Source organism: Nuphar pumila, chromosome 4 (genome assembly GCF_984573655.1).
Source record: "Nuphar pumila chromosome 4, dmNupPumi1.hap1.1, whole genome shotgun sequence".
Taxonomy (NCBI): domain Eukaryota; kingdom Viridiplantae; phylum Streptophyta; class Magnoliopsida; order Nymphaeales; family Nymphaeaceae; genus Nuphar; species Nuphar pumila.
Genome location: NC_143252.1, coordinates 125,391,291 through 125,678,395, shown reverse-complemented (window position 1 = coordinate 125,678,395; position 287,105 = coordinate 125,391,291). Strand labels below are relative to the sequence as shown.

Below are 287,105 nucleotides of genomic sequence, written 5' to 3'. Positions count from 1 at the left end.
TTGCTGCTGCACAACTTTCTTATCTTTACTCCTGTTGAAAAGCATTGCGCTTAGGAGTTGGATTGGGCTTAAACCTTCATGGTGTTTGACTGCTCAAATGTGAGATCAAAAGCTTGTATCTAGCCGGACAACCATTAAAATGAAATGTGGTGTCGCCTTTTTTAAGGTGAAACGTGACCCATTATCCATGTGTCCACGCTGTCCGAACAGCCGGGCTATCAAATGTTGAAGATAAAGAACACAGTTTTCGTGAACAAGTCACTAAAGCGTTGGATGAAGTACCATTTCTAAAAAACAGATAGAATCATAAATGCTATTTATGGTTAGGCACCCATTTGAACTGCTTGCAGGACGCTTATGGGGTGTTTGATTGCTCGGAGAGGACTGGGTAGAACAGTCCTGTCTGAACGCTAGCTGGACGCAAAGGTGTCATAGACAAATCGAGTTTTATGGCTTTGGGGTGGACTCAGCCGGATTTTGAGTCTTTTGTTGACACATCATTTCCGTTAAACGGCAGGTTGGTCATGACCAATCCGTGAGCCATCAACAAGCCCGTTGGTCTGCTAAAATATAGGGAGGTGTGATAAGACCAGTTGCCGGATATTTAGGTTTTTCTAAACAGTTCATCGTTTGGTGTCAGAGAGGATTCGTGGAGTCCTCGATGTCCAAAGTTGTTTGGAGACAAATTTTAAAAAAGATAAACCAGCTGACTTGGTCGGGGTGTCTCCCCCTGCGACATCTTTCGGCAACCCCCTCGCCCCCATCTTCCTCGATTCGTCGAATCCCCTGCGTCGGTGTCTCCCCCTCCAACATCTTTCGGCAACACCCCGTTCGGCACTCGCCGATGACCCTCGCAGGAGAACCCACGACATCGTCTCCCATAGGTGCATTTGGTCAGGGATTGACTCGATATGCAGAGTGGCGTCTCAAGAAGTAGGCCTCTCTCGTTCTAGATTTTGCTTGAGCCCTCTGTTTCAGCATATCGTTCTTTTTTTTTTCTCATTTATACTGGGGCCTGGCAGATCAGAAAGAGGCCTCTTCCCTCGCGATTGGGGCTTTTCCTGCACGGTGGGTTTCTGGCCTCTTCCCTCAGGATTAGAGGGTTAGAAAGAGGCCTCTTCATTCCCTCAAGATTGGGGATTTTCCAGCACGGTGGTTTTCGGCCTCTTCCCTCACGATTGGGGCATTTTCCTGCATGGTGGTTTCTTTCTATGTTGTTTTGTTTTGTTTTGTTTTTTTCAGGAAACACCGACCACAGTTCGTCGGAGAACCCTACACGATATTCGGTTTCCAGGCACTGTTGAGGCCTCCAGGTATGCTTTCCTCACACAAATAGGATTTATCTGATTTGATCATTGTGCTGCATTTTTTTTTTTTATGATTCATCATCAAGGGTTTTTTTTTGTGTGTGTAAATCCTTTTTCTCTTTGTGTTCGGTCTCAAGCCCTAATATAGGAGGAGGGTTGCGGTAGGCCAGTGACAGCCAACATAAAAACTTAGTCACACCCTTTGAATATGAACCAATATGAGAATTTCGTTGGGGCATTCCCTACTGAGTGTCGCGCTGTACTCTATAGGTCAGGAGGCAGTGATAAATGACCAAGGGTTGCTAGGTCATCGCCCAGGAGCGTCGGGTCACATCGGTGCCCAAGTGTGGTGTCAAATAGGCAAGGGTTCCCTCACTTTGTTGGACGGGTGAAGGTAAAGACGATAGTTAAAGACCATAAAATTAGGTAAGCCACTTGGAACGTAGGGTCTTTAACTAGTAAGTTGGTAGAGTTAGTAGATGTTATGTGTAGGAGAAATATTGATATTTTATGTTTACAATAGACCAAATGGGTAGGTGAGAAGGCAAAAGTGATAGACCCTTGGGGATATAAGATTTGGTATACATGAATAAATAGGAATAGGAATGAAGTAGAGTTTGTTATTAGTCGTGAGTTTATAGATAATGTAGTTGAGGTCCGTAGGAAGGGTGATAGGATTTTACTTATTAAATTAGTATTATATACGGATATCATTAATATTATTAGTATCTATGCACCTCAAGTAGGTTTAGATGATTCAATTAAGCGTCAATTTTGGGAAGATTTAGACAGAGTAGTGCAAGGGATATCTCATAGAGATAAGATTTTCAGCGGCGGTGACCTTAATAGACATGTAGGCATTAGTAGTGATGGATTTGAGAGTATCCGTGGAGGCTATGGTATAGGAGAAAGAAACGAAAGTGGATAAATGATTTTAGATTTTGGTTTATCCTATGATATGATCTTAGCCAACACATGGTTTAGGAAGAGGGAGTCTCAACTAGTAACATTTACAAGTGGGGTTAATACGAGACAGATAGATTTTTTCCTACTTAAAAAAAGAGATAGGGGTTGTTGCATCGATTGTAAGGTTATGCCAGGAGAAAGTATAGCTACACAACATAGAGTCTTAATTTTAGATCTTAGAATTAGAAAATGCCGCAAAATGGATAGACATAAGATAAACCCTAGAATTAAGTGGTGGGCACTGAAATAAGCTAAACAAGGAATGTTTGTAGAGCAGGTAGTTAAGGAAGTTGATTGGTGTCTCGAGGAGGATTCAGAATCAATGTAGAATAAGATAGCGGGTTGCATGAGAAAGGTAGTTAAGGAGGTATTGGGTGAGTGTAAAGGCGGTGCACTGCTAGGTAAGGATACATCATGGTGGAACGAGGATGTAAAATTAGCTATTAAGGTTAAAAGAGAGTGTTATATAAATCTAAGTAAAAGTCATGATAATGAGAATTTGGGAAAGTATGTGATAGCAAAGAAGAAAGCTAAGAAAGTAGTTCAAAACGCGAGGGATAAGGTATATAAGGAGGTTTATGACAAGTTGGATACCAAAGAGTGAAAGAAAGATATTTATAGGCTTCAAAGATGAGAGATAGGAAATTGAGGGATCTGGGTATGGTTAGATGTATCAAAGATGAAACTCAAAGAGTTTTAGTCAAATATGAGGAGATTAAGGAGAGATTGAAATATTATTTTGATAAGCTTTTAATGGAAGTCATGCTCAGGATCTGGGAGACTTCTCCATTCCTTCTCATAAGATGAATCGTGACTTAATGTGCAATATTTAAAAGAAAGAAATTGCAGAGGCTTTAAAGAAAATGAAATCAAGTAAGTCAGTTGGATCAGATGGTATACCTATCGAGGCTTGGAAATGCTTGGGTGGGAATGGTTTAGAATGGTTGACAAATCTTTTTAACAAGATTTGGCAGACAAATAAGATGCCTAAGGAGTGGAGGAAGAGTACTTTGGTGCCTCTATATAAGAATAAGGGTGACATGCAAGATTGCACAAACTATCGTGGTATAAAACTCAGGAGTCATACTATGAAACTTTGGGAGAGGGTGATTGAGCATAGGTTGAGGAAGGTTGTCATGATATCGAAAAATCAATATGGTTTTATGCTTGGAAGATCAACTATGGAAGTTATACATCTTCTTAGACAAATTATTGAGAGATATAGAGAGATGAACAAAGATTTGCATATGGTTTTTATTGATTTAGAGAAGGCATACGATAGAGTACCTAGGGATGTTCTCTGATGGACAATAATGAAGAAAGGTGTTTCTCTCAAGTACATTAGTATAATTAAAGATATGTGCGAAGGAGTGGTAACCAATGTCCGCACTTGTAGAGGAGTGACAAACAATTTTCCTATAACAGTTGGGTTACATCAAGGATCTACATTAAGCCCTTTCCTATTTGCTATAGTGATGGATGAGCTTACGAAATCAATTCAAGAAAATATGTCGTGGTGTATGTTGTTTGCTGATGATATTGTTTTGATTGATGAGTCTAGAGCTGGGGTTAGTGCTAAGTTAGAATTATGGAGACAGGCATTGGAAGCAAGAGGTTTTACGTTGAGTAAGAGTAAGACAGAATATATGGAATGTCGGTTTAGTAAGCAACACAGTAGTGATGAGAGTGTAGTGAAGCTTGGCGAGCAAGAAATATTGGTGGGTAATTGTTTCAAATATTTGGGATCTATCATTCGAAATGATAGAGAAATTGATGGAGATGTAAACCATAGGATAAAGGTTGGGTGGATGAAATGAAAAAGTGCAACTGGAGTGTTGTGCAATCGTAGAATGCCATTGCGGTTGAAGGGAAAGTTTTATAGGATGACAATTACGCCCACTTTATTATGTGGTACGGAATGTTGGGCCGCCAAGAGACATCATATTCAAAGAATGAGTGTAGTTGAGATGTGTATGTTTCGATGGATGTGTGGAAATACAATAAAAGATAAAATTTGAAAGGAGGAGATACGTAAGAAGGTAGGCGTTGTATCCATTGAAAATAAGATGAGAGAAAATCGTTTACGGTGGTTTGAACATATTCGGCGAAGGCCTAATGATGTTCCAGTTAGAAGGATGGACAAATGGAAAAATATATTAGTCAAAAGAGGTCGGGGTAGGGTTAAGAAGACTTGGATGAAGATGATAAGAAAGGATATGAATGCTTTGAACCTCACCGAGGACATGGCATTGGATAAAAATGGTTGGAGAAGGATTCATGTGGAGGACCCAGAATGATTTTTTTTGTTCATATCGCCGACCTCAATTGTTTTGGGATAAAGGCGTAGTTGTTGTTGTTGTTTAAACTAGCTGACTTAAACAATTATGAGTTGTTGACTTAAACAACTGGTAACACCAAGACGCTGAATCGGGTGAGCATGCATAACTGATCAACTGGCCAATTATTTGGCTGTTAATCGTAAAATTTAAACATTTCAAATGTTTAACTAATTCAACATGCTTAAACTAAATAAAGATGACTAAACATATTTTTCACCTGATGAAGCATCATAACATGTTGAAGGAAGAAGGAAAAAACACACACGATAAAATAAACTTACTTTTTCTACACGCCAACGTCAAGAATTGAACCAAGCTCAAGGTTTTGTGTCCACCTTTGGAGCAAACCTTCGACTTACAGCTTGGCCCAATTTCACTAAGCTACCAAAATATTTTTTTTCATACTCACCCCAAGGGTGAGACCTTGATTTAGAGGGACCCCTTCTCTCGTTAAGACATGAGTTTGAATTGGCTTTATCTCCAGCCACATTTTCCTAAATCAAGCAAAAATCACACTAATTAATTTTAATTAATAAATCATGACTCTTTTAAAAAGTGGTTGCAGAGATTTTAGGAGTACCGAAATGATATCCAACAATTTTGGTTTTCACATGCATGTCTCAAAAAACTTGATTGATGAAAATTTGTTTGGCAAATCACAATGAAAGACGTAATAGAGGTTTGGCTTGCAAGGTGCTCTTATGTTGGGCAGTGTAATAGGTATTGAAAAAATCTTGTTTAACCAATCCATGGACTTGCAAATAAAAAATTGGCATGTTAATTGTCAAAGACCAAAGTTCGCTTAGTCAATTCCATCTTAAAAGTCATCAATGAGTGTAGTTGTTATCTATCGTCTTTCAATTGAGCTACTTGCCCTTCGCATACAAAAAATGTCTAACAGACATAGAGAGACAACATGAGTCTCCTGCAAGCATGTGTGTTGCATGTTTCAAGAATTTGTATGGGTCTTTATGTGATTTCTTCACACTTACATACATCGTGAGTAAGTCCTAAGGTTGGAGTTTTCTCATGTCAAAATGACATAATTCATGTTTAATTTTCAGATGAGCTCATCCTTCAAATAGGTGTTACTGTCACAATATAATCTTGTACAAGCCACAAATGTATGCAATAATATGAAAGTGTTTACGAACAAAACATAATTTACTCATTCAAATATCAATGAATTTTATTAAAAACTTATTCAAGGCCATAAAGAAATCCAACACCAGAGGACCCTCAATTATACTTTCCTACACCTTCTCAAGTCATGCTTCTCTATGACATGATTGACCTACTCCATCTAGTACCAGTAAGCAAAATGAACAACCTTGCACAAGGTGTTCAAAATCAGCTAGGCTCATCTTTGTGGTTAGTCGAGCCGAGCTTGAGCTAAAAAAGTGGAGCTTCAACTGGCTTGTTCAGAAGTAAAAACACTAATTAAAAGTTGAAGGTTACTATTAGAAGATTCAAGATTGCATGGATCATTCTGGATGAATTTGATGGATCATGTTGAATCTCGATAAATCCTGCTGGATCGTTTCTCATCCTCATCCACATCAATCATTGCCTTGTTTTCTATTCTCTATCTTAAGCATGAACGTCCTTTTTGGTAGCTACCGATAATTGTTTAACAACTATCCAATTCCTATCAAGATTTCTTTGTATGGTTTTTGGCATATGTATTTAACTTTTGTACCTATGTTATGTGCATCAATAAGAAAGTATCCTCCTGCCTTGCCCCGTGGACATAGGCCTAATGGCTGAACCACATTATGTTTGCTTGACATTGCCTATTTTTCAAGCTTGCATGCATTCTAACATGGTATCAGAACCCTTTTGAGCCTGATGTTATTATGCTTCTTTGTTCATCATGGAGTCGGCTGCCAAAGTTCTTGTTGCAAAACAAAATTCAACTCTTAAAATCACTACGGTTTCCTTGAATGGATCCAATTACATTTGATGGCCAAAGGACGCCACTCTTTTTTTTGAGTGAAAAATCTAGACTAGGCTATATCAATGGCAAAAATCAACCCCAAAGCAAGGAAGATCCGAAGTATGAGGACTGAGAGTCGGGAAATCATTTGGTAATGTCTTGGTTACTGAATTCCATGGATTCGCACATTGCCGAAAGCTTTCTCTTCTTAGAAATTGCTAGAGAGTTTTGGGAAGCCCTACAAGAAGTTATGTCGAGAACTATTTGGCCCGAGTGCATCAACTCCAGCATGAGATTGTGTCTCTCAAATGAGACGATAAACCTTTTCATGAGTACCTCGGCATATTCAGAGGCATGTGGGATGAATTAACCCAATATCACCCAACCACTCATGATCCTGACATTGTCAGGCAATGTGTGGAGGAGGATAAAGTATTTGGTTTGCTTGCTGGTCTTCATGACAATTATGACGCCATCCAAAGTTAGTTTCTTATGACCACACCATTATCCTCCGTCAACATTGTTTGCTCCATCATCCAGCGAGTGCAAGCAAGACAAAAAGTCATACGGCCCAGCGTTAAGACGACTGATAATGAACAAGAAACAATGGCATTTTAGGCTAACTCGATTCCCAGAAATAACTTGATACAAACCGGTACAACCTACGACAAAAAGGAAAAGGATAACAATGCTGAAAGAGCCAAAATCCGATCCAGGTTCAGGTGCAACTATTGCAAGAAACGTGGGCATACCCATGATAGGTGTTGGGAACTCATGGGAAGACCCAGACATGATAAATCGCAAAACACAAAGAGTGAGATGGCTTAAACTGTTATAGTGGAAGAACTTGAAAAAAAAATCAACAAATGAGCAAAGCTCATTTAGCCTCTACGCAGCTACAAACCGCTGATAAAAATGCTCCCGTAGGTAATAAACTCACTCTCCTTATTGGAAAAAACCCACCAGGGATGGATTATTGACACGGGTGCCACTAATCACATGATGGGCGGACTTGAACATGCTGTTGATGTTCGATTATCTCTCAATAAACCCGTGTTCATAGTTGATGGCGCGTTGGTTCCTGTTCAATGAATTGGTACTTCATATTTTCTGCACCATGATAAATCATCTGACGATTTATATGTCCCAAGTTTTCCTTCGAGCTTAATGTCCGCCACTAAGGTAACTATGCACTTGAATTGCATTGCTATTTTTTCTTCTAAAAGTGTTGTTTTTCAGGACATTCTGGTGAAGAAGGAAACTGGTAGAGGATATGAATGTGATGGGCTATATATTCTTGATCCACCTGACAAATGAATGGTTGCTTGCCAAACTCGGGAGAGCATGTTTGATTTATGACATTTTAGATTTGGGAACTCATCTAATCGTGTGCTACATAGTTTATTTCCTAATTAACCTTTTGATAATGCATGCTTGTGATGCTTGTGAGTTTGCTAAATCTACTAGGTTGCCTTTTCAATCATCTAAAACTAGAAGTGATATGTTTTTTTATTTGGTTCATACTGATGTTTAGGGTCATGCACCCGTTGATTCTTACATGGATTACAAATACTATATTGTGTTCATTGATGATAATTTTTTTCATACTAACCCCAAGGGTGAGACCCTTATTTAGAGGGACCCCTTCTCTGGTTAAGACAAGAGTTTCAATTGGCTTTATCTCCAACCACATTTTCCTAAATCAAGCAAAACTCACACTAATTAATTTTAATTAATAAATTAGGACTATTTTAAAAAAGTGGTTGTATAGATTTTAAGAGTACATAAATAATATCCAACATTTTTGGTTTTCACAAGCATGTCCCAAAAAACTTGATTTATGAAAAATCGTTTGGCAAATCATGTTTTTTATTCAATAAACTTTATTATTATCATATTTTAATATAACTCACAATGAAAGATAGAGGTTTGGCTTGCAAGGTGCACTCATGTTGGGCACCACAATAGGTATTGAAAAAATCTTATTTATCCAGTGCATGGGCATGCAAATAAAAAAATGGCATGTTAATGAAAGTGTAGTAGGATCGAGGCAACGAGCACTAGAGGGGGGGTGAATAGTGTTTTAAAAAAACTGTCTGCGGAATATTGACGGATTTTGCAATTTGAAAAGCAAACACACAAAGAACACAAAATTTATCCTGGTTCGGTCTTTTCCGACCTACATCCAGTCCCCAAGCAAAACTAACTTGAGATTTCTACTATCAACCTTGTGTAACTACAAGATCATACAGACCAAATTCGGTCCCACTTTCAGTAACACACCTACTGAAAGCAAATAACTCCTTTAAACCAAGGAGTCCTTCCTTTTATAGAAAATAAGTAACAACTTACAATACAACCTATGAGCCCTTCTTTTGAATGCAAATGAGATGCAATTGGCTTTTGAGATTGTTGAAATACTCTACTCACGAATTCACTATTTCTCAAAGGAATTTGAGTGAAAAATATCACGTGAGTGAGAAAATGAGTATGAGTGAAAAGCAAAAAGTAATTGATTCAAATTGATTGAATTGAAGTGCTTTTGAGTGTAAAATGCACTCATATTTATAGTTGAAAGTTTCCATACGTTGAGGGTATGAAAGGGTGTTAAAACACTCCATTTTGAACGATCAAAATGTTTGAAAAATGAAAAGACACGCCTTTCTGAAGTTTCATGAAAAACGATAAAATTAGTCGACTGAAACAGTAGTTAGTCGACTAATAGTTAGTTATTAGTAGACTGACAGTTATCGTGAGTCGACTGATCTGTTTATCGAGCCGTTTGAAAATCTGAACTTTTAAAACTTAGTCGACTAGATATAAAATTAGTCGACTGATAATATCATCAGTAGACTAAAAAACCTTTCAGTCGACTGCTGCTAAAATCTTCTAAAAAACATACATTCTGTCCGATCGACTGATAAAAGCATTAGTTGACTGCTGCTAATTTTTCCAGAAAACAGACATTCTGTCCAGTCGACTGATAAAACCTTCGTTCGACTAATTTGACAAAAATGACTTTTTGAAAAATATGACGCGAAAGGATTAGTCGACTGGTGAGTCTATTGGTCGACTAATAAACACGAAAATTTAAGAAAAGAGTTTTCTAAAAAGATTTTCATGAATGGTTCTTTTAGAAAAGTTTTTCTAAAGACTTTTTAGGTAAAATGCAACATAAATATGCACTCTAAGTAAGGCTCTTACAAGAATCTAAGACTTTTAATGAATTTAACATTTGCACAATAGTCTTCAAAGATTCTTCATCGAATTCTTCAATTTCTTCATTGCCTTAGCTGAAATGCAGTTGATTTCACTTGCTCATCATCAAAACCTTGTACTTGAAGTATCATGTAAGGCTTCATTGTCGTAACAATTAATTGTAGAAGACCAAAGTTTGCTTAGTCAATTCCATCTTAAAAGTCATTAATGAGTGTAGTTGTTATCAATCGTCTTTCAATTGAACTACATGCCCTTCGCATACAAAAAATGTCTAACCGACATAGAGATACACAATATGGGTCTTTTGCAGGCATGTGTGTTGTATGCTTTAAGATTTTATATGGGTCTTCAACTGATTTCTCCATGCTTACAGCATGAGTAAGTCATGAGGTTGGGATTTTCTCATGTCAAAATGACATAATTCATGTTTAATTTTCAGATGAGGTCATCCTGGAAATAGCCGTTAGTATCACAATATAATATTGTACAAGCCACAAATGTATGCAATAATATGAAAGTGTTTATGAACAAAACATAATTTTACTCATTCAAATATCAATGGATTTTATTAAAAAATTATTCAAGGCCATAAAGAAATCCAACACCAGAGGACCCTCAATTATACTTTCATGCACCTTCTCAAGCCATGCTCCTCTATGGCATGATTGGCCTTACCCATCTAGTACCACTAAGCAAATCAAACAACCTGACACAAGGTGTTCAAAATCAACTAGGCTCGTCTTTGTGGTTAGTCAAGTTGAGCTCGAGCTAAAAAAGTGGCGCTTCAGCTGGCTTGTTCATAAGTAAAAACATTAATTAAAAGCTGAAAGTAACGACTTTCCGGACTTGAACACTAAACTTATTCCTTGCAAGTCAAATGCATAGGTTATTTACTTTACACTATTGTGTGATATATATTCAATATATATGAAATAGCTCTTTTACTACCAATTAGCTTTTATGAGCTGAGCGAAACCAAACACTTGTTCTTCATGTTAGGCATATTCATAGGTTCGAACGAGCATAACACAAGCTCAACTATGATTAGCTCGTCTTGTTTTCCAGCCCCCAAAAGAGACCTGAGCATTGCCACCAACATCACGAGTCTCGGTGAGTCTATAATATGCGTCCCATGGCTCATGAGGTCTGTTATCTTATTGACCAAGCCATAAAAGAGATGCCTATGTAGGCGACACTATTGGCACCTTCCCCTAATGCTGATGCTGCAACCTGCTCGTTAAGGCAATGTGGGGGGTGGTCTTCCCACCTCCTAGCATTGCTAAACCTCTCTTTATTGGCTTTACCATCCTTGTTATTTCTTCTTTTTTCGCATAGAGATGCAAATGGGTTATATTCCTGATGGCGATTGATTACGACCAGTTTGCATCCTTACTTTAAGGATAGGGATTCTCTATTTGGTGGGGGTTTCGAGCAAGCATGAACCACCATTGGCCAAACCCACCTTGATCTCCATGTCCTCAAACTGCATCAAGCAAGATTATAAGGTTGTCAATGGATTGGAATCGTAAAAATCCACGTTAAAAAAAAAGGAAAAAATGTGTTAGACCCGGATCCAAAACTCGATTAGGGTTGAGGCACCTCTTCGTGCCTTTATAAGGCAACACAGAGGGAGGGGCAAGAGTCTCATTCAAAACCCTCCCCTCTGCATCGTAGCCCGTCTCTTTCTCTCTCTCTCCTCCAATCTCCCTCTCATTGTTGTCGACGACCACCGCCATCGACGACGACAGTGCTACCGACCCTCCCTCTCTGTTACCCTCTTCTCCCTCTCAGTTTCCTTACCTCTAGAGCTCCCTCTATCACCGAAACCCCTATCTTGCTAGCAACGTCACCCCTCAGGTAACCCCCCCCCCCCCCCCCCCCCCCTTTCTCCCTCTTCCTTGTACTCTCTTTATCTCGTTGTCTTTCTTTTCGGCTTCTTTTGTTTTTTCGGTCGACAGGCAAAAGCGATACCCTTGATTGTCTTCTTTTTCTTGGTCGGCAGGCAGGGGCTTCGCCCCTTCTTGTCTCCCTATTCTGGCCGAGAGGGGCAATGCCCCTACCTATCCTCTTTTTCCAACCGGCAGGCAGGGCTTTGCCCCTGCCTGTCTCCTTGTTTCGGTCGGCAAGTAGGGGCACCCTTGTCTGTCTCCTCTTTGGTTTTCGTCGCCTCTGCCTCTCCATGTTTTTCTGTTAAGCAAGGGTGAATCCCCCTACCATTTTTAGTTTCGCCCCTGCCGCTTTAGCTATCCAACAAGCAGGGGCAAGAGCCCCTGCCTCTTCCTGACTTCTCGACAGGCTGCGTCCTGTTTTTCGACAGGCAAGGGTGAAGCCCCTGCCATCCGTATGGTCAAACCGACAAGGCAAGGCCCCTGCCTGCTCTGGTTTTCGGAAGGCGGGGGTTGGGCTCCTGCCTCCTCGGATTTTTGACAAGGGCCTCGCCCCGTACCCCTCTTCGTTTCCGTGACCAGCAATGGCTTGTTCCCTATCCCTTCTTACCTCTTCAATTTTTTTTTTTGTACATACTAATGTATTGTATTTTTGCAGCTTGCATAATGGTGCATGTCTGTGCCTCATGGCCTAAGCCCATCCTCACTTACGTTCGCAGGCGTACGCCGAACTGCAACCCTCCAAGGTAAGGGCAAGTTGCGTGAAAGGAATATGAACAAACAAAATGCTAAAACAAATGAAAGATAATTAAAAAAAAAGGTAAAAGCGAAGGATATATATATACATAACATATATTTTTAACTTAAGGATGCGGTTTCGTGATCCTTGTCCTATTTACTTTTATGTATTTACTTTTTTTTGCCATCGTGCTTTATGTGCTTAGGCTTACTTTATGTATTTATTTTTTTTATTTACTTTATTGTTATCGCCACACTTTATGTGCCCAGGCTTATTTTTCTTTGCATTTACTTTCCGTTGCTGCCACACTTTATGTGTCCATGCTTACTTTCTGCATTTACTTTTCTGCACTTACTTCATGTCATTACGTTTATGCTTTTAATTTATGTCGTCAATGCGCTTGATGCGCACATGCTTATTTTCTGCATTTACTTCTGTCTTTACTTTTCTGTTGTCGTCGTGCTTTATTTGCTATCACATTTTTTGTTATTTGATGCTTTTGTTCTGAGCTGCCACTAGTGCGAGGCCTTGCTTCATGTGTTCGTCCAATGCAAGCCTCGCAGAGCATGTGGGTGCACATACCAATTTTTGCTCTTTTCGAAGAGATGTGAAATTGCATACCAACACTCCAGTCTCGAGAAGGGGTGTCCCTGTTTGGATTACAAACTTCTCGAGTGAGCAACCATGCATAGGAAAGCTAGCATTTTCCTCTACGTTGCTAGATGCAACTAGCTTCAAACCTAGTCAGGTTACTTGAGAAGAATGTTTGGATCTGCAACGATCCTAAGCCTTGCACGATACTTTTATGGTGTAAACTAAGCATGAACTTACTTATATTATGCAAAGCTCTGTGTTGAGTTATATTTTGAGAAACCCGTGCCTGCCATCGTAGTCGTATCTTTAGACAGGGGTGATATGTTGTACTATAATGAGTAGCATGAGAGGTCAATGATAGCTTTTGTTTCTTATTGTCTTAATTTTATGCACCTATTAGTTTTTCATGAGACTGATTCATTCTATTGGCATAAGTGACAAGCAGAATGCGAGATGGCCTCAGACTTCACTCTCCTGCTCGCAGTTTTGAGCCCTGGTCACCTATTTGAGTTTTGAGTTTGTAAAAAGGAGAACCCTAACTTTTGTACAATGGATAGTTTTTATAATGAATATTTTGGCTCACTGATTTGCTTGTTAAAATGTTTTTGATAATGATGGCTTAATGATAAATTTTTACGGTAATGTGCCTAAAATTGTAAACTTGTTTTGCTTTAAAAAAAATGTTTTTGTTGATAAAAAAAAAGAAATATTTTCTAAGTATTTTAAAAAATTTACATGTTCAAAATCTTGAGGCGTTTCAGGGGTTGGGCTGAATAACCAACCAAATCAGTATATGACTAATAGAATTTGGTAAAGAAGGTACTATTCAATTAATAGTTGGATTTGGATTTGATACTCAGCTTTGCATCTAAACCCAAATCTGATCAATAGTCTGAACTAAGGGTGGCAAAACCTGACACGACCCGCCAACCCGTTTAATAAACGGGTCGACCCGCCTAACCCGTTTATTAAACGGGTCGGGTTCGGGTTGGGGGTATGCCAACCCGCCAACCCGGCTGACCCGTTTAATAAACGGGTTAGTCGGGCGGGTCAACCCGACCCGCCAACCCGTCGACCCGCCAACCCGACCCGCGAACCTGAGAACCCGTTTACCCGACCCAACCCATTTATTAAATGGGTTGGCGGGTCGTGTCGGGTTACCCGTTTATTAAACGGGCCGGGTTCGTGTTTGCCACAGCCGACCCGTTTAATAAACGGGTTCGGGTTCTGGTTGAGGTATGCTGACCCGCCAACCCGTCGGGTGGACCCGCCAACCCGACACGATTGCCACCCCTAGTCTGAACCAATTACATGTAACCATATTTGATCGGTTAATCAGATCTCGATTTGGCATTACCTTTTTCCACCTGACTCTGACTCTAAACCCGAACACGATTAGGCAAGCTCCAATTTGGCCGATTCAACAATACCAAAAAAAAGAAAACAAATACTTGTAACCGAAACAAGTTCCTCCCGTTTACATCTGTAAACAAGAAGGAAATCATCATTATACAAGTAAAAGAGTTGCTCAATTAAGAAGATAGATAACGAACCATGAGGGTTAAATGATAATTGCAGCATCACTTTTAATGACAATTTTGATGGAACTAAACTCCCAATTTTTCAATTAACCACAGGACGGACCTGAATTCGGTGGACCCGGGTCGACATTGCCAATTTACCCAACTTGCTTGTGGGAGGTCATAAAACGTCCGACGAGCAGTATTTATTACGTGGCAAGAAATAAGCAGAAGACCTTTTTTTCTCAATCTGACTATATCATACAAATATTTTCCCATCTAATTTTCTTCTCTCCCTCTTGAGGTTTCCCCGGATCAAACCTCTCTCTCTCTCTCTGATCTTGCTTCCCTTCTCCCTCATGATCCGAGAAAGAGACGTATCTGTGTTGGCGTTGAGGATCTCTGGTACGCCTCCCCCCCCTCTCTCTCTTACTTTTATTGTTTTTGCAAAAAAAATGGATGTTCTTCGTTCTACTTTCTTGATTTCCGCTTTGATCCTTCGTTGCTTGAGATCAAGCGTCTCCGCAGCAAACTACGTTTCTTCTCCTGGCGGTTCCTTATACTACTTTGCAGGGCCTGTTTGGATGTTTCCATTTATTGAGATAAAATGGGATTACACTCAACTATTGTTGAGATTCCTTTTTTTTTTTGTCTTGGATTTTTGTTATTTCAGTATTTTGCCTCTTTTGTGGTTTTATGAATAAGCATGCATTCCATGGTTTTCTAATCGGTTCTTCTACAGAAAGCACACTTTTTTTTTTCCATCTGCGGACAGTTGGATTCATGAGTTATGCTCTATGTGTAAATGGTCCATTATGATGTTTTTCAAGTTCTCGAAATTCACTTTTTCTTGTTGAACATGTATTGTTGAACAAGGGATTGTGCTTACGCGGGTTGCGATCCTCTGTTATATGTATTTGCGTACAATTAAACTGGTTAGACGAAAAGATTTCTAGTACTCCACAATTGAACTGGTTAAGTGATAAAAGTAAAACTGAAAATTTTGAAATCTGAAGAAACTGCGAAAAAAGCAAGAATTTCATTCTTCCCAACTGTAGTACATCTCTGAGCTGTCCACCATCCTCATTTGTAGCAGTCTTTTGCTCTCCTTTTGCCACCGATTCCCTGCTGTTGCCTCTTAGTTATCTAGGTTATTCTCGAAGAAAACTTTCTTCATATTTTTTCTGTTGCTTCTCAGGTTGTCTGGATGATTCTACGGTGAAGCTTCTTCAGAATTTTCACTTTATTATTTACTAATTTCAAATATCTTGTTTGTGTTTTTGGTTAGTCATCATCACTATTTTTCTGCTTGAAATCGACAGCTTGTTATTCTTTAGAGTTGTTCAAATCCACATGTGGTTACTCGATTTTATGTGTGGATGATCTAGTGTATAACAATTGTTAAATATTGTCATAATGAACAGGAAGTTGTTTTTTGATGATAATGCAGGTGTTAAGTCCGAGTAAGGGCTTCGATTAACAGATTGTCTTCAAGCAATGGTACTACATTTTCTCCATTTCAGAACTATCTTTTTTGTTATTAATTTCAGAACATTTTATGTAGATGTGTAGGTTCTATTGGATGACAGTCGGTGAATTTTTCTTTTGTGAGGCGTTCACTTTCTTCCTTAATGTTTTCTTATCTCATATGTAATTTATACAGGATTTGTGCATCATTCAAAAGGTTTTTTTGTTCCACCCCCACATAAATGATTTGGGAAATTTATTTTTTCCTTGTTTAGTGGTGCTATTTTGGGTTTACATTTACGATATTGGTTGGTTAGCTTTATTGGTTAAAGTAAATTAATGAGAAGTTTGAGAAAGCAGTTTAAAAGCTTGTCGAGTCAACTTGGTGATTCAGTTGACCTAGCTCGACTCAGTCATTCACCTGGTAAAATGCAAATTATATATATATATATATATATATATATATATATATATATATATATATATATATATATATATATATATATATATATATATATATATGTCCCTACTGAAAAGTGTAATATTTTAGTTTTTTGTTTCAGTTTTTTTGCACATCTGACCCTCCAGATGTGATCTACATATTAAATTTAGCTGAAACCAGTGTAACCGATATTTTGAAAATATTGCAATAATATCAGTGATTTGAGGTCAACAATATTATCGGCAATATAATGATATATTTTTAAAATATTGCCAAAACTCAAAATATCACAATAATTTTGGGAAAAACTCATTTTTTATACTTTAAGCTTACATTTTCTATTTTTTGTTTCTTTTATATTTTAAAACCTTTTAAAACTTGTTTCTTTATATTTTGAAAGAAAAATAATGCAAGACTTATTATTTTCTTATCTTTTTTATTATTATTTATAGTTTTTTCAATGTTTTAAACTCTTGAGATTTTTTCGAGAAAAACCAATTTGAAAATCTCTCCAAGAAAAACCTTCGGCAAGAAATTACCTTGAATGATACAAGTGACTCTGGTAGAAACTAGAGTTACCAAAAGCTTTATGGATAGTTGGGAAGCGTGCTTCCCAAAAACTCTCTTCGGAAGCTCAACTTCCGAAATTTGATGGAAATCTTGATTCTCCCAGGCTTCTCCTATGCTTCCCATATGTTTCTTTTCTGCTTCCCTACATACTTTCCATGCGCTTCTTTCATACTTCTTTTCATGTTTTCCATGTGCTTCTTTCATGCTTCCCACTCACTTCCCGTGTACTTTCTCTAAATTGGTAACCGTCATTTTTAGATTTTGAGAAGTTTAATTCTTACACTACAAAATTATGAAATTTAAGAAGTCATTTTTATGTTAGCTTTTATTTCTTTCCGTTCAATTAGTATCTCGTTTCCCATTTGATGGTATATCACTTCCTTTTTTTTATTTCTTATTTCTCTTTCAAATTGATTCATCGCTTCATGCTTCTTTTAAATTTTAAAATGCCTCGCTTCTCGCTTCCACTTCTCATTTTGTTTCCCACTTCCGCTTCCTAGTTTGGCAACCTTGGTAGAAACCATGGTTACAATATAGCGGCTATATGTAGTCATATATCACCATTTGCTTCAGAACCTATAAATTTCTCAAAAAACAGCCAAAAGAAAATGCATCAGGATATATCACGATAATTTTTTAATTAAAATCTCGATAATTTTCCTTTCTTTTGTTCTTTTTCCAGATTTTGTCTTCCAAAATGATGTAGGATTATGAAGAAACCAATTTTTAAGGTATTTATGTGCAAATCTTTGCAGGTTGCACTCTATTTACCTTCTTTTTTAAATTTTTTTTCTCATACCATACCTTTCTATTTAAGCCTAAATTCCTTTAATTCATTGTATAATCTAAGTTTTTATTTGTGTGTTACAATATGTTAGTTGTTTTCATTTTGATTTGTGGTTTCACTTAAACTTTTGCTTCTGTAAAAATTACCTTCTCAAAAGAAGACTTTGCATCTTTTGTCTTTATCAAAGTTCAAATGGGTTTACATATACTTTTGACCATGGTAGAAACTGACCTTTGGATCATGTTTTCCTATGTGTATGCCAGATTTTATGAGGGTTGAAAAATCAATGGCCTACAACAAACCAAATTTTCAAACCTCAAAAAAACACATTTTTACGTTGAAAAACTATGATCAAGGGTTGATTGCTACTGAACACAACCATGAGGTCAGATTTGGTCAAAACAATCTCCTCTATGAGTTCCAACTTGGGAGTTCCTTACCCACAAGGGTAGCAAATGCTATATATATAATAAAAAACTTTATAAACTAGACAATGTAGGATATTAAGATCTAACCTTTGCTTTAGTCTCCTGTTATAAACAACAAAGGCAAGATCATTTAGCCATGAGTGCTCCCACCTATTTCTTTTCTTGGTGTGGATGTGCTGAAAAGAACTTCAATTTTTTCTTGTACCTTGGTAGATCACTTATAAAACACCTCCTAAGGGTCGGTTTTGGGTAGATATCTCAACAAAATAAATTTTAGAGCTTGGTTTTGGGCAAATCCTCAAATTGCTAAGGTGATTTGATCAGAAAAGCATATAGGTTTTTTTTTTTTGCTTTATCTGTGAAAATGGGGTCAAAATGACCCCTCCTATGTTTAAAACTCTCCATTTTCCCCTTTCAAAAGTGGTTGGATACCACTTCTGAGTTCTGACCATATGGTACGGGTTGACATGACTTGATAATCTTAATTTAGCCAATTTTTGTTGTAAATCATGCAGCTTATGAGTTGATAAAATGATACGTCATAGCGTATTGTATGACACAATGTGATCTTTATAACATTGCTGTGGACTTCAGAAGTTCTGGTAGAACAACTCAGTACAACATGGGTTGGCTGATGCAGATGGAGTCAAGTAAGGCTGCCCTGAGTATGCTAAAGACTTCTGAGTCTAGCAAGATAACGACAAGCTTATAGAAGCTTGTGGAGTTGTCTAATTTTGCCTAAATAATGCTGACGTTTTGACTGGGATATTTTCCAGTAAGGACCTGATGAGGTTGATTTGGTCTGAGTCCTGAACAGCCCTAGGTGACTCTTTCAAGTTGATGCAATTATTCAATACTCATCTTGGTCATGAGGACTTTATTAAACTCATGGTATCTACGGCTAACTTTTTAAGGACTTGGCTGATCAACTATGCCTTTGACAGTTTTGTTAGTCTCAACTCTTAGATGAGCATCATTGAGTTTTGGCCAATCTGTAGTTGTTGATCTAAGTCTGCATGCTGTGGTTTCACTTTCATTCTATGCAATGTGCTTTAACACATGGTTGTCCTTAACTCCTTCCAGTTTGAATGATATGATTTGCTGCTTTCTGAAAAACGAATAGTTTTAGATATTGATTGACATCTTATTCATAGTTGGCAAACCCGGCGAGTCGACTAGGAAATCGTCCGAGTCGACCTGGATGGGACCCCAACTGGGTCACGATTCAGGACTGCCGATCCAACCCATTAAATAAAAATTTTAATCATGTATTTTATTATTTTAATGCATAATTCTTATAGAAAGTCACTTGTTATGAAGAATCTAATATTGTTCAATGAAAAAAGTTAATAATCATGTATAATTATATGTTTTTGCAACTTATCTATTGACTTATTAGCTTGAAGTTTAGTTATTTCCATGTCTTATTCATGTGCTTACACTATAAAATAGAGTCCTGACTCGTCCGAGTCACCGAGTCAACCCGCTGACTCGGTGACCCAGTAGGGGTACGATCCGAGCCCGTGTCACGAGTTTGCCAACTATGATCTTATTTTCATCTACAATGTAACAATCAACTCATTCCCAAGAAGTGGTTTGAATTTCTCTTTAAGCCTAATCTAGTTATTCCTTAAAAAAATTTCCCTTGTTCTGTCATTGGTTCTTTTTCAGTTTTATTGATGGGATTTCATTTTGTATGCAACATCATTTTTCATTTCTTTTCTTGTTTCAAATGCACTCTTAAATAATTAAACAAAGATTTTTTTTATCATTTTCCCTTTTTGTTATGGACCTTCAATCCTAAAATCATTTGTTTTTCTTTGTTCTAACTTCTAAGCCATCTCTTCTCTTGAAAAAGTTCATACCCAAATGCCTATGAGGAGGACCTTTAGAGATCTTTTCTGTGTGTTTTATATGTTCTCTGATGTTTGCCTTCATTTTCTTCTTTTCTATGTTGTCTCTGGTTCAACTCGCTTCAACTGGTTTCTTTCTAAATATCAATATGTGCAATGATTTGCATAAGTTGGAGTTGTTTTAATCTATTTCTACTTAACCAACTTAAATTGACGGGATGATAACCTCACAAATCTCATCATATCAAGGAGTCATCTTTGAACATGACCACCTCATAAGAGGAGCATTGGGGGAGGCATGCCGGTGGGGAACATGATGTTTGCTTTATCAGCAAATGATGCAAAAGACCATGCACGAGTATGTGTGAATGCATGCATGCATGTGAGCACATATGTACACGTGCCTGCATGTGTGTGCGTGTCACATACAGATGCAGGAAATGATACTTCTGATTGGGTGCGGATGGAAGTAGAACCTGATTGACAGATAAACTCATGTTTTGTTGCAGTTGGATAAATTATACAAAAATGAGGCATGCTAGAAAAGAAATATTCAACACCTAAAATCAGACATAAATGATCCTGTTGCACCATCTAAATCTTCAATTGATGGCTGCATGACATTGTCCCTAATGAATAACTGAGCTCATCTTTACTGCAATGCTTAGTATATGCATGTCCCTATATACATGCATAATAAACTTGGTTGTCAAAGGCTAGGATCTGCCCCACCGCCTGAGCTTTTGGGTTTGGGCGGTGGGGCCCTCTTTTACCGCCTAGGCGACACCTAGGCTGTTATCACCTACGGTTAAAACCAAAAAAGTGTCTTTTTTAAAGCTTATTTGACCACTTGGTCAACCGTGCCAAAGGAGGAAACTATAAAAGGGTTTCGCGGCTTTCGCCCTTTTTTCCTTCCCCTTTTCTCTCTCTCTCGCCCTTCTCCTTTTCGTTGTTGTAGCAAGAAGAAGAAGGAGAACGAGGTACGCTCCCTCCCTCTCTCTCTCTCTCTTTGTTTCTCGGTTTCTCACTCACTCACTCACTCACTCCCTCTCTCTCGGTTTGCTCTCTCCAGTCTCCATCCTTTCTCGGTTTTCTTCTTCTTCTCTTCCCAGCCTTTTTTTCCTTCTCTTCTCTTTTTTTCTTCTTTCCATTTTTTTCTTTCTCTTTTCTTTTTTCCATTTTTTTCTTCTTCCAATATTTTCCTTCTCTTTTCTTTTTCCTTTTTTCTTCTTCTTTCTGTTTCCTTCCTTTTTCCTTTTTTTCTTCTTCTTCCTCTCTCTCGGTTTGCTCTCTTTTTTTTTTATTTCTGTTACTCTCTCTATCTTTTTTTTTTCCTTTTTTCTTCTTCTTCTCTCTCGGTTTGCTCCCTCCTGTTTTTTTTCTTCTTATTCTTTTTTTTTTCTCTCTCTCTCGTCTTCCTTTTTCCTGGTTCTTTTCTTCTTCTTCCTCTCTCTCAGTTTGCTCGCTCTTATTTTTTTCTTCTTATTCCTGTTTTTGCTATTGTTTATGTTTTTCAGTATATAAATATATATATATATATATATATATATATATATATATATCTGTGTGTGTGCAATTCATATATAATCTGTTTTTCTGTTTCTGAGTTATATTTTAGTTGATTGTTTCTGAATTATATTTCTGGTTGACTGTTTCTGAGTTATATAACTTATATTTCTGATTGACTGTTTTTGAGTTATATATACCTGTGTGTAATTCATATATAATCTCTTTTCTTATCTTATCACAGTGCACACTTCTCACACACACACACACACACACACACACACACATATATATATATATATATCTGTTTTTGAGTTATTTCTGGTTAACTATTTCTGAGTTATGTTTGTTAGTTTTCGAATCTTTATAGTTTAGAGATGAAGATTATCATATGGACGTTGGTTAAATGTGATGTTTTTAGTCATCATGAATTATCAGAACTTCGGTTATGACGTATGACATTTTAATATAACTTGGATTTGAATTTAATATTGTTAAGGTTTTAATTGTGTTTAAAACTTTAAATCAAGGTTGCCAGACTAGGAAGTAGAAGCGAGAAGCGATGCATTTTAAAATGTATAGGAAGCGGCAAGCGAAGAATAATAAATAAATAAATAAATAAATAAATAAATATATATATATATAAGAATTGAATGAGAATCAAAAGAAAACACAAATAAAATTAAATAAAAGTTATTAATATTAAATTTCATGATTTTTTAGTGTAAGAATTAAATTTTTAACAAAATCTAAAAATGATGACTACCAATTTAAAGAAAGCACATGAAAGTGAGAGAAGAAAGAGAAAACACATAAAAAACATGAAAAGTTGAGTAAGAGAATGTTAGTTTTGGATCATGGATCCGAACCGCACCACATTCCAAGAATCCATCTTGGGATGCATGGGCGCTGGCATGTTTGTAATTTGTTTTTACTTTTTGTGTAATGTCATACTATGTACAACACTTATAAATAATAAGTAAAAGAGGGAAACTGATGCAGAGCAGACCCAGAACATCCCAGGCACCCAGATCCAACAACACACATAGTTCGTCTCGGGTCTGGGTCCGGACCCGAGACCTGGATCCAGCCAAAACCCTTTAAATAGGCTGCCTAGGGTTTTGTGAAGGGGAGACATAATTAAAAAGATTGCAGCAGCATTTTCCTTTTCAGCAGTTCCTTTTCCTTTGTCGTTTTCCTTGATTCTTCCTGTTTTGCATTTATATTTTTGCCATTAAGTCTTTGCTTGTTCTGTTTTCTTCTTTTTTTTATTTCTTTTCTGTCAGACGTAGACACGGTGCAACAATGCCTGTCTTGTTTTCCTTTTACTGTTCCCTTTGATTCCCTTGTTGCTTAGGGATCATTATTTATTAGTCAGTTCCTGTTAGTCTGAGTTATGCATTGTCTCGCTGATTCCCATTGAAAATAAGGAATAAAGTATCGTTCATTGCTTGGGTGCCCCTTTTCATTGTTTATTTGCACTGGTTCGTGGCATGACTTGGGTCGTGTTTTCAGTTCAGCCCACAACACACGGTCATCGCTCCTGTGTTTGCTGATTTCCCTTGCAATAAAGAAAATAAAGCTACACACCATCGTTTGGGTGGTTTTCATTTGACTGCGTCTGTGCATTGTTCAACGTGGGAACCGTGATCTTCAAATCAACACCCAAGTGGGGTCGTGCCCTCATCTGCCGAGGCCAACGTGCTAGTCGACTCTGCATCACAGTGTCGTGTTTTTCTTCCTCCCTAAAGTTGTGATCTATTTTCGCTGCATCAACGTAGGGTCCCCATTAACATAAAGTTGTGATTTGTTTCCGCTGCATCAGAAACCCTATTGCCGCCGACCCCTCTCTTCTCTCTTTACCTCATCTCTAACCCTTGCAGGTGGATATTTTTGACATGGTATCAGAGCACAGGCGCGGAAATCAATCATCTAGCTAAAGGACGTAGGTTTATTTCTGTCCCTTCTTCCTAAATCAGTTTTTGCTTATTTCCTCCTTTTTCTTAATCCTCTTTCACGTCATTCCAATTTTTCTTTTTGGTTCTTCTCATTCTCAATATTTCTGGTACGCACGTCTTAACATCCCGAGTTTTTGTTTTTCTCCTCAAAATATTTCTGATTCTTTCCCTTTTTCTGGCCGAGTTTTTGTTTTCTCCCCAAAATATTTCTGATTCTTTCCCTTTTTCTGGTTCGCACGTTACTATTCTCTGTGTAACGTGTGTGCTGGTATCATTTTCAGCACACAACAACATTGCTGTTTTCCTCTTTCTTTGCATAACGTGTGTGCTGATATTATTTTCAGCACACAACATTGTTGTCTTCTCTTCAATACACTGTTAGAACAGTTTTGGCTTCTCATTCTTCATATAATCCATGGATTCCAAGTTGAACCCTAGTTTTCTTACTCACCTCATGACCCACAAGTTATCTCATGATAACTACTTTGGAAACGTCAGATTGTGCCCTTTATTCGCAGTCATGGTCTTTATGGGCATCTAGATGGGCGATCACCCGCCCCATCTACACATATCATGCAAGAAATAACAGGTGAAGATGAGAAGGTGAGTCAACTTCGAACCACCAATCCTGCTTATGACATATGGGTACAACGGGATCAGACATTAGTTGCTTACATAACTTCCACACTTTCTGATCGTGTTTTACAAACTATTTCTGATGATCAATCTGCTGCCGAGTTGTGGAATGGACTAGCTCATTCCTTTTCTCAGGTTTCTGAATCTCGGGCTTTGTAACTCAAGTGGCAATTTCAATCCATGCGAAAAGGAAACAAATCTATTACAGAGTTCATGGGGGATGTCAGGGTTATTACAGATCAGTTAGCTGCCATTGGAAGTCCTGACCTGAATATTGCATGTTTTGCACAACACTCCAGGTTGTCTCAGTTCTTCCATGTTTTGATGATCTTCAATCTAAGCTTTTGCAATATGAGGTCACTTTAAATCAGGAACACGCGTCAGATGATACTCATCCTGTGATGATGGCACATGCGCCTATTCAAACAGGAGCCTTATTTACTCCTCCTCGTCCACATGGACCAACTATAAACAAAGGAGGATTTCTACCTACACTAGCTGGAGGAGGCCTTGGCTCAGGCAGTGTACCACGAGGGGGACGTGTTCCTACTTGTTTTCTATGCAACAAGCGGGGACATGTTAAAGCAAATTGCTGGTACAATCCTCAGAACCAGAACAAAACAGGGAGGCCAGGGCAGAGGGCAACTCAAACGTTTGCACGCACTCCTCAGGGACAAGTTCTTCCACAGGACGTACAAAATATCCTTATGACTACTTTCAATCAGATAAACTTGCGTCAAAATGATGATGGTATATGGTATATTGATTCAGGGGCAGCAGCACATGTTACTTCTGATGTAGGTAAATTTTCTCACTTGACTCCTTACACTGGAAATGACACTATAGTCATAGGAGATGGATCTCACCACCCCATCCCTCACACTGGAAATGTCTCCCTTTCTTTGCCTGAATCTCAATTGCCCTTGTCAAATGTCTTACTCACACTTGCTATTCAAAAGAATATTCTATCTGTCTAAATTAGTTGATGAAACAAATTCTTCCGTTGAATTTACTCTTTCTTCTGTTTATCTTAACGATCTTCACACCAAGAAGATGCTCGCTAAAGGTGAATGGCGCGGGAACATGTACGTCTTTGAAGAATCTCATGTGCCTTTGAAGACGTCGTCTTCCGTAGCCGTGGCTTCTTCAGCTCCTTCCTTTTCAAAAATTTTCAGTCGATCCACAGATCATAGTTCTTCATCTAGAGTCTTGAAACTTAATAAGCCAGACTTATGGCATCTTCGTTTGGGTCATTGTAGTCAAGTTTTTCTTGACAAGTTGTCTGCTAAAGGTCTAATACCCGCAGTCAGTTTAGAGTCAAAATGTTCAAGTTGTCATTTATGCAAAAGTCATGTACTTCCTTTTCATAATATCAATAAAAGAGCAACAAAGCCTTTTGAGATTATATGCTCAGATGTTTGGGGTCCTGCGCCCACTGCCTCTCTTTCTGGATCTCGATACTATGTACTCTTTCTTGATTCTTACACTCGATTTAGTTGGATTTACTTCATGAAAAACAAACATGAAGTTTTCAAGTTGTTCAAACAGTTTCATGCACTAGTCCAAAACCAATTCAATACCAATGTTGTATATTTCTAGTGTCATGGGGGTGGGGAGAATACATATCCCATGATTTTAGTGAATATTTGAAGGAGCATGGCATTACACGTAACATTTCTTGCCCTCATACCCCTCAACAAAATGGAGTAGCTGAGACAAAACACAGACATATTGTTGAGACAACCTTGAGCATGACCCACACTGTGGGTATTCCCTTCTCTCTTTGGACCGAGGCTTTCCATACAACTGTTTACGTTATCAACAGGTTGCCCATGACCATCCTTGAAGATAATTCTCCATATTTTGTTCTTTATAATTGTCATCCATCATATGAAGAACTACATCCTTTTGGTTGTGTATGCTATGTTCACATTGATCATTCATTAAGAAATAAGTTTCAAGACAGAGCTGTACAGTGCAAGTTTCTTGGGTATGCAGATGACTATAAGGGATACAGGTGTTATGATCCTCATAAAGGCAAAATTCGGGTGTCTAGAAATGTTGTTTTTGATGATGAAAATTTTGACACTCTGGGTTCGACTTCCACAGATACAACAACAACAACAACAACAACAACAACAACAACTACGCCTTCATCCCAAAACAATTGGGGTCAGCGATATGAACCAAAAAAGAAATTCATTTTGGGTCTTCCATATGAATCCTTTTCCTCCAATCATTTCTATCCAACGCCATGTCCTCGGTGAGGTTCAAAGCATTCATATCCTTTCCTATCATCTCCATCCAAGTCTTCCTAGGCCTACCCCGACCTCTTTTAACTAATATATTTTCCCATTTCTCCAACCTTCTAACTGGAGCATCATTAGGCCTTCGCCGAATATGTCCAAACCACCGTAAACGATTCTCCCGCATCTTATTTTCAATGGGTGCAACACCTACCTTCTTACGTATCTCTTCGTTCCGAATCTTATCTTTTATTGTATTTCCACACATCCATCTAAGCATCCGCATCTCAGCTACACTCATTTTTTGAATACGATGTCTCTTGGCAGCCCAACATTCCGTGCCATATAGTAAAGCGGGTCTAATAGTCGTCCTATAAAACTTTCCCTTCAACCGCAATGGCATTCTACGATCGCACAACACTCCAGTAGCACTTTTCCATTTCATCCACCCAACCTTTATCCTATGATTTATATCTCCATCAATTTCTCCATACTTTTGAATGATGGATCCCAAATATTTGAAATAATCATTCACCGGTATATCTTGCTCACCAAGCTTCACTACACTCCCATCACTACTTCGTTGCTTACTAAACCGACATTCCATATATTCAGTCTTACTCTTACTCAACTTAAAACCTCTAGCTTCCAATGTCTGTCTCCATAATTCTAACTTAGCATTAACCCCAGCTCTAGACTCATCAATCAAAACAATATCATCAGCAAACAACATACACCACGATACATTTTCTTGAATTGATCTCGTAAGCTCATCCATCACTATCACAAATAGGAAAGGGCTTAAAGCAGATCCTTGATGTAACCCAACCGTTATCGGAAAATTGGTTGTCACCCCTCCACAAGTGCGGACATTGGTTACTACTCCTTCATACATATCTTTAATTATACTAATGTACTTGAGAGAAACACCTTACTTCATCATTGTCCACCAGAGAACGTCTGTAGGTACTCTATCGTATGCCTTCTCTAAATCAATAAAAACCATATGCAAATCTTTGTTCCTCTCTCTATATCTTTCAAAAAGTTGTCTAAGAAGATGTATAGCTTCCATAGTTGATCTTCCAGGCATAAAACCAAATTGATTCTCCGATATCATGACAACCTTCCTCAACCTAGACTCAATCACCCTCTCCCAAAGTTTCATAGTATGACTCATGAGTTTTATACCACGATAGTTTGTGCAATCTTGTATATCACCCTTATTCTTATATAAAGGCACCAAAGTACTCTTCCTCCACTCATTAGGCATCTTATTTGTTCGCCAAATTAAGTTAAAAAGATTTGTCAACCATTCTAAACCTTTCTCTCCCAAGCATTTCCAAGCCTCGATAGGTATACCATCTGGGCCAACTGCCCTTCTTGATTTCATTCGACTTCCACAGATACACAGGACAATTATGATCCTTGGCTCAGTGACTCACTTTTATATGACTCGTTGCCTTATGAGGATTCATCTTTATTGACAGACAATAAACCCTATACTTTCGATGTGGAACCGCATATGGAAGACATTCCTCCTACAAAAACATCCTCACGTTTTTCTGGTCTTGTTTATTCTCGTAGAGCTCATCCAGTCAATGATGAGACTCCTCTACGACGTTCCATTCGGATTAGACATCCTATAGATTGCTGGGTAAGTTATAACAATTTCTCTTTGGATTTTCAAACATTTCTAACCAGAGTGTCCAAAGAAACAAAACCTTCCTCCTTTCATGATGCTGTACATTCCCGTGCCTGGGTAGAGACGATGAATGAGGAAATGGAAGCATTGCATGAATGCAATACATGGGAAATTGTACCAAGGCCAGATAATAAGAATGTTGTAGGGTCCAAATGGGTGTACAAGATCAAGCACAAACCGGATGACAGTGTTGAGCGCTATAAAGCTCGTCTGGTCGCACGAGGCTTCACACAGCAGTATGGGCAGGACTATGATGAAACGTTCAGCCCAGTAGTAAAATTGGGCACCGTCAGGATTATCATTGCATTGGCATTACAACATGGATGATCACTCAGTCAACTTGATGTTAAAAATGTCTTTTTGCATGGTGAACTAAAGGAAGAAGTTTACATGGAGCAGCCACCTGGTTATAGTATGCATGATTCATCCAATTGGGTATGTAAACTTCAACGCTCTCTTTATGGCTTGAAACAAGCCTCTCGATCTTGGTTTGAGAGTTTTTCCACGGAGATCCAGCATCATGGGTTCATTAAAAGTGTTCTAGATCAGTGTTTCAAAACTCGCCGAGTCAACTCGTTGACTCGGCTCGGCTCGGCCCTCCAGCGAGTCAACCCGGCAAGGCAAACTCGGTTTGCCAAAACTCGAGCTTGACTCAGCTTGACTCGGCCTGACTCGACTTGACTCGGCCTGACTCGGGCGAGTTCTGGGATGTTTGAAATTTGTTTTTTGAGTTTCAAATGGTAATGATATATATACATATATGCAGTCTACTGTTTACTGTCTGTACAATCTAGTTGAAAAATCATAGGTGCAAGTTGTATCTAAGCAATCTGACCTCATATATGTGTTCAACATGGTTTATTTGCTAGGAATCACACCTTTATTATATTTTTTATGTAAAAATATGTTTTTTTGAGTCATGAAATTTTTGGCATATTGTAGGCCATTGATTTGTGAAGCCCTTGAGAAACTTGCTTACATGTTGACAAACTATTTGAAAAAAAAAATTGTGTTCTAATAGATTGTATGTACAATTGACTGTCTAAAAACATACATTGAAAAACTTACTCTATTGGCAAAACCAGGAGATTTTTGTATGCATTTGCTTTTGTCAAATAAAAATGGTCTATTTTGCAGTTTCAGACCTTGTTTACCTCAAAATTGGGATTGATATGAAAAATCAGATAAACTGTTGAAATGGAGAACCAGGTCTTGAGTAAGGCTAAAAGAGTCTAGTGCTTTCTGCAAGCTGATGAAATGGTTTGGGAGTCGGGACTTAAACTAGCAAAATTAATGAATTTTTGCTTGTCGTGACCAACTGTTCTACATCTAATAAACTTTTAATCTTTAAACTCCCAGATTTCTGTGGCACATGACAAATTGACTGTCAAAGTGCTTGTATAGATATCAAATTCAATTATTCAAGCAAACCTCTATAGCTCTTTGCAGTTGTTTTTATATTCTTACAGACATTTGGAGACTATGTTTACTCAAAAACATGGTTTCAGACAAATTATATATTGTTTTTCTTTTAAAATCAAAAGTTAACAAAACCCGGTCCGAGTCACCGAGTTGACCCGCCGAGTCACGAGTCAATAAAGAACGAGTCTAGTTCCAAGTCACGGGTTTTAAAACCTTGTTCTAGATCATTCATTGTTCATATTCAAAAGTGATTCAACTATTGTTTGGGTGCTTATATATGTTGATGACATCATTTTTACCGGGAGTGATGAGGTTCACATATCTTGGGTTAAGTCTATGCTGATGGCTAAATTCAAGATGAAAGACTTGGGTCCCTTGCGATATTTTTTGGGTGTGCAAGTTGATAGTTGACATGAGACTATTACATTGAGCCAACATAAGTACACCATTGATATTTTACTTGCTACAGGGATGGAGAATTGTAAACCAATTATCACACCTTGCCTTCTAAATCATAAACTAAGTGCTAAAGAAGGCACTACTTATCATGATCCTACTTTGTATCGTCGAGTTGTAGGGATGTTACAATACTTAACATTCACTAGGCCTGACATAACATACTCTGTCAATCAGGCTTCACAGTTTATGCATGCTCCTACAGACGTACATATGGAAGGAGTAAAAAGGATCCTTCGGTATTTAAAGGGTACGATTGGAGATGGCTTGATGTACACAAGGACACAACTTATATGTCAGGGCATCGACTATTCACCTACACAGACGCGGACTGGGCGGGTGATCCTGACGAGCGCAGATCAGTTTCGGGGTATTGCATTCTTATCGGCAATAATATTGTAACATGGAGTAGCAAGAAGCAAAAGGCAGTGGCGCGTTCTAGTACTGAAGCAGAATATCGTGCAATGGCAACAGAAACAACCGATGTTACATGGGTGAAACATCTACTGCAAGAATTACAAGAACCGATCTCGTCCTCTATGCTTCTTTGCGATAATCAGAGTGCTATTAATATTGCCTTCAATCCCATCCTTCAATGTCGCACGAAGCATATCGAGATCGATCAACATTTTGTTAGGCAAAAGGTGGAAGAAAAAAAAATTGAACCTGCATATGTTCGGTCAGATATGCAAGTTGTTGACATCTTTACCAAGGGATTATCCACTCATCAGTTTTGGGCACTCAAAGGCAAGTTGAGCATGATCAAAGACCATACTCAACTTGAGGGAGGCCGTTAGTTTTGGATCATGGATCCGAACTGCACCACATTCCAAGGATCCATCTTGGGATGCGTGGGCGGTGGCATGTTTGTAATTTGTTTTTACTTCTTGTGTAATGTCATACTATGTACAACACTTATAAATAATAAGTAAAAGAGAGAAACCCTATTGCCGCCGACCCCTCTCTTCTCTCTTTACCTCATCTCTAACCCTTGCAAGTGGATATTTTTGACAGAGAACATATAAGAAAAATAGATGAAACATGTGGAAAGCATAGGAGAAGCGTGGGGGAATCAAGGTTCTCATCGAGTTTTGGAAGCGAAGTATCGCACTTCCGAAGCGAGTTTTCGAGAAGCCGGCTTTTCACCTATCTAAGAAGCTTCCTGTAACTCTGGTTTAAATTAAATATAAAGAATGCTGAATGCATTCACAATCTCCAACAACGGAGAAATATAAAAAGAGATCAATACATAAGTCCACTATGGGACGATACATACACAAGCTTTATAAAAAGCACAACTAAAATAAAAAGACTCTTTTATTGAAAGAGTGAGCATGAAAAATGCTTAAGAAATACAGGGGGTCACCCCTATTTATACAAAGAGAGAGGGCTGAAAAAGGAGCCAAAAGGGGGGATCCCAAAGAGTCGTTGGGAGCCCCAACGACTCTATTGTGGGCCCCTCTTTTGGCGTGAATACAAAATAAAAAGATAAAAAAATAAAAAGGAAATAAAAAAGGTTTTAAAGAAAAATACATTGTTTATTAAAACAATGTGAAAAGACTATAATACCCCTATCGAGTATTATAGTCTTATACATATAATTTAACACCCTCCCTCAAACTTTATGGGGTGATGACGGAAAGTTTGCCAAGGAGAAACATAAAGCGAGGCGCATGAAGTGTTTTAGTGAAAAAGTCTGTTAGGTGATATTTTGATGTGACATATGGCAATGCAACTGTTCCACGTAGATACTCATCTCGAACATAGTGGCAGTCCATTTCAATATGTTCGGTCCGTTCATGGAAGGTGTGATTTGCAAGCAATATAAATGACACTTTTATTATCGCAACACAGTTTTGAGGCGCCGGTAATGTCTACCCCTATGTCTTTGAGAAGACTTCGAAGCCACACAAGTTCCATTGTAGTAGTTGCCATAGCCCGGTACTCAGCTTCAGTAGAGGATATGGAGACTTTCTGTTGCTTCTTGTATCTCCAAGCAATTAAACAATCTCCTAAAAAGACACAAAAGGCAGTAGTTGAGATTCTATTATTAAGATTACCTCCCCAATCTACATCAGTATAAACAAGTAAATTTAATGAAGAAGATGATAAAAATAATCCTTTAGTTATAATATTTTTTATGTATCGGATGATCCTGAACACAACACTCATATGCACAGTTGTAGGGGCATGCTGAATTTGGCTAGCAAAGTGAACATCATGAGTGATGTTAGGTCCGGTGATAGTAAGATATGTAAGAGATCCAATGAGTTGTCTGTACGATGTGAGATCTTCTAGAAAACCCCCATCTTTTAACCTTAATTTTGCATTGATTACTTCTGGAGTCTCCATTTTTTTATCATCTGAAATACCAGACTCAACACATATATCTGTAGCAAATTTCATTTGTGACAATATATATCTTCGGGGAGAATATGCAACCTCAATGCCAAAAAAATATCGAAGAAAACCTAAATCAGATATGTTAAAACTAAATTTTAGCATATTTTTAACATTAACAATACTATGTTGATCATTTTCTGTGATAATCATGTCATCAACATAAAGCAACGAGATAACAATGTTCGTACCTACACTTTTCACAAAGAGAGCAGTGTCAGTATAACAGGAATGAAAACCCAATTTGTTCATGATATCACTAAACCGATCATACCAAGCCTTGGAGGCTTGCTTAAGACCATATAAGGCTTTTAAAAGTTTAAGAGTTTGACCTTGTCCAATGTTAACTCCAGGTGACCGATCCATATAGACTTGTTCAATTAGATTTTTATTTAAAAAGACATTCTTCACGTCAAGTTGATATATAGGCCATTTCTTGGTTGACGCAACAACTATTAAGGTTCTAACACTTGTCATTCTGGCTACATGAGCAAATGTTTCCTCGTAGTCAATTCCATATTCTTGCGCATATCCTTTAGCCACTGATATGACTTTATATCTTTCTAAGGATCCATCGCTTTTGGTTTTAACCTTAAAGACTCATCGACATCCAATAGGTTTTTTATGAGGAGGTAGGGTTACAATCTTCCAAGTATTGGCCTTTTTTAAGGCATCTAACTCAATTTGCATGGCTTCAACCCAATGTGGTATAGTTTTGGCTTGATTATAGTGTTAACAAACATGCTCGATAGCTAGGAGTAAGAGACTCATATAACACAAACCTATTAGGTGAGATTATTCTCTAGAAGATCTTCTAATAGGATTTTCTTTTGAAGATTCGGCGAGATAAGAAAATTTCTCCAAGGCACTAATAAGCCTTTCTTGATCTCTTCTGGTATAAACATTAATGTTTTCGTTACTGGTATCACCATTAGATGGTGATATATCAATATTGGATACATCACATGTATCTATATCTTCAAGATGATTCATGGAATCATCACACACATCATTAATAAGGTAACGTAGAAACATGTAATCAACTTCATTTTGGTTATCTAATTTTTCAAATCCATTCTCATCTTCCAAAAAGGTTACATATTTTGAAACATATAGTTTGTTATTTTTAAAATCAAAACATCTATAACCTTTTTGATTTTTCCCGTAACCTAGAAAAACACATTCAATCGCTTTTAGAGATAACTTGTCTCTCTTATACAAGAGAACAAAGCATTTACAACCAAAGATGCGAAGACAATTGAAGTCAGGAGGGAGTTTAAAAAGTTTTTCATATGGAGATACATTCTTTAGTTTAGAAGAAGGCATTCTATTGATCAAATATATTGACGTTACGACAACTTCGGTCCAAAAGCTTTTTGGAATATTTTTAGATACAAGTAAAGTTCTAGCGGTTTTGATAATATGCCTATGTTTTCTTTCTGCTAGTCCATTTTGTTGTGGAGTCCTAGGACACGACTTTTGATGACAAATTCCATTTTGTTTTAAATAATTTTGAAATTCATTAGAGAAGTATTCTCCATCAGAATCGGATCTAAGAATGGATATATTACTTCGAAATTGATTTTGTACTTTTATATGAAATTCTTTAAAGAAGGAAAACACTTCCGATTTATGATTAAAAAAGTAAATCCAAACATATCTCGTGAAGTCATCAATGAAAGTGACATAATAAGAGTAACCACCTTTAGACATAAACGGAGATGGACCCCAAACATCCTAGTGCACCAATTCAAAAGGTCTTGAAGAGAAGAAAGTTCTAGTTGGAAATGGAATAGACTTCATTTTTCCAAAAAATGCAATCTTTGCAATAAATGTCTTTTTCCTTCCAAATGAAAAAGATACATTTTCGAATAACTTGGATGTGCAAGTCTTTTATGCCAAGTTTCAATATTTTTATCTTGAACATAAGTACAAAAAGAGTTTGTAGGAAGGTTTAGATGATCCACATAGTAAAGGTCGCCTTTCCTATGGCCTTGCCCAATTCGTTTCCCGGATTGGAGATCCTGCACATAGCATCCATTAGATGAGAAAGATATTTCACATCCATGGTTGGCAATTTGAGAAACTGAAAAAAGATTTAGATTTAATTTTGGAACAACTCTAACTTTTGGAACAAAAAGATTTTGAGAATTTTTAGAATCAGGAGTTCCAATACTTGTGATTTTTAAAAAAGTTTCATCGGCCGTGGAAACACATGAACCTCTTGAATTGGTGCATATTAAAAAGAAGTCGTCATTGGGTCTCAGACCCAACTTATGTATATACAGGACCCGACCCGATCCATGTATTGGATCAGGTCAAGATCCAATTACTATGTAATGTAAATTAAGATGTCATTAGAGGGTATTTTCGTACCCTAGAATTATATATTGTATATATGCTTAATAGAATGGAAGACACAACTCTCTGTGATGTCTTTTCTCCCTGCACCCTTTTCTCGATATTTCGTTCTTTCCTTTTCTGCACAGACACAGGAGAACGTGAAGATTTCTTATGAATGTGAAGGCCTCTCCTTTTAAGATGGTATCAGAGCAGCTAAAGTTCTGGGTGTGAAAACTCGTCTTCTACTCTTCTCCAGCCCCTCGTCTCAGCGAGTGCAGATTCGTCTCCAGCCCCTCTTCTCATTTTTGTCAACGAGCCTCTTTTCATTTTCGTCAACGAGTGCTGTTTTGACTCTGGTCGTGCATCATCCCTTCTCTTCCTCATTGTCAGGGAGCCTCTTCTCTTCTTTTCAACAAGTTTCAATTTCCCTCTGTTCATTCACCTTCTACTTCTATTTTGCTCCTACTTCTATTTTGCTCACCAAAATTTTATTGCTCCCTCTTTTCCACCATTCGTTTCCTAAAATATTCCACAGGTTCCTTCTTGTTTAATCTTGAGTTATTCCTTTATTATTGGGTTGCTTCAATTTGAATATTGTTTAGCCTGATTACCCTACTTCCTGAAATTAGCATTATACTGCTTAAGTTTGTAATACATCTATTTTTGAAGTATTTACAACTTTGCTACACGTTTTCATCAAGTATATCACTGATTCAATTATTGAAATTCAGTTTTTGATCAGTTAGCCCTTTTCTCTCTGATCATACTCGATATAAATTATATCTGTTCCAAAAAAAAAGGAGGGGGGGGGGGCAGAATATTCGGGTGACTGTTTTTTTTGTCTAGTCTAGACGCTTCTCTTTTCTTTTCTTCCTTCAATTTTTTAAATGGACTCACTTCATCCGCAGTCAGGCCTCTCCAACTTTCTCGGCCAATTAGTCTCTGAAAAACTGAATAATTCTAACTTTTTGACCTGAAAAAGGCAAATTGTTCCTTTTATAAGGAGCCAGGATCTCTCTGGTCATCTGGATGGATCGGTCTCATCCCCTCCAAAGTTCACTTCGCAGGAAAAGACAGATGATAAAGGGGCACAATCTATTGTTCTTCTCAAAAATCCAGAATATGTTGCTTGGATGAAAAAGGATCAATCGTTAGTGACATACATCACTTTCACACTCTCACAGGAGGTCCTTGTAGCCATTCCCGATGACTGTTCAGCAGAAGAGTTGTGGGACAAGCTAGTTCAGACATATTCACAGATCTCTGAGGCGAGAATCATGTTTCTCAAGCGAGAATTTTAAATGTTGAAGAAAGATTCAATGTCTATTATGGAATACCTGAACAAAATGAAAGGCATCACAGATCAGCTGACCATTGTGGGATGCCTAGTCAGTGATAAAGATAAGGTGCAACAAACCTTGAGTGGACTGGGGCCAGACTATCATGTCCTGACGACGACGTTATTGTGTCTCCCAGAGCTTCTACAGTTTGAAGACCTTCGTGCAAAGCTGTTACAGTATGAAATGACTCTGAAAGGATCTTTTGAGAACACTCATGGGTATTCAGGAACCCAAGATGTGTTGGCCACAGGGATGACTTATGGTAAAGGTAGAGGAAATTTCTTTCGAGGAAAGGAAGGACAAGGGAGAAATAACTTTGGGGGTCGTGGTATACTTCCTATGCCCAATATACAAGGACAAAGGCCCATTCCCACCTGCTTTTTATGTAGTAAGAAAGGGCATGTTAAAGCAAATTGTTGGTTCAACCCTCAAAACAAGGGAAAAGCTCCACAAGCAGAGGCTAAGAGGGATGAAGAAGTAAAAGAGTTGTTGTTGGCAGCCTTGGTAGGGTTGAATATGAAGCAAACTGATAAGGGCACTTGGTACGTAGACTTCGGAGCAGCGACTCATGTCACGGATGATGGGGGTAAACTCTTGAATCTCACTCCTTATGTTGGTAAGAATAGCATAGTCACGGGAGATGGTTCACATCACTCCATCTCACATAATACCATTATACCCATGTCCAAGTCCTCTCTTAATCTTTCAAATGTTATTTATGCTCCTAATATTCAGAAGAACATTGTTTCTGTCTCAAAAATTGTTGATGATGTTAATGCCTCAGTTGAATTTACTCCCTCTTTTGTTTATATTAAGGATCTTCACACGAGGAAGACATTCGCTGAGGGAAAAAGATGGGCAACATGTACGTCTTTCAAGAAGATCCTTCCTCCGTTTATTATACCTGTTCATCCTTGAAGCCTCACCAACACCAATTTTTTGCTCCTGAGTTCGTGTCTGCCATTTCTGAATGTAACAAGCCAAGACTTTGGCATAGTCGTCTGGGTCATTGTGGTCGTCATTTTATTGAAAAGCTTGTCTCGAATAATCACATTCCTAAGTCCAGTATGAGTTCAGAAGACATTGATATAAAGTGTTCTAGTTGTCATTTATGTAAGAGTCATATTTTGCCATTCAATTCCATTAATAAGAGAGCTTCGAGGCCCTTTGAGGTCATATGCTCTGATGTCTGGGGTCCTGCCCCAATTATTTCTCTTTCTAATAGTAAATATTACCTTATTTTTATTGATAGTTACTCACGCTATACTTGGATATTTTTTATGAATCATAAATCAGAAGTTTGTGGATTGTTTCAAAAATTTTATTCCTTTGTTCAAAACCACTTCTCAATCAACATCCTCAATTTCCAATGTAATGGGGGGAGGTGAATTCTCCTTTAGTGACCATTAATTTTCTTCAACATAATGGGATAAAGAGAAGAGTGTCTTGCCCACATACACCTCAACAAAATGAGATTGCTGAGAGGAGGCATCAACATATTGTTGAGAGTGCAATGGGCATGATGCACGGGAGCATTCTTCCTGTAGCTCTATGGACTGAAGCTTTTTACTCCACGGTTCATGTGATAAATCGACTGCCCATGACCATTTTAGAAAATAAGTCACCTTATTTTTCTCTATTTGGCATTCAACCCGATTATCATGAATTACGTGTCTTTGAGTCTATTTGCTATGTTCACATTGACAACTCATTGAGACATAAGTTTCAAGACAAAGCCTTAAAGTGCAGGTTTGTGGAATATGCTGAAGACTACAAAGGATATATGTGCTATGATCCATTGAGCAAACACGTCAAAATATCAAGAAATGTAGTTTTTGATGAAATAAATTTTGATAATCAGCCAACTAATTCAAGTCTTCATGTTGTTAATTCAAGTCCTAGTGTCGAGGTATACTGTCCATGGTTAAATTCAGAACTCTTCTCCAATGCTAAGGAAGACTGCCCAATAGACTGTAGTCAGAAGGAGATATATGAAGAATCAACAAACGCAGCTCAAACAGAGGAGACTGCCACACAAAACCTGGAGCCAATAAGGTATAAGGGTGTTGTATACACCCGGCGTGAGAAAGAGCCCTCATCCATTCCTTGTACATATACAGTTTCTTCTGATCCTGCTCCACAGACACTGGATATCAGAAGATCCTCACAGACTCGACATCCACTTGACTGGTGGATAAACTATAAAAATTTCTCATTGGGTTTTCAGCTATTCTTGACGTCCATAAATAAAGTGGATGAGCCTCTCATGTTCTATCAAGTTGCAAGTTCTAGAAGCTGGGTCGAAGCAATCAATGAAGAAATGGAAGCCTTACATGAATGTGGGACATGAGAGATTGTGCCTAGACCAGTAGATAGAACTGTCGTTGGGTCAAAATGGGTATACAAGATAAAGTATAAACCAGATGGGAGCATTGAAAGATATAAAACTAGACTTGTAGCCAAGGGATTTACATAAGAATAAGGACAAGACTTTGATAAAACCTTCAACCCTGTTGTTAAGATGGGAACGATTCATATTATGTTGAGTCTAGCCATTGAACATGGATGGACATTGAGCCAATTAGATGTAAAAAATGCATTTTTACATGGGGATTTAAAAGAGGAAGTCTACATGGAACAACCCACTGGGTATACAGAACGAGACGCCAAGCAATATGTATGCAAGCTAAAAAGGGCACTCTATGGATTGAAACAAGCTTCTCGTTCTTGGTTCGAGAGTTTTTCGCTGGATGTACAAAGGCACGACTTCTCTCGATCTTTTCTGGATCATTCGTTATTCATTCATAATGAACGAGATGTCACTACTCTTCTATTGATATATGTAGATGATATCATTATCACAGGGAACTGAAAGGTCACATTGAGGAAGTAAAGAAGTTGTTAAATCAGAGATTCAAAATGAAAGATTTAGGGGAGCTGCGATATTTCCTTGGAGTGGAAGTTGATAAAAGATGTGATGCACTCACACTTACTCAACACAAATACACGTTGGACATTCTAGTAGGGCAGGTATGAAAGATTGTACGTCGTTAGCAACTCCAAGTGTCATCCATCAGAAACTGAGTTCTAAAGAAGGGGATATATATGGAGATCCCACTAAGTATCGTAGCATAGTTGGGATGCTGCAATACCTGACCTTCACTAGACCTGATATAGTATATTCGGTTAATCAAGTGTCTCAGTTTATGCATGAACCTCATATATCGCATATGGAGGCAGTCAAACGAATACTTCGTTATCTGAAGGGTACAATTGGTGATAGACTGGTATACAAGAAAAGTGAATTAGATCCAGGCGGTGGTCATGAAATCATTATTTATGCTGATGCTGATTGGGCGGGTGATCCAGATGAATGACGATCAGTATCTGGTTATTGCAGCTTCATTGGTTCGAACATGGTGTCTTGGAGCAGTAGAAAACAAAAGGTGGTTGCTAAGTCGAGCACTGAGGCCGAATACAGATTGATGGCTGCTGCCACTGCTGAGGCTACATGGATAAGACATCTTCTAACAAAAATGGGAGAATCGATTGCTCGGTCACTGCTACTGTGTGACAATCAAAGTGCCATCAATATGTCTTTCAATCCCATCCATCATAGTCGAGCAAAGTATATTGAGATAGACCAACATTTTGTTAGAAAGAATGTTGAAGAAAAAGAGATTGAGCCCATGTTTGTGCGAACTGAAAAACAAGTTGCCGACATTTTCACCAAAGGGTTGACAAAGGACAAATTTTGGTTTCTGAAAGGCAAGGTGTTCATGGTCCAAGACCATGCACAACTTGAGGGAGGCTGAAAAGAAGTCGTCATTGAGTCTCGGACCCAACTTATGTATATGCAGGACCCGACCCGATCCATGTACCGGATCGGGTCAAGATCCAATTACTATGCAATGTAAATTAAGATGTCATTAGAGGGTATTTTCGTACCCTAGAATTGTATATTGTATATATGCTTAATAGAATGGAAGACACAACTCTCTCTGACGTCTTTTCTCCTTGCACCCTTTTCTCGATATTTCGTTCTTTCCTTTTCTGCAGACACAGGAGAACGTGAAGATTTCTTATGAATGTGAAGGCCTCTCGTTTTAAGACATATATCGGTTAATGCATTCTCATGTGGGGTCATATGAAATGAGGCTCCAGAGTCTAAGATCCAAGAATACGTACCGGGAGGTGAAGTAGATGCAATGACCGCACCCGATGTTGAGGATGTGACTTTGAGAATTTGTTGAAGAGCCATAGAAATTTGACCTGGCGTTTCTTTGACGTCTCCGCTCTTGTCTTCATCTTCTTTGGTAGTGGATTCTTCAAGAGAAGCCACCTTAGGCTCGAATGTCCCATTTAGTTTCGGGCAAACATGTTTAATGTGTCCCGACTCATAGCAATGATGACATACAATCATTTTTCTTCCTCCACCATAGTTGTCTTGCTTTCCAAAGTGAGGTGGTTTGTAGGTTTTGACATTGTTGCCAGGTTTGAATACGATAAGCACTTCATCAATGCTTTTACTCATGCCAAGCCTAGTTTCTTCTTGAGTAATTTCGACTATGACATCTTCAATAGGAGGAAAAATAGATCTATGGAGGAGTGAATACCTAACTTGCTCAATTTCGGGACGTAGACCGAATAAAAATTGGAACAATTGATCTTGTTTCATTTGTTTTTGCTTTAGTTCAATATCCTTCGTAGAAACCCATTTTGGCTCTAAAAGCGCCAACTCATCCCACAAAGGGTTTAGAGCATTATAGTAATCTTGAATGCTCATATCCCCTTGCTTAGTAGTTCTAACCTTTTCTTGCAAGAAATAGGCTCTTGCAAGATCTTTTTGGGTATACATACCCTTCATAAAAAACCAAGCCTCATTGGCTCAGCGAAATTTGACAATATTTGCACATACCTTGAGTTCTACATTGTTCATGAACCATGCTAAGATTTTTGCATGGTTGCTCTCCCAATCTTCTACTTTTCTTTGATGATCTTCAATAGCTTTGAGGCGAGCATCTCCCTCAAGAGCTTTTTCTTGACCTCCTTTAATCTTGGTGAGCTCAAGTTGAGGTTCTAGAACGGACCCCATTACATAACCCCAAAGTTTTTTTTCTTTGAGGTTATTCTCCATTGCGGATGCCCACATCATGTAATTTTTGCCATTTAGCTTGAATGATAGGTTGATCATGGCCTCCATTGCTCCAATAAGGAAGCATAAGAATAAAGAACCTTACAAGAGTCGAGTGACTTTGATACCATGTAATGAAGTATGTAGAAATATAAAGAATGCTAAATGCATTTGCAATCTCCAACAACGGAGAAATATCAAAAGAGAGCAATACACAAGTCCACTATGGGACGATACATACACAAGCTTTATAAAAAACACAACTAAAATAAAAAGACTCTTTTATTGAAAGAGTGAGCATAAAAAATGCTTAAGAAATAAAGGGGTCTCACCCCTAACAAAGAGAGAGGGCTGAAAAAGGACCCAAATGGGGGGCTCCCAAAGAGTCGTTGGGAGCCCCCAACAGTCACATTTGTGAGCGTTGGAGGCCCCAACGACTCTATTGTGGCCCGCCCCTTTTGGAGTGAATACAAAATAAAATGATAAAAAAAGGAAAAATAAAAATAAAAATAAAAATAAAAAAGGAAATAAAAAAGGTTTAAAGAAAAATACATTGTTATTAAAATAATGTGAAAAGACTATAATACCCCTATAAGGTAATATCGTCTTATACATATGATTTAACAGTTTCACACATCAGGCCTTGCTTTATGTCATTTACTTTGCCACTGCGCTATAATGTGCAAGGGCTTATGCTTTAATATATATATATATATTCTATGTACATATATAATATTATAAAGTACGCAATTTTGTGTACTCTTACCTACTTTAGATTACGCTAAAATGTATTTAAAGACGCAAATTTGCGCTTTCTCGTTGAAACTCGATTTTTAAAAGATTTCACATGCAAGATTTCAAGCTCACATTGTCCGATGTATCGAAAAGCAAAACAAGTGTTTTGCGTTTGCATATTCACAATTGAGTTTTCTCTTAGAACCAACATATCAAAAAAGCTTCGACTACGTAGCCCTCGGTGGTACGTACGTCAGGTCCTTTTTTGTATCCGAAATGACTCAGATATTTTTCAGCCTAAAACATGGGATATTGAAATTTCCAAATAATGTCTGGGTTTCTTTATGAGAAACCGATATCTTTTTCATCGTAGTGGTATTATTGGACATGTACGACGTGTTAATTCTACGATAATTGGACTGGAGATTTATGGTAATCTCGTAGTGCGACAATGCATCATGATTAAAAGAAAATGACATAAATGGAGATGATCGCCTTTACAGACAAGATGCTCGATTTGGTTTAAAAGACTAGAACATGTAGAATGAGTCGTTAGTTAAAATCAAGGTTGCCAAACTAGGAAGCGAAAGCGGGAAATGATACGAGAAGCGGAAGCAAGAAGCGAGACATTTTAAAATTTATACGAAGCAGGAAGCAAAGTTTCAATTTAAAAGCGAAATATGAATAAAAAATGAAGCAATATTGAATCAAACAAGAAACAAATAAAAACTAAAATAAAATTGACCATTCTTATATTTCATGATTTTTTTTGTAAAAGAGTTAAATTTTTGTTAAAATCTAACAATGCTGGTTAACAATTTAAAGGAAGTACATGGAAAGTGAGTGAAAGCGTGAGAAAATACATGAACAAGATGAAAAGAAACGTGAGAAAAGTATATAGTATGCATAGACCATGTGTATGAGAAACATAGAAGAAGCGTGGGGGAATCGAGCTTCTCATGAAGTTTCGGAAGCAAGGAGTATCGTGCTTCCGAAGCGAGTTTTCGAGAAGCGAGCTTTCCACCTACCTAAGAAGCTTCCAGTAACTCTGGCTAAAATAAAACCTAACATTCCTATTCATCTATTTGGTTCTGTTAAGAGAGAGGATGAGATGATACAAAAACTCCGATGGACAAATTGTTAACAACTACTCTCCTTGAGTAGCAATGACTCGGTGTCTCCGGTCATCGGAGTTAGGAGATTGGGTCACCAAATATTATCCTAAGTGGTAGATCCCAATAGCTTATGCAGAAATTTGGATGCATTCCCCTTTTAACAAGTGGCCTTTGGGAAATTCTCTCTCGGTCATTTAGCCGTCCCCTTTGAAGCAGACTCAACTAGTTGTCTAGGGTATCAAAATACATAGAATAACAAACCCCCAGACAGTCTCAGTTGTTTTTACGTTTATCCTGTGCATATTCTCAGGTTAGTTAATTATCGAAACAAGATTATCATGCTCATTTTACTTAGTCTTGTTGCAAATGATTGCATTGTGTTATATATGGTTAAATGCATTGTGTTTTGTCCATTATTTGATTAATGTATCATGAATACATGCTTGAATGGATTGAAATAGCTTGATACAAATTACCATGTGTTCTAGTCTTGACCTATCAGGCTTTCATGAGTTTGACCATATTTTATGGGCATATAGGTGATTACAAGTTTAGCTGCGGAGCGGATGCAGGATGCTGCGATGGCGTTGACGAGCCAATCATTTTTATTATTGTTTTGGCTTTTGTAACACTCTTTTCATTTGGAATTGAAATACCTTAAATGAGTCATGTTATCCGCATTTGAATTCAGTATAATCAATTTTTGTGAAATGTAACCCGCCTGAGGTCTCAAATCCTGTTTGAAAATGTTTTCATTGATGATTTTAATAAAGAAAGAAAAGTATTTAAATTTTCACATATTTTTTCAAGGGTTGAAATTCTTGGGGCCTTACATTTAGATGGGGATGGGGTCGAGTGAGAGGGAGGAAGGAGAAAAGAAATGGGGTTCTTTTTTTAAGGATAAGCAAAGGGCATGAACGAGGGATTCCACGAGAGGTGATTTTCCCTTCTTACTTTTAAGCACACTTTCCCCCTTTTTAACTTACCATTTTACTTTATCTTTTTCTTTTCTCTTTGCCTACTTACCATTTTATCTATTAACCTCTACTCTTTGCTTCACCTTTTTATCTAACTTACCTCTTCTCTTTCCCAAGCACTACTAATCCCATAACACATATTCCCTCTTACCATCTTGTCTTTTAATTTTTCCTTTCTAGTAACTTATCTTTTAGTTTAGGAATTACTTTAACTATTTACTAACATAAGTACGTATATAAATATCAAGTAGGTGGATGACATCCCACCCTACTTGGGTTATTATCCCATCATGGGTAATTGGATTCACTTAATGAGGATCCAAGGTCAATTTAGATTTTTGGATCCGTATTGGGTCTATTTGGATCAATACAAATATCCAAATTTTCTGAGACCCGAAATTAGAGATCCAAATTAGATTTTCAAAGATCCAACATCAGAGATCCAAATAAGATATCAAGGATCCGATATCAGAGATCCAAATAAGATATTTGGGATCCAATATCAAAGATCCAAATAAGATATCAAAGATCCAATATCAAAGATCCAAATAAGATATCAGGGATCCAATATCAAAGATCCAAATAAGATATAAGGATCTAATATCACATTCAAAGTTAAGAATACACACATATAACATTCAGGCCATATAAAAAATCAAAATTCATGTTTATTCATGTAACAAAATTCACAGGCGTTACATACCGACAAGTCTGCCTATTCCCGCCTAGTCTTTTTAGGGGCTCACCGCCTAAGCTCCCGACTGTCGCCTTTGACAACTAAGATAATAAACTCCCACATGGACTCTCTCTCTCTCTCTCTCTCTCCCTCCCTGTGAAGTGTTCTAATTGCTGAGATTTTTGTGTATGGTAAGGTTGACACCAGTGACCTGACATCAAATGTGATGTTATCTTATGTTTTGCTGTGTCAAGGATGTGCATGTTAGCTCCTCTGTTGATTTGCAATAGTTGGAATTACATTGGCTCCCATATATCTCTTCTATGCTACTATCATCTAAAATTGTTAATGCATTTAATCTATTGGTGATTAGTATGTTATGGTTCTCTATTTTCCTCATACTTGCTGCTGCTATCTTGGACAGTTGGACTATGTTGCTGATTTATTACAGTTAATGTCAAAGATCAAGTTTATGTGCTGTTCCAATATACATCTGCCTTGTCTTTTTTGAAGTTGTTTCTCATACCGTGCCATTGCCCCTCTTAGAATTACATTATAGGAGCATTCAAGCCACCATGTAACATCTCAATCAAATTTGCTGATGGAAGAACACGTAAGCAGGTAACACTTTGTTGTGTCTCTGGATGTTGTAGAACCTGTCTTTCACAACCTTTTAAATTTGGAATTTAGGAGTGTCATTTGTAGGGTGAGATTATTACTAGAAAGATTAAAAGAGAAAGTCTCTTGTGATGCTCTTTGCTAACAAATCTGTTGCAAAAAGATATGGTATTTTTTATTTCCAGGTGTAAGTAAAAGAACCTTCAATTGCAAAATTTAGAAAATACGACTGATTCTGCAGATAATGACCAATATATCTTATATCATTTAAAGTAGTCATCTTTCCTTTTGTGAACATTTATTTGTCTCCTTCCTAGGAGATTATTGTGATGTCCAACTCATGTGATCAATGTTGCCTATGTCATATTGGTGCCCTAATGTGTCGGTGCACCCCCTCTTTATATATATATATATGTGTGTGTGTATGTGTGTGTGTGTGTGTGTGTGTGTGTGTGTGTGTGTGTGCATATATATTTTTGTTGTACGTAACTGGATTTGGTCAGAGTAGACCGAGTCCAGTTTTGGATGAGAAAAGCTCTGGATGCGCTTGCTGCACCTAACATGCATGGACCCGTGTTCTGCTGTGTCAGATGCTGCACCTGTGTTGCACTGTGTCATTATGGGTGCTATTGGGGTGCAGCTTGTTACATAGATATTGGCCTCCTGAAAGAAAAGAAAGAAAAGAAAGAAAAGAAAGAAAAGAAAGGGAAGATCTGATTCTTGTGCATGTCTTGTTTCTATAGGCTTCCATGAAAAAGGAAAATGGTCAAACAGCAATGGTACCACTTTTCCAAAGTCAAGAAAATATTGTTGGTGAGGTAACTGCATGTTCTTGGGAAATCTTCGTACTCATTCCTTCTGATTCTTGTAAGGGTTTTGCCACTGTTTAGGGTGCAGTTTCGTTGTTTTCTGCAATGAGTGATGAAATATTTGCAGGTTTCTATTGAACCAGTTCAGGGGAAGAAGGTTGAACACAATGGTGTCAAAATTGAGCTTCTTGGCCAAATAGGTTGGCTATGTTTGACTGTCTTCGATCAAGTGCTATCTGTTGATTACATGTGCCAACAGCTTCCAACTGTTCAAATGTATCTCAATTTGAAAATGTCTTCATGCTTTTTTTTGGTAATATTATGGTTGATATGCTCCAAGACTTATAGGATCACAGCATAGATATGCTTGAGAAATTGCAAATGCATCCATAGGGGAAGGCTTTTTGACACCCAAATCATGACAGTTTCTTTCTTTTACAATAGACGTGATAGTAAGTCAAATTTTCATTAATTTATTGTCTTGTCCTATTCTATTAATGCCAGTGCATGTTTGTACTTCACAGAATACAGACAGATTGCATAAGTTACTAATTCAACATTAATTGCCACAATCTTGACATGTGATGTGCAAATATTTACGTTTAGAAATTACTATTTTCTTTTGTGGCATCTCTCTCACAAAAGGTCATGTTGTAAACCATGGTGGTATGCAGACCATGTACATTTCATAAGCTATTACCTTAGTTACGAACATTGTCACCAATATCTTTCTCAGCAATTCCTTGGCAAGGTTTTCCTAGTTTTTTTTTTCAAAAAGTTGTTTTTCTGGGAAAATCTCAGGAAAATATCAGAAAATTTTAAAATATAAAAATATAATGAATAATAAAAAAGATAAGAAATGATAGGTTTTATTAGATTTTTCTTTCAAAAAATATAAAGAAACAATTAGTGAAGTTTTAAAATATAAAAGAAACAAAAAAAAAGATACTTAAAAGATATGAAAAATGAAGTTTTTTGAGGAAGGCTCTGGCAATATTCTGAAAATCTCAGGAAAATACCGGCTGACCTTGAAATACTGATAATATCATGATATTTTCAAAACATCGGTGATATTGGTGACTGGTTACGAATATGGTGGATATTATGTATATGCATTTTGCCACATGTTCAATTAAATAAAAAAAATTATAATTTTTTTGGGTTCCCCAAGCAAAAAATGTCCAGAATATAACAATACCATCCAAATACCACTATAAATTGCAGAGAAATCAGTGAAACAAATGATTATATTTACCATGTGTATCTTAGTTACACTATGTGCTTTTACTATGATGTGGTGTTGTTAAAAACGATCTGAATAGACCGTTTCAGATTGAATTGTCCTTTTGTTGAAACAATGCAGAGGTTGATTCATCCCAGGGTTACCGGAAGCGCCTATAGGAGTGGGAAAGCACACTTCCCCGAAACACGCTTCGAAAGCGTGAAACACAACACTTCCAAAACGAGTGGGGAAGCACAAGTTTTAAATGGGAAGCTCACTTCCCATCCAGTTTTAGCCCTTAAAAATGTAAATTTTACCAAAAAAATAAAAGAGATACCCTTTTTTTCCTTCTTTTTTTTTGTTTTTCCTTTTTTCTGTTTTCCCTTCCTGTTTTTACTTATTTTTTTCATTTTTTTCTTCTTTCTGTTTTTTCTTTTTTCTTTTTTCATTTTTTCTTCTTATTCCTGTTTCTCTCTCTTGGTCTTCCTGTTTTTGCTATAGTTTATGTTTTTCAGTTATATGTATAATTGATAATCTTGTGTTTTAGTTATATTATATATTCTGTATTTCGTTGGGGAGTTCCCTACTGAGCAACACGGTGTACTCTATAGGCCAGGAGGCAGTGATGAATGGCCAAGGGTTGCTAGGTCATCGCCCAGGAGCGTCGGGTCACACCGGTGCCTGAGTGTGGTGTCAAATAGGCAAGGGTTCCCTCACTTTGTTGGACGGGTGAAGGTAAAGACGATAGTTCAAGACCATAAAACAATGTTTTAAAACTCGCCGAGTCAACTCGTTGACTCGGCTGACTCAGCTCGGTTTGCCCCTCCAGCGAGTCAACACGGCAAGGCAAACTCGGTTTGCCAAAACTCGGGCCTGACTCGGCTTGACTCGGCCTGACTCGGCTTGACTCGGCCTGACTCGGGCGAGTTTTGGGATGTTTGAAATTTGTTTTTTGAGTTTCAAATTACAGTTTCGAAATATATAAGTACATATATTTTAACAAGGGTTACCCCCAGATTTTGTATAAAAAAGAAAATAAAAATCATTTAAAGATAAAAAAGCATTTAAATCCATAGAATAAAATCGCCATGTTGTTCGAACTACTGTTCACCCAGTGTTATCAACTTATTCTAGCAAAATATTTTAAAGAAATGATTCTCACTATACATGGCGGGTCAACTGTGCCTATGGGAAGTCACATTTAGGTTTCATCATCCATTTGTTATGTGAACAAGCATTGTACATATTCAAATATTAGTAGTCTTTTTATAGTTGTGCCATTAATATATTTCCTGCATAGTTTTATACATGAGAAAATTGCTTATTTATGTTGATATTGGACATTCTGTAAACTTTCAATATGCACATATATCCCTATTTTACATTTATGGATTTGTTAGAGAGGGAATTAAAACTTTTAAAACAAGCTAGCATATATGATTGGCCATTTTAGGCTACTTAGGTAGTAGCAGACTGAACTCATGGTGACCAAATCCTCTAATTCAAGTCATGAATTAGTCAAAGTGCTTGTATAGATATTAAATTCAATTATTCAAGCAAACCTATATAGCTCTTTGCAGTTGTTTTTATATTCTTACAGACATTTGGAGACTATGTTTACTCAAAAACATGGTTTCAGACAAATTATATATTGTTTTTCTTTTAAAATCAAAAGTTAACAAAACCCGGTCCGAGTCACCGAGTTGACCCGCCGAGTCACGAGTCAATAAAGAACGAGTCGAGTTCCGAGTCACAGGTTTTAAAACCTTGCCATAAAATTAGGTTAGCCACTTGGAACATAGGGTCTTTAACTGGTAAGTTGGTAGAGTTAGTAGATGTTATGTGTAGGAGAATGATTGATATTTTATGTTTACAAGAGACCAAATGGGTAGGTGAGAAGGCAAAAGTGATAGACCCTTGGGGATATAAGATTTTGTATACAGGAATAAATAGGAATAGGAATGGAGTAGGGATTGTTATTAGTCGTGGGTTTATAGATAATGTAGTTGAGGTTCGTAGGAAGGGTGATAGAATTTTACTTATTAAATTAGTATTAGGTACGGATATCATTAATATTATTAGTGTTTATGCACCTCAAGTAGGTTTAGATGATTCCATTAAGCGTCAATTTTGGGAAGATTTAGACGGAGTAGTACAAGGGATATCTCATGGAGATAAGATTTTCATTGGCGGTGACCTTAATGGACATGTAGGCATTAGTAGGGATGGATTTGAGAGTATCCATGGAGGTTATGGTATAGGAGAAATAAACGAAAGTGGAGAAAGGATTTTAGATTTTGGTTTGTCCTATAATATGATCTTAGTCAACACTTGGTTTAGGAAGAGGGAGTCTCACCTAATAACATTTAAAAGTGGGGTTAATACGAGTCAGATAGATTTTTTCCTACTTAAAAAGAGAGATAGGGGTTGTTGCATCGATTGTAAGGTTATACCAGGAGAAAGTGTAGCTACACAACATAGAGTCTTAAGATAGACCCTAGAATTAAGTGGTGGGCACTGAAAGGAGCTAAACAAGGAATGTTTGTAGAGCAGGTAGTTAAGGAAGTTGATTGGTGTCTCGAGGAGGATTCAGAATCAATGTAGAATAAGATAGCGGGTTGCATGAGAAAGGTAGTTAAGGAGGTATTGGGTGAGTGTAAAGGCGGTGCACTGCTAGGTAAAGATACATCATGGTGGAACGAGGATGTAAAATTAGCTATTAAGGTTAAAAGAGAGTGTTATAGAAATCTAAGTAAAAGTCATGATAATGAGAATTTGAAAAAGTATATGATAGCAAAGAAGGAAGCTAAGAAAGTAGTTCGAAATGCGAGGGATAAGGTATATAAGGAGGTTTATGACAAGTTGGATACCAAAGAGGGAGAGAACGATATTTATAGGCTTGCAAAGATGAGAGATAGAAAATCGAGGGATCTAGGTATGGTTAGATGCATCAAAGATGAAACTCAAAGGGTTTTAGTCAAAGATGAGGAGATTAAGGAGAGATGAAAATATTATTTTGATAAGTTTTTTAATGGAAGTCATGCTCAGGATCTGGGCGACTTCTCCATTCCTTCTCATGAGATGAATCAGGACTTCATGCGCAAGATTCAAAAGAAAGAAATTACAGAGGCTTTAAAGAAAATGAAATCAAGAAAGTCAGTTGGACCAGATGGTATACCTATCGAGGCTTGGAAATGCTTTGGTGAGAATGATTTAGAATGGTTGACAAATCTTTTTAACAAGATTTGACGGACAAATAAGATGCCTAAGGAGTGGAGGAAGAGTACTTTGGTGCCTCTATATAAGAATAAGGGTGATATACAAGAATGCACAAACTAGAGAGAGGAACAAAGATTTGCATATGGTTTTTATTGATTTGGAGAAGGCATACGATAGAGTACCTACAGACGTTCTCTGGTGGACAATGATGAAGAAAGGTGTTTCTCTCAAGTACATTAGTATAATTAAAGATATGTACGAAGGAGTGGTAACCAATGTCCGCACTTGTGGAGGGGTGACAAACAATTTTCCTATAACAGTTGGGTTACATCAAGGATCTACATTAAGCCCTTTCCTATTTGCTATAGTGATGGATGAGCTTATGAAATCAATTCAAGAAAATGTGCCGTGGTGTATGTTGTTTGCTGATGATATTGTTTTGATTGATGAGTCTAGAGCTGGGGTTAATGCTAAGTTAGAATTATGGAGACAGACATTGGAAGCAAGAGGTTTTACGTTGAGTAAGAGTAAGACAAAATATATGGAATGTCGGTTTAGTAAGCAACGCAACAGGGATGAGAGTGTAGTGAAGCTTGGCGAGCAAGAAATATCGGTGGATGACTGTTTCAAATATTTGGGATCTATCATTCGAAATGATGGAGATGTAAACCATAGGATAAAGGTTGGATGGATGAAATGGAAAAGTGCAACTGGAGTGCTGTGCGATCGTAGAATGCCATTGCGGTTAAAGGAAAAGTTTTATAAGACGACAATTAGGCCCGCTTTATTATATGGTATGGAATGCTAGGTTGCCAAGAGACATCATATTCAAAAAATGAGTGTAGCTGAGATGCGTATGCTTCGATGGATGTGTGGAAATACAATAAAAGATAAGATTCAAAACGAGGAGATACGTAAGAAGGTAGGCATTGCATCCATTGAAAATAAGATGAGAGAAAATCGTTGACGGTGGTTTGGACATATTCGGCGAAGGCCTAATGATGCTCCAGTTAGAAGGATGGACAAATGGAAAAATATATTAGTCAAAAGAGGTCGAGGTAGGCCTAAGAAGACTTGGATGGAGATGATAGGAAAGGATATGAAGGCTTTGAACCTCACCGAGGACATGACATTGGATAGAAATGATTGGAGGAGAAGGATTCATGTGGAGGACCCAGAATGATTTTCTTTTTGGGTTCATATCGCCGACCCCAATTGTTTTGGGATGAAGGCGTAGTTGTTGTTGTATATATTCTGTATTTCAGTTATTATCATATGTATATTATATATATTCTATGTTCGTGTGTTTCATATATATATATATATATGTGTGTGTGTGTGTTTCATATATAATCTGTTTGATTGTTTTTGAGTTATATTTCTGGTTGACTATTTTTGAGTTATGTTTCTGGTTGACTATTTCTGAGTTATATAATTTATATTTCTGGTCGATTGTTTCTGAGTTATATAACTTACATTTTGTTGACTGTGTTTGAGTTATTCAACATAAATCTTATATTTTGGTAAATTAGAAAAAAATATAATTACATTTTCGCTTTCTATTCGCTTCCCACTTGAATCCTAGGTCGCTTTCTTCTTCGTTCCCGGTTCGCTTCCCTTCTCGCTTCCAAGACGATTCCCGGGTCGCTTCTAAGTCGTCCCGCCCTTCACGCTTCCTAAAATTTTACAAGTGCATTGCTTCTCGCTTCCGCTTCCTCGCCTGGCAACTCTGATTCATCTTTCTTCAAACATAGGTCAATTTGTGATCAAATCAGCAGAGATTCAACCCTAATCAACCTGATTTTAGCCTGAATTCATTTATTTAAATGTTTTTAAAGAATATATAAAAATAAAATTGACTAAAAAATCAATATTTGAAATAATCTGATTCAAAAGATCCAACATAAATCGATTGGGCTGATTTCAACATATTTTTTTCTAACTGATTCACTTACAATTAGTATCTTTATCTCTACTTTGTACTTTCAGAAATACAATCCAGACGAGAAAATGGTTGATGAGGAACAGTATGCATGTTATAATGGAAAGAATGGAGCCCAGTACAACAATTTGGGGAATGTGAGACCATGAGGGAGGGAATCTGTTGCTAGCAAGGGATATAAAAAGAAGAATTGGGAAGCTTAGAGGGCTAGTGGTTAATGAACCATAGGAGGAACTATCATAGAACTATGATCAGTGGTTAGTGTTGGAAATAAATGAATAAATGAATAAATGAATAAATGAAAACGGTCTTGATAGGTGGTTGACAATTTTGTTGTCAAATAAAGGATGTTTTATCATATGTTAAGAGAAATTTCTAGTAATTTAGTTACAAATGGGCTTCTATCATTTTATGGACATATAAATGCAGCTGATTACTGAAAATACTAAGATAACCTGTAAGAATAAATAGGCGTAGATATTAAGAAATAAAGTTTCTGAGTGCTAATGGGCCAAAAAGATAGCACATGAAGATACATTAATGCCACCCAAATGAGGCAAAGAAAAGTAAAAAAGAAATTAAACAGCTGTTAGAGAGGGCCTTATTTGAAAAAAAAAGGTCATGTATGGTCTGGGGCGTGATAGCAATTGAGTGATATTGATTGTCCAAAGCATCTAGTGGCCTTGATTGCTTTAGGACTTCATCTCATTCTCCCTGCTTGTTGCTGTATAATATGATTTGAAAGTATTGTATGCTTTAAGTGTAGCATGATTCAGTGAGTAGACTGAGCTTTCAGATGTGCCACTTCATTGACATAGATATATTGAATGGGTACATATGAAACCTTTGTCACTAAGAGTAATTATAAGAAGAGATCCTTCCTCTCTTTGTGTATCCCATGGATGAGAACACATATATGCAGCTGTGTGTGCATGCTTGCGCCTGTCTGTTGTGTGTAGGGATCTTGTGCAATTCTGTAACATATATTTCCCCCTCTTTGTTTTCTGTGTTGCTTTTTTTTTTCCAACAATTCTCTTTCAAAAAATATTTGAGTCACCCTTTCGTGGCCAACAGAATTGCCTTTAAAAAAAGGGTTGTCCGAACTTCTTTCACTAACAGAAAATTTTTGTCGAATCATTTTCACTATCAGAAAAATAGATTGCCTATACTTCTTTTTCCTCTGGGTGTCTTTGTGACTTCTTTCTTAAAATAAAACTAAAGTTTCTCCTGTTGTATTTGGGGGCAAATATGATGCATTGTGTGTATCAACTGCAATGGTTTGCCCTTTTTATTTTGCATACAATTTTCCACTTTTCTCATGCTCAGGCATCATTATGTATTTACCGTTATATTCCAGCATGCTGATTGAGATGAGATGGGTTGCCTTGCCCCATTGTTTTACACTTTTACTCTCTTGTCGTTTTGGGGGCTGGATGTATTGCCCTTCCCTAGTGACATCTTATTGTTTGGAGGCATGTACTTCTAGAATCCACCTCTTTTCTTTTGATAGGCTGCAGTATGACTTGATAAGAAAAACCTCTTAAAAAAGAGGCTTCCATGAGCTAAGTAGTTTATGTTGCTGACCGGACTATGGTGCCATCAACTGGTGGAGATTGATGCTATTATGGCATATATAATTGGAGTATTTGATTGGTAACAAATAAGAGAAGTTACAAGCAGGGTGTAGCTGTTTTAGTGGGCTTAAATAGTTGGTGGCATACCTTCATAGTTTTGATGTGCACAACAACTCTGTTTAGTTGTATTCCCAGAACTTCAGGTACCTTGTGGAACCAGATTCTAACTCCTTTGGTTTAAATTATTAAATTTTCTTACCTGGATATTCTGTCTAGATAGAAACATGACGATCTTTGACAATTTATTCATGAAGGTGTGCCTAGGGACTGCTTTCAAATTAATACCTGAACTGTGTACCACTTTTAGAAAATATTGTTCTTGGAGATTATACTTGAGAGAATATTTTGACAGGGTTTCAAACTTCTGAGAGATTAGTTCTTCATTTTATTTTCTGTCCCAGAAGTTTCATGTGTTATGGTGGTTTTGCATATAAGTTCATAAATGCTGTTGTTGGAGAAGAAACTTTGACTTGGATATGGCAATTATGGTATGTGTGGACATCTTGCAAATTCACACCTAGAGCAAATAGGGCTTATACTATCATGCACAAGCATGCCAAAAGTCTTCTTTTAACTTTTGATTCTTCTAGGGCAGTAACTAATGTGCTTTTGTTGGTTAGTCTGGAAAGTGCATGTACATGTCATTGGAAAACTGATCTTGTATATGACATTTATGGTGTATTTGGTGATCATGAATATTCACATGCTATGTGATTTTGCATTTTTTGTGGTCTTCAATTTTTCTGTTGATTTTGCTCCTCAAAATTTGCACCATTTCCAAGTTATAGACTTCAATAGTTTCTATAGAAATAATACACATGCAATATGCAACAATTTTGTTTTTGTGCTTATGAATTTATGTACCATCTTGTGTATATTTTGTAGTTTTACTCTTAAAATTAGGTTTTTGGTCCTCTTTTTAACCACATTTGTTTACACAATATCATAGTTATAATGTTCTTACGCTTTATGTGTGAGTGTATTTCATGTGATTATTGTTTCGTTTCTCTTACAGAGCTCTACTTTGACCGTGGAAACTTTTATGACTTTACCTCATTAGGTGAGTACTATATTTATGAGAAAAATTGATTAGTTAGTGATTTTTTGGATGAGTACCTTATTCCAGATCCTAACTTATGCTTTCTTTATAATTTTTTTTTTGAACCTTACAAGTTTTATCTTGATCCTTTGTGATGTATCTTTAGTAAACTGCTTCCTTGAAAATGTCTATGTCAATGACATCTTAGAAAACTAGGATGTGGCAGTCTTGTCATGGTCAGGTAGTAGATGCATATGTACTTCACATGCTTCTATGTTAAATATTTGCTTTTGGTGACTTCCAATTTTCTTTATTTGGCTTTTCTTGTGAAGCTGAGAATTTCCAGCGACTTAATTAAGCAAAAGTGGACATAGTAATGCATAAATCGCTTGGGAAATATGCTTGGATATGTGTAGGAAGCATAAACCTGACAATTCTATAGAAGCTGTTGCTGTTTTATCCTGGTGTTATGTTGGATTATATGGACTTTCAGTGAACAAAGGGACAAAGCCCCTTATGGAATCACAAGAATGAGCAACACATCTCAGATAAACTTATTGGACTAACTTATTGACATAACAGTAATCCATAATAGTGTAATTTGCCTAATGCGTAAATCCTGGTTGATTTTTATGCATGAGAATTGGTATGCGAATGTTGTGTAATGCATGCCTCTTTGTGTATGATAAATCTTAATGATGGTGAATCTTGTTGGCTAACATTGTAGAATAACAAAAAGTGTAAATCTTATAAAAAAATATGAAAATGGGGAAACAAAAATTAACTAGAAAATAAACAAGTTTAGATGAAACGAGGCTAAATAAAACCGATGAAATGGAATCTCCACATGGACTTCATAGTTAGCCTCGTAATAATACATTTAATATAACTAAACCGAAAAAATATAAATTGCAATCAAAAGTTTATCAATCCAGCAGGAAATGTGGAAATTCTAGGAAGAGAGGAAGACCTCCCAAAAAAATTTCTCACTAATAATATTTCCCAGGAATGTTGCATGGATTTAACTTCATCTTTTTACCTTGAATGTTTTTGGATGGAAATTGTTTGTGGTTTATTGGCTGTATATGTTTGGTGGTAACCTGTGCCCATCGTAATTCACTATTGATCCATATGCAGTGGAGCTAATGCGAGTTATATGCTCACAATGGCCTCCAGCCCTAACTACAGTCTTTCATTGATCATATTCTGTTATTATTAGAATTTTAATCGTTTACGGTGGTTTGGACATATTCGGCGAAGGCCTAATGGTGCTCCAGTTAGAAGGATGGAGAAATGGGAAAATATATTAGTTAAAAGAGGTCGGGGTAGGCCTAGGAAGACTTAGATGGAGATGATAGGAAAAAATATGAATGCTTTGAACCTCACCGAGGACATGGCATTGGATAGAAATGATTGGAGGAGAAGGATTCATGTGGAAGACCCAGAATGATTTTCTTTGTTGGTTCATATCGCCGACCCCAATTGTTTTGGGATGAAGGCGTAGTTGTTGTTGTTGTTTCAGATGTACCTTGTATAAATATGCATTTAATCTTTTTCTTTTTTCATTGTTATTCTCATATCATCTTTAACAAGATTTTATACTCTGAACTTGTGTTGGATCTGTGCTGTTGTTTCTAGTTGAGTCCTATCTTGGGACTTGGCCACAATGATCCAAACTCCAAAGTTGACTGGTTCACAGGAAATCAGGGTGGTTGTGTAAGCCAAGTCTTCAATTTTTGTCCTTTCAACATTCTCAAAGATGGCTTCACATTCTCACAAATGCAGTGATTCTTTAGCTTGATATTCATTTGCTTAATTAAAGTGTATTTCTTTTAAATGTGCAGTGCGAGAACTGGATGTGCCTGGTGAAATTTATGAGAAGAAAACTTATCCATTTGAGTTCTCGACAGTGGAAATGCCATATGAGTCCTATAATGGTGTAAACGTGAGACTTAGGTGTGTTTTGACTCTCACCTTATGACAAGCTGATGCATCAAAGTTACATATGCTATTGGTACATGGTGTGGTCCTGCAAATTAAGTATTCTATTGCATGTGATCACACTCATATCAGAGATTAACCATCACACATTTATAGAATTCTTTTTGATGTTTCACTATATCTCCAATGCAGTTCTTGATACCAGTGTATCAAATTATTCACTTTGATAAGCATATATTTCAAACTTGCAGGTATATTCTGAAAGTGACTATCAGTCGTAACTATGTCAGTAATATTGTGGAGTACCAGGATTTTTGGGTAATCCATCTTTCTCTTGTTCTATTTAATTTTATTGGGAATATAAAAGTAATCTGCATAACTGAATTCGCAACTTAAGATTTCTTTATCATGTGAAGATTTCATAGCTTCATATGAGAATAGACATGGAAGAAATTTAGTTGTTGTCCCTGTGCATTTCATGCCTGTAATTTGCCAGCAATATCGTAAGCTTTCCTTTTGACAGTTGTCCATTTGTTTGCTGATGCAAATACATGAACTTCCATCAAGAGTACAAGGATTATGCTGTTGGAGATTTTTATATCAAAGTACCAAGTGAGAACTGAGCGAATAGCATTCAGTTCTTAGATCAATTGGTTGATATCCATATGATGTTTGACCATTTGTGTGATATGTCATATTAGTCGGTGTCATGATATTCGTCACTGTGGCAGCAAGTGTGCATGGTCTAACTCTTTCTCTTATAAATGATATAAAAGTTTTTTCCTGCAAAAAATAGTCCCTGGCTCATGCATTTTAGCAAGTCCCTGCTTTTCCGTTAATTCTTTCAAAATCTTCCTGGGTTTAACACTTAACAGCTGTCGTGCCCCATTGAAGGTAACAGTCAAAATCATAATCCTGCCCTTACTGGAGGACCATTTTGAAAAAAAAATCAACATGACCAATGATTTTGCAAAAGCTGGTTAAAATGGCCTCTGGAGATGTCTGCAGTTTGGTGCTTCCAGTGATTCACTGAAAATGGCCACCAGAGAGCACCACAGATGGCTGCTGGAGATTTCTGGGAGAGAGAGGGGGTTACACACCTAGGGTTTGAGAGAAAAAATGTTAAAATGAAGATTGATGATGGAGAACTTCTTGTAGACCCTACTCCTTACAGACAGCTTGTCGGGGCACTTTCCTATCTATCCATTACCAGACCAGATATAGCACATGCTGTTCATACAGCAAGTCAATTTCAACATGCTCCTACTTCTGTTCATATGGGAGCAGTCATGCGTATTATCAGATACATCAAGTCCTCTCTTTCACGAGGACTTTTCTTATCTTCCTCCTCTTCTCTTGATTTAATTGCATATACTGATGCTGATTGGGGAGGTGATCCCAATAACAGACACTCAATCACTGGCTTTTGTGTCTTTTTAGGGGAATCATTAATCTCGTGGAGGTGTAAAAAGCAGCAGAAGGTATGTCTCTCATCTACCGAAGCTGAATACAGAGCCATGGCAACCACGACCATGGAAGTAGTTTGGCTCCGACGACTGCTTGGTGACATGGGAGTTGAAGCAACAAAGGCTTCACAAATGTGTTGTGACAACAAAAGTGCGATCTACATTGCCAGTAACAGAACATTCCACGAACGCACCAAACACATCGAAATGGATTGTCACTACGTCAGAGAGGAATATCTACACGGGATAATTGATCTGCCATATGTCACTTCAGAATATCAGTTAGCAGACTTCTTTACAAAGCTTCTCGCTGCTCCCCGATTTCATTTTCTCTTAGACAAACTTTCGCTCATTGTACCGTAAGTTTGAGGGGGAGTGTTAAAATGTAAAACTGTACATATATGTATATATAATAATATTATATTATTATATATATATATATAAATACATTTTTCATTTCTTTCTTTTCTGTAATTTTTTTCCTTTATTTTTATTTTTTGTCTTTATGTCATCTAGTTCAGTTTGAACTAGAATGACTGTTGCTAGTCAAGTCCTGTCCAGACTTGACTAGCAATAGAGTTGTTGGACTGACACATTCCAACAGCTCTTAATAGAGCTGTTGGACTGCGCCCAACAGCTCTATTGAGTCCTCTTTCAGCTGTGTATATAAAGGGGTGCAGCCCCTCTTGTATTTTACTCCAATGCTTCTTAAGCAATTGGTTTTTCATATCAATAAAGAATACATTTTTATTTTTATTTTGTTTCCAGTTATACCCTTTCTAAGGGTTATGCTTTAGTGTCATTCTTGACACTTGCTCTTGTTAATCTAAGCTCGTGTTTCGAAGATCCCCATTTCATTTCAGTGGCCAAGTGGCTACCAACTAGAGGGGGTGCCAAGTAGGAGGGATTCTCCTTTTGGATATGGATTCAGTTAACGTGAATTAAGGAGAGTGACCCAGTTTCTCTTTGGCGAGGGTCCTCTGAGGAGCAGTTCCTGGATCGGATCCAATTCAACGACTTGGGTCGTATCTGTTAAAAATATAAAAATATAATTACATATAATATAATAATATATTTATTATTTTATTTTATTTTATTTTCTTTTTGTATTTTTCTTTTTGTCTAGTTTGATTTGAACTAGACTTTAAACTAGTCAAGATCCAACTAGATTTTGACTAGTTGGTGTAGCCGTTGGAGCTAGTCCAACGACTATAAATAGAGTCGTTGGACTAGCTCCAACGACTCTCTATGAGAGCTCTTCTCTCCCACTCTCTTCTTGTATATAAGTAGGGGTGATCTCATCTCCTTTGTATTAATGCTTTTTAGGCATTTAATGTGAATTAAATAAAGTTTATTATTTTATCTTTTGTGTTCTTCCATTTATGCCCTTTTGTGGGTTATGATTGTAGTGTCTTCAATAGACACCTATTGCAAGCATTTGTGCCTTCGTGGAAGATCCTCATGTCCTTACATGGTATCAGAGCCTAGAAGCTTCTAGATCTTGGAAGAGTTGCCACCTCGTTTTTCATGCCTCTATAAAAAATTGATTCATCTCCTTGTTCGCGATTCAAGTGCTTTTTGGGTCATCATAGTTGAAGAAAGAAGGCTTTTTTGAGGATCGTTGGCTAAACAAAAATTGTGATTGTGCTCTTGTCCTCTTTCTTATATTTTTTCTTCTTTCTCTTATCACCTCACTCTCTTCTTTACCCTTGTGAAAATAGATGACAATGATAAAGTCACCATCATGCCCGTAAAATTAAATGATACCAATTATGTGATGTAAGCTTCAATCATGAAGCATCACATTTGGGCAAAATAGTTGCGGGGAATATTAGATGGTTCCGATTCGGAACCAAAACTAATTCTCACAAAAATAAAAAATGAGAAAGAGGTTCTTCTCATGGAAGGAGAGAAAAGTAAGGCTTTAGCTACCTATGAGAAAAAGTAAAAAAATGGAGGATGAGGCACGCCAAAATCATGTTTTGGCTAATTAATAGCGTAGACCTCAAGAAATGCTCTAGTCTTGCCAAATTTGAGCATGCCAATAAGACTTGGGAGTACGTTATAAATATGTATTCCCTTAAAGATATTGTATACGTGTGCAATTTACAAGATAAAGTTTGGACTTTAACTCAAAAAGACAAAAGTATTAGAGAATATTATAATGAGTTGTTCAAACTTTGGGAAGAGTTGGCTCTTCTTGAGCCAAAGTGGCATTGTCCCGCGATATGAAACATTTTTACTAATTTAAAAATGGTTTAAGGCTGAAATTTGAAACAACCAAATCGGCTCTTTTATATAGAGAAAAAGTTATCTCTATTGTTGACACTACTGAGGAACTTACTATGGAGGAAAATAGGCTAAAAAAGAATACTCCAATAGGCCTTATAGACCGCCTCATTTTGGTAGACAAAATAATTATTAAGATAAAAAGAAAGTCATTTGTCACCATTGTCATGAACTAAGGTACTATAGGCCTAAATGTCCTAAATTGAAGGAAAGAGAAGAAAAGAAAGTTACATCCGTTGGTTCATCACAAGAATCAAAAGATCAAACCACTCAAGATGCACTTGTGTCCATGACACAATTAATGAAAATTCTTCAACCACTTCTCAAAGGAGCATCTTCCTTCACTGAAGCCTCAATTGAAACAATTGTCTTATCCTTCTCTGATCCTGGTAACTTTCCTTGACTCCTTGACTCTGGTGTTGTGGATATTTGTGCTAAGTCGATGATTTCAGATGATAAGAAAGTAGAAACTCCTGAAGTTATAAATGCCAAATCAAGACTTGAAGATGGTGTTTTGCTTGATGATCCTACTCCTTATCGTCAATTAATTAGATCTCTTACTTATTTGTCCATTACCCGACCGGATATTGCTCATGCCGTCATGCAGTAAGCTAGTTTCAACATACTCATACGACGGTTCATATGAAAGTTTGTACGAGAATTGTGTGATACATCAAAAACACTATCTCAAAAGGGCTTTTCTTATCCTCTTCTTCATCTTTTGATTTAACTGTTTATACTGATGCATATTGGGGAAGTAAATCCAATGATCGAATTTCAACTACAGGTTTTTGTATTTTCTTAGGGGATTCGCTTATTTCTTGGAGGTGCAAGAAGCACTAAAAAGTTTCCTTGTCATCAACAAAAGCTGAATATCGTGCCATAACAACTACAACCATGGAGATTATATGGCTTAAAAGTTTGTGATATTGGGATCATCATCTCAACTCCTTTAAAGATATGCTGTAATAACAAAAGCACGATTTACATTACAAGCAATCATACCTTCCATGAGCGCAACAAGCATATTGAAATGGACTGTCACTATGTTCGAGATGAATACCTCAATGCAACTATTATATTACCTTATGTTACATCAAAATATTAGTTGGTTGACTTCTTCACCAAAGCACTTCCAACTCTTTGTTTTTTGTTTCTTCTTAACAAACTTTTGGTTTTCTCCCCGCAAAGTTTGAGGAGGGGTGTTAATATATATATATATATTATTTTGTGTATTTATACCAAAATACCCAATAGGGGTATTTTGGTCCTTTCACTATGTATTTTTTTTAAATCTTTTAGTTTTTTAGGTTTTTCCATTTTCTTATTTTTTTGTTTTTTATTTTCTATTTTTTGTTTTTGTTTTTTATTCATGTAAGGGACCATTGGTGGCCCCACTCAAATAGACGTTGGGGTCCCCAACGTCTATTGTGGGAGCCCCAATGGCCTCCTCTTTAGTGTGTTCTCTTTTTGTATATAAAAGGGTCTCCCCCCTTTAGATTTGTATGAGTTCTCTCACATTCTCTCCTTAATAATATTTATTTTTGCCTTTTGTCTTTCACCCCATAGTGGGCTTGTGTATTTTGCACATTAAGTGCTTGTGTTATTTGGTTCATTATTGAGCCTTTTGTATTTTCACATATCTCATTATATATATAAAACCACCCATCACATTACCCAGATTTTTGAGTTTGTCTTGTCGTACCTTCAAACCCACACCCGTACTCGTGTGACATGGAAGCGAAGTATTATTATGGAAGAACACACATTATTCAACTCTTGTGCTTATTGTAATTAGTGAAACTAATTAATAAAAGACATTATGAAACTCTTTTTTAAGGCTTACTACTTAGAAATGACATTACTTTTTTTTTTTTTTACTTTTTAATGTTTAATTTCAAGCTCTTTTGTTATATGTGATGGATACATTGTTATAACATCATAATTATAGCTTTTATCTTTGACGATTGTTACATATTTATTCATTCTTAATTTATTTCATAATTAACTTTACTTAATATTGTAATTTGACTACTTAAATGAGTTTTATTTTTCTTTGTGGTCATATTTTTAATTCTTTATAGTTGTTTTAAATGTTATTTTATTTTTGTATTATGTGATTGTTATAGTTTGTTTAGTCAAAATTGTTTTCTTTTTGTTTGTTATCAAATGTGGCTCTTTAATAGTAAATTGTTTGTTTTGTTTGTTGTTAGTTTCTTACAATATCATTTTACATGTTATAGTAGTACATGTGTATAATTATTCATAATGCTTAAATTCAATTTTTTTTCTATTTTATTCTATGTTTTTTTCTAAATTTTTCTGAATTTTCATGCAACTTTTAAATTTTTTGTGATTTTTAAAATAGGAGTTTTTTCGTATCTTACGATACAATACAATCCACCTGTATCGTAAGCCCTTTTCAGTATGATTCCAATACGATAATTACCACATTGCTCTACAGTTGCATACAAGGTTGTAAGTATCGTATCGTTACTCGTATTGATCGGGCAAAAATTAACCTGTATCGTATCATATTTTTTTTTCAAAAATTCCAAAAAAATCAAGAAATCAGGAAAAATAGCAAAAATTCTAGAAAAATCATAACAGATGAAGCAATGATGAATTGCACAAAATACAACCATAAAATTACATATGAAGCATTTATGTCTCTCTGAGCTACATAAGAACATGCTACAAGATTCATACTTTCATATTATAAAAACAAAAATAAAATATTATATAAAACCTCAATGATCATAATCATCATCTTCTTCTTCTCCTCCTCTTGCTAAAATTAATAATAAACCATGCAATTGATAACTGACAATGTAAATAAAAGGAAACTTCATAATTTAAATTTTCAACACAATTAAAGTCTTAACTAACAATATTAAATTGACATCCAAGTCATACTAAAATATCATAAGTCATAACTAAACTACTAAGAGTCTATGATAACTAAAAACATTACATTTAACCAACGTCTTACATGTCAATCTTCATCTCTAAAGTTCTAAACTATAAAGAACCTAAAACTAAATTATCTTCTTGAGCCACATTTTCCAAACATTAGGACAATAATTCTTCAGTATTGCATCCAAATGTAGCGCGATGATGTCTTTATCTTCGGTCATTTTTTTGGCAAGTGGGCCATCATCATCATCTTTAGAATCTAGAACAATGGTTGGAAGTCCTTCACATTTTTGCAAAATTCTTCTTTGAATTTCTTCTAGTTTATCAATAACTTCAACATGAAAAGTGGCAAGAATAGATGGATAATTACATGAATGTACATTTTGACGAAGACTTGCAATATGTTGCTTAAATCTATGCAGTTCACCTCTAACAATACCACCACAAAACAAACATCTCAATGATGACCCTGGTTGTGGTATATTATCATCCATGTTTTTGCAGTATCGCCATGTAGGATTATCTCTATAAGATGAACGTGAAGACTGTCAGAAATATCCACCTGCAAGGGTTAGAGATGAGGTAAAGAGAGAAGAGAGAGAAGAGAGAGAAGAGAGGGGTTGGCGGCAAATAGGGTTTCCCTCTTTTACTTATTATTTATAAGTGTTGTACATAGTATGACATTACACAAGAAGTAAAAAAAATTACAAACATGCCACCGCCCACGCATCCCAAGATGGATCCTTGGAATGTGGTGCGGTTCGGATCCATGATCCAAAACTAACAGCCTCCCTTAAGTTGAGTATGGTCTTTGATCATGCTCAACTTGCCTTTGAGTGCCCAAAACTGATGAGTGGATAATCCCTTGGTAAAGATGTCAGCAACTTGCATATCTCACCGAACATATGCAGGTTCAATTTCTTTTTCTTCCACCTTTTGCCTAACAAAATGTTGATCGATCTCGATATGCTTCGTGCGACAATGAAGGATGAGATTGAAGGCAATATTAATAGCACTCTGATTATCGCAAAGAAGCATAGAGGACGAGATCGATTCTTGTAATTCTTGCAGTAGATGTCTCACCCATGTAACATTGGCTGTTCCTGCTGCCATTGCACGATATTCTGCTTCAGTACTAGATCGCGCCACTGCCTTTTGCTTCTTGCTACTCCATGTTACAATATTATTGCCGATAAGAATGCAATACCCCGAAACTGATTTGCGCTCGTCAGGATCACCCGCCCAGTCCGCGTCTGTGTAGGTGAATAGTCGATGCCCTGACATATAAGTTGTGTCCTTGGTGTACATCAAGCCATCTCCAATCGTACCCTTTAAATACCGAAGGATCCTTTTTACTGCTTCCATATGTACGTTTGTAGGAGCATGCAAAAACTGTGAAGCCTGATTGACAGAGTATGCTATGTCAGGCCTAGTGAATGTTAAGTATTGTAACATCCCTACAACTCGACGATACAAAGTAGGATCATGATAAGTAGTGCCTTCTTTAGCACTTAGCTTATGATTTAGAAGGCAAGGTGTGCTAATTGGTTTACAATTCTTCATCCCTGTAGCAAGTAAAATATCAATGGTGTACTTATGTTGGCTCAATGTAATAGTCTCATGTCGACTATCAACTTCCACACCAAAAAAATATCGCAAGGGACCCAAGTCTTTCATCTTGAATTTAGCCATCAGCATAGACTTAACCCAAGATATGTGAACCTCATCACTCCCGGTAATAATGATGTCATCAACATATATAAGCACCCAAACAATAGCTGAATCACTTTTGAATATGAACAATGAATGATCTAGAACACTTTTAGTGAACCCATGATGCTGGATCTCCGTGGAAAAACTCTCAAACCAAGATCGAGAGGCTTGTTTCAAGCCATAAAGAGAGCGTCGAAGTTTATATACCCAATTGGATGAATCATGCATACTATAACCAGGTGGCTGCTCCATGTAAACTTCTTCCTTTAGTTCACCATGCAAAAAGACATTTTTAATATCAAGTTGACTGAGTGACCATCCATGTTGTAATGCCAATGCAATGATAATCCTGACGGTGCCCAATTTTACTACTGGGCTGAACGTTTCATCGTAGTCCTGCCCATACTGCTGTGTGAAGCCTCGTGCGACCAGACGAGCTTTATAGCGCTCAACACTGCCATCCGGTTTGTGCTTGATCTTGTACACCCATTTGGACCCTACAACATTCTTATTATCTGGCCTTGGTACAATTTCTCATGTATTGCATTCATGCAATGCTTCCATTTCCTCATTCATAGCCTCTACCCAGGCACGGGAATGTACAACATCATGAAAAGAGGAAGGTTCTGTTTCTTTGGATACTCTGGTTAGAAATGTTTGAAAATCCAAAGAGAAATTGTTATAACTTACCCAGCGATCTATAGGATGTCTAATCCGAGTGGAACGTCGTAGAGGAGTCTCATCATTGACTGGATGAGCTCTACGAGAATAAACAAGACCAGAAAAACGTGAGGATGTTTTTGTAGGAGGAATGTCTTCCATATGCGGTTCCACATCGAAAGTATAGGGTTCATTGTCTGTCAATAAAAATGAATCCTCATAAAGCAACGAGTCATATAAAAGTGAGTCACTGAGCCAAGGATCATAACTGTCCTGTGTATCTGTGGAAGACGAACCCAGAGTGTCAAAATTTTCATCATCAAAAACAACATTTCTAGATACCCGAATTTTGCCTGTATGAGGATCATAACACCTGTATCCCTTATAGTCATATGCATACCCAAGAAACTTGCAATGTACAACTCTGTCTTGAAACTTATTTCTCAATAAATGATTAATGTGAATATAACATACACAACCAAAAGAATGTAGTTCTTCATATGATGGATGACAATTATAAAGAACAAAATATGGAGAATTATCTTCAAGGATGGTCATGGGCAACCTGTTGATAACATAAACAGCTGTATGGAAAGCCTCGGTCCAAAGATAGAAGGGAATACCCACAGTGTGCATCATGCTCAAGGCTGTCTCAACAATATGCCTGTGTTTTCTCTCAGCTACTCCATTTTGTTGAGGGGTATGAGGGCAAGAAATGTTACGTGTAATGCCATGCTCCTTCAAATATTCACTAAAATCATGGGATATGTATTCTCCCCCCATCACACTGGAAATATACAACATTGGTATTGAATTGGTTTTGGACTAGTGCATGAAACTGTTTGAACAACTTGAAAACTTCATGTTTGTTTTTCATGAAGTAAATCCAACTAAATCGAGTGTAAGAATCAAGAAAGAGTACATAGTATCGAGATCCAGAAAGAGAGGCAGTGGGCGCAGGACCCCAAACATCTGAGCATATAATCTCAAAAGGCTTTGTTGCTCTTTTATTGATATTATGAAAAGGAAGTACATGACTTTTGCATAAATGACAACTTGAACATTTTGACTCTAAACTGACTGCGGGTATTAGACTTTTAGCAGACAACTTGTCAAGAAAAACTTGACTACAATGACCCAAACGAAGATGCCATAAGTCTGACTTATTAAGTTTCAAGACTCTAGATGAAGAACTATGATCTGTGGATCGACTCAAAAATGTTGGAAAGGAAGGAGCTGAAGAAGCCACGGCTACGGAAGACGACGTCTTCAAAGGCACATGAGATTCTTCAAAGACGTACATGTTCCCGCGCCGTTCACCTTTAGCGAGCATCTTCTTGGTGTGAAGATCCTTAAGATAAACCGAAGAAGGAGTAAATTGAACGGAAGAATTTGTTTCATCAACTAATTTAGACACAGATAGAATATTCTTTTGAATAGCAAGTGTGAGTAAGACATTTGACAAGGGCAATTGAGATTCAGGCAAAGAAAGGGAGACATTTCTAGTGTGAGGGATGGAGTGGTGAGATCCATCTCCTATGACTATAGTGCCATTTCCAGTGTAAGGAGTCAAGTGAGAAAATTTACCTGCATCAGAAGTAACATGTGCTGCTGCCCCTGAATCAATATACCATATACCATCATCATTTTGACGCAAGTTCATCTGATTGAAAGTAGTCATAAGGATATTTTGTACGTCCTGTGGAAGAACCTGTCCCTGAGGAGTGCGTGTAAACGTTTGAGTTGCCCTCTGCCCTGGCCTCCCTGTTTTGTTCCGGTTCTGAGGATTGTACCAGCAATTTGCTTTAACATGTCCCCGCTTGTTGCATAGAAAACAAGTAGGAACACGTCCCCCTCGTGGTACACTGCCTGAGCCAAGGCCTCCTCCAGCTGGTGTAGGTAGTAATCCTCCTTTGTTTATAGTTGGTCCATTTGGACGAGGAGGAGTAAATAAGGCTCCTGTTTGAATAGGCGTATGTGCCATCATCACAGGATGAGTATCATCTGACGCGTCTTCCTGATTTAAAGTGACCTCATATTGTAAAAGCTTAGATTGAAGATCATCAAAACATGGAAGAACTGAGACAACCTGGAGTGCTGTGCAAAACATGCGATATTCAGGTCCAAGGCTACCTAATACCTGTTGTACCATGTCCTTATCTGATACAGGACTTCCAATGGCAGCTAACTGATCTGTAATAACCCTGACATCCCCCATGAACTCTGTAATAGATTTGTTTCCTTTTCGCATGAATTGAAATTGCCACTTGAGTTGCAAGGCCCGAGATTCAGAAACCTGAGAAAAAGAATGAGCTAGTCCATTCCACAACTCGGCAACAGATTGATCATCAAAAATAGTTTGTAAAACACGATCAGAAAGTGTGGAAGTTATGTAAGCAACTAATGTCTGATCCCGTTGTACCCATATGTCATAAGCAGGATTGGTGGTTTGAAGTTGACTCACCTTCCCATCTTCACCTGTTATTTCTTGCATGATATGTGTAGATGGGGCGGGTGATCGCCCATCTAGATGCCCATAAAGACCATGACTGCGAATAAAGGGCACAATCTGACGTTTCCAAAGTAAGTTGTTATCATGAGATAACTTGTGGGTCATGAGGTGAGTAAGAAAACTACGGTTCAACTTGGAATCCATGGATTATATGAAGAATGAGAAGCCAAAACTGTTCTAACAGTGTATTGAAGAGGAGACAACAATGTTGTGTGCTGAAAATAATATCAGCACACACGTTATGCAGCGAAAGAGGAAAACAACAATGCTGCTGTGGGCTGAAAATGATACCAGCACACACGTTACACAGAAAAAAAAAGAAGCAGCAATTCTGCTGTGTGCTGAAAATGATATCAGCACACACGTTACACAGAAAAAAAAAGAAGCAGCAATTCTGCTGTGTGCTGAAAATGATATCAGCACACACGTTACACAGAGAATAGTAACGTGCGAACCAGAAAAAGGGAAAGAATCAGAAATATTTTGGGGAGAAAACAAAAACTCAGCCAGAAAAAGGGAAAGAATCAGAAATATTTTGGGGAAAAAAACAAAAACTCGGGATGTTAAGACGTGCGTACCAGAAATATGGGTACCAGAAGAACCAAAAAGAAAAACTGGAATGACGTGAAAGAGGATTAAGAAAAAGGAGGAAATAAGCAAAAACTGATTTAGGAAGAAGGGACAGAAATAAACCTACGTCCTTTAGCAGCAGGTGTTGGTCTTTAGAGGCCTTCTAGATGATTGATTTCCGCGCCTGTGCTCTGATACCATGTCAAAAATATCCACCTGCAAGGGTTAGAGATGAGTTAAAGAGAGAAGAGAGAGAAGAGTGGGGTCGGCGGCAAATAGGGTTTCCCTCTTTTACTTATTATTTATAAGTGTTGTACATAGTATGACATTACACAAGAAGTAAAAACAAATTACAAACATGCCACCGCCCACGCATCCCAAGATGGATCCTTGGAATGTGGTGCGGTTCGGATCCATGATCCAAAACTAACAAAGATGACATCGAAAGGTCTAAAATAAAACATAACCAATTAACCATCAAATAAAAATATTTGACAACAAGCTTACACACACTTAACAAACTTAAGTCCTAGCAGCATAAATGTTGACAACCGCAACATTCGTTACCAAATACACTCTTACTTGAAAAAATCACAAAAGCCTCCCTTGCGCACGGATCAACCTCCAAATCGCTCTCACGGCTTATAAGGTGCTTGGGTTCCCCTCTAATGGCCTCTACACAAATGAGGGAGTCGACCCTCATGAGGTATTTAAAACTCAAAAAGTAAAAAAGTAACTTTCGGTTTTTATAAAGCACAGCGAAGGTGTATCATATGATACACCCTGTATTGTACGATATGGATCGATACATGGGTGTATCGTACGATACACCCAATACATATACGATACACACTCGTATCGCAATATGACTGTGTATTGTATTGGTTTGTCCCAAAGTTACGATACGGTACGTTACAACACTGGTTGCATATACTATTTTCTTTAATGTTTTCATGTTTTTGACTTTTTATATCTCAACAAATCTGTGAACGATGTGCTTTAGTTGAAGAAACATAATATACATTCATTCCACAATCAATTCCCTTTTTGCTTTTCATTTAATTCCTCAATTTGTTTCCCATCTGATTCCCTTTGGCTTTTGGTTTGTACAGTTGTCTACCTTTGGTCATCATTCTTTGCCTAACATTCGCTATCCCCCGGTCCTTGTATGTAGAGGCCTTTGTAGACCACCACAAAATCAAGAGGGTCTTGATAGACACTGGTGCAGGCATTACTAGCACCATGATAAGGCCTTCCTCCACTATGGACCCAGTATCACCATATAGTGTTAATGTCGGTCACTCCACCGTGAACACGTTTCCAACCGCAAGATACCTCCATCCAGCCTTCCTGGCCCGTTCCAACATCTAAAATCAATCCACTGCAATATCATAAGGCTATTGGTCGTTTCACTCCTTCCATCATAAGATGGGGCAGTTTCTAATGGAGCATCCATTCAGGCGTTGCGAAGTTTGGTAGTGCTAAAATGGGCACTTCACATATGGATTGCTTGAGGCAATGGAATATCTCATTGGCTTGAGCTGACTAAACAAATCTATCCTTCCTTGGTAAGGAGAACCTTGTTAGTCTTTCTGGCGGGACTTGGGAACCGTGACAGCCACTGGGAACTAGTCAAGTCAAAACATTGAACTAACATAAGAATAACAATAAGTTTAGAAGAAAATATTATTATCGAAAAATATATACAGTACAGAAGAGCAGATTCATAGATAACTTTAGTAAATAAAAAATACTTCCTATGTCACAGGCGATCCTCGCCGTTATGCAAGAGACCTGTTAATATCACAGAAGGCTCCTTTCCATCCAATCAAGAAGTATACATGCCCTCCTCGAACTCATTGAGGGGGCCTGTATTCAGGTGGGTCCACCAAAAATACTGCATATTAGAATGGGACTGCTGCTCGGAAATGAGCAGAAAGACTGGGTTAGCATTTCTTCATTGTTGTGTTTAGTGCCCGTATGGGACGTCACGCATTTTCAAGGTCATCCCACCCAAACATAACAATATCTATTTCCACTCAGTAGAGTGCCTCCGGTCCATTGCTCGATACATGTTGCACCTTAGGTCAGTCCGCTTGGGATAGGCATGATAGCGGAACCAAATGTTGAGGTTTGGTTGAAAAGGCAGGTGCAATACCTAAGGGACCCAACAAATTCAGAATTGTAATCAGGGGATCCTCTTTTTCTTTAATTGATTCTTTGGTCACATTTTGATATTTCGAAACATTGATGCTAGAGCAATTGGATGATGAAAAAACTACAAGAGATTGGCCTGGGCTGCCCTGAACTCTTGCTTCGTGAGCCCCTCCATCATTGAAAGAGCCGCTCCGCTCCCCACTTTGGTGAATTACATGAGCTAGCAAACATGCAAGCCATGATTGTTGAATGCCACTCAGATTTGCCGACTAAAATTGTTGTAAATATATGCTTCCCTTTGTATCTGAAATTTCAATTGCTTTCTGTATTTTCAGGTCCGTAACTATACTCCACTTCCACCAATCAATAACAGTATCAAGGTCTGTATTGATGGTATTTATGGTTTAATCTATTAGAAACTTTGAGAGAAGATACTGTTTTTTATTATCCTGGTTAGTCAATTCCCTTTTATGGGACACTTGTAATGCCTTGTGAAAATTAGATTGTTTTCATGATCCTGTAACCACAAATCACAATCAGGAACTTTGTCAAGTCTTACAAACATTAGAAAGTGCAAGTTGTGATTGTAATTCTCACTTGAGAATGCTCCTCCCTTGAAACTTGACAAAGTCGGTCACAAGACTAACCCTGTGACCAACTTTCTCAAGCTTCAACTTTCTGAAGTGTGATGGCTCATCTAACCTGTGACCAAAGCAAACGTGCCCTTATTCTTGCTGAGAGTGATTTGTAGGCACAAAGTGTCCTTGTTTCTAAAATGAAATAATGTATCATTGAGGATTTTGGAAAGATTCACAAATCTAAATAAAATCTTGTTGCTTCACAAGAGCATAGTGAATCATCTGCCTAAACAGCAACTGTCTTGCCATGCTGATCCTGTAATTGATCATTTATCTGATCAGTTCTATTTTTTTACTTATCCAGATGGAGGTTGGAATCGAGGATTGTCTTCACATTGAGTTTGAATATAGTAAAAGCAAGTAAGTTCCGTTATTTTCTTTCTAAATACAAACTGAAATTTTATATATGGGCAGAGTTGAGCACAGGATTTTTTGCTGCATACAGGTATCACCTTAAGGATGTTATCATTGGCAAAATATATTTTCTTCTTGTGAGAATCAAGATTAAGAACATGGAACTTGAGATCAGACGCCGAGAATCAACTGGTTCTGGCCCTAATACATATGTTGAAACAGAAACCCTTGCAAAATTTGAGTTGATGGATGGTGCTCCTGTCAGAGGTATGCTGACAATGGTATCTCTGTTGACAGTACCCTTTTAGTTACCATAGTTTATTCCTTGTAATGTGTTTTCCATTTTTCAGCTGCATAATCATTTGAAGCAAACTCGTCTAGGTGTCAGAGGTTCATGGTGGATGCCATCTAAAATCTGCATGATACCTCTATGTGACTGGGCTGTATATTCATGTTTTCTTATTTATTCCTTTGCATGGGAAACTAGCCATAGATGTTGGAGCTTGCAAACCGATGTGAGCATCAAATATGGCAATTGATAGTCTTTGTTTCTAAGAGCTTCATTACTTGGTCTTATTTGGGGTTAGAATCTGCTTTATCATATATCAGAAGCATGGTGCATCAGATAAAAACATGGTCCATGATGAATTATACATTTCTAAGCTGTATCTAAGTACTTGTTTCCAGTTCTTTAGCATATTGCTGCGTAGTAATGCTACTAGTTGTGGTCGTAGATACAATAGGATGCCTTCAGTGCAGTTTAGATGCGACTCACTTAAGCGGGCTTTCATATTGGCTTTGGAAATGCTGAACAAATAATGATATTTTGACCACTTAGATGAATTTTGATGTCCTTTTGACCAGGCTTGACTGAAAGCATTTGTTGATTTTGTTCATTAGGGTGATGGAGCAATAGTTTCATAGTGGTTTGACCACTATTGCAAAAATATCAAATGGAGTATTACCCATCCGGGATCTGCTGGGGCTAACACCCTGCTGGAGAACCGGGGTATTCAAATGCACCCTGACAATTTTGGTGCCTGAGGGGCAGGGATTTGAATCACTGCCCTATAGTTGACCCAGTAACAACATAATTAGCTCATATAAAAGATGGGACTTGAGACTTGAGACAAACGGATAAACCTTCTCATAGAGAACAGCATCGGACACCTGAAAATTCTACATATGCTTGGGGGCCATTTTGTTGCCCAACACTTGACAAGTTTATCCAGGTAAATTTGTCATAGAACATTATTTTACTTGTTTTGACTTAAAAGCATAAAATATATTCTGGAAAATGTGCAAAAGAGACATGCTTTACAGAGAAAAGGGCTGGAGCTCAGGAGGCCCGTCATGGTTTCCAGAAAAAGTCCAAATTGGCAACGTTGTCCAAGAGGAACATTCCTCATGTTTGTGGGGAGTTGGAGGAAGTTGTTGGCTCCATGGTTTATGGAGAAATTTTAACCGCCTAACAAATTTTTTCTCCCTGTAATGAATGCATCCTTAAGGAAAATGGGGCAAACTTATAATCATAAGCATGTGATTTATATAAATTCATGTTAGGATTCAATGATTGGTCTTGCACTTTTAGAATTGTTTACCAAGAATAAACTGATGAAATATTCAGCAGTGTCTTGGATAAACACCATTGCTAATCTTATCATGCACTTTTTTGGACTTTTGTGGTTCAGGAATTTTCTCCTTACATTGTTTCTGATTATGCTATTCTCAAGTTAAATGATATATACTTGACAGGGGAATCCATTCCAATTAGGCTGTTTTTGAGCCCATACGAGCTGACACCCACATACCGGAACATAAATAACAAGTTTAGTGTGAAATATTACCTGAACCTTGTTCTTGTGGATGAAGAAGATAGAAGGTACTTTAAGCAGCAGGAAATTACAGTTTACCGGCTTCTGGAGACTTCTTGATCACATAACCGTTTGGTTCATCTATGCGATTTCATATGGCTATTGGATGGGAGTTGTGTAATTTGTTTTGATTGGCTGTTCCTCATAGCAACATGTTTGTTCTACTCTTGAACTTCAGTTTTGCAGAAGCAATTGGAGATTGTGACCTTGTTATTGCCAGTTTGCATTTTCCAGTTGTTGAAACTTTTGTTTTGATCCTCTGTATCATGTGAAGAGATAATAAACGTGTACATGAATTCCGTCTCTGCGTTTTGTATATATTTTTTTATTTTCTTCCTTTCCATCTGCCTTATGAGTGCAGGCATGTTGGTTTTGTTAGAAATATGGCCATTTCCAACGTTCCTTTTGTAAATCCAACTATGTGGATGTGATTGTCATGGTAAATTTGCTAGGAATCAACAGTTGGATCGTGTATTTTTTTATGAAAAATGTGTTTTTTTAATGCTTGAATATTTATGATGATTATGAGCCATTGATTTTTAAGCCTTGAAAAAATCTCGTTTATGCATCAAAATCGGATGATTCAAGAGCGGGTTCTTATAAAACCAGTATGGATAGATTCAAGAGAAAGAACAAAAAAATCTATGAAAATGGCCATTCACACATTAGTTCTCATATTCTAGTGACTATATATATATATATATACAAAATGGGCACAATGCTAAATAAAACATGTTATTGAATTTTTGGTGTTTTTTCAATACACATGTGATCTATATGCTTGTTTTTATAACATTATCTTTTTGGAGCATTTGATTAGGATGCATGAATATGTTTTTATAAGGTTTCAAAAATACTCTATAATTTACCAACTCTGCCAAATGGACAATATCACAGGTTCTCAATTTTTTTGGATGCCTTTAAGCCTTGCAAAATGTGATTTTTTGATTTTTGTGCATCATGATGTTAAAATAATACACTCACAAAACTTGTTAAACAAAATTGTATCAAAGGTTGCAATATTCTGAAAAAGATTGCGAAATTTCAAAAAATTTGTGAAACTCATGATAAGTTTCGCGTTATCACCTGCAAAAATAATAAAATTTGTGAAAGTTTGATAATTGCAAAATTGTGGACCAGTATTGTAAGGTACGTAAAATCTCTTTAAGTGCAAAAGTTTGTACCTTACGAAATTTTGCATAAAGTCTTATGAAGTTTTGAAATATTTATGGAAGTCTGATATTGTGAAATTGCAATGAGTATCGCACATGGTATTGCTAAAATACCTTTAAGTATTGTTGAAGTTCATAATTTGCAAAATTTTGAAAGTGTATCGCATGATATATCGCAGAATTATAAAATTTTTGCGAAAGTTTGATATTACAAATTTTCTTATTTATATCATACTGGTATTGCAAAATTCCTTTTTCTTGCAAAATTTGTCTCATATACCGTCTTTTATCTTTAAGTGTTGTGCAACTTCGTAATTTATGAAAATTTGAAAGAGTATCTCGCGATGTATTGTGAAATTGCAAAAAAGTTATGAAAGTTTGATATTGCAAATTTTTTCATTTGCATTGCATCAATATTGCCAACTTTTTTTTGCTAAATTCTATCTCACATACCGTCTTCACCTTTAAGTGTTGCAGAAGTTTGTAATTTGTGAAATTTTGAAAGAGTATTGAATGACGTATTGCGAAATTCTGAAAAGTTTGTGAAAGTTCGATATTGTAAATTTTTTTATTCGCATTACAGTGGTATTGTTTTTTTTTTTTTGCAAAATTCCTTCTCATATAAATGATGCTTCGTTTCTCAACTCTTTTTTATATAAGGATGCCCTATTTTGCAACCTTAGGGTTCTTGTGGTCCCTAACTGGTGGCCCTCAATCCTTCTGGTGATCTTCTCGTGACATTCAGATGAATATTTTGGTGGGTGGCAACTTTGAGAAAATCCCTCATTGATGAGGTTCATCAACAACGTTCACCAATAGCGGAAAACCCTGAATTTTGACCCCCCTTTGGCGATTTTTCTAGTGAATCTCCTCCGAATATTCTGCTAAAACCATCGATAGTGATTTCATTGGTGTCCCTTAACCGAGTTTTTTTCTATAAGGTTACAAATGACTAAGTTTTTGAGTGAATAGTTTTCCACTGTTGTTTTTTTGGTAAAAACAATTTTTGTGTGAAATTGGTTGTATGTGTTAGTTATGTCCCTTGGCTGACTTGTTTTTACATGTATATTATCTAGTTTAATAAGTTTTTTTCGGTTTTTTGGACAATTGCATGAGTTTTAGTTGATGGCGGTGTGTAGAACATTGCATGTGAGTTTCTTCGATTTTGTTTATACTTGGAAACACTGCTTGTATGTTGTTTTTGTTTCTGCACTTTAAATATAGAAAATTCTTTCTCTGACGCTTATTTGAATTATGATCGTACTCCTCTTGTTGTCGTAGAAATTAAGTTTTTTATTACGAGATGGTACCAAAGAAGAGAAAAAAGACAATTTATACCCATCATCACAAAGGAGAAAAATAACACTAAGCATGAGCCTAAGGGGCCTTTAGGATTTGACGATTACATGGTGTTTCATGAGACACTTTTTGACACATACAATAGGCTTGCCACTCTGATAGAGAGGGATACTGCTCTAACACCAAAAATATAGTCTCAATGATCTGCAATATAAAAATTTGCGTTCATCCAAGCAGTTGTATACACTTCTAACAAATCAATTGCTAAAATTTTTAGACCGACACATAAGTCTTGTTGATTCTGCAAGAAAACTTGATGATATTGTAGCCAAATATTTGTCTCTCATCCTGAAAGAATCGAAGGATGGGGACACATTGGTAAAAGAGTTTAAGCTATTGGCTCGTGGTGAGGTTGTTTCCAACCTCAATACCCGACTTGAACAAGATAGAGATGTGGCCACTTGTAGTGGTAGTGGCGAGATGGAGATGAAGACATTTTTTCTGGTTGTGCATGAATTGAAGGAGAGTAGGAGCCCATATGTGGAGGAGAGTGAGGCTGGGGTTGGGGCAATTGTGGAGGGTCCTCAAGTAGTAGATATGATTATAAGCTTAGTAGAGGAGAGTGAAGGCCCGAAGGTAGATGAGAGTCATGTTGGGCTACATAGTGCATAAGAGGTTCCTCCTCTCCCTCCTTTGACGAGAGTGCATGCTTCGAGTAGGAGGTCGCAATAGCAAACAATGTCTAGTATTGAAGGACAAATACTTTTCTACATTTATTTTATATATTCATTGTCAATTTTATATTCAATATCCGTTAAAATTGTTATGTATAACTACCACTTGATGTTTATGTGTGTGTAAGCATAGATGAACAATGATTTCATATTCTTTAATTTTTTTGTTGATTAGATAATCTATATGTTTTTAATCCACTAAATCATGTTTATTCTTCACTTCATATAATTATCACTAGTTTGTGTATATGCATCATGCATGCTATTCATAGCCATTTGTTTATTTGTGTGTGTGTACTTGCATTTCAATCAGTAAAAATGTTATAACTACTGAATATGTATATGTGAGTACAACAACCACATTAGCCTCCACCACCCCGCGTGCACCGATTCTTCTGGGTATAAAGTACACTCTACTGAATATGTATATGTGAGTACAACAACCACATTAGCCTCCACCACCCCGCGTGCACTGATGGAGTCCAATAAGGATTTCTTGGATCATATGCATTTCCAAAAATTCTTAGAGATTATGCCATGAAACATCGACAATAGCCTTGTAGATTCTATTGTGCAGTTTTGGAGTCTGTCATCAAACACATTCAACTTCAAAGACATTGAGATGTCGATTACGTTGGAGAACGTGACACAAATCACCAAATTGAAGTCTCATGAGAAGCTAGTGACTAGACGTTGGTGGAGAAAATTCAAGGATTTGGGTCGTGTTCTTATAGATGCAGACGATGATGCATGTTACAGTGTTGAGGTCAAGTTATCATAGCTGAGGAACCACTATGACCCCATATTGACAAAGAGTTCTGGTGAGAAGTTGTAGACTTTTAGATGAAAGGGCATAAAGAATCCACATAACAACATCAATGCATTCTTGCTCTACTTTTTTGGTGGATGCTTATTCATCAACTCGGGTGAAAAGAATACTTGGAATTGTTGTAACCATTGACTTTCGTCGATGAATATGCATGGGGAGTTGTCATTCTTGCACACATGTATGCATGTTTGTCTAATTCAAGACGGACAGAAAAAATATTGCAGAACGTTGGTTTTGTTAGAAGTATTCATTCTTTCATGTTTTCTATTTGATATCTATTTGCATTCATTATCTATAAATTGTTGATGTGGTACTAATTCTCGTGTTGATTCTTACTAGTTTGGATATGAGAGCACATATCCATTGGAAGGCACTTGAGACAACTTTTTTTCTGATTTTTCACATGCTGCAATATGACGACATACACATGTCAAAGAGGATAAAAATGATTGAAGATGTTGAGTTCTAATATCAATAGGGCATCTTGCATAACACAATTACAGAACATCATTGAAATACATGTAAGTTTTTTTCAAATAATTTGTTGGAGGTGTTCATTATTTTGTTGGAGGTATTCATGATATTTGTTATATTTTAGGTAACGTGGTTTCCCTACGTAGACATGGTAGATGAGGATCGTGAGGATGTGGTTGTACATGTGAGAGACCTCACAAGGAGTGACATAGTAGATGAGGATGCCTAACTACAGTTATATGATCCTAAAAAAAGGTCACTCAGTAAACATGCAACAAATATCATAGATAAACAATCCACACCTAAAAAAACTTGTAATATACTTCACTGACCAACAAAGTTTCTTCAAAAAACAGTAAAACTACACTATATTTTGGCTTCATCGAAACATCCTCTTAAGTCTCAACCATCATAATTGTGTTGGGTGATTGGTTGTTGACTCCTTTGCTTGCACCGCATTTAGACATCGTGAGGTGCCTATGATTTAAATAATAGACAATAGAAAATGAAGCATTTAATTGAAAAAACATTATGCAAACTAAAAAGAAGCATGTCATAGATTACATTCAAAATGCATTGAATACTCACACATTTTTTCCTAATCGTATTTTCACCTATTGTGGCCAAGCTTGTGACATACATTGTACTTGCATGGCACCAACTCCTTATGTTCTGCTATCTGTCTCTTCACTTTAGGTAGCCTACTTTTTTAATTGGAGCTAGTGGTAAGACGGGAATAAGGCTCAAAGAAGAAATGTATTGGACATTATCGACCATGGAATGAAATGGATAAGTACCATATCCAGCTTAATACGATTCAACTATATAGAACTTGTCGCAATAATCATCTGAAAGATTGCCTTCATACAAAATGCATGTGATGGTATAATCGCAAGGAATTATGCTAACCTACTACTCTTCACAAGAGAATTTGATACCCTTAAGGTCAACACTGTAGTCGTGTTGCCAATCATGAGCTTTGTAATGATGGTGGAGGCAATGCAATACTTGTACGCATAATTTTTGTGCTTCTATATGATGCTCTTGAATCTTTATAATTACATCAGGCACCATAATGCCAATCAATTTTTCTATGTTAGTCATTTTCTTATAAAGTTTCATCAACATTAGACGAAGCTTCTCAATAAGTGAGATTAATGGTTTGTCACGTATGAAAATAATCCATGAATTAAAACACTCTGCTATATTAGAGGTTAAGCACCCGTACCTTCTAGTGAGAAAATGAATGTTAGCCCAATGTATCAGTTTTACCTTATTAGCAATATATCCATATACTTTTTTACTTTGCTCATGAATCTTTGAAATAGAAAAATGACATTGTCGTCTCATGCGTGCTTTGTGACGCTTCACCAGTATGCACTAATTGGTATACCAAATTTCTTTAAAAAGTTATCAGTCAGGTACTTCATGCAATATCCATAATGATAGTTATACCATGTGCGAGGAACAACATGCAGAAGCCCTTTGTGCATATATGAGTTAACTATCTGTTGTTTAAGTTTGAGTTTATCATCATCGTAGATATCTATTTGATTCTTCATATGTCTCCAAAACCATTTCTATGACCTCTTCCACTCTTTATCCACCACTCCAAATGCTACAAGAAACATATCACCAGAAACATCAATAGAATGGACAAACAACAAAATACCCATATATTTTCTTTTTATAAAGGTGTCCATCTACTATAAAAAGTAGAGGACATCCTTTGACAAACCCATCGATTCATGTCCGAAAGGATAAGAACAAATACTTAATTCTACTGTCTGTATCAATCTCAATGAACATTATTGATTCAAGGTTATTCATCATCAAATGATGACAATAAGCGGGAAGCATCCTGAAGGACTCCTCGAATAAACCATATAGCGTTAGCCTAGTCAATTCACTACAAGAAAAACCCTTATTAGTGACGGATCTTTGCGATGGATTTTTTCCGTCGCAAATTAGCGACGGACTTAGCGAAAGAACATTATCCGTCGCCAATCTTTGATTTTTTTTTGAAATTAGCGACGGTATAAATTCCGTCTCAAATCCATCGCTAATTATCGACAGATCGCCGACAAAAATTTTTCACTGCAAAACTGTAGGAAATTAGTGATGGAATTAGCGAGGGAATTTTTCCGTCGCTAATTCGCGACGGATTAGCGACGAAAAAATTCCCTCGCTAATTTTCGATTTAAACCGTCCCACCTAAGGCGCAAAATTTTCCCTCTCTCCTTCGTTCAAAATTTAAACTGATGTTCGATTTAAACCGAGCCTCGTGCTCCCGCTGGTCGATGAAGCCGAGCCTCATGCTCGCCGCAGTAAGGCTCATCGGACTATCCTGCTTGACAATGTCGACCGTCGCGACTGCCGTCGCCCAACTCCGACACAGCAGAGGAATCTCGATGAAGGGCGTGCGGATCGCAAGGCGGCTGTTGTACCTGGACATGCAGGCGACATCGCCGGTGGACCCGCGGGTGCTGGACGCGATGCTGCCCTTCTTCACTGGCCGCTTCGACAACCCCCATTCCCGCACTCACCTCTACGGCTGGGCGTCGGACGAGGCGGTCGAGCGCGCCAGGGAGCAGGTCGCTTTCACGCCACCTACCTCCCCGTCGGCTCTGACGACCTCCTCGACCTCGATCGCCTTCGCGACGCCATCCGCCCCGACACTGGCCTCGTCTCCGTCATGGCCGTCAACAACGAGATCGGTCCATTCTGACCTCTGCGAGACCCAATCAGAGATCTTGGGGTCGATGGAGTACGACTTGCTGGGATCCGATGGTGGGTCGTCCTCCTCCTCCGTCGTCGCCGACGAATCGCTCCAAGTCCGGCCTATTGCTGTCGGAATACCTCCTGGCAGCGAGCAAAAAAATTTTTTAATTTTTTTTTAAAATTTAGTGACGGATTAGTGACAGATATTATTCGTCGCTATTTTAAAATAGCGAAGGACTCACAACAGATATTATCCATCGCTAATTTAAAATAGTGACAGACTCACGACAGATCATTTTCGTCGCTAATCCATCGCAAATTAGCGACATATAAGTTTTGTCGCTACTTAGCGTCGAAAAATTCGCGATGAAATGTATCCGTCTCTAATCCATCGCTAAACTGTTTAGCGACGAATTAGCGAGGGATTAGCGACGGATTTAGGTCGTCGCTAATCCACAGGTTTCTTGTAGTGATTCGCATCAACACCATGCCTATTTGTAAGAAACCTCCACACCTACATCGTGACTGAGGTCATTCACGATTTTTCTTGAAGCCATCTTCAGTTTATCATGCGAGCATCCATGAATAAATTGTGAAATCTAGTTAGAAGGTACTTTTCTCGCAACAAGGTTGCCCATTGATTAACCACATGTATGCTCACTTTAAAGAAAGTTGTTTTGCGCATATTTGTGCAGTGAATCTTCTAGGGAAAATCTACCATATTCATGGGTTCTTTTTCGTATATATGCTAATGACTCTGTTACTACAGCTCTTCAATAATTTTGTTTCAAAGTTATTCCTAACCACATGATCTCTAAAAAACTCGTGACAATATTCAAGATCAATAAACCTTTTGCAGTAAGCAATTTTGTGAATATTTGACTTTACTGATAGCCATTGGAACTATTTGCATTTGTTAAGTTTTTCTTTGAGCAACTTCAGTATCAATTATTTTCAATTGTTCTTCATTGAATGAAAATTCATTTATTGAGAACCAAGGGTTTAATACTCAAAAACATTGCTATCATTTGATTTTGCACTGTGCCTATCATCGATGTTAGTAGGGATGCACACGAGCTGAGCCTAGGCTGTTCGAACTCAGTTTGGTTCAAAATATTTCTGTCCAAGCTTGGCTCGAGCTAGGAGCCAAGCTTGAATGGTTTTGTCCGGACTCGGCTCAGTTCTGAGCTCAAGCTGAGCCAAGCTTCAAGGCATTCCAAAATATATCATGTTTCAAAAATATTTTTGAAGGTGGGTTTCGAACCCTAACCTCTCCAAGTTTTCCAAGTGACCCACCACTAAGCCAAAGCATACAATTTGGTCATTACCACTGATATATGCATACTAAAAGAACTCTATATTAACAACATCAAAAGTGAAAAATAAGATTCAAACTTTGAACCTTTTGATAAAAACCCAACAACCTAACCATTATAGTAACCGTAACTTGTTGATTATTTTTGTAAACATATTATATATATATATATACTTGTATTCGAGCCTACCGAGATTTATCGAGCTTGGTAGGCTGATCAAGCTTGGCTCGTTTGCTCGTCTAAGCCTTAGAACTATGTTCAAGCTCAGTTCATTTAAAACATGGATGAGCTTTAGGCCGAGCTTAACCAAGATGAGCTTAAGCTGGTTTGTCGAAGTGGTTCCATATTGTTCCCTAGCAGTTAGTGCAAAATGACTGATCAACTGCACAAAGTAAATAAAAACTCGTTGTATCTATGACTCTCTTTGCTTCCAAAATTGCAACATTTCTATATTCTCAACTTTCAAGATTAATAAAAAAATAACACCTTTAGTTCAAGCATAAATTAGAAAGACTATCAACCTTTACCTAGATTTGTCATTTGCATTGGAAAGCTGGGTGTCATACAACATCCTGCAATGAAGATCATCGACACTAGTTTGTCAAAGTGGTTCCATATTGTTCGAAGTGATCCTCTCATCATTAACTGTTGGGAATGGTGGGATGTTTGTCAGAGAAGTGAGCTCAACAGTTGGTGGCTGAGATGCACATTATCCATAAGTTTTTCATTATCCAATTCTTGTATATCACTTTCAACTATATCTTGTACATCACTTTAGACTACCACTTGATGTTTAACTGTGCATCCTCCAACTTTTTGTTTAACTTCACAAATATTGTCAATTTGTGTAGCTTTACTAGTAACTAAGTAAATGTTGTCCCTATATAACATTGATTGTACATCATTGTCGTCCAAGAGATGTATCCATATATCTTCACTATCTAATTTTGGAGTACACTTATACTAGAGGACCATTAACTCTTCTATATATTTAGTTTTACAAAATATTAATGCTACACATTCATTATAGTTGTTTTTAGAGACCATTATAGATCTACAAAGGAGTTGCTCAGTATTACAGTAATTTTCAAATACTATTTCAATAGCCATCATAACTACCTGCACCAACCACATAATGCATCACTCAGTTAACAACTCTGAAAACCAGCAACCTACAATAAATGACAATTCCCCCACAATCTCTATTCAATGTTTATACACAGTCAACCCCAACCACATCTAACTAATTGAATGCTTCTATGCAGTCAACCATAGTCCCAATCAAATAGAGATAAATATTGACAAAATTATTAAATATTGACAAAAACAGACAAAAATAAGTAACTATATGTGAAAATCCCTAAAGATAGTAAACCCTAAACGATAAATCCAATGACAAATATTACATGTTTATATAGGGTAACATCCACAACAACGAGACATATATAATAAGTTCACAACAACAACCAAACAAAAAGAAGAGAAAACTATATTATAAAGAAAAAGGAAAAACAACAAAACGATAGATACATTGTATGAAATTCAACTTAATAGTTAACCAGAGCAGTGGAAGAGAAGGATACTGCAACCTTGCATGAAGTGGAGCAAACAACTGTCACGAGAATTGCCAAAATGATTGGGGTTATAGAGGGAAGAGAATTGGGGTTAGGGCTCTTTGTAGATACAAATGAGAAAAAAAATGAAAACACATTATATAGGAAGAAATTTCACATGAAAAAGAAAATTTGTAATACCGGTCCGATGCAAATAGAAATTTTGTAATTCCGCAGTACGTCATGCAATACTCTTTTGAAATTTTGCAAATTACAAACTTCCGCAACACTTAAAGGTATTTTTGCAACACAATGTGTGATACTCATTGTAATTTTGCAATATCAAACTTTTGTAAATATTTTAAAATTTCACAATACTTCATGTGATACTCGTTCAGAATTTCTCAAGGTACATACTTTCACAACACTTAAACAGATTTTTGCAACATGCCTTGCGATAATACTTGTCTATAGTTTTGTAATTATCAAAATTTCATAAATTTTATGATTTTCGCAGATAATCGCATGAAACTCGCCATGAGTTTCGCAAATTTTTTAGAATTTTATAATCTTTTTTGGAATATCGCAACCTTCAATGCAATTTTGTTGACGAGTTCTGTGGGTGTATTATTTTAGTGTCATGATGCAGGAAAATAAAAAATTTGCATTTGCGGGGGGTAAAAACATTTAAAAAAATGAGAACCTGCTATATTGCCCATTCAACGAATTTGGTAAATTGTGGAGTATTTTTTAAAACACATCATTTTTGCCGTATAGTACGATCAATTTTCGTTTCAAAAAATCAACATCATACAATTTTCATAATTTTTTGAGGCTCTAAATACCAATTTTCCATCCAAAATGCATGATCTGAGTAACAATTTCTAGTAAATCGATCATGATGAAGGCATCTATATGGTCTGAATTTAAAAAAAAAAAATTGTAGGTTTTCATTTTCCTATATATATATATAGGATAAATATTGACTACTAGTGAAGGTAAGAAAATAATGAGTAGAAGTCACTCTTTTCTTAAAAAAAATCAAATTTTTATAGATCAAATGTTACGGGATCTATACAGTTTGTTTAGTAGGAAACTTGTTTTGAATAATTTGATTATGACAAGTAATCAGGTTTTTAAAGGGGTCCAAAAATTAATAGACGACAATGTGCCAAAATTTTATAACTCAAAAGATCATATTTTTACATAAAAAAAAGTATGTTCAAGGCTTGATCCTTAGCAAACAAACCATTCTGAACACATCTGTATGGTTAGATTGAGTCAATACAACTTGCACCTCCCATTTTAGCTCATTAGTTCCTTACCTTCATTAGTAGCAAATATTTTCCCATATATAAAGAACCAGAAATATCTACATTCATCGCAATACCACTTAAAGGTCTGTTCTAAGAAATCAAAATGAAAGAGACACCATATACAAAGATATACTTCAGAAAAAGAAAAGAAAAAACTGTAACAATGCCTAATAAAATTATTACATACTAAGGATCAAAAGGAAAGATCAGTGTTCTAAAGATACAATTTGTACCCCCCCTCAAACTCTTTGATTCAACATGATCTGTTTATGGCCGAGTGAAGTGAGTCCTCAAACTCTTTAGAACTCAAACCTCACTGCGAAAGGTCTCACTAAAAATCAAAATGCTAATTATAATCTAGGAGCTCCAGCATGTTCAACGAAACACAAACTAGAACAAAATGGTAATCAAATGTCGTAGTTCCCTAATCCATTGCTTCCTAGCATGGTGTCACTAGCATATTTCATCCTAGGTTAACATGTGCAAAAAATCATATTTTGTTGTGTTAATTTGCTATGTATAAACAAAGAGTAGCCCACTGAAGGCATCAAGTTCATATGTTCATTCAAAAAATTTTCTAGTAAGAGAAGTATCTCTGAGGCACTGGTATATTAGACAAATGTCTGATCCATGCATGATGAAACTCGATATGGTCAACATATAGCTTATTCATGTTTGGACATAAAATATAAGAATATTAGGAACACACAACTTCCTTTCATTCTATCTCATGAGAAATGTTACTAAAGTTAAATAGTCATCCATGACCAACTGGTCCCACTTCTTCATGAAAGACATGACAGGCTCTAACAAGATTCCTTGGCATAGACCTTTGATGGTGTTAAGCTCAATCCAAGCCAACTAGGTTTCTAACCTTATTTGTTTTTTTGTTTTAATTAATCCTTTAAGGAAGGTAGGTGGGGACGCCCCCCCCCCCCCCACACACACACCTTGGGATTCGCTTCACAAATGGAGTCCATACCACATGGATTCCCTACCACCTAGGAGGGTCCCATCTAAGGGGCGTCCTACCTAGAGTCCAACTTTCTAAGAAAAATCCAAAAAGACTCCTAATTACAATATTAGCATTCTTCTTAATTAGGAAACTAAGTAAATATCTTTGACTTTAAATTTAGAGTAGAATCCTAGATAGTTAAATAGAAAACCTTACCAAGTACGATGTTAGCCAAGTAGGGTGGCCCACATAGGGAGGGGCATCTCACTCTCTTGGGATCCTACTTGATATCTTAAATAAATTTTACTAATTTAAATTTAATTTAGATCCAATTTTATTTAAGTTAAACTCATATCCAATTCTAAATTCAAATACCAAATCTAAATTCACATTTAATTAAATTCAAATTCAAATTCAATTCTAAATCCAAATTAAATACACTTGAAATTCAAAATCACTTTGAATTAACATTCACATTAAATTCTAATTCAAATAAAGTTCAAATTAAAATTAAATCCTCAATTGAGACATAGTTGGTCGGCCAACAACAAAACAAATGGCTCATTTAGATAGATTTGCAACTTGTGCAAGTAGTATTCCTAGGCGAGAGTTTTGATCACTGCCCATGCACATTCTTTTGCATCCATGGAATTTCGATATGCCAACCAACCTTGGCATATGGAAATAGCATAGGATATTGCAAGGATCATAACATTCATAATTTGAATAAACTCGACAAGGACCTTATCACGGTCATAATATGATGTGTATCATTTGTAGGTCTGACGGGTTGTCACCTTCAACCCATATTGTTGCAACTTCATATACTGATGGTTGGTTTTTCATGTGTTGATCTTGTGTTGGATTCTTGATAATCTATATGTTGGCACAACGATCTCTCTAAAAGTATGAAAGGTTTACACAAGCGGGTTGTGTATATCTAAAATATGTTGTAACTAACGAATGGTTGTCAAACGTAACATTTTATAAAAAGTCTCTTTATTTGTCATTAGCTTTATCCGGAAGTGTGTATCAATTATACAAGTTAACCCTAAACCTATCACGATGAATCACAAAAAACTCAAGGCCATCTGTTTTAAGTTTATGTATATGTCAACAAAGTATTCTTGCAATAGTTGATCGGCCTACAATAAAACAGACTGCTCATTTGGATAGATCTGCAACTTGTGCAAGTAGTAATCCTAGGCGATATTGCCTATGCACATTCTTTCGCATCCATGGAATTTCTATATGCCATAGATCTGCAACTTGTGCAAGTAGTAATCCTAGGCGATAGTTTCGGTCATTGTTTATGCACATTCTTTCGCATCCATGGAATTTCTATATGCCAACCAACCTCGGCATAAGAAAATAGCAGAGGATATTGCAAGGATCATAACATCCATAATTTGAATAAACTTGACAAGGACCTTATTGCGGTTGTAATATGATGTGTATCATTTGCTGGCCCGACGGGTTGCCACCTTCAACCTATATTGCTGCAACTGATGATTGTTTTTTCATGTGTTGATCTCGTGTTGGATTCTTGATAATCTATATGTTGGTACAATGATCTCTCTAAAAGTATGAAAGGTTTTCACAAGCGGGTTGTGTATATCTAAAATATGTTGTAACTAATGAATGGTTGTCAAACATAACATCTTATAAAAAGTATCTTTATTTTTCACTTCACGGTCATGATCATAGATGTAAACTCGTAGAAACTTTGGCAACTCATCTACATGGACCAAATGGTCAATTTTATGTTACAACTGCCCTTATATCTGAAAGCAAAAAGGGGTATTTCTTCCATATGTTGTCTTTTGATCCTTAACTCATAGACGTGAAGACAAATTCCATATTATAATTGCATATGTATATACGAAAATGTTTCTCATCCGAAAACTTAGACACATATAAATCATATAGAATAACTGGGGGTGAAGGAGACTGTAATGAAATAGAGCCATTAGAAAAACACGTCATGACACTTTCTTGCTAAAAGCGCTTCACAAAACAATGAGGGCATAACATTGGAGATGGAAGAATGATCTCAGCATGATTCTTACAACAAGGGAAATTCAAGTCGAAAGTTGTTGCGTTGCCACAATTATATATCTACGATGTCAACAATGCCTGCAACAATCAATAATTTAAAACAAATTGAACCAAAAGATCAGGTAACCTATAAAGTTGCATCATTTAGGTTTCGCTATACCACATGCAGACACATCATTTGGGTTGTCCAAATATGTGTTCTTTGAAGCCTAGTAAAAATTCGCCAGAGAGCCTCCAAAGCTACAAAATATAGAGTAATCTTACCATAATAAAATTATAATCCTTTAACTATCTTTTGAAAACTAGGTCTCTTTCCTCGAATTCATTGAAGAGGTATTCCCCATGCCATAATGCAGGAGTAACATCAAAGGGGACATGCATTACAAATAACATCTTGCACGCCTCTATCTTTCTATTGTTAATACTATCCATAGTCGAATGAATGTTGCCTAAGAAAACCATGCATAAAACATCCAATCACAGAACTCATTAAAACCCAATGAAACTTCACAAATAAAATGTTCAATTAAATAATGAATGAACATAAGACTTTCTTCTGAAAACACTACAGAGAAAAAACATAACTAAATTCCCAAAAAGAAACAAAACAAAACATTCAAACTAATTACACATACACCACAAACAGACCCACAAACAAAAGCACAAACATATACATAGAAACATAAGCATACAATAATTCAGAATGAAAGAAATACCAAAGTGGCACGACATTCCTATGGTTCTTTTAATTTCTAAAATTTGTCTCCCCCTCCTTTTCTATTGCTTTTTCATTTAGCTTTGTATATGGAAACCACATACAACATAAAAAAAAAAATCATACTCTTCTTTTCTCTTCCACCACGGTCTAGACTTCTAGGGAGGAACCATGTTTGTTCATAGGTCGGGTTGCTATGTCATGTTTGCCCTTGAAATTTTTGGGGTCTGATCTAGATTTGGGTCGTCCCTAGCTTGCAGGACCTTTTGTGTTGGGTTGCATAGTTGCTTGAGACATGTACTCAATAGTTGGTGTGTGGATGGGGTTAGAACATATGGTGTTAGGAGTCTTATATATTAGTGCTTGATTGGTTTGTGGTGTTTGGAATTAGAAAATGTGGCATCGACATTATTAGGGTTACTCAATGCCATTCTTAGGGTTAGTCAATACTTGGTTTATGGTTGGAGTGGTGCATGTCTGGCCTATTGTAAAACCCATAATTTTTTTTTTGATAATTAAAATGAATAAATGATGAATTATTAGTCTATTAATAAATTCTTGATTTTGATTAATTATGAACCTTTGTCTCAAGTTATGATGATTATTTCAAGAATAATTAAAAAAGCTAAAACATGTAGACTAAAAAAGAAAGTAAATATTTTTTTACTATGAATTATGAATTAGGAATGCATATGAAAATAATGCAATGATCTAAATGTCTTAGCGGCATATATATATATATATATATATATATATATATATATATATATATATATATATATATATATATATATATATGCGATGACTTGTATGTCTTGAATGCATATGAATTATGCTTTCAGAAGTAAGTGATCATGATCATCGTGCAACGTAACGCCATTCCCTCAAGTAGAGTTCTCTTTGAGCAACTGTTTTCTCTCATGGTTTGAGCTCCTGTCTTTGAAGGGTACAACTTAGGGGGCCACTCGGGCATAATAAAATACATAACATAATAAACACCTGAGCTAGTCAACCAGTTTGTTGGTCTATGTCATACCCAGGTAAACCAAAAAAACAAGGGAAACATAAGATACCTGTTCACATTACTTTATTGTATGTTGCTTTACTTTACTTTACATTACTGTAATCTATTCTTGTTCCTTAAATTTCATTGATATATATCTGGTTCTTATTTGGATTTAATGTTAGCATACTTGAGATTGTTATTTCATACTTGCTTATGAATGATGAATGCATGAATAACTTGTGAAAATCTTATATTTTTCTTATTAATAGTTGATGCAAATTTTGAGATATTTATATCATGCAAGCTTTATGCGTTGTATTTTACATTAGCTGCATGAATTTTATTGTGGCTTTTCAAAGTCTCATTATTTCAAAATAAAATATTTTTCAAGAGATATGTGATGGCTAGAGTGGGTGCAGGAGGCTAGAGGGGGTTGCGCATACTGATATTTTCAATGATCCCAAGGGCTTCTTTTTTTCATTTAAATATTTATACTTTTTGATTATTTAAATGACTTTAATTAGATAATTAATTTATTGATTCAATTCTAAATTGTATTTATTTTATGCATAGTCGATTTCTATTCGGGTATATAAAGGTAGTAGTTATCGTAATATAATGTGTCCGTAGATTTAACCAAGAAACTAATTTATGAAATTGATTTAAAAAATTAATATTTTTTTGCAGTGTTTACTCACCTAATAACAACATAAAGATTTTGTCTTTTGGATGCCTTAACCTTAAACCTTGTTCTACGAAGCTATTAAACGTTGATGCATACGCAGACTGACTCTCTAGAGTTTGATTCGATTAAGGCGATGTCAATGATGAAAAACTTGAATTAATAGTTTTTATTATATAATGATTTAATCAAATTCTTTAATGAATGATTTCGTATTGAATTTGATGTTAGAAAGCTAAGACACACTCGCACTTGCATTCAGGCGGGCCGTTTAGTACTTTGTACGGTCGAAAAGAGTTTGTTGATGAGATTGTTGTATTATTATATTTAAAAGAAAATGAAAAAAAATCAGCCTTATATAAAAAAAATCCTGATATTTTTTGTTTAAAATATGTTGAGTGGTTACACTTATGATTCCTATTTCATGCATCATCATCCATGAAACACAGGTACATACATTATAGATGCATACCATGTCATGGTAGCAACCATCCACATCGCTCCTGTCATCCATCCACAACAACCAACACCTTTTGCATCTCTCGTCCATTGATGGCATGCATCCCCTTCCACACATCATCATTCACATTTCTATCAAGCTATGTGACAGACAAGATTGATGGGACCTACAACCACATACAAAGATGATGGGTCCCACACTAATAATTGGACGACATGCATCCATTATCATCCACATTCCAACAAGTGTCACATAGCCACATACGCAAGGCCGATGGATCTCACACCAGTAACTGTCTATCAAATAGAACCACAACACGTCACCAAGCTACGTTTCACACAAGACCGATGGATCCCACAACCACATAAACAAGGCCGATGAGTCCCATAAAGTGTTTGTTAAAATAGAACCAGTAGCTACCTATCAAAATAGAACCACGACACATATCACCAAGCTATGTGTTACACAAGACTGATGGGTCACACATCCACGTACACAAGGCGGATAGTAACTGTTTGTCAAAATAAAACCACGACACATCACCTTAAACATTATAAATTGACTATTGCCCCAAAATGAAAATCTTACAATATGTTTCCATGGGTTGCGAAAATCTTTGAATTTTCATGAGATTGTTAACTCCCATCTTTTCTTGAGCATATTATCACTCCTTTATTTTTAGTTATAAATATATGCCAATAATTTCTCCAGAGAAAACAAAAAATTCAATTCATCAAGCGATTTTTTGCTTGCCAAAATTTTTCTAAAGAAAACTGATTCTTGACTAAGTAGAAGAAGCTCTATTCAGACCTGGAGCATTCAGGAGCTGAACTGCATCAGGTTCTAATATCGACCAGAGGCAAGGAATTAAACATGGTAAACTCTATCAACAAAAGAAAAACACCAAGACACGATAACATAAACGTGAATCTCAAGTATTTGCTGATACAAAATAAGTTTGGGAAAGCAAGTTCCTACAGCGACCAAGCACGCTACCAGATCCACATTCCCTCCGCAAATCCAGCTCTCATTCAAACCACCCTTTGTTTAGCGAACCTTGCGCTATGCGCATCGTTACCACACCCGTCAGCTATCAAAATTGCATTCTATTGCACAACTTGCCCATACTTGCTCGACCTGCAAAGTTTAAACGCTGCAACTTAGCGGACGAAACTACCGCAAACACCAGAGTAAAACAACCGCAAGCCTCAAAAGATGCATCACATATTGTAAATCTTTTAACGATTCATCGTGATTACAGTTAAGCTTTGTTTACTAAGAAATCGATAGATTTGATTTTTCTAAAAGCAGGACTAATCCACCCTAAAGACCACCTTTCTACGCATCAAAATCTTCAAACCTGTGAAATGTCGTGCGGTTAAAATTCAACACCACCAAGAGATGTGTATCTTGCATTGATTTTCTGTAACGCATCCAAACCATAGTTAACAGGAAGCAAAATGAATACCGGAAGTGATGCGTAAAGTGAAAGCAGAGAAGCAAATGTTAAAAATTAGTATGCAGCGTAAATGGGGATTCAATTTGAAAGCGATTGTGGGGGCATGTGATAAGCACAAAGGAAACGTGGAGGAAACAAGAAACGAGTAGAAAGCAAAAAAACAATATGACAAACACAAAAGGCGAAGGAAAAGTGGGGAAAACGAAAAGGATGCGAGGGCTTAGCTTCCGCCCCAAATAAGAAGCAATTTCCCACTCTTACCCTTTTGGGGGAAAGCATGGTGTTTCCCACTTCAACAGCAGGATTCCAGAGAAACATGTTTCTCCCCTTGAGGAGGGGCTCGCAGTAACTATGATCAGAATTCAATGCAATCATCAGGAAAGATTGCAACTTGACAGCCTTTTCACAAACCTCACACCATGAATGCAACAATACTGACTAACATTGTTAGTACTGAAACACCATCTGTTTGAAGATCCAAACGCTCTACCTGGCACATGCTAACCGTTCATTGATAAAACTAAAAATTGATTGAATTGAGCTTGCACATAGTTTATGTGGTGAACAAAGGTTGTTCACTGCGTTACGTGACCAGCAACAATAAGCACGCTTATTGTTTCACTGGCGCAAGAACACGATGGAGCAGCTTTCAGCACATATTTTGACAAATATGTTGCATTACAGACCTTTTTTTCAGCAGAATGTCCGGTTGGCTGTAAAAAGCTGCCACTTTATACCATAACGTGACTAGCAATGGTAATAATACGAGATTACAGATGAAGATTATATTTGAAGGATTTTCGCCTCAAGTCTTTATATACTTTATATGTAAATCCAGAGTTTTATAAAACAAAGCATAGAGCTTGGTTGAAGCCTATATGTAGCTCTAGTTTAGTGGGCTCAAACCGTGCGCATCCATGTTAGGCTCGCATGAAGAATATTGTAACACGAAAGAAATTTGACATGTTCATCTTATTTTCACTTCAAGTCCGAATCCTAAAAAAATCAAGCCGAGATCAAACAATTTCAACCTGGCCCACAGGTGGCAGACAAGTCGTAAATTTGAGCATATCAAAGTATGTGTCATCGTTGATTTAATGTAAGCTTGGTAGTTGACGACTCAAATCATTGTCTAATCATCCCCTCTGATCCTTATGCAACTTCTACATCTTTATAATATCAAATAGTCTTAGAACTGGGACACTATAGGCAACTTAGATTAGGGCCCATGTTAGAATGGTAAGGACAAGCTTTTGGTCGAACTCTGACAACTAAGATTCCTAAAAAGACATGAGAGCAATTTGAACTAAATTACATTAACAATGTACATGACAGTAAAACATAACAAAGATGACATTTTTAAAGAGTATAAATGTAAGCAAAAATGAAATTAGAGGCAACTAATCTTGTTCCAAACACATTTTACAAGAAAAAAATGGTGCCATCATATATTTGATCAAAGATTTAAAAAAAAAAACATCACAGGAAACGTGTAGAATCACAAGAAACATTACTTGTATACAGGAAGGAGACCAATTTGCACTTATTTTTAACAAACTACCTTGTCATGATTTTGTTTAACTAAAATGTCGAAATTATTTGCAATTAATTTATAATTTAATCCAGTCAAACAAGTGGAGATTGTTGTTGATAATCAGTGTTATGATTTTACATCTAAATCCTATGGAACTAAGGAAATTTGCCGTAGGAATTAATAAGCTCCAATCGGATACAACAAAAACACCTCCAGATGATGTGCCATTTTGACCACTCATCTTCAAGAACCCATAGCAACAAACCACCAGAAGCAAGGATCCTGTTTAGTGCATAATGCATTAACTTAATTCCGACCAGTAAGAACGTTTATTATCAACATTTTATCTTTACTGTTTCACTTGTGTTACAAGACCCACGTTTAAGTCTTTGTATTTATTACATATTGCATTGAAAAAATAATGCAATTCTCTTTAGTGCAGGATAGCATTATATTATTAACACTTCTTTTGAATATCGTACTTAGATTCAATATTCATGCTCATCTCACCAAAATATTGTTTGATAAAAATGATAGTGACAATGCTGCTGCTGGATTTAACTGTACCTCATGTTATGTTAAACATGCCTAAGATCGTACTTAAGAGCCTCTTTTAACTTTCAAAACTAGCCTTTTCATCACCTTAAAGATCACCAAGACAACTTGAAGAATTTTCCTCTTTTATTAATGTTTTTGGTAAGCAAGTTGAGGGCGATTCAAAGGTTTGATAAGTTGAAAACCTGAAACATAACGACCAAATGGTATGCTAAAGGACAACAATAATACGGCAAACAGTTGATTTCAATTTTGCACCACCTTGTTTACAATTATTGAATTTTTATACCACAAACACTTACAAATTTGCACCACTTTGTTTTATTAGTGATACGTAGCGTAAGCAGCTATTTACATAATTGATGAACTCATTAACCCGCTTGTTCAAGCAAACATCATAGACAACCATAAGAAGCAACAAAGTTAATTGCTGCTTCCTTCTCTAAAACAGTTTAAAAAAGATTGATCCTTAACTTTCTTAGACTTGTACACTCAAGAATAGGCCGATGATTGCTCCTAAAGAAACAACAATTAAATGCACGACTATATTTTAGAATTTGCCTTTTGATTGAATTAATAAAATAGATTGTTTATTGAGGAAAACATATGCTCAATAAGCAAATTTAATACCATATAAAAAAAATATGGACCATTGATATCAATTCTGCGAACAAAGAACACTAACTTCAAACTAGAAGGCAAGCACCACGGTATGGCAGTTTAACATAGAAAAGTCGAGTACATATTAAACATTTTCCTTCCCTACAAGCAAAGTGACGTGAGGCAGGCCTATCCCAATTTGACGATTTTCAGCATATTGTCACAAAGTTTGAGTTGACCTCACTTCTCAAAGCCAGAAAGTCGACCATTATTCTCAACATTGTTTTTATGTTTAACAGCTACATTGCTATGCAGGAAACTAAACAAGCTAGCAACCTCAAACCTATGTTGGAGCTCAAGTTCGTCTATTGTACCAAGCCTATAACTGAACTCGAGCTTCATTTAATACATGAATGAGATCAAGAGGGGCTTTACAAGAGTCAAGCCCAAGCAGAACCCACTACTCAACTCGATGCGTAACCCATTAGTGGATTGATACCTTTGTACATGAACACGTGCTGATAAAAAAGAAAGAAAGTTTGAGATAACAAATCTAAACGGGTAATTTGTAGTACTTGCCAACCAAAGTCAATCTGGATAAAGGTTATTTATGTGGTGTTTTTTTTATAGCAACCTTTATGCGGTATCTTGATGGCACCAAGTAACAAGGACTAGACAGTCAAAAGAGTCATATTGTGGGCCATACATGAGATTAACGATTGAGAGAGGTTCACATAAACGACTATTTTATCCCCATGTGGAAAACAATTTGAGAACTTTGGGTTTCATAGATAAGGACAAACATCAATCTTCCCCATTCCTTTCAGAAGTATCCGGTGATCTTGGTTACAGAGGTAACATGGCTACACGATCTCAAACACCACCCTCAAAATTTTTTTTTTGTCAATAATACCCATTACGTTCTCTCCTGTCGTATTTCAGCACATCCAACCGAAATGTTTTATATGCTCAACAATCTAAAATATGGTCAATCGAATCTTGAAATCCAGTAACATTTCAGGGAGCCCAAATACAAGACACTTGAAATAGGCATCACTGAAAATTCGTTTTATTGTTGGATTCATGCAATGTGCATTCATAATTACTTTTTACACACTCGAGCTTCAATAAATTTATCCATGAAAAATGGAGAAATTTTAAAACAAACTTCCATTCAGAAATTGCATTTGAGATAATACCAGTCCGAAAGCATGAACCTGGAACTAGGATTCTTAAGGCCCTCGAATTCTTCAAATCATTCTATTGGCAAGCCACTTCACTAAATATAGGATTTTTAAGGAAGCCTCTGGATCTTGAGAATCCCTATGAACCTAAGGGTCATTAAGAAAGCAAGAATCTTTTCTTCACTTTTGGATAACCAGAGAAAACCACCTCACTCACAAGCTCATTGGTGTACTTGCCCACCAGGAAGTACTGCAGCTTCAGCCTCCCAGCAAGGGATGCCCCCGGCAGGTTTCAGATGCCCACCTGCAGGTTTCGGACTCATGAGCTTCCTTAAACCAGGTGATATTCATCAGTCGCTCCCTACCAGATGGTGGATCTTTTTCATATACCAATTTGGTCCTGGTAAGGCATAATCATAAAGTTCAGAACCAAGTTGGGTCCAATAGGGAAATCGTTGAACTAAAGCCAACGTGTCCCAAACCAAATGTATCTACATATCCAACTCAGATTCAGAACTGATCAAAAGAGCCTAACTTACGCTATAGAAGGGAAAAACTTAACCAGATCATATCTGTGATTTCATACCTTCATAAAGCATTAACAAGTGAAATCTGAACTTTTATGCCCGCGATTGACCCAGATCAATCCACCCATGTTCCATCCCTAAAAGTCACTTCATACTTAAAAATTGGCTCAGAAAGTCTGATCCTATAATTTGTTCAGCAAGTTGTCTGGAAGATTTGGAACTGAGACAGCGAGTAAAGTGAAACTAGGTTAGAACTGGTTCATTTTATAAATTCCAACATTAACTCTTGTCCGCAAAGAATCAAACTGGCAGCTAGACTCTGAATATGGGTCATTCTAAGTACTGCATTATCATTTTTCAGAAGCTGGCTATAATCCAGATCCATTTTATATACAGCCAGACAACAAGCATATCAATCATGATCCAACCTACATCTAAGCAGGTTTTATCCCTTGCTACAATATGACCAAACAGGGACTATTTAGTGAACTTGAATATATACAAGCTTATCGTGTTGTCCAAAAATCTTGATCTTAAACCGGCCCTTGCGGTTTCCCGAAGCTAAAATTGTGAGTTACTTAACAGGTGAAGTAGATTGGATTGTAATGGCATTCATGGCAAAAGTTGGTGATAAAACAAGTTTTACCTTTTGAACAAATCTATAAAGGTAAACACCAGCTGACTGCGTAACAACAGTCTTACATATTCTATTACAGATAAGAATTATCCTTGATTTACATTACAAAAACAACTAAAACCAAGACATTTGGGTCACATTTGTGCCACATAAAACAAATATCTTCCGTTGACCATAATACATTGCAAAATGAAGCAACGAGGGAATATCAGAGCACATGATTAATCAAATGCCAAACTCACAATAAGAATAGGCATCTAATTATAAGTGCAGAGAACATAGAAATATTGCAAAACAATATAAGCTTTGTTCGCTAGTCGATCAATTTAAATCAAACTTAACAGAACACACACACACACACACACACACACACACACACACACCAAGTTGACATGATCTATCCATGCCAATTTGGATCGGACACAAAACAAGTTGATCCAGTTGGTTGACTTGTTTTATGTATGAATAGGCTGAGCAGGCTGTTTCAGTAGTTTAAATTACCTAAGACACTAGTGTAATATAATGGTTCACATAAGGTACATAATTACATTATTAGACATTAACTACTAATTTCTTCTAAAGTTGATGTTCATAATCACAAATCCATTTTACTATTCTAATGTTAGTAGTTTTAATTTATTTTACTCTTTCAAGAAATAATTACCCATATTTATGTATACTAAAGATATGTTAGAGTGACCTACCTAGGTCATTAAGTTGAAATGCCAATGCCACAGGCCAAGTTTCAAGAAGTTAAGTCGTAATATCATAAAGTATTTTTTTTCAAAGGGGCATGCATGTTTAAATTACCTGTGAATATACTATAAATAATGAAATCAATAGACTCAATCACATTACCCTAGCACCCTAGCAAAAGTATCATCTAGAGAACTTTAACTTTTAAAGCACACTATACATCAAGAAAGAATAAAAGTTTACAACACCAAATCGTATAGAAGAAAATTTGAAACTAGCATTTCAAACACAACTAGAAAGCACATGCTAATAAAGTGATCCAATGGGGAAGAGTCCAATCAACAGAGATCTAAAACCTACATAATGATTTTATTTATTCACCTCATCCAATTAAAAATTCTATCTAGTTTGGGCCTTACCTGGCAATGACATTGTTCATTCCTAGATTGGGCCAATAGATTCAACCAGTGATGCAATTGCTGGAGTGATAAAGCTTTCCTTTTTTGGAAGAGAACGTTTAATATTTTAGACTTTTAAATGGTCCAAACTCATGCTAGCATATCTATTCAAAGATATTAGCTACTTCCAACTTCAAATTGAGCATATTTTATTGCTTGATGTGCCTATTGTTAACAATCTATGTCACATGGGTGCGGGTGCGGGGATTCGGCACTTCCAAAAAACCTGGGTGCGGGGGTGCGGCAGGGGCAAAAATGTAATATATATATATATATATATATATATATATATATATATATATATATATATATATATATATATATATATATATATATATATATATATGGTAGCTGATAAGGTCCATCACATTTATGCCCAACTTACTTTTTACCATTTTTTTATCTTATATGGTTGTCCCCAAAGATGATTGTGGAGCCTGATTCACTGTTTTTGCCCTTGCAGGAAGGGGGGTCTGGGGGCTCCCCCCGGCGCGGGGGGTTATAGGGGGGCAGCGCCCCCCCCCCAAATTTTTTTTTTAATTACGCAGCCCATTTCATAGGGCAATTTTTTAAAAAAAAAAAAAATCCAAAAAAAAAACGGACACAAATGACCCTGGGTGCGGTCAACGCACCCAGGGTCGGGTTGACCACACCCGGTGCCGCACCCGCACCCGCGTCGACGCGGGTGCAGCACCCTGCTAGCCGAATCCCTGTGACATAGTTAACAATCTATTTCCTAAGAAGTATAAAATGGAATCAGAAGTGTTGGACATAAGATTTGAAGAAGAAATTGTTTTCTTGGAAATACTTAACACCTTTTTGGATGTAAAATAACTTGAAACAAGGAAAACTTCAAATCGGATCAGTAAAAGCTCAAGCAGACTTAGGTGAGTATGACAAAGACACTGGAAGTGCAAAAGGTGCATAAAAGGAAAGAGATCAACTAACCACAGATTCCCTAAAGAAATTGCAAGAAGGAAGCCTCGAATTTGTCAACTATATATTCTGGACTTCTAGATGAACATCATATCATAGGCCAGTATAAACAATAAATATCTTACAAAAATAGAGAATTACCACATAAAATTGATAGTTGCAAATAAAATATACAAAAACGAAAAAATAAATTTTACTGCACAATATCTAGTGTATTACTGTTTAGTTATACACTGCCGGTCCCAAGCCCGGATAAAGGAGGAGGGTTGCGGTAGGCCTGTGACAGCCAACATAAAAACTTAGTCATACCCTATGAATATGAACCAATATGAGAATTTCGTTGGGGCGTTCCCTACTGAGCGACGCGCTGTACTCTATAGGCCCGGAGGCAGTGATAAATGGCCAAGGGTTGCTAGGTCGTCGCCCGGAAGCGACGCGTCACACCGGCGCCCGGGTGTGGTGTCAAATAGGCAAGGGTTCCCTCACTTTGTTGGACGGGTGGGGGTAAAGAAGTTAGTCCAAGACCATAAAATTAGGTTAGCCACTTGGAACATAGGATCTTTAACTGGTAAGTTGGTAGAGTTAGTAGATGTTATGTGTAGGAGAAAGATTGATATTTTATGTCTACAAGAGACCAAATGGGTAGGTGAGAAAGCAAAAATGATAGAACCTTGGGAATATAAGATTTGGTATACAAGAATAAATAGGAATAGGAATGGAGTAGGGATTGTTATGAGTCGTGAGTTTATAGATAATGTAGTTGAGGTCCGTAGGAAGGGTGATAGGATTTTACTTATTAAATTAGTATTAGGTACGAATATTATTAATATTATTAGTGTTTATGCACCTCAAGTAGGTTTAGATGATTCCATTAAGCGTCAATTTTGGGAAGATTTAGATGGAGTAGTACAAGGGATATCTTATGGAGAAAGGCTTTTCATCGGCGGTGACCTTAATAGCACGTAGGCATTAGTAGGGATGGATTTGAGAGTATCCATGGAGGTTATGGTATAGGAGAAATAAACGAAAGTGGAGAAAGGATTTTAGATTTTGGTTTGTCCTATGATATGATCTTAGCCAACACTTGGTTTAGGAAGAGGGAGTCTCACCTAATAACATTTAAAAGTGGGGTTAATACGAGTCAGATAGATTTTTTCCTACTTAAAAAGAGAGATAGGGGTTGTTGCATCGATTGTAAGGCTATACCAGGAGAAAGTGTAGCTACACAACATAGAGTCTTAATTTTAGATCTTAGAATTAGAAAATGCCGCAAAAGGGATAAACATAAGATAGACCCTAGAATTAAGTGGTGGGCACTGAAAGGAGCTAAACAAGGAATGTTTGTAGAGCGGGTAGTTAAGGAAGGTGATTGGTGTCTCGAGGAGGATTCAGAATCTATGTGGAATAAGATAGCGGGTGGCATGAGAAAGGTGGCTAAGGAGGTATTGGGTGAGTCTAAAGGTGGTGCACCGCTAGGTAAGGATACATCGTGGTGGAACGAGGATGTCAAATTAACTATTAAGGTTAAAAGAGAGTGTTATAGAAATCTAAGTAAAAAACGTGATAATGAGAATTTGGAGAAGTATATGATAGCAAAGAAGGAAGCTAAAAAAGTAGTTCAGAACGCGAGGGATAAGGTATATAAGGAGGTTTATGACAAGTTGGATACCAAAGAGGGTGAAAAGGATATTTATAGACTTGCAAAGATGAGAGATAGGAAATCGAGGGATCTGGGTATGGTTAGATGTATCAAAGATGAAACGCAAAGGGTTTTAGTCAAAGATGAGGAGATTAAGGATAGATAGAAAGATTATTTTGATAAGCTATTTAATGAAAGTCATGCTCAGGATCTTGGAGACTTTTCAATTCTTTTTCATGAGATGAATCGTGACTTCATGCGCAAGATTCAAAAGAAAGAAATTGCAGAGGCTTTGAAGAAAATGAAATCAAGAAGGGCAGTTGGCCCAGATGGTATACCTATCGAGGCTTGGAAATGCTTGGGAGAGAAAGGTTTAGAATGGTTGACAAATCTTTTTAACAAGATTTGGCGTACAAATAAGATGCCTAATGAGTGGAGGAAGAGTACTTTGGTGCCTCTATATAAGAATAAGGGTGATATACAAGATTGCACAAACTATCGTGGTATAAAACTCATGAGTCATACTATGAAACTTTGGGAGAGGGTGATTGAGTCTAGGTTGAGGAAGATTGTCATGATATCGGAGAATCAATTTGGTTTTATGCCTGGAAGATCAACTATGGAAGCTATACATCTTCTTAGACAACTTATTGAGAGAAATAGAGAGAGGAACAAAGATTTGCATATGGTTTTTATTGATTTGGAGAAGGCTTACGATAGAGTACCTAGGGACGTTCTCTGGTGGACAATCATGAAGAAAGATGTTTCTCTCAAGTACATTAGTATAATTAAAGATATGTATGAAGGAGTAGTAACCAATGTCCGCACTTGTGGAGGGGTGACAACCAATTTTCCTATAACGGTTGGGTTACATCAAGGATCTGCTTTAAGCCCTTTCCTATTTGCTATAGTGATGGATGAGCTTACGAGATCAATTCAAGAAAATGTGTCGTGGTGCATGTTGTTTGCTGATGATATTGTTTTGATTGATGAGTCTAGAGTTGGGGTTAATGCTAAGTTAGAATTATGGAGACAGACATTGGAAGCAAGAGGTTTTAAGTTGAGTAAGAGTAAGACAGAATACATGGAATGTCGATTTAGTAAGCAATGAAGTAGTGATGGGTGTAGTGAAGCTTGGTGAGCACGAAATACCAGTGGATGATTCTTTCAAATATTTGGGATCTATCATTCAAAAGTATGGAGAAATTGATATCATAGGATAAAGGTTGGGTGGATGAAATGGAAGAGTGCAACTGGAGTGTTGTGCGATCGTAGAATGCCATTGCGGTTGAAGGGAAAGTTTTATAGGACGACTATTAGGCCCGCTTTACTATATAGTACGGAATGTTGGGCTGCCAAGAGACATCATATTCAAAAAATGAGTGTAGCTGAGATGCGTATGCTGAGATGGATGTGTGGAAATACAATAAAAGATAAGATTCGGAACGAGGAGATACGTAAGAAGGTAGGCGTTGCACCCACTGAAAATAAGATGAGAGAGAATCGTTTACGGTGGTTTAGACATATTCGACGAAGGCCTAATGATGCTCCAGTTAGAAAGATGGAGAAATGGGAAAATATATTAGTTAAAAGAGGTCGGGGTAGGCCTAGGAAGACATGGATGGAGGTGATAAGAAAGGATATGAATGCTTTGAACCTCACCGAGGACATGGCATTGGATAGAAATGAATGGAGGAGAAGGATTCATGTGGAAGACCCATAATGATTTTCGTTGTTGGTTCATATCGCCGACCCCAATTGTTTTGGGATGAAGGCGTAGTTGTTGTTGTTGTTGTAATATCTAGTGTATAGAAAAACACAACTCGGCAGATTAAGCCTCATAGTTAAACAAAGATTAACAAAGAGGATAATTGAAAAACCAATAATTGTCTATCTGACAATATCATCACGATATATATTTTCTAAATGGTTTACGCTTCCTTCCAGATAAAGAACCAAAGATTTATATACATGGAATCAAAGAATCTTGCACAATAACCATGTTCCTATAGCTAACTTTCAACTAGTTTCTATGTCCTCATTTCCTATAAGACACAGGAAGAGTGTTATGCAGAAACCTGTTGTTTTCAAGGTACCAAAGTTAATAAGATTACCATTGTCATCAGTTGTATTTGATGTCCATATGCAATATGGTTTATGTGTACAACATTTCACAATTATCAAGAAGGCAGATTATGCAGACCACAGCTATAATGAATCCAAGGCATGCATCCTTCACACAGAAAAGACATCAATTCGGAATATATTTTACTGGAAAAAAAACAAAAGAGAAATATGCACCTGATAAAGGATGTCATCATCACTAATTTCCAGGGCCTTGGAGTAGTTGGGCATTAGGTTGTTATTGTTGTTGTTGTTGCTGCTGTTGTTGTTGTTGTTGCTGTTGGATTTGAACAAGAAGGTTGGCAGCAAACTGCAGAGTTGATTGATACCGCAGGTTTTTTTCAGCCTCACTTTCATTCATAACATGACTTGGCCCTGTTGCAGCAGATTGAAGCTGCTGAATCTGGTTGGATAGCTCTGTATTAAGTTTACCAACTCCTAATTGTATATCCTGCTGTGATTGAGCGACATTTCCAATTTGTGATTGAGTAGAAGCTGGAACAGAGGTGGTCTGTTGAAGGACGGGAGCCTGGAAGACAACACTAGCATCTGCCGCACCTAACAGGCCATAGTTCTGAGGAATATTTGAAGCTTCAAGTGGATAATGCTGACCACCCTGAGGAACCATATACTGTCCACCTTGTGGAGGGGTAACAAAGCCAGCAGCAGACCCAGTAGACATAGTAGTTTGAGAGTGCATCAAGTTAGGGTTCAGAACTTGTGAATTGCTGATGATTTGTGAATGGTCTGGTCCAGTTGCAACATTTCCAAGATTTGAATATTGAGATAGAAGCGAAGACTGATTACTGTTATACTGGTGCCCTAACTGTTGGGATGGATGACTAGCTTTCTCTTCCCTAGATTGATTAACAGCACCAGAGAGCAGGGCCTGTTCTTGGTGCCACCCATGTGATGGCACTGGTTTCTCAGATGCCACACCTGATGAGTAAGAAGGCTTCACAGCTGTGGTCAAGGGTAACTGTCCATCACTTGAGGCTGAAGACTGCACATTGCCAGGTAGAAGAGCAGTCAAAGTGGCAATAAGCTCTGGTGTCAATGAAACTCCAGCGTGGGAGGCAGTTGAGTTGCTGGCATAATCTGCTGGAGCAGACTGTAATGGATGAGGATCACTTGATGATGGTTTTGCAGCACCAGGAAGACCAACAGAATCCTCATTCAATCCCCTGGTGAAGTTCATCATCTGCAAAACATCTTCTTTACCAGGAATCCTAGCATGATCTGTTTGAACAGAAGCAACATGCTGCCTATCAACATAGTGTGGCGGAAATGTCAGAGGTGGAGGCGGTTGGATCGGGGCTGAGATATGGGAAAGATGAACATTTGTATTGACGGGTTGCTGAGGGAATTTTAGAACTACACCATAAAGGCGTTCAGGACCAGACACCTTCAAAACCTGTGTTAAGAACTCTGAAGGGGGAACCAAAAACAATGTAGTACCATCATCAAACTTGGCCACACCAGCACGACTTTTGCCACTAAGGTATCTCAGAAATTCTGTGTAAGAAGCAAAATCATCTTCACTGTCTGGTAAGAAGAAAACAATATCAAAGCCACTCGCTTCCGAGTAGTGCTTTGTCAGCATATCTAATCCCGTCCTTGCAGAGCAATTAACAGTTTCAGGACTGCAAAATGTAAGCGGGAAAAAGTGTACAATGCACATGTTAAGTCAAATCTATTCAAGAAACAATAAAGACCATAAACAAAGGTACATAAGATTGAACTTACAGTGCCATGTCTATCCCCTTCCCTATGGGCAAACATCGTGCATGACAAACAGGAGTCCCACCTTTGGCAATAATACCACGCCAGCAATAATCATCATCTACAGCTCCATGATTATCCTCATGGCCAAGATGATCAACAGGAGATGCTCGAATAGGTAAAAGACCGCTCTGACTTTGTGCATGAACATTTACAGGATCCAACAAAGCCCTATCAGATTGTGGCCCAAATGGCCCAGAGACATGATCATTTGTCTTTCTTGATCGAAATGAAGCATCATCAACTGGCAAAGGGCTTCCAACACGGGATTTCTTTGGTTCCCTTTGAAAGGGATTCGGATCCAAATCCCAAGTACCAGGAATAGGGCCAACTTGATGTCGCATTCCTAGAGCTGATGGCGGAGGAGATATCCGCCTCCAATTAGGAACCATTGGATTGTTAAGATTGGCATCTGGAATATTCTGGAGGAGGCTTGCTAAATGAAGAACCTCAGGGTTGGCAAGGAGCGGATCAATTTGTGGCGGAAAAGGATGCATCAACATGTTCGGCCCATGAATAGCATTTGGACCCAAAGGTCCAGGAAAATTATTTGGAAATATTGGGCGAGGATGCCCAAACAATTCCATGGGTCCAAAGGGTGGATCATTGTAAAGCATGTCAGACCTAGGACCCCTGATTCCTGGAAAAAATGCAGGATTCTCCCTATCACCATGGCCCACTTCACTGCTTGAAAACAATATCTGTATCCTAGGGTCATTAAATAGCCGGCCTTGCAAGCCTTCTTTTGCACGCCTTGCCTCATCAACACTTCTGAATTCAACAAATGAATAATATCTTGATGGAAAACACTTAATTCTCTCAATTTCACCAAAGAGAATCATAGCATTGTGAAGCATATGTTCGTCAATCTGAACAGACGGCGGATACCCTATCCACAGAATATTACTCGGTGGACCTTCTTTATGCCATCCACCAAATGCTGGAGATTGCTAAAAACATAAAAGAAGACCAGTCACTCTCAAGAAAGAACATGCACGCTTTTATAAAAAATAATCAATATTTTTGAAGTGTACGTAACAAAACTAACGGCATGTTCTGTTGGCTCACATGAGATTCACTTTCTCATTTGAATGAGAAAGTGAATCTCATTTGTATAAGCAGCAAAACATAAAAAGGTAAGCTGTGATAAAGTGAATCTCATTTGCCTTTGTAAATGAGAGTCACTTTCTAATTTGCTTGAGATTCAAAATCACATGAGACCCATGTGAATCATGTGATTCTGAATCACGTTTTGAAAGGAGCAGCCGAACATACCCTAAATCACTTAATGACTCCTATACAAGTTCAGCGAAACCAAATCACTTAATGATTCCAATACAAGTGGAGCAATGACTAGATGGGGCCAGCATGAGAACAACCAATATGCATCATTCAGCTTCATATGAGTTCAAACCCAATGGTGCAGAAATGGCATTTAATTTTGCAGATGTTGCATGCCTTCCTGGTCACCAACAACACAAAGAACCTACAGAAGATGGCACCACTCATATTGAACAGAGCTAATTCAGTCAATTATCTATCCCCAGCAAGGTCAGCAGTGTACCAGAAGGATATGACATCCTAGAGATTACCAGACGAAAATGAAATGCACATATACACACTCACTAACATGCACATGCAAAGCATTATACCTCATCATCAGCATGTCTTGGTTTTGGTTAGACACAGTTACCACAAGTTAGATAGAGCCTTTGAAAACTTTGCCATGATCTGATAATCCGAGCAAAGTTAATGAACTATGAAACATGTGTTTTCATGTTTTACTATGCCGAAATTCAAAAGTCTAAATCATACTAGCAACATCATGTCACGTGATAGGCTCACATCACCACTTGGCAATTATAGTTCCCCCAAAGACCATATTAGGCAATCAAAAACAAGATTGAGCTCTCAAATATTTTGCTTAGTTAAAATAAAGCACATATATACAGGCACCAGCTATGATACCCGAACACTCCATTTTGCCCTCTGTACCTGTGTCGACGCCCGGATACACCATTTTACCCTCCATACATACAAGTTTGTATTCAATTTATAATTTATAATTATATTTTCAGTTTATAACTTCAGATTTTCAGTATATAATATATATTTTAGATATAGGATATATATTTAGATTATACTCATTTTATTTTGTATTTAATATATATATATATATAGCCGTGTCCCCTAACCCACATTTTTTGAAATTGTCGTGTCGTACCCTCTGTACCCATACCTGCACCTGCACCCGTACCCAGGTGACATAGGGTGCCAGTATTGCTGTCGACAATTTGTCGGAGGTTTTTTCCCGAGAATTTTTTCAAAAAATGGTTTTTCTCAGAAAATCTTGAGTCATAAAAATTGAAAAAATGTGGAGACATAAAAGATTTTAAAAAATAATGTTTTTTATTTTTTCTTGAAAAATATAAAGAAATAAGATTGAAAACTTTTTTAAAATATAAAAGAAGCAAAAATAGAAAACATAGGCTTAAAATATATAAAAATGAAGTTTCTTTTTTTAGAATATCATGATATTATAATTATATGATGTATTATGGCAACACTTTGTAAATATTGACAAATTTTACACATAATTTAGGCTTACATTGAATTAGCGATAATATTGCAATAATTTCAAAATATCACCATATATGTGTGTGTGGTGCAAGGTTGCCATACTAGGAAGCGGAAGCAGGAAACGATACGGGAAGCAGAAGCGAGAAGTGATGCATTTTAAAATGTATAGGAAGCAGAAAGCAAGGAATAAAAAATAATATAAAAATTGAATGAGAATTAAAATGAAACACATAAAACTAAAATAAAAGTGACTATTCTTAAACTTCATGATTTTTAGTGTAAAAATTAATTTTTTTAATAAAATCTAAAAATGATGACTGCTAATTTAGAGAAAGCACATGGAAGTGAGTGAGAAGCGTAAGAGAAAGCACATAAAAAACATGAAAAGTAGTGTGAGAGAACATATAACAAGAATAGATGAAGTGTGTGAAAAGCATACAAGAAGCTTGGGAGAATCGAGATTCTCATCAAGTTTCGGAAGCGAGGAGTATCGGGCTTCCGAAGCGAGCTTTCCACCTATCTAAGAAGCTTCCGGTAACTCTGGTGTGGTGTGCGTGCACCCACCCAAACAAGAGGGATAAATTCTCAGATAAGCCTTCTAAATGTGTCAAAATATACCTGATGCCTATTATGCCCAAAACCAGAAGAATCTAGAAAGTTCTGCATTGCATCCGGTGGCATCCATAGTGCATCTGAATGGCCACCACCCCTCCTATTACTGAAGGACCCATCTCTAGTGTCATGAAAATCATTCCAATTGTCCTGTTAGCAAAGCAGAAATGCATGTTAGACCCAAAAGGTGATGGTGTGGTGGGTGTTGAGGGTTCAGAAAAGCTGCTAAACACAGCCAAAACGAACCAACATACTCGTTTTGAAGGCTGAGACCTCAGAAAATCCACTCTTAATGCTTCACCACCACCTATGCGTTTTCCATTCAAACTTTTCAAGGCAGCAGCAGCATCTTCAAGACGAAAGTAGCCAACAAGAGCCGAATTTCGGTCCCTGAGGAATTTGAATTCTTCAATATTTCCAAACTTCAAGAATTCATTCTCCAACTGCTCTTTTGTAACTGAAGAACCCATTCCTCCTACCCATAGTTGCTTGCCTGGCTTAGCCTGAAAATAAAAGCAATAAATAGAACAAGAGAAAACACTTCAACCATGACCATTATGACAGTAAATAAAAGCATTTAAAAAGTCAAAAGAGACCACATAAAGGTAACATGAATAAAAGGTACAAGAGCCCTATCTACGCAATCTACAAGTGGGATAAAATAAACTGCAAAAATTAGGACATAAACATTCACAAGCTTAGAAACTTACACATAACCCAGTCAACATTATTTCATCAACTTTATCTATTTTCTTTATGATCTTATTTGCTCATTTTGTATTCACTTGAGTTCATTTTTTTTAATTTGTCATCAATTACATTAAGTTTTGATTTCAACTTAGTTTTATTATTTGTTGTACATAACTATAGTGCTTTAGAATTAATGTTTTACACACACACGTAAAGCTGTGTCCCCATGTCCTAATTTTTTAGAATTTTGTATCATACCAAGCATATCAGCATTGTGTCCCATTCCCACATCTGTATTCATGTGAAATATCTGATAGGCTTTTACTCAATATGTACTAGAAGTCAGTACAGATGCTCACTAAGGAATATATCGCCCAAAACCATCTCAAGCAGCTCAGAATGAAACAAGGAGATTAACAATAAGGCAATCAAGTTTAGCATGTATATGCTACACCAAAGTCAAAGCAGCATGTGTTTCAAATATCAGCTTGAGCTTAGAAGTTATCAGTAAATTCTCTGATATATGACAGAGGTAGGAATAATACATGGAATAATTTTCTAAAACCTAGTAGAATGATCTAATTTATCAACATGAGAGTGTCTCAAACTCTTAGATTAGTTTTTGTGGTATTGGAATGGTTTTTCCCCCACGTGTGGTGGTTAAAGCTTACTCTTACAATTTATTTACTCTTATGCATTCTAGCTTGTCTTCTCCGACTTCTATACTGTTTCATCTTTTAAGTAATGTTTGATTTTGCAGCTTGCAGATGGGATTTAAAAATGTAGTAGCCACGTCCACTGCTATCATTTTCAATCAACTCTAACCAGAAAAAGAATGAACTCTGAGGCTTTGAAGTGCAAACCAATAACTAGATGATTCAAGGATTGCAAATGCATGATTCTACTCATAGAATAGTTTCAAAATGCAGTTATTAGAAGTTTGGTAACATAAATCCATTCAAAGCACTCTAGAAGGACAAGGAAAGTGGGAAAGGGAACAAAAGGCTGAACAGCATGAACACTCAGATATGGAGCCCCTGGTAAGGCAAGTAGCAGTAAACACAGTTACTGAATAATTGCAATGTCATAAAAAGGATGAAGAAAAGTAATTAATTAGAAAGGTTAGTTTCACAGGACCACAGAGAAATTTAAACTGTGGTTACAGTTGCATATTGTAAAATTTCCTCATTTAGTTATCAAAACTGCCACCATAATTTATTACTAATGCCAGTGCATAATTTGCCAAGGAATATTTCTATGTGCAAGATAACACCAAATCATACAAGTCTTTCTGGATCTCACGGTTCTTATCTGTATACCGCGGATAAGTGAAAATGTGTGATATTGTTAACTATCAAACCCATGGTTTAGGACTCCAGTAACTTAATCCCCCCACAATATAAAGAGAGAGAGAGAGTTGAAAGTGCATGATACAGTTAATCACCAAATCCATGGGAACAAAGGTTAAGACTGCTATAACCTAATCCTCAATAAGAGGACCTTAGTGTTAGTGATTCATGAAAAACAAGATTTAGATAAACTTTAGTATTGATTAAATAGTGTACCCAATATCCAAAGAAAAAGATCCAAACAACATGCAAATTAATAATTGATAAGGTAAGATGATGGCGAGACCACATTGTACGGGCGCAAATCAGAACACTACCCCCCCCCCAGCATCCATATGTCATGGAATATTCACAAACAATATTCAAAAACTAAAAATTACAATAGAAAATAACAGATAGCTCATGTACAAATAGAGAAAAAGAAGGGAATGTGGAAGTTCGCAGCACCCAACTCTGACTTGGCAACGAATGGGACACACCGGGCATGTTAATGTTTATCAGAAAATGAACAACCCTCGCACCAGCTTCTGCCAATCTCATCACGCATTCATGGTGGGCACAGAAAATTGAAATCCAAGCAGAAGAGGGGATCATTATGGGAAATTGAGGATTATACAAATGAAATTCAGTGAACAACAAATGTGGCACCCCGACATACAGCAATACCACCGTCCATCAAGACACGGCATGCATATGCATTAATAAACCAAACTTTCCCGCAAATTCAGAGAAAAAGTTATAACTGAAAAACAACAGGAAGAACCAACCGGTCGCGCAATCTCGATCTTAATGGCATTTCCTCGAATCGTGGTCCCCTGGAGTGTATCCTTCGCTTTCTTTGCATACTCCGGGCGCTTGAAGTAGATAAACGCGAAATTCCTCGATGCATAGGAGCACACGCTATCGAGAGTGCCAAATTTCCCGAAGACCTCACTCAGATCAGCATCAGTGGTTTCAGGAGACAGGTTGCCGACCCATAGGTTGTTCATGGGCCCTTCTTCACTTCCCCCGTCATCATCCACCGAATTTTTGCCAAATTTTCTAGGTTTGGGATTGGAATCCGACTTGTTGGGAGGAGGCATCGCCTTTCAGGTAGGATAATAGAAGGTTCCCCACGCTAAAGAGAAAAAGAAACGAACGTATGGAAAAGAAGGATTGAGATTCTAGGGCAGGATTTTGACAGAGAAAAGGCCAGAGTTTTACGCAGAATATGAGGAGGATTTCTAAGATTAGGGTTTCGGTCCAAGGGATACAGAAACAAAAAGTACGTTTGGAGCGGCGGAGGATTGAAGACCAAGGGTTTTAAAGAGAATAAAGAAGAAGAAGATGATGATGATGATGAAGGAGAGGACGAAGGTAGACCAGGATTGGTGCAGAGAAATCGAAGGGGTTTCTAGGGCTAGGGTTAGGGTTTTCTGCAACCGTTTTTTCGGGATAGAAAGGAAGGGGTCCCATTCGCGCGCTGGGGATGAACCCTGCTCATCCTTTTATACTTGGGGCACTTCCTTCTTCGCTTTTCGTTGGGACCCACGCTAAAAACTTGCTCCGGTTACGGTTCGGATCCAAGACCAGGTACTTCTTTAGCGAAACTGGATTCGGAATTGGACTTGGCTCGGGATTTCATGAGCTTTCGACAGACCCGTGGTTTGGTTGTTCCTTGAGGGCATGTTTGATGTGCCGTTCCCAGCAGCGATTTTCAACAACCTTTGGACGCATCAGACGGCGTTATGCACGTTCGCCGCGTCCAAAATAGTACGAAATTTTTTATCCACCTCTCCCCTGTTACAAAATGAACAAGAACGGAGGAGATGAAAAGTAAAAAAAATGCATTGACGGGAGCACCATGCCCGATGAATCTCTCTCTAACCACCACCGTCTCCGCCTCCCTCAAGATGAGGTGCTCTCTTTCTATTTCCCTCTCCTTTTTCCTCGTCTTCCTCCTCTTTCTACTTTCCTTCTCTTTCATGTCTGCCTTCGTCCGTCGCTTTTTCGCCGTCGAGGATCAACCGGACGTCGAGAGCAACGCCGACAATTACGACACCCAAGGGTTGAAGTCGACGGTGGGTTTTGGCCCACTGTCGATTTCCAAGAACTGATTTTCTAGCAAGGGTGGAATCTGACGTCTCTGATGCAAGGGCATTTCAGATGGAGCCATGAACATGCTCCAACACCAAACCCTAGGGCTGATTTTTGAGGCTTCCCACCTCTTTCTGTATGAGCATATTTAGGAAGGTGGTCTATGAATATCAATTGAGAAGTAGAAAAAAGATACAGTAAACACTAACAAAATATGATCTTAGCCAACTTTTAAACTGTAAAGTCTAGTAGTGGAAGGGGCGGTCTGTACATTTTTGCCTGATTTTTGTTTTTTTTTCTCTGTTATATAAGCCCCTCTTTTTTTCCCTTCCTTTTTCAGTGGGCGGCAACATACAAGTTGCAAATGATATTATAGAGTAATTCCACCAATATACAAAAAATCATCGGCTAGTTTCAAGATTGGTTGGATCTTTAAATGTGGTTCCTCTGTTATTGTTGATTTGATCTTTGCATGTAGAATTTTCTTGCAATTGCATAAGAGAGTTTTTGCTTTCAAACTTTTTTTGCATGTTATGGCCATGTCTGTTTCATGATGGCTGCAGGTCTATGTCACATGGATATGGTTGCGGATGCTGGGAGATGGATATTGGCTTATCCATGTGACAGCTGAAAATGATAAACATTGTAAATTGTATTCCTGGATGAGTTGGTACTTTAATTGGTTTCCACACAGATGATGATGTTTGGTCAACCTAGTGTTGTACTTGTATAGGCGAGTGTTGGTGTTGTGAATTTCATTGATGCAGCATGAATAGGACCTTGGTTGTTTGTTTTGGGTAGAAGGGGGTAGCCGTGGCCCGTAAGTAAATTGCTCCAGAGTCCAGACTGATATCATGTGACTTGGATTAGGAAGTCACAAATTGGCTTGTTGATGCTTTGGGTGCATGGAAGTGATATGAAGGAAATATGTGAAAAACAATGAACAGTTGGTCCATATTATCATGATTAATGAGCTTCGTATGATAAAACTTACAAGATCAATGGTCATTCGCAGAAAATCATTCAGCTCAGAGCTAAACAGGGAGAAAATAGAAGAACCCTTCCTCCTGTTTTCTTTTCCTTAATTTTTGAGATTGTTATGTAAATCGTAAAATTCAGTACTTTTTAACAACAGTAGCAAAGTGGGATGCTGATTTCTTCATCAAAGTTGATGATGTGCATGTCAACCCAGATTTCTTCATCAAAGTTTTTGTATTTATGTGATTTTATCATTCTTTCTCTTTATTTTATTGACCCAACCTTTCTTTCGTCTTCATCTCTATTCTCTTGTCTACTGCTGATGGTCATAATGTATGTAAGGAGTAGATACAACAAAACATTGTCATGGCACAATTCATCAACAGGATAGCAACCTAAATCAATATCCTGCTATGCTTTGTTTTTCTGGCAAAGTATGTTATTTTCCTATATAAGAATATTAGGGTAACTTGATATGAGTGAACCATATCATCAACTAAATATGATGGCGAACAATCTTCAGATAAAAAAAAGTTGGAAATTTTTGCACTAGTATTTTTGTTTCTTACCGTTTTCAAAATGAAGTAATTTCCAGAGTTGTTCAAGTTAGTCAACTGCATGGGAGACATATCTGGGATTATTTAAAATCTTTTGATGGCATTCTTGTAATTTGTTTTAAGAAAAAGGATAGATTCGACTCTTTTTTCTTTTTAGGGCATTTTGGTCATTTTTGTTGGGGCAGTAGCTGCAACTGCCACCCAACTCAGCCAACCCCAATAAATCAGACCTATCAGGGTTAGCAGAATCTTGCCATGTGGCAGGACTCCTTTTCGGTTGTCATTTCCTTGTGGTTAGAGTAACTAGGTTGGGGCCTAGTTAACACGACTAGTGGACTAACTAGGAGCCCGTGATTCTGTCTTGTTGGGATCGGGTTGAAACCCAACTAGATTTGAACCTTTTGGAATCCATTTTGTGTAGGCCTGCCCATACCCATTTTATGTAGGACCCTATTTAAACCCAAGGCTACACATTTCTCTTTCTTCCTCTTGTTGAACCCTTTCACCCTTGCACTCACTCTCTACACCCATTCTCCCACCTTCTTCCTCCTCTTGATGGATGACCCACCTTCTCTATCACTGTTATGGTCAAGCTACACCACCACGTTTCGCCATTCAGCAGTTGTTGGTGGTGTGTTGCTGCATGGAGGAGCTTAGAGGAAGGACTGACCAAAGTAGGTCAGCCATCTTCTTTTCCTTACTAAGCTTTTCTCATTTTTGATCTTCTTCATTTTCCCTTCTCATTTCATCATCTTTCATATTTTTGGGCATGTTGAGGGCGAGTTGCAACACTGTGGTTGCTGCAAGGGGATGAGTGGTGTGACAAGTAGTTGCATTGTGGACATATTCCAGTTGGATTCACATTTTGAGGTAGGAGCTCGAACTCTCTCCCATACTAGTGAAATGTGTAGGCACAATTGTGTGTTTAGAAGTATGTTTTCTTATATATGTATAATGATTTGAGAAGTATGAATGTGTGTCCTATTGGTGCTAAATTTCTCTTCTCATATGGAGTGAGCATGCTAGGACTATAAGTAATTTGTGGTGATTTGTGTGAAAAAACATGCTTTGAATGTGTGATGTGTTTTTATGAAATAACATGCTTAGAATACTTTTGATTTATTGGAAAAATTCAATCAATAATGATATTATAGTGTTTATTGTCTTGAAACACCCATAGATGTGTTGAGGTTGAGTTTCAAGCGAGTTGGGTGTTTCAAACCTTGAGATTTTGTAGTTTGAAAAGGGTAGAACCGAACTTGAACGTCACAAGGGTCGACTCTTGTTGTTCAGGGGTTGACTCCTATGAAATTCCAAATTCTGGTTGACCCGAGAATCGACTCCTCTTTGTTTTATCTGTTTGGTGTTGTAGAGGCAGAAGAGTCAACTCCAAAAATCCAAGGGTCTACTATTGCAGCTTGGTGAGTTGATTCTTTATTGTGAAAGAGTTTACACTTTTTATTTGAGAGTCGACTCTTGCACCCTGAGAGTCAACTTCTGCATGCGTTGTGTTGACTCTTGAAGTGAAGAGTTGACTCTTATATGTTGTTTTAACTACAGCTTAGCTGGGGTCGACTCTTGAACTAGGAGAGCCGACTCTTGGGCATTGTAATGCTTTGTTTAGCTCAGAGTTGAACCATATACTTGAAAAGTTGACTCTTGAGTGGATTATGCAATGAGTATGATGGATTATGTGTGATTTTTGGATGGTTCGACTTGGGTTTTGATGGAAGCATCCCGAGACAACTGTGCATTGGTTGGTTGGATCAGTGTTGCTATACTTTTTTATCTGCACTCATGTCTTTCATAGATTTTTAATTTGACTATGTTTTCTCAAGTCTTTGCTGAAGTTTATGTTTTAAGAATAAGAATATGTTTTTGGTAGCTATTTAAAAGTATGTATATGCAAATTTGCATTGTTTTCTAATACAAGAATTTTTATACTTCTGAATTTTCGTAATTGTTCTATGAACTGAAATTTTTGTAGCTCTTTGTTTTCAAAGTGTTTAAAAATCAGATTTTTGCATATGTTAGATAAACTAATTTTTTTTGTAACTCATTCCTATGGCAAAGTGCATTTTAAATCTGGTTTCATACCCAATACATGAACTGAAGTTCTATCTTTACTTGATGACTATTTTCAAGAGTATTTTATTTGAAATCAAGACTAATGTTTTTAAGGAAACCCCATGTTTTAAAGATAAAATTTTCATAAACTGAATGTGCAACAAATTTTCACGTAGGAATGGATGTTTGAGCATGTTTCTTGGCTTTACATGCTTCTAGTTGTGTCGATGTTTTGGCTTTTGGGTAAAAGCTATGTTGAAAATCATATGTATTTGTCTTGAGAATGAATTTTGTGTTTGAAAACTTATTAGATATGAATCTTGGGTTGAAAATACATATATGCTAGCTTGAGTAGCTCAAGTTCGTGTTCATGTTATGATTTATTAAAGTATTGTTCTATGTTTGAGATTTTATGAACAATGTATATTGTGATTATTTATTTTTGACACTTCGCATATTGGAATGATGTTTGTTGAGGTAAACCATCGTTTGGTGAAATTTTTGTAGCCCAAATCATGTTTTGGTGGAGCTACCCAATTCTATAAAGGGTAGGAGTTGACCCCTGTTAAACAGGAGTTGACCCTGCTGTTTGTAGAAGGCTGAGCAGACCCCTGCTATTTTGTGTTTTGCTTGAGGAAGAACTGTGGGTTGAACCCTGTTCCTCAGGGTCAACTCTTGAGTTGTGGTTGTTGACCCTTGGTACTTAGGGTAGATCATTGCTATGCAAGAGTCAACTTCTGCTTTCGTGAGTTGACTCCAAGTTCCAGGAGGGTCGACTCATGGGTATCGAATGCATGATTTTTGTTTGATGTTTTGACTGAGTTTTCTTAAATAAAAAACTTCACTTTTTTAGCTTAACAATCAGATGAAAATGGTGTGATTTAAAATCCCCAATTTTGATTAAAGTTTTGTTAAACTTAAGTTGTTAAAAATGTTCTTATATGTTATTTAAAGGTTGTAGACTTACATATACTTTGAAAATAAAAGTTTTCTGTAATCTAGAAAGTTATGGATTATTCTTTAGAAAGGCTTTCTAAAACTTTGAATATTTAAAGATTAAGAATCCTTTAGAAAGCTTCTGAAATAAGTATTTATAGACTTTGTATGTTTTATAAAAGTCTTTGGAAATCCATATTTGTAGATTGCATGTAGTTTAGAAATATTTTTGGAGATATGGAATGTTTTGCATATTTAATATATTATTTGTAATCATTTTTTAGAAAGCTGGATAGTTGTAGATTATGCATTCTTATATTGATTTCTGAAATTTATAATATTTACTGAATTGGGTGTTCTTTAAATAAATTTCTATGTTTTTTGGTGATTTTGTTGAAATCCTTATGGTTAAAGAAGTTTATGTACTTATTGTTATGCTGAGATTTTCTTGTTGAAAAGCCTCATAATAGCTTGATGTTTGAATATATATGCATGATTAAGATGAATATTGTTCAAGATTAGTGTTTATTGAATTTTTAGTTGGATGTGAATATCCAATACTGTGAAACATAGGATTTGACTCCTATACTAGAGGGTCAATCCCTATTTGTTTCATTGGTGGTTGGATCGACCCAAGAGTCAACTTTTGCTTCTTGGGAGTCAAAACTTAGGGCCCCTGGTGTTGACCTTGGTTTGAGAGAGCTGACCCCTGCTTTTTGAGGGTTGACCCTTAAGAATCCAAAGTCGACCCCTGAGATTTGAGAGTTGACCCTTTCTAAACAGAACAAACCTCTATTAAGAAAGAGTCGGCCCTCAAGGTTACTGAGTCGACTCTTCCTGAACAGAATAGACCTCTGTTCAGAAAGAGTTGGCTCCTGAGGTTTGTGAGTTGACCCCTGGCTAGAGAGAATCGTCTTTTGAGTGGACTATTTTGTATATGTATGCATGGTTATGATGATTTGAGTTAAGGTAAAGATTGTTTAGCCTGGTTTTTTAATGGATCAACCCTGTGTGTAGGTTAGTAGACCTGTGTTGGTTGTATTTATGGGTTGATTTCATCAGTTTATGTTCAATAGCCCAATGAGGGACCCAAATCATATTGAGATGCATGGTATGATGCATGTGAATGAGATTATGATCTTTTTTTTATATTTGTATGTTGTATAATTTTCAAATAATTGAGCATGATTCAGTGAATATATATGTATATATATATGAACATGTATGTGGTTAAGGTGTGCATCATGCATATGTGTAATTACTAGAACATAGAAAAATGAATTGCATATTATGTACATGTAATGATTTTGATTATAGTACTAGGTTAACTGACATGTTCACATGATAGATGTTTTTTGATGCGTGGGTTTGAATAGACTATGCATTGGGTTGTAGGTTTCATGAAATATTGTTTTACAAAATTAACCTAGTAGCTTGTTTTAGATCTTGGGAGATAAATCGCCCAAGTGTGAACCTAATGCGGATGACAGTGTGAGCTAGAGTTGAACATGATGCTGATTGGGGCACCAAGGTGACCCCAAGTGTGTAACTAGTTTGCATAATAAATTGATAATCTTATAAGTTAAAGAACTTATTGCAATTTGTGAGTACTCAAGGGGTACAATGAAAACTAAATTAATAATTAATGTTAATTTAAGGTGAAACAAGTTACACATATATTTAAAGTTATGCCTTGAAATATGGAGTGACCTATAATGGATTTTGCTCGTTGAGTGAGTTATCACCAACCTCATGGGCTAACGATTAACATATTATGGGTGAGATCCCGTATTTTGGTCACTGAGGGTGGACCAGTCCTCAACCACGGTGGCTTAGGAGATGAGAATTCTTTATAGAAGAGGTCCAACTATGTACGCTAGCGGTAGTACACTACAACTTTTTCAAGGAAACAAATTCTTGATGGAGGGTTCTGAACTCTTGGTTCCAGTGTAACCATGTGCACTTAGGGTTAATAAAATACTTCAAATACCTATGTTTGAAAATACACCCCCATGTAGACCGTGAGCCTATAGCATTCCACGTAATAGTGCCCCTTGGATATAATTAATTAATATTAGAACAAGTAATTGCATCATGTAAAGAGCAAAAGAGAAAGATAATAAAATATGTTCATGAATTTAGGATATGCATGTGTGTTGTCCTTCCTCTTAGTTAGAGGTAGAGTCAAGTCAAAGCCCATAGAGAGTTGGGAGTTTGGACTCCTATTGAGCTACAAACTTGGTTTGAGTCTATTTAGACTAGTGACCTATCCATGATCGCTATTGCGGAATGGGAGGTCATATTCGCACTGAGACATGCTGTTTGTCTCACTCCTGCTTATGTCCTCTTTTCCAAGTACTCACGGGTAGTCGGCATTGGTGGTGATGAATGTTGAGAACCTCGAATATCTCTAGAGCTGACTCGAGGACTCTTCTATTTTTTGGACCACTTTTATTGTTTTAGGTTACTGTTATGTGTCATGGGACTTGTCCTTTTTGTGTGGTTGAGATTGTCTTTGCTATTCTTTGATGTAAACAATTTTGTAAAAAAGATATACTTGTAGTTCACCTAATTTTTTGTATGTGAAGTTTTGAAATACATTAATGAAATATTTTAAATTCCGTTGTGCAATAAATTCTTAAATGTGAATAAAATTCATTTTAATCTTGATCCAAAGAAACCTTTATAGAAACAGTTCTTCCATTGTGTTCTCTTTTAAATTAAGGACTTCCACGTGTTTTGAATTTTGACATTTTGTAAATGAATATTTGTAGTTCATAAGATTTTGTAAATGGATTATACGTGGATGAACTTTTCTTTGAATAAAAAGAAAATGATTATTTGGTTTTGAATCTTGAGTTCAGTTCAGAGTTGAGAACGCTTTCTCTTAAAATTGATTTTTACAAACCAAGTTTCCATCTGTTGTATGTTTTCAATACTCCTTTTAAATATCATTAAAAAAAATTGGGTCAAATTTTGGGTCCCTGCTCAATCTGGGAGATACTTCTCTGCAGCCATCTCGGGTACTTGAAAAAAGAAGACGAATGAAGGATGGTCGACTGGTTACTTAGGTGTTAGTTCAGTGGACCAAAAGTGGTGTTGACAAGGTGACATGGGAAGATGAGAACCAGCTAGCAGCTCAATACTTAAAGTTCTCACTTTGAGGATAAGGCGAGTTTGAGAGGGGTGGATTGTTACAAACCACCCCAAGGTCATTACACCCCAAGATCCAATCTATAAGGCACCCCAGGAACCAGTCCAGAAGACTCCATAAAACTTCCCAACCTAGAGTCTCCTCTAGGTTAAAATCAGTGTCGTGAGAGGCGTACGCCTTAGTACCTGAAGCGTACGCCTCAGAGGCGAGGCGCATGCTCAAGGTACTGAGGCGTTGTTGTGATGCTCTTAAAGTAAATATAAAAAAAGTATACACGGGATTTACCATGGTTTAGGCAATTCAGAGATGCTACCATCGGCCTTCTCTTCGGCCTTCCATTCCTTGAGAGCCCACAAGGCGTAAATGATCATCAGCACCCCAAGAAAGTTTACCGACATACAACCAGTGTTGTGAGAGGCGTACGCCTCAGAGGCGAAGCGCAGGCTCAATGTCTCGCTTCGCCTCATCGCATTTAACAACCTTGGTTAAAATCGAAAGAGAGACTATCGAGGGAGGACTCTAGAGGTCAACCAGCCAAGAGTCCCATCTAGGCTGGGGCATCACCTTATATTATTACTCTTTTGCCCTTTATAAACTCTATAAATAGGTATACATAGCCTATATGTGTTTTAATGTAGTTTATTCAATGACTCTTCTACGCTTCATTCTTGATCTTGGTTCTTAACTTTTTGAGGGAACATATTTCTCCCTCACATCTTCTCCATCACCCTTCATCGACCCGGAATAAATGTTTTTTCTTCCTCCCTTATTGTCGAACCCCCTCCATCGCACGTCTCCTAAGGAGCTGCCAATCAGGAAAGATCTCTCTCTCTCTCTCTCTCTCTCTCTCTCTCCTATCACGTTGCTCGTATCTCCCTCATGGTGCGCGCCTCCCTCTTGAGTTTCACCTCACACCCAACATTGCACAGACTCCGCAAGATCGACCTCCCCGAGTTTGGGTCATGACACAACTCTTTGTTGAATGGTTTCAAATCCAGGTCAACCCGATCCATATCAGCTGAATCTGATAACAAGTTAGGATCTCGTTTAACGATAATTCAAGGTGAGTCGACTGTGGTTTCTCATCTAAGTTCTATGATCATCACCACGATTAGGGGTGTAACTAGGTTGGGTATACCCAACGTAACCTTGTCCTGAACCAATTATACCCGACCCAATTTTAATAGACTGATATGGGTTTGGGTTGGGTTCAAATTATAGTCCCATAATGCAAAGGGGTAAGGTTTGGATTTTACTTTTAACCTGATCTATAATCGAGTCTATAAGACTCAAACCAACCGAATTACACCCCTAACCACGATCAAAATGCACCATCCATTAAAGTCGTAGACATCAAACAACCATTTATTTATTTTTCCAGTAAAGATTCACCCAACACATTTTGACCTCATTTGTTTCATGCAACTTTCATGGGAAAGTGTTGAACATGCAATCGTGATGTAATCTTTTTATACCATGAATGAAACAGATTAAATGGACCTCAGTTTTTTACCACCAGCTACCACTTTTTGTGTGTAAATCCTTTCATATCACTCCCCTTATTAAAGCTTTCACATGAAAATGCTTAAAAGATTTTTTGGCGTGAAAAGCCTTGCATTAACACGGGAATGAAATAAACAAAGCCAAACAATTGAAAGCAAAGATTTACAATTTCGAAAATGTTTGCAGGACCATCTAATGGCTACCCGCAAATATGCATTAACACAGATGCAACTCTACTAAATAGTGGCTCGAATTCAGTCCCATCAAAAGCCTTGCTTCAAAGAAAGAATTACCCGCCTGTGGAACACCCGACAAATCTAGAATTTAATCTTCTATCTTCCGCTCTTAGTCAATTATTAGAATTGTCCAGAAATCTCGCCGAACTATATTTGTGAAACCTGAATCAATAGACCTTGGCTCGGAACCACAGAAACAATAAGAGTCAAGCTGCAGGCACACCAATTTGGTTTCCAAGATATTTAATGTTCAATTTGATGGCATAACAACTAAATGGCCTTTATGCACCGCTTGACAACAAAACTTCCAAGTAAATTCGCCGGCTTAGGCATTACATGACAAATATCATGTGAGAGTGCAGTTACTAACTTACTAGTATTTAGCAGCTCAAGCAACAAATTCAGAAATTTTGGAATCGTATTTAAAATCCCGATTTTTATGATTTACAATGTCTAAGCAAAACCATACTCAAGCAGTACACTGTACATTAAACCATGTAAGGACATTTTCTCACACCAGCTTAGCCACGGACCTTGCATATGCTACTGCAACCCTGCTGCAAACAGATAATCATGAGATCAGAGGCAGATTTCGAGATCAATGAGCAAGTTATGGGCATGAACATCGACTGAACGTTATGCAACATAAAGCACAGAAAACCATGCCTTGAGAAAGATAACGTTGCCTTGGCCTTTAGTATTAAAGCCTGGTCTGACCATGTTCATGCTTTTTACAACCCTGAGTGGGCAAATGATTCAAACACAAAAGTCAGTACATCTTAATGTGGAATCACTTGACCAGCCATAACATGTTCAGACAAGGTACTTTTGGCTGTAGTGACCTGTTGTTTGCATTTAACTGATTTGCATGCTCCCCAACCAGTGTCTATAGGTAGGGAAGCAATAAAAAAATTGGTTGGAGTTCCATCCCTGATGTGAACTGGATCCAGCCCACATTGTAAAATCCATGCAATTTGGGTGGTATTTAGAACAGATATTTGGGCTCAATTTTGAAACAAAAATATGATTAGGTCCAGGTTGGAATCCAATCTAACCCATCATGTTTTACCCTTTCCATATGAATATCACCAGGTTTTACCCACTTTCAACAAATCCACTATCACCAGGGGCTCATAGTATAATCAGATCTGAGACTCCAGTATGAGATCAGAATAAAATCCAAATCCAAAACCAACCCCTGTTCAAAAAACAGATATAGTGTCAGGTCAAGTATGACCCAACCCATTTCTATCAACGTGAGAGATTACCTTTTCGCTGGGGCATGATTTCTGAGGACAAAATAAACTACATGCCTACTAGGAATATTTGAACTAGGAACACGAGTTCAAATAAAAAATATTCAACCCCTGAAAAGGTGACCATTTAAATCTCAGTGACCCAAAACTAAAGGCATAAGGAGAAAGAGATCTTTCAATTTATACTTATCAGATGTAGGCCAATAATGAAAATTACATCCTAGATTATTGGAGGGAAAAATACAGAATTTCCTCTACAAACTACACGTTTGTAGGAAGTTTTACAATCAAATGATCAAACATCTTGGAAATAGGTTTTCATCTATGTTACACGGACTCTTCTAACAGGGCACCACACCCGCGTCGCACCCACACCCAGGTGGGTGCAACACTTGGACACAGTTTCCTTTGTGTTAGGTGAAGTCAACCACACTGAGGTCCATTTCTATCCAAAAGTAGATTCAGTTAACCCTAATCAAGTCCATTTTATCTATATTATATATATATAAATACATAAATGCACACAAATACACGTAGTGTTAATTTAAAACTGTTAAAAATTATATATATATATATATATCCTCCCCACACCCAAGTTTTTTTAAAGTGCCGCATCTGCACCCACACCTATGTGACATAGGTTTTCATAGTTTATCTTCTCCCTTGCTACTGCATTTGTGGTGGTCAATTTCAGGGAAGCTATATTTAAAAATTTTCAAAGCACACCAAGATTTTTCATTTGGCTAAAACCCAGCAATATATCATGACAGTATCAGGGAATATTCACAGTATTAGCTAATAATTAAGGATGACACTCATACCTTAATCTCGCATCTCTATAGCTTGTTGAGGAAAATGAAAAAGAAATTAGGTGATGTAGACATATGAGCATATAGCTACTGAATCTTCAGAGACTGTCTCTTGTGGTGCCATGAAATGAGTTTATTAATGTATTCTTGCATGCAAACAGGTACATTCTTCATAAGAAATGCAGAAAAGGCCAGCACTGAGCCATCAATTTCCGCTTCCATTTGCTCATACACATAGAAAGCAGTAAATGTGAACACCAGACCTGAGCCAGTTTTGCAAGAAATTAGGCTTGGAAAATGCAATAACTTTTTGTATAAATATATAATGATTACATGTGAACACTTACCTGCTCCAACCAAAGTCGAGAAAGACAACAAGAAAAGGACTTTTAGAAAGTATAGAGAGCCCATGACCTGTCATATATTAACACAACACCCCATGATTCAAATGGAAAGAGTTCAGAGTTCAGAGTTCAGTATGAATTCATATAGGAAAAATATATAGCATGAATCATGATGTTATTGGTTTTACCTCTATAGTAGCCCAGCAAGCAAAATGAAGAAATCATCTATCTTTCTGTAGAAGATGAACATGACCATTTTTTCTAAATACTTTCTTGGTAAAGTTTTTGGTACCTACCGAGCATTGGACTCTACAATTCAATGGACACTTGATCATCATCTTGAGCTTAGAGTGCTTATTTGTCACTAAAAGATCAAATGTTCTTTGCAATTCCCTTTCAATTTCTAGACATCAAGACTCAAATGCCAAAGTGTTAACGACCCAAGATCCTGTTATATATATATATATATATATATATATATATATATATATATATATATATATATATATATATATAGTTCTGTATTTCTTTTGTATTGCTTGATAGGGGCATTTTTGTCTTTTCACACTACTTAAAGTTGTTTATTAGAAACAACTTTTATTCTCCTTTTCTATTTTTCTCTCTTTTTTTCTTTTTTATTCTCTTTTTTAGTGTCTTGGGGCCCCGCTCTTGGAGTCGTTGGGAGCTCCCCAACGACTAACGACTCTAAGAGTGGGGAGCTCCCAAGGTCTTCCACTCTCTTTTCTTGTATATAAATAGGGGTGTTCCTCCTTCATTTTGTAATATTCCTTTCTCTCATATTCTCAATAATATTTACTTTTTATTTTCCTTTTGAAATTATCCTTTTTTTGGATTTGTGTATGGACTTAAAGTGCTTGTTTACTCTCTTTGTTATTGTCCATTATTGGCCTTGTAAGTGTTCTACACTTTGTTATTTGTGATTTCACTTACTTCATTACATGGTATCAGAGTCGTTTGGGTTCTCTCGATCTTGGAAGCATTTATTATGGTGTTTAAAGATCGTGACAAAGGAGCTATCTCTTTCTTATCGTCATGGAGTATGAATCAAGAGTGGAGCTCTCTTTCAAGCTTAATGGATCAAACTACTTGATGTGGGCATCGGTCATAGAAAATCATCTTAGAGGTAAAAAACTTTGGGGTTTTGAGATGAGAACCTCTCTTGAACCATCACTAAAGCTCATCAAAATTGAAGGTGTCGAAAAAGCTCTCATTGGTGATGATCGTCTTAAAGCCATCATCAAACAAAGGTAGAAGATTGGGAAAGTAACCATGCCAAAATTTTAACATGATTTATGAACAATGTTGACATAAAAATATGTGCCAACAGTGTTAAATTTAGAAGAGTCAACGAAGCTTGGTTGTTTCTTAAGGTTATGTATACCCAAAAGAATCGTGCTAGACTATTTTTGTCAAGATAAAATTTGATCCACCAAGCAAGGTGACATGTATGTCCGTGACTATTTTAGTAATTTGTCCTCTCTTTGGGACGAATTAGCTTTTTTTGAGCCTAAATGGGTGGCTCTTGAAGATATTGAATTAAGACGAGAGCAAATTGAGAAATAACACTTTTTCAATTCCTTCATAGTCTAAGACTGAAATTTGAACAAGGGCTTCTCTTCTTCGTAGGACCAAAGTTATGCCTATTGAAGATGCTCTTGCAAAGGTATGTCAAGAAGAAACCCGTCATGGCATGACACTTAAGAATGATGATGTTTTCGTCATTACTAGGTTGAGTTCCAATGTAAAAACCTATAAGTCACCCCACTTTGTAAAACCTAATAACTATGGTAATAAGCCCAACTATAATAGTGGATATAGGAAGGGTGTCACTTGTCATCGTTGTAATGAACCGGGACATATTAGACCGGTATGTCCTAAGCTTAAAGGTAAAGTTTCTTCCGTTGGTGAAATCACACCTAAGAAGGAAAAACAAGCAAAAATGGAGGAGACATTAAAAAAATGCCTAACCAAATATCTGAGGCACTTCAACTCATGGTTGTCAATCGAGGAAGCAAGAGCGGGAAGCGAGGCACTTTCAAAATTTTAAGAAGCAGGAAGCATGGGACGACTTAGAAGCGAATCACGAACCGTCTCGGAAGCGACCTAGGAAGCGAACCGGAAGCGATCTAGGAAGAGAGGGAGAAGCGAAAAAAGAATAAATAAATAAAATGAAAAAAGAGGGAAGCGTGCTTCCCAAAAAAAGGGACGCTTCCCCATGCATTTTAGAAGCACGACATTTCGTGCTTCCGAAACGCGTATCGGGGAAGCGCGCTTCCTCTACTGTATAGGCGCTTCCAGTAACTCTGCTTCAACTACTTCTCAAATCATCCTCCACTACGGGTGTCGCCATTGCATCGTCCTCATCACCACTAGGTATGTGGATTCTTGATTCGGGTGCTTCCTTTTATATGAGACCGCATAAGAATATTCTTTCCAAAGTTTATTTTGATCCTTCTTTATCTTATGTTTCAACGGTCGATGAAACTTCTTTAAAAATAGAAAGTATTTGTGTCATGGGCCTATTTCCTTCAATGGGCCAGCGCGGCACGACGGTCCTTCCTCACCGCCGCAAGCCTACTCGTCAGCTCGCTTGCCGATCGCGGAAGCTTGAAATCAGAGTGCAAGAGAGCAAGAGAGAATAGAGGGAGAGAAATTGCAATCACAAGAAGCAATCACAACGAGGGTGAACAAAAGAAAGCTCAATGCATTTACTTCATTCACAATTTTGCCCGCAGGCTATTACAGTTCAAGTATACGGGCTGCCCCTTCGGGGTATTGATTCACTTGAACCGGGCAGCTTACATCAGACTCAACAAAAGCAAAACAGACTTTAAGCGCAACTGTACACTGTAAGTCGCAAGGGAACATGCTCCCCCCTTCAAATCATGCGCCGTCCTCGGCACCATCTGTTTCGTGGTAAGCCCTGACTTCAGTCGGGTAGCGGTTGTTCATTCGAAATGCAGGCTCTCACGTTGGTTCCGCTGTTTCCTCCCACTGCACCAAGTATTTCTTCGCTTGTCCCAAGTAGTTGACCTTGTGGCGAAGGATCTGACTGAGGTGCTTCTCGGCCCGTTGTGTTGCCGGGGCCCTCTGCATGATGGAGCGCGTTGTGACACATTGCGTTCTGGGTCTCCATCATCTGGATGGAACTGCTTGAGGTTGCACACGTGGAACACCGGGTGCACCTTGAAGTCTGGGGGCAACTCCAGCTTGTATGCCAGCTTGCCCACCTTCTTTGTGATGGTGAAGGGTCCCTCATATTTTCTGAGTAGTCCGCGGTGCCGCCCGCGGAAGATGCCTGTGCGACCAGGATATAACTTCACCAACAATTGGTCCCCAACTTGGAACCCTGTGGGCCGACAGTGTTTGTCCGCCCACTTCTTCATTCTCTTTGCCGCTTTGTGTAAGAATGTCTTCGCCAACTCATTTTGCTCGTGTCAGTCGCGAACAAACTGATAGGCGAATAATGGCTTTCCCTTTTCTTGTGTGGCAAGAGTGTGCGGGGTCAGTGGTTGCTGCCTCGTGGCTATCTCAAACGGACTGTGGCCTGAAGACTCGCTCTTCTGCAGATTATAACAAAACTGTGTCACATCAAGGAGCTTCACCCAATTTTTCTGATTGGCACTAACAAAGTGCCTAAGGTACTGCTCCAGTATCCCGTTGATACGCTCTGTCTGCCCAGCTGTCTACTCCAGTATCCCGTTGAAGCTTGTTGAAAACAACAACTCAGAGCCAAGTAGCTGAAATACTTCACGCTAGAACTTGCCCGTGAAGCGAGCATCGCGATCACTCACAATGCTCTTTGGTATACCCCAATGCTTCACCACATGCTTTACGAACAACTCTGCAGGGCACTCCTTGGAAGCTGGGATGAAGATGACATACTTTGAGAAACGATCCACCACAACCAAAATAGAACTGAGGCCCTCTACCTTCGGCAGACTAACAATAAAGTCCATGGAGATGCTATCCCAAGGACGTTCTCGAATTGGTAGAGGCTCAAGGAGACCGGCAACCTTCTGGTTTGTCCCCTTATCTTGCTGGCAGATGAGGCATGTCCGCACATACCCCTCAACGCCGTCTCTCATCTGCGACCAATAGTAGCCGCGCTCAAGGAGTGTTAAGGTCCGCTCCTGACCAGGATGGCCGACCCATAGTGTATCATGACACTCCTTAAGTAGCTCTCGGTGAAGGCTTCCCAACCGTGGTACAAAGATGCGTCCCCCTTTTGTTACGAGGAGGCCATCCTGTAGCCAAAATCGCTGAGTCTTCCCTGCCTGCGCCAGAGAAACAAGGTGTTGTGCGGTCGGATCCTGCTGCGTACCCTCGCGGATGCGGCTCAGCAATGCACCCTCCAAATGCACTTCAGAAGACTCCGCACGCGCAGCTGTCAGTTCAGCCCTACGGCTCAGGGCATCCACCACAACATTGGTCTTTCCAACCTTATACTCCAAGGCAAAGTCGAACTCAGCCAAAAACATCTGCCATCGAGTTTGTTTAGGCGTTAACTTCTTCTGCGTCTGAAAATAGCTCGTGGCCAAATTGTCCGTCTTGACGACGAACTCAGCACCCAAAAGGTAGTGTCGCCAGGTCCTGAGGCAATACACAATGGCGGTCATCTCACGTTCATGCACTGTGTAACGCCTCTCTGCATCTTTCAGCCTGCGACTCTCATATGCGATCGGATGACCATCTTGCATAATAACTCCGCCAATGGCAAAGTCTGAGGCATCCGTGTGGACTTCAAAGGGTCTCGAATGATCAGGCAGTCGCAGCACTGGCTCCCTCACTAAGGCTTTCTTCAAGCCATCGAAGGCATCTTGGCACGCTCCTGTCCAGAGCCATACCCGATTCTTCTTTAACAAATCTGTGAGGGGCGCAGCAATGAGGGAATAACCTTCGATGAAACGTCGATAATAGTTTGCCAAAGCGAGGAATGACCGCAATTCTGGCACTTTGCTTGGCGGAACCCATTCCTGGATGGCTCTTATCTTCTGCCCATCCATACACAGCACACCACGCCCCACAACGTGGCCAAGGAAGTTGATCTCCTCCTGCCCGAAGAGACACTTCTCTCGTTTGACACTGAGGTCATTCTCCTTCAGCACCTGAAACACTGTTCGCAAGTGCCCGACATGTTCCTCCATGTTACTGTTGTAGATCACGATATCATCCAGGTAGACTACTACAAACTTGTCTAAGTAAGGGTAGAAGATCTGGTTCATTAAAGTTGTGAACGTGGCTGGAGCATTTGTCAACCCGAATGGCAATACTAGAAATTCGTAAGCACCATAGCGGGTGACACAAGTTGTTTTCGGCTCATCACCTTCGGCAATCCTCACCTGTCAGTAACCCGATCGCAGATTTAGCTTGAAAAAGATACGAGCACTGCCTAGCTGATCGAACAAGTCCGCTATCAATGGCAATGGGTACTTGTTTTTCACCGTGACCTTGTTTAAAGCACGGTAATCCACACATAACTGTTTAGAGCCATCATGTTTCATCTGGAAAAGGACCAGAGCACCAAATGGGGCTTTTGATGGACGAACAATGCCTGCGTCGAACATCTCGTCTAGCTGCCTGCACAGCTCCTTCAGCTCAGCTGGCCCCATACGGTATGGAACCATTGCAGGAGGCTTCGCTCCTGGGGTCAACTCAATCTTGTGGTCGACCTCACGTCTTGGCAGAAGACGCTTTGGCAATTCCGGGGGCATCACCCCCCGAAACTCCTCCAATAATGGGGCTAGGGTCGGCGGCACTGCTGCTTCTACCTTCCCTTCATCTGCACGCACTGTAACTAAGAATGTTTGCTCCTCATGCTTGACACCCTTCTTCAATTGCATTGCCGATAACACGGAAGACTTGCCTTTCTGTGTAAGGCACTGCACTGTGTGTGACAGATCTGACCCCATGATCGTCAACGTGTTAAACTTTGGCAGCATCATAACATTCTGGCTTCGCAGAAACTCCATACCGAGCATCACCTTGAAATCGTCTAGGGGCACCATAGAGAAGTTGGCTTTGCCGACCCAACTCCCCACTTGAGTAGCCACATCTCTTGCTTCACCAAGGATGAGCTTAGCCTCAGAGTTTACTGTTTTGATAGTCCTCTACTTTGGCCAAGTTTCCAAGCCCAACCGCTCTGCCTCTTCCCGCGAGACAAAGTTGTGTGTGGCCCCCGAGTCTACCATTGCTGAAGTAGACTTTCCATTCATAATGACTTCTACGCACATAAGTTCCTTACTGACCTGCATGTTCTTAGCTGCGTAACTTCTAGCTGCGTTAATCGATCGCATGGCCCCCATCCTTGGTTGCATGGTCTCAGTGTCACTGCATTCAGTATCGCTGCATTCTTCCTGCGCAGCATTGGCTTGCCCGTCGTCCTTTACAAGGCGCTTTGGGCACTGCCTGGCGATATGTCTATCGCTGCAGAACCAACATGTCACAACCGCACCCTTGTTGTTGTTGTTATGCTTCGTGAAGTTTTTTTTCTTTTCGGATTGATGGCGTGTCGACGCCTCACCTTTATCATTGCGCTGCTCATCCTTCTTGCCTCCGTGGTCAAGCTTCTTCCCAACTTTGCTTGATGGGGTGAAAGACTTGCGCTAAGTGTCAACTAAGCGCTCAACCGCCACATATGCATCTTCCAAAATACGGGGGTTGCTCCTTTCCACTTCAGACTGTGCCCATGGCTGAAGCCCCACAATGAACCAGTTGAGCATGTCGTCTTCTAGCATGTTAGGTATCTCCAGCATAAGCTTCTGGAACGTTCTGACATAGTCTTGCAACAAACCAGTGTGTTTGAGCTCACGAACCATCTGATAAGCCTGCCTCTGCGCATTTCTTGGCATGAAGTAGTTGCGCAACTCCATTTTGAAGTCATCAAAGGTGTCTATCACACATTGACCCCTCTCCATGTCATTGCGCTTCTGCCTCCACCAAGCGATAGCATCCCCATCAAGTAAGGTCGTTGCAGCCTTAATCCTCAGATCTTCGAGGGTCACATTCTGGATATCCAAGTAGTCTTCTACTTTGAACAAGAAGTTCTCAATAGCCTTGTTGTCGCGAGAACCATTGAATTTTGCGGGTCTTGGCACATCAATCCTTGATGGTCTCTCACCATTTCCGCCATTTAGGGTCATCGTCCGCTGCAACGTGCGGTTCTTCAGTTGAAGCTCCCCTACTTCAGACTGCAAGTCGGCCACTGTAGTTGTCAACGAAGTGACCTGCTCCATTAATAAGGTTATCTGCTCTTGCAGGCTCGCTACCACATCATTCAGTCCATTGAATGGTTCACATGCGCGTGAAATCGCTTCATCATGCGAAGTCACCTCTTCCACCAACTTGTTAACAGTTGCAGCCAACTCTTCTTGGCCCCAAGGTGAACCCATCTCCTCAGCTTCAGCAACTGCCTTGCCTTTGGTGTTCCGCAAGTTTTGATAAGGCGCCACGATGTCTTGCTCACAAATCGCAGCCTGTCGGCGTGTCTGTCGACACCGACTCCGGAGTCCCTTCCCCAGCACGAGAACGGGCTCTGGTACCACTTGTCACGGGCCTATTTCCTTCAATGGGCCAGCGCGGCGCGACGGTCCTTCCTCACCGCCGCAAGCCTACTCGTCAGCTCGCTTGCCGATCGCGGAAGCTTGGAATCAGAGTGCAAGAAAGCAAGAGAGAATAAAGGGAGAGAAATTGCAATCACAAGAAGCAATCACAACGAGGGTGAACAAAAGAAAGTTCAACGCATTTACTTCATTCACAATTTTGCCCGCAGGCTATTACAGTTCAAGTATACGGGTTGCCCCTTCGGGGTATTGATTCACCTGAACCAGGCAGCTTACATCAGACTCAACAAAAGCAAAACAGACTCTAAGCGCAACTGTACACTGTAAGTCGCAAGGGAACAATTTGAACACTTGATTTAAAACATTCTCAATTTTTTTTTGTTCCAAAAATAAAGGAGGTTTCAAAATTAAGTTTAAATCTTTTTTCGGTTTCTCAAATTGCTGATCATGGTTACAAAATTTCTCTCACCCAAAGATTGCACCATGCAGGATCTCTAGTTAGGGAAGTTGATTAGGCAAGGCCATAGGAGGAGCGATCTTTATTTTATAAATTTTTTATCTCTTTCACCCAAGTCATTTTGTAAATGTCAAAAGTATTGATACTTGGCATAAAAGACTTAGACACCCTAACTTCTCAAAGATGTCTTTTTTTCCTTTTTTGGGAAATGCATGTAATGAAAAATACAACTTGTAAAAATTACATTTTTTGAAAAATGAAAACAATTTCTCTTTCCTCAAAGAACTTTTGTTTCTACACGGCTTTTTGAATTAATGCATTCGGATATGTGGGGCCCCTCACCAATCATATCAAAAAGAGACTATTCATATTATGTTATTTTTGTTGATGATTTTACTAGATACACATGAATCTATTTTCTTAATCATAAATCCGATGTGTTCTCTTTTTTTAAAGAATTTCATATAATGATTAAAAATCATTTCCTAAGCAACCTTTCTATTCTTAGATCAGATTCGGAAGGAAAATACATGTCTAATGATTTTCAAAATTACTTGAAACAAAATGAAAATTGTCATCAAATGTCGTGTCCTAAAACTCCGTAATAAAATGGGTTAGCGGAAAGAAAGCATAAACATATAATAGAAACCACTAGGACTTTTTTAATCTCCAAGGATGTTCCAATTTTTTTTGGGCCGAAGTCATTCTAACCTCAACTTAATTAATAGAACTCTTTCGTCCTCATTAAACAATGCTTCTCTGTTTGAAAAGCTTTTTAAAATGACTCCTGATTTTAAAAGACTAAGAATCTTTGGTTATACGTGTTATGTTCTTACTCATAAAAATGATAAACTATCACCAAAAGTTATTGAGTGTATTTTCTTAGGCTACGGAGAAAACAAAAAAAAAATACTGATGTTCTGATCTAATAAATAACAAACTTTATATTTCAAAAGATGTTACTTTTCTTTAAAATGAAAATGGGTTTTATATTAAAGAACCAAGAGAAAACATTGATTATTCATTTCTATTTGATTTATTACCACGAAATGATGAGTCTAACTCTAATGAGGTATTTGAATCTTTTGATAATGGCTCTAATAGTGAGCATTCTCTTAATGATAAGGATGTTGCTCAACATGAAAATATGAATGAACATATATCAAATAATACATGTGTATACTAGACACGGAGTGAAGGTAATCACCCATGTGCTCTTGACAAGTTCTCCCAAAACATACCTTTAGAAGAATCCCAACCTACAAAATCAAATCGTATATCTAGTGCATCAAGTAGATTTGTATCATATGACGCATTCTCTCAAAACTTTAAAGCATGTTTAATATCTCTTCACTCTTATTATGAACCATCTTATTATAATGATGCCAAACTGGGGTGTGCAGGTCGGGTGAAGGTAAGGTGCAGTTGGGACCGGAGGTGGCTAGGGCAGCCACCAAGTATGGTGGTGAGGGAGGAGAGGAAGAGGAAGGAAGTAGAGAAGTGAGAGGAGTGTAAGAGAGAGTGGGAGACAGAGCTGGTGAATGAGAAGGGAGAAGAAGGGGGCCTTATATAGGCTGGGGGAGGGGTTGTGGTGTTGCCACCCTCCAAGTGTTACATTATGTTACACTTGGTGAAGTTCATAAAACAAGAGGCCCAAAACAATGGGCTCCTCTTGTTTGACCTAAAATAGGCTTTGGGTCTTTGGGTTGGATCTTGATGATCCAACCCTAGATCCAGCTGACCCATCCAGTTCAGTTGACTAAACTGGTTGGGCAGCTACTTAGTTACACTAACTAAGTGAAAACTTAGTTAGTGTAACTAAGCCTAGTTATACTTAATTTATATATATACATTAATGCCCTCCCTTAATTCACAAAACCAGGTTGACTAACTCAGTCAACTAGAGAATGGACGAAAATGACCTTATTGGTCATACATGTCCTGCGATATTTACAAAAATGACCATTTTACCCTTGGCACATGTCGAGCACATTTCGAATGTGTTTTAACTCCAATTTCAATGAAATAAAAAACGTTCTTCGTTTTTCGATACAAATGCAACCAAGTGTCCAAAACTTATAAAATCGACCTTCAAAATTATGATTTTGCCCTTGAGGTTGTCGAGCATGTTTTGTGAGCTTACGAGCACCGATTTCGATGAAATTACTTGCATTCTTTTCAGAATTTCGATGTGGTCGCAACTGTGTATTCAAAAATCATAAAATAGGTTGCCAAAAATATTCATTACCTTAGATATTAATATTCAACAAAAATTGGGGTATTACATCCCATCTAAAGAAAAATTGTCCTCAAAGTTTGCTATACAAGTCTTAAACGAATAGTTCAAGGTACTTTTCACGTATATTGGATTCAAGCTCCCAAGTACATTCCTCTATTCCGTGATGTTGTTGTTAAAATGTAAAATGTAACATATATAATAATAATATAATATTATATTATTATTATAAATATTTTTTCCCTTTTTCTTTTTGATTTATTATCTAGTTCATTTTGAACTAAATATTATAATCTAGTCAAGTCCCAACTAGGACTTGACTAAGATATAGTCGTTGGACCTAGTCCAACGGCTATATTTAGAGCCGTTGGACTAGGTCCAACGACTCTCAAGGAGAGCTCTAAAGATTTATTATTTTAGTGTGTTCTTTCATTTTTACCCTTTTATGGGTTGTGTTTGAGGTGTCTCCAATAGACACTCTTTTGAAGGTTTCTTGTGCTTTTGTGGAAGACCACCATTTCATTACATGGTATCAAAACCTTGAAGACCTTTAGATCTTGAAGATTCTCATCTCGGTTTTTGTGCCTCCTTTGCAAAGAGTGATTTATCCTCTTGTTCGTGACTCAAGAAACCTTTTTTAAAAAAGGAAAAACCTTCGAAGGAAGCTTGGCTACGAAATTTTGTGATTGTACTCCTTCTTCTCCTCCCTTATCTTTCTCTTTCTCTCTTTTTCTTCTCTCATGTATTCTCTATTTTTCTCACCCTTGTAAAAGATGAATAACAATGATAAAATCACCATCATACCCATGAAATTAAATGACACCAACTATATCACGTGGGCTTCAATCATGAAGCACCACATTTGGTAAAAATGGTTGTGGGGTATAGTGGAGGATTCTTATTCGAAACCAAAACTAATTCTCACAAAAGTTAAGAATGACAAAGAAGTACCTCTCACGGATGGAGAGAAAAATAAGGCATTGGCGACCTATGAGAAAAAATAGAAAGAGTGGAGGATAGGGCATGCCAAAATTATGTCATGGCTAATTAATAGCGTTGACATTAAGAAATGCTCTAGCCTTGCTAAATTTGAGTATGCCGATAAAGCTTGAGAATATCTTAGAAATATGTATTCCCTTAAAGATATTGCACATGTGTGCAATTTGCAAGACAAAGTCTGGACGATGACTCAAAAGGACAAAACTATTAAGCAATATTACAATGAGTTATCCAAACTTTGGGAGGAATTGGCTTTTCTTGAGCCAAAATGACATTGTTTCAAAGATATTGAGCTTCGCCAAAAGCAACTCGATATAGAACATTTTTATCAATTTATAAACGATTTAAAACCGGAATTTGAGTCGACCAAATTGACTCTTTTACATCAAGAAAAGGTCCCTCTATCTTTGATACTATAGAGGAACTGACTATGGAGGAAAACAAACTTAAGAAGAATACTCTAAAACCTGAAGATGATTCCGTTCTAGCTGTGTCTAGATCGGGTAACTATGTGCGCACATATAGGCTACCTCATTTTGGTAGACAAAATGGTAATTTTGACAAAAGAAAAGTCATTTGCCATCATTGTCATGAGCCGGGGCACTATAGGCCTCAATATCCTAAGCTAAAAGAAAGAGAAGAAAAGAAAGTTGCACCTGTTGAATCAGAATCAAAAGATCAAGATGCATCGGTATCTATGGCTCAATTAGTGAAGATTTTTCAACCTCTTCAAAGAAGCATCCTCCTCAACTAGAGCAGTTGTTTCATCATTCTCCAATTCCGATAACTTTCCCTAGCTCCTTGACTCCGGTGCTTCTTTTCATATGACCCCAAATATTAATAGCTTATCTGAATGTCTTAAAAATAACTCAAGTGTGTTAAAAGTTTTCACAGTTGATGGTACCTCTCTTGAAATAGAAGGAATAGGAAATTTTGAAAAACTTTATAAAACAAAGAAATTTTTTATCCAAGAACTTAGATATATTTTTAAACTAAATTTAAACATTTTGTCTGTTTCTCAAATATTTGATTATGGGTGTAATATCTCCTTCTCTTCTCATGGTTGTTGGGTACAAGATCGGCAGTTAAGGAAGCTGATTAGGGAAGGCCATAGAGAAGGAGGACTCTATTACATGGATTTTTTAGAATTGCCTAAGAATGCTTCCTGTTATAATGTTCAGAAACTAGGGTTGGATTTGTAACACAAAAGACTAGGTCATCCTTATATGTCTAAAATCCATCATTTTCTAAGTTTAGGAAAATTTTACTTGTAAAGATTGTATCCTTGGCAAAATGAAAATATTATCATTTCATGATAGAACTTTTGTTTCCTCTAGACCACTTGAATTAATACATTCAGATATTTGGGGTCCTGCACCAGCTATTTCAAAAGGTGGATATGCATATTATGTAATTTTTGTCGATGACTTTTCTAGGCATACTTGGATTTACTTAAGTATAAATCTGAGGGTTTTTCATACTTTCAAACATTTCATAAAATAGTTAAAAATAAATTTCAAAATTTCATTTTTTGCACTGATTTAGGAGGAGAATTTATGTCCAAAGAATTAAAAGATTATCTCAACTTACATGGCATCATACATCAAAGATCTTGTTTACACACACCACAACAAAATGGTCTGGCCGAACGTAAACATCGACACATCATGGAAACCATTAGAACTTTATCAATAGCAAATCAAGTTCTAAAAGAATTTTGAGCAAAAGTTGCTCTAACTGCTACCTATCTTATTAATCGAATGTCATATTCTTCTTTGAAAAATATAACTCCAATTCAAAAACTTGTTAACTTATCTCCTGATTATTCTAGATTAAGAGTCTTTGGATGCAAGTGTTTTGTTTTCACCAACAAGAATGGCAAACACTCTCTCTGTTCGATTCCTTGTGCCTTCTTAGGATATGTTGATAATAAAAAAGGCTATAGGTGTTTTAATTTCCAAAATGAAAAATTATATGTATCAAGAAATGTATCTTTCCTAGAGAAAGAAAGTTTTTTTTAATTTGAAAAACCCAAGGAAGTCACTGAATATTCCCTTTTAATAGATTTGACTTCAAAATCTAATGAATGTGATTTTGACGATGATCAAAGTACTATTGATTTTGAACATATTGTTGATAATGAAGAGCAAACTCATAGGGACGTTAGTCTACAATATTCAAGACGTAGAGAGTCAAATCTTCCATGTGTATTAGAAAAATATTCCGAAGTACCAACCAGAACCGTCATCCTATTCTCAAGACAAAAACCATATTGAATGGATAGAAGTCATGAAGGCAGAATTAAACGCATTAGAAAAGGCTTAACACTTGGACTATTCAAGATATTCCTCTAGGTAAGAAACTTATAAGTTGCCAATGGGTTTACAAAGTCAAAACCAAGAGTGATGAAACTCTTGAAAGGTATAAAGCCCGATTAATGGCCAAAAGTTATGCTCAAGAGTGTGGCATCGATTATGAAAAAACTTTTGCCCCAGTTGCTCGTATGACCACTTTCAAAACATTAATAGCTTTGGCCTCTATTAGAAAATGACTTATATTTCAGATGGATGTCAAAAATGCTTTTCTCAATGAAAATCTAGTTAAAGAAGTGTACATGGACGCCCCACCTGGTATTAGTATCTGTAAACACCTCAAATTTTCACTCACCTCCCCGACATTTCCACCAAACATCACAACTCCTCCCCGGAGATCGCCAGAGAGCAAAATGGTCATTTTCTTAGCCTGGAACCCGCAAAAGTCCAAATTTCATCTGCAACTCTCAAAATTTCTCTATTTTAGCTCAGATGTTCAAAATTCTACTCCTAACAAGAGACGAGAATCTCCAAATCCTGGTTCATGATTGCATTTCATAAAACATGTCATTGCATAGCATTGCATGAACATTTCATATCACTGCACTGCACATCATGTCATTTCGAGGTCCAGAACTCTTGATTTCAAAATTTTCAATCCAGATTCGAATTTCAACTCTTTTCAAAATTGATTTCAAAACCTTGGGTCTTCAAAATTGTCAATTCTTCTCATTTTACCCTCAGGACTCTGAATTTCAAAATATTTTCTCAGGAAAACGGTCTGGATAGTTTTCAATATGGATTTCAGCCACCTTATCTCAGATTTTGCCCTTTTGTCAACAATTTCAAATATCTTCCTTTTACAAAATCGCCCTACAGGGGCCAACTCTTTTCAAAAATTTTGTTTTGCCAATTAGTCCAGATTTTATGAAAATTCCAAAAAAAGGATTTATTGTCTTGTCCTTATTTCAATAAAGAAGCAATGTGGGACCCACCCTAAGGTGGTGTCACATAGGCTTTTCTTTTGAAAAACCTGAATTTTGAAAAAACCAAAAATATAAGAGCCTTGTCCCTAGATTGGCACCACTTGTCTTTTTCTCTCTCCGCCCATTTCCCTGCCATGTGTCAGCGTGAGGTTCACCTAGAGGTGGCGCCATGTGTCATTTTCTCTCTCCTTCGATCCTCTGACACGTGTCAATGTGGGGACACCTTAAGATGCTGCCACATGTCATTAGACATTCTCTTTATTCTATGCCACGTGTCAGTATCCACCATCTTCACCCTGTGCCATGTGTCATTCCAATGCCACCATGAGATGCCACGTGTCATGTGTTGCCCTGTCCATGAAAAGTAGAGCTTGTCTCCCCTGAGGTGGCGCCATTTGAAATGTGTCTCCTGCAAGAGACACGTGTCACTCTCTCCCTTTTTCAGAAAAAGCAGACTGACACATGTCTCTCCCTACTTTTCTCAGAAAAGTAGGTGACACATGCATTTCTAGCTTCCTTCAGAAAAAGCAGAGGACACGTGTCACCCCTGGCCTTCTTCAGAAAAAGCAACCATTCAAAAAAATTCAAACCCAGGCTGAGGTGGCACAAATCCTGAACTTTACCTTTTCTATCTGGCCTAAGATGGCACCACATGTACTTGTCCCTCCTTCTCTTCCCTCCGCCATGTGTCACTACAGGATCTCCCAGAGGTGTTGCCACATGTCCACCCTCCATTCTTCCAGAGCCAGCCTCATTTGAATTTCAAATACAGCCTCTGAGGTGGCGCATTTTGCTTCTTCTGTTCTTGTCCTCTTGCCACATGGTAGTGTGGAGCCACCCTGAGGTGGCGCCACATGTCAGCCCCTGCTCCCTTCAGAAAAAGCAGAAATTTGAATATTCAAACTCCTTTGAGGTGGCACCTTCTGAGCCCACTGCCCTGTTCTTCTGACACGTGTAAGTGGAGAGCCACTCTGATGTGACGCCACATGGCATGCTCCTACTGCTTCTAGATTCAAATCTCAAACTCCTTTTTGAGGTGGCATCATTCCAGAGCTCCCACTTGGCTTCACTTTATTATTTTAATTTTTTATTCAAAATAAACCCACCATGAGGTGGCGCCATATGAGAAGCCCAGAAAAAGCAGATTTCAAATTTCAAACTCCCCTGCTGAGGTGTCTCACCCACAAAATTCTCATTTTTATTTTCTCAAAATTCCACATGGCATGCCCTGAGATGGCGCCACATGGAAGGCTCAGATTAAGCCTGTTTGAAATTCAAAATCTCTAGAATTGCTACAAATACAAGGGCCCACGCCCAGCTGAGGAGAGCTCATTTTGGATTTGGCATTTCAACTTAGACTTCCTCTACTACACGATTTTGAGGTTCTGAATTCACGCCCCCCTTGGGCTCAGTGGAGAGGGTGTATTGAAGCACCAACCTTGCTCGCCTCAATCCCAATTCGATCTAGGCGTGGATCAATTTTCGTGAACCCTCGGAAGCTCGGATCGAAGGACGAAAGAAGTCGTTGGTAGCCGCTCATTTCGGGAGTTCCAAAGCTGCAGGAAAACACAAGGTACACTTTTATCCCTATTGATTTCATTATAGTAAAACCCTTACTCGATTCGTATTGTCGTTTTGAAGAAAGAGCTCATCCGAGGGATAGATCGAGCTATTCTCATAAAATGACACATATCAAAAGATGTTTTTTATGCTTTCTTGATTAAATTTCCGCATTCCATCATGTTCATGCATTAAAATAAGTTAGATTTACGTTTTATTTCATTTAAATAGCATGTTCCATGAATTTATTTAATATTTCATGCATTCAGCTTCATTTAGGTAACTCTCTGTTTTTGTGAGTCAGTCCACACGTCATTTCATGCATTTAATTTTCGTTAAAAATGCTGAGAAAATCATAGTATGCGCCCTTAGATGTCCCTAACAATTTGCCAAAAACTCAGAATGATTTGAATTTGTTTACTGCGGTAAAAGTTCAAAATGGTAGGTCGGGTTTTGTTACCCAGGATACGTTTTGAAAAGTTATCTCAGACTTGTAAAATCGAGATCTCTCTCATATGAGGTCTGATTTTCGATCCAAAAAATGTCCTGAACTCGAAATGATGTCTAGTATTTAATCTGATTTTCTCAGATTTTTCTAAATTTTTTTGATATCTGACAAAAATCCGAGAGTTCGGGACACGTGTCAGAGCCTGATTTGGGCCTCTGAGACTTTGGATCGACTTAAGTCGATGGGTTCTCTTTTGGTGTTGCTCCAAATCCGAATCTGTAAAAAGTGAATGTCATTTTCGGGGTGTCCTCTGTTTGCATCTGAAGTTTTATAATTTTTAGGACAGTCTTAATAGCATTTTCGGATTTTTCTTGTTAGTCTCCTGTTTTGCTATATTTATCTAATCTGTTGATTTAGGCACGTAATGTCGTAATTTTTATCTTTGTTCCTGTTGATCAAATGCCGAGACCATAAAAATGAAAATTGCTCCTGCATCTGTTAGTAGTTCCTCATTTAAATATCAGAAATTTCCATGGTCGGCTGCTATTTTTTATGCAATTTTATATCAGATCGGGTTGATTTTACCTCCGTCAGAGCCAAATTCCCGTTACCGAACTCATCGTAGTTCAAATCCCAGGGTTGTAAACGACAAAATTGTTTATTTTCATGTCATTTAGCAGTCAGATGTTTCTATGGTGGAATTCTCGTATTACTGCATTAAGTGTTACATTTGGTTCGGGTCCGCAGGTGAAATTCGCCCATTTTAAGATTTTCTGTAAATTTTCGCATCTAAACCATGTCATTCCGTGAGTTTTAGCATTCTAAGTTGTTCATAAAGGTAGAGGGGTGTCTCATACCAAATTTGGTGTGATTTGGAATTCGTTCGATGCTCAGTTTAGCCGTATCATCAAAACAGAGCCCCGCGGGTCCCTGATTCAAGCGAAAACAAGCGAAATTCGTTATTTTTTATGAATAGTAGCATGTCAAAATTCTGATTTTATAGTTTTAATGTGTTTAGCAGCATGTCATCATGCCTCATACTGCATTTCATCATCATTTGATTCAATTCGAATTTCAAAATCTCAATTTTACCAAAATTTCCTTCAAAAAACCCTAATTTTAAAGGTGTAACTTCAATATTAAGGGTATTTTGGTCATTTTGACTACAATTTCGAATTTCAAACTATTTCTTACTGAATTTCTTGCATTTACATCATTTCAAATATCAAGAAAGCGTGATAATAGGGTTTATATCCAATTAAGTCCAATAATTTCAGAATATTATTGGAAATCTTGGAAAAACCCACATATTTGAGTTAACCCCATTTCAAGTTTGGCAGGGACATTCAAAGGAAGGAGTTGAACTCTGCAATTTCCTTTTATTTCATTTATTTAGTGATGTAATAATGTAAATTTTGGAATAAGAGATTTAATTTTCTGCTTAGATTAGGATGCATATCATATAGTTTGAATTCATGCAATATCTATGAAATTGTCTATGAAGAGACAATATGCATACAAGCATAAAGAAGTGTACGAAGACACTCTCACAACACTTGAACAAAATACGCAAAAAGCGTAAAAATAATAAACATGCAATAATGCATGTGTTTCATAAAAAGGGAGCAAATGCTTGAGACTCTCAAGCTTAGGAATTACAAGGGGGAACACCCCTATTTATACAAGAGCCAAGAGGTGAAAAAGGGAGGGCTCCAAAGGAGTTGTTGGGGAGCCCCCAACGGTCACATTTGTGACCGTTGGGGGGGCCCCAACGACTCTATTGGGGGACCCCCAATGCACCTTTAATAAAAAGTAAAATAAAAATGAAAAAATAAAAAGAAATACAAAAGGAAAATACAACATATTCCAAATGGAATATGCGCAAGATTACAATAATACCCTTTTTGGGTAAGAAATTAAAAAGGTATATAAATATATATAATTATATATATAGAGATACATATACATATAATATATTATATGTATATGTATCTCTAAGTATATAAATCTATATATTTATATTTACAACAAGGATTTTCGGAGATACATTTTAACAATATCTTGTTTATGTGATTCATGCATTTTATTTCAAAAGCACTATGGATGTATACGAATGGCACATGCACCAACTCTTAGGGAGTTGATGAACTCGGTGGAGTCCATATTTACGGCCCTAGTCGGAATATGGACAAGACTCAGATCCATCATCTTTCTACGAGTCACATTGAGCCTACACTCTTAGGCTATCTTCAAAAATGCACCTCATATTTCCAATTTTGCAAAATATTGTGAATTAAATCAATTAAACTTTGAACATGTTCATGGCCACAGTCAGAATATGTGAAGGATTTACTTTGACTTAATACACATTTTCCAACAAATTTCTCAAAAAATCTTTCCAAATGTTATTTTCAAAGTGCATTCATCCATTCAAATCATCTGCATCATAGCATAATCTGCTTTTCCCATGATTTTCTCAAGAAAATTTCATTCTCAAAAAAATCGATTTCTCAAGAAACTCTGAGAATTTTTCAAAATTGGATTGTCCAAGTTTTCCCGTGATTTTCCCTGGAAAATGTTATTTTCTTAAGATTTTCAAAAAAAGAATTTCGCATCTTTCTCAAGATTAAAATCGATTTTCCAGTATTTCAGGGATAAGATCCTTAGGATTTCAGTTTCCCGAGTTTTGACTTTTCATCTCCAAAGAATTTTACAATGAATCTCAACCATTTTCCAAAGAAAGCTTTCAAAACTTGAAGTTTTTCGTGACAAACATTTTCCCTTCAAATGTTTTCTCAAGAATCCTTTCCATTTTCTCAAGATTTTCATCCATTCATGATTTTCCCACACTCTTAGGAACTTTCTCGTGATTTCAAAACCCTTTCATCTGAGTTTCCTGAGAAATTGACTTTCACCTTTTCCCTGATAAATATCTTTCAACTCCAAATGTTTTCTAAGCATACATCATGTTTTCCCAAGCTGTATTTTACAAAATCTCATAGCACATGCCTGAATTCTCTGTGCATTTAGGATATAACACAATTTCGATGATTTCACCAAGTCAAGCACATTTTTGGTCCTTGGTTTGATTACCCCTGTTAAAGGCGGCAGGAACGGTCGAACCTCGTACCGACAGGTCGAGCCCCATCCCATGGATTTTCCCGCTATTTTCAAAAACAGAGGTGAGTATTTCAAAACAAATTTCCAAAATCCGGTCAAGTTTGAATCGCGAAAGCATTCTCCTCTTTCTCTCCCGCAAGGGAAGGGAAGAGGGAAAATTTTTGCGACGATAACAGTATCCCTAAAGGCAAAGCTCTTCATTTAGAAAAAGTTTTTTATGGTTTTAAACAGGCACCAAAAGCCTGGTATGACAGATATAGTCATGTTACGCTTGATATTAGTTTTCAATCTTGTTTGACTGACACTGCTTTGTTTATTAAGAATTATGATGTAAGCATTATTGTTCTCCTTCTTTATGTAGATGATATGATTATCATTGGAGGCGACAAATAGGGACTTGAAAACTAGGGGTGGCAATCGGGTCGGGTTGGCGGGTTGGCGGGTCGGGTTGGCGGGTTGGCGTGTCAGCATACCTCAACCCGAACCCGACTCGTTTATTAAACGGGTCGGCTGTGGCAAACACGAACCCGACCCGTTTAATAAACGGGTAACCCGACATGACCCGCCAACCCATTTAATAAATGAGTTGGGTCGGGTAAACAGGTTTTCAGGTTCGCGGGTCGGGTTGGCGGATCGGGTTGGCAGGTAGGCAGGTTGGCGGGTCGGGTTGACGGGTTGACGTGTCGGGTTGGAGGGTCGGGTTGGCATACCCCCAACCCGAACCCGACCTGTTTAATAAAACGAGTTACGCGGGTCGACCCGTTTATTAAACGGGTTGGCTTAAGCCCAACCCGAACCCGCCTAAGAGGCGGGTTGGCGGGTCGAGTTGGCGGGTCATGTCAGAAATTGCCACCCCTATTGAAAACATCAAAAATCTTCTTAAAACTCATTTTGAAATGACTCACTTAGGTATATTAAGATATTTTTTAGGAATTGAAGTTGCTTATTTCTTTCGTGGGTATTTGATATCTTAATCTAAATTTGCCTTTGATATTGTTTTCAGGTCTGGAATTACAGATGATAAGAAAGTGGACACTCCAAAAGTTGTCAACATTAAAATGAGGATTGACGATGGATAACCTCTTGATAATCTCACTCCTTACAGACAACTTATCGGAGCACTTTCCTATTTCTCCATTACTAGGCCAGATATAGCACACGTTGTACACAGTTAGCTAATTTCAACATGCTTTCACCTTTGTTCACATGAGAGCAGTTTTGCGTATTATTAAATACATAAAGTCCTCCCTTTCACAAGGCCTCTTCTTGTCTGCTTCATTGTCATTAGATTTAATTGTCTATATTGATGTTGATTGGGGCGGTGATCCTAATAATAGACACTAAACCACTGGTTTTTGTGTTTTCGTAGGTGACCTTAATTTCGTGGAGATGCAAAAAGCAACAGAAGGTCTCTCTCTCCTCCACTGAAGCTGAATAAAGAGTCATGGCCACTACGATAATGAAAGTAATTTGGCTCAGACGTCCGCTAGTTGAAGCAACACAAGCTTCAAGAATATGCTGTGACAACAAGAGTGCGATCTATATTGCCAACAATCGGACATTTCATAAATGCACCAAGCGTATTGAGATGGACTGTCACTATATGAGAGGAATATCTACATGAAACCATTGATCTGCCATATGTTACATCAGAATACTAATTAACAAACTTCTTCACCAAACCACTTGTTGCTCCCAGATTTCACTTCCTCTTAAACAAACTTTCGCTCATTGTACCGTAAGTTTGAGGGGAGTGTTAAAATGTAAAATGTAACATATATAATATATATAATAATAATATTATAGTATATTATTATTATATATTATTATTATTTTATTTTTTCTTTTCTTTTTATTTTTGATTTATTATCTAGTTCATTTTGAACTAGATATTATAATATAGTCAAGTCCCAACCAGGACTTGACTAAGATATAGTCATTGGACCTAATCCAACCACTATATTTAGAGTCGTTGGACTAGGTCCAACGAGAACCAACTAGGTCCAACGAGAGAGCTCTCATCTCTCTCCCACTTGTATAAATAGGGGTGATCCCCCTCCACGATGTATCAATGTTTTTTAAGCATTTCTTGTGAAGAAATAAAAATTTATTATTTTAGTGTATTCTTCCATTTTTATCCTTTTATGGGTTATGTTTGAGGTGTCTCTAATAAACACACTTTTGAAGGTTTCTCGTGCTTTTGTGGAAGATCACCATTTCATTACAGTTACCACTTTACTTTTACTAGTGGAATGGTTTTTGTCCTCAAAACTTGATCCCTTCGATCGATGATTTCTACTGGTTTTTCTTCAATAGTCATCCTCTCAAACTTCTACGTCTTCATGTTGAATGAGTGTGACGGATCATGCACATACTCCCTTAACATAGAGACATGAAAAACATTATGAATTTGTGAATACTGGAGAGGTAGTGCCAACCGATAGGCAATTTTGCCAACTCGCTCAATAATTTCAAATGGGACAACAAATCTAGGACTCAGCTTTCCTTTCTTTCCAAAACGAAACATACTCTTAATCGGAAATACTTTTACAAAAACCATATCTCCGACAACGAACGCGAGTTCCCTACGCCTTTGATCCGCGTAACTCTTTTGTCGACTTTGGGCAGTTTACAGTTTTTCACGAATCATTTTTACTTGTTCAGTATAGTGCTGCAGAACCACAAGCGCATTTGTAGTATGTTCTCCAACTTCGTCCCAGTGAACTGACGAATGAAAGAGTCTGCCATACAATACTTCGTACGAAGCCATCTCAATACTAGAGTGAAAACTATATGTGAATTCAGCAAGAACTATGTGTGCATCCCAGTTTCTTTTCCATTTCAAAACACATGCTCTTAACATATCTTCAAGAGTTTGTATAGTGCGCTCAGATTGACCATCGGTCTGGGGATGGAAGGTTATACTAAACTTCAATTTTGTTCCCAAAGATTGCTAAGATAACCCCAAAACCGATATGTGAACCTTGGGTCACAATCAGAAATGATTGAGATCGAAACCCCATGGAGTTTAATAATCTCCTGGACGTAAAGATTGATCAAACTTTCTAATGATTGCTTGATACGGATAAGAAGAAAATGAGCAGACTTAGTCAAATGATCGATGATCACCCAGATTGCATCATGTTTTCTTCGAGTTTTGGGTAATCCTATCACAAAATCCATAGTGATGTCTTACCATTTTCACTGTGGTATTTTTATCTTTGTATTATTATGTCAAGTCGTTGAAGCTCTATTTTGATTTGTTGGCATGTCAAACATTTTAAGACATAATTGGTTGTCTCTCTTCATACCGTTTCACCAATAATTTTGTTGCAAATCTTTAAACATTTTTGTGTCTCCTAGGTGGATGGTATATCGACTCTTGTGAGCTTCTTCCAAAATTTAATTCCTTAATACAGGGTCAAATTGGACTCAAATTCTATTTCCTGATGCTATCGTCGTCCTTGAGACAGAAAGATGTATCAACCTCCGACAAAGCCCTTGCTTTCAACTTTTCATATTGAGGATCTTTGATTTGCTCGGCAGTTATCTGGGCAAGGATCTCTGGTTGCACGGTTAGATTGGACATATGAATTCTTCCTTGATTTGCCATGAATGGTTTCCATTCGATGAGATCTTCAATAAGTTTTCAACTTTTTCCTACAAGACTTGCCAAGGAACCTTCAGCCTTACGGCTGAGCGCATCTGCAACGATATTTGCTTTTCCTAGGGGACAGGAAAGGGTAAACTCATAATCCTTTATATATTTCAATCAGCGTCGTTGCCCCATGTTCAATTCTTTATGTGAAAATAGATATTTGAGGCTTTTATGATCACTATAGACTTCAAATTTTTATTTATATAAGTAATGTTGCCAAACTTTTAGGGCAAAAATTACTGTTGCAAGCTCTAGATCATGGGTTGGATAATTTTTCTCGTGAATTTTCAGTTGCCTTGATGCGTAAGCAATAACCTTGTTGTACTGCATTAGTACGCAACCCAGACCCTGAAGCGTCAGTGTAGACAACAAATCCACCTTAACCCAAAGGTAAGGTTAATACTGGGGCGGTGGTAAGTTTCTTTTTCAGAGTTTGAAAACTTTATTCACATTTATTGTCTCATTCGAACTTGACCCATTTTCTTAATAACTTGGCCATTGGTGATGCAATATGAGAGAAATCCTAAATAAACTTTCTATAATATCCAGCAAGACCAAGAAAACTTTGAATATCCGAAACATTTTTCGGTTGCTTCCATTTTAGAACTACTTCCACCTATTATGATACGAAATTTACTTAAAGATCTAATTTAAAAGTTTGCATCAAGAATTTAAATCTATGATTTTTAAATGAGATCATTACCTTAGCGGGATTCACGAATACTCTGTCTTTTGATATTACGTGTCCCAAGAACATGATTTCCTTAAGCCAAAATTCGCACTTCGAGAATTTAGCATAAAGTCGTTCATCTCTCAGAATTCCTAAAACAATCCTCAAGTGCTTGCGGTGTTGCTCCACACTTTCTGAGTATATCAAAATATCATCTATGAAGATGATTACAAAAGAGCCTACAAAAGGTCTGAATATTCTATTCATCATATCCATGAAAGTTGATGGCGCATTTATGAGTCCAATAGGCATAACTATGAACTCATAATGCTCGTACCTTGTTCGAAAAGTTGTTTTTTGGAACATCATCCTCCTTGATTCTCAATTGATGATATTCAGCTCTTTAATAATACTCTGGCTTTCTGTAGTTGATCGAATAAATCCTCAATATGCGGCAATAGACACTTGTTCTTAACTGTGGTCTGGTTGAGCAGCCTATAATCAATCCATAATTGCAATGATCTATCTTTCTTCTTTACAAATAATACAGGTGCTCCCCAGGGTAATATACTAGGCCTGATGAAACTCTGCTCCATAAATTCTTGTAACTGTTTTTTCAATTCTTCCAGTTCCGCGGGTGCCATCCTATAGGGTGCTTTGGATATTCGAGCAGTTCCAGGCAATAGCTCAATACTAAACTCAACCTTGCGGTGTAGAGGGAGTCCAGGAAACTTTTCTGGAAAGACATATGGAAAATCTCGAACCACATCTAAACTTTCAAGCAAAATCGTCGTCGGGTCTATCAGAGCAATGCTGACCAGAAATGCTCTGCAACCTTTCTTCAAATATCTCTGGGCCTTTATCGACGATATTACACGCTTCATTAAGGTAGGTCTAGATAATCAGAACTCTATCCTGGGAACTCCAGGTTGAGATAGTACTATCTTCCCTTCATGACATAATACCTTAGCGTGATACTTATAAAGTCAATTCATACCTAAGATGACGTTGTACTCGGTCATATTAAGTAGAATTACGTCGGCAGGCAGACTTTGCCCATCTAATATTATGTCAATGTTGGGTACATAATTTATGCATATTTCCCTATCTCCCAAGGGGGTGTATACTTCTAGATCATGACTCGAAGATTTAGTTAGTACACACAACATTTTATAGAATTCTACGAAAATAAATGAATTTGTGACACTACAATCAAATAGAACCAATGTTGCTCGGTTAGAGACAAGGATGGTACCTTGCACCAAGTCGCCCTTGTTCGGCTATGGCAATATAAACACAACCACTTGTTGCTTGCTTTTGTAGTTGTTGTTGTGGCTGAGGCTATTGGTGTTGGGGCTTGGATCCACTAGCACCCTTCCTCCGGTCGTCCACCATCTTTTTTCAGCAATCCTTGATATAGTGGCCTGCCTTGCCACAATATAAGCAACCATCAATCTCTCGATAATAGGTTCGATTGGGATGGCTATGATTACAAGTGCGACAAGGCTCGACCAACTGTTGTTGTTGCGGTCAAGGTCGATTTTGCTGCCTCTGCCTCTTGGCAGGAGGGGCGGACTTTTTATCCTCAAATCTCTTCTTGGGCCAGCTCTTCTGGTCCCCATTTGGTGGTTCACATCGATGAGGTTGTTGTTTCTATGACTCTTCCCAGTCATCCTTAAGTATTGTAGCTACTTCAACGGCCTTGTCTAGCGTTTCTGGCCCACGATTAAGCACTTTAGTTCGGAGGGCCGGTTTTAGGCATCTAGCAAACTTCATTGCCCTATCCTCCTCAGTAATAAATACTTATGGACAATACTTTTTCAAGTTTCGAAACTTCATAATGTACTCTATCAAGCTCAGTCTCCCTTGTAGTTCGAGGAACTGCCGCATCTTGCGGCTCCTCTCGTGCTTAGGAAAATAAGTGGCATAGAACACCGCATCGAATTGATCCCACAATACTGGCCCGTTGTTGAATTTAATTTCTAAGGCGGTTTCCCACCAACGTTCAACATCGTAACCGATAGGCCTTGAAATCCACCTTCCTATCTTCTAGGACGGCCAGTACTCGAAAGGCCTTCTCAATTTCCTAGATCCATGCTTCAGCGGAGTCAAAATCTATCTTTTCAGAAAAGGTTGGGGGACCCAACTTCAAAAAAAATTCATAACTATTCCAGGGTTATGGCATGCCTCTGGAGCCTGTTTGGCCTACGTCTGGTCTCTGATCGCGGTAGCCATATTCATTACCTTAGATATTAATATTCAACAAAAATCGGGGTATTACAATGTTTGTGTCCAAATCTAAATATTATGTGATCTTTATTGATGATTACAATTGTTTTACTTGGATCTTCCTCTTGAGAGAAACTAATCAATTTTTTTCTACTTTTAAGAAGTTTATGTTGAAACCCAATTTGCTTGTAAAATCCTTGCCCCTCGTAATGATGGTACCGGAGAATACATCTCCAATGACTTTGTAAAGTTCTTCCATGATAATAACATTTTACATGAAATGGCCTTCAAACATCAATTGAAGATGGAGTAGCCAAGCATGAACATTATCATATTGTTGAGACAGCCTGACCATGATGACTAAGCCCTATCTAAGAAAGGATTCATGAACTAAGTATGCTCTCGTAAATCACATGCCATTGTCGACTTCAGTGGACGATTTACCATACTTCACTCACTCTCTTTGCAAGGCCACCAGATAAACTATTCCAGCATTTTTTTTGTTCTAAATGTTCTGTTCTAAATGAGGGTTGTAAAGTTCATTAGAAGATTTGTAGTGTAAAATATTAACAAGACAAGTACTAAAGCTGCTCATCACCTTCATAAAAGTAGTCCAGTCATTTCCCTGGGCCATGTAACGCAACAAATGGATTCCTCTGTTCCAATTGCTTGCTAGCAGAACAAACAATGAGTGAATTGTTGTGACTGAAACCTCGAAACAAGAAGGCGATATCTTTTGAACTGTGAAGCCAAACCTGTTACAGTAAATTCATTATCACAAGTATTGATTCAAAGGCATAGGTCTAAAAATCTCAAACTCAAAAGGTGAACTATGTCTAACACACACATACTTTGATAAATATAGCTGAAAGCTACAGATATGCAAAACTTTTTAAAGCATCAATGTGATTGACTGTTTATACACAGTAGTATGACAGACAATACTTTGATAGAGGATGCATGGGCTTTAAGCCTTTAATACATGAAGGAAATGGATGCCAGTAACACTACCTACATTGAGGAAGGGAGATAAGCATGGATGAGAAGGCCAATGAAAGCCAGTTGAAAGAGCTTGGCTGTAGATGAAATAAGAGTCCTTCCAGAAAGGAGAAACCAGTAAAATATAAAAAACAATGCAAGAATGTGTATAAACGTCTTCTGCTCATCCCGCCATAATACTATGTCCGCAACTGCATTAGGAAACAAATTTGATTGCTCAGAAGCAAAGAACATGGAAAAAATGAAGAGATATGGATGTTGCCACCTCACCTTCTCCACCACCAAGTAGTTTGTATGATTTTGATGGTTCAGAGAAATCTCGATGTTTTAACTGAGGCAAATCTGATACTAAAGGGGAGCATGGTTCAATAGTCAATGTAATACCTTCCTGGAACAGCAGAAACAATAGCACAAGATGAAGAAAAAGTAAGAACTGCAACTTTTCAATTTTTAATTTGATGAAACAGTTAAGATAAACATCCATGAGCTACATGAAATGCTCATCACCAGCTTTATTTCTATTCCTGTCGTTGTAAACCTTTTTCTTGTACTGATTCATCAACTAATTGTTGAACACAAGATACCACTAGTCATGTTTCTTTATTAATTTTTCCTACAAATTCCTCTTCCAAAAAGTAATGGTTAACCATTAGAATTGTTTTTACCTCCATGGTAACTATTGGTGAGTACCCGAGAAGCTTTTTTGCTTTAATACAATTGAAAGTTTTTGTGCAAGATAGTTGACGAACAGCTGAAAAAGAAAGACAGGAGGATCCGCTCCTGTATTTAGCTAACATTCCATCAAAATATTCAACCAACATGGTCATTAGCATTACAGGTTTAGCAGGGAGATGTATGCTGGGCCTGTAACAAATCATCAAAGTCAGCCAGAATGAAGCTTATGCAAGCTCATAGAACACCATTCAGTAAAGCAGCAATAATAAATTAGCAACCAACAGCAGCAAAAGTTTGTAGCAACAACAAAATTTCCACTCCAATTCAATGCCCATAAACTGCGAAGAGGTTTCCGTGCTATATTCAAACACTACATTTACGGTATATGTGTATCAGTATTTTAGTCTATCATTTGTATCTAGGATTGTATGTAATGTAAATCATATGATGAAAACAATCACTCTTAACAAGCTGGGTTTCCAGGAAAAACACCATTTCCATCATCAAGATTAAACACATCCACATGGGTACAGATTCTTGATCTACAAGACAGTTCATACGTTATAATAAAAGGACAATGATATTAATTGGTAATTGATGAGAAAAATACCTAGATCAGATGGAAGAGGAAACATGAAATATCAAAGTACAAGACAGACAACTACAGGGAGTTCCTCTAGTTGCCCAGATCACAGGTACATTTTTTTTTCTTTTCTTTTCAGAAATTTCCAAATAGGTCCATCTTTAACTCTATCGAAAAAACAAACCATGTATTCAAAAATGACATTTTAAGGCCATCTTTTTGAAGAAATAGACAAAGAGGCCTGAAGTTAATGTTACCAATAAAATGCATACGGAATGTTTACTCTATACCTCATATTTGAAAGTAGAACAATGTTTTCAAGATCGATGTTTTAGGCTCCGTCTTTTTGAATAAATGATAGAGATCAGAAATTAATTTTACCATTAAGATGCATATGAAATGCCTATTCTACCCTTATTTCATGAAAGATTATTCTACCCTTATGTTAGTATACAGCAAGGATAATTTGGCAAATTCACTATTGGTATCTCACAGTTAAACTATAACAACCCAAGTTAACCAGACTTAAGTCCATATTTGTTACTTCTTCAAAAGATGGCTCATAAAACAGCACTTTTGAAAACATGGATCACTTTAAAAAATACATTGTAAAACTAAGTAGTCAAAAGCGCAAGGGCAAAAACTCATATTTTTTATTGAATGGTTGCTCATATTTTTAATTTTTTATTGAATGAATGCTCATATTTTATTTCTTAGATACTTACATAGATCAAGTTGTTGCATTAATATTACTTTTACATGTTAATCTCATATTTTTTCAGTATTTATTTGAGATTTTTTATTTCTTGTTGGTTGTTGCTTCATCAATAAAGCATTTTTTATTTATTTATAATTTTAGATATTTGTTATAATTTTTTTTAAGTCAATTTTTTTTAAGGCTTACGCTTTACGCCTCGAGGCTTACGCTTCGCCTCAAATTTTGGTGGAGCGCCTCGCTACGCCTCAACGTTTTCACAACACTGGATACAACCCTGTATCGTGTGTATCGTATGATACAGGGTGTATTGTACGATACACCTTCTATGCACTTTAAAAATGGCTAAAACTTGTTTTTTATTTTTTTAGTTTTAAAATTTTTTCATTTGTGTAGAGGCCATTACAAGGGTATCCACACACCCAAGTTGTCATGAAAGTGATTTGGGAGTTGATCCATGCGCAAGGGAGAGGGTTTTTACGGTTTGCTCAAGTAAGAGTGTATTTCCACCAAATTTCACTCAAAAAGTGGTTTATGGTAAGCAAAACTCTATTATGAGTAAAATTATAAAACTACCCTCCAAAAAATTTTCACCTCGAGGCCTCACACCCCCGAACCTCCACCTTATGGGCAGGGGGCGTTGCTCTCCTACAACCCCCTACTTACAGTAAAGTTGGATCCGTGAAAATTAGGGATTTATATCAAGGTAGAAATCAGGCTCCATATTCCTCCAACAAATATGGCATCAGATGATCTGGCATGACAATAGGGCACTCAAGTAATAAATGAAAACCGATTGAAAATCGAGCGCAACTATTGCCATAATATTTTTTTATGTAATATGAAAGTATGAGTCTTGTGACATGTTCTTAATTGCAAGATATTTAATATTTTGCATTGTTCTTTTGAGATAGTTGATGTTTGATGATGTCTTATGCAACTCATAGAAACATAAATGCTTCATGTGTGATTTTATGGTTGCATTTTGTACAATTTATCATTGTTTCATGTGTCATGATTTTTGCTAATTTTTTCCAATTTTCATGATTTTTTTGAAATTTTTAGAAAAAATTTATTAAAAATTACAAATTTTATGATAGGATATGTTTCTTATTTTGGGCCCAACTGATACGGTTAACGATACAATACTTACAAACTTGATAAAAACATATGCTGAAAACAAATGGCCTAATACAGACATTCTCATAATTTACCTTTCATAACCTAAGCCTTCTAATACAAGAGCAATGAATTGCCAAAGTCTCATTGGTTCATCATTGGTTATGAAAATGGCCTGAAAAGCAACCAAAACAATATTATGATCATTCAGTTTGCAAAAACTAGTAAACAATAGCACTATGAGAACTAAAAAAATTGCTTACTACCTTTCCAGCCACATGAGTTGTGTCAGAACTCAGAGCTTGTTCAGCACAGATATGGGCATGGGCAACATTATCAACATATGTGAAATCCCACTTATTTTCGCCATTTCCAATAATATACTGAAATAAGAACTTAAAAGTTACTTCACAGGAACTATATGAAATTCATATGATGGATTGCAATTGGGAACATATATGAAAGAGTCAGGGAAATATCATTAAATTGAAAGCAGAAGACATGGAAACTTTTAAGATGTTTCACAAGTAATGGAGAAGAGCGTATTTGCTCAGTAACAACCCCCCCCCCTCTCCCTCCCCCCCCACACACAGACACAGACACACACATGCACGACACACACATGCACGCACACACACACACATAGACACAGACATGGACATGCATGCATGCACACACACAGATATAGGCAAAGCCATGCACGCACACGCACACGCGCACGCACACGCACACAGACACAGACACACATGTGCAAGCATGTGCGTATGCAAACGAACTAAACAAACAGAAAAATCAATAGAGAGCTGAACAAACACATTACTATGAGTTTTACATCAAAATGCTTCACACCCATCTCCCTGTGAAAGCATTTTACTATGATTTTGTTCAGTAAGAAACTCTCTCTCTCTCTCTCTCTCTCTCTCTCTCTCTCTCTCTCTCTCTCTCTCTCTCTCTCATGCCTGTTTTCCTCTCCCGCTAGCCAAAATGCCATGTGCCATGGTGACAGGGCATCTTCTATGCTAGAATTCAAGGGTCCATCTCTTGTTATGAAGGCTATTGGTCAACATTTGAGGGCACCCATTTCACATAAGGGGTTCGGACTTGTGAGGCTGGTAATGTGCCTTTCGGGTTTTGGGGAAAGGGTGTTGATGCAGAGCAGGACCGGGCCCAGTTTACACAGAGTGACCCGAGCGGGTCCATGGGTCTGGACTCCCATGGGACGAACGATCGGACCCAAACAATGGATCTGATCGCGAGTCTGGTGCCCCAGCGCAAGGACGTGGTGCCCTGCGTACCTATTCAAGGTGAGCTCAGGCTGGAAGCAAGACTGCACAGTGCCAACGCCCCGATCCACCAGCAGCAACGGGTACAGCGGCAACGAGTTGTCTCGGGTCCAAGGACTGGACCCGAGACCCAGATCCAGCCAGGCATTATTAATACCCTGCCTAGGATTTCGTGAAGGACAGAGAACATTGAAATCGCAGCAGCAGTTCTTTTTTTTTCGGCAGTTTCTTTTCTTTTGACATTCGTTTATTCCATTGGCTTGCGTTGTTTGTTTTTACGCCCTGTTAGTTCTTCTTTCCAATTGTTTTCATCGACTGTTTAATTGAGGCTCCATTGAAATAAAGAAAACAAGACAGCACCACATTTTGGGTGGCTGTCTTTCCACTTGTTATTGCACATTGCACAGTCAGGAGGATAGTGCCAACCATTTCAGCAAACCGGATCGTCGCAGCCAAACTCCCTCCACTGGATCAGGTGTGCAGTGAGTAGTAGCAGCAATAATAACACTAATGCAATTGGTGAAGATAATGGTGCCACTGATGGTGGTTTTGACGGGGGTGGACTGGATATCTCATACAAGTAGCTTTCCCGTGTACAACAAACACTAAAAAGCATTTTCCTAGTCCATAAAAATGTTAGCTTTCCTATTAAACAAACACATGATGATTGCCTTTCTCATGAAAAGTGCTTTTCTTATTAAAAAAAAAAACTTTTCTCATGGCTGAGACAAATGGGCTCTTAGCCGTTACTCATACAAACTCTGGAAAAAAAAATGAAGACAACCTCCTAAGTGATGGCTTGGAAGCTTCAAAAACCATTGTGACATCAAATAATTTCATAGGCATGAAGAACATGCATCTTCAACATAACAACCTGGCAAGATACTCTTTTTTAAATCAACTAAATACATCAGCATAGTCAAGATCATTTGTTTCTAATACAGGTAAAATAAAAGTAATTATCAACAACCTTTCATTTTGACATAAGTATGTAAAATTTAAATGGTTCGGATTCGGATCGGATGTGGCCAATATCATATTTGAGTAATCGGATGTTGGCTAAACGGATTCAGATTTGAATGGTGAAAAGCTCATACCAGGTTCACTTGTTTTACATGTAAACGGATTCGGATATCCGTCAAATTTGGATATTTGTTGGATTCAGTCGCAAAAAATCAAAACCATATCTGTATGGATTTGGCTTACCGAAATGAAACTAAATGGAATCAGACTCGGTCGGATATCGGATAAAATCTGATTCACTGACATCCCTCTACACGAATCATAAATTTCTTTTTGATTTTTTTTTGAAGGTACGATCACAAATTGCTTGTTGCAAGCTATGTCACATGGACAAGGCTGTGGATGTGTGGATGAGGGCTATTTTCATGTAGTTTCCAGTATGACTTGTATATAAAGGAATACGGAACAGCAATCAAAATGGAGTATCCATGTGACTGTGACATAGCTTGCAAGCAGTTTTTAGCCACTAAAAAGTTCAAGGACAAAAAACAAAATCACAAAAAAGTTGTAAGATGCACCATTTACAGAAATATGTATCCATAACAGCCAAGAAAACTAAAACTGATTAAGAATTTAAATTTCAAGAGGATCTTTTACCAGTTACCACTAGCTGACATGTTAAAAAGCTAATAGCCAAATCTATTTGCAATTCAGATGCACTTACTAGTAAAAGACAATAACATAATAACTGATGCTAAAAAGAACACATAAGCAAACAAAAGCACCACTTTCCTAGATGTCACCAAGCAATAGCTTAGGAAAAACAATGACACCTTAGATCGGCCAGCTTTTGCTTCATTCACAATAAATGGAAGAAGGTATGGATCTCCATGTCCAAAGACGTTGCTTGGACGCAGTGCACATGTCACTAGGCCTTCAGTATCATTTGCATGCAAGACCAGTGACTCTGCCTGAGCCTTTAAATCATTATGCATCTCTTCAAACTGTAAATATTGAGTATATTCAAAACCTAGACAAATTTCTAAAGAGTAAAGACCAATAAAGAGAAACAAAAGACAATTGAGTGAACAAATATGGATTAATGAGATGCTCCTGGAATGGAGGCATACTCTTGAAGCATATGGCAAGTGCTCATCCCCATTATCCATGTCATGTACACCATCAAACACCACATCTGCTGAACTGTTGTATATAAGCCTTTTTACTTTGCATTCTCTACAAGCACTAATGACATTCTTTGTACCTGGATAGGCAGTGACATGCATTTACTGAACATTAGGCCTAAAATCGTTAACAAGTAGTCTCGTTCCACATGTTAGTTCCAGTTGAAATTCACATACCTTGAACAATGAGTTTATACTGAGACAGAAATTCATTGGTAGATGAGACCAATATATCCATAAGAAATACAACAGATGATCCTTCAAATGCTGCAAATTTTTTTGTCAGGAATTAGGTCTTTCAACAATCACTTTCAGATGAACTACAAATATATGCGATGAGTAATCCACAGAAAAGTGAAAGATGATCACGAAACAGCTAAATAACTGCATGAAGTGGAAAAAAATAATACTGCAAGAAAATGAAAAAACTTATCCAGAACCCAAAAAGGAAAAAAAATGCTTTAAGACAATGAAGATAATCATTTCAGTTTCTAAGAAATGACCACTTATAACAGTTTGGAGGTTTCAGGTGAAAAAACACAAGCTAAGATGCACAGGCAGTAGTGACTTAACAAGTAAAGAAGATAAGATTACGAAATATAGACCATAAAACTACTTCAATTGTTTATAAGTTATAAGATCTATCAACCCTTTCACTATGATAGATCATGGATTAAGAAGAGGAAATTGAAACGGAAAAGTGTGCAAACATCATAGTTACTAGAAGCTCCTAAAAAACTCAGAAGCTTGCTTCCTGGGAAGCGCAATTCAGAAGCACAAAACCATGTGCTTCTTTCATTTTTCAAAAATCTATGTGAAGTTCACGTCTCCCATTATGAAATAAAACGTTTGCAGATGTTGAAAATGCACATATGTTAGAATAATCGTTTTTCTTTTTTAAAGATGCATTCAAGTAAAATCACAATCTTTATCTACCTTTTTTTTAATCTAACTCCCTACTAAATCACAATTCTTATGCTTCTAAATGCCTCATGCTTCTTGCATTATTAAGGCATCTTCTAAGCACTCACGCATTGTGTATAATCTAGGTAGTTATGAACTTACCTAGCGTTTGAATGCCACCAGTGTGTAATGTCATTTCATTACACTAAAAATGGCAGTTTCATAACAACAATATTATAACCTGACTGCTTGGCAAACTAGAACTATGCTAATATATGCAGTGCTCCTTCCTCATAAAGTTCAAAAATGAACAACAAATCAAGGACAAACTTATGCAAACTTTACTTCAAATCTGATTGTAGGACAAATAAGTACAAAAAATTAGAGACCCTACTATGTGTAATTGTCCTGTTTATTACCATTTTGTATGAATATTGTGCCGTTCCTAAACACATCCTTCAACATTCGACACATTCAACTGATGGTGATTACCCAAGTACTAGCATCTTAAACCGGTCACACACCCTTTTCAGTTTAGAAGAGTCGGGCACCAGAAATGGTTAGACAATCTCTTTTTCTAGTTTGTGAAAATTGGTTAAAATGCTAGTTTAATGGGTGAACATGCCTTTTTGAAAATGAAAAAAAAAATCACTCCAACGGCTCAACGTGATCAGAGCCTCCAAAAAACAGAGAAGCATGACCACAAATGTTCCAGCAACTGACACTACCTTGAATCATGCCTAATGCAATAATTCATTTTCCTTTTGCTAGTACTTATATTGACATCAGTTTTTGGAATTAAAACGTATAGGGAAGCATGACAGGGACACTTCCAAGACTGATGAATCATACAAAGCTAGCCCTGTGTTAGACATGATAAGCAATGCAGGAACAGGCATATTCATAAACATCATGTCCAGCCAAGACATGTAGTAAGTTCAAGCCTGACAGTCACACCTCACTTGCACATTTCAGGCAAATATAAAAGAGGATCGTTCCAACACCACAAAAGGACACAAAAGGCAAAGCCATCAATTGGATTTACCCAATCCACATCTACTATACAGATTACACCCATTGTGTGCGAGTGTGTGTGCATCCGATCACTTACATTGTACCACTTGAAGCAGCACCATCATGATGCCCATTCAGATTACATCAGATTGATACATCAGAAAGATATTGGCATCCATTCTTAAAAATTTTGAGCCATGCTAAGAGGAAAGTGATTAAGTCTCACATCTAGTTCATTTAGTTTGAAGGTGCCACTGATCTGTCTCCCTCTTGAAAGATAGGAAATCAGAGAGACTTGAGAGTATTCCATGAAGCTCACAAGGAAACAGTAAAGCAGCAGAGTTACAACAGATTTGGAAGTTGCAAAATTGTCTCCTTTTTGTTGAGCTGTACTTATTGAGGACCAGCACCACCTATTCCAATATTCTCTTACCTTTATTAAGTTCATTTGTAATTTTTGCACATCATTCGGCTTTTCTGTCTACAAAAATTGACCAGATCTTTTAGTCTTCTTCCAGACCCAAACTTGATAATGGGGAGCTTGCTGCGATTCTAGCATCCATGACACTCAACATTATTTTAGTGTGAACCAGCACTTTCTTGAATTCTAGAAAAATCCCACTGATATTACCATTGCTTAGAAAATCAAAATTGATCTTGCTATGGCATTACATTGCAAAGGTTCCATTGTTGTGATATTCATCTATGAGATTTTGTCTGTTATCATACCATTTGGTGGATTTTGTATTCAAATGTACCATTTTCTACTTTGGTTTATGTTTCCTTACTGTCATCTCAATTTAGCAAGATTCAACTTAAGGTCTTTGTGGTAATACCAAGATTCAACGTTGTTGGTAACTCAGTTATTAATTACTTCAACAATCATTAACCCATTAAAAAGATTAATATTTTCATCATTAAAACCCTTCAAATACATCACATAATTACACTGAATCACTATTCAATATGTTTTCCATATTTCCAGTATTGAACACCCGCTAATTTGCCAAATACATGTCGATGAAAGATTCATCCTCAACTCCTTTACCTTTGTTTGATGCAGTGTCATGAATCTCGTTCTCTGGAAATTTTTGGCAAGGGGAAGCCTCACAATGGTGAAAATTTCTGTTGCACTGTGGAAATAGTACCGGCATATGTAAAAATTTCTAAAAAAACATAAGAAATATCTTGAAAGTGTCGTCTTTTTTGTAGTATATCAGCTTTGAGTATATCCTGATAAAATTGTGATATTTTCCTGATAAAATCGTGATATTTTCAACACATCTCAGACATATGCTACATAGGTTTGATGTTAAGTTCCCATCAGTACTTGGCAACAATGACTAGTGTTTAATCACACTATTCAAACTTCAAACTAGAGTCCATTAAGCACTTTGAAGTTCATAACCCCATTAAACCTCTTAAAGACAAATAATTATGACATAATCTCACCATACGGCATCTGGAAAGCCTAAATTGTCCTCAAAATTCGAATTATGTGCCACCACATTATTCTCAGAAAGCCAATAAACGCACATAAAACCATTTAATTTTCATAGCACCAACAAAATCACAAGCAAGATCGTCCAAATTAGTCTGTTTCGATAATTCTAGAAATTCAATAGGTCAAAATGGACGCTTACCAAAATTTACCTTCATCACCTCTAGAGAAGGAGCTAGAGCATCATTCTCGACTTAATTTGACTACATACTGATATCAAACTCACGATCCTCCATTTTCCAAAACTATATTATCCAAACTAGCTTAATTCAAAAGATCAAGAAATCCAGGAGGGCAAAACGCTCATTTCCCGAAATGTAGCTTCTCCATCGCTTTCAAACAAAAGGACTAGGGCAACATTTCGTCCGAATTTCATTACTCTCAGTAGATCATACTCACGATCCTTCCATTTTCCACAATTCAAACAGGCAAAAGATAAGAAAAGAAAAACAAAAAAAGGACGAGGGGATCGAGATTGAAACTCCGACCTCTGACGAGCTGCGATTTGTGGCCAACGTCGACCGGGAAATACGAAGCGGCGCCGGAGAGGAGCGCACGAGAGAGATCGGAGTCCTCCTCGTCGCGATCAAGGACCAAGGACGGCCAGGCATCGGCGATCCTGACCGTCCACCGGCCGGATCGGAGGAGCCTGACGACGAGAGGCTTCCCAACGAAGCTACGGCCTCCGAGAACCACGCATGTCAGCACCTCCGAGCAGTTTCCAGCCGATCCCTCTTCCGTCGCCACCTTCTCGGAGCGGTCTCCGGCTTCCATTATTCTTTCCTCTCACCGGCCGGCGGAGAGGCAGAGGGCTCGGTTTATGTATAAATTCGGGGAGAAGTCCCACGAAGAAGTTAACCACTGTAAAAATATTATACATATCCAATGGAAAATGACGAAAGCTTTTTTTACAATCTATAAAAATACTCAACTACCCTTTTTCATATTAGGACCTTTTTTCTCCCCTTGCTTACGTCACTTAGAGTTGAATTTAAAAAGACAGGACAAGCAACTGCTTAAAATAATGAGCTCTCATCCCAAAATATCCTTTCACTTTTTTGTTCAAATACCACCTCGATGGTACCCTACTGCAACCTTGCCTTGTGAATTTCGATCTCATGATGTCCCATCAACTTGTTGAGTAAATTTTTTTTTTTTTAAAGTCTAGTTGGGGGTTGGCTTTCACTTTTTTGTTCAAATACCACCTCGATGGTACCCTACTGCAACCTTGCTAAAGAGGATGTCCCTTGTGAATTTCGAACTCATGATGTCCCTTCAACTTGTTGAGTAAATTTTTTTTTTTTTAAAGTCTAGTTGGGAGTTGGCTTTCACTTTTTTGTTCAAATACCACCTCGATGGTACCCTACTGCAACCTTGCTAAAGAGGATGTCCCTTGTGAATTTCGAACTCATGATGTCCCTTCAACTTGTTGAGTAAATTTTTTTTTTTTAAAAGTCTAGTTGGGGGTTGGCTTTCACTTTTTTGTTCAAATACCACCTCGATGGTACCCTACTGCAACCTTGCTAAAGAGGATGTCCCTTGTGAATTTCGAACTCATGATGTCCCTTCAACTTGTTGAGTAAATTTTTTTTTTTTTAAAGTCTAGTTGGGGGTTGGCTTTCACTTTTTTGTTCAAATACCACCTCGATGGTACCCTACTGCAACCTTGCTAAAGAGGATGTCCCTTGTGAATTTCGAACTCATGATGTCCCTTCAACTTGTTGAGTAAATTTTTTTTTTTTTAAAGTATAGTTGGGGGTTGGCTTTCACTTTTTTGTTCAAATACCACCTCGATGGTACCCTACTGCAACCTTGCTAAAGAGGATGTCCCTTGTGAATTTCGAACTCATGATGTCCCTTCAACTTGTTGAGTAAAATTTTTTTTTTTTAAAGTCTAGTTGGGGGTTGGCTTTCACTTTTTTGTTCAAATACCACCTCGATGGTACCCTACTGCAACCTTGCTGAAGAGGATGTCCCTTGTGAATTTCGAACTCATGATGTCCCTTCAACTTGTTGAGTAAATTTTTTTTTTTTTAAAGTCTAGTTGGGGGTTGGCTTTCACTTTTTTGTTCAAATACCACCTCGATGGTACCCTACTGCAACCTTGCTAAAGAGGATGTCCCTTGTGAATTTCGAACTCATGATGTCCCTTCAACTTGTTGAGTAATTTTTTTTTTTTTTAAAGTCTAGTTGGGGGTTGGCTTTCACTTTTTTGTTCAAATACCACCTCGATGGTACCCTACTGCAACCTTGCTAAAGAGGATGTCCCTTGTGAATTTCGAACTCATGATGTCCCTTCAACTTGTTGAGTAAATTTTTTTTTTTTTAAAGTCTAGTTGGGGGTTGGCTTTCACTTTTTTGTTAAATACCACCTCGATGGTACCCTACTGCAACCTTGCTAAAGAGGATGTCCCTTGTGAATTTCGAACTCATGATGTCCCTTCAACTTGTTGAGTAAATTTTTTTTTTTTTAAAGTCTAGTTGGGGGTTGGCTTTCACTTTTTTGTTCAAATACCACCTCAATGGTACCCTACTGCAACCTTGCTAAAGAGGATGTCCCTTGTGAATTTCGAACTCATGATGTCCCTTCAACTTGTTGAGTAAAATTTTTTTTTTTTAAAGTCTAGTTGGGGGGTGGGCTCGGGCTGACCGCTACTAAAAACAGCCACCCCCCATGTGGAAGAGGGATTCGATCCTGAGCCTTCAGCTTGACACAGGACTCTGCTAATCACATGGGATACCACCTCGATGGTTCAACTTGGTGAGTTGCTCCTACTAAATAAGGGGAACCTTTTAGGAGCGCAAAAAGTTTTGTACAAGGGAACTAAAAGATGTACATTCGAAAGTAAAAGGTTGGTACATAAATTAAAAACCTACATGTGTGCATCCTTTGCTTTGAGGTTGAAGCTGGACATACTTCAAAGGAGGAGTTTGGGATTTTTACATCAATAAGCTTGTGAGTGGGAGGTGGTTTTCCTTAGTTGCACCCAAAAAAATTGTTTTAAATATTTTATTAATTGATTGTAAATAAAATTCGAAGATGTAGCAACCTAGAAAACCTGGGCGGCGCACACTGATGGCATAACAGAAGATCTAACTGAGAAAGTAGAAAAACAAAGCATGACTGTTTGTTAGATTATCAAAAACTTCGTTGTGTTTTTCACTAAAAGTTCAAAATATATTAATCAATCAAAAATTATATGCAAAGGCAAAAGGCAACTATGAAAAGAAAGATGGAGACATAAAGATGGAAGGATTTACTTGCAGACCAAAAGCTAAAAAGAAGACCATCTGATTTGTTGAAAGAAATCAAAACAAAGCAATGGTGAAAAGAAGTGGGCGAAAAAAGATCTTTCACCCATGGTGGTGGGAATTCAGCCCTTTCAAATACCAAGCACAACCACCACAACTACACATATCTAGTAACCAGATGCTCTCCCCAAGCCTTCTCATTTGCAGAACAGGGTCGTTGGGGGCGTTTCACCAAAAGTGTGCGTCCTACAACCAATCCACTAACAACATTTTCGCCTAAAGATTCAACCACTAATTTTCGTGAAACACAAAACCCTGCCCTAAACAAAATATTAAAGAATCATTCAATAGAAAATAACAATTAAATTCAACTCAAAATCAAGTAGAACAGTAGATCATCACGTTAGAATCAACCTACGTGCATAACAGTACAGAACAAAGAAATCACATTAAGCGTCGGCCAAGGTTAGAAAACGTCCTTAGCTCCGGCGATGGAGACACTGGCCAAGAAGTTTTTCGCGTTCCTTAGCTCAAACACAACACACAGATTAACCATCAGTTGGTCGACGTCCGACCATCATCCCGAAGGATGCTCCCACAATGTAGGTGGCTTCCAATCAAAGTAAAAGCAAAGGAAAAAACTCTACCGTTGAGCAATACTCAAGCAAAATTGAAGTTGTCTTTCACGTTTTTTAGGCTGCTACATATAAGAACCAAAAGGGAGAAGAGGCGCCGCTCTAGGCCTCCAATGATGGCTGGATAGTCCAAGGACAGTCCTTACTCACCAAGCTGGGTCCAATATGATCCAAAATCAAACTCTACTCAAAAAACCCAATACACCCTCCAGTAGGGTAAACGGATCCTAACATGATATTAGAACTAGATTAGGGTCCACAGAGAGAATCTGGAAAAACCTAATAGTTGGAATTTTCAGCTATAAAAATGATAAAATTCACAAATATTTTATAAATGCTAGAAAAGTAGTTTTCAGACAAAATAATATTTAGAATTGCCAAAATAAATTCTGAAAGCTCCAAATATGACATTTTTTGTCCTGCAGGGCTGGTTCAAGCTTGATGTGAGCTTGCTTGGCTTGTGTATTTGGCCTCGATGGTACTTCTTTCTCGAACGTGTTTTCAACATGTCCTCTTCAAAATGCGCTACATCAATCCCCGCTCGGGCTCAAAAGGATTCATCCTCGGAGCCTGTTCCTCATCAGTTGAATCACCATAATACATGAAAACATATTTAACATTGAATACATTAGAAGTATTATAATGTCTTAGTAAATTCAACCTATATGCATTTTCATTACTTCTCTTAAGAACTTTAAGAGCATTAATATAAAGACTTGTCAACTTTTCATGCATATTCAAATGTATCATTTCTTTAGACAAAATAGGTCAAATAAAATCACCGGGTTCAAAGATTACCTGGAATTGCTTTTTATCCGCAACCTCTTTGTATTTTGCAGTATTTTCAATAAGATTTTGTTTTACCTGTTAATGAATCTCACGAAGTGCATCTATTCTTTCATACACAAATTTATGAAATGGCCAAGCTGAGCTAAATCAACTACAGAGAAAGAGTTAGTACCATACAAGATTTCAAAATGACTAAAACTTGTTGACCTATTAACATATTTATTAAAAGCAAATTGAGCTTGCAAATAAGGTCAATATTCTGATTATTCTTACTATAAATTAGATACCATCAAAGTAAACTAAAAGAGTTTTTCCTATGTATGACTTAAGATCTTGATTCATGATTCACATGGAAGTAGAAGGTGCATTTGATAAACCAAAGGGCATGACTAACCACTCATACAAACCATCTCTAGTCTTAAACTCAATCTTTCACTCATCCCTTGGTCTAATCCTAATATGATGATAACCGCTATGAAGATCTAACTTGGAAAAGACCCTAGCTCCTGCTAACTGATCAAGTAAACCATCTAACCTGGGATGAGAAACCTATACTTAACAATAATCTTATTTATGGGTCTACTATCTATACACATCCGTCAAGTTCTATTTTCTTTGAAACAAGCAATGCAAGAATGATGCAGGAACTCAAACTCTCCCTAACATATCCTGCCTATAGTAGATCCTCAACCTGAGTATACAATTCCTCATACTCGGTTGGACTTATGCAATAATGTGAGGTGTGGTAGAGATGCTATAGGCTGGAGATTTATCTGGTACTGGACCTCACACAAAGGAGGTAGTTCTGGTGGCAACTCCTTGAAAAAAATATTACTAAACTACTCAAGAAGAGGTCTAACATGAGGATCTATGACTTGACTCTCTAGAGCTGGGTCAGACACTAAAAGTAGGTAGCATGTGGTAATTCCTGACAAAGACTCTTTTAGTTCATGCCTAGATAACAACACAATGGGTGGTCCTGACTAACTAGGCTTATGTGATGGGCATATGCATGTAGGTCTCTAGAAGGTGTTAATGTGATCTTCTTATCCTTGAACATGAAAGAGTATGTATTAGTTCGGCCACTATGAGTAACCATCCTATTGTACTGCCACAAACTACCAAAGATGAGATTGCTAGTATCCATACAAAGCACATCACACCAAACATGATCAAAATATGTGTTTTTCATAGAAAACTTAATTAGACACGGGCATGTGACCTTCACATCTATGCACTTGTGCAACCATGACAACTGGTAGGGTCTAGGATGTTTATGTGCTTCTAACTTGAGTTTAGAAACAACCTCTACAAATATGACATTCTCATAACATTTTGAGTCAATAATGAACCTATAAATCGTTCCCCTTATCGTGCATGTTGACTAGAAAATGTTAGTCCTCAACCATCTATCTCCAGCTTCCTACTTATAAGCTAGACATATGCGCCTGGTGATCAAGGCCTCTCCCTGATCTACGTAAAGAGTGTCCTCTTCTAGCTCTTCTTTTATTTCCTCGTAGGATCACCCTCTATCTCTTGACTTAGTTCTTCATGCACCTCATCCACGAAAAGCGCCTTGGACTGGCATTCAGATGCTCTATGGCCCATATCACCACAAGTATAACACTTGATAGTGTTGCTCGAACCCACATGACATGCCTGGGACATAGGGTTGGTTGGAGCCTTGTTCTTACTAGTCTCATGAGCAAGTTGAGTAGAAGGGGTTGGCTTGCTTGGTTACGAGGGATGTATACGTGTAAGAGCCTTAGCAACAAGGGTTATCCTACTCGTAGCTCTCAGAGAGACTTCTCCCAATACTTAGCACATTGGTGTGCCTCGAATACAGTCTCACATTCTACAAAATTAAGCATGTTTTGTATCCAAAAGTTTAAACCTCCAATATATTTTAAGACAAGCTTCTCCTTATCTTTTATGAGGTTGTTGTGAGCTACAAGTTTAGTGTATTGGTCTACACAACATGTACCTTGAGATTTTGATATCTCTAGTACAACTTGCAACGGTAATTGTATAGAAGAAATTGGGTGCAAAGCTTGCGATTCATATGCACCTACTCTGTGATGTGATAGGAGTCTTTCTTTGGTTGTGTTGGGTTTGCCTAACTTGGCACTACCAAGTTGTTGTCTTACCATTGAGGTGAATGGCAACAAGACCATCTCTTTTGTGGTTGAGGACTTCCTTGAAGTTCATAATTTCATCTACAATATTAAGTCAATCAATAAATTCTTTAGGACTACAAGCACCAGAAAATTCAGAGATTTTGAACTTAATACATGCAACCCAGTTCTTGGGGCAAACCGAGCTATGATGCCAATGTGATGATGCTGACAAACTCATAAAGTGGCATCCATCCTCCTCCTCCTCATCCCTTTGTGCTCGATTGACCTCCATATCCACTAATCGTTGTGCCATTGTGTCCAACTGACATCAGAGCTCGTGGTCCTGCCTATGCAATACTCGCATCTCTTCGTTCTCATGTTTCATGTATGTGCCTTGTCTATGCCTTTCTCTTGGCATGGCAGTGTCAGATCGAGCCGAATTAAGGAACTTGACAAGTCAAGCTCTGATATCAATCTGACAACGACTAGGAACAAGAATGACCTATGAAGGTCAATGATAATAATGTGCATAAGTCGCAATGACAACAGAAATAAATGTAGAAAAATGATAAACAAATTAATGCAACAAGAGGCACTGTTTAGGCACTGCTTTATGGCCCAAACAACCCGTCAAACAACCTACTAAAGAATGTTTAAATGTTGTTTAAAATAAGTAGGTGCTACAAAAAAAAAGCTCTTAGAAATGGGCATTAGATGACCAAAAATCTAAACCTAATGAGTCCAATTGCGTCGTTAGGATGTTTCATCAAATAGTTGGTGTGCATCCCACAACCAATTCACTAACAATGTTTTTGCCTAAAGATTCAACCATGAATTTTCGTGAAACACAAAACCCTACCATAAACAAAATATTAACGAATCATTCAATAGAAAAATAACAATTAAGTTCAACTCATAGAACAATCGATTAACACATTAGAATCAACCTAGACACTTAATATTGCATAACAATCCATATAGAACAAAAAAATTGCAATAAACGTCAACTAAGGTTAGAAAACATTAGTAGCTCCAACAATGAAGACATTGGCCAAGAAGTACTCTGTGTACCTTAGTTCCAACACAACACAAAGATACACCATCAGGTGGTTGACATCTGGCCATCCTCTCGAAGGATGCTCCCACAACGTAGGTGGCTTCCAATCGAGGTAAATATTAAGGAGAAAACTCCACCGTTCAATAAAATTCAGGCAAGATTGAAGAAGTTGTCTTTTACGTTTTTAGGGCTACTACATATAAGAATTGGTAGGGAGATGAGACCCAACATCTCTTTTGGGGCCAAGAGGAGTTGTTCCCTAGGCCTCCAATGGTTGATATTGAATCCAACGTTGAGGGGGGGGGGGGAGAGGTTTCAATGACTCTCCTTAGATCCTAATAGATGGATCTAGGGGGTCCAAATCCTTACTCTAGCCAGAAAACCCAATACACCTACCAATAGCCTAAACAGATCTTAATAGGTTGCTAGAATTAGATCCAGGTCCCTGGAGGGAATCTGAAAAAAAAACTAAAGTTGGAATTTTCAGCTACAAAAATTATCAAAAATCACAAATATTTTCTAAATGCTAGAAAAGTAGTTTTCAGACAAAAATAATATCTAAAATTTCCAAAATAAATTATGAAAGCTACAAAAAAACTTTTTTGTCCTTGAGGGCAGGCTCAAGCTTGACGTGAGCTTGGCTTGCATATTCAGGCTCGATGATACTTCTTTCCCCAGCATGTTTTTAACACGTCCGAGGTTGAGATGTGTTGCATCACTTGTGTACAATTTAATTTGTATTTATATAAACCATATTCATGTATATTTTTAGTTGGCATCAGTGTGACATATTATACCTACTTGTTATATATGAGTTAGTGCACATTAGTGTGAACTGAGAAGTTCCATATCCTTGAAAAGGGATATCAATTGTTATGGCATGGCACCCAACCCACAACCCTCCTCTTTTAACCTTATGTTCCATTGGGTAATCCATGATTGAACAACTAAATATATAATAAAAATGGAAAATGATTGTAGTGTATGATAAAAATAACATGTTTTTCAAAATACAATACAATTTTTTAAATTCACATGATGTCTAAATTTTTGGCTTTAAAAGAACCTTTTTACCCTTCGCAGAGGCGAATTTTCTCAAGATATGTGAACTTCCTCTCAAATATGCAAATATGTGATTTTCTGCCCAAATATACATTTTTTCTCTTAAATATGTGATTTTTCTCTCAAATATATGATTTTCTTCTCAAATATAAGAATATACAAATTTTCTCTCAAATATACGAATTTCCTCCTAAATATAAGATTTTTCTCCCAAATATGTGAATGTTATATTGTATTTGTGAATGTCCTCCTGCTTATGCCATTTTTTTTACGAAGGTTCGCACATGTGTAAAGACATTCGCAAATGTGAGAGTATTTAGTAAAAAGTTCACGTATTTTGAGGACATTCACAACCAGAAAGTACAGTTTTTTTTGTGTGTATATATATATATATATATATATATATATATATATATACCACTCACCTAGCAAGGTACCAATGGACTTGCACATGCTAAAAGGCAAAGGGCCTCTAGCGGTACTTTTACAAATACCAGGCAGAAGACTTTTTGTACTTTTAAAGCATTAGTAAAGGCTTTAGTGATGCTTTTGAAGTGTCGCTAAAGGTTCTTTACCTTTATCAATACTTTTGCAAATATTAGGTAGGAGACCCATTGCATGACATGTTCTAACGTTCGCATATACAACACAACATTTGCAACCATGAGTTGCAAAGGTTTCCAAAATGTGAAAACATGCTTTTACTAAAATTGCATAAGGGACACAAGCATGAGGACATTCGTGTGCGAAGGTCAAAATATTCACAATTGTGAGAGTATTTAGTTAAAAAAGGTGCACATGTTTTGGGGACATTCGCAACTCATGGTTACGAATGTCTCCAAAATGTGCGAGCCACCTTTTAAGAAAATCACATAAGGGGCACAAGCATGAGGACATTCGCACATACGTGTTTATATATCTTGTTTTGTTGTGTTTTTTGGATAAATATAACATATTTAAGAGAAAAATCACATATTTGAAGAAAAATTGCATATTTAAGAGAAAATTCACATATTTGGAAGAAAAAATATATATTTAAGAAAAAAGTCACATATTTGCATATTTGAGAGAAAATTTACATATTTAGGAGAAAATTCACATATTTTGAAAGAAATGCACATATTCACATATTTGGGAAAAAGTTCGCATATATGGAGAATATTCACTTGTGTAAAAGGTAAAAAGGTTCTTTTAAAGCTGAAAATTTGTGATTTTTGACATTTGACAAATTTTGAAAATTGTAGGGCATTTCGAGAAACAGATCATTTTTGCCATTCAGTACAATTATTTTTCATAATAAAAAGTTAAAAGAAATTTAATTTTGATTAATTGAGGTGGGAATACACTATCTGGATTTTGTTTGTACTCCACCGGATTAATTTGTATCCATTCTCATATTCGGGCCTGATTCTAAAATTTTGGATTTGAATTCGGATCTATGTACCTTGACCCATCTCATATCTGACCTTTTTGCAACCCTAACCCTGGGTGCACCTAATGAGGGCTGGTAAGCAAATAGGTTGCTAGGTCCTTTGCCTGATTGCATGTACTAGTGTTGCTTGAATGATTGACCCTCAGTACCATTAAGAGATTGGACCTTACAACATGTTTGGCTCCACGGCAAATGAGCTGTATTTCTCGAGATTGAGCACCACACCCATCTATAGAAATGCCAAGATGGGTGGCTGTCAAGCAGATCGCCACCGTGCCGCGACGCTGCATATAATGTGAGTACTTTTTTTTTCTGAATGCAAGCTGGGGCTACGCAGAACCAACCAGTTATACAACTATAATGTGAATACTTATATCAAACCCGTGTGCTAGTTCAAGTATGATCAGTCAAATTAATGGTTGGCACGGCAGGGTTTGATTGTCATGCGACCTACCCTCTTAACCTCATTGGTTGACCGGCAAATTGAATTAACAAAAGACCCTCGCTCCTACCCACACCAAGAGAAAAAGGAAAAAAAAAAGTTTATGGACAACAATGAACTTACTTCCATCTTAAGAAGAAAAATGTCATCTTGATGGGTCATTAAGATCTGAAGGAAAAAAAATTATAAAGCAGTTTAGACACAGGCTTGAGGGCCGTCGATTCCATAGTAACAAAATTTTTGGGAGACTTTCAAGATATTTTCTTCATTTTCTATTGGGATTTTTACAAAAAAATCCCCACCACCAAGAAGTAAAAATTGTCTGAAGGATTCAAAGTTCAAAAGTGTGACAAAAACAAAGAAAACATATGGTATTTTTAAAGTACCACAATTATGTTGGTGTTTCTAACTTTTACGAGAATATCATTTTTTTGTGATACCTAAATATGTATCTCAATAATTGTCACTATGTTCGGTTGCACCCACTTATCCAGGAAAGTAGGATAAACTTTAAATTTCATTGTGAGAGGTAAAACGCAATTTCCAAACCAATTAATTCTGCTTTTCTTGATAAGTACTTGCAAGCATGCAGCACCTTAAGGTTAATAAGCTGAGAAAATTTCATTGTCGACTGCAATTGGGGGAACCCAGATTGTCCTATTTGTCTAGTTCAGTTGGTATCAGCGTGACAAATACTGCGATATTTGCAGATTTGCAAAAAATACCACGATATCAAAAGTTTAAAATTTTCAACATATCACAATATTTCAATAATATTGCAATGCTTTTAAAAAATATCACAAATTTTTCGTGATATTAACATTGTCAGCCACACCTTGAGGGAAAACAGTTTTTCCTTTTTTAGCTTTACATTTTAAAAAGTATTTACGGATATTTTGCCGATAAAAACATGAAAAAAAATAAAAATGTTAATCACAAAAATTTGACTGCCCTTATCATGCCATTTTAAACTGTTGTTACTATGGTTGGTACATCCAAACACCATCCTTTAAGTTATGAAGCTTCCCGGAGAATAGGTCTACCATGAAAGATCAAGTATGACTGGCTGAAACAAATGAATGCAGTTGAGGAATGAAACTCAGTGCTCATGAACCATGTTTCAACATTTGTCCCATATCTCTATTTTTCAGATAGATAGATCCCTGGATGTTAACCCAGACAAGCAAAACGAAATAGAGATTGCCCACTTACTGGTTAAACATCAAATTATCGATTCAACTAGATATCAGTGCATTATTGATCTCATATATTTCATGTGCAGTTTTCTGAGCTAGCGGCTCATAGAAATAGGCCTGTGGAAACATACGATAACATTCAGTGTATCACCGAGGTTTTGTGAAGAGATATTTTTGCAAGATTTTCACAGGCATGAAAATCCAGACAAAGTTTCACCTATTTCCAATATATCGTGGGATCATGCTTTTGTTGAGATGCTATAAACATTTTTTTTTGGAAGTTTTCAATTTTTTCATAGTTTTGCATGTTTTTGAGAAAACACAGCGATTCCAGACCAACATGATTTATAATTACCATTTTTGGAGTAGCGATGCATGATACATGTAATATCCAATTACAGGTGCGGGTCCTCAAAGTGCTCATTTGACAGCCTGCATGTGAATATAACCTAACAAGAACATGTAACGTACGGATCTAGTATTGAGCTAACAAGACGAGGCATAATTCTGGTAGCTCCAATTCTGAATAATATATCATATACCTGAATCCGGAACTAGTAATGAACGATACGGGGTTCAGTGCAAAATGGTTCGAAGTAATTTAATCATGTTAATTTCATACAAAATCTACTACTTGGTCCAAAACTTACCAGTCATGAACTAATTATACCAGCCACATCCTCCTAAAAGTCTAAACCCCTCATGTTATAATCATGTAGTCTCGAACCAGGTACTTATAGCAAATTCACGCAGGACTCAACGTACATGACCGAGTCAATCAAGTTAAACTTCAACCTTTAGTAAACCACCAAGTTGACCCAAAACTTAGTTGGAAACCAATCAAGTGCACGTCAATACCATTAATCCAGCAGCTCATTTGTATGTATATGGCTCACAAATTTTGGATGGGCATTTTGGTCCTTTTTCAGCCTGCTTCCTTCATTGATCACAGATTCAGTTTTATGTTGCAGTTGGGACAGTAACATGTCAACTGCATTTTAGATGTGGGGGGCCCTTCATAACTACACTTGACTTTTGCAGAGAACATAAAATATGAAGAGGCTTATCTTAAACCTTCAACGTTGTGGAAGATGTCCTTTGATAATTCTTAACATCCCTTCCCTTTCCAAGTAAATGAAGATTTAAGCCGCAGAGCCATGTTGACCGAGCAGATGGTGACAGCCCATGACAGTTACACAGAAAGCATGACTCTAGCAAAGATCATAAATTAGGTCATCCTATCTGCTGTTTACGCCCCCTCCCCCAAACTATCTTTTCTTGACAGAGCTCCCAGACTATCTTAAACACCACAAATTAGTTGGAGGTAAACCATTCTCCCTAGCCAACACGACTGTAGCTGCCCAAACCGTTAGATGAAGGATCTCTCTCTCTCTCTCTCTCTCTCTCTCTCTCTCTCTCTCTCTCTCTCTCTCTATATATATATATATATATATATATATATATATATATAGAGAGAGAGAGAGAGAGAGAGAGTTTGCAGAATCATTCGCACCATCAACTCGTGCTCAGCCAAGTCAAAAGACCAGATCTGGCTCATCATCGGCGGTAGAAAGACGTGGGACAACGTCCCCTGCAGATCATATTTGAATTCAGCCTATAGGAAAAAAGTTTGATCTTGTATTTTTGGGAGACAAAAGGCATGCAGGAGAACGAAATGCCAAAAGATCTGATCCTAATGAAGTTGAAGAACCCACGGACCTTGAGCATTTGGTAAGGTGACTTGTGAACATTCCCGAGTTGACAGGATTTAATAAGTTTTAAACCCGTAGGAAGCATGCTTTATGCAACATCAAAGCTGGGGGCTCCGCTTGTCTGGTAGGAGCAGCTAGGGCACGTCACCTTGTGTTGAGACGTTGCATGTTCAAATCCCAATGGTATCATTGTATAATTGGTTAGGGGGGTCTGCCTAACCCCAGCTTGTCTTTCAAACAAAAATAAAAGAATCTGGGTGTAGTCTCTTGTGGGCAGGGGACCTCAAGGATTTTACCAACAGGCCTGTCAATACGCAGTCAATGTTGAGTTTTTTTTTTTCCCTTTGGACTAGCAAAAAATAAGCAAAAAAAAAAAGATGAAGAGACTCGGTCCACAAGTTCCAACCACCATCCACAACAATCCAGTCTTTCCGAGAATTGCTTGATCCAGCTAAATCTTGAAAACCCTTATCAAATTGACTGTGAAGCATATGACCTGATGGAATCTTAGAAAGAACGAGCCCACGACTCAGACCACGGTGGGCTCCAAAAAATCGGCCAGTAGCCCAGCCAGCCCGATCTGGACTGTGACAAACGACAGAAAGCTTCAATAAGTCCTTCAGCTGAACAGTCAGATCCTTGGCGTTCAAATCACGCCTACAATACTTATATATAGCTAAATTTTTCTTATTTGGTTCACGATAAATAGAGGAGTTAAAATCACATCCATCAAAATTACTTGCGTCTGTGCCTTTCCATTGTTACAACTTACATGCAACCAGAAAGCATCATAATCAGTTGTGATTTGATATATAATAATGGAGTCCAAATGAAAAATATCGAGTCTTGCATGGAGAGTGACAGAAAGAGAGAATGAAGCTCCTCATAATTCATCCTGTCAAACAGAAAAAGGAGAATATGAAGGTTATAACATGGAGCAGAAAAAAAAAAAAAACAGGAAATCAAAGCTGTGATCATTGATACAAGAAAATGACATTCGGAGTACCACCACGGGGTCACCCCTGTGGCCAGCACGGTGGTTGTGAAGGTATCGGGTTGAAGACACCGGATCAAACCCCGCTGGCGCATGGGTGTCCGTAGCTTTCAGAGATGGGCCACATAAGGCAGTGTGGTCGTGAGGCCCCACCCGAGGTTTTCCCTAGCTTCGGCAAGGGTTCTCGTCATAAAAAAACACATTCGACCTGTTCTCTTAGTGGTCACCAGCAGTCAGATTCAAAATACTAATCTTTGGACTTTTCTCGTTGTCTTAACAGTTTTTATTTTTTGATGTACTCAAAGGTGGGTTTTGGCCATTGAAACCAGAAAGAAGCCATGCACACAAATGAGTTGGTCGATAAATTAGACAAATTTCAGCATTTTGGCAGAAGTTGTACTCACATGATAATCATCATCCCAGTGGCGGTGATCACGCTGTTCATGAAAATATACAGTCAGTACGAAATATGAGAGAGAGAGAGAGAGAGATTTGGATACCTTTCTGTGTCTATCTCTGTGGTCTCTACGACGATCATGTCCCCTCTCTCTTCTTCTCCGTTCGCCTTCCTCTCTTGCTTGTTGAGCTTCCTGCATTAAACAACAATCTCTGAGAACCAACATACAGAAGCCCAACTCATCCCCATCCCAGTATCCAATAAGAGCTACATGAAATGAGGTGGTTCAAATGAATTTGGAGTGCATCCAAGACGAATACAAGGACAATTTGGAGTGAACAATCCAATCCAATGCAATGCCAGATTGCACCAAGCAGAAGGATCTGATTTTAGACGAAGCCCAAGATTCACTAGAAGTCTAGAACACTTTAGAGAGCTTAGGCATCAACTTGATTTTGATGCATCTTAAAATGAATGTCAGAAAAAAAAACTAGCAGCATAAACATGGTAAACTCATTTTACTCCACATATTAGAGTTGGCCAAGCTATAGATACCTCTTCTTCTCGAGCACGTCTGACCTTCTCCGCTTCTTCGAAAGCCTCTTTCTCAGCCTGCACAAAAGAATGAGACCAAGTTTAGAAAGCTGATGTCATCTGATTACCACAAGAGAATGAAAGACAACAAAAGCTAATAAAATGTACCTCCTTGTTCTTTGCCCATGTCTCCAGTACTACTTGCCGTGCATATTCCGGATCATCACAGATCAGGATGTTGTCAAACACAGAACCAGCCTTCACCTGCGTTTTAATCCCAAGTTAAACAATTTGTTATAAATAAGATACAAGAAACAACAAATAACCAGACCAAAAAACTCGAAAACTTGCATAACCCTGTAAAGTGCCCAATGAACAAGGTGGAATCCCATGTTCAATATTGAGAGACTGGCCCCAATCACCATCTCCCATCACTAGTCCATATCATAACAAGTCATAAACAAGGCCTTTTAGTGGGACAGCCACTTAAAGGTGGAGGAGAGGTTGCCAAAAAAGAGATCAAAATGCTGACATTGATAGTGCCAAACTCCTGCATCACGCAGATACAGCTACAGTATCTTGGATTTGACTATTTTCTTGAAGTTTCTCACATAAGAATAGAACTTTGAATTGATGGTACAGGAGTATATCTGAAGTAACTCCATAACATATACAAAATCTTTGTTTGATTACTAATGAGAAAAAGGTGTTTCTAGTCTAATGGGTGACCTGGCCAGTCAGGTGAACAAAGTCAACTCAACTAGCATGAATTATGGATAAACCTGTTGTAATGAAAATGGCTGAAACACCAATAATGCAAAACAAACTTTAAAGAAGCCAAGAACACAAGTACTAAAAGGGAATACCAAACCCACTAAGGGGTAAAGTGCATACAAGGCATAAGATTAATATTATTGAAGAGAGTAGGTGGGTGAAAAACCCATGCATTTACAAGTGAGAGCCTCCTCTATTTATAGAGGAAAGCTAAAAGGAAGGGACCACAAGGGGGCTCCCTTCTAGTCGTTGGGAGCCCCAACGGTCATAAATATGACCGTTGGGGCCCCAACGTATAGATGGGTGGGGCCCCTTGTGGTCCTACATTATGGAAAAATAAAAAAAGAAAAAGAAAAGAAAAAAGAGAAAAATACAAAAAGAAAAAAAAGATACATGATAATTTACCAAAATACCCCTATTGGGTTTTTGGTTGCACAGAAAAATAGAAAGAAATAAAATATGTATGTATATACATATATGTATATATATACATATATATGTATATACATATATATATATATATATATACACACACACGTACGTATATATACAAGTATAAGTATATATATATATACATATATATATATATTTATATATACATATTTTAACACGCCTCCTCAAACTTTACGAAGAGAAGACCGAAAGTTGGCTAAGAAGAAACATAAATCGTGGAATTGGAAGCGTTTTGGAGAAGAAGTCAGCCAATTGATATTCTGAAGTAACATATGGTAATGTGATAGTTCCTCTGAGATATTCATCTCGAACATAATGGCAATCCATTTCGATATGCTTGGTCCGCTCGTGAAAAGTATGATTGCTTGCGATGTAGATCGCACTTTTGTTATCACAGCACAACTTGGTGGAAGAAGAAACAAGGACGCCCATGTCACAGAGGAGACTTTTAAGTCATACGATTTCCATAGTTGTTATTGTCATGGCCCGATATTCAGCTTCAATGGATGATAGTGAGACATTTTGCTGCTTCTTGCATCTCCACGAAATGAAAGATTTACCTAAAAAGATGTCAAAACCAGTGGTTGAGATACGATCATTGGGATTTCCTCCCCAGTCAGCATCAATTAAAGCAATTAATTCAAGAGATGAAGAATAGGATAAGAAAAACCTTTTGGAGATGGTATTTTTGATATATCGCACAATTCACATCACGGCCGTCATGTGAACTAAAGTAGGCGCATGTTAAAACTGGCTTGCAGCATGAACTGCACGAGCTATATCTAGACGGGTGATGGATAAGTAAGTAAGAGATCCAATTAATTGACGATAGGAGGTTGGATCCTCAAGTAGAACACCATCCTCAAGTCTTAGTTTTGCATTGATAACTTCAGGACTGTCAACTTTCTTTTCATCGGATATTCCTGACTTTGTACAAATGTCTGCTGCTAATTTCATTTGAGATAGAATGTATCCTCGGAAAGAGTACGCCACTTCAATACCTTAAAAATATCTCAAAAATCCAAGGTCAGACATATCGAAAGTTTTCTTCAACATGGACTTAACATCATTTACTCTCTTTTTTTCACTCCTAGTGATGATCATATCATCAACATACAAAAGTAGAATAACAATGAAGTCACCTGTTTTCATAACAAAAAGAGCAATGCCAATATAACAAGAAATAAATCCCAAATTGATTAATACATTACTAAACTTGTCATAGCAAGCTTTAGGAGCTTGCTTAAGTTCATATAAAGCCTTTTTTAATTTTAAAATTTTACCATTTAAATTCATACCCGGAGGTAGTTCCATATAAACTTCTTCACTCAAATTTTCATTTAAAAAGGCATTCTTAACGTCAAATTGAAAGATAGGCCATTTTTTAATAGACGTTATTGCAATAAGTGCTCGTACACTAGTCATGCGAGCAACAGGGGCAAATGTCTCATCATAATCCACCACATATTCTTGGGCATATCCTTTGGCTACTAGACGAGCCTTAAATCTTTCTTAAGAACCATCACTTTTAGTTTTTACTTTGAAAACCCATCTACATCCTATGAGTTTCTTGCTATTTGGGGGATCAATGATTTCCCATGTTTGTGCTTTTTTAAGTGCATTAAGTTTAAGTTCCATTGCTTCATTCCAATGAGCATATTGCTTAGTATCATTGTAATGAGATGGTTCATGGAAAGAGTGAATAGCTAATAAACAAACTCAAAAATTTAGAGAAAAAGAATCATAAGATACAAATCTATTAGGTATTTTAGAAATACTATTTGATTTTCTTTGAGAGGATTCTTCCATTGACTCATTTTGAGAGAATTTCTCAAGAGCACAAGGAGGATTACTTTCATTTCTACTAGAATAGACTTGTGTGTGACTTGGTACATTTTCATTTAAGTTTTCATGAAGGTCATGTTGCTCATTAACCGTAGGTTCAATATGCTCCTCACAAGGTTCAATATTAAGATGATCATCTATGCTTTTTTCTTAAGGCAACAAGTCAAACAAAAATGAATAATCAACATGTTCATTTAGTTTATGCGAAAAACCATTTTCTTTTTCTAAGAAAGTAATATCTTTTGAGATATAAAGTTTGTTATTTAATAGATCAAAACATCGATAGCCTTTTTGTTTTTCACCATATCCCAAGAAAATGCATTCAATTGCCCTTGAGGAAAGTTTATCGTTTTTCTGAGTTAGGACATAACATTTACATCAAAAAAATCTTAGTCTTTTGTAATCGGGAGACATTATAAAGTTTTTCAAATGGAGAAAGATTTTTCAAAACAGAAGATGGTGTTCTATTGATTAAATATGTTGAGGTTAGAACCGCTTCGGCCAAAAAGGATTTGGGAATATTCTTGAAAACAAGTAAAGTTCTTCTGGTTTCTATTATGTGTCCATGCTTTCTTTCCGCAAGACCATTTTGTTGTTGGAGTGTTTGAACAAGAGCGTTGATGACAAATATCATTTTCTTTCAAGTAGATTTGAAATTCATTGGACATATATTCGCCTCCCAAATCGGATCTAAGAATGGATAGGTTTCCTAAAAATTGATTTTTAACCATTGCATGAAATTCTTTAAAAAAGGAGAAAACTTCAGATTTGTGATTTAAGAAGTAAATCCATGTAAATCGAGTGAAATCATCAATAAAGACCACGTAGTATGAAAAGTCTCGTTTAGATAAAATAGGGGAAGGTCCCCATACATCGGAATGAACAAGTTCAAAAGGCCGGGTGGTGACATAATTTCTTTGAGGAAATGTAATAGCTTTAGATTTCTCAAAAATGCAATCTTTACAAGTCATGTGTTCGACTTTACAAGTATTGTTCAAAAAAAGAAAAAGAGACATCTTTACAAAATTCAGGTGACCAAGTCTCTCATGACAAACTTCAATACTTTTGTTGTTTATAAGATTACAAAATAACTTGGGATGGAAGAGTTAAAAAGTCTATAAAATAAAGATTGCCCCTTCTATGGCCTTGCCCAATCAGCTTCCCTAACTGGAGATCCTCCACAGTGTAATCTTTAGGTGAGAAAGAGACTTGTCATCCATGATCGGTGATTTGAGAAACGGAAAAAAGATTTAGATTAATTTTTAGAACGACTCTTACTTTAGGAACAAAAAAGTTTTTAGAGGTTTTAAAATCAAGTGTTCCAATACTTTCAATTTTTAAAGATGTCCCATCGGCTGTTGAAACATAAGAAGATATGGGTTCGGAAAAAATATTAGAAAAAGAGTTTTTATGAGATGTCATATGAAAAGAAGCACCGGAGTCTAGTATCCACATACCAGGAGGTGATGAAGAATAGGCGATGGCGGCTCCTGATGTTGAAGGTGAAGAAGTCTTGAGAAGATGTTGGAGAACTTCGGAGATATGGCTAAGAGTTTCTTTGATATCTCCTCCTTTGACACTTTCTTCTTCCTTCTTTGGAGAATTTTCTCCAACCGCGGCCACTTTTCCTTTAAGTTTTGGACAAACCGGCTTAATATGTCCCAGTTCATTACAATAATGACAAATCACTCTCTTTCTATATCCATTATTTTTGTTAAAGTGGGGAGGTCTATATGCTTTTACATTTGATCCGGGCCTAGTAACGGCCAAAATTTCATCACTATTAATACTTATGCCAAGATGAATTTCTTCCTAGCATACTTCGGCAAGAGCGTCTTCAATGGGTAAGGCTTTACTTTTATGAAGAAGGAATGCCCTAACTTGTTCAAATTCCAGCCGAAGACCATGGAGGAATTAGAAGAAATGCTCTTTTTCAATTTGTTCTCTTCTTAACTCAACATCTTCCAGAGCCACCCACTTGGGCTCAAGAAGAACAAGCTCATCCCAATGAGGGGTTAAAGTACTAAAGTAGTCACGAACACTCATATCCGCTTGTCTAGTAGATCTAATTTTTTCTTGACAAAAAAATTGTATTGCTAGATTCTTTTGGGTATACATACCCTTAAGAAAGAACCATGCTTCATTGGTTCTTCTAAACTTAGCAATGTTAGCACAATTTTTGAGATCAACATTGTTCATAAACCACATTGTTCATAAACCATGCCAAGATTTTGGCATGGTTACTTTCTCAATCCTGAACTTTGGATTGATGGTCATTGATAGCTTTGATGCGCTCACCGCCATCTAAAGTTTTTTCAATCCCACTTTCAATTTTAGTGAGAACAAAAGAGGGTTCGAGAGTAGTTCTCATAACAAAACCCCAAAGTTTCTTACCTCTTAGATGATTTTCTATAGCGGAGGCCCACGTAAGGTAATTGGATCCATTGAGCTTAAAAGGGAGCTCTACTTTAGATTTGTGCTCCATAGGTACCGAATAACCTTCTTTTCTTCAAAAGATTGAGAGGCACACGTCCCAAGATACCAACAAGAAGAGAAGCCCGATCACCTTCCTTGCTCTGATACCATGTAATGAAAATAGCGGAAACACCAATAATGCAAAACACACTTTAAAGAAGCCAAGAACACAAATACTAAAAGTGCATAAGTAACCCACTAAGGGGTAAAGTGCCTCCAAGGCATAAGATTAATATTATTGAAGAGAGTAGGTGGGTGAAAAACCCATGCATTTACAAGTGAGAGCCTCCTCTATTTATAGAGGAGGAAAGCTAAAGAGAAGGGACCACAAGAGGGCTCCCTTCTAGTCGTTGGGAGCCCCAACAGTTATAAATATGACCGTTGGGGCCCCAACGACTAGATGGGTGGGGCCCCTTGTGGTCCTACATTATGGAAAAATAAAAAAAGAAAAAGAAAAGAAAAAGGTAAAAAAGAAAGAAAAGAGAAAAATACAAAAAGAAAAAAAAAGATACATGATAATTTACCAAAATACCCCTATCGGGTTTTTTGTTGTACAGAAAAATAGAAAGAAATAAAATATGTATGTATGTATATATATATATATATATTTTATATATACATATTTTAACACCTGTCATAGCCATGTGTGGCCCAAAAAAAGTTTTTTTAATGTCTGGAGGGACAAGCTACCCAGTCAAATGAACAAGTCACCAACTCAACTAGCATGAGCCATGGATAAGCCTTATCTTTTCATAGTCCTGAGCGAGTGGTTGGTCCATTTATGGCATATTTTACTTAATTCTTTTTAATCTAAACCAGATGATGTCAGGAAACAGTGACCCATTGAGCTGATAATCGCATCAACTCTTCTATGCACAAGACTATACCATAAAACCCCTAAAAAACAAATTAGTTCAGTTAAGCAAACAATGACAGAGGAATTGGTTTCAGGCTTGCAGACATGGAATCTCACTATACTGACACCTAAAAACCTTTATCACTGCCCACCATAGCCCAATTCATATATCACATGCTAGTGCCCTAAAACCCTTAGATAAACTATTCAGTCAAGCAAACAATGACAGAGAAATCTGCTTCAGGCTTGCAGACTCCTTATAGGGGTTCAATACTCTCCTACCAAAAAAACTTCACTGACCACCATAGCCCAAGTGATATCTAGCTTTAAAAGAATCAAATAGTCACCTAATACCTTTTTCAAATTCATGTATGGAACAAAGTGCAACTGTTAAAAAAGAAAGGTGGTCATGAGTCACGACAACATTTAGCACTAGAAGTAGTCATATAGTAAGGAAACACAACTAAAGGGAATGGACTTCACCTGTAGATTTTAGATGAGATGATAAGATGCACATATTTGCATATAATGTTATCAGGAAATGGACAAATGGTATCACAAAAATAAATAGTGAGGATACCAGTCACCTAATAAGGATGTGTTTGGGAGGAAGCATTTGGAAGGATTCAAAGGAAATTAGAGGAAATACAAATACTGGAACCCAGTGGAAATGTATTTGAATAAAAATATCAACTTCCATGATTGTTAGGAAATACCAGATATTCCTTCCAGGATTTGGCTTGCAACTCCACCAGATTCCTTGATCATGTTTGGAGAACTTTGATTTGGAGTATGACTTGCAATTTGTATCCAAAATAAAGTGACAGGTTTGGATATCAAAGGTTTTTCACCAAATAGATCCATTTGCACCTGTGCAAATAAGGATGTAAATGGTCTAGGCTTGGTTATCCAAGTCTGATCTGAGTCCCACGTTTGAATAGTATGTTGGATTTGGTTTAGCTAGATCCAAAAAAAATATAAACTATCGGATATGGTTCTGGTCTGAGTCCCGTGTACAACTATTATTACTATTATGTTGGATTTGGTTTACCTAGATCTAGACCAGATATAAAATATTGGATTTGGTTTTGATTCGAGTCCCACGTGCAACTATTATGTTGGATTTGGTCTACCTAGATCCAGACAAATATAAACTGTTGGATTTGGTTTTGGAGTCCCATATCTGACTAATGTTTTTTTGGTTTGCCTATAGCCAAACCAACCATACACTAAGGGAGAGAGTTGCCTAGATCCAAACCAAATACACACAAAGAGAGAGAGTGAGAGAGCGAGACTCCATCCACTGGAATCCTTTCAGAATAAGGGGTTGCAAATACATCCTCAATTGTGAAGGAGTTGAAAGTGGGGAAAAATGTGGAGCCTCCTGAATACCTGCCTACATTTACGATTCCCAGACTTCCTTCCTCCCAACCAATCTTCATCTTCACTGGGATTTATAGGATGACTGTATCCACCTCCGATGCCCTCCTGTTTCCTCTGACAACAACCTCCCAAACACAGCCAAAAGGAACTGGAATGGGCTTACTCTTTCTTCTATATCCCTTGAGATTTTCATACCCAATGATATTTCTTTGCAAATTTATCTTGACTAAAGTGAAAGTTCAACACCACTAACAAAAACCTAATTCAGACAAAAAAATTAAATGCACTGTTGCTTGAATCTGCATAGAATCCACATAAAGTGATAACCTGGATTATGAACACACCCAACTAACAAATGTAAATGGAAAATCTTACTTTATCTATACATGATGCCAATGATCATCCCATCCAGGACAAGGAAAACATACTCTCGGAGATTGATAAATTAATCCACACATCCAACCTCATTATGGGAAGATTTTGCAGAGTTGCAGATGCAATTATGCATAGTCTGAAGCCCTCTACAAACCTTTTTTTGGGTCACTGTCTACAGACCAATGATCTTTGCAAGATATGGATGGGCGACTTACCTGCCAAACTTCAATCCCAATATAATGCAATGGCTTCAGCACGTAAAGTTCCGGATCATCTTCAAACTCTGAAAGCAATAGGTGATTGGATCAAAAAATGGGCTGATAACAGTATAGGACTAAGCAATTATCTTCTTTGCACAGTTGAGAGAACAAATGCACAGCTAGAGTTTAAGTAGCTATATGTGGTCAGGATTAAATTGTCAAAGTTTTCATTTGTAGTACCAATATCCTTTTTAACATTTAGCAGTACCAATATCCTGACATAAAAACATACCCGGATTATCAATCCAAGGAGTCCTCCATTTTCCCTTGTAACTGGGATTCTTGATCTTCTGAAATGTACCAAAAAAATAATAGATAAAAAATACAATAAGTCTCAGTTTTTCTTAAATAGCTAAATGGCCCACAAAACAGACCTTCGGCTTCCATCGTCCCTTATATGCTGGATTTGGTATCTTTGGTGGCCTCCATATGCCATCCTCATCTTCATCCCAACTATCAGGCTAAATAAAAGAAAGAACAAAACTACTTAATCTGCTCAAAGTTGCAATTTTCTAAATGTTAGAGGATTTCAATAACTCACTGACTTTTTTAGCTTTTGGATCAGGGATCTCAGTTGGAATTGAATCATACCCCTGCATATCAAATTATCACTAAGCAACAATAAGACAACAAAATAGCCTTCATGGAGTGCAATGTGTAAACTTCATACCTCTGGTTTGACAGCATCAGGGTCATCAATGTACTCTCTATCATCCCAGTCCTTGGGCTGGTTGCAGAAGAAAATATGCACTCAGACATTCTATAAGAAGGCAAACTTTCACATAGCGATATGGAAGGATAAAATAAAATCCTAAATCTCGAACCTTTTTTGCATTCACATCCTTAATTTTGCGTGGAGGAAGAATATCCCAGTCAGTATACATACTCCCAGACTCTCTTTCTCTATTGTCAATCAGGATACTATACGATGCGTCGGGCCGAAGAATAAATGTATATACATGTGTCAACTTGTCGGTCTCACACTCTATATCTTTCTTGATAGGATAATTCTGTCCTTGGTAGGAAAGAATCATATGGAGCTTCTTCGTCTGAGTACCGCAAATATCAGGACCAAACATCAAACTGAATAAAGGAAAACACCAACCATATCACACCAATTAGATTGGTATAGAGAATATGAAAGGAACAGAAATAAGATATAAAAGAACTCAGTAAACAGTTGAACACAAAGATTAAAAAAAAAAGGATTATTCCCATTGTTAGAGCAAAAGAAAGCTTTTTGGCTGTTTATATGCTACGTTTGTTTGCATTTTGTCTAAATCTTTATTTTAATTGAATATTTAGTATACAACTTTTAAGCACCACAAATACCTTGCAATATGTTTGGGTGCTATTAACCAATAATCATCAAGAAATCATCTTTATTGTTCTCTTTTGTGCCTCCAAGTGTTTGACTTTTGAGTACATTTGGAAGGTGCAAACAGAATCTCCCTCTTGTATATTTGGAAGGTGAAAACCCTAACTCTAAGTAGGAGAGACATGGATGTTAACCTAACTTAACTAGTAGGGTCGTTAGTGCCTTGGCTTGCTTGGCTGGCATGCTTGTCAAGTTAGTTTTCTTCCTAGTTGACAATGTAATGAAGCAAGAAATACAAGAGAATGCCAAGGGATACAAGAGAGCACAAATACAAAGAAGTCACCTATGGACCAAATACAATCTCACAAAGGAGATACACAATAACAACTCAAAAGAGAGACGAACATAAAAAAATATAATCTTGTATTAATCACCAACATGCATAGAGAAGCATTGAAATAAATAATAGGGAAGATCACTATTTATAAGCAAGAAGATAGAACAAAGGGAGCAGCCCAACTAGAGGTTGGGCTAGCTCCCAACGGGAGGGACTAGCCCAACGTCTAGTTGGGATGTCCCTTTAAGGAAATGAGAATCTTCCACGAAAACACAAATGCTTGTAATAGGTGTCTATTAAAGACACTTCAACCATAACCCACAAAAGGGCAAAAATGAGAGAACTCAAAAGAGAAAATAATAATATTTATTTCATTCACATAAAATGCTTAAAAAGCATGGTTACAAGGAGAGGGGAGTTACCCCTATTTATACACAATGAGAGTGGGAGAGAGAGGAGCTTTTGGAGAGCTCTAGAGAGTCGTTGGACTAGCTCCAACGGCTATCAAAACTAGTCAAGAACTAGTTAAGTCTTGACTAGTTTTGAGTCTAGTTCAAATTGAACTAGAAAAAAATAAAAATACAAAAAATGAAGAAAAAGAAAAAGAAAAAGAAAAAGAAAAAGAAAATAAATAAATAAATATAAAATACCATATATTAAGATATATTATATTATATTTATGTGTACACTTTTTAATACTCCCCCTCAAACTTACAATATAATGAGTGAAACTTTGTTTAAGAGGAAATGATATCTAGGAGCAACGAGAGGTTTGGTGAAGAAATCCACTAATTGGTACTTTGACGCAACGTAAGGCAAATCAATGGTTTCATGTAGATACTCCTCTCTGACATAATGATAATCTATCTCAATATGTTTTGTGCGATCATGAAATGTTCGGTTGCTGGCAATATAGATCACACTATTGTTGTCACAACACATGCGTGAAGATTTTGTCACTTCAACTCTTATGTCAGCCAAGAGTCTTCTAAGCCAGATTACCTCCATTGTTGCAGTGGTCATGGCTCGGTATTCAACTTCAGTTGACGAAACAGAGACCTTCTACTACTTTTTGCACCGCCACGAAATCAAGGATTTACCTAAGAAAACAAAAAATCAATGGTTGAGTGCTTGATATTGGGATCACCTCCCCACTCAGCATCAATATAAGCAATTAAATTTAACGAAGATGAAGCAGACACGAAGTCGAATCTATCAAAAAAGAATATTCGATTACTTCCTTGGTCTTTTCAAAATAAAAATAAAAACTTTTTTTCCAAGGATATATTTCTTGATACATACAAATTTTCATTTTTAAAATAAAAACACCTATAGCCTTTTTTATTATTTGCATAACCTAAGTAGGGACATGGAATGGCACGGGAGAGAGAGTTTATCATTTTTGTTGTTGAAGACAAAACATTTGCATCCAAAATACTCTCAATTTGGAGTAATCAGGAGATAATTTGACAAGTTTTTCAATTGGAGATACATTTTTCAAGGAAGAAGATGGCATTCGGTTAATGAGATAGGTAGACTTTGATTTATGAAATTTATTTTTAGTCATTTTGTGAAATGTTTGAAAATGCAAAAAAACCTCTGATTTATGTTTAAGAAAGTAAATCCAAGTATGCCGAGAGAAGTCATAAAAAAATTACATAATATTGTATCCGCCTTTTGATATAACCGGTGTGAAACCCCAAACATCTGAATGTATTAACTCAAGTGGTCTAGAAGAAACAAAAGTTCTATCATGAAATGGTAATCTCTTCATTTTACCAAGAATACAATCTTTACAAGCAAATTTTTTAGAATTATAAAATTTTCTGAAACTAAAAGTGTTGGATTTTGGATATATAAGGATAGCTAAATCTTTTGTGCCATAGATCCAAATCCAATTTCTGAACATTATAACAAAAAACATTTTTGGGTAATTCCAAAAAATCCATATAATAGATTCCTCTTTCTCTATGGCCTTCCCCAGTCAGCTTTCCTGACTGGCGATCGTATACCCAATAACCATGAAGAGAATGAGATATTACACCCATAATCAAATATTTAAGATATTTGAGAGACAGATAAAAGGTTCAGATTTAATTTAGGAATATATCTAACTTTTGAAATAAAGAATTTTTTAGAGTTTTAAAGATTTTTGAAATTTTTTATTCCTTTTATTTTAAGAAATATACTATCAGTTATGAAAACATTTGACACACTTGACTTATTGTTATGACATTCAGACAAACTATTGATATTTGGAGTCATATAAAAGGAAGCCCCAGAGTCAAGGAGCTAAAAAAAGTTACGAAGATGCACCTTTGAAAAGAGGTTGAAGAATTTTCATTAGTTGTGCCATAGACACAGGTGCACCTTGATTGGCTTGATCTTTTGATTCTTGTGATGGACCAACGGATGCAACTTTCTTTTCTTCTCTTCTCTTCTTTTCAATTTAGGACATTGAGGCTTATAGTGCCCCGGTTCATGACAACGGTGACAAATGACTTTCCTTTTATAATAATCATTACCTTGTCTACTAAAATGATGCAGCCTATAAGTGCGCATATAGTTTCCTGGTTTAGATACGGCTAGAACAAAATCCTCTTTATTATTTGGAGCATTTTTTTAGCATATTTTTCTTCATACTTAATTCTTAAATAGTGTCAACAATAAATAAAACTTTTCCTCTATATAGAAGAGCCGATTTGGTTGTTTCAAATTCCGACCTCAAACCATTTACAAATTGGTAAAAATGTTTCATATCGAGTTGTTATCTTTGGAACAATGCCACTTTGGCTCAAGAAGAGCCAACTCTTCCCAAAGTTCGGCCAAATCATTATAATATTCTTTAATACTTTTATCCTTTTGGGTAAAAGTTTGAACCTTATCTTGCAAATTTCACACATGTGCAATGTCTTTAAGCGAATACATATTTCTAAGATACTCCCAAGCCTTATTGGCATGCTCGAATTTGATAAAACTATAGCATTTCTTAATGTCTACGCTATTAATTAGCAAGACACATGATCTTCGCATGCCCTATCCTCCATTCTTTTCACTTTTTCTCGTAGGTGGCTATTGCCATATTTTTCTCTCCTTCCGTGAGAGATACCTCTTTCTCATTTTCAATTTTTTTTAGAATTAGTTTTGGTTCTTAATCGAAACCATCTACTATTCCCCACAACCCTTTTCCCCAAATGTGATGCTTCATAATTGAAGCTCACATCAAATAATTGGTATCATTTAGTTTTATGGGCATGATGGTGACTTTATCATAATCATCCATTCTTATAAGAGTAAAGAAGAAAGAGAGAGGAAAAAAAATATGAAAAAGGAAGAGAGAGCAAAAGCATAATCACGATCTTTGTGTAGTTAACGATCCTCCGAATGACTTCTTTATTCATCTATGATGGCACAAAAAGCACTTGAATCACCAAAAGGAGATAAAACTTTTGCTAGAGTGGCACGAAAAACAAAGTGGCAAATCTCCAAGATCTAGAAGCTTCTAAGCTCTGATACCATATAAGGAAATGAGAATATTTCATAAAAGCACAAATGCTTGTAACAGGTGTTTATACACTTCAACCATAATCCACAAAAGGGTAGAAATGAGAGAAGTCAAAAGAGAAAATAATAATATTTATTTCATTCACATAAAATGCTTAAAAAGTAGGGGTGGCAATCGGGTCGGGTTGGCAGGTTGGCGTGTCGGCATACCTCAACCCGAACCCGACCCGTTTATTAAACGGGTCAGCTATGGCAAACACGAACCCGAACCGTTTTTAATAAATGGGTAACCCGACACAACCCGCCAACCCATTTAATAAATGGGTTGGGTAGGGTAAACGGGTTCTCAGGTTTGCGGGTCAGGTTGGCGGGTCGGGTTGACGGGTCGGGTTGGCGGGTTGGGTTGGCATACCCCTAACACGAACCCGACCCGTTTAATAAACGGGTTAGGCAGGTCAACCCGTTTATTAAACAGGTTCGCTTTTTCCAAACCCGAACCCGCCTAAGAGTCGGGTTGGCGAGTCGTGTCAGGTTTTTCCACCCCTAGTTACAAGGAGAGGGAAGTCACCCCTAATACACAATGAGAGAGGCAGAGAGAGGAGCTTTTGGAGAACTCTAGAGAGTCGTTGAAGCTAGTCCAACGGCTCTAATTGTAGCCATTGGACTAGCTCCAACGACTATCAAAATTAGTCAAGAACTAATTAAGTCTTGACTAGTTTTGAATCTAGTTCAAATTGAACTAGACAAAAATAAAATGACAAAAAATAAATAAAAAGAAAAAGAAAAAAAAGAAATAAATATAAAATATTATACATTAAGATATATTATATTATATTATATATAATTACATTTATATGTACACTTTTTAACAATCCCAAACCGTCATATTTTAAAAAAAAATAGAAAAAACAAGAATAAAAGCAAAAATTACAAAGTCAGCCCCCAGTGGGCTGACCCCTATTACAATAAAAATAACAAAAATACCCCTGATGGGTATTTCAGTTTACATACATAATAAAAATATATAATTACATATATAGAGAGAGAATTATATATATATATGTATATATATATACTAGAAAGATACAATATCTAAACACCCTCCCTCAAACTCACGGTGCAACAACTGAGAGTTAGACAAGGAGAAAGTGAAATTTGGGCGACGAAAGCGCTTTAGTGACGAAGTCCACTAGTTGATACTTGGACGACACATATAGCAACGTGATGGTCTTCTTTAGAAATTCTTCACAAACGCAGTGGCAATCCATTTCAATGTGCTTGGTTCTTTCATGGAATGTATGATTGCCCGCTATATGTATTGCACTCTTATTATCACAACACAGTCTTGAGGGTTCTGCTATGTGAACTCTCAAGTTTTTTAACAGTTGTCTCAACCATACTAATTTGGAAGTAGTTGTCGCGATGACACAGTACTCTGACGCCTTCTACTTTTTCTTACATCTTCACGAAATTAGAGTATACAAAAAAACCGATGGTTGAACATTTATCAATAAGAGTCAGAATATGTAATAACTTTTAATGAAAAAAAAAAGATGAAAGAAATAAACCATAATTTATAGTATTTTTAATATATCTAATATTTTTCATTACATCACTCATGTGTACTGTAGTAAGGGCATACTAAAATTGACTAATAGAATGAATAGCATGAGAAATATCAGGATAAGTAATAGAGAGATAAGATAGGGCTCCAATCATTTGTCTATATAGAGTTTGGTCCTTCCAAGGTTTTCCATAATCTTGTCCATAATCTTTCTTTATCTTAGCATTAATGACATCTAGAATATCAACTCTTTTTTCATCAGAAAGCCTCGATCGTTCTATTATCTCAACAACATACTTAGTTTGAGACAAAAAATGCCCACAAGGTGAATATGCAACTCCAATACCAAGAAAGTAATGTAAAAAGCGTGATAATCTTAGTTGTGACCGGGTTTGGGTGGTAGGGCCCTATGTTACCGCTTAGGCGCCGCCTAGATCACTTAGGCTTAAGCCTAGGTCAGTCCACTTTTTTTTGCATTGACTCTATTCAGCTTATAAAAGGAGGAAAAAGTCTATTTTCTCCCTTTTCACCCCTCTCTCTCGCTAGTGCAGAAGAAGAAGAAGAATAAGGTCAACCTCATCCTCTACAAATACATCTCTCTCTCTCTCTCTCTCTCTCTCTCTCTCTCTCTCTCTCTCTCTCTCTCTCTCTCTCTCTCTCGCTCTAGGTCTCACTCTCGTCGCTCTCTCGGTCTCTGTCCCCCTTCCCCCATTTTCTCTCTCTGGTTTTAAATGTGTTTTATGTCTTATTTGATTTTTTTTATTTTTAGTTGCTCTTGCACACTTAGAACTATCAGTTCGCTATGTCTTGCTGCTTATGAATTTAATGTTGGCTATTTTTTTGTGAAAACAAATATGCATTGTATATATAAAGATATATTTATATAATGATTTTTTCATTGTCTTACTTGCAAGATTTTTGCATTGTCTTATTTTGATTCTGATGTGCCGTTGTTGTTGTCTATTTTTTTTGTTGTCTTATTTTGATTCTGATGCTGCTTATAAATTTACTGTTGTCAGTTGCATCATGCTTTGTTTATTTAATTATTCATTTTTTTTCTTATTTGTCTATTGCTTGTATTATGTCTATTGTTAATTTTTTTTTATACATTATTTTATTTTTTGTATATTGGTCATTCACATTGTTAGTTGTATGGTTAGTTTATTCAATTGTTAATTTATTCTTAATTTGTTTGATCAGGTTATGTAATATAATTGTTTTACATTGTTCGACGATATGTTATTATTTGTCTATTGCTTATTGTTGATTGATTTTATGTTGCATACATGTTTCTTATTGATTTTAGTAGTTTGTTTATATATTTTGTATGTTTTTTAAAAAAAAATTATTTGGGGGTACCGCCTAAGCTCCACCTAGGCCTTTTTAGAGGCTTATCGCCTAGCGCCTATGACAATTAAAGTAATAATCATGTCATTCACATAGAGCAACAAGATAATTATTTCTACATCAGAAGACTTAACAAACAATGCAGTGTCAGTGTAACAAGATTTAAAACCTAGTTTAACCAGCCTTAAGGGCTTGTTTTAGACCATACAAGGCTTTTCGCAAACGAAGAACTCTTTCATGTGCCAACTCTAAACCTAGAGATGGTTCTATGTAAACTTTCTCATTAAAGTTACCATTTAAAAAGGCATTTTTAACATGCATCTTAAACATGAGTCATTTTTTAATTGAAGCTATAGAGACAAGCGTTCTAATAGTAGTCATGCAAGCAACGGGAGTGAATATTTCTTTATAGTCGATATTGTACTCTTAACTATATTCTTTAGCTACGAGTCTAGATTTATATCTATCTAATGTTCCATCACTTTTAATTTTAACTTTGTAGACTCACCTACATCGTATAGTTTTCCTTCTATTGGGTAAAGTTTGAATTCCTCAAGTTTTTTTCCTTTTCTAGAGCTTCTAACTTATTGTTCATGGCACTAATCCCTTCTTAATAATTTTTAGCCTCGTTACATGAAGAGAGTTCTACGTAGAAGTGAATGGCCATTAGACACTATAATTGGGTTCAAATGATTCATAGGATACTGTTATCATCGCAAAATTTTTCCCCTCCCTTGCGAGAGAGAAACGAATTTCGCGAGTCAAACTCGACCAAAGTTTTGAAATTTGTTTTGAAAATTTACTCGCCTCCGTTTTGAAAATTTGCGGGAAAATTCCGTGGAATGGGATCCGCCTGTCGGTACGAGGTTCAACCGTTCCTGGCACCTTTACCAGGGGTAATTGAACCAAGGACCAATTATGTGCTTTAACTCGACTCAAATATCTAAATTATGCTCTATTTTTCCTAGAATGCACAAAGAATCAGGCTTGTGCTATGGAATTTTAAAAAAAATGTAAGTTTGAAAAAAATATGATGTTTGCTTTGGAAAATTGAAATATGCTGGAAAAATGATTGGAAAAGTACTTGAAATTGGGATTCCTGGGAAAACCATTGAAGTTCATTGAAAATCAGAAATTGGATTGAAAATGAATTCTCAGGAAAATTTGAACTTTGGAAAATCGATTTTGAAATTTGGAATTGCTTTTATGAGAAAATGGATTTGAGAATTCTTAGAAAATCTAAGAAATTCATTGGAAAATGACTTTTGAAATGGAAAATGACTTTTGAAATGGAAAACTGGAAAATATGAGAAAATCGATTTTCTGAAAACTTGGGATTTTGAAATTTGAGAATTTGAAAACATAGGAAAATCTTGGTTTGAAATTGGGAAATGCTTTGAAATGTCATTTGAAAACTTAGGATTTTGAGAAAATCAGATCCTGAGAAAGACTTGGAAATTCTTAAGAAAACTGAATTTTTTTGAAATTGAAATTGAAAAATGAATTTGAGAATAATGCAATTTGAATGATATGAATGAATGAATATGAATTTGAAAAGGGAATTTCAATTGAGGAATTGGGAAATCCTTTTGAAACTTTGATAAATGCAGTGCATTTTTGAAGTTAGCCTAAGTGTGTAGGCTGAATGTGGCTAATATGAAGATCATAAATCTTGGTTTTCTTCGTATTCTGACTATGGCCATAAATACGAATCCCACCGAGTTAATAAACTCCATAAGAGCTTGTGCACGTGCCATTCGTGTACACCATAGTGGATTTGAAATAAATGCACATGAATCATACATCACATATTAAAATTTGCATAAATTAAACTATATGCAATGCAATCCTATTCTAAGCAGAAAAGTAACTCTTATTCCAAATTATTACATTTGAGATTACATTGAATTGAAATAAAAAAAATAAAATCTAAGTCTTCTTCTTGAATGTTCCTGCAAAACTAGAAAACAAGGTTAGCACAAAAATGTAGGTTTTTCTGAATTTATCCGAAAATATGGGAAATTATCGGATATTATTCAGATATAAACCCAAAATCATACCCCCTTTGATATAAACATGATGAATAATGAATAAATTTCGAAAATAAACTTGAAAATTCGAAATTGGGGTCAAAATGACCAAAATACCCCTGATGACCTTGAAATCAGGGTTTTTTGAAAGAATTTTTGTAAATTTTGGAAATTTGAAAATCAAATGAAATAAATCAAACATAATATGATAAAATATGATGATATGCATGAAATTTTGGAGAATTAGAAATTGAAATTTCGAAATTTAGGTCAAATGACCAAAATACCCTCGATAACAAGACTATGGCCTTGAAATCAGGGTTTTCTGAAATAAATTTTGCAAAATTGAAAAATATGAAATGCAAATGAGATTAAAATTAACCCTAATATGATTCTACATGCTTATGTACATGATACAAACCCTAAAACGGCGAAAATATCATAAAATATCAAATTTAACCCGATTTTCGCTTCTGAATTTAAAAATAAACTAACACATAGAGAAAATGACCTTGTAATTAAACCAAATTTGGCATGGACACCTAAAATAACCCTAGAAACATAATGAAGCTCGAAAATCTAATTTTTTTGTATTTTTAAATATGGAAATTCAAATAAAAACCCTAAATTTCATGATTTTTGCCTAAAATATTGATTCTAAAGGGGATTTAGGATATCAAACTTCCATAAAAATTTCCCAAATTTTATGAGATGACAGAGGACAGTAAGGCAAAGATTTTTGCTTTTTACACTTTCTGGTTTTGACCTATGGTCGGAGCTGTACCACTCCGGCAAGTCGGATCGGAATCCGGCGACTCTAGTAAATGAAGGAAACAGATAGGTTTTGGTAGAAAATATGGGAAAAATAGCAGACCGATGGGAAAATGGCTGAAATTATGGGAAAATGTCCCTGACAAACAGAGGAAGATTTGATATTTTGACACTATTAGGATTCGGGTTACGGTTTGGAAAAGACCACATTGTTATCAGAGACCTAAATCTCTGGAATTTCTGGACATTGGAATCTGTTAGACAGAAAGAGAAAATCCGGGAAAAATAATGAAACAGATCCAAAAATTCCCAAATTTTGGGAAATGACAGGAAATCATGTTAGGAACAACTTTCATGTTGAAAGTTTTTGCATATGAGTTATAGATTTGATGGACTTGGTGCATTAGGGTCTGTCTATACCCTGACAAAAGAAAACCGATATTTTCCCAGGGGTTTGAGAAATCCGATTTTTTAAAGAGGTCAAAACTAATTGGAAAAACCTCAAAATTTCCAGATCATTAGTATATTCAATTAAGAATCCACAGTGATTTTTTGAGGACGATTTGGATTTCCCATGAGGGTGGTGCCAGAGGTTCATGTCTGCTAAAGCAGAAATTGAAATTTCTGGATGACAGAAAACCCGATTTAGGTTTTGATTTGTTTGATAGGGTTCCGAAACCCAAATAGGTTCAAGTTTTTGGAAGTAAAACAAAGACATGCAACTAGAAATATCAAAATTTTATTTTGGATTTTTTAATGAAAATACACTCATGAAATAATAACTAAACTCTGCATATAACTGGAAAATCTATGATTCTAAGTTAATAAAAGCAAGATAGTAAAACAAATAAAATAAATATTAAAAACTAATCTAGATGCTATCTTTAAAATATGAAATCACATGAAATATGATGATAAAAAAAATAAAAAATAAAATAAAACAGCAGGGGAAATCCGATCCTCTTTAATATTGGTTAATCGAAATGGGGGATCCGATCCATCAATCGGATGGATCCCTCCATTCGGTACAGCCTTAATTAATGCTATAGCCTCAGAAAATTACCTTTGTAACTGGGTGAATCCGGTTTTTGAACCGGATTCATGCTGGAATCAGAGAGGAAATTGTAGTAGTAAAGGGGCAAAGGCTTACCTTATGGCCTTGCTACGGCGAATGAAGAAGATGGCGCTGGATCGACTGGAGCAAAGGGAAAGAAGGTGGACTGCTGGGCGTTGGAATGGCTGCAAAGGAGGTGCCGGCTGTAATGACTGTAGCTGCGACTTGAAGAGGATGGTCACCGGCTGGGGAAGACGTATGGTTCCTTGGTGGAGCTAGAGCCATTGATGGATCGGCTGGACGTGGCTGCAACAAAAAGTTGTGGCAGCAATGGAGGTGTGGTCGCCGGCTTGGATGTGGAGCAACTGCTGGGCATGGAGGAGGAGCCGGCTGAAGCTGCCAAGGAGGTGGATATGGTCACCCTGGAGGAGGCTCTTGCTGTTGGTGGCTGCAAAGCTTGAAGATGGCTGGGTGTCAAAGACACCAAGAGAGAGAGAATATGAGAGAGAATAGGAGAGAGGCGTGAGATGGGAGAGAAGCAGCCGTAAGTGGCTTCCTTTTTTGCTTTTTTTGGTTTTCTTAACTTAGGGAAAGATAAAATCTTTCCTAAGTCTTTCTTGATTAATGAAAGAAAGGAATTCACGTAAATGGGTTGGGCAAGAGGTAAAGGGAAGAAGGAAGAAAGGCAAGAAGGAAAGAAAGGGAAGAAAGAAGAAAAAGAAAAGGAAAGAAAGAAAAGGAGGGAAAAAGGAAAAGGGAAAGAAAAAATGAAAAAAAATGGAAAGTGGGGCTGGAGGTTTGGGTGACCATCTTGTGGGTCCCACCTCTCTAAAATAAAATAAATAAATAAAAATTAATAAAAACAAAAAGAAACAAATAAAAAGAAACATCTTTTTTTTTTTTATAAAATAGAAAAGTAAATGAATGGGCCATCTCAGAGCGGGTCCAAATTCCACTTTTGAAATTCATTTTGACGATTAGACGGGTAAAATAGTCTTTTTAGAAAGTTTCCAGACGGAACGAGCTATTTTTGGTAGTTTTTGAAACGAGCTCGGATTTTGAAGTTCAATACCCCGTTGCGAAGCAAATCCAATGTAGAATTTAAAAATGTAATTTTGAAAGAAATCCATATTGTTTTTCTCGAGAAAATGCTTTCAAACGAAATGAGCTATTTTTGGCAGTTTTTGAAACGAGCTCGGATTTTGAAGTTCAATAGCTCATTGCGAAACAAATCCAGTGTAGAATTTGAAAATTTGATTTTAAAACAAATCCAGATTATTTTTCTTGAGAAAATATTTCCAAATTTAGACTCCCGGGGTGAAAATGTTAATTTTGGAAACCCAAGGTTTGAAATTGATTTCTGAAAACTTTTAAAACTCAATCTGGATTGAAATTTATAAAACTGGAGTTCTGGACTTCGAAAATGAAATGAAATATGATGAGATATTATGAAATGCTGAGAAATGATATGAAATGATGAGAAATGACATGCGAAATGCAGACCCTGAATGAAGAATTTTGGAATTTAAACCCCGATTAACACTTGTACCAGTTTAAAAAGCATTAAAACTGATAAAATTTGCGAAATGGTTGAAGAAATGGTTTTCGGGACTTTACTGGGTCAGAGTGACACTGAAAATTGGGGTTCGGGCTGGATTAAACTGAAATGAGCTAGATTGAGATGGGTTTTAGAGTTTTAGAACTCAAATGAACTCACCATGCACTGACTCAACTGACCTTTCCGACTGAATTTTCAAGAAAAGTTGCCATTTTTAGAGAAATGGTATGGAATGGTCATTGGAATGAAGTGAATTACGAACCTGAACTGGGTTTGAGCTAAAACAAAGGTCAGTAATACTGAGATGAACTAAAATCAAGTCTCAAACACTAACTCAACTGACTGAACTCGGCTCAATTTCAGCTGAAAGAGCTGAAATGGACTAAAATGGGCTCCTGAACACTTAGAAATGGTTTTGAACTGAAATTGGAGCACTTGAACTCCTGGTGAGATCAAGTTAGACTCTGGAGAACATGACTGACTTGGAGACAATTGGCTTAGATTCGAGTGAGAAATGAGCTCATTTTTTGAAGAAATGATTCCATTTTGGCAGGAATGGTCAGAAATGAAAATGGTCTGTTCATTGTGAGCTCAGATGAGCTTGAGATGACTGATATTCTAACTGTCTTGAACTGACCAATGAGCTTGGTCGACTCCGACTGACTCGGGTCCGGGATGACCTAGGGGTAAAATGGTAATTTTCCTAATGAAAATGGGTAAAATGGTGATTTTCTGAAACTGACTCGGGGTTTGACTCCTACACTGACCTGACAGGGTAGGCATTGCCTGAGGAGGATTGTTTGAGAATGAGTGAGGAAAATTTGGGGTGTTTACAGATACAAGTGCCTTAGACATTCTCATATATCTTCTAACACTAGGTTGATCTATGTCTTGACCGTGAAAATACGTTTCTAATGCACATGGAGAATGCTCTTGAGTTCAACGAGAGTAGACTTGTATTTCATTGTGAGGTTCAACTATATTAATAGAAGTATCATTTTATGGGTATCATGAGTGGCATTGTTGTCACTCTCATGCACATCTTGAATAACATTACTATTGTTTACATTAACAATATCATTATCAAGCTCAACAATATTACCATAATGCATTTTGATTAAATCAAACAAGAATGACTACTCACACGGTTTCTTAAACTCAATTTTTTCAAAATCAGTTTCCTTTTCAAGAAAAGTTACATTTCTTAGAACATAAATTTTGTCCTTTTCAATATCGCAACACCTATATCCTTTTTAGTTTTTGGCATAGCCCAGGAAAACACAAGGGATGGCTTTTGTGAAAAGCTTGTCATTTTTGTTAAAAAAGAAAAAACATTTACAACCAAAGATTCTTAATCGTTTATAGTCGGGAGGCATTTTAAACAAGTTTTCAATAGGGAAAATATTTTCAAGAATAGTTGAAGGCATTCTATTAATAAAATAGACCGTCGTAAGGGTGATTTTGGCCCCAAAACTTTTTAAAACATTTTTAAATATGAGAAGAGTCCTAGTGATTTCAATAATGTGTTGATGTTTTTTTTCGGCCAACCTATTTTGTTGTGTATATGGACAAGATCTTTGATGAACAATTCCTTGTTGATCAAGGTATTTTTTAAAATCATTTGATAAAAATTCTCCTCCGGAATCGAAAATAAAGATTTTAATAGAGGCTTTAAATTGATTTTTGACATATCTATGAAATTTTTGAAAACAATCAAATACTTCGGATTTGAGTCTAACAAAATAAATCCATGTGTATCTACTATAGTCATCTACAAATATAACATAATAAGATACTCCTCCTTTAGACATAATTGGTGTCTATCGACTCTATCCACATATATCTGAATGTATTAACTCAAATGGTTCTTTAGATACAAAATGACTAGGTCTAAAAGATAAATATTTCATTTTCCTGAGAATACAATCTTCACGAACTAATTCTTTTTTATTACAATTTTCAAGAAAAGAAAACAAATACAATTTTGACATGCTTGGATATCCTAATCTCCTATGCCAATTTTCAATGTCTCTTTTCAACAAAATTACAAAACACTTGATTGGAAAGTTTTAAGTTGTCAATGAAGTAAAAGTCAGTTAGAAATCACACCACCAGAATATGTCAATGCAGAAGAGGGAGAAGAACAGTTGTGTAAGGGGCACCAACTGATGATACGATTCTCAACGTGAGAGTCATGCCCTATGATCTCAATATATATATATATATATATATATATATATATATATATATATATATATCCAAGGTACAACGTGGGTCAGGTCGGCTATGTTACATCAGACCCAAATACAATAAAACAACCCGGACCCAATAATAACATATACACATATGGATTGGGTCCCAGACCCATATCCAAATGGAAACAATACACAATCTCAATACCCTCCCTCAAGTTGTGCATGGTGTTTCACCATGAACAACTTGCTCTTTAAGAACCAAAATTTTACACTTGTAAAACCCTTGGTGAAGAAATCAGCTACTTGATCTCTTGTCAGGATGTAAGCGGGTTCAACCTCTTTGTCTTCAATTTTCTACTGAATGAAGTGCTGATTAATCTCTATATGCTTCGTGTGACTGTAATGAATAGGATTGAAGGCGATCTGTATAGCACTTTGAATGGCACACAAGAGAGTAATGGGCAGAACATTCTCGCTTAATTCAGTTAAAAGATATCTCAACCACGTAGCCACTGTTGTGGCCAGAGTTACCGGAAACGCCTATGTATAAGGGGAAGCGTGCTTCCCCGAAACACGTTTCGGAAGCGCAAAACGCGGCGCTTCCGAAACGCACAGGGAAGCGCACGTAAAAAAGAAGAAGCGCGTCCCCCTTTAAAGGGGGACGCGCTTCTCTTTATAGGGGGACGCGTCTCCCTTTAAAGGAAAATGCATCCCCCTTTAAAGGGAGACGCGTCCATCTTTTAAAGGGACGCATTTCCCTTTAAAGGAAAATGCATCCCCCTTTAAAGGGAATCGCGTCCCCCTTTAAAGGGGGACGCGTTTGCGAAATACCAATTTTACCCTTTTTCAAAACGAAAATGACACGTGAAAAACAAGAAACTAAAAAAAAAATCTGAATAAGGGCAAAACAGACATTTTAAAAAAATCGTGAAAACTTAAGAACGAAGTTTTGCTTTTTCACCCGATTCCTCTCTCTCTCTCTCTCTCTCTCTCTCTCTCTCTCTCTCTCTCTCTCTCTCTCTCTCTCTCTCTCTCTCTCTCTCTCTCTCTCTCATTTTCGGCCACCGGCAACCTCCGACGACCGGCAACCTCCGACGATCTGCGACCTCCGACGATCGGCGACCTCCGACGATCGGTGACCTCTGACGATCGGCGACCTCCTCCTTTGTTGACATCTGAAGACCTCGATCGACATTGGCAATGTCTCTGTTCAGGTATGTTCCTCTCTCTTCCACTGACGTCCGGCGACCTCTCGATTCGATCGAGGTCATCCAAAATTTGTTGTGAGAGGAACTGAGGCGTACGCCTCTCACAACAAATGCGATGAGGCGAAGCGAGGCATTGAGCCTGCGCTTCGCCTCTGAGGTGTACGCCTCAGGTACTGCACAACACTGGTTCGGGGGCAGCGCCCCCGAAAAATATTTTTTTTGACATAAAATAAAAAATGGCTACAATTATTAATAAAAATCTATTTCATATGGACAAATCGAACTATTTGCTGCAGTCAGGGCTGGGTAGGACTGGGCTGGCCTACAAAAATGGATAAAAATCTATTTTATATGGAATCAGGGCTGGGCTAGTCGGCTAGGACTGGGCTTTTAAAAAAAAAAATAACTGTTACGGTAGCCTCCCGAAATAGTTATTTATTTTTTATTTTTTAAAAGCCCACCTAGCGTCGTTTTTATTTTTTGAGATAAAATAAAAATGGCTACAATTATTAATAAAAATCTATTTCATATGGACAAATCAAACTATTTGCTGCAGTCAGGGTTGGGCTACAAAAATGGATAAAATTCTATTTCATATGGAATCGGAGCGGGGCTAGGAATGAGCTTTTAAATTTATTTTTTTAACTGGACTGGGAGGCCCATATTTTGCTTTGATGAAGAGTTTTCGAGTGATATAGGGCTGGTGTCTGACTTGTGTGGTGTGAGGTTCAGCTCGTGAGTAGAGGTTTGATTCCTTCATTCTCTCTAGAAAGTACATTTAGGGAATAGGGGATTGTTAGAGACTATTTGTTTCATTTTCCCGTTGCAATAACATGATGGTCTTTTTCTTTTGTGTTATCAATATGATGATCATTTATATTCTTATTTGAGTCCCATGAATGAACAATATATTGGTTGAGAAACATTTCACATTTTGTGGTTTAACTGAGTTTATTTGGTTGTCTTTTTTAGAAATAAGGGTTAATGCAGTATTTTTTTATCATTCTTGTAGGTTTTACCTTTAAAGTCATTTTGACGATTGCTTGAATCCTGATTCCTGATCAGATTGACTGGATCACTTTTATTATTCTTTTACTGCTGGATATATATGGATTATTGATTTATTGTTTTCAATTTCAAAGTCAATGAAAAACATGTTCTGCCTCCACAAGTTGTCTTATGGTTTCATTATGGTGTTTGATCTTGCAAACTTCTAGAATCTATTCTCTCCTTGATCTCTTGAAGTGATTTTGCTTTATGTGAATTCTGAACTTACATGTTGATCAAGTGAACCAAGCATGATAAAAGAAACAAAACAAAAGAGATACTTATAAGTATCCTATAATATATAAAAAATATATTATAGGAAAATTCTTGAATTCATATTATAAAAACATATTATACAAAATGTATACCAAGCATGATTGAGCTTATCATCCCTATTAAGTATGAATTCTTTGATATACCGAGCCTGGGCACACCCAGGCTCGGCTCATTTACTCTATCAGAAGAGTGGGGCAACTAGTATGTTGCAGCTAGTTGTTTAAAATTTTAAATAAATATCATTATTGCTAGTAACAGTCGGCCAATATGAATTTTGTTTTTCTTCGTTGTTATGTTATCTTATTTTGGCATTTTTTCATAAATGCAAACTTTTGAAAGAACTTTTTTTTTTTAAATTTTGTTTGCTTTATCATAGTATATTATAGAATCATAGATCTTTCACCTCCTTAAATGATGTTTATTTATTTATTTTAGTAATTGGTAAATTATGAGTAATGATTTGTGTTCTTCACTCTCCATCATTTACTGTTAATAATAGCTTTTTTAAAGTGTTTTAGGTTGATTCTGATACTTTTATGATGCAGATATATTTGCATGTTCTTTGCTTCATTAATGACCATCTCAAGCTATGATCACGATAATTCTGAAGATTCTTTGTACAATTTAGAGCATGAATCATCTAGTGATGTTGGGAAGGGCAAGAAGAGGTCTTCTGCTTGTCCATATCAGTTTGAGGACCGAAACGAAAATTGTTTTGATGAGGAAGATGAAGAAGAATATGACTTGGATGACTACTATTCTGAAGATGACCAAGATGATGAACCACCTAGCATGCATAAAACAACAGTGCTATGGCGCCATGTATTGAAACAAAAGAAGAGTGGGCAAGGAAAGCAAGGTGGAACCCAAGTTTTTATGTGCAGGCACTGCAAAAATATTTATCATGGGTCATATACTCGAGTTTTTGCACATCTCATGGGATCTCCAAAGGGACAAAGTGTTGGGATTGCCTTTTGCCCTGTAGTTGCAAAAAATGCAAAATTGGCAAAAAAAATTAAGAGGCAAGTTCGTCGAGTGGAGGTTTCATCAAGTGCATTTGAGTTGAGGAGATCAAGAATTGATACTCCGAAGAAGCCTATTAGTATGACTACATCATCTAGTGGAAGCCGAAAAACAGTTGATATTCGTGATACCTTTAAAAAGGTAGAAAGAGATGATGTAGATCACAAAATTATCAGATTTTTGTGTGCAAATGGCATACCTTTCAATGTGCTTCGATCACCATATTGGGAAGAGATGATATCTGCAGTTAGTAAAGTGCTCGGATATAAACCCCCATCATATGAAAAAGCGCAAACAACGTTGCTTGACAGTGAGAAAGAGTGTGTTCACAGGGAGTTAAATGAATTTCGAGAAAAGTTTGAGGAGTTTGGAGTTTTCATTGTCTCAGACGATTGGACAAATATCAAGAACAAACACTTGATAAATATACTTGCCTCAAACTGTTTTGGCTCGATGTTATTATATGCAAGCGATTTTTCTAATGTGCAACAGTCAGCTGCAAACATTGCCGAGTTTTTGAAAACGAGATTTAAACTTGTAGGCCCTTCTAATGTAGTGCAAGCGATTACAGATAATGCAGCAAATTGCAAGTTAGCAGGTGAACAATTAAAACAAACGTACAAGTATATTTTTTGGTCACCTTGTGTTGTGCACACACTTAATTTGATCTTCAAGGATTTGGCACATGAGTTTCATTGGTTGGGAGAAACATATTTGCAGAGTAAAGAAATTGTGAAGTATATCACAAATCATTCAAAAGCACTAGCAATCTTTAGAAGCAATAAAAAATTAGAATTAATAAAGATTGCAAAAACAAGGTTTGCATCACATTATACTACTTTGAAACGCTTGCTTGATGTGAGGGAGAGCTTAAGGCTCACAGTAATTTCAGATAGATGGAGCGATTGGAAGCAATCATGCACGGATGAAATTATGAAAAAAAAGGGTTTTTACAACAGAAACAACTGTTCTTGATGAAGAATATTGGGATTCTGTACATTTAGCATTATTGATTACAAAACCCATCTATAAGATGATTAAATTTTGTGATCAGGAAGGCCCTATAATTGGTGAAGTGTATGAAGGCATGGACAACATGTTGGGGGAAATCAAAGACAATCTTAAAGGACAACCAGATTTATATGAAAAGATTCATAAGATTGTCTCAAATAGATGGGATAGAATGAATGTGCCTGATGCAGAGCAGGCCCAGATCCAACAACACGTAGAGTTCATATCGGGTCCGGGTCCAGACCCGAGACCCGAAATCCAGCCAAAACCCTTTAAATAAGCTGCCTAGGGTTTCATTAAGGAGGAGATTCAGAAAACGCAGCAACAGTTTTTTCCTTTCCTGTAATTTTTATTTTAGTTTATTGGTTTTGCAGCCTTCTTCTGACTGTCAGCTTTCTCCTTTTCCTTTTCCTTTTCCTTTTCCTTTTTCCTATTGGCCTGTCCTCTTGTCTTTACATTTAGCTTTACTTGTTTCTTTGTCTGTCACGTTCTGACGCTAGAGCAGCTTTTGGATAATTGCATTTAATTCTTTTGTTTTGTTGCAGCAGCTTTTTATTCAAGTCTTCGGTTCAACAACTTTTGGTCTTTTCAGATATTCTTTGATTCCTTATTTGATTAGCTTGTGTTTTTTTTCATTCACGTACTGTTATTGCTTCCTTCCCAGCAGTTCCATCATTTGTTTCAGTTGACGTTCTAGTTGAATAAAAGAAAACAAACAGCACTGATAGTTTTGGGTGGCTCTTTTTTTCTCCTGTTAGCACTGCATATCGTACGTTCGTGAGCAGCGTGCCAACCTTCTAAGCAAACAGAGACATTGCAGCCGACCTTCCACACGGCATCAGTTGGTAGGTCTGCCCTGTGACAGTCCCCTTAATGTGGTTGTTTGGGGGTTTTCACGTGACAACAAAGAGCAGGCATATCAAATTCAAAACACCGTGAAGGTTTCATCGTGCCCTCAATGCATCAAATGGTATCAGAGCCCAGCCCCTCCTCCTTCGTCGTCAACGGCATGACGCAAGGGGCGAGGAACGGTCCTACAAACGAAAAGGCACGAGAGAAGATCATGAAGCGGATGCTCGACATGGTGACGGAGATGCAAGAAGATATGCTACGCCTAGAGAATGAGGTAGTCGGTCTGTCGAAGCACATGGATGGAGTCGAAGCACGGTTGGGTGCATTTGAATCCAAGGTGGATGCGCACGCAGTGCCATTGAATCAGTTAGGCGCGTGCGCGATCCACCCTGTTGATACTACAGTCGTCGATCCAGCATCGGTGACGCTCCAGCAAACATCGCGACGAGAAGCTATTGAAGAAACTCTGCATAGGGATGCGGGTTGCGACAGTTCTCCCCATCTGGTACCCCCCTCCAACTCGAATCAGCAGCGACCTGCGTGAACCCTCTCATCGCGGAAGCAGTCCAGCTGGTCCACCGTCAGCCCGTTCGTGCCACCACCTCGCCCTCGGGTCCTACAGTAGCTGATGTTAATGGAGATGGGAGGACAGACATTGTGGTTCCAACTGTATCAGGGACCATCTTTGTTCTTAAGGGAAAAGTTGGGTCTCAAGTTCGTCCGTTTCCTTATCGTACTCATGGCAGAGTTATGAATCAGGTTCTTTTACTTGATCTTAATGCTGCTATTGGTGAAACCTCATACAGCATGGTTCTGGCAAATAATGTTGATGGTGAAGATGACCTTGACCTTGTCGTTACAACCATGAACGACAATGTCTTTTGCTTTTCCACTTCATCTCCCCACTGTCCTTTGAAGGCTTGGGCTTCCATCAATCAGGGGAGGAATAATGTCTCCTCACGGTATAATCATGAAGGAATTTACATCAAGCCATCATCAAGAACTTTCAGGGATGAGGAAGGCAGCAACTTCTGGGTTGAGGTGGTCATTGGTACGCTTGCAGAGTCAGGAGCAGATCATAATTTTAAATGGAAGCGCCTATCTTCGGTGTGTCTGATCTATATGCTTACTGTGAGAAAGATCAGTCGCCGGAGCCGACTTCTTCCCAACCCGAAGAGAATGATGCAGAGCAGGCCCAGATCCAACAACACGTAGAGTTCATATCGGGTCCGGGTCCAGACCCGAGACCCGAAATCCAGCCAAAACCCTTTAAATAAGCTGCCTAGGGTTTCATGAAGGAGGAGATTCAGAAAACGCAGCAACAGTTTTTTCCTTTCCTGTAATTTTTATTTTAGTTTATTGGTTTTGCAGCCTTCTTCTGACTGTCAGCTTTCTCCTTTTCCTTTTCCTTTTCCTTTTCCTTTTCCTTTTCCTTTTCCTTTTTCCTATTGGCCTGTCCTCTTGTCTTTACATTTAGCTTTACTTGTTTCTTTGTCTGTCACGTTCTGACGCTAGAGCAGCTTTTGGATAATTGCATTTAAGTCTTTTGTTTTGTTGCAGCAGCTTTTTATTCAAGTCTTCGGTTCAACAACTTTTGGTCTTTTCAGATATTCTTTGATTCCTTATTTGATGAGCTTGTGTTTTTTTCATTCACGTACTGTTATTGCTTCCTTCCCAGCAGTTCCATCATTTGTTTCAGTTGACGTTCCAGTTGAATAAAAGAAAACAAACAGCACCGATAGTTTTGGGTGGCTCTTTTTTTCTCCTGTTAGCACTGCATATCGTACGTTCGTGAGCAGCGTGCCAACCTTCTAAGCAAACATGGACATTGCAGCCGACCTTCCACACGGCATCAGTTGGTAGGTCTACCCTGTGACAGTCCCCTTAACGTGGTTGTTTGGGGGTTTTCACGTGACAACAAAGAGCAGCCACATCAAATTCAAAACACCGTGAAGGTTTCATCGTACCCTCACTGCATCAGTGCCTCTCCATAGTTTAGCCCACATGCTTACTCCAAAATATTACGAGTCAGAGTAACTCAAAATCCCAGCAGCAGGAGGGGTCAAACGAGTTTCTCCTGGTAAAAATTTAATTCTATCTATTTAATAAAGTTTAAAGTTAAATGATTTAATTATTTTATTATTTCATTTGCATTTTCTTGTTATAGTTACTAAACATTTTCTTTTTGCAGAAAAGGATAATGATATCTTAGACGGTGCAATGCTCGCGCTTGAAGTCATATCTTCTGAAAATGAAGAGTTATCTACACTTTATAGGTCACAACTTGTGGCTTTTGCATCACGAAGTGAAAGATTTAGCTGAAATGCAGCACGAATAGATGCACTGAATCCTACAATGTCAGTGCTTAATTGGTGGCATTTTTATGGTGGTGATACACCGAAGTTAAGAGCATTAGCCATTAAGGTTTTATCTCAACCTATTAGCACATCTTCTGCAGAAAGAGTGTGGAGCACCTATAGTTATATTCACAATGTTAAAAGAAATAGGCTCAATGAAGATCGTGCTGATACCTTAGTGTATATTCATTCCAATCTTCGATTGATTGACAGGTATAATTTAAACTGTGTTGTACTTTTGTTTTGGTATTTTTTTTCTCTTTTTTTATCATTGATTGTTTATTTGCATTCATATTTTATATTCTTGTTATAAAAGGTGCAACAATCGCTATAAAAAAGGGCGTAGTCGAAAATGGGATATCAATCCAAATCTTCCTATTATAGAAGAAAATACGTTGAGATTAGAGGATATGCGATGGAGAGATTTGGATGATAGTGCACAACAATCAAGCACTATTTCTAAATCCAAACATAAAGATGCACAACCAAGAGCTCCATTACCTCCAATAATTATACGTACAAATGAAGTTGAAGAGGATACAAATCAATCCATCAGAACTAGTAGAACTGCAGATATATAAGAGCGACCATCAGTTCCTCATGGTCGGATTGATCGTTTCTTTAGCCGGAGACCTAGGCAAGGTATGTTGATATTGTGTTTTTTATATTTTAAATTATGGTTTTTGAACATTTTAATTTTTTAACGCATTCATTATAGAAAATGAAGAAAGAAGCAGAAGACATGGTCATGGAGGACAAGAAGCACATGATGATGCAGAAAGTTCGCGATCTATTGCTGACTTGAAAAGGAAGAGAAAGATGACAGATTAATGAACTCTTGAATTATTATTTTTTTTTATGATGTAATTGGAGTAATCCAACTTAAAAACTTTTATATACAACAAGAATGTGAATTATGATCTTCTTTTGATGTATAATTTTTTAAATGCTTGACAGTTGCAATATGATGCATTTGTTAGATAATTACAACTTATATTATTTATTGTCTATATACATGTTTTATTTTGTCAATGATCACATAAATCTTAGTTTTTGATAAAATAAAAATATATAATTACATTTTCGCTTCCCTTTCGATTCTTATTCGCTTCCCTTTCGCTTCTCACTCAAATCCTATGTCGCTTCCTTCTTCGCTTTTTAGGTCGCTTCCGGTTCGCTCCCTAGGTCGCTTCCGAGACGCTTCCTAGGTCGCTTCTGAGACGCTTCCTAGGTCGCTTCCGAGACGCTTCCTAGGTCGCTCCTAAGTCGTCCCGCGCTTCCCGCTTCCTAAAATTTTAGAAGTGCCTCGCTTCCCGCTCCCGCTTCCTCGACTGGCAACTCTGGTTGTGGTTGCTGCCATATATCGATATTCAGCCTCAGTGCTGGATCGCCTCTGTTGTGGCTGTTGTCATAGATCGATATTCAGCATCAATACCGGATCGTGCAACGGCTTGTTGTTTCTTGCTGCTCCAGGCTATTAGGTTCCTATCAATAAAAACACAGTACCCTGACACTGATCGCCTGTCATCCGTGTCTCCAGCCCAATCTACATCTGTATACATAACTAGTCGTTGTCGTTCACCTTTAGTTTTAGTTTGATGATAAACTAGACCATTCCCAAGAGTTCCTTTCAAGTATCGAAGAATCCGCTTAACGACATTCATATGCTTTATGCGTAGGTCATGCATAATCTGTGAGACTTGATTTTCTGCATATACAATGTTTGGTCTAGTAAAGGTAAGATATTGAAGCATACCTACAAGACTGCGGTATTGTGTGGGATCTCCATATGTTTCCCCGCACACTGGGAGTAGAAAGAGGTTTGCAATCTTTTATTTTTGCCTTATCCAATAGGTCCAAGGTGTGTACTTATGCTGGGTTAATAAGAGGCGTTCACCCTGTCCATCAACTTCAACTCTCAAGAAATAATGCAAATCGCCCAAATCTTTCATCTTAAACTTCCAACTCAAACTTTTATGATTTCTATGTGGTCATTCGAGTTCCCAATAATGATAATGTCATCCACATATATAAGAAGCAAAGTGGTTACCTGATGATCTCGTAAGATAAATAGGGAATGATCCAGATGAGACCGAATGAATCCTTGCCTTTGAATTTCAAGAGAGAAACTGTCAAACCATGAGCAAGAGGCCTGCTTTAACCCATAAATTGACCTTCGTAGTTTGCAAACAGGTGTGCTGGGACTGCTTTCCGCATAACCCGGAGGTTGCTCCATATACACCTCTTTTAGACTACCATGCAGAAAGACATTTTTAGCATCTAGTTGACCAAGAGGCCATCCATAATTGATTGACAAAAACAAGATTAATCGAATGGTTCCCATCTTGACCACGGGGCTAAAGGTTTCATCATAGTCTTGTCTGTATTCTTCTGTGAAGCCCTTGGCTACTAGCCTCACCTTGTAACGTTCAATAGATCCATCAAGTTTGTACTTTATTTTATAAACCCATTTAGACCCTATGTTGTTTGTGTCTAAAGGTCTAGGGACAACCTTACAAGTCCCGCACTCATGTGAAGCCTTCAGCTCCTCATTCATAGCCTCCACTCATTTGACTGATTTAGATGCTTGTGAAAAGGTGATAGGTTTATCCTGCTTTTCAATTTGAGAAATGAACTGCAATTCTGTGAAAAAGTTATCATAATTGACTCACCTTTCAATGAGATGATGAGCCCTCTCAAACTTCTTGGGTAGCACATCAAGTCGCTGATCATTGTTCATGTTTTGCCGCATATAGATAGCCCTTTGAAACTTTATAACATCTGGAACGGGCCCTGCAATTATCTGCTTATCTGGTGGCTCTTCCCTTTGTGCTTGTACATCTGTCTCATTTTGTCCAACAAGTTGTATAGGGTTTGGCGAGGTACCTTGTGTTTCTATATGATCAAATAGCTCAGCGGCAAGCCATGGCTGGTATCCTTCAACATCTTTGTTGTACCCATTTGCACTCATTGAAACCTCAGTATTAGTCTCATCGAACCCAACGTTCCGCGAGACCCTGATGCGGTTAGTGAGATCATAGCAATAATCATATCCCACAAATTTGCATTTGCACGCTTTATCCTGGAACTTGTTACGCTAGGAATTGTCAATATGAACATAACACACACACAGCCAAACACCTGTAACTCATTGTAATCAGGATAAACTCCAAAATAGTGTAAAATAGAGAGATTGATTTTCTAGTAGCTTAATTGGGAGGCAATTTATAATATACACAGCAGAATGAAAGGCTTTCATCCACAAACTGAGAAGAATATGGCTATCATGCAAAATGCTCAATGCACTTTCCACAACATGACAATGTTTTATTTCCGCTACACCATTTTGTTAGGGTGTACGTGGACAAGATATACGACTTATTCCATTATCTTAGAAAAAATCAGTAAATTTCTTTGATAAATACTCTCCCCCACCATCACATTAGAAATGTTGAATTTTAGACAAAAATTGGTTACAAACTAGAACTAGAGCATAAAATGAGCGGAAGAGCTTAAACACTTCAGACTTATGTTTCATAAAGTAAATCCAGGTATACCTGGAATAACTATCGATGAAGGTTGAGGAGCAAGTCCCCAAACATCTACATAAATAATTTCAAAAGGCACAAAAGCTCTTTGATTTATTAAATTGAAAGGGAGAACATGACTCTTACACAATTGACAGCTAGAACAAAGTGAAACAACTAACTCAAGACTCAAACAGGACTCTGGGACAAGTCATCTTGACACAAGTTTTTCAATAAAAGAATGATTACAATGAGCCAAACGACGATGCTAGATTTCTGACTTATTACACTGAGAGAGACTAAAAACATCTTTAACCGATAATGGTGAAACTGGTTGAGCGTTTTGTGGGTTTGAGGAAGTATCACGAACAGAACTTTCCCTGAGGACATGCATATTTCCCTATCGTTCTCCTTCAACAAGCGTCTTCTTCGTGAGAAGATCCTTGATACGTATAGAAGGAGTAAATTCAACAGAAGAATTAGTATCGTCAATAAGTTTAGAAACGAAAACAATATTTTTTATAATACTAGGAGAATGATAAACGTCAAATAAATGTAGGGAAGAAATAGGTAATGGAAGGAAAACATTTCTAGCATGAGAGATAGGGTGGAGGGCACCATCTCCAGTTTTAATATTATATTTACCTCGATAAGGAACAAGTTTCGAAATCTTACCAACATCACCTATCACATGTGCAGCAGCCCTGGAGTCAATGTACCAAATCCCCTGCTCACTTTGTTTGAAGCTCAATCCTGAAAGTGCAGATATTAGGAGATTCTTCACATTGTCCTTTTCATTATCCTTAGATCCTTCCCTTGACTTTCCTCTAGCAGAAGACCCAGCATCATTAAATTTGCCTTTATTCTGTGGATTAAACCAGCAATTCGCCTTAATATGCCCCCTTTTGTTGCATTGAAAATAGGTTGGTACATTCCTGGAGTCCTAGTTCCCTGAGAAAGAATTAGGCAGCATGTTAGGGGTGGGCAGCAGTCCACGACCCCCTTGACCACTTCTTCCCTACCCACGTCCTCCCCGGAAACCTCCATATCCTCTTCCAGACATCATCCCTGTGACTAACATATCATGGTTGTTCGAATTCAAGGCAATCTCCTCACCTTTGATGGAGACTTCATAATGTAGCAACTTTGCACGTAGATCTTCAAAACTAGTCAATGAAGGTAGACACAGGAGAGATGTGACTAACATATGATAATCATAGCCAAGTCCATTTAGTGCCTACTGAACTTTATCTCTGTCCGCAACCCACCATAGCTAGTTGATCTTAGGGGTGGCAAAATCTGACACGATCCGCCAACCCACTTCTTAGGCGGGTTCGGGCTTGGTTTAAACGGGTTTGTGTTGTAAACGGGTCGACCCGCCTAACCCGTTTATTAAACGGGTCGGGTTCGTGTTAGGGGTATGCCAACCCGCCAACCCGGCTGACCCGTTTAATAAACGGATTAGGCGGGCAGGTCAACCCGTTTACCCGACCCGCCAATCCGCCCACCAACCCGCCCGCTAACACGAACCGACCCGCCTGCTAACCTACAACCCCGTTTACCCGACCTGTTTATTAAACGGGTTAACCATGTCGTGTCGGGTTACCTGTTTAATAAATGGGTACCCCTAGCTGAGCTGTAATGGTCTTGACTTTATTCATATACTTTGTGACAGATAGAGAGTTCTTTCTCAAAAGTTGAAACTCTCTTTTCAAATGCAAAATTCTGGCCTCCGAGATCGGGGGTACGTCCATGCCAATTTTTGCCAAAGCAATATGGCAGAACACTCATCCGGAATGGCCACCAATACCTCCTGAGACAGAGTAGAGGTAATGTAGGCCACAATTGCCTTATCTTTTCTCCTTCACGTCACAAAATCTGGATTCCGAACCAACTTGCTGAAAACCTCCCTTTTATCATCTCGCTCCTCCTGCAGAACAAACTCTGGTGGGACATGAATTGTCCCATCAAGGTGTCCAGAGAGATCCAAACTCCTAATGAAAGGCAAAATTTGCCTCTTCCAGGTTAGGTAATTCGAATTATTGAATTTTTCATAGATAAGTTGGCCAAGGAAGCTCGATGGAAGAGGAGAGTCCATAAATAAAGGGCAAAGAATTTGAAGGAAGCAAGTAATAAATTAGCAAGGCAGTCCAAGAATTAAGAGGAGCAGTTAGACGCAGCAGTCTATCTGTCCCCTCTATTTTTTTTTTTTGAAGAAATCAGACACGCTGCTCAGACGTTAAGTGAGAGACGTCCAGCAATGACCCCTCTCACGCAGTTGAAGGACTGCACAGGCAATGGTTCTGATCTGCACAGAATATGATCAGACTTGCCCGCCGACTCCAAAAGTGACAACACAGATCTGGTGAAAAAAGGACTGAAGAAAGGAATTTAAATTCTGACGTAACTAAGAAGACGACAAAGCCAGATTCGCAGTAAAGAAAGGTGTGTGTGTATATATATATATATATATATATATATATATATATATATATATTTGTTTTGATTATGATGTAAACAATCAGATCTCATGTTGAGGAGATGCTGATCTGATAAATTGATCAAATCTTGAAGAACCGACAAAAGCAGATCTGATGAACTGATCAGATCTGGAAAGGACGATCAAATATATTTCAAATCAGGATATGAATCTGAAAGGAAAAGATACCACTACCAGTAATAGGAGAGATAGAAGGACAGAGATCTGAAACCGAAATCAAATCTGAAAGGTACGATAAAATCTGAAACAGAGAATCGACAAATCTGGCCTTGAAGAAAAGAGGTTGATTAGAATAAAACCCACAATGAAAGATAAGGGAAGGGTAGGATTAAGGGATATAATCCCGATAACCTGGAATTCGAAGATCAATCTCTCGAGACACACCTTCTGGGATCAACTTCATGCCCTTGGACCTTGCTCTGATACCATGTTAGAAATCACACCGGAATATGTCAATGCAGAAGAGGATGAAGAATAGTTGTGTAAGGGGCGCCGACTGATGATACGATTTTCAACATGAGAGTCATGCCCTATATATATATATATATATATATATATATATATATATATATATATATATATATATATATATATATATATATATCCAAGGTACAACATGGGTCGGGCCTGGTATATTACATAAGACCTAAATACAATAAAAAAACTCAGACCCAATAATAACATATACACGTATGGATCGAGTCCAAGACCCATATCCGAATGAAAATAATACACAATCTCAATAAAGTCCGCTCTTTTATGGCCTCACTCAATCGGCTTCTTGGATCGGAGATCCTGCACCAAGCAACCACTAGATGAGAAAGTGACCTTACATGGTCAGTAATTTAAAATAGATAGGAGATTTAAATTTAGTTTAAGTACTACTCTAATATTTGGAACATAAAAACTTTAGCTATTTTTAAAAGAATTTTTTAAAATACCAAAGCTTTGGATTTTTAAAGATGTTCTATTAGCGGTTGAAACATAAGACTCAGTAGTACAGACTCATTAGGAATCATATGGAATGAAACACCGAAATCAAGAATCCAAGAAGTCTTACTGAGGTCCATGCATGTAGAGACGGCTGCACTGAAAAAGGAAGAAGTTTGACCTTTGAATAGTGGTTGTAAAGCTTTCATAAGTTGATCAAGCGACATGTTTCCAATATTTTTGGAGCCTTCATTTACACCACTTTTCTCGAATGATGGCCCCATAGAGGCCACTTTCTTTTATTTTCCTCTATTTTCTCTTTTCCTTTTTAGGCAAAAAGGTTTGATGTGGCCCAGTTCATTAAAAAATGATAATTTTCTTTTTGGAATCATAGTCATTTGAATTTATTCTGAAATGTGGAGGCTTGTAGACCTTTGTGTAATTTTTGGGCCTTGACATAGCAAGCACCGATTCATCATCTTTTGTAGAGGAGAGTTTCTTCAACCTATTCTCTTTCATAATTAGTTTTTGTAGAGTCTTAACTATGGAAGGAAGACTTCCTCTATGAAGGAGAGCCGATGTGGTCCCCTCAAACTCAGGTTTAAGCCCATTTACAAAATGACAAAAGTGTTCCATTTTGATTTGTTTTTCACGGAGTTCTAAATCTATAAGATAATGCTAGTTACGCTTTAGAAAAGCTAACTCATCCCAAAGATAAAGAGCATTGTAATATTCTCTTATGCTCGTGTATCCTTCGATCATGGTCGTCACTTTATTTTGGAGGTTATATACATGGGCAATATTTCTTAGGGAATACATATCTTAGATATACTTCCAAGCATCACTAGCCACCGCAAATTTTGCCAAACTAGAGCACTTTTTTTATGTCAACACTATTAATGAGTCATCCCATGATTTTGGAATGACTCATCTTCCATTCTTTCCATCTCTTTTCGTAGTTGGCAATGGCTTTATTTATATAATCTCCTTGAAGTGTTACTTGCCATTTTCATTCTTGAAAAGAACTAGCTTAGGTTCTTTCTCGAAGCTATCAACCAAACCCCATAGACTCATTTCCTAAATTCTATGCTTCACTATGGATGCCTACATCACATAGTGTCATTGAGTTTCATGGGAATGAAAACGATGACCTCTCGTTCATCCTCCATGAATACAAGGGAAGAAATGAGATATAGAAAGAGAAAACAAAAGAGAATTGAAGCAATGATCTTTTGGAAACCACAAGCCCACAATCCACGATCTAGTGTCAACTCGATCAAGCTTCACACGGATCTCAATACCGATGGCTCTGGTACCATGTAATAACACAAGAAATACAAGAGAATGCCACTAAGGGCTAGAAGAGAGCACAAATACAAAGAGGTTACTTATGGACCAAATACAATCTCACAAAAGAGATACACAATAACAACTCATAAGAGAGAAGATAAAAAAATATAATCTTGTATTAATCACCAATATACTTAGAGAAGCATTGAAATACATAATAGGGAAGATCCCTATTTATAAGCAAGAAGAGAGAACAAAGGAGGCAGCCCAACTAGAGATTGGGCTAGCTCCCAATGTCTAGTTGGGCTGTTGCCAACAGCCATATTTCAAAAAATATTAAAAAACACAAAAAAAAAATAAAAACATAAATTACAAAGTCAGCCCCTAGTAGGCTGACCCCTATTATAATAGGAAATAATGGAAATACCCCTGATGGGTATTTCAGTTTAGATACACAATAAAAAATATATATTCACACACACACATATACTAGAAAGATAAAAACTATATATATGTGAATATATGTACTAAAAAGATGCAATATCTTAACAGACAAAGCCCCTTATCCAATTTGCATGTCTTCCTTTGCTCATTCAATAGGTGCATCACCCTGTTGTCCTCTACGGGTCGGAATCCGACTTGGTTAACCTCATCTAAAAACTCCTTCCTATGCTTAGCCCTTGTTTTGGAATTCTTAGAACTTGAGTCCCTAGTCTAGTGGCATGCCACAAGCAGCTTTGGGAGGGCATGATGGTATAAAACAACTAACTTGAGGTGCCAAAAATATTAATCCCAAGTCATTTTGCAACCATGGATTTTTTTTATGTTTTCTGTATTTTTGGCGAGTACCCCCTGATACTTTGCTGATAAACAGTGAGCATCATCTGAGTAAAAGCAAGGTAATTCTTTAACTGGTTGTATATGGGAAAAAGATCAGGTGCAATCGCATTGCACATTTCAAATGTGCTGCTGCACTTGAGCACCCACCGTCTACTGTTGAGCCCCACAGCTGACAGGCTGCACGGAAATGATGGAGGATGCTCAGGTGCAGCAGCAAATAAAAAATGTGTGATGTGATTGCACCTGATCCAGCCCCTTGTATATGGTCTTTTTCTGGACAAAAAAATGATCCATTTGCTAGTAATTTGCTCAAGTTTTCTAGAGCAGCAGTTAACTTTCAAACAGCCTTTGCTAGTAATTTGCCCATGAAGGTATAAAGTTTTCTAGAGCAGTAGCTGAAGTGCTGAACTTTCAGACAGGAACATAGATAAGCTGGGAATAAGCAAAATGATTAACAATAGCAGCAGGAGAGAAAATCAATACAATGGCTTCAGAAAAGGGAGAGCATAGCAAACCTGTAGGGAGTATCACCACCAAACTTCTTCTGATTAACATAACCAGAAAGAAACTTGATGTACCCACCACCACATTCAATATCCTGCTCAAACTTTATTGAGTACTGAACCACCAGGGTTCTATCCTTGTTACTGAATTCTGGAAATTTTGCAGATATAGCATAGTGCTTTGCATCAGGATATGTTTGAATACCTGAAAGAAGTTAAGAAATTCCAAATTAATACAAACTATAACTACTTAATAAAGAATGACTCAGGATTAATCACGGGGCAAAAAAAACATGAGATAATATCCATAAAGAAAAGGATAAATGGCATGGATAAACTACACAGTAGGTAAAGCCTAAAGACAAGTTATATGAGGGATTGGTGCAGGCAACAATTTCTGCCAAGGTAATTATTGTTGATTGTTGTGCCTTCTGATAGTAACTAGGGCAACCCACATAAATGGAGAGACCTAATCAGGTATTTTGAAGAAATACACATGTTTAACCATGAGAAGCAGCCTGTAACATATTTCCGGCTCAACCAATGAGTATAGAAACATGCTGATGGAGGCTCTAAAATATGAGGTTATATGGTCCAGACATTATAATATGTTTTTATCTCTCTGAATAACAAAAACACATTCTGGTTGATGGTGTGGCCCACCTTTCATTACCTTGCATGCTAAAACTAATGATAGCTCATCACCCACAAAACCCTAAGTGGCCATGTACGCCACTTCAGAAATTTAAAAAAATGTAAGCAAGTTAAAGCACCCAACTCTTTTCCTTTATAAAGCACATATAAAAGCATAAATACATGACTTTCTCCTCCTTGATTGCAGGGTTTGCATAGTTGAACTTCAGCTATGAGAGCACATAACATTTTAATATTCTGTGACAAGCATAATTCATGAATACCTACTAGTGGTTGTTTGTCAAAGACCAAGTCCAATTCTCTTGTTAGCATTGCTTTTCACCTTATTTCATCGTGCATGTTGTGTAGACATCTGCATGTGCATGTATGCATGTGTCTGTTCAAGGTCAAAATGCAATCATATGCTACTTTTGACTCGTTAAAAAAAAAAGGCCTGGTGATTTTTCAACTGTCTCGGCATCATTACAGTGAAAAAAGATACCTTTATCATCTGGATCGCCAGCCCATTTTCCTGCAGTATGCTTGAAAGATCCAGCTTTTCCTTCACTCTTCTTCCAATCAGACTTAACCCAGCGTTCCTCCCACCCATCTTCAACACAGATAGCAGATAACAATCAGATCATAGAGATAATACATAGAAATCAGAAGGAACTAAAGAGTAACTGAGCAGCAAACAAAACATAAAAGGTATTGATATGTTGATCCAGAATAGAAAAAGGTCCAGTTCCATCGCATAAAAGGTATGTGATGTCTGACAAAATCTTAGGCAGAAGGAACTAAAGGGTAACTGAGAAGCAAATAGAACATAAAAGGTATTGACCCAAAATAGAACAAGAAGGTCCAGTTCCATCACATCACACTTCCAGATGGACAAATTCAGAGGTCTATTTGGAGTTGGAAGAAAAAGTGGAGATTTTGGAGAGAATTTATTTGCATGTTGAACATGGCATTACATCACATTAAAAAAAAACTAGTTAGCGGATTCTTCTCGATCTTGACAATTGAAGGGAAAGTAGGACCATTATCCTTTACCAAAAAATAAGTGATGAACAGTCAATGCAACCAATACACCTACAAAACGTTTCAGGGGGCATTTACCTTGCAAAGTAACACTCTCCACACAGAAAGTATCACAGTGTTACCGCTGAAACAAAGTCTAACCACCCCCGGTCGGACTTTCTTTCCGTGGTAAATGGGGGTAGTGAAGAAAAAAGGGGTGGGCAGGAAAGTTTCTGCACAGAAACCGCCTCCCTTGTCTGTGTGTGCCACCATGGATTGGTGTGGCCCCACAGAAAAAGCCCCCTTTACCACAGAAAGGGAGCTTAAAGGTGGCTTTTTCTGCAACATGCAAACGGACCCTCAATGGTGAGAAGCACGCGAAAGGCATTATCTTTAGACAGCAATTGGTTAAGGTTCAGGCAGCCAAACCAAAAGTTTCAAACTCGTGAAGACAAGAAAAGAGAGTATGTTCGGAAACACAAAATACAACAATAAGCAATCGTAATTAAGTGGTATACTATGCTGGGAGACATAAATACAACAATCATAAATGAAGTAGTGCACATCAAAAACTGATCATCCATTGCTAGGACAATGGTACTATACACATGCCAGCATTTTGATTCCAGGATAATTTACATATAGATGCTTAACCCATCACTAACTTACATTTAGCTGCCTGAAGTTTCACATTTTTGAAATGGATACCTCACCTTTTGAGAAATGCCTCAAATAGGTGCTGTTGTTGTTTTCCGTTCACTTAAAGTGGGGATAACATTCAACTGAGCAGAGTAAATAACAAATTTTCCAGTTTCCTCTTCAAACCATTGGGTATACTCAAATTATGAACCAACCCTAACATTCTTTTTCCTTTATTCCTTCTCTAGCCCCAAAAGAGAAGGCTAAGTTCCAAAGGATTTCATCTCTACATTCAAGTGAATTCCCATTGTGATAATTTTCTCTCAGGTGGTCAACATTGGTACAAGAAAAGTTCTCCCACTCAAAGGTTTTTTTTTTCAAGGATTGAATGAGGAATAAAACATTTTGATTATTGTGGAAGGAATTCTGCTTCACGGATAGAACCAACTGAGGTTTTCCTTTAATGTTGATGTTGGACGTGTGAGTGAGGCAGCATCCCTCACATATGTAGTGAGATGCATTCAATTAACCGAATAGCAGTAAGTTAGGATCAAGGTGGACAGACTAGGAAGCAGAAGTGAGAAGTGATGCATTTTAAAATTTATAGGAAGCGGGAAGTGAGGAGTTAAAAAAAAACAATATAAGAATTAAATAGAAATCAAAATGGAATGCAAATAAAAAATAAAATAAAGGTGATTATTCTTAAATTTCATGATTTTTAGTGTAAGAATTAATTTTTTAACAAAATCTAAAAATGATGACTGCCAATTTAGAGAAAGCACATGAAAGTGAGTGAGAAGGTGAGAGAAAACACATAAAAAACATGAAAAGTGAGAACATATAAGAAGAATAGATGAAGTGTGTGGAAAGCATAGGAGAAGCGTGGGAGAATGGAGATTCTCATCAAGTTTTGGAAGCAAAGAGTATCGTGCTTCCGAAGCGAGTTTCCGAAAAGTGGGTTTCTCACTTATCTAAGAAGCTTTCAATAACTCTGGTTAGGATCTAGATTTTAAACCCTAAACCTCATTCATCATCGTAGCCAATAATTTCAGGCATGGACCAAGCCTTGGGGTCTATGTAACCGCGACATGCCATTTAGGCGACCATACTCGAGTCGACACGGGTACGTATACCTGTAATATCGTGTGTTTTCCTTCCTGTTAAATTCTGAGATTTCTGAAAATTTGGCTAAGTATTTTGTAAAGTTGTTAAAAACTTCGATTTTAGGTGGCATGAGCTGAGTCTGGGCATGGCCCGTGACCCATTGACAAGACCTAAACGAGGCAAATAAGATTTGTTAAAACTTTTTATTTTTGACCTTTAAAATCAAGCAAAAATCGAGCAAAATTCAGGTTAAATTCAGGAAATATTCAAAGGCAAAAATCAGGTAATATATCATTAGATGCGTCTCGTGATTTTGAAAACATCGATATTTTATTTTTCTGAATTCAGGCAAAGGTTGGCTCAAAAATCACATTTTTCAAAAATGACCCGCCTCGACGTGAACAGTTCTAGATCAGATCAGATCGGATCCATTTTATCCAAGTTGATATGGATCTAGACACAATCCAAGACCCATATTAATTAAGATCTTATCCAGGCTGAGATCCATATGGATTTTGGATATAGATTTGGATCTTGGATTTGAATCCAAATCCAAAATTCAAGTACAACCAATTTAAAGTTTTAAATTCAATATAAAAAGATAAATTAAAATCCATGTTAAGAAGACTCCTAGAGGGGGGAGATACCCTTTGGAACATTCTTGAAATTTATTATTTAGTAATTAAATATTAATACTTAATAAATTCCGAAAATTTTATTTTGGATATGCTAGAGTTCCATATAACTCTACCTATTAGGTAGGGATTCTAAAGGGGGCATCACCCTCTAGAAGAGCCCAAATTGGTTAGAAATAATTAGAATAAATAAAATAACAAATTGTTAGAAAAAGGGAGAAGCGGTTAGAGATAGAGTTCTACACTAGTACAACTCTATCTCCTAACCAAATACCTTCTAAAAGAGCCCACCAACTATATAACACAAAAAAAATAAAAGAGAAAGAGAGAAAAAGAGAGAGAGAGAGGGAAACTCGTGGGAGATGAGAGAGAAAGGAAAAAAGGAAGGAAAGAAGAAGAAGAATGAGAAGGAAGGAATAGGATCTCCTTCCGTTTTGGGCATCCGACGAAGTTTTTTCGCTCTTTTTCCGTTTTCGATCGAAGGTACGGGTTCCTCTCTTGATTCGAAAGGGGAGAAATAGTCTACATCAGATTTATGTAGAGATTCTAGATGAAAAAATAATAAATCTGATTTTTTTTGACATGTTCAATGACATGCCTTGATGCACGATGGCATGAAACTCGCTTTTGATGGAAACATGATTTGTTTCTTGTGTTTTCATGTTTAAACTGATTTTTTTTTATATAGCAACAGCATGCCTAATATATATATATATATATATATATATATATATATATATATATATATATATATATATATATATATATACTGCAGTTCTAGTTTGGGATCTTATTTGACCCAAACCAAGCCTACCGCATAGACCTATATATACAATATATATATGGGGGGTTGATCATGCATTGGCTGACATATCGTGGTCTAATTTGGATCAGATCTGATCCAAACCAGACCTGTCATCGATTTCCGGCATGCAATCATTATTAATGCCATATTGAATGTGTTTTAAGACTGTCATTAGGCTTTGCAAAGTATTCCTTATAATTGTCAATGAATCGGTGTCCTGTTAGGATGATTTTCAGGGCTGTTTTCAGGCTGACTATATGGGTTGTGATAATGAGAATCAGTTTTGTTAAAACTATACTACGAACTGTCATTAAATTTATCTTTTACTAAACTGATATGCTGGCTGTGATTTGCGACCGGACTGATGTATTTCTAGTCAGATTATCGGCTGAAAACAGGTCTGATCAGATTATATCAAATCTGATTCCAGCTAACAATCATCATCATAATCCAAGATATATAAAACAAATAGTCTGGTGCATCGACCTATAGTGGATTTGCTTTTACCTGCAATGCTGTTTTTATGTTCATAGCGGCTGTTATGACTGTGCAGCATATTGATTTCCAGCATGTTATTTTTCTGCACTTGATTTTTGGTATAAACATGCATCAACCATGCACTTCCAGCATGCTGCTTGTTTCTGCATTTGATTTGCTGGTATAAATATGCATCAGCCATGTATTTCCAGCATGTCATTTTTTGCATTTAATTATTAGTATAAATATACATTAGCCGTGCATTTCCAGCACGCTGTTTCCTCCGATTGGCTGCTGTCAAAGTCATGTTTGAGCAACCGACATTCATAACAGTTGTACTAAAATTTTGTTGGTCCACAAAAAAAACTTTTTGAGAGCTGGTTATATATATATATGGGGCAATGTCGGCTATGTGCACCTGCAAAACTGAACCGAACTGCCAATGCGCATAGTGTGAACAGATCTGGTTTGGGTCACCTTAAGTGTGTTGGCCGAGTAATTGGGGGTCGGTCCTCCAAAACTGACTACTCAAATCAACTTTTTTGGATTCTTGCCCTTTATGTTGACTCGTGTAAGGTCTGCCAAGTATTGTTATACATGTGATTTATTTGATTTTCAGTGGGTTGTTGTAGGGCAGAACAATACTGCACATTTATGTGCAGCATTGTCCGTTGTCCACTGCCTTTGGCTAAGAAACATGCTGTCAACACCATACTAATGTTGTCATGTGCATTGTGGCAGCATAGCTATGACTCGGTGGTTATGTTTTGTATCCCGAGCAATGTAGTATGCTCAGATTTATTGTGTGTTAAATGGCAAAAGTGTTTATTGGTTAAGATTTACATTGGATTATCATGTTTATGTCTTACGCATAGAAACTCATGAAATTTATTACATGCATGAACATGATCATGTGTATATTTGAGAGTTTATACATATGATGGATCATGAAAAATGCATGTTGCAAGCATTTGTTCGTATACAACAACAACAACAACAACAACTACGCCTTCATCCCAAAACAATTGGGGTCAGCGATATGAACCAAAAAAGAAATTCATTTTGGGTCTTCCACATGAATCCTTTTCCTCCAATCATTTCTATCCAACGCCATGTCCTCGGTGAGGTTCAAAGCATTCATATCCTTTCCTATCATCTCCATCCACGTCTTCCTAGGCCTACCCCGACCTCTTTTAACTAATATATTTTCCCATTTCTCCAACCTTCTAACTGGAGCATCATTAGGCCTTCGCCGAATATGTCCAAACCACCGTAAACGATTCTCTCGCATCTTATTTTCAATGGGTGCAACACCTACCTTCTTACGTATCTCTTCGTTCTGAATCTTATCTTTTATTGTATTTCCACACATCCATCTAAGCATCCGCATCTCAGCTACACTCATTTTTTGAATATGATGTCTCTTGGCAGCCCAACATTCCGTACCATATAGTAAAGCGGGTCTAATAGTCGTCCTATAAAACTTTCCCTTCAACCGCAATGGCATTCTACGATCGCACAGCACTCCAGTAGCACTTTTCCATTTCATCCACCCAACCTTTATCCTATGATTTACATCTCCATCAATTTCTCCATACTTTTGAATGATGGATCCCAAATATTTGAAATAATAATTCACCGGTATATCTTGCTCACCAAGCTTCACTACACTCCCATCACTACTTCGTTGCTTACTAAACCGACATTCCATATATTCAGTCTTACTCTTACTCAACTTAAAACCTCTAGCTTCCAATGTCTGTCTCCATAATTCTAACTTAGCATTAACTCCAGCTCTAGACTCATCAATCAAAACAATATCATCAGCAAACAACATACACCACGGTACATTTTCTTGAATTGATCTCGTAAGCTCATCCATCACTATCGCAAATAGGAAAGGGCTTAAAGCAGATCCTTGATGTAACCCAACCGTTATCGGAAAATTGGTTGTCACACCTCCACAAGTGCGGACATTGGTTACTACTCCTTCATACATATCTTTAATTATACTAATGTACTTGAGAGAAACACCTTTCTTCATCATTGTCCACCAGAGAACGTCCCTAGGTACTCTATCGTATGCCTTCTCTAAATCAATAAAAACCATATGCAAATCTTTGTTCCTCTCTCTATATCTTTCAATAAGTTGTCTAAGAAGATGTATAGCTTCCATAGTTGATCTTCCAGGCATAAAACCAAATTGATTCTCCGATATCATGACAACCTTCCTCAACCTAGACTCAATCACCCTCTCCCAAAGTTTCATAGTATGACTCATGAGTTTTATACCACGATAGTTTGTGCAATCTTGTATATCACCCTTATTCTTATATAAAGGCACCAAAGTACTCTTCCTCCACTCATTAGGCATCTTATTTGTTCGCCAAATCAAGTTAAAAAGATTTGTCAACCATTTTAAACCTTTCTCTCCCAAGCATTTCCAAGCCTCGATAGGTATACCATCTGGGCCAACTGCCCTTCTTGATTTCATTTTCTTCAAAGCCTCTGCAATTTCTTTCTTTTGAATCTTGCGCATGAAGTCACGATTTATCTCATGAAAAGGAATGGAGAAGTCTCCAAGATCTTGAGCATGACTATCATTAAATAGCTTATCAAAATAATCTTTCCATCTCTCCTTAATCTCCTCATCTTTGACTAAAACCCTTTGCGTTTCATCTTTGATACATCTAACCATACCCAAATCCTTCGATTTCCTATCTCTCATCTTTGCAAGCCTATAAATATCCTTCTCGCCTTCTTTGGTATCCAACTTGTCATAAACCTCCTTATATACCTTAGCCCTCGCGTTTCGAACAACTTTTTTAGCTTCCTTCTTTGCTATCATATACTTCTCCAAATTCTCATTATCACGACTCTTACTTAGATTTCTATAACACTCTCTTTTAACCTTAATAGCTAATTTGACATCCTCGTTCCACCATGATGTATCCTTACCTAGTGGTGCACCGCCTTTAGACTCACCCAATACCTCCTTAGCTACTTTTCTCATACCACCCGCTATCTTATTCCACATTGATTCTGAATCCTCCTCGAGACACCAATCAACTTCCTTAACTACCTGCTCTACAAACATTCCTTGTTTAGCTCCTTTCAGTGCCCACCACTTAATTCTAGGATCTATCCTATGTCTATCCCTTTTGCGGCCTTGTCTAATTCTAAGATCTAAAATTAAGACTCTATGTTGTGTAGCTACACTTTCTCCTGGTATAACCTTACAATCGATGCAACAACCCCTATCTCTCTTTCTAAGTAGGAAAAAATCTATCTGACTCGTATTAACCCCACTTTTAAATGTTACTAGGTGAGACTCCCTCTTCCTAAACCAAGTGTTTGCTAAGATCATATCATAGGACAAACAAAAATATAAAATCCTTTCTCCACTTTCATTTCTTTCTCCTATACCATAGCCTCCATGGATATTCTCAAATCCATCCCTACTAATGCCTACATGTCCATTAAGGTCACCGCCGATGAAAAGCTTTTCTCCATAAGATGTCTCTTGTACTACTCCATCTAAATCTTTCCAAAATTGATGCTTAATGGAATCATCTAAACCTACTTGAGGTGCATAAACACTAATAATATTAATAATATCCGTACCTAATACTAATTTAATAAGTAAAATTCTATCACCCTTCCTACGGACCTCAACTACATTATCTATAAACTGACGACTCATAGCAATCCCTACTCCATTCCTATTCCTATTTATTCCTGTATACCAAATCTTATATCCACAAGGTTCTATCACTTTAGCTTTCTCACCTACCCATTTGGTCTCTTGAAGACATAAAATATCAATCTTTCTCCTACACATAACATCTACTAACTCTACCAACTTACCAGTTAAAGACCCTATGTTCCAAGTGGCTAACCTAATTTTATGGTCTTGGACTAACTTCTTTACCCCCACCCGTCCAACAAAGTGAGGGAACCCTTGCCTATTTGACACCACACCCGGGCGCCGGTGTGACGCGTCGCTTCTGGGCGACGACCTAGCAACCCTTGCACATTTATCACTGCCTCCGGGCCTAGAGAGTACAGCGCGTCGCTCAGTAGGGAACGCCCCAACGAAATTCTCATATTGGTTCATTTTCATAGGATATGACAAAGTTTTTATGCTGGCTGTCACAGGCCTACCGCAACCCTCCTCCTTTATCCGGGCTTGGGACCGGCAGTGTATAACTACACAGGCGGAGTTCATATGCATAAGAAATTTGTTCGTATGCATAAGAAATTTGTTTTATATGTACATTCTTGTTGTGTGTAAATGAATGTGCATTATGGACATGTTTGAATAATTGTGTGGTTGAATGTTCACTGAGGATTTTACATAAGATGCATCGGCGGTTAGATGTGAACCACTGTAGGCCATGTGGGTCAGGAGCATGTGTTGCTCCAAGATTTGTGTTTATGGATTACAAAAATCCATTTTTGAAATTATTAGCTTTCTAATTTAATTGCACTATTAAAATTGTAACGGGTCAGGTCCCATATTGGGTTTTGCAAATTTGGGCCTAGACCTGGCCAAGATGGTAACGAAATATGGCAGTCTCCCTTAATTTGTTAAAGTGCTGAAAGCTAACCAAGAAAAAACAGAATGACCAGACCAGTATGAAATATTGACTATTTGCATATTCATGACACATGCATTTCTAGGAATTGGATGTAACTAATAGTGGGGGTCAAAATGGAACCTAGGCATGTTAATGGTTAAACCATCACAATCAAATGTTCGGCTAATGGAGGATCAAATATGTCCATATTTGAGAATCAATGAATCCAATCAAGTTGAGCATCCACGTGGCTATGAGTCTATGGCCTACAGAGTGTCTAGCAATTTTGACTTATCTAAGTTTAGCTAAGGCAAAATTAGCTGTTTGATCATAATAATTAAGTGGTTAGCGACTAAAGTTCAACTTTGTTCATACTCTATCCACCTAAGGTTTATGCAATCATGCCTAAAAGGCTAAAAGTAGCAAAAAAAGAAATTCGCAGCAATCATGATTAATTAAAAAGGTCTAAAAAAATCTTAATCGATGACCAAAATTAACCAAATTTCATGATTAATCATGCTAAAAAAGGTATCTCAACAATCATACAAGACAGTTTCTCCTATCTGTCTAGTTACCATGAAAAAGAAATCCAAAATTCCAAATCATGGAATTTGCATTTTTATGGTGTGAGTGGGGGAAAAAATGAAAGCAGTCACACTATGAATCATGCTCCAAAAAAGCTAAAAAAAAAGGGAAGTCTTCTACAATCATAATTTAGACGTGTCCATTGTTTGCGTGGCCAAAACCAGACCAAGTGAAAGTAAGTATTCGTCTTTAGAACAATCTAAACAAAGGAAATTCTTAAGACAATCACACTTAACAATGGGAAACTTTCACACTTAAAAAACAGAAGGAAACTTGATCACGATGGAAGTCAAGGTTAAAACAAGGCCAAATAGAGGAAATTCCCCAAAATCATACTTAATAGTTCTTCTGCCAAAACCCAAAGCCTAATCACATTAGGAATAGAGCTCCAAATAAGCTTTAAAAAAGACTAAAAAATGCAATTTGCAAGATTCGTTCACGTGTGGCCCCGAATAAACTAATCACAGTCAGCTACGTGCTGAAAACAAACTAAAAAACAGGGGGGCTTCTCAAAATCATACTTAATGCAGACAAAATCACATCCACAAAGAAAATCGAATCAGAGTGAGATTCAAGCTCAAAACAAGGCAAAAATGAAATTCTCAGTTTTTACTAACTAATGTCCCAAAAAAAGAAAACGAAAAATACCCACTCACAGTTAGGTTAATGCCAAAATCAACCTAAAACACAAGAATAACACTTCATGATGACACATTTTCCTTCTCACGCAATTAAATGCCGAAAAAAGGAAACCAAACACACGAAAATCTAAAAGTAGGAAACTCTCAACTTTCGTGCTAGTGCAATAAATGGAGAAAAGAAAACCTAACTAGAGAAAATAGCACTCAAAACAAGCTAAAAAGAGGAGGGAACTCTCCGAGGAAAACGAGGCAAGAGAACCAGGAAATCGCGACCAGAAGAAGTGAAATGAGACGCAAGGGAAAGGGCAGAAGCAAAAGAACGAAGAGAAGCAGAAGCTCAGTAGCTCACCGTCGAACCTCTCCTCGAAGATGATCTCGGAGGAGGAGAGAGCGAAGAGGAGGAAAAGCGAGAGAGCGATGAGCAGAATGGCCTTCAAACTTGGGGCATTTTCCGCCATTTTCGGTCGCCTGAAAGCAGGGGAACTACCATGGTTGGATATTTATAGACGGGACATGGACCGGAATACCCCTAGTTCAGTAAATCCTCACAGAAACGACATCCAAATAAGATCTTACCTGGCTTGGCCTCAGCCGTCTTGATAAGCGGCTTGGCCAAGGACGGGTCGAATCTAAATATGTCCAACACTTGGGCCTCTTATCCGAATCATGGCTTATCAAGTGAGGATAAATTCATAATCACAAAATTTGGTGATATTTTGAAAAGGTTGTGGCATATTTTAAAAATAAAATCTGAATAGCACAATCATGATGAAGCTTCATCCCAACTATATGGGGACGTGCTCATATTCATAAGATGTTAATTCTTTGTCTGGGATTCAGATCCAATTAGTAGACACATTTCATGCACCCATAGTCAATCTAACAGATCCATATCATGTGGAAAAGTTTCTCTACTGATCGAGACTGCTGATCAAATACCAATTTGCATTGCATTGCATTGCATAAATTTGTGCTAAATCCAAAACTCAACCGGATCGACTCCGGAGAACAATCCAGTTGTTTTAGACCGCAAAAACAACCGCTTTCTCTGGGGTGAATGGCGCAAATGAAAGCTCTCTTTTGATTGAGGGTAATTTCATTTGCTTGTGGCCATTGGAGTGAATCGCAATTATTACCCGCGTGACTAACGAAGACTCCGCTTTTCTCCGACAGACATAGACAATTACGAAAATAGCCATCATCTTCAAAATACTGACGGAATAGATCCACTGAAGGAAGGGAGCCGTGATTTTGTGTGTGTGAATTTTAGAATGACGTGTAATACTTTTATCTTTTCAGCAAATGACAATATTTGACCGAGTTATTTGTAATTCAAATTGGCCAAGAATTGAAGTCCATTTTCGTTGAGAAATACGTCACAATGACACTTTATTCAGGGCGTATCATTGGTGACACGAGATGGACTTCTTCCCACCGGTGTTGTGAAAAGCGTTGAGGCACAGCGACGCGCTCCACCAAAAACCGAGGTGAGGTGTAAGCCTCGAGACGTAAAGCGTAAGCCTCAATTGTTTTTTTTTTAACTTTTAAAAAATTATAAAAAAATATTTATAAATACAAATAAATAAAGAAATATTTTATTGATGAAATAACAACCAATAAAAAATAAAAAATCTCAAATAAGTATTAAAAAATATGAGGTTAACATATAAAAGTAACTAAAAACTGATTATATAATTGGAAAATATATAAGATTAACCAAAAAAAGTTAAAATATACTAAGAAACTTATTACATAACTGAAACAATTGAAAAATATATGAGATTAACCTACCAAAGTTAAAATATATGTGATTATTCTAAAAAATATGAGATTAACATATAAAAGTAACTAAAAAAACGATTACATAACTATAAAATATATGAGATTAACCAATAAAAGAAAAAATATATTAAGAAACCATTTACATAACTAGAAAATATATGAGATTAACCAACAAAAGTTAAAATATATGAGATTATTCTAAAAAATATGAGATTAACATATAAAAGTAACTAAAAAACTGATTACATAACTGAAAAATATATGAAATTAACCAACAAAAGTTAAAATATACTAAAAAATTGATTACATAACTAAAATAACTGGAAAATATATGAGATTAACCTGCAAAAGTTAAAATATATGAGATTAACATATAAAAGTAACTAAAAACTAATTACATAACTGAAAAATATATGAGATTAACCAACAAAAGTTAAAATATACTAAGAAACTGATTACATAACTGAAATAACTGAAAAATATATGAGATTAACCTACAAAAGTTAAAATATATAAGATTATTCTAAAAAATATGAGATAAACATGTAAAAGTAACTAAAAAATTGATTACATAACTAAAAAGTATATGAAATTAACCAACAAAAGTTAAAATATATTAAGAAACTAATTACATGACTGAAATAATTGAAAAATATATGAGATTAACCAACAAAAGTTAAAATATAGTAATATACCAAGAAACTTATTACATAGATAAAATAACTGAAAAATATATGAGATTAACCTACAAAAATCTTTTTGATTATGTCTGAGAAGTCTTGTTGTAAAAAAAAATTGTGCCTCAGGCTTGCGCCTTGAGGCACAGAGGGCCGCGTCTCAAGGCGAGGTGTGCCTTTTGCGCCTCAAGGTGCATTTTTGATAACACTGCTTCCCACCAATGATCAAAGCTGAGAGTCGTAATCGAACTCGAAGGTGACTACAGGATCGATGTGATCCTCCAAGAAGAAGCGATTGTTGTTTGCAGCCAGGCACTCCACTCATTCAAATCAAGGTCCATCTCCTCCATCTTGTCCTAAAAGACCTGGTTGTTCATTGTCCCTTAATTGTGAAAAAGAAGGCACAAGCCAAATGACACTCTAGACAATATGACACCTTAGAGAAAGGTCTTGCCAACCAAATGACACTATGACGAACATGCACCGTAAACTTTGGTGGGTTGCATTATGAAATCGGCATAAGATCCCAAGTGACAAAATGCTCCTCCAAGTTGTTGATCAAAATCCAATAAGTTTTCACAGATCGACATCACTAGATTCTCGTGCAACCATTGTACCTATCTCGAAGCACTACTATTAGAATAACTTGAAAAAGCCAAAAGTCGTAAATGTATTCATAAAACCAAATTTTCATAAGGACCTTGCTAACCATAAAGTCCTCGTAACAACTATACACAAATGAGCTCAAACACCAGTAATGGTGAGGTGGTGTAAGTTTTATGAAATAGATTTTTAAAAGATATTTTTGATGAAAATGATTTATGCAATTCAAACACCAAATAATAAAAATTGGCTCGCACAAGTGGTGGAGTCTGGGTCAAACTCAGGAAACAGGAGAAACACATTGTATTTCACATAAAACTAATCTACACTTTATTGCCATAAAAAATAAAAGAATTAATTAATTGATTAACTAAGAGTGTAGCCCTCGATGGAGGGCTTAAACAAATAAAAATAAGTTAAGTGGCCTTATTACAAACCCAATGAATCTAATAAATAAAATAAATCCTAAGCTAAAAAGAAAAGAAGAAGGGTCTTCAATGCTTGATCTTTCAAGCTCTTTCTTGAATTTTATTTATGTTCTTCTTGCTTATTGAGGCTTTCTGAGGAGCTCAAATGGTCTTTTGAGGGGACCTTTTGAAGACCTCAGAAGGCGCTTCGATGATACTTCTGAGGGCTCACCGTACATCCAACTGCTTTTCTAAAAAAAAATGCAAAACAAGCAGAACCACGAAAAGAACCAATACCAATATCTAATAATTCAACAAAGAAAAATCAAGAAATATTTCTAACAAACCACTAACATGTGACTAACAAAGTAACAACCTAAGAACTAACATATAACAAACCAAAGTAACAAACTATTTAACAACCAACTACTTGAAACAATAAAGAAACTAACATGTAACAATCAAATTAACAAACTAATTCATTCTAAAAAGAATAAAAACGTGAATCTAACTTAACTAACTAACACATAATGAAATCTAATTAAATATAAAATAGACTAAAACAACTTTTAACCAACTAGAATCAAGAACTATGAGATCAAAACTAATTAAATCTATCAATTAACTAAAACCTAACTAATTATGAAATACTCTAAAGTAACTTCTAAATAATTAAATCTAGAAACACATTGATTCAAAGAACGAACTAAGCATGATCCATGGAATAAGTAAATCTAATCTAATGTATTGAACTACTTTAACACGCAACGAATACAAGAAAGAAAAGAAAGAAACGTAAACTAGGCTATACATAATTACTACTAGCTAACTAATTACATAAAGAAACGTGAGACATGACCTGATCTACAATGAAAGATTAAGTAAACAAACTATAATGCAGATTGAATGAAAAATGCCTAGGCTGCAAGTTCTCAAGAATATATATGCTCGGAAGGTGTCGACCAATCTAATCAATGCACGATCGAGATCTACGAATCACAATAGGCTCACTCGGTTGGCATCACGCTGCCAATTAGACGTTGATTTGACTACTACAACCAATATGTAAAATAGGTCGGTTGGTGTTGTTGGGCTTGAATTCGAGGTGATGCAGATCGAAGTTGTTCTAACATACCGATCTACAGTTCTGATTTGCATGCATCAAGTCATGCAATTCAATGCCAATGTTTGTGCAACACAAAAAATAACCGCAAATCTGGTTTGAAAATGAGTTCCGATCAAATTTATGTAGATTTATAAAATGGTGCTGGATCACGACAGAATTATCAATGCAATAGACTAAGAAGAATCTGGGTGTTCTAAAATTACTAGAACAAATTCTAATTTCAAGAAACTAACTAAATGATGCAACATATCCTAGATGCTATGCAAATATAGAAAATAAAATATGATGTATGCAATGCTAAAAATTTATAATGTATGCATTTGATGAACAAAGCAAAGAATCTAATCTATGTACGTAAACGTAAAGAGAAGAGGGAGAAGAAGCAAACCTCGTGATTCACCTCCATTGGAGGGGTTGAGAAGAAGATGTTATTTTCACTTATCGCACACACCTCCCCGACGAAAGGATACAAGAACATCGGCGAAGATAGGGGCTAGAAGAAGAGAATAAGAAAAATCGATAGAGGGAGAGGGAGAAAGAATGAGAGTGAGAAGAGAGAGGGCTGAGAAGGGGGTGGGGGGTGAATTCCTAGGAGGAAAAGCCCCCCCCCCCCGCTCTTCCATAAAACTAATATTTATAGTTAGTAATTAGGTTTTATTAGAAAAATTTTAGAAAGAGTTCATAAAATTTTCAACTATTTCAAAGGACTCCGTTCTCTCAAAGTATTTTCTAAACAAACCTATTCAATTTAACAAAAAGACTTAAAGGGAGCTCAATTTGCTCAAATTATAATTTAATGGAAATCAATGAAACCACTAACAAACAAGCATTTTTAAACATTTTTCACACATAATCATGCATATAAACCTATAAAAATTATGCATAAAATTATACATGATCATGAGGTAAAGCCACCTTACCCAAAGAGGGGTGCCTCCCACGACGAAACCATGCTTTAAAAGGTGAACCGACCAAACATTCATAAGCTCAAAGGTCTCGCCAAAGATGATGAACGATACCAAGCACAAGGTGAAGCTACCCCAAAGGTGCTTCAAAGTCCAATCACCTAGACCAAGCTCAATAATAAGGTCATGGAGTGTTTCCCACAAAAGCTTCAGTATCAAGCATGGATCACCATTATGAATCATATGAAGCCATTGCATCTCATTAATCAAGTTTCGTAAGGCCATCTAATAGTCATAAAGAGGTTTGTTCATAAAGAATTAATTCTGAACAACTGCACCCTGAGCTGGATGAGTAAGCCTCAAAATTTCAATGCACTCATCCAAAGTGATAGTCATTTTCCACATAGAAAACAAAAAAGTTCTAGTTCGTGGATTCTATCTTTTTGCGATGGTCGAAATCAGTGGACCATTGGTCTTAAAGTTGCAAAGTTGAGCAGCCTGCAAAAAACCATACTCTAATAAGGGATCCATAAGGAACAACTCAAACCTCGATGACCATTGGATGAACCAATTTGAAGGAGTATCTGAAATGACAATATTCTCGTAGTTCTGCATCAAGTAGAAAAAAAAGAATTAGAGAGAGCAAAGAAAAAGGGAAATCCATGTGAAAGAACAAGGGAAAAGGCAGATCACTATGTCCCCTTCCTCTATCTGATGATATTCATCGATCAGCTCCAAAGCATCGAATTGAAGGAAGATGGTATCCTTGATCATCACATTGTTGAATATGCTAAAAAATGAAGAAAATTAAGCTAAAATCAGATCTTTTGATGGTTTGAAACAGACGAAAGCTTCATTCTTTAAAAAAACTTGTCTGAGAGCTAATAATGACAATCCATATTGTTGTTATTATCCATCAAGTGTCGACATCAGAAGAAGCAACTTCATGGATTGTCATTATTGCAGTAGGCAACTTTCCAAAAGAGATGCTTGAAAATCAGGGCATGCCATAAAAAAAGGGAAGTCCAATAATGGCACTTTAGATTGTCGTTATCATAAATGAAAGTCAAATCAATGATAGTTCTTTCGAAAAGGCAATCTTCCAAAATTCAATGAATGTTGTCATCAACCCTTGATTGTCGCTATCAGTCATTTAATGACATAATCAGGTGATATTATCACTTGTTTTATGGAGATGGATTTTCTCTTCCCAAAGAGTTTTCCTCCATGATCATTTCATGCATTCCATGCATTCTTTATGCATCTCATGTACTTTCTTGTATATTTTATGCATGTTCTCATGCATCTAAGCATTCTTTAATATATTTGCCCATGAATTTCATGTATTTTGCATAATTTTAACTTGTTTCCAATAGGAATCTCATCAAAATCTTTAGGAAAACATATACATATCTCAATTTAGGACCATCCTATAGATAGATGGACATTAGGTCCTTAGGATGTCTCACAGATTGATGGAGCAATTTGAAACCTCTGATGAGTGCATAAACTATCTTAAACCCATATCTTTTGTCCCATAATGCATCTTTGAAACATGAACCATTCTATGATTTCCAAAATATCTCAGAAAATCCCTTTTGATGATTTTGCAGCAAAAAATTGGTCTATATCTTGTCTTTTAAAAAAAATCTTCATCTTTATAAAGATCATCAATCATCTTTCATGTAATTACAAGTGACAAAACACTTATTCCATCTTTATTTGACCACGTTTAGTCAAGACTTTTCACTCATCGCACCGAGTTTAAGGAAAAACCCTCATGTCGAACATGATACTAGCTTAACCTGTAGTCCAATCTTGTTTCACCAAACATCCCTGACTATATAACTGACATTACAACAAAACCTTCATGTTGAGCTATGTACATGCATCTAGCTATCTGTCTTGCACCATCAAGTCATCTTTGCCTTTGACAATATCTCCTTAAAAAAAAAAGCTGTCATAGTCAATTTTTCACTTTTTTCAGCTGGTGTGTCTACTTCTTTGTTATCGATCAAGCTCCACACATTCGATAACAAAGAAGTGCATTATGTAGATACTCAATTTTGGATTGACATATTTTAAGCATAAAAAATCTGCATTTTCACTAGTAAAGCTTGCTTCAATCTTAGTTTTGACTTATAAAACTACCTCTTACAGTGTTTGACCAAAAGAAAAATTAAACAAGAGGTTCTAGCTTGCCACACAGACTAAGGTGGTTCCCTTACCACAAAGTTGAAGCTAGTTGTACTCCCCTGATCACTAAGTGGGACTTCAAAGGTGCATTTGATTGTGCATTCCATGTGACCACAGAACACCCAAAATGCACGTTGTGCCAAATATTGGACACGATAGATATGCATTCATTGCTTTTTAGGAATGGTGAAACATCGTTGCACCCCTCCCCCAGAATAGTGGTAACACACTTTAAGAAAAAAATAGGTAAAGGGAGAGTATATCCTGACTCCCAACTCATTCCTGCCCCCTCCCCCCCCCCTCTCTCTCTCTCTTTGTATATATTTATATATATATATATATATATATATATATATATATATATATATATATATATATATATATATATATATATATATGTAGACAATCCGGCGGCGACACCCGTGCTCTCTCTATCTCTTTTCTTCTTCTTTTTCCTTATTCCTCGCCCCTCTCACTCACTCTCTCTCTTTTCTTTTTTGTTTCTCTCTTTCTCTTCCCCCACTCTCATTAGGATTTGAACTAAAGGTTTACAAATTAGGAATTTTTGAATTAGGGTTTGAATTAAATATAAGAAATAAGAAATTTCTTTGATTAGAGATTTGAATCAGAAATTTTAATTAAGTCTTTTATGTTGAATTTGATTAGTGTTTTTTTTCTTTGATTTTCATTTGAAATAGGATTTTTATATTTAATTTTATGATTTATTTATGTTTTTCTTATAACTTAAGGTTTTTTGGTATATTTATGATTTATTTTCTTGCACTTTAGAGCTTATTTATATTTTATTTTCTTACAATTTATTTATTTTTAAATAAAAATATGATTTCTTATTTACAATTGTTAAGAAAATAAACAAAACTATCCTGTCCAATCTTGAAGAAGCAATCAAACACACCCTAAGAGCTAGAGCTAAGAGAATTGAGGTTCTGTCAATGTACATAAGGGAAGATTAGGTGCAATGTGACTGCACACAGTTAGTGTTGCTGCACCTGGTGTCCCTCCATCTTTGTCAGCTGTGAGGCACAAGCAATGATGGAGGGTGATCAGGTGAAGCAGCACACAAAGTATGCAGTTACATTGCACGTGATCCTACCTCCAATGTAAAGTCGGTGATGGATGGATTTTCCCTTGAGTAACAACACTCTCATGCCGGATGGCACTCAGGAAAAAATATGAACTTCTTTAAGGGTATTTTGGTTATTGAAAAGTATAAAAAGCAATTCCCTTGTTCTTCGTTTGGAAATTCTGAACAAACCTATTTTGGTAATTTCTAAGATTTGGCCGTCTTCATAACGGCGAAGACTTGTTACAGTCCAACCCGGATTAACCTGGGGCCCACTTTAAGCAATACGTAAGGGGAGAGAAATCGAAATCGCCCATTGGTTCTCAAACGCCACTATATACCCAAGTAGCCAATAGAGTATCGACACGTAATGAAGTGGTGATTAAACACGAATGTTTTTGTTTGAATATCACGTAAAAAATGGGAGATACGCGATGATGGTCAATCTAGGGTGTCAACGGGTGGGGTTTGTGTAGTGTTGGAAAACCAGACGAGCAGCTAGCCTTGCGGCTCGGCTCAGAAATTGAGCTCGGCGAGCCAAGTAAACGAGTTGAGTACGAACATGGCAAACTCGGCTCGGTTCAGCTCGTACAGGTTCCATATTTCCTTCCTTCCAACCTCTTCTACATTTATAGAACCCTTCCACATAACCTTACATTGCCCTTTCTGACCCTAAAACGAGTGGACATTTTGCCACACACCCTGCAGGTAGGTCCGTTAAGGGAGCAATTTCCCTCTTCCAAAAAATTTATAATCCAATCGAGACCAGCAATTTTTAACATTGGATAGGCGATCTTTATCTTGCTCAGAAATTAAAGAAACCATTAAACCAATGGAGGCCCAACCCATGGGTTAGTTCAAAATCAGGTTGAAGAACCATTGCAAACCAAGGTTGTTAAATGCGATGAGGTGAAGCGAGGCGTTGAACATGTTATGAAGCGAGGCGTTGAAGCGTAAGCTTCATGATCAAGACAGTAGGTCTCAATTCCGGTCGCGGAGAGAAGAAGTCCCCCCCGCCCCTCGCCGGAAACCTCATCAAAGGGTATCAGCTCTGCTTCCCGCCGACGGGTCTGTGGCTCTATGCAGGTTACGACAACGGTCGGAAAAACTCAGTGCGTTAAACTCGCTGGAAGCTTTTGCTTTTTTCCCGGCGAGTAAATCCAATTTCAGGCCACGAAGAGAAGAAAATCCATCGTAAATCTCGCCGAAATATCCTCCTCTGCTCATTGTGTAATTGTTTTCGGTTTTAGCCACAGATCGGAGGAGGCACCGACGCTTCAGGTACTGAGTGTGCGCCTCAATACCTTGAGCGTGCGCCTCGCCTGTGAGGCGTACGCTTCAAGTACTGAGGCGTACGCCTCTCACAACACTGTTGCAAACAAAACGTGATACAAACACTTTGATATTCTTTCAACCCTTGAAGATTCCTTTCTAGTTAGCCCCACTTCCTATTCCAAAGATATTTGGCTCTCATAAAATCAACCCATGTAGGGTCATTTGCCGAGCAACCAAATGAGGCCTTCGAATTGTAGTTCTGCATAAAAAAATTCCTAAACAAAGACTCTTTGCCCAATAACTTTTTTAAGAATTTTAAAGGAAAGCAACAAAAAAAATTTGTTTTCCATGATTCAACATATTATTGGACTTTAGCAATGATCAGTTGATACATCATTGTATTCAATTGTCCAATGCAAAGAGGAAGACCGAAATATTTTAGCGGAAGACTACTCATATTCCAATCCACCAAAATTAAAACTTCTTTCAAGCCAATACTGCAGGGAACAATGATAGATTAGTCATTTAGCTTTATACCAACAACATTAAAATTCTCGAAAAAATACACTTGATGAGACAAATTTGATTATCCAATAGCTCTCGGCCATAGTGGGAGGAGCGTGAATCTCCACCAGTTGTCTGTCATAATCGAATTCCATGGTTATGTCTTTAAAGTTTCACCGGACAAACCCCAAAGACTATAGCCACTACATCCTCAACACGATATAATGCTCCTTTCATGGAAAGCACTCACATGTTTGTAGTTAAAACCGTTCCTTGGATTTTGAGACGGATTCCAGGGCAGAGGGAGGTGCATCTAAACTTACTTTAGTTCCCAACTACCACCTGGAAGGGATGTTTGAGTGTTGTTTCACACTTGGGCCTTTTGGCAGCCTGTGCAAACAAGTGACAAAGCACTTATTCCATCTTTATCTGTCAAGACTTTTTGCTCATCGCACCAAGTTTAAGAAAAAACCCTCATGTCGAACAAGATACTAGCTTAGCCTGTTTCACCAAACATCCCTGCCTATATAATTGGCATTCCAGGAAAACCTTCACGTTGAGCTATGTACATGCCTCTAGCTACCTGTCTTGCACCGTCAAGTCATCTTTGTCTTTGTCAAGTTCTCCTTGGAAAAAAAATTGTCAGCTGGTGTGTCTACTTCTTTGTTACCGATCACGATTCTTGGGAGCACTCCATCACCAGATTACTTAGCCGCTCAAACTCAGCCTGATGCTCCGTGATGCTGCCTTATTTGTGAGTCTTGTACAATGTAACATGATTGTTGGTGTAGGTGAATCTTGGACAGTGTAACATGATCGTGTGTGCTGGTGGCGGATCCGGCGACAGTGTTCGCCGGACAAGAGCTTTCAGATGGTTGACCGAATGACGAGAGGAGTCACCGATGTTGCAGACCCGCCACCTTAGATAATGCTTCCAGTAAATCGGGGAGAAGATGTTCCCAATGAAGGTGTGTTTCGCTTCGCAGTTCGCTATTTTGACCTCAGCGAAATGCAATTCAGGGAGTTAGGACTTTGTACGTTTTGGAGGCCCTGGGGAGAATCTCAGGCTACCATTTTGTGCAGCGATCTCCCCGGCCTGACGGTGCACCACAATGAGATTGGGGCTATTCCTTTCTCTTTTAAACCGACATCTCCAACATTCACCTCGATGACGGAAGTTATGATGGCCGCCTCTCTGACACCACCAGTCCCCCGGACGGCCCGATGAATTGGCAGCCTTACAGAACGGCGACAATCTTTCTGCTTCCGAGTGGTGACATTAGTCCAGACCGCATTCTGTAAGTTCTCCAAAGTCGGGTCCATGAAGAAAAATGGAAAGATCGATGATTTTCGGGGTTTTAGTTCATGAAGGATTAACCATGGCACTTTCCAAGTGAAGCCGTTAATGACACCGGTGTCAAGACTGTCGTTCATGGCTCACGACAGCCTAAGAAAGAGTTCCTGGTTGGTTTGTCACGGATCCCCCAGTGGAGAGGAATCCAGCGATTTTACCCAAAGCATAGCTCCAATGTAACCCCTAGACCTCCTCCAGCTGGAAGTCATGATTCTGCACTTGTGGAGGGGTGACAACCAATTTCCCGATAACGGTTGGGTTACATCAAGGATCTGCTTTAAGCCCTTTCCTATTTGCAATAGTGATGGATGAGCTTACGAGATCAATTCAAGAAAATGTACCGTGGTGTATGTTGTTTGCTGATGATATTGTTTTGATTGATGAGTCTAGAGCTGGGGTTAATGCTAAGTTAGAATTATGGAGACAGACATTGGAAGCTAGAGGTTTTAAGTTGAGTAAGAGTAAGACTGAATATATGGAATGTCGGTTTAGTAAGCAACGAAGTAGTGATGGGAGTGTAGTGAAGCTTGGTGAGCAAGATATACCGGTGAATGATTATTTCAAATATTTGGGATCCATCATTCAAAAGTATGGAGAAATTGATGGAGATGTAAATCATAGGATAAAGGTTGGGTGGATGAAATGGAAAAGTGCTACTGGAGTGCTGTGCGATCGTAGAATGCCATTGCGGTTGAAGGGAAAGTTTTATAGGACGACTATTAGACCCGCTTTACTATATGGTACGGAATGTTGGGCTGCCAAGAGACATCATATTCAAAAAATGAGTGTAGCTGAGATGCGGATGCTTAGATGGATGTGTGAAAATACAATAAAAGATAAGATTCGGAACGAAGAGATACGTAAGAAGGTAGGTGTTGCACCCATTGAAAATAAGATGCGAGAGAATCGTTTACGGTGGTTTGGACATATTCGGCGAAGGCCTAATGATGCTCCAGTTAGAAGGTTGGAGAAATGGGAAAATATATTAGTTAAAAGAGGTCGGGGTAGGCCTAGGAAGACTTGGATGGAGATGATAGGAAAGGATATGAATGCTTTGAACCTCACCGAGGACATGGCGTTGGATAGAAATGATTGGAGGAAAAGGATTCATGTGGAAGACCCAAAATGAATTTCTTTTTTGGTTCATATCGTTGACCCCAATTGTTTTGGGATGAAGGCGTAGTTGTTGTTGTTGTTGTTGTAATACACCCTTCTAAGTCCGCATAAGAGTATCTAACGACTTCTAGGTGGTCAGTTTTCCTGTATGTCAACATATAGTCTTTCGTTCCTTGTAAATAACACATAACCTTCTTCGCTGCTTTTCAGTGCGCAATGCATGAATTTGACCGATATCTACCAAGCATTCTTACAACAAATGCTATATCAGGTCGAGCGCAGGTCTGCGCGTACTGCAAACTCCCAACTGCCGAAGCATATCGGACAACATCCATATGAGTCTTCACAATATCATCCTGAGGACAGTCCTTTAAGCTCAATTTATCCTCTTTCACTATAGGTGCCGAATAAGGAGAACAATTCTCCATCTCATATCTTTTAAGAACCTTAATGATATAGGATTTCTGAGAGAGGCCAAGGACACCCTTAGTTCTGTTACGACGGATCTCGATTCCAAGGATATAAGTGGCCTCACCCATGTCTTTCATATCGAAATGAGAGGAAAGAAAATCTTTTGTTTCATGTAATAGACTCAAATCATTAATTGCAAGAAGAATATCATCAACATATAAAACCAAAATTCTGAACTTACACCCACTAGTCTTAATGTGAATATACTGATCAACAATGTTTTTAGTGAATTCAAAGTTCATTATTACCTGATTGAACTTCTTATACCACTGGCGGGAGGCCTGTTTAAGTCCATAAATTGACCTATTCAATTTGCAAACTAAGTTATTTGAGTCATCTATACTGAAACCAGAAGATTGTTGCATGTATACCTCCTCATCCAGATCCCCATTCAGGAAGGCAGTTTTCACATCCATCTGATGCAGCTCTAAATCAAAATGAGCTACGAGGGCCATGATTATCCTCAATGATTTCTTAGTTGAGACAAGATAAAAAGTCTCATTATAATCAATGTCCTCTATCTGTGTGAAACTTTTTGCAACAAGCCTAACCTTATACCTCTCCACATAACCTTTAGAGTCTGTTTTGGTTTTATAAACCCATTTACAATCAAGAGGTCTAACTCCATCAGGTCGAGGTACAAGATCCCACACTTGGTTCTTTGCCATAGAGTCAAGCTCTTCTTTCATGACATTAATCAAATGTGTTGATCTTTCACTTTCAATGGTTTCTGCAAATGTGAAGGGATCTTCATCAATGTTTATGAAATCATTTAACTCTTGTAAATACACCACATAGTTCAGATGGATAGCAGATTTCCTGATTCTGGTGGACATCCATACAGGTGCTACAGGTGGTTCAAAATAAACATTTGTATCTTGTTGTTGTTTTATGTCCTCATCAATAACCGGATCTAGTTGGGATTGATATTTATTGACTAGACTTTCTCTTACATTACTTGAAGAAACAATGATAGAGAAAATCAGGTCTTTATCCTTAGCAGGTGTGAAACCTGAATCCTGCATTTTTTCAAAATCAATATTTTGAGATGCATCTATTCCAATAGAACCATTTTCGAGAAATCTTGCTTTATCTGTTTTCATTATCTATGGTGTATGAGATGAACAATAAAACCTAAAGCCTTTCAATCTTTCTGGATAACCAATGAAGAAACCACTAGTTATCCTAGGATCAAAAGCTTTTATATGTAGGTTATATAATTTAGCTTCTGCTGGAGATCCCCATAAGCGCATATATGACAAAAAAGGTTTTCTACCTGTCCATAACTCGTGATGAGTTTTTGGAACAACCTTCGTAAGAACCTTATTCTGAATATGCACTGTTGTCCTAAGAGCTTCACCTCACAAGGTCAAAGAAAGGTTTGAGTGATTCAACATCGCTCGAACAATTTCTCTAAGGGTACGGTTTCTCCTTTCAGCTACACCATTCTGGTAAGCACTACTAGGCATCGTATACTGAGGTACAATGCCTTCCTCTTTTAGAAACGCGCTAATGGACCTTCCTTTTGTCCCATCTTAGCGAAACGATCATAATATTCGTCACCTCTATTAGACCTCACAACCTTAATAACTTCACCAGTTTGTTTCTTTACTTCTTTCTTGAAGTCCTTAAAAACCTGAAAGACCTTTGATTTTTTAGATAATAAGTAGAGATACATATACCGTGAGTAATCGTCTATAAAAGTGACAAAATATTTTTCACCCGTATAACACTGTGAAAAAGGTCTGCACACATCCGTATGCACTATTTCTAACTTTCTATTACTGCGTTTGACATCTTTCTTATATGTGTTAGACTGATTAACCTTTATGCAGTCAACACATGGCTCTATATTCGTAAAATCAAGGGATCCGAGGATTCTCTCTTCCATGAGTCTTTGGAGTTTCTCTTTCGAGATATGTCCTAACCTCTGATGCCAAAGCAAATAGGATTGATCATCCTTTAGGCCACGTTTATTGCCGATCATTATGTTCTCAATGAAGTGAGATTCTCGAATTTGGAATTTGGTTCTTAATCGACACAAACCATCACACATATATGCAGAGCGTATATTCATTGATTTTTTCATAATAATAAGTTCAGATTTTTCAAATTTAAAAGCAAAACCAAACTTATCAAGTTTTAAAATTGAAATTAGGTTCCGACTATAAGATGGAACTTAAAATGTATCGACCAAATCCAATAATAATCCCGACTCCAACAAAATTCTGCAGGTCCCAACACTCTTGACATGTGAACGTATCTTCTTTCCTGAGAAGATGTTTCTTTCATGCTTCGTTGGTTTCCTTTTGTTCAGAAATGCCTGAAAATAGTTGACAATGTGCACCGTGGCACCAGAATCAATCCACCAACTATGCAATGAAACATGAATTAGATTGCACTCATGAGAAATGAATGACTTATTATATTTATTTTCGAGTCACTTCTTGTACTTCAAACAGTTCACATTCTTAGGCCTCCTAACTGGGTTTTAGCTTTCGCTTGAGAGTTTGAACTCTCCTCAGTGGCTCTCTTCTGATTCTTATTTTTGAATGAGTTTTTCTTTGGCCTCGACCTCTGTTTATCCTTATGATAGGCCATATGTGCACTTGGCACCCTATCACCCTTCAGTCTCTCCTCTTCTTCAACACATTTAGCCAAGAGGTCATTAAAAGACCACTCATCATTATGTGTGTTGTAGAAGATTTTAAAGGGTTCATACTCAGTAGGTAACGAGGTTAAGATCAGATGGACTAAGAAGGAGTCAGAAATGACGAACTTCATGTCATTCAGTTGAGTTGCAATATTCCTCATTTCCAAAATGTGTTGTCGGATGTGATTGTCACCAACACATTTCATAGACACTAATTTGAACATGCGCGTACTGTCCCTTGCCTTATTAGAAGTAACGAACTGAGCCTCAATGGCTCCCAGAAATTCCTTCATCGTCCCACAGTGAGGAATGATACCTCGAATATTCTTAGCCACCCGAGATTGTAAAAGCAATAGGCTAAGTCTGTTCGAGCACTCCAACTTCTCAGAGGCAACCTTCTGATCTGTACTTTGCTTTGTAAGAGTGGGATGTTCGTCAATTCTAAGGGTCAGATCTAAATCCATATAGCCCAAAGTGAATAATACGATTTTTTTCCAATCAGAAAAATTTGATCCATCTAAAATGGAGATATTACTAGAACCGTCGATAAAAAAAGAACCTGATAAAATAATGAACAAAAAATGGAAAGACATTACTATTATTGCTCAGACGATACTCGTGATGAAAAGGTAAAATTATGACCCTTTATTTTCACCTTTTCTGAGACAAACTTAGTTGAGCCATTATCGTTCTACTTTGGTGAAAATAACAATACTCATAGTTGCTTTGTCTCTTCAATTCACAAGGAATTAACTTCAGTTGGTGAAACTACTAGATCATGTAACCAGAGACAATTCAGCACTGTACCTTTGGGTATAAACATGCTTTATAGGCTGGAATACACATTTACTATCACACCCTGTGTAAATTTGGAACACAACAACCTACCTTTGGGTAGAATCGATGTTTCATAAATTCACACACAATCATAATAACGAATATTAATATGGTCCAAAGAATCCTTAATTAACATGACTCAGATCACTTTGGTGATTACATGAATTGGTCCATCAAGATCTTTTACCGAAAATTCTATTCGTATTATGGAGCACGCTCATGCGCACAATTTAATGCATGTATATTTGTGACATAATATAAGTTCATGCTTTAACTAATATACATAAACTAATTGTCATGAATTTAGTTATAATTCATGCTCAAAATCATCATGCACCACTTAACCAACACAAAATAAATGAATTAACATGCATAAGTCATGCATTATACACATTATAAAGCATGAAAAATAACAAAAGCATGCTCATATGGGTAAAACCCAGAGTCCTCAAGTAGGAACTGGTGTGAAAACACCATGAACCGGTCTGAAACTGCCTTGAACCGGTCATCAAAGGGTCTGAACCGGTTCTAAACCTTATGAACTGATACTAAATATGAACAAGAGTTCATAAAACCCTATAACTGTATGCCAAAATCCCTGTATCTTCATAGATCCATGAGAACAGGGTCTTAGCAACTCAAAACTGGTGAGAAGTTGGACGAAACCAGTCAAAAATGGCTCTAAACCGGTCCCGAAAAGGGCCGGATCAGGTTCCTCATTCGGTTCAGTCCAAATAGTGTATGGATCCTACTTAACATGAATCTGACCCAGTTTAAATGGGACCCGGGTTTGACCTGACCCATACTTGATACGGGTCAGACCCGGTCTGAACAGGACCCGTGTTAGACCCGGTCTGAAATGGACTCGGGTTAGACCCGGTCCGAAACGGTCCCGGATCAAACTCAACTGATAATGGACTCGGGTCGGACCCGATCCTAAATGGACCTGGGCCCAACCCATTCTGAAATGGACCCAAATCTTTCCAGATCAGACCCAAAACTTTATGGGCCCGGGTCCAATCCAAGAATAAACGACAGACCCAATCCACCCAAAATGGGTTTGGATCGGGCCTCTCATCGGGTCATCTCGCCGGACCCGATTCGGTACCTCTGTTAAAACGAAACAGAAACTCAAGGGTTTTTGTTTGCATTTTCAAGGAAAGCGAAAGGGTTTCTGCCCTTTTCGGCTCCACGTCGCCAAACGACGATCGCCGCCGCCTGCCGACGACCTGCGTCACCCTACCGACAATTGACATCGCCCAACGGCGACGATGTTCCGACGACTGCTCCGGCACCGGCTGATCCATATGGTGATGCTGGCCATTTTTGGTTGCTCTAATATCCTCCGGCGACCCACGTCGCCCCACGGTGACGTGCGATTGCAGGCACTGACTACTAGCTAGAATCGCTCGCAGATGCCCTGGCGATGATAAATCCACTGGCAGCCCGATGGATGAAGGAGCAGGGCAGAGAAAATGGGGGTTTTCAAACCCCAGACGCCGGCCATCCAGCGTTCTCAACCCCGGCAACATCTCCGGTGACCTCGACATAGGCCGACCACCCTGCATCCCGACGGCGCAGGGGATCTCAGGCGATGGCTTAGGTGGTCAAGGGACTTCGCCGACACGATGACCCAATGACCGCTCCTTTCGGCATATCGCCCCACGGTGATCATCTCGATTTCCCGGCGATGGCAGTCCACTCTGCAGCCCCATGGCTGAACAAAAAACAGAGAATGAGGGTTTTTAATCCCCGGATTCAATGCGTCGCCTGACGGACGCCGGCAATCCAGCAAAATGGGGGTTTTCAAACCCCAGACGCCGGCAATCCAACAAACTTAGTTGAGCCAATATCGTTCTACTTTGGTGAAAATAACAATACTCATAGTTGCTTTGTCTCTTCAATTCACAAGGAATTAACTTTAGTTGGTGAAACTACTAGATCATGTAACCAGAGACAATTCAGCACTGTACCTTTGGGTATAAACATGCTTTATAGGCTGGAATACACATTTACTATCACACCCTGTGTAAATTTGGAACACAACAACCTACCTTTGGGTAGAATCGATGTTTCATAAATTCACACACAATCATAATAACGAATATTAATATGGTCCAAAGAATCCTTAATTAACATGACTCAGATCACTTTGGTGATTACATGAATCGGTCCATCAAGATCTTTTACCGAAAATTCTATTCGTATTATGGAGCACGCTCATGCGCACAATTTAATGCATGTATATTTGTGACATAATATAAGTTCATGCTTTAACTAATATACATAAACTAATTGTCATGAATTTAGTTATAATTCATGCTCAAAATCATCATGCACCACTTAACCAACACAAAATAAATGAATTAACATGCATAAGTCATGCATTATACACATTATAAAGCATGAAAAATAACAAAAGCATGCTCATATGGGTAAAACCCAGAGTCCTCAAGTAGGAACTGGTGTGAAAACACCATGAACCGGTCTGAAACTGCCCTGAACCGGTCATTAAAGGGTCTGAACCGGTTCTAAACCTTATGAACTGATACTAAATATGAACAAGAGTTCATAAAACCCTATAACTGTATGCCAAAATCCCTGTATCTTCATAGATCCATGAGAACAGGGTCTTAGCAACTCAAAACTGGTGAGAAGTTGGACGAAACCAGTCAAAAATGGCTCTAAACCGGTCCCGAAAAGGGCCGGATCAGGTTCCTCATTCGGTTCAGTCCAAATAGTGTATGGATCCTACTTAACATGAATCTGACCCAGTTTAAATGGGACCCGGGTTTGACCTGACCCATACTTGATACGGGTCAGACCCGGTCTGAACAGGACCCGTGTTAGACCCGGTCTGAAATGGACTCGGGTTAGACCCGGTCCGAAACGGTCCCGGATCAAACTCAACTGATAATGGACTCGGGTCGGACCCGATCCTAAATGGACCTGGGCCCAACCCATTCTGAAATGGACCCAAATCTTTCCAGATCAGACCCAAAACTTTATGGGCCCGGGTCCAATCCAAGAATAAACGGCAGACCCAATCCACCCAAAATGGGTTTGGATCGGGCCTCTCATCGGGTCATCTCGCCGGACCCGATTCGGTACCTCTGTTAAAACGAAACAGAAACTCAAGGGTTTTTGTTTGCATTTTCAAGGAAAGCGAAAGGGTTTCTGCCCTTTTCGGCTCCACGTCGCCAAACGACGATCGCCGCCGCCTGCCGACGACCTGCGTCACCCTACCGACAATTGACATCGCCCAACGGCGACGATGTTCCGACGACTGCTCCGGCACCGGCTGATCCATATGGTGATGCTGGCCATTTTTGGTTGCTCTAATATCCTCCGGCGACCCACGTCGCCCCACGGTGACGTGCGATTGCAGGCACTGACTACTAGCTAGAATCGCTCGCAGATGCCCTGGCGATGATAAATCCACTGGCAGCCCGATGGATGAAGGAGCAGGGCAGAGAAAATGGGGGTTTTCAAACCCCAGACGCCGGCCATCCAGCGTTCTCAACCCCGGCAACATCTCCGGTGACCTCGACATAGGCCGACCACCCTGCATCCCGACGGCGCAGGGGATCTCAGGTGATGGCTTAGGTGGTCAAGGGACTTCGCCGGCACGATGACCCAATGACCGCTCCTTTCGGCATATCGCCCCACGGTGATCATCTCGATTTCCCGGCGATGGCAGTCCACTCTGCAGCCCCATGGCTGAACAAAAAACAGAGAAGGAGGGTTTTTAATCCCCGGATTCAATGCGTCGCCTGACGGACGCCGGCAATCCAGCAAACCTCCCCCCCCCCCCCCCCCCACTCCAGGTGTAAAACCCGGATACCTTATGTCGCCGACAACGATAGACCTGATTCATCCTGACCACCATAGGTAAAACTTGATCTGTATTTTTTTTTTAATGAGGGCCGCCTGAGCCGACCGCTGCCGGGAATGATTGTCACCCCACGGCGACAGTATGCCGGAAACACTGTCTCATGATGACAGTTTGTAGGGAATTCATTGACAGTTGCCCTCACGGTGACTATCACTGTCAACCGGCGAGTTAAGTCGCCCCAGGGCGATAGTGGCCGCAAAAATGCTGAAAAGCCCTACACGACCACACGCAGCTGAATGCATGACGTAGGCCCATAACCCAATGTTGGTCAATCTTGTGAAACAAAATGCTGGAAGCGTACATGAATTCGCCATGGACGCTTATAAGGAATTTAGCATTCTCCTCAGCCGATCGACACCCACAATGAGCTCAAGCCTTAGGTCAATGGTGAGTAGGACCCTTTCACGATATCATAATGTGAAATTCTTTTGGCAGCACACTTGCTACTAATAACTCACCATCTTATTAATGTGACCCACTAATGGCTGTAAAACGGGTCAACACTATGTAAATAAACAGGTAAATTTTGGATAGTGCACTCAACCGTTTCTGCTTCACATTCATCGTCAGATATCCAATCATTACGGAGGAGCATGTAAATTAAAATCAATAATGATATTGAGATATCACAAAATTATCCTGTTTTCTAGATAAATGGATGCATCCGGACATGCCATTCGACGTTCCACATGGCAGTAGCAAGGAAAACACTCTAACCAAACACATCCACTCAAAGAAGTATTGAGCAATATAAGCTCGATGGTTATCTACAAAACAGTAATGCATAGAGATGCACATACACTATGCTTGTGGCCATGCCCATACATAGACTGACAAAGTACAATTTTTTATTACATGTGTCTTTAACACCCATTCAATTAACATCCAATCAAATGCCCAACATAATGCAATGTTAACAATCTCAAAGAATTGCCTTAGAAGTTGAGTTTCAATCAAAATAACCAAGATATAAACTTAATTTCCCCTGATGATACAAAACAATCCCATTCCCCCCTTTCATCTTGAGTCAACCCGCCTCTTCATAAGTTGACACCATTGATAAAGCAAAAGAGAAAATAGTACTAATATCAGTGTATTTCCATCACCTTTTATGTACACCAAGGAGTGATTAGTAATGGCACTTCCTTGGACCCATATTAGTCACTTCTCTTCTGTCACTACTGTAAACTCCACCAACCATGCCCTTCTGATGCACATTAAGCACCACCCATCCACACAAAAAAGTGCACTGAATTGTTCGACTGAGAATATGAGACATGAATTGCCAAAGCATGTACCTAGAGAGGTATATGAATCCAATGGCACAAGCGCCGACAAGAAGCACACATTCACCAAATGGCTATGCATATGGAGAACCCACAGCCTTGAATGAGTCATCTTCCTGCCTTTGATTCTGTTGCCTTGCTAGGCACTGGCACCATAGTGGGCTGGTTACTGAGTGCAACTGCAGCTGACTCCACATGTGTAAGCAGATATTCGTAGATCTTTTTCCGAAGGCGTTCAATGGTTTCTGACAGAAAATCAGCATCATTGTTTTCCTTCCCAGAACCAACTTCATCCAACCAGTCATTCACTCTCTTAAGTTGTGACAGCATTCCAGCAATCTGACCATTATCTGGCAAAGCAGAGCCAGAAACTGACCGGTTTCCAGTGATGGAATCCCCACCAGCATCCAAAAACTTTTCTACAAACCCCAAGAACCATTCCTGAGACTCTGCCTTAAGATTTTTAGCCAGGTCAGAAGTTTCAGCGAACCCAGAGCCCTTGATCCATTCTGGTAGAGGCAATACACGATTCTTCTGACCTGTGAGTGGTCCATCACTAATGCGGCGTGGTGCTGCTACTGTCGCTTTCATACTGGCAGGAGCCCGGGCTTTGCACTGTGGCTTTTGTGCTGCGGTTTTTGAGGAACTTTCGAGAATTACCATAGTTGTCTTGGTTTTAGAAAGAGTTGGAGCTGGTACCAAGTTAGATGTGGCAGAACGATGGCTATATACAGAAAAAGGTGACAATTCTGTGGTCAATGCAGCTTGAACCCAGGAAGTAGCACGCTTTTGTTGTTCAGAAGAGATTTTGAGAGCTTCTTCTGTTGGGATTTGGTCAGGCTCTTCATTTTCTGGTGATCTAGCAGACACCAATTTAGACAAAGATTCAGCAATCATGCTAACCCTGCCAAGGTCTGTGTGGAGGCTAAAAAATTGTTCAACTGCAGGCTGCGGGTTATCTTCTTTGGCGGATGAATTCAGCTCAGCATATGTACTGCAGTTATTTGGAAAAAGTGAATTATTTCATAAAAATGAAAAAAACAAAAATGCAGAATTAGAATGATAACAATCAAAAGGGAATATGTTAATTTTTAAGGGTAAGAAAGTAGGTGCTTATAAACTTGTAAAATTCATGAATTCGGCATTCCCCTGACCAAAGTCAGCACTAAAAGTCTACAATATCCTGTAAGATTCATGTTTTCTACCAAACAACACAACTTAATGCACCCTTATCAGGTTTGTGGTGAAATTAGGAGAGTGATGTTCCTGAATGCCCTTCATCAAGAATATCTTGAAGCAGAAAATCTATATGCATTCACCTATCAGCATGTAACTGAAGAATGTACCAAGTATGCAAAGTATTTATAACTAAACAAAATATAATAATTTGCATGGCCAATAGAATTCTCAAGTTTTGAATTAGCTAGCAATTAAATGAGTTTCAATGTGTCACACTTCTCAGGCTGGTTGCATCAGTGGCTTTTCGGTCCATCTGGTATGAGAGGAAAAAAGAAAAGGGACTTGGATATATTAAGCAGGAAGCCTTCGCATATCTACGTAGCACATGTTAATAATCTTATCCTCTTCAATAAATTGATCATATATCAGTTTCTCTTCAGAAAATGCTAATTTTCTTGCAATACAGCTTTCTTCATTACCTACATGACAGTTAACACCTTAGGTTTCTAACTACCTAGTTCAATTTGGTCAAAGTTTTCTACTACTATTGTGACTTTGAATGCAGTAGAACTCCAGGGTCTGAAAATTAAGCAATCAAATTGAAACAGGCCCGTGTAAACTGCCTACTCCTTCCAAATAGATGAATCCCGCCAGCTACAAAGTCCCACTAAAGGGCTAGATGTGGGTGATAATTTGTCACCACATTCTGGGCCTTTTAGGTACAAGCTAATTCAGCCATTAGGCTGCAGAAGAACAACAAGATTTATCGAGTGAGTTACTGTTCAAAGTGGATGTTGAGGGTCATGGTGGTGCCCAGGATTCCTGCAGCAATGTACTGTGCTGATTAATGCAGAAGGTTTCAATACTTTTAGTCCCTCTTGGCATGTGTTGGCTTGAAAATACAAGGCCATCTAACATAACTGCTAGGTGTCGAAGCAAAAAGGTAAGACATTGCTCTTTCATGCCAGTTGAAAAATGGAGTGGAGTTGCAATTCATGACTGATTGGATGACTTGCCAATAATTGGGTTTTGACAAGAAAAAAAAAAGGAAAAATGATCCACTAAAATTTGGCTTATTCAGGTAAGCTATGCCTTGAAAAGGAGAAAGCATGACCACCTCACTGATTAAATATGTAACAACAACAACAACAACTACGCCTTCATCCCAAAACAATTGGGGTCAGCGATATGAACCAAAAAAGAAATTCATTTTGGGTCTTCCACATGAATCCTTTTCCTCCAATCATTTCTATCCAATGCCATGTCCTCGGTGAGGTTCAAAGCATTCATATCCTTTCCTATCATCTCCATCCAAGTCTTCCTAGGCCTACCCCGACCTCTTTTAACTAATATATTTTCCCATTTCTCCAACCTTCTAACTGGAGCACCATTAGGCCTTCGCCGAATATGCCCAAACCACCGTAAACGATTCTCTCGCATCTTATTTTCAATGGGTGCAACACCTACCTTCTTACGTATCTCTTCGTTCCGAATCTTATCTTTTATTGTATTTCCACACATCCATCTAAGCATCCGCATCTCAGCTACACTCATTTTATGAATATGATGTCTCTTGGCAGCCCAACATTCCGTACCATATAGTAAAGCGGGCCTAATAGTCGTCCTTTAAAACTTTCCCTTCAACCGCAATGGCATTCTATGATCGCACAACACTCCAGTTGTACTTTTCCATTTCATCCACCCAACCTTTATCCCATGATTTACATCTCCATCAATTTCTCCATACTTTTGAATGATGGATCCCAAATATTTGAAATAATCATTCACCGGTATTTCTTGCTCACCAAGTTTCACTACACTCCCATCACTACTTCGTTGCTTACTAAACCGACATTCCATATATTCAGTCTTACTCTTACTCAACTTAAAACCTCTAGCTTCCAATGTTTGTCTCCATAATTCTAACTTAGCATTAACCCCAGCTCTAGACTCATCAATCAAAACAATATCATCAGCAAACAACATACACCACGGTATATTTTCTTGAATTGATCTCGTAAGCTCATCCATCACTATCGCAAATAGAAAAGGGCTTAAAGCAGATCCTTGATGTAACCCAAACGTTATCGGAAAATTGGTTGTCACCCCTCCACAAGTGCGGACATTGGTTACTACTCCTTCATACATATCTTTAATTATACTAATGTACTTGAGAGAAACACCTTTCTTCATCATTGTCCACCAGAGAACGTCCCTAGGTACTCTATCGTATGCCTTCTCTAAATCAATAAAAACCATATGCAAATCTTTGTTCCTCTCTCTATATCTTTCAATAAGTTGTCTAAGAAGATGTATAGCTTCCTTAGTTGATCTTCCAGGCATAAAACCAAATTGATTCTCCGATATCATGACAACCTTCCTCAACCTAGACTCAGTCACCCTCTCCCAAAGTTTCATAGTATGACTCATGAGTTTTATACTACGATAGTTTGTGCAATCTTGTATATCACCCATGTTCTTATATAAAGGCACCAAAGTACTCTTCCTCCACTCATTAGGCATCTTATTTGTTCGCCAAATCAAGTTAAAAAGATTTGTCAACCATTCTAAACCTTTCTCTCCCAAGCATTTTCAAGCCTCGATAGGTATACCATCTGGGCCAACTGCCCTTCTTGATTTCATTTTCTTCAAAGCCTCTGCAATTTCTTTCTTTTGAATCTTGCGCATGAAGTCACGATTTATCTCCTGAAAAGGAATGGAGAAGTCTGCAAGATCTTGAGCATGACTATCATTAAATAGCTTATCAAAATAATCTTTTCATCTCTCCTTAATCTCCTTATCTTTGACTAAAACCCTTTGCGTTTAATCTTTGATACATCTAACCATACCCAAATCCCTCGATTTCCTATCTCTCATCTTTGCAAGCCTATAAATATCCTTCTCGCCTTCTTTGGTATCCAACTTGTCATAAACCTCCTTATATACCTTAGCCCTCGTGTTTCAAACTACTTTTTTAGCTTCCTTCTTTGCTATCATATACTTCTCCAAATTCTTATTATCACGACTCTTACTTAGATTTCTATAACACTCTCTTTTAACCTTAATAGCTAATTTGACATCCTCGTTCCACCATGATGTATCCTTACCTAGTGGTGCACCGCCTTTAGACTCACATAATACCTCCTTAGCCACTTTTCTCATGTCACCCGCTATCTTATTCCACATTGATTCTGAATCCTCCTCGAGACACCAATAAACTTCCTTAACTACCTGCTCTACAAACATTCCTTGTTTAGCTCCTTTCAGTGCCCACCACTTAATTCTAGGATCTATCCTATGTCTATCCATTTTGCGGCATTGTCTAATTCTAAGATCTAAAATTAAGACTCTATGTTGTGTAGCTACACTTTCTCCCGGTATAACCTTACAATCGATGCAACAACCCCTATCTCTCTTTCTAAGTAGGGAAAAATCTATCTGACTCGTATTAACCCCACTTTTAAATATTACTAGGTGAGACTCCCTCTTCCTAAACCAAGTGTTTGCTAAGATCATGTCATAGGACAAACAAAAATCTAAAATCCTTTCTCCACTTTCGTTTCTTTCTCCTATGCCATAGCCTCCATGGATACTCTCAAATTCATCCCTACTAATGCCTACATGCCCATTAAGGTCACCGCCGATGAAAAGTCTTTCTCCATAAGATATCCCTTGTACTACTCCATCTAAATCTTCCCAAAATTGACGCTTAATGGAATCATCTAAACCTACTTGAGGTGCATAAACACTAATAATATTAATAATATTCGAACCTAATACTAATTTAATAAGTAAAATCCTATCACCCTTCCTTCGGACCTCAACTACATTATCTATAAACTCACGACTCATAACAATCCCTACTCCATTCCCATTCCTATTTATTCCTGTATACCAAATCTTATTTCCCCAAGGTTATATCACTTTTGCTTTCTCACCTATCCATTTGGTCTCTTGTAGACATAAAATATCAATCTTTCTCCTACACATAACATCTACTAACTCTACCAACTTACCAGTTAAAGACCCTATGTTCCAAGTGGCTAACCTAATTTTATGGTCTTGGACTAACTTCTTTACCCCCACCCGTCCAACAAAGTGAGGGAACCCTTGCCTATTTGACACCACACCCGGGCGCCGGTGTGACGCGTCGCTTCTGGGCGACGACCTAGCAACCCTTGCCCATTTATCACTGCCTCCGGGCCTAGAGAGTACAGCGCGTCGCTCAGTAGGGAACGCCCCAATGAAATTCTCATATTGGTTCATTTTCATAGGGTATGACTAAGTTTTTATGCTGGCTGTCACAGGCCTACCACAACCTTCCTCCTTGATCCGGGCTTGGGACCGGCAGTGTATAACTAAACAGTTATACACAGACGGAGTTACCATAGGTAAATACTGTAGATAAAAAAATATAATGACTTCTCTTCACCATATATCTAGTTCGACTTCAAGTATGTGTGTGTGGTGGTTCCTCACTTTTCTGAAAATGGTTATCAATGGCAATCTGTTGCCTGAGAATCTTGAAATCATCACTGGTTCTTGGCAGCCTGGCACTTTCATGGCCTCTTTCTGCATGTGAGGGAAGCCTTTATCTTGTAAATTGTGTTCTTCCATTTTATGCTATAGTAATTTTCAATTTTCCATGTCTCTTGGAGTAAGTCGCTATTCTCATAGTATATATGCAGTCACCAGATGGAGATAAAGAACCAAAATCTCATGTCAGGATGCAGCCTTCTCTGATCCTTTGATTTGCTTAACTTACCTGCATACACATTTCATCTATTTTGCAATTTTGTAACATTGATATGCTTCATGCATTTAAGAATGACTCGATTCTCTTTCCTACACATTATCGGTGCATTTAAGATCGGCCATCACCACCATCTTGTCCTACTTGTATTCTCTTTATGAATTTTACATGAATACCAGCTGTCTTGATCCATTGTGGGCCATGCTGACAAAGGCACGAGCTCCAGAATTGAGGTTTCCATTGTCTCTATGTTTCAGAGTTTTTTAATGTGCATTAGAGGAGTAAATAGTTTGACATTGAGTCATGGTAGACAAGCCAAATAGAAAACTATGTAAATGTAGACACCTATGTGATTTGTATTGATGGGCAAGAGCTAAATGCCAGTGTTAATGTAGAGGAAAATGATGCTTTGTAGACAAACAGGTGACCAACTTCCATTGGTATGTTTTGCCTTCCTTCCAATTTTCTAAGCACTGCATGCATGCTCATTCTCCATACATTTTAGATTGGCTCTCATCGCTATTTTGTGCTGCTTGCATTTCCTTTATGCATTTTACATGAACATCAGCCGTCTTGTTCTATTGGCAATCTTGCTGATGAGGGCACGAGTACCAGCATGGAGATTTCTGTTGTTTCTATGCTTCAGTGTTTCTTAGTGTGAATAGAGTAGGAAACAATTTGCCATGAGTCATGAAGGAAAGCAACATATAAAACTTTTACACTGTTACTGATGGGTGCAAATGTTAGTATGGAGGAAAAGGATGCTTCATAGACAGAAACAGGAAACCAACATTCATCGTTCACCATAGCACATCAGGTTGGTTAAACTGTCAGCAATTTTAGAATGCAAAAGCGCTTTGAGCAAAAGTCATGCTGAAGTGGATCTCATCCATTAAGAAAACTTTTTTATTTTGTTTACATATTTAATCAGTGTCCGTTCTCTGGTGGACAATGATGAAGAAAGGTGTTTCTCTCAAGTACATTAGTATAATTAAAGATATGTATGAAGGAGTAGTAACCAATGTCCGCACTTGTGGAGGGGTGACAACCAATTTTCCGATAACGGTTGGGTTACATCAAGGATCTGCTTTAAGCCCTTTTCTATTTGCGATAGTGATGGATGAGCTTACGAGATCAATTCAAGAAAATGTACCGTGGTGTATGTTGTTTGCTGATGATATTGTTTTGATTGATGAGTCTAGAGTTGGGGTTAATGCTAAGTTAGAATTATGGAGACAAACATTGGAAGCTAGAGGTTTTAAGTTGAGTAAGAATAAGACTGAATATATGGAATGTCGGTTTAGTAAGCAACGAAGTAGTGATGGGAGTGTAGTGAAACTTGGTGAGCAAGAAATACCGGTGAATGATTATTTCAAATATTTGGGATCCATCATTCAAAAGTATGGAGAAATTGATGGAGATGTAAATCATAGGATAAAGGTTGGGTGGATGAAATGGAAAAGTACAACTGGAGTGTTGTGCGATCATAGAATGCCATTGCGGTTGAAGGGAAAGTTTTAAAGGACGATTATTAGGCCCGCTTTACTATATGGTACGGAATGTTGGGCTGCCAAGAGACATCATATTCATAAAATGAGTGTAGCTGAGATGCGGATGCTTAGATGGATGTGTGGAAATACAATAAAAGATAAGATTCGGAACGAAGAGATACGTAAGAAGGTAGGTGTTGCACCCATTGAAAATAAGATGCGAGAGAATCGTTTACGGTGGTTTGGGCATATTCGGCGAAGGCCTAATGATGCTCCAGTTAGAAGGTTGGAGAAATGGGAAAATATATTAGTTAAAAGAGGTCGGGGTAGGCCTAGGAAGACTTGGATGGAGATGATAGGAAAGGATATGAATGCTTTGAACCTCACCGAGGACATGGCATTGGATAGAAATGATTGGAGGAAAAGGATTCATGTGGAAGACCCAAAATGAATTTCTTTTTTGGTTCATATCGCTGACCCCAATTGTTTTGGGATGAAGGCGTAGTTGTTGTTGTTTGTTTGTAGTATTTACCTATGGTTTTCTGCAGCTACGAAACATCTTTATTTTTTCTGCAAATGCCGTGATCCATGCGCATGGCCTAGTGAAGAACTTCTTTAATTCTTTTACCATAAGAAGGTGCACCACCAAAAGCAACAGCAGATCTTATTATCTCATGATGGATGTGTCTACTTGCCCTCAGATACTATAATGCATATCAAGTTACATCTTCTTATACCCATTCCCAGAACGGTAGGAACCACCGCATTTAAAACATGAAAATGAGGAAAATAATAAACTTAGGTATTTTTACTTTTAGCATCTTAACATCAAAGACATCATCTTCCTTTCTACATAGACTGCAGTGAGTTAGTGATTGATCCACTTCTCTACATCATTTCACGAGAGAATTTTGCATATAATGACACTTGAGCACATCGAAAAGTATTAACTTACATATAAATTCCTTGATTAGCTTATTTTGTTTTGAAAGAGTATCATGCAGTGACAAACTCCAGAGAACTCTGTCCTATGTATATGGAAATGAAATCCTAGTGGTACAACACATGGGTTGTAGTTTGTAACTCCTGGAAGTCAGGTACCCAGAGATCCAGGTATGCTGAGGTATAATTCATTCGAACAATTATGACTAAAGTACGTTCTTGATATGGTGTATCGTATTTCACAAATTGCAAGAGAGAATAGCGAAGGCCTGAAAACTTCAACTCAGTCTCATATATGTCACATGGATACAGATGTGGAAACAGGACACGGTATGAAGTACACTTTGTAATACCCGACAAATTTTCGGGCATTTTGCTCAAAACATAATTATCAAATGAAATGTATGTTTTGATTACCTATTTTGTAATTTTAGATTGCACGGTGGAGACCGCATTAAATTTTTGAAAAGAACGCAAGTGATTTCATAAAAAATGGAGCTCGTACGCTCGCAAAACATGTCTGACAACTCCAAAGGCAAAATCATAATTTTTAAGATCCATTTTATAAGTTTTAAATACATTGTTGCATTCCTATCAAAATTCTAACAAAGACGAGCTTGATTTCGTCAAAAACAGAGCTTGTATGCTCTCGAAACTCATCCAGCAAGTTCGAGAGTAGAATGGTCATTTTGTAAATATCGCAGGGATATTTATGACTAGAGGGTCATATCCATCCATCCACCTATTGACTGAGTCCAGTCAACCATGATTTACTTTGCATACATAAAAATGAATATATATATATATAGTAAACTTAGTTAATGTAACTAAATGGTAACCATACCAGTTGAGCCAACTGAACTGTCTGGGCCTTGGACTTTGGGTTGGATCACAATGGATCAAACCCAAGGCCCATTTAAACAAGACCATGGGGCGCAAGTGATTTCATTCCCACTGTTTTATGAATTTTTGCAAGTGTTGAATCTAATACCTGGTGAACTTGTGGTTGCCAGTTGGCACCCCCCCCCCCACCTCTTGTTGCATCATTCAACCACTCCACTCCCTCCACTTCTCACCTCACTTCCTTTCCCTGTTTCACTCCTTCTCTACCCTTCTTCTTCACTCTTTCTTTTTTTCTTTTCACAATGGTGCTGCTGTTGCAGCCACCTGCTCACCTCCTTCAAGCCCACCCAGCTCAACCCGAATTCTGCTCACCCCATACCATGCTCAGCACCCCCGCTCCAGCCTGCTCGACCCCGACCTACTGCACCATCTGCTCCTGATCAGACCACCCTTCCAGCAGAGTCTTCTTCTGTAGCCTAGGAAAACCTAGGGTTACCACCACCCAGCACCACGACCACCACCTCAGTGCAGACCAATTTCACCCTCTTCGCTGCACCCAACGATTTGATCCAACACCCTGCACCCACCTAAGCACACCCAGCCTGCACCCAGGTTTGGCTCTTTTGAGTAGGCACGACCTGATGCCCAATCAGCTCCAGCCCTACCTGCTGCATCCTCTGCGCCTAGCCTAACCGAGCTAAGCTCGTTTTCAGATTGGCTGCCACCCTCTTGCTGCTACGTCACCTAACCCCTTGCCTAGCCAACCACCAAACCGAGCCCACTCGATTCGGTTTTGGCCAGCCACTTCACCCGGCTGCACGGTGAACCCAATACCGTAACTGTTTCCTTCAAGCGAATCGACCTGATTCGGTCGCTAGCATTGCCAACATACATCCAAAATTTATTGGAGGAAAATTTCCACAGGATTTTTGAGAATTTTCTGTTTTTTATCGCCACGCTCCATAAAGTAAATTCTACCGCCAAATGCATTTGATTTCCGAATATTTAAATATATAAATATATATATATATATATATATATATATATATACAAGGTACTTCAAATAAAATAACTAGTATATATACACGCATTTGATTTTGAATAAAGTAGTTTTTGGGTAAGTATCATATTTTGAACAAAATAAGTATTTCAAATAAAATAATAAGTTTTGGTATGTATCATAGAATAAAATAATCGTATTTCAAATAAAATAGTAGTTTTGGTACGTACCATTCTTTGAGAAAAAGGATTATATTTCAAATAAAATAAATAGTCGTTGCTGACATCCCTTTTGAATAAAATAATATATATATGTATCAAAACTCGAATAAAATAATAGTTTTGATACAAATCATTCTCTGAATAAAATAATATAGACATATGCATCATGTTTCGAATAAAATAGTAGTTTTTGTACGCATCACACTCCGAATAAAATATTATAAAGATGCATGCATTATACTTTGAATAGAATAATACTTTCTGCTTACATTTTCGCATATTCGTCTTTCTAAGAAAAGAATTTTATAAGCATGCATAGAACAATGTGCATCTCTACTTAACTCAAGAATAGAGTTCTGGGTTCAGAGAACCCTATCGACAATAAAATAGTTTGCACCGAATAAAAAAATACTTTCAGCCCAAAAGAGGACAAGGTTCTTAGAGACTTTTCTGGTGTCACAAGTACACACTAGTGTGTAGGGCATATTGTTAAATTATGTATATATATATAAGTATATATATACATATATGTATATATATACAGTTTTTCCTTTTATTCTCAAAATACTCGATAGGGGTATTTTAGTAAATCCCCATGTAAACCCTTTTTCCTTTTATATTTTTCTTTTCTTCTCTTTTTCTTTTTTCCCTTTTCTTTTTTTCCTTTTTCTTTTTACCTTTTTGTAAGACCACAAGGGCCCCACTCATGTAGTCGTTGGGGCCCCAACAGTCATATTTATGACCGTTGGGGCTCCCAACGACTACATGGGAGCCCCTTGTGGTCCCCTCTTCAAGGCTTCCTCCTCTATAAATAGAGGAGGTTTTCCTCTTGTATTGCAAGGGTTGTTCACCCTCTTCTTTCTTTCTTCAATAATATCCAACTTATGACTTTTGGTCATTTTTCCCTTTAGTGGGTTTTTGTATACACTTTTATTGTTTGTGTTCTTGGCTCTTGGAATCACTCTTAAAGAGTGATTTGCTTTATTGGTGCTTCCGCAGCCCCACTTTTTCATTACACATACTTTCTGTAAAACCCACAATTAAAAAAAAAATATTGTATCAGACCCGGGTCGGGTCCGGACCCGACCCGGGCCCGTCATCGGTAGAGTTTAATAACCTGACTCGAGAAGGGGATTTTGAGAAAACCCCCTTCCCGAGCGCCGCTCCCTGCCTACGAAATCGGGCGGATTAGGGAAACCCACCAAGGGTTTCCCCATTCATCGCATCCCCCCCCTTGAGGCTTTTAAAAACACTGCAGGAGGGCAAAGGGAGGCACACAACCCTTCGGCCGCCCCGTGCCGACCTCCTCCTCCTCCTCCTCCTCCTCCTCTGCTGTGCACGCTGCCGACGCCGGCCACCGCCTCCCAGGTACGCCGTTCTCCTCCCTCTTCTCTTCCTCACAGCCCCTTCTCTGTCACCTCGCCGGGAGGCCGACGGGCGGCTCACAGCCCCTGCCGCGGCCTCCCACCTCCCCTGTGCCCATCGGGGGCCCGACAGGTGGCCTATGGGGCCCCTGTCGTTCCCTTTTCCCTCTGGGAATTCGCCGGAGTGCAGGCAGGTGACCGAGGCCCCTGCGACACCCCCCCTCACCCCTGTGGGTGATAGGGAAACCGACGGGAGGTCGGTTGCCCTCCCTGTCACCCCCCCTTCCCGACCTCTTTTTTTTTCTCTGTCGGCAGGGGTTGGTCCCTGCCGCCTCTCGGCTGTCGGCAGGGGCTGGCCCCTGCCACCTTATCGCCATCGGCAGAGGCTAGACCCCTGCCATCTCGTGTCTGTCGGCAGGGGCCGATTCGATGTTGCCGGCCCCTGCCACTTTGACATTGCTGGCAGGGGCTCAACCCCTGCCACTTTGACGTTGCTGGCAGGGGCTCAGACCCTGCCACTTTGACGTTGTTGGCAGGGGCTCAGCCCCTGCCACTTTGATGTTGCCGACAGGGGCTGGCCCCCTCTCGTCTCGAGGTTGTCGGCAGGGGCTGACCCCCCTGCCGCCTCGGTGTTTTCGACAGAGGGCTCAGCCCCTGTCGCCCCGCTGTTGTCAGCAGGCAGGGGCTCGCCCCCTGTCACTTTTCTGATTTCGGCCAGCAGGGGCACACCCCTGCTGCCTCTCTCTTTTTCGATCGACATGCCTGACTTTCTATTCTTCGCATGATAATTAACGTAGCGCTAGCGCTGAATACTCACACTTTTGCAGACTTCGCATCGAACCCCGCTCTGGCTCCGCGGCCTGAGCCTCGTATCATCTACACTCGTAGACGCACGCAGCTGCACGACATCTCGAGGTAGGGGAAAGTCGCACGAGGATTTTGGATGAATAAAATAAAATAAGACTCCTGAGATAGAATAGTTATTTTACATACCTGCTTATCTGAAGAAGTATTTAATTTATGAATTGCTAGTTAGTGTTTTACTCGTTCTGATCCTTTTGAAACTACATGCTTAGAGTAAACTCTATGGGTAGACTCATTCTAGAGAGAATCAAGTAATTTAATTGGTATACCTGTTTACCTGTAGGACTTCTTGACTTATGATTGTTTGTCCTGCATGCTTATCCTTTTGAAATTTGCATACTTAATGAATAGACTCATTTCTGGAGAGAAACCCACTGCAATTACTATTATAACCGAACCTTAAGGCAGGTATGGTATAAATTGGACGAGAGGTCATGAAGTACCTTGAAGTGGGAACTCAACACTTTATTGATATAGATGAGATAATGTCGGTCTCCACAGACTAATTGCTCAAAGAACAATACATGTCATGTATGAACCAAAACAATCATAAAACATTATATGTTGCCCTCTCATCGTAGTTGTACCTCTAGGAATGTACGATCATACTTTTGGACAAGTACGTCACATGTGGGTTACGATGGTTGGATGATGAGGTTGTAGAAACCTCGATGCGTGCATTTAGCACAATGCTGAGATCACATAAATGGTGACCATTCGCCTTCACAGGCAAGATGCTCGAGTGGGTCTAATAGACCAGAGCATGTAGGATGGGGCGGCGGTTAAGAAACCCCCGTCGTACACATTCGACCTTCACGGTTCATCAAGGGAGAAGATGGATGGTACAAAAACTCCGATGGATAGGTTATTAACAACCACCCCACGGACAAAAGACTCGGCTTCCCCAGTCATCGGAGTTAGGAGAATTGGGAATACCATAAATTATCCTAGGTGGTAACTCCCAGGTACTTCTGCAGAAGTTGGATGCATCCATGGGCCACGAATGCCTTTGGGGATTTACTCTCTTGGTCACTGACCGTCCCCTTAGGAGCGGACTCAGTCAGCCATCCGGGTTAATGAAAACACCTGACATAATAAACCCCCGGATCGGTCTCAGCTGTTTCTACGTTTCGCGTTTGTGCGTACCCACAGGCCAGTTAATATCAGAACTTAAAGAATATCTTCTTGAATAGTTGTAGAAGATTGAGACTTACACTGCGTGAAATCCTTCAACTAACAGCTCTTTGCACATATTATACTTGTTAGAATAGATTACAATTGTATTGATATCATAAGTGCTTATCTCATGAATGTCCTGCTTTATTTTCATTCTACTTATCTGTTCGTGCACCTACTGGTTTGTTATGAAACTGACCAATTTCATGAGCAGGTGAGGAGTAGGGCTTCACAGGCGGCCGATGGCGTGGTGCAATATGGATCAAGATTTACCTTCTTTCTGCTGGCGGCTTGGCTCTAAGTCTTTTTTTTTTTTAGTTTTCTTTAGATTATTGAACTTTGGAAAAATGTTCATTTTGTAACTGCAGATTTTTAATCTATTGCCTTATTTCCTCAATTCCTTTAAGTTGGTGTTCATGTGAATGGCGGTTTTTCAGCTAACGTACCCAAGATTGTTGACTTGTGCTCCTTTCTAAATGTCTTCCGCTGTTATTTTTAAAAGTTAAAACTTTAAATCTTTGAAAGGTTTTTCGATAATGTTTTCGAAATCACAAGTCGAAATTTTAGGGCGTTACACTTTCATTCTGAATTTGGCTCGTGTGCGAGTACGAAATAACCAAACTCTCAAAGTGAAACAAAGTACTATCTGATAAATAAAACATGTCTACACACAAAACTTAAGATATTTATCTACCACATTGGTGAAGTGCTCGTGTATACAGAGCAAGTACCGATTGGGTCAGGTACACAAACAGGACTCTGGTTATTACCTTAAAAATGGGTACTTGAGTTACTGAACCCCATTCTGGCCTATACAGGGTAAAGCACATAAAATAATCCCTTTAATAAAGATAAGTCTTGGAGAAGGTAAATGGTACAAGTATGAATGATTTTGTTCAGATTGTTGGGAGCGAGGCGTCACATGGGTCTCCACTCACTCTGTAGGTTATCAGAGGTCGGGGTTGTCCACAAGTCCTAGGTGATAGATTTTCATCTACTTTAGTAGTCCAGGATGCATCCTATTTTTTTGTTCTGCCTTAGCGATGATTTTCTCGATCATGGACCACCCACTTTGGGTCGACTACTATCAGGTACCCGAGTTTAAAACATCTAAGAATAATACACCCCTGAAATGCCTCGACTGTCAGCAATTGTTCCCCCACGTACCAGGGTAGATGGTTAATTATCGAAACAAAGACCTTTTGAATCACAACTTGAAATGAAAATATGCCCTAATTCTGCAAACAGTTATGTTTTGTATCCTGTCATATCTGAATTGTCTAAATATGTTTAATATTCTGAATTACCAGAATTGGTATAGACTTATCAAATTGTCAGAAGTTTGGCCCCTTAATGGGTTTTTGTTCAGGAACAAGTTAGTGAATGCAACGAGACAAGAACGACATCGAGGATTAGCACTCTCCGAAGAATCCAAAGCCCAACTTGGGACTTTTTTAGTTATAATATTTTGTGTTCCCATACAATTTGTCAAGAATGATATAAATAATATTTTAGTTGTACTCTGATAAAAGATTTGTGTTACTTCACCCTTGTGGCTCGCTCGAAATTATCAAAACCAGACTCAACATTAAATCGTTTTTTGCTGTCAATATTAAAAAAAAAATCAAAAATTTAGATAAATTTTTGGGTTTTAAATTTCGGGGCATCACACACTTGGTATGACATAGCAATTCCTTGAAACTAGGACACACAAATATCAAATAATAAAACTAAGTTGAAACCGAACTATAATGTAATTGATGACAAATTTTTTTTTTTAAAAAAGAATGAAAGTGAATACAAAATAACTAATTAAGATCGTCAAAGGAAATAGAGAAAGTTAATGATACAATTTTGACTCTCTGACACTAGTTCGATTGTGTCCATAGAACGCGAATGTTGTGTCATGTCAGCATGGGATATGCAGGTTAAGTGAAGTTTCCATGTGACATAGAGGCTCATTCAGCAAGAATCCCTATAATACAATCCCAATAAAATATGACATCAAAGAATCAACACACAAAAGGAAGCTTATAGACAAAAAATCTAAGTATTCATATGTTTTCAATCAAATAAAATTATAAAACAGTAGACAAATCATAAAAGATGATTTTTAAAATAGCAGATGCAGAAAAATCATAAAAAGATGGATATTAGATGGCAAGAAACTGCAGCATGCACATTAATATGGATTTAGGAAAGTACATAATGGTGGCGTAAGATAGGAAGAAACATGAGCTATTGTATGAATGCATTTCATTCTATATAGTAACCCTAGATTCCAATAACGTCAATATAGTAAGTAATGGCTGTAATGCCCAATAGATATTTACCTCAAGCAACGAATTAAGCAATCTGCAGCAGAAGCTTCCTGCATGGCTTCAACTGCAGCTAGCTGTGCTGCGTCTCTGTACCGCATAACCTCCTGCAGAGTAAACAAATATGGAATCACCTCCATAGTGCTGCCCAAAGAAATAACATATAACGAGACTTATTCAGAATCACACTTGCGGATAAAAGGCTATCAATGGAATTATACCTTCCCAAGCTTTGCTAGAGAGGGTGGGAGGGAAGCCCAAGAAACATTACTGTCACCCAACTTTCTACTGTTTAGAGAGATCTTGACCAAGTTCCCAGGAATGATACCATTAGGGCACTCTCCAGATGATTTCTTTCCCAAAGATATCTTAGGCTTGCTTGACTTTTCAGGTGCATCAAGATCTTTTTCCTCGGATGCGTTCTTAGTCGACTGTTGAGCTTTATTATCCTCCTTAGGTGATGGTTTTTCATTCACAGACGACTTTTTCAGAAGAACCTGGCTTTCAAGAAGAGTTAGATATGGAACGTACTCAAAATAACGTATTTACAACAGAGAATAGCAATATCAGAAAGATGTTATTCCCTTTGTAAGTTATTTGAAAAGCAACAAAATACAGAAGAAGAAGAAAAACAGACACCTGTTGATTTTGAAATTGTAACCAGGAATAGACACAAAAGTGACAAAAAGTCAAATTGACAAAGAATCAACAAATCGAACAGAACCAAGTACCATGGTCCCAACTTTAGATTATAGCATAGGGTACCTCAGGTCAGCTCAATCTTAGCACCAAGGGCCTATAACATATATCCAGAAAAATTGAAGACTGCAATAAGTCTAATGGGTTTGACTCTCTCTCTCGCTCAAAGAAAAATATACAGAAAAATTGAAGACTGCAATAAGTCTAATGGGTTTGAACTTTTAAGGATTAAAATGACTGCAAATTCGTTAACAAGAAGAAATCAATGCACTAAAAAAAAGAGTGGAAAAGCAAAAAGCAAAATCTCACCGAAGAACTGCGGGAATCAGATTTGGTTTCTTTCTTGATGGATCTCGAGGTTGAAGTTTCTCTGCCTTTCAGTTCAATGGCGCCCTCCCAGCTCTTTCTTAGAGCTTTCTGCCCCAATTCAATCCCATTAACCACATGGGCTACAGGAGTGCCAGAGATAGACTTCCTACCCGCTGCACTTCCCTTCAACACGGATGCTGCTTTCTGCAACAATCCCTGCCTCAGGGTCATCTCTGATCCCTTGGAAACAACAGATTGCTTTGCAGATGACGAGCTCATTCGGATCTTCGCCTGCTCCTTAACTCCCGCAGAGAATTTCTCGAACGAAATCGGCAACGAAAAGCAGCTCGTGGGCGACGAAGGGATCGAGCGGACGTTCAGTGGCTTCAATTTCGTCCGAATTGCCAACGAAGGAGCACTATTAACCTCGTCCTTCTCCTTCGGCTTCATAGGCAGAGACCTCGACCGATCGAATACCTTCTTCTCCGAATTCACTGAATTCCCATCGAGTTTAGTCGATGGTCTATTAACTTTCGTCTCCGAAGATGAATTTGACCCCGGCCCAGAATTCTGTCCTGCACCATTTTCGCCGATTCTTCGATTCAATCCATTGTTCTTCGGGTTCTTCTCATCAGAACCAGATGGATTGAGAAAGCCAAGAGAATGAGTGGCAACAATATCCTCAGGGCTTCCTACACACGGATGTCTGCCAGGCACAGGCTTCACGCCTCTTAGAATGGGAACAGGGGATGCGGACTCCAACCTTTCCACATGAATGAACTGACCCAGTTGGAGTTTGTCACTGAGGATGAGATCATCATGCTCATCAGGCAGAGTCACATAGGTGGCATGAGAGGAATCAGAAACCTTCAAATAGAAGCCCTGGTTGGGCCACAGCTCCCCACCGGCTAGAGCAGGAACAATGCTTACGACTTGCAAGAGAACCGACCTGTGCTCACCTGCTATCTTCACATCTGTGTTCATGTGCTGAAGCAGCTTCAAAAGAACTCCAGGAACCAAGGTAGCCATCAGGCATCACTCTGAGAACCCACAAAACCAAGATCTTATCATCGGAAGCCAAGCAACTCCCTTTTGACAAGTTTGGGTTTTTATAGGTGTGGTTGATGAGAGGGAGCCTCTGTCAAGGCTTTTCTCTCTGTATCTTCCCCTCTGCTTCTTCACCAACAACTCAGGGTAAGGTTTTGAGCACCACAAAAGCAAGACTTTTGATGGTTCAGAAACAAGCTTTTTTTTTTCAAATAGCTATTTGGGTGTCTTTGATTGATGAATAAAAGTACGCTTTTCCCTTTTTCAGGCTATTCTTCTGATTTCTCTTTAAGGACTAAGGGAACCAATAAGATTGAAGAAGTCATGGAAAAATATAAGATTGAAGAGTACTTCAGACAGAAAGACCAAGAAAAAACCCGGATTTTGGATCATAATAAAAGCTTTCTCGTTTGGAAAATATGGGGTTGGTGATTGAATGAGAAAGGTGAAAACCAGAAGCTTTTTTTGCTTGATCTTAAAGGCTGAAGCTTTGATGGTGGATTTAGATGAAGAGTGCTGCAGAAGAAGAGCTAACTTGTATGATTGAGCATTCCCTTCTGGCTTTCTTTTGCATTGATCACATGGAAGCCTCCACCACAGCAAACCAATACAGTGGAGAGGCAAAGAATCTAGACCCACCGGACTAATGAAACTCTGTATTTTTTAGAAGGAAACCTTTTTTTAATGCCAAAATTATCAAACAGAGGCAGTGGTTGGGGAACCGTGACCCACCACCCGCACATGGGCAGTCCCTCCTCAAGAACCTCATCGGAAATCGACCTCTCAGTGCCACCAATAACACACTCTCCAACGAAAAGGTCGCCCATTTCAACTTTGACAACCATGGTTTGCCACAGGTCACAGTCAAGGTCATCTTGGTCATTTTCTGATTCCCAAATCTTGCAAAGGCAAGTTCCTAAGGCTAATGAAAGGCGCTATTGTCTTTGGTCATTTTGAATTTTTGTTTTTATAGAAAACAGCGTTTATTTTTCATGGTCATTCTTCATTTTGCCTTTTGTTTGATTATTCACATTAAGGTCTTTGGATAACCAAGAAAAGAGGATCAAAACTCAATGCTAGGCCTAAGTTGCTTACTTTGAAAGCCATGTTCTAATCACTCCTTTTCCTTTCTATTTGGAACCGCAGGTGTTTTAAATGGTTAGGTCTTTTTCTGTTTTCGAGGGGCTTTGGGCAGAGATGACTGATAACGATGTTTTGGTCATTTTTTTCAATTCCAACTCTTGCGAAGGGAAGATCCGAAGGATAATACAATGCGCTATTATCTTGGTCATTTTCAATGATTTTCCTTTTTATAAAAAAAACACTTATTTTTCATGGCCATTCTTCATGTTGCCTTTGGTTTGACTGAACATTCACATTAGGAGGATAAAAGACCAAACGAAGAGCCTATGTTGCTCATTTTCAAAAGCCAAATCCCAATCACTCCCTTTTCCTGCATCTATTATGAAAACGCAAGATTTTTCATGATTTTTTTCCTTTTTTTTGGGGTTTGCTGCAGAGATGAGACTGATCATGGCCTCTTTAGGACAAAAGGAAAGACAAGGTACTGACACCCAAGGAGTTATATATTTTTTTATATTTACACAGACAAACCGCCACCAATATCAGAGATCCAGCTGCGCTGACTCTGCCTGCCTTATAAAACTCCCCAAGTTTATTCCTTGAGTCATTTATTACCAAAATCCGATGCCAAATCTTAGCAAACGATTTACTTTTTTCATGACCAGTCTGGTTTTACTTCATTTGCCAACAGTAGTATATGAGTTTTTCACCCCTTCTCGATATTGGTAATCAATAAACGAGCACGAGAACAAAGTCCAAGGCTTACCGTATTCACCAAAACCAATGTTGTCAATATCCGTATTGGCCCTGTATCGTTTTGGCAAATGATTCAGGTGAATCAGCCGATACTGATACTCGAGTGAATCGTTTTGAATCAACAAAAAAATAATTAAAAAATATTTCGTGTCAATTAGAACGTCACTCACGTTAAAGCTATTAAAAAAATATTCAAAAATATAAAAATTTACTTATAAGTATTTTTACATTTATTAAAAAATAACCAACTCAGATGTGAAGCCTATCGATTTTCTGCCGATACAGGCTGATAAGCACGGATGCTGACAACATTGACCAAAATAAGAAAGTGCACCAACTCATAGGAATAATGCCCCATAAATTGTTCCCTCTGCTCGTTAAAAAAAAAAAAAACTAAAAAAGACTTTTTCACATTCAAATAAATATTGATGTGCTCCATGTGCCATCTTTAAATCACATCCCCATCAAACGTACCACAAAAAAAAATGTTGACTGCCGTCCGATTCCTCGTCTCTTTTATTTGGCAAGGCATATGCTGATTATGATAAATTGATAATGAGTTATTAAATAAAGCAATGCATAACACTATAAATAGAGTATATTTTAGTAGTTAGTTGATTATAATAGCAAATAGTAATGTGAATGGGTGTGTCCGTTTAGCATATCTAGATCAAGTTAATAAAATGATTGCACCAGTATTAAAATATATATTATGCCACAAGGAAGTTGGGTTTGTTAACTATCCCTTTTTATTTCATTAATGACCAACAACTCTCCTTTAACCAAAGTACCTAAAATGCCCTTCTCAACTGTACAGTTGACACCAATTTTGTATAAAAAAATTGATAAATCTTTGGACGCATTACAACAATGCAACCACGTACATTGTGTTTAAACACTTAATTAAAAGAATTAACTCAATTCAATAATTAATTAAAATCAAATTTTTACACATCATATTAAAATCCAACTTAATAAAAAATAATCTAAAAAGAAACTAGATTCCCTCAAGAAAGAAATAAGATGATGATCCTGATGCCGCTAAGCAACCCATCATCGTACCAGCCTATGCATTATTTGAAAAATATTAAAGTAGAGATATAAGTCTACTGTCTCGGTAGGTTACACCAAAACACACGAACATAAATACATTTTAATCATGACACATTTTCAGATAAGCGACTAAATTATGCAACACAACATATCAAAATAAACATAAATTGTAATTATACAATCAATCATGTTTGCATTCAGATTTTTATAACATATTCACGTCAAAGTAATAACAATTTAAGCACAAACTAAAATAATACAATGATTTCAATCTTGATTTTTTGTTTCTTTTTACCTGCCTTGAATGTACACTCTCAGAAATTATAATTATACAATCAATCATGTTTGCATTCAGATTTTTATAACATATTCACGTCAAAGTAATAACAATTTAAGCACAAACTAAAATAATACAATGATTTCAATCTTGATTTTTTGTTTCTTTTTTCCTGCCTTGAATGTACACTCTCAGGTTCCTAACTCTGATTCAACCAATCCAATGAAATATCTGTTATGTCATGTATTTTATTAGTCTAATTGATTAGAAGAATCCGAGAACTCGCATAGAGTTTTCACTAGTGTGGTCCGCGATTGAGAGAATCTCCAAGTGGTTCATATGAAATTGATTCATACTCAGCAGAGATTCAAAACATACCACCTAGGATACGAGGTAGTCTGACCCCCTATGATCGGAGACTAGGGACCAACGGAGACACCACACTCTCAAAAAACAACAACGGTGAATCGATCGCGTGTACCACCACTCTCTCTAAAGTGGTCCCGGGTTTGAATCGGCCATGAGTATTATTAATTATTAAGCTCGTCAATTAATTTCACGTGCTTTCAGCACATACACCCAGGTTCACTAGCCCAATCTCCACATAAGAAGATTTTATAACACAAGGTTGTTCTAATCCATTCAAACAACTCACAATTCACACCCCATCATTAGGTGATCTTAAGCACGACCTCCTCGAGGCAATTATGTAATTATGTACATGATTATTCAATCTTTTATTTTCTTGGTACTCCACAGACACCCATAGGTTTCACTAAACCCAGGCTTACTTCTGAGCTACACACATGCTCATATCACACATTTTTATCATAACACATACATCATATCATATTTCCAAATGCACACACATGCAATCATGAACATGCTTTAACAAGCAAAACAACAAGTGTAACCAATTATTTTTCACTGGTTATGCCTTATGATGCAGAATGTTCATTAACATACTTGTCATATGAATGGTTATCAATCAAAGATTTAACATGGAATGCATTAAGTTTACATGCTTTTCAGACCAAATTCTAATTTAAGCATAATAATCATATTGTCCAAAGTAGGAAACAACTAGGCACAACACATCATACTTTGTAGTTTGAATCCTTGTTAACCTGATTTTGAAAAAACCATAAAAAATTATAGAAATCGAATTTCACTCTCAAAATTTAACTAAAGCTGCCCCAACATCTCAGGAACACATCCCAAGAAATAAAATCACAAAAATAGTTATAATAAAATTTTGAAAATTCTGGGACTGAACCTTGTTCAAAAAAATATAAGACAAATCCTGTTAGTTGCAAAAATTCATCCCCGATTACGAAATTTATCAAGATTTACAGAGAAATCTCTTGTCAAAAACTTTTTTACATGATCTTCTTATACGTGTTAGCTTTCACCCAGTTTTTTCATAATTTCTTTTGATTAGGTTTCTAAACTTAAAAAATCTCTTGTCGAAATAATCCTTCTAACATGGCAAAAAACCTGTGCTCTCTAGCAATGGATATTTCGAGCTCAAAACAAACTCAAACAAAACAAGAAAAGATTCTAAATTCAAGCCCTTCATGTGTATAACATTTCAATATTTTGCTTTTTATTTATTAGCTTTGTTTTCGCAAAAATATCAAATTTTTTTCTGAAATTGGTTAGAATAAAAAATGAAGATAGAATATTCAAGATTTTATACTTATAAAATATCCATTAAGAAAGATCAAGAATCCTATTATAATCCATTCAATCATGATTTTTAATGCTCTAAACATATTTATATCATCATAAAACACATCTTTAAACATATTTATGCCAAACTTTGTTAAAGGATTAACACCCATCATCCAAGAATCACATTAAATAAAATTTTATCTATTCAAGAATCATAAGAAACCTTGAACAACAACAAATCATGATTTATTTATGCAATAACCTACTGATTAATCATACTAAATGTGAACAAAACTACCATGCATGCTCAAATTAATCTTTCTTTATCATAAAACATCAAAACCCTAAAACATTTTTGTGAAACCCTTCTTCAAAAATGATTTTGCATGCAAGAACTTGGATTTAAGCATATAACAAAATTCTAAAACTTTTAGAACTTGTATTTGATCAATATAATCTAATATTAACATTTAATCATGTTGAAACAAATAAGATCTAACAAATAACAAGAAAATAAGTCATCTCAAAACATTTTCTATATTAGAAACAAAAAATAATCCTCTTTTGAAAACCATTATACTCTTTGATTCTTTGGTGGCATGAATCCACCAAAAATGAGTTTTCTAAATTGAAAACCAGTAATAGAAAGGTGTTTTTAGGTCTGATCCTCCTTGGTTTAGATCTAAAAATTGTTCCAACGTACATCTTATGCATTAGGATAGATTTATGTCTATGTGATTGATGTACCCACTTTAATCGGGTTTTCAAATGAACTATGGACTTCGTTTTCCATCTTTATACCTTGGAGTAGCTTCAATTGTTGTTGAAAAAGCTTTAAGAAGAAGGAAGAAGAAGATAAAAGAAGGAAGAATAAGAAGATATGAGTTGTATTTGGGTTGGAAGAGAAGGGTCTTACAAGAACAAAATAGGGGGGGGGGGGGTCCCCTCCTATTGGCCTCATTAATTCCCATATAAGATAGAAGTCTATCTCAACTAGGGGTGGCAATCGTATCGGGTTGGTGGGTCTGCATACCTCAACCTGAACCCGACCCGTTTATTAAACGGGTTGGCTGTGGCAAACACGAACCCGACCCGTTTAATAAACGGGTAGCCGGACACGACCCGCCAACCCATTTAATAAATGGGTTGGGTCGGGTAAACGGGTTCTCAGGTTCTCGAGTCAGGTTGGCGGGTTGACCCACCTGCCTAACCCGTTTATTAAACGGGCCAGCCGGGTTAGCGGGTTGGCATACCCCTAACACGAACCCTACCCGTTTAATAAACGAGTTAGGCGGGTCGACCCGTTTATTAAACAGGTTCATTTTTTCCAAACCCGAACCCGCCTAAGAGGCAGATTGGCGGGTCGGGTTGGCGGGTCGTGTCAGGTTTTGCCGCCCCTATTCTCAGCCAACTTTTAGGTGAGCCCCACTAGGTGTGACATACCACCTACAAGACTTCTTAGAGACTTCTAACTCTAAACAATAACCTCTTCTACAATACTTCAAACTCCCCGAGGACTCTTAAGAGTCCTTCTAAAATAGAACTCTAACTAAATAACTACCTATGGGATCCATAGGGGGGGGGTATCCCACCCTCTTTAGAACCCTGTAAGATTGGTTAATTAGTTAGTTTATTAATTAGAGGTCTTTTTCATGAGGTCGCTAGAAAAATAAAGTGGGTCCCACCTAGTTGGCACCCCACTTGGGTCCATTCTAGATAATCCATATCCATAAATGTTGATTCGTATCCAAACCCAATTGAGTTGGATCGAGAAACCAATTAAGAATTCAAATCTAAAACTTAAATTAAAGATCCATATTCATACATGAAATCCAAATCAACATTGGATCCAAATTTTAGGTTTGGATCTGAATATGACGTACTCATCTAGGATCCATAAAATCCTGAGCCACCCCTGAACCCCTATAGGCCACCATAACCACACATGACACCCTATTGGGCTGGGTGTGACCCTTTGTGCCTCACTTGAAACCTGGTTTGAGTTCAAAATATAGTCTGATCAATTTTAAATAAACAAATTTAGAACATTTTTCAAGTTGAAATACTCAAAATAGAGATTGGTAAATTTTAAAAATTATATTTTCTGAACCAACCAAAATCCAAAATCGTCGAATTAAATCTCCTATGAGTTCTACAGCTCATAACAGATCTAACTGGAATCCTAGTTCAACTTAAATTCTTGAATTTCTTTTGAATTTAAAAATTAAATTAAATCAAAATCACAGTGTTAGACTGACAAAGGCTCGAGTCAAACTTAATCCACCTATATACATGGTAATTAACCAGATTGGGATTCAACTTTGGGTATGGGTCAAGTTGGGGGTGGGCATCGGCCCGAACCAGCTGGCTCACTAATGGAAGGTGCATGACCTGCCTTGCCTGGCCCAATCTTAAAATACATAAATGTTTGATTGAAATTATGGGTTAAGGAGAGAATATCAAGTTCTTATGCAACTAATTTTTAATTAGTGAAACTAATTAGGTAAATAGTAATAACAAATTGCAAGTTCTTATTCAATGAATTAGGTAAATAATAATAGTTATCTAAGTTACTATGTAATAGATAATTTTTAAAGAATTTATATTATTAATTTTTTTTAATAAATAACTCATGTCCATCATGCTGGCCTGATAGCCTACTAGCCAGCCTGAGCTCGGCCCACATATATAACCGGCAGGGTTTCAGACCGGTACCTAACGGGCTCAGGCCTAAAATCATGTCCCAAACCCGGCCCATGGTGGGTCGGGTCAGCTTGGCCCATCTGGCTGCCGAGCCGGTTGTCCACCCCTAGGTCAAGTTTGTGAGAACTCGCATCCTATAAACAGTCGTCTTGACAATCTCGAATAAATTACATGAATGCTTATGGTAGGGCTGGGAAACTGAAAACGAATGGAGCAGCTTGTCGCTTGACTTAGTTGGGCTCACTGTTAACTCGGTGCAACTGGTGAGTCGAGCCACTAGCAGCTTGTTAACTAAAAACAAGTCCAGTACGAACAAAAAGTTCTCAGCTCACGTAAGCTCCTAAGAATATGACATACAGAATTTAAGTGCAATATTTATCATAAAAAGTAGTTGTATACAGTTGGTGGAGTATATGGAAGTTCCAAATTCCATTGTCCGCAACTTTAAACATCACGTAATTTGTTTTTTAACATGAGCCAGCTTGTGAATCGGCTGCTTAACTGACTTGAGCTTGGCTTGTCTAGTTATGAACATGAGTGGAGCCTGAGCTAAGTTAAACAAGCTAGGCTTGTCCAGCTCATTTACCAGCCCTAGCTTATAAATTAAATGTTTGCATGGGCGCACAGACACGTGTGGGGCCCTTGCTTGGTGGATCCCGTGGATGGGCGCAGACAGCTGTTCAAACACGCCCTTATAGAACAGTGCGTTGGTGTTGGTCAGAAAACTAGACTCGTCTCAAAATTAGGACAGTTTAGGGGTAAGAAACATGGGCTTGAGCACATTTTTATTCAATGGGTGTATATGCCTGACCCAACAGCAGTATGCAACAGTGTTGTGAGAGGCGTACGCCTCAGGTACTCAGAGGCGAGGCGCACGCTCAAGGTACTGAGGCGTTGCTGTGATGCGCCCCTCATCAACCTCCGACCAGTTGTGACCACCGACCACCGGAGTTGCTGTGCTGCAGCTGCTGCTCAGTCTTCTCCAACCACCGGACGACCGGCATATCCCTCGCTTCCGTACCAGCTGGGCGCGTGGTCCTTCTCTTACTTCCTCCCCTCCCACCGCTTCACTTCCATACCAGTTGTGAGAGGCGAAGTGCAGGCTCAACGCCTCGCTTCGCCTCATCGCATTTAACAACCTTGGTATGCAATTTGTACTTGAAGTAACCCAAACCTAATTTATAACCAAACCTGTCTCACTCCTCACCTGAACCGATCCATCACATGAGTCGACTCAAACATGAATCACTCCAAACCCAAACCGATTCATCACCAGAATAGATCCAATAAAAAAAACTTGTTTCAAGTAATTATGCCCCAAGGGGGTTTGGCTTAGTGGGGTGGGGGCCTTGGCTGCTAGATGGGCAGTCAAGGTTTGATTCTCATGGGCGCCCGCCCCTCTGAGCAAGCTAATGCCTAGGCCTTGGGGACAGGAGTCCTAGCCTCGAAGTTTCATGGCACGACGACCATAGGTATGGCAGGCTGAGCTAGCATGATCAGGTCTTTGTGCCGAGTGCAATTTCTTCGGGTTATAAATTAAAAATAATAATTATAAAACTTTTAAATTTATATATGTCTGGAGAAGTGCTTGTAAATATTTAATCCTGTTCAAGGTTTCCATTTGTTCTAACTAAACCTCAAGTCTGTCTAAAACCCAACCTTTTGTACCCGTCCCTATTTCTATCCAAAACCATTAACCCATACGTGTCCACAATTTCTGAACCGGTTTATACCTAAATCAATTAACAGTTTCAGTTATACCAGTACCTAATCCTGAATCAATTTCAGTTGGGTCTTGGTCTAGTTTTTAGGCCTGTTTCTAACTCAAACGGGCCGACCAGTTACACTTAACAAATACTTCAAACAAAAAATAATTTATTGATGAATGAATGAATGAATACACCGAGGTGGTATCCCATGTGGTAAGCAGGTCCTGTGTCAAGCTGAAGGCCCAGGATAGAACCCCACTGTCACGTGGGGCTGCTGTTGCTTTTACAGGGCTGGGGAGTTTTACCTTGCAGGGAGGCGGGCCCGCTAGTGACCCGGTGAGGGTTCCATAGTCATAAAAAAAATGCATGATTAAAAGCAAATTGCTTCTAAGAGGACATAAAGCAAATATATTGAAAATCAGGATGGGTTTCATCCTCCAAGCCGTCCAATCAACGATTAGGATTGATTCACAGTTTCACCTGGATGGAGACTAACCTCAACCGTCCCTTTTCTGCACTTGCAGCTTCACACAACGTGCCATGCCACTGCGCTGCGAAGTTGCTTTCTCAAAACCCTCGCACGTTGTTGGTTCAAGTAATTATCTTTGTAATTGACTTTTCCAACTGCACGAGTGGAGATTCATCAATAGTTTCGTAGCAAAAGAAAATAATCTTTTAAGTAGGTGCCATATAATGTTTAATAACCATGGGAGTGCCACTATCACCAGCCTATTTCTTCAATAGGCCACTGCAGCGCAACGGCACTTCTTTATCGCCACAAGCCTTCTAGTAATGCCATTTCTTCACCACCTTCCGGGCCCTCTTTCTCATAGCCATCCTCCTTTTCTCCTCACCCTCTCAAACTGAGGCGTTCGAAGTTTGGCACTTCCAAACGCTCGTCTCCCTCGCCGACTCCCTCATTAGGCGAGTGGCGAACCTGTGGGCATCAAGGGGCAACCTAGCAAGGGTGGTGAGGGTGCAAAGGATCGCAGAGAAGCTACAGAGAGGGTGGGGCTTCTGGCACGCCCAACTCATATATTAAAAAAGTAGACTTGTGACAATCACAACGGTTTGTAAAACTTGACACGGCCAAAAGCTATTATTATCCATAATAATAGACCTTTGATTAAGTAACTCTTGTTAGTAACCGTGGTCATGTTTCACAGAGACCTTTCACCCGTTAAAAAGAGAGGAGGGCCCACTCTTCCTTTGACGGATGAAACTGCCTTATCTAGAATGATCCCCTCATTCTGGATAAGTTTCAGGTGAAACAAATATCAGTTGCTGGGGTAAACGGCTACCCAAAGGGAGGTAAACTCCCAACAACCCTTCTCTATATATAGGAGGGATTACTCACCAGATATAGTGAAGCGTGAGTAGAAACCCCATTTGAAGCAGGCCATTTACATAAATTGATCTCAATCTCCTGTTTCCTCCTTCATATCGATCCTTCACTGGTATCAGAGCCAGCTTTGGTGGTGTACGCAAGACCGACTTTGAATCACCATCACCGGGATGATCAGATCAATATATATCAAAGGTTAGTGCTATTTTTTTTATATCAGGCAAGTCGTCGGATTTCGGTGACCTCTATTAGCAAATCTCTCAGGAGTTCTGTGTTCCTGACCTTTGTAACAAAGCAGGTGAGATCATTTTTTTACTCTTCTGCAAAGCATAAAAAAAAATAGAAGCTTCTGCCATTTTTTTTCGAAGAAAAAAAATGAGGGGTCTCTAATTTTTCCTTTTTTTTAAAAGTAGGGCGACCTCCAGAAATAAAATAAAATAAATAAATAAATAAAAAGGGTAGAACAACCTTTTGTTCGATTTTATCCTGGATTAAAAAAAATTTAAGGTTTCTCCTTCCCCGACCTTTGTATCAAAGCAGGAGAGATCAAGGACTCTAGTTTTTGAAAGGTCGCCTGTATCAGGCGACCTCAGAAAAAAAAATACCAACAAAGGGGGAGGAAGAATTTTTTTTTTCATCAAAGGGTTGCCAACGACCTCTATTTCATTTAAGAGGTCTCCGACATTCGGCGATCTGAAAAAACAAAAAAAAATAGATTACTGTTTTTTCTTTTTTTTTTCGGCGATCTACTGGTGATTTTTCTCTCTATCGAAAAAAACAAAACAAAAACACAACAAGAGGAAAGGGGATTACTTTTTTTTTCATTTTTTTCTCACCGCTGCAACACTGGCGACACCTCTTCAGCGACCTCTCGGTTGGTGATATTGATCATGAATTTTCTTTTGATTATGAATATGTTCTTTTATGCTTTCATGACTGATATTCTCTTGTTATTCTACTTATTGATTATTGGACTTAAACTTATCATGTTATGCTATATTCAAAAAACCAACAATAGAAAAATAACAAATAGAGTTTGTGCTACTGAATTAGCTAAAACTAATAAACTCAATGTCACAAATTGTTACATTTGGAAAAAGAGGATTCATCTTGTTCTGACGCTGTAGGGCATCAAAAATGCCCTTACTACTGAGATGAGTGACCCTGGTCCTATTGCTTCTGACGAGGTTAAAACCTCATACACCAAATACAAAAGGGACAACATGGTGGACAAAACCATCACGTTAACATATATAGATGATGATCTCATAAGGGTTTTTGAAGATTACCCTACAACAAAATCTATGTTTGACGCTATATCCAAGAAATATGATACAACCTCAAAAACACACATTCAACTTCTCTTGGAATAATACAATTCATGTCGTATGCAAGAGAATGACAATGTTGTTGACCATGTCAATAAAATGTTGGTTATGACCAAGGACCTGGCAATTGTTGAGAATGTGATTACTGACCGGATGCAGATATCCACAATTCTGCATAGTTTACCATCCTCTTGGAAGATAGTACAAACTGCTCTTGGGTTGAATTCAAAAAACCTAACCTTGGAAGAACTTTCTACTCAACTAAAAATTGAGCAACAACACATGCAATAAGATCGAAAGAGCAAATTACACTTCGTTAAAGATGGACCTTCTCGGGGCTATAACCCTTTGAGATGCCCATAATTCAAAAAGAAATACTTTAAAGGAAATGGCAAATATAATAAGAAAAATGGTCCAACATTTTGCAAGCCGCGTCAGCCGCCTCACAGGTGAAGTGCTTCAAGTGTGGAAAACCTAGACACTTCAAGAGAGATTGCAGGAGCCGGGCAAATAATCACACTGGCATATACAATGGAAACAATCAGCAAAAGTAGAGGCGAGATATTATCTGCATGATATCGGAATGCTCTTATGCGGACCAAGCTCTTTCTGGATGGTGGGTGGACTCTAGAGCAATGTGACATATTGTTATGACAAAAGAAAGGATGGTGGACATGGTCGATTATAAACTTGGTGAACATCGAGTGTATATGGGCAACAACACCTACTCTGATGTTATGGGTGTTGAGACATATCAGATTGAAACTAAAAAAATAATATTTTATTATTTAATGTCCTATTTGTATCATCAATGAGATGTAATCTAGTGTCTGTCCCGACCTTAGTTGACAAGGGCTTTGAAGTTTGTTTTTTATCAAGAAAGGTTACTATAAGAAAACATGGTCGAGTCCTGTTTGATGGGGTCTTTGATCAGAACCAGAGATTGTTCAAAATTTGTGACTCAGACATGAATAAAATTATTTTGACTTCTGCTTATATTGATACTATCTTTAATGTGGATGTAAATGTATGACACCAAAGACTTGGTCATATTAACTTAAAAAAGATGAAAAAACTTGTTGAATTACAATTAATACCTGACTTTGATGAATCATCATTTCACAAATGTGAACCTTGTATTTATGAAAAAATGACAAGAAAACCATTCCCACAAAATGTCACTAGAGTATCTGAATTATTAGAAATCGTACACACAGACATACGTGGTCCCTTCAGGACTCCAACACATAAAGGAATGCAATACTTTCTCTTATTTATTGGCCATTTTTCTAGGTACAATTATGTTTATCTTATAACTTATAAATATGAAGCATTAGATAAATTTAAAGAATATCATCAAGAAGTCGAAAATCAACTTGGTAGAAAAATTAGAGTTTTACAGTCTAATCAGGGAGAAAAATATACCTCAAATGAATTTGCTGAATATTGCAAAGTCAATGGGATCAGACCACAAACTACTACTCCATACACACTTTAACAAAATGGTGTGGCTGAAAGATTTAATAGGACTCTTCTTGATATGGTTAGATGTATATTATCTAACACTTCATTACCCAAAGTATTTTGGGGAGAAGCTTTGCATACAACAACATATGTCCTAAAAAGAGTTCCATGTAAAGTTGTTGTCACAACCCCTTATGAGTCATAGACAGGAAGAAAACCTAGTCTAAGTCACCTTCGAAGTTGGGGTTATTTAGCTCATATAAAAGTTATAGAATGATCAAGGGATAAACTGGATACCAAATCTATAAGGTATATTTTTATCGAATATTCTATAGGATCTAAAGGCTATAAATTCTACCACTCAGATAAGGGTTTAATCGAAAGTAGAGATGTTATCTTCTTAGACGATCAAAATATGGAAGAAGTTATTCCAGAAATAAATGAAGATGATCCTCTTGATCTGCAGCATGATTCTGATGACATACAAGAACCTATAAGTAATGGCGAACCTTCTAAAATCACTCATTCTTATTCTTCTTCTTCTTCTCAATAGTCTCAGGTTAGACACAAAAGGTCTAAAGCTACTCTGTCTTACTTGGATGACTATTATGTCTATCTATCAGAGGAACTATGTTATTCTTTAGACATGAATGACATGGAAGATAACATGTCATATGGTGAGACAATAAACTCATGTGATTCAGCAGACTGGGTAAAAGCCATGGACGAGAAAATTGAGTCTAATGAGAAAAACCAGGTCTGGGAATCGGTTGATTTACCTGAGGAAAGGAAAGGCATTGGTTGTAAATGAGTATTAAAGAAGAAATTCAAATATGATGGCAGCATTGACAAATTTAAAGCAAGATTAGTTGCCAAGGGTTTTTCTTAGAAATAAGAATTAGATTATGTTGATACATATTCGTCAGTTGCAAAATTCGCCTCGATACGAATAATTCTTACAATAGTAGCTCATTACGACCTAGATCTACATCAAATGGATGTTAAAACCGCTTTTCTTAATGGTGAGCTTAAGGAAACCATTTTTATGGAGCAACCTGAAGGCTATACAATAAAAGACAAAGAAGATAAAGTATATAGGTTGAAAAATTCATATACGGACTCAAGTAATCACCACGTTAGTGGTACTTAAAGTTTCATAAGGCTATTACGTCATTAGAGTTGGTGGCAAATAAGTTTGACCACTGTGTTTATGTCTGTAAAAGTGAGTAAATTTGCTATTCTCTCACTATATGTAGATGATATTCTTCTGACTGGAAACAATAATGATATGATTGTCAAAACTAAGTCATGGTTAAATTCACAATTCAAAATGAAAGACATGGGAGAAGCATCCTATGTTCTTGGAATTAAAATCACTTCTGATAGAAACTCTAAACTTTTAAGCTTGAGTCAAGAAAGATATTTAAATTATATACTCAAAAAATTTTAAATGAGTGATTGTAGGCCAGTTAAAACACCTGTGGTAAAAAGTGTTAAGTTGAGTAAAAATGATAGTCCAGGTGATGGACAGGAAATACTAAATGTCCCTTATACTCAAGATGTCAAAAGCTTGATGTATGCTATGCTTTGCACCATGCCGGATATCAGCTTTGTTGTTGACCTCGTTAGCCGCTACCAGAATAATCCTGCTTGGCCACATTGAAAGGGAGTAAAAAGAATATTTCAATATTTAAAAGAAACTATAAACGTAAAATTATGTTTTCAAGGTGATTCTTTAGAATTAACTGGATATTCTGATGTTGACTTTGCAGGCAACAAGGATGATAGTAAATCCACCTCTGGATATGTTTTTCTCCTGAGAGGAGGAGCAGTTTTCTGGTCTTGTAAAAAATAAGGTTGTGTAGCTTAGCATACTTAGGAAGTTGAATATGTTGCATGCAATGCAGCTACCATATTTGTCATTTGGATAAGCCACTTTATTAATGATTTGAAGCAGAAAATAACCATACAAAAATACAAAAAAAAATGTTAAGAAATCTAGGTGCTTTTTGAAGTTTTTAAGAAAATTCGTTTTAACCCCTTTTGTTTTTAAAGTTTCAAAATCGTTTTTTGAAAAATCAAGTGGGGCCCACCCTGGGGTGGCGCCATACTTGAAAGGGTTAGGGTTAGTCAGTGTTCTAGTTAGGTTAGGAGTTAAAAGAGTCAAAATCAATTTTAAAAATTCATCTTTATTTTAGTGCTTTAAGCTTGCTTTATTTAAAGTTTTAAAAATCAAATGTGGGCCCATATTAGGTGGTGCCACATTTGATCCTTTTTTTTAGGGTTTAATTAGGTCAATTAGGCTAATTAACTAGAGTTAGATTATGCTAGGAGTTCTCAAAAAAATTGCCCCCCCGTGAAGTCTATCCAAACCAACTAAGAAAAGTCAAACAAATCCCTAAATATTAATGCAAATTAATGCCTATTTAAAGATGCTCTAAGGGGGGGGAGGGGGTCGACCCCTATGCTCTCTCTCTCTCTCTCTCTCTCTCTCTCTCTCCCTTTCTTGCTGATCTCTCCTCTCAGCATTCTCTCCCTCCTCCATTGAAGCTGCAACAACCCAAGGTAAGTTTTATTTATTTATTTCTATTAAGTTTATTACAAGTTTTTCATGTATTTCACCATTATCACCCCTTATTTGTTGGATTCAAGCTTACCTTTCATTCAAGAACCTTAAAATCGGTTCAAGAAAGTGGTCTAACATTGTTTGAGGGTGTTTTTCATGATTCCAATCCATTGAGATCGTTGGAGATATCGTTTTTTATATTTAAGCCAAATAAAAGATGAGATTTGCCTGTTTAATGGGTCGAATCTCTCTTTTTGAAGGTTAAATCAAATTCTAACTGCGTACTCTCTGCTCTTTTTTTTTTAATTTTTTTAACATATTAATGTTTATTTTACTCATTCAAGCATCAAATCCAAATTCGTGATATTATTTGCATGTTTTTCTTATTATTTTTCACGTTTAGATTAGGGTTTTTCAAGTTTTATCGATAATATGCAATCTTCGATCCTGAGCACGCGGGAACAGTGTTATTTTATGTATGTTTTTCTGTAAAAAAAAATCTAATTTTTTTAAGGTTAAATCGTGAATATGTC

General features: G+C 37.7%; 5 protein-coding genes and 1 long non-coding RNA gene across 13 annotated transcripts; 1 reads left to right on the top strand and 5 right to left on the bottom strand.

Annotated features, from left to right (window-relative positions):
• The first annotated feature begins 14,766 nt into the window (after positions 1-14,766).
• Positions 14,767-74,613, top strand: LOC149840942 (vacuolar protein sorting-associated protein 26A-like). Of its 4 annotated transcripts, XM_090003487.1 has the most exons (12): positions 14,767-14,911; positions 15,957-16,006; positions 45,246-45,320; positions 46,061-46,135; positions 46,254-46,326; positions 55,159-55,203; positions 57,027-57,138; positions 57,375-57,441; positions 71,742-71,786; positions 72,349-72,404; positions 72,490-72,665; positions 74,154-74,613. In XM_090003487.1, exons 2-12 carry the CDS (start codon positions 16,004-16,006, stop codon positions 74,330-74,332), a joined length of 906 nt encoding a protein of 301 aa, XP_089859613.1. In that variant the 5' UTR covers positions 14,767-14,911; positions 15,957-16,003; the 3' UTR covers positions 74,333-74,613. The 4 variants fall into 4 exon arrangements, with proteins under 4 accessions (XP_089859613.1, XP_089859616.1, XP_089859614.1 ...); XM_090003490.1 differs by lacking the exon at positions 45,246-45,320; XM_090003488.1 differs by lacking the exons at positions 14,767-14,911; positions 15,957-16,006; positions 55,159-55,203.
• Positions 74,614-92,320: 17,707 nt separating this feature from the next.
• Positions 92,321-112,387, bottom strand: LOC149840941 (flowering time control protein FPA-like). Of its 3 annotated transcripts, none has more exons than XM_090003485.1 (7): positions 111,692-112,387; positions 109,140-109,388; positions 108,892-109,035; positions 105,658-106,643; positions 104,089-105,554; positions 92,923-92,985; positions 92,321-92,699 (listed from the first exon to the last, which is right to left on the bottom strand). In XM_090003485.1, the coding sequence occupies exons 1-5, from the start codon at positions 112,004-112,006 to the stop codon at positions 104,150-104,152; spliced, it is 3,099 nt and encodes a 1,032-aa protein (XP_089859611.1). In that variant the 5' UTR covers positions 112,007-112,387; the 3' UTR covers positions 92,321-92,699; positions 92,923-92,985; positions 104,089-104,149. The 3 variants fall into 3 exon arrangements, with proteins under 3 accessions (XP_089859611.1, XP_089859610.1, XP_089859612.1); XM_090003486.1 differs by lacking the exons at positions 92,321-92,699; positions 92,923-92,985 and adding exons at positions 96,854-97,294; positions 97,481-97,641; XM_090003484.1 differs by lacking the exon at positions 92,923-92,985.
• Positions 112,388-122,748: 10,361 nt separating this feature from the next.
• On the bottom strand, positions 122,749-162,833 carry LOC149840940 (3beta-hydroxysteroid-dehydrogenase/decarboxylase-like). 3 transcript variants are annotated; one of them, XM_090003481.1, is made up of 13 exons: positions 162,526-162,833; positions 158,797-158,886; positions 158,566-158,699; positions 158,269-158,439; positions 155,456-155,572; positions 155,285-155,364; positions 152,763-152,961; positions 152,368-152,485; positions 152,114-152,288; positions 151,697-151,853; positions 124,844-124,910; positions 124,509-124,759; positions 122,749-122,988 (listed from the first exon to the last, which is right to left on the bottom strand). In XM_090003481.1, the coding sequence occupies exons 1-12, from the start codon at positions 162,809-162,811 to the stop codon at positions 124,584-124,586; spliced, it is 1,770 nt and encodes a 589-aa protein (XP_089859607.1). In that variant the 5' UTR covers positions 162,812-162,833; the 3' UTR covers positions 122,749-122,988; positions 124,509-124,583. The 3 variants fall into 3 exon arrangements, with proteins under 3 accessions (XP_089859607.1, XP_089859608.1, XP_089859609.1); XM_090003482.1 differs by having other exon boundaries at positions 122,749-122,985; XM_090003483.1 differs by lacking the exons at positions 124,509-124,759; positions 124,844-124,910 and having other exon boundaries at positions 122,749-122,985.
• A 3,361-nt stretch (positions 162,834-166,194) lies between these two features.
• On the bottom strand, positions 166,195-170,126 carry LOC149840939 (uncharacterized). The gene is made up of 2 exons (XR_016431615.1): positions 169,902-170,126; positions 166,195-166,494 (listed from the first exon to the last, which is right to left on the bottom strand). It is a non-coding gene; the product is annotated as an uncharacterized LOC149840939 (long non-coding RNA).
• Positions 170,127-176,402: 6,276 nt separating this feature from the next.
• CRT3 (calreticulin 3) lies at positions 176,403-230,708 on the bottom strand. Its single transcript, XM_090003480.1, has 14 exons — positions 230,588-230,708; positions 220,255-220,362; positions 219,132-219,324; positions 186,902-187,160; positions 186,748-186,804; positions 186,623-186,670; positions 186,452-186,538; positions 186,310-186,367; positions 186,033-186,100; positions 177,825-177,920; positions 177,678-177,734; positions 177,226-177,315; positions 177,130-177,162; positions 176,403-176,626 (listed from the first exon to the last, which is right to left on the bottom strand). The coding sequence occupies exons 1-14, from the start codon at positions 230,694-230,696 to the stop codon at positions 176,615-176,617; spliced, it is 1,275 nt and encodes a 424-aa protein (XP_089859606.1). The 5' UTR covers positions 230,697-230,708; the 3' UTR covers positions 176,403-176,614.
• Positions 230,709-251,862: 21,154 nt separating this feature from the next.
• Positions 251,863-271,426, bottom strand: LOC149840937 (protein CORTICAL MICROTUBULE DISORDERING 2-like). Its single transcript, XM_090003479.1, has 4 exons — positions 269,568-271,426; positions 268,781-269,056; positions 268,575-268,666; positions 251,863-253,403 (listed from the first exon to the last, which is right to left on the bottom strand). Exons 1-4 carry the CDS (start codon positions 270,594-270,596, stop codon positions 252,518-252,520), a joined length of 2,283 nt encoding a protein of 760 aa, XP_089859605.1. The 5' UTR covers positions 270,597-271,426; the 3' UTR covers positions 251,863-252,517.
• Positions 271,427-287,105: the final 15,679 nt, after the last annotated feature.

What these genes read in the sequence shown, in the direction of transcription:
- LOC149840941 (XM_090003485.1), bottom strand. Translation starts at nt 112,006, where the DNA reads ATGCCTCCTCCCAACAAGTCGGATTCCAATCCCAAACCTAGAAAATTT. An exon ending in AGATCGAGATTGCGCGACCG is followed by an intron (nt 109,389 to 111,691) that starts GTTGGTTCTTCC and finishes TTTTATTTTCAG; the next exon opens with GCTAAGCCAGGCAAGCAACT. An exon ending in TTGGGCATAATAGGCATCAG is followed by an intron (nt 106,644 to 108,891) that starts GTATATTTTGAC and finishes TTATGTTTTTAG; the next exon opens with CAATCTCCAGCATTTGGTGG.
- CRT3 (XM_090003480.1), bottom strand. Translation starts at nt 230,696, where the DNA reads ATGGCGGAAAATGCCCCAAGTTTGAAGGCCATTCTGCTCATCGCTCTC. An exon ending in CTTCGAGGAGAGGTTCGACG is followed by an intron (nt 220,363 to 230,587) that starts GTGAGCTACTGA and finishes TCTGTGTTGAAG; the next exon opens with ATGGGTGGGAGGAACGCTGG. An exon ending in TCCTTGGATTGATAATCCGG is followed by an intron (nt 186,101 to 186,309) that starts GTATGTTTTTAT and finishes TATTGCTTTCAG; the next exon opens with AGTTTGAAGATGATCCGGAA.
- LOC149840942 (XM_090003487.1), top strand. An exon ending in GGTGTAAACGTGAGACTTAG is followed by an intron (nt 57,139 to 57,374) that starts GTGTGTTTTGAC and finishes TCAAACTTGCAG; the next exon opens with GTATATTCTGAAAGTGACTA. An exon ending in GGATGGTGCTCCTGTCAGAG is followed by an intron (nt 72,666 to 74,153) that starts GTATGCTGACAA and finishes TATACTTGACAG; the next exon opens with GGGAATCCATTCCAATTAGG.
- LOC149840940 (XM_090003481.1), bottom strand. Translation starts at nt 162,811, where the DNA reads ATGGAAGCCGGAGACCGCTCCGAGAAGGTGGCGACGGAAGAGGGATCG. An exon ending in GCTTATCTCCCTTCCTCAAT is followed by an intron (nt 151,854 to 152,113) that starts GTAGGTAGTGTT and finishes TTACTGTAACAG; the next exon opens with GTTTGGCTTCACAGTTCAAA. An exon ending in ACTGGACTACTTTTATGAAG is followed by an intron (nt 124,911 to 151,696) that starts GTGATGAGCAGC and finishes AATATATGACAG; the next exon opens with GTCATGGGCTCTCTATACTT.
- LOC149840937 (XM_090003479.1), bottom strand. Translation starts at nt 270,596, where the DNA reads ATGGCTACCTTGGTTCCTGGAGTTCTTTTGAAGCTGCTTCAGCACATG. An exon ending in CTCTAGCAAAGCTTGGGAAG is followed by an intron (nt 268,667 to 268,780) that starts GTATAATTCCAT and finishes TTTACTCTGCAG; the next exon opens with GAGGTTATGCGGTACAGAGA. An exon ending in TGCTTAATTCGTTGCTTGAG is followed by an intron (nt 253,404 to 268,574) that starts GTAAATATCTAT and finishes AAATAACTGCAG; the next exon opens with TACATATGCTGAGCTGAATT.